This window comes from Accipiter gentilis, chromosome Z, assembly GCF_929443795.1.
Source record: "Accipiter gentilis chromosome Z, bAccGen1.1, whole genome shotgun sequence".
Lineage (NCBI taxonomy): Eukaryota > Metazoa > Chordata > Aves > Accipitriformes > Accipitridae > Astur > Astur gentilis.
The window spans coordinates 26,468,943-26,712,735 of record NC_064919.1 but is presented as its reverse complement, the minus strand read 5'-3'; the positions used below and the strand labels follow the sequence as shown (position 1 = coordinate 26,712,735).

General features: G+C 37.9%; 1 protein-coding gene across 18 annotated transcripts; it reads left to right on the top strand.

The window, feature by feature from the left end:
- Positions 1-5,179: 5,179 nt before the first annotated feature.
- On the top strand, positions 5,180-201,902 carry FER (FER tyrosine kinase). Of its 18 annotated transcripts, none has more exons than XM_049795613.1 (21): positions 15,048-15,832; positions 15,986-16,116; positions 18,478-18,585; positions 24,441-24,699; positions 28,816-28,989; positions 32,245-32,344; positions 46,958-47,141; positions 49,714-49,851; positions 50,815-50,934; positions 57,051-57,173; positions 62,702-62,891; positions 88,629-88,721; positions 95,341-95,544; positions 99,310-99,432; positions 125,450-125,506; positions 128,511-128,626; positions 130,229-130,323; positions 149,062-149,185; positions 185,147-185,301; positions 188,857-188,979; positions 193,246-201,902. In XM_049795613.1, exons 4-21 carry the CDS (start codon positions 24,493-24,495, stop codon positions 193,386-193,388), a joined length of 2,469 nt encoding a protein of 822 aa, XP_049651570.1. In that variant the 5' UTR covers positions 15,048-15,832; positions 15,986-16,116; positions 18,478-18,585; positions 24,441-24,492; the 3' UTR covers positions 193,389-201,902. The 18 variants fall into 18 exon arrangements, with proteins under 18 accessions (XP_049651569.1, XP_049651574.1, XP_049651575.1 ...); XM_049795614.1 differs by having other exon boundaries at positions 15,048-15,856; XM_049795612.1 differs by lacking the exons at positions 15,048-15,832; positions 15,986-16,116 and adding an exon at positions 5,180-5,243.
- Positions 201,903-243,793: the final 41,891 nt, after the last annotated feature.

Here is a 243,793-nt window from a genome sequence, read left to right as displayed (position 1 = left end):
GATGAACCCTTTTAAGGTGGCTTCTGTACCTCATGAATTGTAAACATTCACACCTTTCTCCAATCCAGGTAAGTAAGCAGCAAGACACAAATCCCTTGACTTTCAAGGAGAGACATTTAGCTGAGACATTATTATTCCTCAAGCTTAAGAGTAATAACTAGCTCTTCAGTCAGCAACTGAAGGGGAATTGGAAACAAATTTTCACAGAAGATTGCACTTTTTTTTTACTAGTGAGGAGCATAATATGGATTATATATGGATTAGCAATTCTTGCTCCATAGAGCTAGAGGTAAGAAAATGAAAAGTGTGTCAGTCTGTAATGCCATCTGATGTACAGGATAAAACAAAGGCTTGTCCTATTAGGAATGGGGGCCTAGTGTTTGTAAGGACTTTGCATAAACTCTGTAATTATTTTTTAAATTGGTCTAAGTGCTCAGGAATTTATCTATGGGTCTTCTGTCCCCTCTCTTATCACTAGTTGATGCAGTGCATTTTTTAGATCCAACATTTAGATTACAGTGTGTCTGTTCCAGTACTTGAGCAGCCTGTCTGTGACCACCTATTAGGTTGCAGCCTATGACTCTAATTAATGATAACAGCAGTAAATTTATCAGGAATTTAAATAGGCTTAGGAAATCAGAGATTTGAATGCTTGTACTTAGATTTGGATTACGAGTGGCTCTTCCATTACATGCCTGTTTTTTGTATTCGGGCATTAGCAAGGATCAGTAGCTCCTTTTAAGAATGAAACCATGACCTGAATTCTCTCACATCATTGGTAATCTTTCCTTATGTCTGCTGAGTTTTAATTCATTGTTTTAAAATTAAATAGAACTCGCTGGCTTCTTTTACGTCTCTAATAAGTTCTGTGGCACATTCCAACTTGCACACAGCTGAAAAACAAATTGTGTATGTGCACATGGACATTTGCCTGCCTATTTGTATCTGTATATACTTATATATGTGTGTGTATATATATATTTTTATATAGGGAAAGGCTAACAAATATGACTCCTTCTCTTAATCCCACCATCTTCTGTTTAGCCACCATGCCCTAGAGAGGCAATTATTCAAAGTAATGTGAATGGTGACAGAAAAGCAATGGCAGGTACTAGTCTTTAGGAATGCCTATCTGCACCATAGCTTATGATTGGGAAAACCCTGTCAGGTTATTCTAAGGAAATCTCCAGGCACCTTAAACACAAAATGTGTAGATTTAAATAGCACAGCATAGATCTGAAATTGGTCCGGAGGCAGCACTAGTCAGATCGTGGTGTTGTCATGGCAACAGACATTGAAATTCAGAATATGAAGTACAAAATGGGAGTGGGAGAAAAAGAAGGGTAGAGAGGAGAAAAATAGCGACTAATAATGAAAATCTGTAAAAAGAATATGAAAATTAGCCTTTTATAACCAATGATAGAATAACTAAAATATCCTTACTCTGCATAATATTATTTGCAATTTTTACCTTTTCCATACAACAATTTGAAAATGCTTTATAAATATTAACAATCTACACCTTCTAACATCCCTCAAAGAAAGTATTGATGTTGCCGTTTATAGATAGAAATACTGAGGCAGAGAGAGCTTTGTGTAAGTAGAATGTCTATGGCAGAGGTGAACACAGAGTTCAGCTGTTTGCTCAGCTCTGTACTTATATGTTCTTTGTTTCATTGCTTTAACATGCCTGAGTTTTATGATGTTATTATCTAGATGTGTAACAGAAGAACCAGAGTAATTTCATAATAGTGGTAGTAACGGTATTCTGTTTCTGACACAAAAGCTCCAGTGCCTTAACACACAGTTCGTGTAGTTATTTAAACTTTTTACTGTATTTCTTTGCAGTAATACTGATAGTAAATAGGGAAAGAATGAGTAAAACGGTAAACTGCAATATTTTTTCCAATGATGTACAATAGTTTAGAATAAGATACTCATTCTTGCCTAGCTCATCAAGGAATTGCAGTAGATCTGACTCAACAGGCAGGAATTAATATGCCCTTGTTGGGGATCAAGGAACCATATTGTTTGGTCAAAAGCCTGAGATTACTGGGAATTTTTTTCTCAACTTATTATTTTTATCCCTCACAGACATCTCTTCGCAATCTTTTATTCTGAGTATACCTCTATAATAACTTCTCTATATTATGAACTTGTGTATAATAGAATTCTTTACTATATCCAGGAGATGTTTTTTTAATGTTGGATTTTGCAATGACTCCCATTTTACTTCAGCATTTTGAAGGAGTGATAATGAGGAACTTTATCTCTCTCTTTCCTACATTTATATTTCCCCTCCAGGCATGTTATTTAATTTAAAGTTGTTATCATTCTTGAAGTAATATAATGCTACAGTATCTGTCCCCTAAGAATAAGGTTTTTCAACATGAGTGTCAGCAGTATAAAGCAGATAACATGCATGTCACATCCAGGTATTTTAGGCAATCAGCCATAAACAAAGAAATTAGATAAAGGTAGAAAAGAAGCATTCAAAATTATGAAAATGTGCTGACTGAATTAGAGACTGGCAGTGTACCAGAAGAATTGCAGCACACAGAAGAACAAAAAGAAAAGGATTCTTGTAACGTAGAGCTTGAACGAATAGGACAAGAGTTTTACTATTTAAGGAGCAAATCCTCTGGTAGTTCTAGGGTCACAATGGTGGGCAAATAGATTATGATAGAAAAATGGAAAATTCTCTGGTAGTTGGGAAGCCAGCAGAAATTAAAGCATGAGCTTACAGAAGTCGAGTTACATGAGAGGAGACGACAGACCCAGGATACTAAACTGAATCTTTCAGGTATTTTACTAGACGGCTGCTATTGTTTCAGTTAGTTGATCCATAAAATGCTCTGCCTGGTAGGTGCTGATGTGTTCCACCACAGAACTCGGCATGTGTCCAGGTGCTCGCCAAGTTCCTTGCAAGGCAATTTTGCAATAATATCTGAAGCAATGCTTAAGTGCCACCATTGTCCAAACCAGTGAGTTTAAAGTACTGATGTTGATCAGCTTTGGTTTATGATGAAGCTATAGATTTAATGTGTAGGATTTAATATGTAAAGGCAAAGGGGAGAGGCTAGAAGAAAGTATGTACAGGGATTGACAGAACAGGCTGAAGCAAAAGCATGTTCATTTTCCTGATCCTTTTTTTCTCCTTTGGATACTTTCAGGACTCAGCCTCTCCACTTCTGGAGTTAGACAGTGGGCCCTGGGTCAGGCCAGGTAGGAATGGGGCAGAGGAAATCACATATGGGGCTGAGTGGAGGAATGTGTGCAGAATCAGAAGGCTGGGATAGGGAAGAGATAAAAGGATTAGCACCTGCAGCCTGGTAGAAATAAAGTTGTTAATTTGGCTTTTAGTTGTGCTAATATGCTTTTAAAGCTTTTAATATTCAATTAATAATTGCACTTTCTAAATGAAATTAACAATTTGGTTTTCAAAATAGTTTGCATATGTCTACCCCATACTGCAGTGACTACAGTATAGGCCGATCCTTTTTTCATCTTTATTTAACAAATATCTGAAAGCTTTGGAAAAAAAACTTACTACAAAAAAGAACAAGGAATCCTTTCTTCCTCAAAAGTCAAGCAGGTTCTTCAGTAAAGTTTAAATTCTAATCAGAAAACTAACAGAGATTTTTCTACCCTCATACCATTGTCTACCAGTTTTCATCAGGTTCAAGGGTCTCAAGGCCAGCTAAATCACCAAACCATAGACATAATCATAGAAGATCTTCTTTAGGCATGTGAGCAGCTTGACTGACAAGCTATCTGCCCAACAAAATAGCTTATGTTCGAATATAGCTGAACCAAGACTGAATCAGGCTGTTTGCACCTGCATTTGCCGTAAAATCCCGTCATTGATGATTTCTTATACTGAATTCAGTATTTGCATCTAAATTAAGGTTTTTTATCCAAAATATAACATTGTTGAAAAGTATCCAAATGTAAATTACATCTTAAACCCCTACTTTCTAGTACAATTAAACAGCTTTTTTGGTAGTATTATGCAAACTTGCTTGTAACTGTATATAGGTCTCACCTTGCCACAAGGTGCATATAGATGAGGTACAAAAGAATCTAATTCTTTCTCATCTGATATACAGGTAAATAAGGGAAATTATTTCTATAAGATGTTTTGGAAGAACAAGGCATAAATAGCTTAAACAGAGGTAGAAAACTGCACACAGCAAAGTTTCACTAGTGCTTTTTAAACACTCTGGTCTAAACAATCTGGCCATCGAGTGGAATGTGATTGATTGCTCTGCATACATCCTGCTTTTTAGACTCCCCCCTAAATACTAGTGAGTGCAACCCCTTGAGAAAGGATATTTGCCTGTAACCTGTTACGGGGTTTTTATGGTCTTCTGTATGTACGAAATACATCGTGGTATCAGACTTTGTTATCATTACTTAATTAAATTTATTTTTTAATTTGCTTTAAACATGATCTGTTACAAAAGACAACATAAACCACTTTAATATTCATGAAGTTTCCCCAAACCTGTCAAGTTAGTGTCACAGCATTTTCTTGCCTTTTCTTCTTTTTTTTTTTTCTTTTTCTCCCCCCCCCCTTTTTTTTTTTTTTTTTGCTTCTTACTGCCTGTACCTGGCACTGAGTTTGCGAGGTACCAAAACATCAGACTCCTTGCCTATCTGTCCATAAGCTGCGACGTCTAGCAGTTATTTTCCCAGGATTTGCCATCTTTTGGTCTCATACATTTCCTCTATGTTTGCACCTACGTTTCCATGATCAAGTAATAAACAGCACAGGAATCACACAAATATTTTAAACCCGGTGTACGTTGTATCGTAGTGTTGCAATGATGTAAAGATTCCTTCCCAGTTATTAAACCTTGACTCTAATCCTCTGTGCCCACCCTCCACCAACCCTAAGGTATTTCTAGGCGTGTCTTTTAAAACAAGAAGTTGTGAGGAAAATCGTTGCTGGGAAACGGACTCACCGCGCGCCGGAGGCGGAGCGCAGAGGGGCAGCCCCGCCCTGCCGCGGAGCGCCACGGCTCCCTTCCAATCGCGCCGCCTCTCCGAGCCGGGAGGCGGCAGCGGAGGCGCACCTTCCTTCGCTGACTGGCCTCCAGCTGCAGCGCGTCACCAGGAGGCGGGGAGCTCTCGGAGTGGCTGGGAGGGAGGGGGGAGCCTGGCGGCGATTGGCCCGCGCCGGTCACGTGGCGCTGGTGGGGCCGTGACGCCCGCGGTGGCGGAGGGGCTCGGCTTGTCAGGTAGGTAGGTGCCGTGCGCGGCGCGGCGGCGTCGCCCCTGGTGCCCGCGCCCCGGCAGCGGCGCCCGGGCCGGAGGGCGGCCGCCCCCACCCCGTGCCGTGCCCTGCCGTGCCCCGCCCGCCCGCCCAGCAGGCAGCCGGTGCAGGGGAGCGGGTAGGCCCCGCGCGGGCGTTTACCTGCGGGCGGGAGGGTGGGGCGGGGCCGGGCCGGCAGCACCGGCGCCGCTCGCGCTCTCCTCTGAGGGGGCGGCGGCGGCGGCGGCGGCATCCGGTCGCCGGCGGCGGCGCGGGGAGGCGTCAGCGGCGCCTCTCGCCCGGCGGCGGCTCCGCCCCGGCGGGGCAGGCAGCGCGGTGGGTGCCGATCCCCGCCCCCGGGGCCGCCGTCGGGCAGGGGGCGCGGGGCCCTGTGCGGGGTCGGGGCGGGCCCCCGGGCCGGCGGCGTCCGGGCTAGGGGATGGAGGGAGGGAAAGGGCTGACCGGGTACCCCTCCTGCGGCGCCTCTCGCCGCCGGTGCCCGGCATGTCTGACCCCCTCCTGTGCTCCGGCTGCGCCACGGCACGCTGGCCGGGCTGTAGCTGCTGCGAATAACGGGAGGACGCGCCAGCCGCCGCTTGAAACTCTGCGGTGTGTGCCCGCCCCCCCCAAGAAATGCAGCGCCTCTGGTTTTGTTTGGGTTTTTTTCCTCCTGCCCCCCCTCCTGTGAGAATGCTGTACAACTGAGCGGCTGCCTTCACTAAAGCATTAGATTTAGAGCCTGCGTTGGTCGGGCCTTGGTGCTTCTGCCCTGGCTTTTTTCTCGTGAGTGTTTACGGCTTGTGTGTTCGTGCGTTTCATGTCTGCGGGGGTCCCGAATGCTCGCGTATTTGGTATCGGAGAATGAAATGTATAGAAGGGCATTAAACATCCCTTTTCATGTTGGCGTATGTTTCTGTTTTGTTTGAATTTACATGAGCGTACAGCCTTGCAAGTGACACATCCTGTGTGAACCGCTAGGGTTTCGTTACACTTTTAAAAAAGCCAACTCCTCGTCTTTTTGCGAGAAAGCAGCAGTGCTTTTCAAGTAGTTGACATAACTTCTCCCCGCTTTGTAACAAACCTGCACAAAGTGACTTTGATGCTCTGCTGTATTTTAATGCAGCTTCTTCTAATGAGTTGCAGTGTAAGAAAAAACTGGGTGACATCTGAAACTTTTTGACCAAAATAACTTACTGGGTATTATTTTCAGTTAATTGTACCTACTAAATAATGTGTAATAAAGAGATGACTGATACAGTTTACTAAATGTATGTGCTAGTCTTCTGAAGACTCAAGGAGGTGGGACGTTCATACTTTTAATGTGCTCACAATCAGTTGCAAATGATGGACATGTTATAGTTTGAGTTACTGTAGGGATTATTGATGAGACAAAGGTGTGTTCTCTGCTTTTATAAATTCCTTTTTACTGCATTGAACCAAATTGTCAGTGCTGTTGCAACTTTAAAATATACACGCATGGAACGTTAACCCTGGCAGAGTTGAGCTTTGGGGAATTGCTTTGAAGTAGAAGATAAAGTCTCCTGTGTACAAGGTTACTTTTTAACTGAGTAAAACCTCAGATGTTAACCATCATCAAGATCCTTTCCTGCTTTCCTACAACTATTGACTTCATGTCACAACTGAATCTTTCAAAGGAACATTCTTCTTCAGTTGGTATTTGGATTGCCAGTGCCTAATGTGATCATGTAGAAATCATTCTGAGGAGACACTTGAAAATAAAGACAGGCCGAAGAAGGGGCGGGAGGATTTTAAACTAGAGTGATACAAAGGAAGATGAGACAGGTCTTCGTTAAGAGAGGGGGAGAGGTAACATTTGCTTCACTGGAATAAAGAGATTTAACATGGGGAAGCAAGATTCAGCTACATGGGGTTGTACCGCAGTTAGGTCACGTAGGATGTATTTCCATATTTTAAAATGTTCAGAGTTCAGTTTAGTTCTTCGTGCAATGGAGAGGAGAGGTGCTTTGCTGATCCGAAGTAGGTTTATGCTAGACGCGAGTCGGTCGTTGTGTTCTTTCTCCATGCGGAGACCCCCTCTTCCTGCCCGGCTTGCACCCTCTGCTCGCTGCGGCTGCTCGGTGTCCTTTCAGCTGGGAAGCAGAGGGATGAAGGAAGGTATGTTGCCGTGTCAGCCTGAAGGCGGAGAAAGCTGGCAGCAAGCCCGGAGTTGCTCCATACAAGGAGATGGGCTAGCAGCATGAGGTCATAACTTCACAGGGAGGGTTTTTTTTTGCAGTGTGTGGGAAGTGGGTCTAGGAAAAGGAAAGGGGATTCTTTTGCTTGGGGGGGGAGGAGAAGCAGCAAAGAGAAGAGGGGAAAGGCTAAGTTCATTCCAGCAGGAAATAAACTGCATATATGCTCCTATCGTAAGATAAAGCTCTCCACATAGCACTGTCTTAATTATAGTGTTGATATATTTGCCTTATAAAAATGGATTTTGAAAACTTAGTGGAGGGTTTTTTTTATACAGTAGAGAGTGTCTTGGAATTGTTGAGTATTCACCATTTTATTAGGGAGTTAAAGGGTTTAAAATACTGTGCATGTAAATATGCAGCGGGATTCTGCTGTATAACATTTGTGTTATGTAACTGTAGCATTTCTTTGGACCCATTTATTTTGGAAACTTTTTAAAGTAGTGAATCAGTGGAATTCGTAGCTTTGTTTCCGAAGTTTGAGAGAAGATAGTTACCCTTCTTTTTAAGAGCTACGTGTGTTGTCGCGTATAGTGCATAGGAAGTTTTGGAAACAGTTCTTAAAAAGCATCAAGGATTCTTCTAGAATTTTTGTGTGTGTGTGGGTTTCTTTTAGGACAACTTCATTGTATGGAGGATTTTGATACCTGTCATCTTGTAGCATGAAATCATATTTGAGAGCATGACTGTAATCTTTTCTAATTCCTCTTGCAAGTTTAATTGCAGAGTTCAGGTTGGTTTTGAGTGTTATGAGTCTGAAGGAATAGGGATTTTTTCAGTCCTATGTGTTTCCCTGATGATGATAAAAATAAATTCCCAATAAATTAAGTCTTAACGCTGATATTAATCTGAGTGAATTGTACTTCAATAACATCATTCTAGTTTGGATCTCAGATTACCGTTTGCTCTATAGTCACCAGCTTCCTTTGCAATGCTGCCTTTCTACACTAGAGGGAAAAAGCCAAATGGTTTAACCACATACAATTTCAAACTTTCTTTCCCACATCTGAGCTTGTTACTAACCTGCTCATGACCCACAGATGATGTCATAGCAGTGTGTCGAGACAGCTCTCCATACTCAGACCTGTACTGTGGTTCAGTGACTGTTTTCTGGCCAGTTGTACAGGTTTGTCAGAATTCCCAGTCTTTGAAATGTGTTAACTGGCTTGTTAGAACACAGCTCTGGCTGCTTAATCTTGCCTGTGTTGTGAACTTGTACCTTGAGCAGTGAGGGTATTTTCATTAGGCTTTCTGGTATGGTTGCTCTTATTTTCTGCTGAGGGGAGGTTTAATACTCGGGCCAAATCTTGCCCTTAGGTTGTTGACAGGGTGAATGTGGAGTAGCAGCAGTAGTTGCGTTCTGTCAGACATTTCTGTGATGTAGCTCTCTGTTAAGAGAATCACATGAAACTTTTGACTGTTAAGGGAGAAATAAAAACAATGCATTTGTACACTTAATCTGTCCTTTAGGTATGCTTTACAGTATTGCATGCACAATACTGTGGTCCATTTGGAATGCTGTCTTCTTAAGTGCTAGTAATGAAAATCCTTAATGAATAACTACTTAATAGTTTATCATGTATTAAGCATTTTTCTACACAGTATTCAAATCTTGGTCTCAGGGCAGTCCTTTTGCAAGCTCCCTTGTAATTGATCTTAGAGTCTCACAACCTTTTTTTTCATACTATGGTTTTGGAAGCGATTTATTTTAACATGAGGAGCTGAGACATTAAGAAATTAAGCTTAAGCATCAAAATAAATTACCATAATTAAGACCTAATGAAAAATCAATTACCTTTTAAGTAGGGGCAACCTGTGAAAAGTTTGTGAATTGTTGCATATTATGTAAACACTCTTTGCCAGAAGCATGAATAGAATCCAAAATAATGTTAAAGTGTATTAAGCATGAGCCCTTTGTTCCCTGAAATTGCCTGTTTAGAAACTGGGAAGCATACAGTTATCTCACATTGCTGTAAGCATGATAGAGAGGCTTGTCTTCGTGACTCTGACAGAATGCTGACTCATCCCCAGAGCACTCCATCCTCTGTAATAACTGAGTCAGGCATTTATGGAGAAAAGCACTGTGGAAGTAATTACATGATCACATAGTGCATATTCCAAAGAGGGTGGCATTTAGGTTTTCATCCTAAATTTGTGAATCTCTTAATTTCAGTACTTGATTTGTCAGCTTTGCTGCTTTTCTCCAGCTCTGTTTATGCTTGCTTTAGGAAAATTGGGAAGTCTTATTCCATACATTGACAGCATATTGTAACTTACGTGGTTCATCATCACATTTATAATGTTTGCTATTTGAACTAAGAATGGCAATAATAAATTGTTTTTCTCAGTACAAAACAGACTGGAGTGGGAAAGGGCATAGATTTAATGGTTATTTAATAAAGGCAGGAATAACTATTGAATATTTGGTGCTGTAATGCTCAGACAAATAATGTATTAATAATGGCTCAGCTGGTGGAGGTTGTTAGCCTCTGGGCTAGAAAAATCACAAAATTCACCCTTGGTGAACCTATAAACAAGTCAGAGTAAGGTCTTAGGATAAACTTTAATCTTTGAATACCTAAAGCTTGTCCTATCTGCTATTAAACTGTATAAGTTTGTTCAAAATCTGTTTACTGCAGTGTACTGCCACTATGTCTGTTAAAATGCAGCTTTTGTGAATTATGCTAAAGCTTTCTTTAATGTTTTGGGTTTCTTTCAGATAGCATCTGACTTCCTAGTTGGGGCTTCTGCTTTGAAAGTTCATGAATGTAAAATAGTACCCCACAGTATTTGTATCCCAAGTAAGTTTCAGGAATTCCAGATAGGGGTGCCGTCAAGTGAAGTGGCTTAGTTTTAAAAATGTGACAGCTTAAACACTGTAAATAGTGGTATATTAAAACAATTGTGCTATCCCTTCAGCAAAATGTTGTGAGAATTGCTTTTGTAGCCAATTTTAATGAAAATCATATGACTTTGCAGGATATTTTTACTAATTAAGAGATACAAAGCATCAAGTCAGAAAAACACACACTTGTTTATTGTTGATGTGAGTATATTTCTTGTATATTGATGCTGTGAATTGTGTGTTTTCTCCCAAGGAGAATATCTTTTCCATAATTTTTGTAATATGGTTGTTTACCAGTTCAGCAGATGTGGTAACTGAAGTTCACCAGATAAAAGGAAATGCCCGATTTGCCAAATACAGAAAAATGTTAGCAGTTGAAGTGTGCAGCCAAAAAAGCAAAGAATTGTAAAGAGTTAAAAGGTCTGTAACAAAGGTGCAGGAAGGCCTTTTAATACCCAGTTCAGCCTTTTGGATTAGGTGGATGTTGAAATTGGAGTGGGAAATCTGTCATCAGTGAATGTGTTAAGTAAATCTGAGGCTACTATTTTAACAAATTTAATTGGCATCTAGATCATGTAATTTACCTAAATGATTCTTTTTTATGTGAGGAGGTAATTACACACATCCTTATTGAGGTCAAAAATCTCAGTTTTATTCAATCCTTGTCTTCCTCCACAGCCTCTTAGTTTTCCATGCTGCATGCTTTCTAGCTCTGCTTTTCTGGGGCCAACTGGTATCCGCTGAAAGAAAACCTGCCCACAGCTGAGAGGATTGTTTTCTCCAGGCTCTGCTCCAGCCACAATAAGGATGCGCACTGCAGCAGATTTGTGTCCTATGCAGAACAGTCTTGTGGAGGTATCCTAACCCTGTATGCCTTGTGTCCTCAGACCGAAGGCTTCATGTTTCCACTAAGCATGCAGTGCATACCCTGCATATCGTGCTGCTAAAATATGATGCTGATGGGCTGTGATCGTGGTGATCTCTTGTGCTCCAGTATTTCACCACCAGGGTCCCTGGAGGCAGACCTGGGGAGCCTAGTAGAGATGTAGGGATTTCCAGTGTGGATGTGGCTAGTCTGCTTTCAGCAGGTGGGAGCTGCCATTTCCAAAGCAGTGATTAAGCAGGTGGTTGTTAACATTTGACTATTACAATAGGATGGCTTGTGTCCTTCTACAGAATTTTTCTCAGATTAGGTTGGGATTTCAGGTATAAAGATGCAGTCAGTCAAATTCCCTTCAACTGTCTCAGAGTACAGTATGGCAAGAATTCTCAGGGACCTAAATAACCCTTGCCTACAATACAAACATTAATATCATGTCTAATTTTTTTTTTTCCCTAAAGAATATCCATGAGTTGTGCTACATCCTGAAGAATATTGACCTCATAAATGAAAAGTTAGCTGCTTGGTATCATTTCTGGAAAGAATACTTTTGATATGCAGAATGAAAAACTTGGGATAAAAAAAAAAATCTGTTGCAATAAAGATCAGTTAGACTGAATTTTATGTATGCAAATAAATTTCCATGTGAAGAGTCCAAGCATATGTTTTTTTGGCTCATGTGCACTTAAGTACCATTTTTTCCAGAGGCCCGGGATGTTAAACATCCACAACTTTTAACTGTTTGTTACAACATCCATTAATTAAAGCTTGATCCATTTATACATTTTCAAATGAGAATAATACCCTTCAGAGGGAGTGTTCTTTATAACTGGGAAGGCTGATGATACCCAAGCAAAACTGACTGGATCTAAAAAGATGGGGTAGGTTTCTTCATGTATCTTGAAAAGTGAGTCCTGGTGTGTATTTGTAGAATGTATGTATTAAAATTTGTTACGTGCTTCAAGTGTTTAAGAAAGTGCAAATGCATAGTTCCGTCTTCTGACTCTATAGTGAGAGTGAGTTACTGTATCACATTTAACAGAGAGAGTTACCACAGTGAGTATCTTTTAGTATGTGGAGCATACAAAGGAAAAGTCATAGAGCTCAGGAACAGCAAACAAAGACTTGAGGCAACACGTTTCTGTGAGCCACAAGATTTCTGTTTTTCTATGGCAGTCGACAAATCACAACAGGTAATACAGTGCTTCTGGAGGAAGCTCCTAGCAGTGTTCCGGATTTCTAAGTTGAAATGTGCAATGGCAGCAGCTAGAAGAGTTTTGGCACCTGAAATCTTTCCAAGGAGGAATCTTACATGGTGTATTGTGGTGATGAGAGACCGTCAGTACTGTGTCAGTATTCTTCCCTGCTGTCTTCCCCAAAGAGGTATTTCAGTAGGTGGCCTTGGGATTGATGGTTTGCGCTTGGATGTTTGGGGGTTTTGTGTGTGTGTGTTCATTCTGACTTGCCATGTATTTATTTCAGGCAGATGGAGAGCAAGATGTGAAACGTTACCTTCAGATATTTGGAGTTTTTTTGCAAATAAGGATGACTGCTTCCTACCTTTGAACTGGAGAAGGCAGCATCTAGTTGAATGAAAGAAATGAACAAAGAAATAAGTTAACAGTGCTTAGACTAACTCATTAGTCAACAAGGTTACTACAGCTACTTTTTTATTTCAGTGTTGACTCTTGCTGCCTCTTTTCCTAGCAATTGTTTTCATCTTCCCTATTCATCTAAGACAAATCTGCTGAAGATGCAGTACTTCTGTTGTCTTCCGTTGCTCTTGTTTGTTCACAAGTTTCTTTAATACACTATATAATATACACTTTAAATGAGCCTGAGTCACTGATGTGTGTATTTTTTTTTTTTTTTCCAATGTGTGGTCAACTTTTGGTCTCTTTAGCATTATATGTTTCTTTGTAATTCTGTAATGGTCCTGTCCTTTAGCCGGTAGAACTTGTAACAAGGTTGAGATGCTGGAGCACAGTGCCTGCCACATGAGAATCATTTTTACCAGCCTCATCCTTCTCAATCCATTTTTCTGTTAAGATCTAGTGTGGAGATAAATGTTGCAACACTGCAGAATTGAGAGTTTGGTGAAAATTTGTTGGTCAGGTACTCTCTATAAAGGCTGTGCTTTTCTTTGGCTTTCCTTGCGGCCTGACACTTAATATGAGGAAAGCTTAATCCCTGGAAAAGTACAGGAAGGAAAGCTTTCTTCACTTGTAAGCTCGTGGAGGGTAACGGGAAACTAGATGCATTTACCCTTTGAAAGCAAGGGTGATGCGTGCCTGTTATTTTGTAAGTGGCACTGCCTCTTTCAGAGTTAATAAGAGCAGAGCACTGAATCCTGAGACAGTGCCAGAGTGTGACTTGTGGCAGCCAGGCTACCTCCACTCTTCCTAACCTGTAGCTGCCTTCAGCTTTTTGTACTTTTCTGCCTGGTCTGCAGCATCGGCCTTGCTATTTATCTGTGACTGCGAGGTAGAAAATTCTACAGCATTGAAGCAAAACTGGTTGAGTAACAGCACCTAAAGAGCACTTATCACATGGTTCACTAACAAATGGCAGCTCTTCCTGTGGCACATTTTTCACCGGAGGTCTGAGATGATAAAGGGCATGCTGAGGAAGTTTTCAGGTCATGGGTTGCTGGGAACAACTGCAGGTGTGGTGGAGAATGAGATTACTATTTAGAGTAATCTTGGCAAACGGGAGACATCATCTAGAACAAAGCAGGGTGTCAGTGAGCACAAAAGCAATATGCTGTCTGTAGGCTGGGCTGCATGGGTATGTGATGGGGGAAGAAAAAGGGTACAGTGCAGTTCTGTGGAAGAGGATCTGGAATTTTTGGATCACAAGCAAAGCAGGACACAGTATCATGCTGTTGGGAAGAGGTTAAAGCAGTCGGGCAGGAGCTCAAAAGTAATTTGAAATAATCTTTCTGCTCTTCTCAGAGTTGGTGGGTCCAACAGTACCCCACTGTTTTAGATGGGGACTGACTGGAGGGTGTTCAGAGGACAGCAGTGGTCTAGAAAATGATTTAAAATAAAAGATTGAAAGGATTAGAGTTGCTTAGTCAAAAATTAGGATATTCAGGTTGCAAAGAAGTGGCTAGTATCTTCTCTTTATTCCTCAGTCATGGGGTGGGGAAGGTGGGATTTGGTCATTGAGAAACTTTTTCCTCAGGCTAAGGGCAGGGGAATACTGAATCAGATAGCCTGAGTAGACAGAGATTTGACAAAACTCTTTCTGCCATAGGTAAGTATATGTGGTTCTTTGGTGAAAGGGGAAATAATTAGATGGTGTCTTTAGATTATAAGCCTTACACCTACATGTCAGTGACTTTACTCCCATCATGTCTGTTACTACCATTTGCACGTGTGAAAAGAATTCCAACAAGTAAATGAAAACTTTGTTTATCCAAAAAAGGAAGTGTGTCTTGTAATTCTAGGCAGAGGGTCTTAGAGTTGTTTTTTGGGGTTTTCTCTTTTTTTTTTTTTTTTTGTTTGTTTGTTTGGTTTGTTTTTTTTTACTACTGACAAATGTAAATTCTATTCTTTGATGGAGATCACTGCTTCTTGTTTGCATGTATTTTTAAGAAGGTCACAGCTGCAAGAGCTGCTCCGGAAAACTGTGGTCTTCATGCAGCTGCAGCGCTAAGAGAGTGAGAGTGCACTGTGTGAGGATGTTTGTATGCAATCAAGTGAAGTCCCTCTAGCTCAGTATTTGCTACTGTCAGATAAGAAGGGGCTGCTGGCACAAATGTAGAATAATACTTCCTGTCCTGCTTTTGCAATTTAGAGACATCTTGAGATGAAAGTTCTGCTGTTCAACAGATCTGTTCTTTTTTATGAATTTTTATAATAATTTTTGAACCTGTTTGTTTCTTGGTGTCAAAAATGTCTTTAGGCATTGAATTCCCTCACTTAATTATTTACTAGGCAAAGAAGTACTTAAGAGCAACTTTTAAAAATTTTATTTGATGTTCCCATGTTCCTCTGGGAAACATTTCAGCCATCTGACATACCATGTCTCTTTGTGCTATCATGGTTTTTTTTTGTATTTTGATCTGACACCCCATCATACTTACCTGTTCTGTGAGGTAAAAAATTCTCTTTACTTTCTTTGTGTAGAAGCTGCTCCATACTCTGATCAATATTACCTATACTTTTTTGGTGCTTTACATTCTTCATGAGATAGAATAATTTGAAGGTATAGGCACACCATGAATGCATCAGCAGCATAAGAATATGTTATGTTCTCTCTTCTATTCATTAAAAAAAAGTCTGATATTCTGGATGGTTCCTAAGCTGCCCAGTTCAAAGCACTGAACAAATGTTTTTTGAAGATAGATGTATGTTCAGAGCCTACCAGACCTTTTTCTGGTAGTGGCGTTAAATAACCTAGAGTTCTCTCTCCCAGTGTGTTGCATTGCATTTCCTGACACGTGACTTCATCTCCTGTTTTATATGCTTGCTCAGTATTCTGGGGTTCTGCAAATTTTTTAATGAGGGGTTGGTTTTGGTTGCTCATACTAATTTTGTATAGCTTGCAAACTTTAGCACAGATGATATGTGAAATGACAGATATGCAGGTGACCATTCTTAACAGCAGTCCACGTCCTGGCACAGATTCTGGTGAGGCTTCTGACTCTCTCCCCTGTGAGTCTTTCTCTCTTAAATGGTACCCTGGAAGGTCTTCACTTCTGTAACAGCTTCCTATGAGAGATATCAGCAGAAAATTTTCGGAAGTCTTTTATTCACTACTACTTCCAGCACCTTTATCCACAGGATCCTTGATTCCTTCAAAGAACTCTTCAAGTTGCGAAGCATCACGTTCCTCTACAAAAGCTGTGGTGTTGTTTTTCTTCCTATTATTCCAGTCTACAGATTCTTCAGTATGGTTTTAACCACCTTGCCTGGTATGGAAGTCAGACTGTCTTTGTTGTGCTTCTCCTGATTGCCTTGTCAAGCTCTGAAAAAATTTGTTGTATTTTCCACTCCCCATTCCTCTTTACTTAGGTCACCTTAAGCCTGAGTTTTTGCAGAATTAATAGTTTGGCAATTTCATATTTGATGCTTTAACACTTCAGCTGAATAGTATCTATCTGGCTCTGGTGAATTCTTATATTAATTTGATATTTCTAAATGCTCATCTGATGCTTCATTTAGAGAGATTGCCTTAGGTATCCCTAGTCTAAAGAAGATATGGTGTGGGACTGGCTTTGACTGTCTCAGAAGTAATTTCAGAAAACAACAGATCTAGGTTTTCTGTTCTATCCATATCTTCTAATTCTTTTATATCTTCATTTTCTAGTGGTTTATTGCATTGAGGTAGCAAGCTGTATCAGATTCTACTATATTTGAGGTCAGAAATAGCAATGGGAATTTTGTAACATTTTATTGCTCTCTTACAGATGGTTGTGTAGTTCACTGGCAAGCTTTTATTGTAATTCTGTGTACTAGCTAGCATATGCCTATCAGACCAGTACTGGATTTGTATTACCAGTTTTAAATTCTACTAATGGCCTGTATGCAGATGAAAATGTGCACATAGATAAAAATTCATTAGTAATTGGAATTCTGAAGAAAAGTTGGGTTTGCATTTTATTTTTATATTGACAAACAAAATTCTCCATTCTAACATATGTGATAGAGTAGTTCTTTAAAAAAAAAGGTGTGCTTTTTGTCTGTGTGCAGAGAGCAGAAAACATAGCTTGTCTGTATTTAAGTGGCTCTAATCTGTTGCTTCATTTAATAAATGGAATTTTCAGAACGGGTTCGTTTTACCACATGCAGTTCTTTAACATCTGCTTGAAATCTGAGTGTGCCCAGGTGGTGGTGGTAGCATGTGTTTTACTTTCGTGAGTCCCATTTGAACCAGGAAAGGGGTTAAAAATTGTGTTTATGTCCAGTGGTATTCTGGTGTTTCCAACTGGTTTGTATTTGTGATGGGAGAACTGGAGCCAAATTTACTACACTGTTTTGCTCTTGCTTGTAATTTTTTGCTGCTGAAGACTTTCTCTTGGGCTTTGCAACTTTGCAACAAGTATTTTTTGTATCTGTTACTAAAAATGTGGTGAATTTTGTACTGCTTCTAGCCTGCTGCGTTTTTTTTTTTCTCCTTTTGTATCTGCTTGCACAGCTGCTGTTTCTTTGCATTGACTGAATGTAAGCATCATTTGCAGTCTTTTCTATTTTTGGTCACGGAGAACGGAAGTTTTGTATTTATATTAGGCAGCACTTTGTTTCTACAATGTCACTAAATAACCGGAGAGGAATACCAAATAACATCTGCTTGAATATCAACTAAAACTATCCCTTCATAAGATTTTATAAACGTGTCCATGATTAGTGCTTTGTTTTAAATAATGGAGATCTTGAAAAAAGTTCTTTTTTTTTTTACCCTTATACACTGTGTCTGTCTTTCAGTTTTGCTTAATATGTCTCTTCTAACAAGGGCATTGCTAAACTGATGTTGAATGTTTCATCTAAAGATTTAACTTTAGATGAGAAATTCTGCTACGGGATTGTGAGTGAATACTTCACATAGGTCCGGATGTAGCTTATACAGCATACCTTACACTTGTAAGCTATATGCAAAGCCTGTTTCTTCTTATTTTTTTGGATTTTATGTACTCTTTTCTTAATATAAAACCTCAAAGATCCAGCCTAGACTGCAGTGCAGAGTTACAATTTGAAATTCTAGTGCTGCAGTCATCTTAACTTTCTGACCGTTTACTGTTCTAGATATTGGAGTAATTAGAGCCATATAAGCAATTTCTGTGTCTTGATTGGTCGCTTTCTCATGTTGCCACTTGTTTTCTTACAGTCTAGTGAAAACACCGCTATGAAGTTTATCTTTCATATAATGAATTTTGGTTTTCCATGCTTTCATTTTCCTTACTAATGGGCTTAATTTTTGTTTTATCAAGGGCAAAGTTCAGAAATAAATGAATTATCTAGTTTTCTGGCTACAGTACGCTGTGTCATAAGAAGTTCCAAGAACTTAAAAAAAATAATCTTTGGTCATGTGTAGAGACAAAATTATTTCTTCCCTCAAAATTGTGTGTATGAAGTGATAGCATGCTACTACTTGCTGTTATTTGAGAAGTCTGCTCTTCTGTTTTCTTGAACTCTGTGTATTATTAAAAAACCACCTGTCTTCTGGTAATAATCTGAAAATGCAAAGCAAATCACCTAAGTTTAAGTTTTGCAATGTAGCTTGAAATGCTGAAATAATAATAATAATAATAAATGTTTTATCTGTTTTTATTTTACAGGTTGCCCAGAAAATAAAAGTATATTTTAGAAAGTGAGAATCAGAAGAAGTAGCTGGTGACATAAAGGGAAGTGTATTAAAGATCATTTCTTAGGGGGAATTTTTTAAGGTACGTGACTTATGTTTTGCACAAAAGCTGCTCATTTTGCCTTGAGTGGACTAATATTTCAGACCAGTTTTGAAACAATCAGGCTAGCTTTAGATTACCACTTTGGATGTTTATTGAATGCAGTAGCTCTATGGAAGCATTAATTCAGCTAGTTCGTGTTCCATACATTTCGCATCAAATGCATGTGTAGATAATATTCTGAATATGTGGTTAGTGTAAACAAATGGTAGATAATGCATGTGTTTTGTGTTTCATGGTCTTGCACATTCCAGGAATGGATCCTACACTAACAGAATGTCAATTGTTTTAACAGTCTATTTTTTATTTAAGGTGTGGATGGAGGGCTGAAAATGATTTATTTCATTGTTTTAATGGAATATAACCTACTGTAAGCTTCACATTCAGAAATTGAGCTTAATATACAATTTCTTTTAAATCAGTACAGAAGCCTTGAATTTGAGGATTTGTCTCCTGAATCCAAGTCCTCTTCCTTTTCTGATTTTGCATGACTCTTAATGTTTCTAGAAAGGGTCTCTAAAATATAAGCCATGCTAAGTGATTTGCAGCCCACACAGATTTAGGAGCAAGAGAATTGACAGCAGATCAAGAGTGAGTGTGGTGCTGTCTGCATACTGTGCCCATTCCATATTCCTCCTTCTGGAGGGGCCAGATGTGTGCTGTGCTTTCCTGTTCTGAATTTAACGGGGAGCAGGCATGCTTCTAGTTTGTGGTTTATCAGTTGCCTGCCTTGTCATTGATATTATGAAACCACAAGATCCAACTGGTGCATGTGGATCCATCATTATTTTGAGATCACCATTCACAGTCTTGGATATATTTCCTGGCAGTATGTAACAGAAGACACCAATTGTTATAAGGGTAGGAGAGCATCCTGGGAAAGTACTGCTATACACATGCTCTGTTCTTCCCCACTCGTTTGATTTCAGTCCTGTGTAAGACACACAGGACCTTTGATCTGATATGGTATGGCCGCTCTTGTGTCAGGGACAGATTCCAGTTGTGGTGGGTTGACCCTGGCTGGATGCCAGGTGCCCACCAAAGCCGCTCTGTCACTCCCCCTCCTCAGCTGGAACGGGGGAGAGAAAAATATAACGAAGGGCTCGTGGGTCAAGATAAGGGCAGTTTAATAAAATGATAACAAAGGTCGCGTGCGAAAGCAAAGAAGAAACAAATGATGTTACTCTCTACTTCCCATCAGCAGGCGATGTCTGGCCACTTCCTGGGAAGCAGGGCTCCAGTACGCGTAGTGCTTGCTCCGGAAGACAAAAATGCCCCCCCCTCCGTCTCCCTTCACTTAGCTTTTATATCTGAGCTGACGTCATATGGTATGGAATATCTGTTTGGTTAGTTTAGGTCAGCTGTCCTGGTTATGTCCCATCCCAAGATCTTGCCCTGCCCCAGCCTGCCATTGAGGGGAGGGCAAAAATGTTGGAGAGACAGCCTTGATGCTGTGCCAGCACTGCTCAGCAGTAGCCAAAACACTGGTGTGTTATCGACACCTTTCTAGCTACAGAGCTGCAGAGCACAGTGCTATGAGGGCTGCTATAGGGAGTACTAACTCCATCTCAGCCAGACCCAATACACCAGTCTTTAAATTAATTGCAGATTGGCTGTGAAAACTACTTTCTTCAGAGTTGTTACTGGATCCAGGAAGACTACTAATGCTGGAATATTGGCTTTATTTGCTGAGGGGAGTGTTACGGTATTGAGGAATGATGTTGACTGTCATTGAAGTTTCTCACTGTCATGCTGACAAAATTTAACATTGATTCATTTGGAATCTGCGCTGCTGTGGTGGTGGTGCTGGAGACAATTCATAACTGTCTTCAGTAACTATGCTTAAATTTAGAACTGTTCAAGGCCTGGTTGCTCATTCACAGTATATTATTAAATGTACATTGAGTGTTTACTTCCGGTCAGTGATTAGTTTGTTATTTTGAGAGTGACTGTAAAAAGAAAGTAAGTCTTATTTTCTTGGAATTGGCTCTGAGACATATTTTAACTGTTAAAGCTTACCAAATATTGATTGGCTAATTTGCATATGCAGTAATTTTTATAGTAACATATATTTATCGCATTTCAAATAAAAATAAAAAAAACTAGCTGAAACTCATTTGTCCTATTTGATGCCACTAGGATTTTACTACTTTTACAAAACATGCTAGAATTCAGTTTGCAACTTCACTTGCATGTCAAATTGTGCAAGCATTGTTCATGTGTGGAAAAAGAGATAAACCTCATGGGTATCTGCCAGAAGTAGGAAAGATCTCTTCACAGTAAGAGTAAGCAATTCCTGAAGGTCTTTTTTGCTGTGTGAATTGAGCATATCATGTGTTTCTTGTCCTCAGTTCTCCATCTAGCTACTTTAAAATGTGATGCCATCTCTGTTTTTTTTCTTTGAGATAAAATGTTCTCCCATATTTTTTTTTGAAAAAGACACACCCCCCGCCCCTCACCTCGAATATCTCTCAGACTATATTTTCATCTTTTCAACATTGGAGTAGAAAGCATCTTTCTGTCTCAAACTCCCCATGTCTCCTATTGGTTCCACAAGTGAATCTTTTCTGGGTTCAGATTTTGTTGCACTACTCAATTTTGCCAGTAGTCTGTGGTTGCAAAATCTGGGTGGGAATCTGTCTTTGTCTTACGTGTTCATTGTGAGCATTGCAATGTTGTATGGTAAAGGCAAAAAATGGGACTATTAGTATTTTTTCCGTAATCATGTAGCTGTGAACATGGGGAAGCACAAGGAGGATCACACCATGAATAGCAGCCTAACTTGTTTGCTGTCCTTAAATAGCATCTCCTGGTGCCATGGTTGGAGACGGAGTACTGATCTATATGGATGATTGTGCCCAGATCATCATTGTAGGTCCCTTCCAGCTGAAATATTCTATTCTATTGGTCTGACCCTGTAAGGTCAACTCTTCTGTGCACGCTAAGCAGAGGGATAACCAAACTTGTCTGTATTGGTGCCATATATTGTCTCTTTGAACGCTAGCCTTTTGAAATGCACTTGTGCTTTTTAAGAGTATTTGAAATACAGATTGCATAGAAAACATCTATTCATGTATTTGGTAATTCTTAGAGTTTTGACTTCAAGTAAGCGACTGTGTGATCTGTACTGTTTTCAGTTGTTTAAAGTGTTAAAAAGTGGTCAAAGTGTTAAAAAATTGAAAGTGGTTTTAGTTGAAAGTATCATTTTTTAGCTTATTGACAGTTAAGTGGCTTAGTCTTGGATACTTGTTCACCACTTCTTTGCTTCCACAATATTGGAGCATTTGAGTTTTCCTGAATGTCTTGATTGAACATTTTCTTAATCTACAAGGAAGGTGTATGTAGACTGGCTTACCCAGTTGGGAATCATCAACTCTGAGACTTTATGCTTGTTAGTCTTATTGAAACAGAATTTTATCACTATTGCAAACCAAATATTTGCTGTGCTTCTTCTGTCATGGTGAATGGAATGGATTAAAACAAAGACCAGTATGTGCACAATTTTTGTCTACGTACCCAGGCATCTAATAGTGTAAGCAGAAAAAAATCTGATTACTACTTAGCAAAGGCAGGCTGAGCAGGCTGAAGTGAGATGTTGTTGGATCTTCTGTTCTGTTGATCTTTGTAATCTTATGGCTCCACAGTGAGTCAGTAGAAGCAGACTGAAATATCATATGCTGAGAATATTTCCTCCCTTCCTTGCCTTCCTGTCTCTTAGTAAAAAGCAAGCAATCCAGCACTTTACTCATAGCACAAGGCCAGACTTCATTCTGAGATTCAGTTCCCATCTTTTCTGAATCTGGAATGTAGGAAAATAAAGATACTGTCTTTTCTCATAGCTATGTGCTAGGATATTTAGGTAATGTACTAAAATGTGCTAGGAAAAAAATGAGCTTTGTCACAGAAATGGATATAGGTCTAAAGGGTGTAAAATAATGTCAGTGGAGCTCCAGTCATGTTAATAAGTAAGGTGCTCTAAGATTTTTTTCTTTTGCTCATCTTACTAAAATACTAGTGGTTTTGCAAGACTGTTTTTAAAACTTATCTGTGAAAATATTATCAGTAATACAACTAATGACATAGTCCATCCTTTATAAATACAGCCAGCATGAATTATTTACTGTTCCTCTTTATGATTGAGCTCCTAGCTATCAGCAAGAATTCTGACTAAAATATACAGCTTCAAATTAAAGAGCATATGAAAGCTTGCGATATTTATGGTTACTCATACAACCTTGACTAGTCTCTATTGTGTAGATGCATAGTAACACAGCACTATTCTTTCTTTATAGGATCTTTGTTTCTTTCATTATGTAGCATTGTTTGTGTTCTGAGAATAACCACATAGTGGATGAGGCTTATTTCCGTAATTTACTGGAAGAGCTAATGGAGGAGGGGAACTGCAGGAAGAGACCTGGGAGTCAGGCTACCCTGGAGATCACTCTAGGTTCTGATTTGCAAAACCTTCTGAAATTTTGTGTGGTAACTGAAGCTAATAACATCTATGTTTTTTGTTTTTTTTTTTTTTTTTTTTTTTATGGATACTTAATATGCTAAAAATGCTAGGCACTCTGAAAAGTCTGTCTTTAAGACATTGTACACACCAGTATTAGCTAGTACAATGTTTACATTAGTTTATGTGTCTCAGTTCTCAGTGTAAAATATGATTATTAGTCCTGCTTTGCCCCATGGGCTGTGAGGAAGATAAATCTGTTAATGGTTGTAAAACACTCTGCTAATTTAAGTGGCAATTTAAAGCCTATGAACAAATTGGTACTTCTGTGTTCAAAAGAGTTAAGAATTGACTGGAGTGCAGGAATTGGTGAATAAGCAGTACACAGGCAGTGTCTGCACTGCAGTCCGGAACTATAATTGCCATTTATGTAAGTTTATCTTACCTAGTTTGAAGCTGATTAGTATAGGAATAGGTTTTTGGTGTCTACACAGAAAAGAGGGTTCAGCCTGCATTACAAAATCTATGCAAGTCTGTGGAAATTATTCATATGTGTGGGTTCAGGTCTTCCATGATGTGGCCTCGTGTTTATCAGTATCAGATGCTGGTGTTTCAGAGCTAGCTCAAACAGGTGTCTTTGACCTGGAGTTGTGTTACAGGATTTCATAAGGCAGCATTTCTTATCTGTTTATCAAATGATGTCCATTTGGTATGGTAAGAATGGACTGCCTTAGGGGAAGATTGTGTGAAGAAGGACTCTGCCCTAAAGTGTGTCCCAAAGGAGCAATGGACAGTTGAATGGGGAACCTGATTTGGGATATTTTCTGATTTTTGGGATGTTGAATCTGCAAGTTTAATGGCCTGCTAAGACAGTGTTTAGGAGCAAATAAGCTTCTAAGTAGTTATCCATTTCCCACAGATGCTGTGCCTGAGACCTGATGTTTTATTTGGATTTTTCTGTGCTCTTAGGACAGTAAACACCAGAAACAAATGTTTCGGGTCACCAGGACTAAAACAGTGTAGTTGATGGTTCTTGTCTGGAGATACTGTCAGCTATTGTTATTTGATTAATTATGTGGATTGGTCTTTAGTATCTGTCTTAGATGCTTTTATGTATTCCCTCATAACTCCAGTTTAAGTTAGAGAGGTTTTTTCCATTTTGCACGTGGAAACTGGAGGACAGTTCTGGGCCTTAGATCTCTACCAGCATAGATGGGTGTTTGAAAGAGTGCTCTGACCCTCCTTTTGGTTTATTTTGAGGAGGCATATGTAAGTGGTTAATCCCATGGTTAAGTTATTTCAGGGTTTAGACATTAATAGTTGCTCTTTGTCAAATGAAGTTTTTCTTTTGATACATGTCTCATTAACCTTGTTCTGCTTTCAGATGTGGTGAAGAGCCTGTATTTTCACCTGTGTGGTAGATAGTGCCTTAAAAAATGGGGTTTGGAGGTGACCTGAAGTATTCTCATGATGCTTTATTAAAACTGCAAGACTGGGAACTACGACTGCTGGAAACGGTGAAGAAATTTATGGTAATGCGAGTAAAAAGTGATAAGGAGTATGCGTCCACTTTACAGAATCTTTGTAATCAAGTAGATAAAGAGAGCACTTGTCAATTGGATTATATCAGCAACGTGTCCAAGGTAAGACTGAAATATTTTGAATTTGGAATATCCTTGGAAATAACAGTGCTGGGTTTATTTTTGTTTGGTTTAGTTTAAGTTGGATTCCTGTTCTTTCAGCTTCTTGAGAGTTAATGTTGCCAAAGTATTTTAAATGGGCTCCTTTTAGTTTCTCAATGGAATATGCAGAAGTTGAGGTCCAATTTTGCTTTGAAAATAGTAACTGAGCTAGAATCAATCCTGAATTCTGAAATTCAGTATTTTAGGTTCCTGGGTTGAGCCTGATGCTTTGTTTAGTGATGAAAATAGAGTATGCTATAGCAAGCTTTTCTTTTAAGACAGTTAAATAGGAACTATTGTTTATGTTATATAGAATTTGTGACAGAAATAGAAAAATGCCAGGAAACCAAGGCAAAGCCTGGCATTCCAGCTGTTACTCACACTGCAGTGTGTATTGTAAAAACAGAACGTTAATTCAGGATGTTTCTCATAATTGTGAAGTTATTTTGTATCCAATTTAAAATAGCTGTGTTGACTTTTTATAAAGGTAAGGCTGTCCTTCCCCCAAATTATTAATTTTCAGATTTAAAGCAAGTCCAGTAGAGGTACTGATGAAGCAAACTTCCATATTTCACCTGTCTGTAAGCTTCACTCCTGACTTGGATTCCTTCCTGACTAGAGAAAACTATTAATTCTGTTTTAATGGCTTATTCAATTCTTGGCACTTCTGCTGTAGCAGTGGTTACGCAGTCCCTTCAGTCTGGCATGAATCCTGATCTCCTCTCTGCAGGAAAACACCCTTTTCGGGTCAAGTTAAATTTTAGACAAAGCAGTTTTTATGTAGTGAGTTTATGGGGTGGCTGCTTGAATACTAGCTATGGCATAGCTCTAGGAGCATGACTGCTCCTTGTGCAGCAGTCTGGATTTATACTAGATTAAAGTGGCAGCGTGTGTGAAAGCTCTGCTGCTATAGCTAGCCTGCTTCAGCTGTCCCAAAAGTAGCACTGCACAGTGTTTATCTATAACAAATTCTGTTGTTGCTTCCTTCCCCCCACAACAATTCTTGTCTTGTAAATTGACATACTACCTTTTTTTTTTTTCATCTGTGTGTTTTGGTGGTGTATTTGAAATGCTTTTCACCCCATTATATGTCTTACAGTTTGTTATGGATTTTGCTATTTAAGTTGTAACGATTTCCGTAAATAAATATTAAATTGTTGTCATTAGCCTAAGATTGGCAGAAGTCAGGTATTTTCTTCAAGCTTTCTACTATTGGATCCCAAAGTTTTGTATAGAATTATTGGTGATATGACTAATAATTCATACTATGCCTGCCCCACTAGAATTGCCCTTATGTGCTAACTAAACTGTTTTCCAGTTCTTTAAGGTGATGAAATGGAGCGGATTAGGGCTAGAATAGTAAAGGAACATTGGCAATCAGAATATTTAGCATTATAAGGTATAAGCAACCCTTAACCTTCATGTAACTAGTTCAGTCTAGGGTAGTTCATGTCAGTGACATGGGCACTTCCTGTGAGCAACTCAATTTTACAAAGTGGACTTAAGTCATGTTCTTTGGGGGTTGAAGGCAGGCATGTGTGTCACATTCTGAAATCTTGTTTTGGATATAGGCACTCAAGTTGTTATTTCAGGATTTTTTTTCTTTTTTTTTTTTTTTTCTCCTCTTAAGGAGATGCCATTTTTCTCTCAAGCCCCATCTCTGATCCCTACATCTTTGTATAACAGGAAAAATACTCATATGCTACTGACAGATCTTTTGTGTGGGCTTGTCTTGAAATTTCACTGTGACCCTGGATTTTAAAGTTGTGTAGTGACACATTGTCTTATTGGTTTTGGCAGTTAAAATGTCTGAATTATTGATTACTTTACTCACTTCATTCTAATTTATTATTTCATGATACTTTTTCTCTCTTCCTGACATGTTACAGAATCAAAGTATGACCCAAATATAATGGGACATAAATCCAGTATCTTACATCTTCTAAGATTTGAAATACCAGCATATTAAAATTTTGGTATTATATGGCATCAGAACCAAATACCAAGCTGTCTAATCTTTTATGTTTGTTTGTTTGATTTTCTTGTACATGTACAGCAAGAGTGAGCACTTTGAGAGAAACGGTGTTTGGGAAACTCTGTCCTATGTTTTTTTATTCAGAGGCAGCAAACTTGCTGGAAAGCATAGTGGCAGCAGCTGCTAATGCTAGAAAAGCAGTATTTTTAAGTGCTTTCCAACAGCTCTTTTGTGTGTGTATACATCTAAAAAATACTGTTAAAGCAAACAATATTGTATTTTATTGCTTTTGATGGATTGTGGTTATTTTCTGTGAAAGGAAATGCTTTGCCTTTTCTACTATCCCCACCCAGCTGCTTTTCTGTCCCATATAAATCCCAATTTTTGAAGCCTTTCCTCAAGTACAGCTTCTAACTTTAGGTTTTCCTATATAATCATAAAAATCACAGAAATCCTGTTTAACTGATGTTTTATCAATATGGAAAGAGGGATGTAAAGAACAGGAAAATGTTCATTTTTTTTAATAAAAAGGGAAGTTTTTGCTATGTTTCTGGCTTACTCGGGTTCATTTGATGAATTGTAAGCGAAGTATTTCTTTAGAGTACTTGTCCTGCTGAAAAGTGCTTTTGCTGTGATTTTCAGGGTTGATTGAAACAGTACTGCCTCATCAGTAATAAATCAGCCTTAAAGAAAATGGAGAACTCTGACTACATTTTCACCTCTGAGACCACTCTTATGAACTCTTCTATAACCACAAGACCCACTCCTCTCAGACAGATGTTTAATGGTGTTTTTATCCTGTGCAGCATTGCAATATGGCTTCCGATGTCATTGGAGAGTGTTCTGTAATGGAGAGGTGAAACAGTTTTCAGCCATAGCTGGGAAGCTTTAGGCTGTGACCTTTTACACCACCACACTAAGCAGTCTAAGATAGCTCTGTGCCAGTCTGTGGGATATTTATGAGCTAAATGAAATGTTGAAGAAGGTTTAATATATATATATACAGGAGTTAACTGTCTTTTGTTTCTTTCTCTAGAATACAGTTTGCATTGCAGCATTATCATGTAGAGATGGAAATATTATGTATATATGTTCATATATGAGATGTAAGGAAACCCCAAAACTACCAAACAAATTAATTTTCTAAGTTGTGATGATGTAAGGTGGATTTCTGTTTTTAGTAAGTGTAAGATAAATACTAGTAAAACTAGCATACTAGCTGCCTTCAAAACCTGATAATTGTATGGCATGTAGCCATTCTGAAATTTTAGACAGAGCATAGCATTCAATATCAGGGAGTTATCTCTAAGGAATCCGACAAAGTCTGACAAGGATCTTTAGGGTAACAAAAGCTTTTAGTTGAATTGAACTTTAATTTCATGTTCATATCTGTTGTGCATTGGAAGTCTCTCTGTTCATATTACAGTTATTAATCAAAGTTCAAAGCCACAAATGGCACATTAAACTGTCCTGAAAACTGAATGACAGAATGGCTAAGGAAGTTATTAAAGTAGGGTACAGAAATATGTTGGGTTACTATGACAGACAAGTAACTGCTTGTGTCACTTAACCTGTTAGCACCTCATGCTTTGATACTGGTGGCCTGACTGATGCTGTCAGTTATGTGAAGCAGCTGACGAATGGTATCCTTTTAAACCCTAACCACTTACATGCATATTACTCTGAGGTATTTAGACAAGGCCAGAGAAGTCAGCTTGAACAGAGTAACTGTGGCTGGGAAACAGGACAGCAAATGACACAGGAACGTGCTTGTCAGGGGTTTTGGGTATGTATTCCAGAAAAGGTTGTAAAGCCTTCATTGGTGTTTAGAAGTACTAGGACAGTGTTGAAGGCTGAACATACAATATTGTATTTTTGTCTCTGGTGCTTTTTTATGATTTTGTGTGTGTGAGGAATGATTCTGCTGTAGCAGGAAGAGCTTTATTTTAGAGACTCTCAAGTGCATTTGGGTAAGTTTAACATTCTTCTTTTACTGAATTTTTTAAACAGTGATGCATTTTTTCCCGAAGTTCATGTTCATCATTTGGTTATTTGTAAGCCAGAATAAGTAAGTGCTTTTCTGCTCTGACTTTTTTTTATAGTCTTGGTTGCTTGTGGTACAGCAAACAGAACAGCTGAGCAAAATAATGAAGACACATGCAGAGGATCTTAATTCTGGACCTTTGCATAGGCTTACAATGATGATCAAAGATAAGCAGCAAGTTAAGAAGAGTTACGTAGGTGTTCATCAACAAATTGAAGCAGAGATGTACAAGGTATTTTATTCAACAGTGCTTTATAAATTTATTATAGTTTTGCATGTTTAAAAAGTAATATATTTAGAGTGGATTATTTTATTTCCTCTGTTTTTGTTTGTTCTATGGTAAAAGTAGTGATTTGTCGTATGTAGAATGCCTAGTATAAATTTTAGGTATTTGTTCCACATTTTCTCTCCCCTGCCAGCTGAAAAGGCAGAGATGGAAAACTTTCTTCTATATTAATTTCTATGGACAGATAGCACTGGAAAAGTTCTTGTTCCAGTAAAGGATGATTCAGTGTGACACTTCTCTATTCCATCTCTCTTCCTGTTCACATTCCGCTCTAGACATCCCTGGGACTAGGGCACTGAAAACTTTTGTTAATGTATACCCTTGACAGTCCAGACTGTTTTGGGTGGGAACAGGATTCAAGTCCCTGTTCTAAAAAATAAATCAAGTGTAAACCAACCATTAAGGTTGCAGATGGAGCTCTTTAGGGCCTTTTCTGTTACATGTTCGTTGTCCTGCTTATGTTGAAAGCACTGTATTTAGTCAGTAAAGCTGACAGAAATTGCAGTTTCATTCAGGTGCTCTGGGGGAAGTTTAACTGCAAATATCAAAAAATAGATTGATAGTCTGAAAGATCTACTGAGAGAAGGAAAAGCACTGTTTCTTCTTTCTTCCAGCAGAGACTTTGAGATTTGGAGTAGTGTAATTAAAATGTAACATCTGAGTAGTACAACACAAAAGTCATGGACTACTGAGTGGAAAATTCTTGGGCTGGTTATAAGAAGAACTTTAAACTAGTACTATACATATATTAAGTTAAAAATGTTGTCTCTAATAGGACTGCTTCCATAATATGCTAGGATCTTGGCATCTTCCCCAGGTATTGACTATGGGGAGTACATCCTTTTTGATGCATGCTCACTAGGCTGTCTTATCTGATAAAATTTCCAAGCCAACTACTCACTTACAACCACTTATGGATTGTTGTATCTAAAAATAGTCAGGATGGAAGAAGAGGAAAAACTGATAGCGTATGTTAGAAATAATAGAGGTTAAATATAGAGAAAATTGGGCAAACGGAGAAAGAAAAAAAGAAACATAAGAAAGAGATGCTAGTTGAAACAAGGCTGCTGGAAGTTCAGGTATACTTTTAAAGATGGTGCAAACCATGTTTTTTTCTGTTAATAAATTAACTCTAATAAAACCGTCTTTTAAAATAAGGCTTTCTCAAAAAATATAGTGGATATTGAGCATTCCCCAAATGATTAATTGCAAACCATATTAATTTTAATTAATTATGGGCTGCATAGCCACGCAAATATTTTGCATCCTGATGAATAAGCTTGCATTGTTATTTGGATTCCCCCCCCTCCTGATTTTCCTAAGAAGCATTTGAATAGCATTCTGGCTAGATATGATATGTTCTTTCATTGTTAGCTGACATTGTTTGTTCAAAGGTTTGTGTCACTGGAGCACTTACAGAACGGTTCCCAGAAATCCAAAATACTTCTCGTGTTCTGTGGTATTATTTCTGCTTTTGTTACACACAGAAGCAAAATACTTATTATTTCCCACGACATTATCCAAACCTTGTGAAGATCAGTGTCTGTGCAGTTCATATCTTTAGGATATACTGGCAAAAAAAAAAAAAGTGTTTTTGTTTAGGTGAAATGCATATATGTCATCCTTTCTTATTCTAGACACCTCTACAGTGAGGAATCTTTTTGATAAAATTCTAAAGGACAGTGAATTACCATGTCTTTTACACAAATATAGTAAAACTTGTACCTTGCAGATTTATTCCAATTCCCATTAAGATGTTGGATATTTTTCTTCATGAAATTTGAGGGAAAAAAGTACAATACTATGCTAGTTAGATGGGCAAGACTTTTTGATATAAAAACTGGCTTTAAGATAATCCTGACCATCTTAGTTCCTTAATTGTTATTTGAGGACAGAGGTGCTGTTGGTTTTGTTCTTGTCTGTTGGAAGAACACAGAATCAGTAAAATATATTTTACAATTATTACAAAGGTTTCTTAATACTAGTGGCCGGCTTACCTTTTATTTTCCAGGTTTCTGTAAAAGAAGCAGTTCCTCGTTATTTATGTCTTAATTGTGTTCACTGCTTCCTAATTTCATCTTTTTCTCCATTTCTTGTGGTGTCTTTATAATACAAGTTTGTCATAAAGTTATTTTTTCCTGTATCACCTCTATTAGTCTATAATAACAACAGTTGTGAGTATAATTTACAATCTGTAGGAATAGGAGATGAGAATATGGGACTGATGTGGAGAAAAGTTCCTGCCTTTAAATCTTTGCAAATTTGGCCCAGAAATAGAAACTGTAGATAGCACCTTGTTGGCTCTTTGAGGAATTCCATTAAGTTTCCAGATGTTGTTATTGAGGGTTAAAGTAGTGGTGTCTAGGGCTTGCCTCATGACAAAAAGGAGAATTGTGAACTCCAGCCTTCCTCATGCCAGCTGCAAGAGGAACGGACTTCCTTTTGTGCACATTCATCAAGGGGAGCACTTCCATTAAATTAAATTCCTCTTCCATGATTTCTCATTGTGAGTGTATTTTTCTTTTTGTCAGTTTTTTTTTTTACTTTTTCTTACTGTGTATGCCACCTTTTTGGTATTGTAGGGGCTGGTTTGTTATCAGCTTTTTCTTTCAAATTCATGATTTGTGATTATTTCTGAACAGTGCACTATTTTTTTCACACAGTGAATCGAAGTTGGGGATAGAAGAGACTTTTCCTTTTTAGGGATTTAAGTCTTACAACAGATAGATTGGTTCATGCACAGTTGCTGTTTCTAAGCCATTTGTACAAACTGTAATATCTAAAAATTCTTCTATCTTGCCTTTTTTTGTTGTTTTTTTTGTTCTAAAAAGTGTCTTTCCAATGCATAGAACTTTTTCATCTAGTATAATTTATTAAGCATCTTTTTGGTGTGTTTTTTTCTTTGTCACTGAAATGAAATAGTGTTTGTGATTAGCTGGATTTTCTAAATGTATTTTTCATTACACTGGTGTGGATGGGGATTGCTGTTTTAGCCTCTTACTTCATTTGACACATTTTTTGATTTTGATTTTTACACCATGTAATATCCTATTAAGATTATCTCAAGGCAATGGAAAGTGGTAGTAACATCCTTATTTTGGAAAATAACCCTGTTTAATTCTCTTTCACTAATGCTATGAGGTTTTTTATATGTTGAGGGTAAGTATTTTTAATACTTTTTATATTTCTGTTTTCTTAAAGGTCACAAAGACAGAACTAGAGAAACTAAAATCTAGCTATAGACAACTAATAAAAGAAGTAAATTCTGCCAAAGAAAAGTATAAAGAAGCTGTGGCTAAAGGTATGACTGACTTGTGTTAACTTCGTCTATTTGTTAGTGCCATTTTCAAACTTGCTAAAACTCATACAGTGGAATACGGTAATGTTTTTATTTTGAGCAACTCTATTAAATATAAAAGCTTATTTAGTATCTTAAGTAAGACAGGCTAATTGTGATCATGTGTACTTGGTAGTACTCTTTTTAAAAAATCTTAAGATAAGGCATAGCCCTTCTTTTAATATAAATGGTAATCCTTTTAAGTTCTTCTATTATTCCTTAAGTGGATGTATTTGAAATGTAAAATTGTTTAAATGAACTGTTAACAGTGGTAAGTGGGTTGCAACTCCATCTCATCCACATTGTAGCTGCAGCCTCCTTGCATCCTGTGACCTATTACGGTTGCTGCAGTAGCATCACCATCAGTTCTTGACAGTATAAAGGATCTGACCTTTGTCAGCCTTTAGCAAAAGAGGAAAAGAATTCATTTGCACACTGTGATATTTTTAAGAATTTTGGGGAATGATGTGTCCAAACTGCATGGATTTTGATTCCTCTTCATTTGTGCTAATGATCAGATAAAAGAGCCTTTGGTCTATGATGTATTGAAGTATCTTGGTAGTAATTGTCCTTATGTGCCTTTCTAAGATTTTTTTCTTTCTTCAGAGAAAATTAATTGGATGGCAATATGTAAATATAATTCCAAGATTCATCTTCAAGTTTTTGTATGGCTGCCTAAAATGACAGTTAATGTCCTTGGTTCTGTTGTACTAGAATTCACAGTGCAATATTGTAGCTATCAGTATCATATAGTAGCTGAGATAAAGATTGTTTCTTTCCAACTTTGTCTAAAATTTGGAGCGGTAGCTGATATGTAAATGACAGAACAGCATGGGATAAGAGAAGTTATACTTAGCACTGTTTAGCTTCACCTTTTTTTTTTTTCCTTTTACTGATGTTTGTATTCACTTAATGTAAATACATACTCAGTTGTTCATTTCATCCAGTTCCCCAGCTGTTTTCTACATATAACTTTAATTTTGTTGCTTAGTTTATCCCCAAGTAACTACTTAACATGGGAGCATATAGTATGTAACATGGAAAACAGGAATAGAATGCAAGTCACACAAAGGAATGACTGCTGAAATTTCTCTGTTTTGGAAGTGTAGTGATTTTGAAATTTAGTGACTGTTTTGTTTTGTTTTGGAATAGCAAAGCCATCTTCTAGTGAGAGAGTAAGTTTACTACAACTGCTAGTGAAAGAGGTACGAGTGGCTCTCTAGTTTGGGAGGAGAATTATTTCCCTGGTGTTTGGTTGAGTTGTTAAAACTGGTATTAAAGTCTGGGCTAAACACACACAGTAGAGGATATTAACTGAAAAGAGTAAAGCCTGGCAAAGTTACAAACAGTGGAAAGTGATCTTCTGCAGTGGTAGTTGTTTTTAAGTTTGTCTGCAGTCACAAAGTATTCTCAGGTAAACTTGAATTACTGTGTGTTTTACTTTACACCAGCTAATGGAACAATCACTTTGAATCAACATGTTGATGCCCTAATGCAGGGTTACAGCTGTTTTCACTTTCTGAAAACACCAAGAGGGCCTGTGGAAAGAGGAATAAGAGAAGGGTTAAGCACTGAATAATGATACCGGTTAGTTACAGGTTTTATTTGTGTTAGGGCAATGTGAAGGCAGCTGGTAGGAATTTTTTGATAGTTTTGTAGTGAGGAAAAGGGAACTGCTTTCTAAAGTATGCAGGAGCTTCATCATGGAAGGCTTTGTGCTCTCCAGATCTGAAGAAAGGTGAAAGTTTCTGAGATACTGGCTCAGGAGCTGTGCTGGGGAACTCTCTGCTAGCACTGCTTCTGCTTGGGCATGGTGTAAGCAGTGGGACAGCTGTGTTGCAGAGGGTGCACCACTGAGCTTTGGCTGCCACTTGGTCCTTAGGATGGATTGCGCTGCCCTGTTGTGGCCACTATTGTCTGCATGCTGTCTCAATCAGAAGTGACTAATTTATCTTGTTTGTTCTAGCCATTACCCCATTTAGTCATTCGTTGCTACTCCTTTCTGGACCAGTGATTACCATGGGAATCACAAATGCAGCCTGGTTGCTGGTTCTTGGGCATGGAGACCCCAGGTGTCAGGCAGTCTGGTTGGTGTTACTTGTTTGATATTTTTGCTTTTTTTTCAGTCCTTAATTCTTACGTTCTTTTAATGTATGGTGAGAGAAAGCAAGCTGAGAGGGGATGAAGTCAGCAAGCTGAACTACCCCACTGCATCTCTAATGAGGCATACTTCAGCAACTGGGACTATGGACAAATTGATTCCAATAGTCTCTTCTGGATTGGTAAACTTCAGGGGAAAAAAAAAAGTAGTATGTACTGGGAATGCACAGCATATTCCTTTGCAGAATTGGGGCATCAGGGTGTGCTGGGTCATAGTGCATACTGTGGTCATTGGAGCAAAATGCAAGATAAAAATTTAGATAATGAAATGGACAGCCCTCTGAAACCTTTTGGATGTGTGATACTGACAAAAATGGTGTAGACTTCTTACAACAAGGGTCCAAAATAACACTCACAGATGTGTACAACTCTGAGCCTACAATGCTGTGCTGACATCAGTGATGCTGAGTAACAAGGTAAATAGAGTGTGGCAAGTTGATGGTGCTGCTGCAGGAAAACGCATCAAAACAAAATTTATGCCAAATGAGAAAGACATTGTTTGGCTAAAGAACAAGTCACAAAGCTTCTAAAAAAAAGTTTCATAAATAATGGGTAAAGAACACAAAATAGAAATTGTAGAACAGTTGTAGGTATCAAGTGTGATAGCTCGCTACAGTTTGAATCTCATTTGGTTGGATCAGTAACTGCTTCCGCTTAAGTTTGCTGTTTCCACAATTATTTTTGTTTCTGCCGAATTGTGCATCTTTATTAAGTGCAGTTCAGAATGTCTCCGGGGGGGGTGTTGCTGATGTTTTCATCCTTGAATTTTTTGATTAAACACTACTTATTGCTATATAAAAAAAGCTTAAATAAGGAAATGATGCGTACATGAAATCATAAACAATAATTTTCTCTTTGCCTCTTTTACAAAAAAATTTGAAAAGTATTATTAATGCTTAACAATTTAACAAATAGTAAATAGTAAAGCAAAAATATATTGATTCTAAGTATTTAATTTCGTAATTTCATTTTATGCTGCTACAGATTTCCCTAGGCTGGCTTGTGTTCCCTGACAATGTTGTGATTTAGAGGAGACTAGAAATATTAACAGTACACCTAGCACATTATACAACATTGCATCTGCTGGAAGAATGTTTTCTGATCCCTGCAACTCTTGTGATTTAATACTTCAGAACTGATGTGACTAATGTGGTACATATTGAAGTTGCAGGACAGCATAGGCTGTATCTATGATAAATAAGGAAGCTGTTGAAAAAGCTTTCATTAAATCAAATTATCATCCTACTATTCTTTGTAATAGCTGAGTGGCAGAAAATACTTTTATTAGGTGGCTGGCACATCGTTCTAAGATGCCTGTAAAATTGTGATTATACTACTACATTTCCTGGTGGCATGTGTTGCCTTTAGTTGTTCCTGAGATCAGGGAAACTCCTAGTAGGGTGTTTTCTGAGTTTATTTTTGACTGAAACTCTCACATTGTTGGGACAAAACAAGTAACACAGGATGAACTGGTCTGTCTTACAGACGTCAGCAGGCTGGATGGTTTTCAAATTAATACGCTATTGTAAGCATTTCAACTCATAGACACTATCAATGCTTGTAATGGCTAAGGTTGTTTCATGTGTGTAAAATATAGCTTCTAGAGCAGCAAAGCCTGGGGAGTGCAGAGCCAAGAGATCTTGGTGACTTCTTGTGGAGTGTGGGACCAGCTTGGGCATATTGCTCCCACTCAGCATGGACATGCAGCCCCAGGATATGTTCTCCTCAATCCTCACAGACCAGCACTCAGGTCTGAGAGAATTTACTAGTGGTGCTTATTAGCTCAAACATCTGACAGCAGTTCAAAAGATTGCACTTTAATTTTTGCTATTTTTATACTATGTTATTTGTTTATCTTAAGTTATCTGCTTAATGTTGAACTAATTCTTAAATCAGAAGTTTAGGTCTGGTATTTTGTAAATTTGAAATCTCTAAGTATATAGAAATAGTTTTTTCTCATTAGAAAACTATTTGTTATTTGCAGTCATTAATTTGTTGAATAAAGTTTGGGAAAAACTTCTCATCCTCTTCTCAGAAGTAAGCTGAGTGGAGGAGGGAGTGGGTGTTTTTATTTGTTGAAGAAACACGTTCATGTAAGCCTCTTGCAAGACGTAAAGGGAAAAAAGCCCTTGGAGATTAAAAGCCAAGATCCTATCTTTATGTCTGTCTTAGTGATTTTGGTCTTATGAAACCTATGTTAATTAAGAGCACTGCATTTGCATCTCTTTACTTGGAGAGTGATGATAAGGCTGGTCACTCACTAAATTTCAGAGTCTGCTTCCTGAGACAGAACTAACATTCAAAGCCATGCTAGTTTAGATGTAGCAGTTTCTATAAAAAGTACTTTGTAGATTGGTATAAATTATTTTTAAAGTCTCCTAACTTCTGGACACAAGTGTAACTTGGGAGAGGAGTGGCTGTGGAGCAGCCCTGCAGAAAGGGATCTGGGGTGCTGGTTGACAGCAGGCTCAGCATGAGTCAGCAGTGTGCCCTGGCAGCCAAGAGGGCAAACCACGTCCCGGGGTACATCAAACACAGGATAACCAGCTGTTCAAAAGAGGGGATTATCCTGCTTTATTTAGCATTGGTGCAGCCTCACCTTGACTACCGCATGCAGTTCTGGGCCCCACAATTTAAGAAGGGTGTGAAGGTCCTTGAATGCATCCAGAGGAGCGTGACCAAGGTGGTGGAAGGGCAGGAAGGCAAGTCCTGTGAGGAGTGGACAAGGACTTTGGGTTTGTCTAGTTTGGAGAAAAGGAGGCTGAGGGGCGACCCCATTGCTCTCTACAGCTTCCTGAGAAGGGGAAGTGGAGAGGGAGGTGCTGAGCTCTTCTCCCTGGGATCCAGTGACAGGTCACATGGGAATGGCTCAAAGCTGTGCCAGGGGAGGTTTAGACTGGACATGAGGAAGCATTTCTTTACTGGGAGAGTGGTCAAGCACTGGAACAGTCTTCCTAGAGGAGGTGGTTGATGCCCCAAGCCTGTCGGTGTTTAAGAGGCATTTGGACAATGCCCTTCAAAACATGCTTTAACTTTTGGTCAGCCCTGAAGGGGTCAGGCAGTTGGACTAGGTGATGGTTTTAGGTCCCTTCCAACTGAAATATTGTAGTCTAGTCTAGTCTTAGGGAAGTGAAGCCAGGCTCAGCATGGGAAACAGAATACTTCAAAAGTTGTATCACTGGGTAAAAGTTGTGTCAGTGTTGGTTTTCTTGGCATCAATAAGAACTATGATATGAGGAAGTAATTTTCATAATAATCTGTGGTATTTAGACATGCCTAGCATTATATGAAATACTGAGTTCAAGCAGATAACTTGGGTCAGGAAGGTCCCAAAATAGTTTAAATGGGTAGTACAGAATAAGCAGTTATAAAGCAAGTTCTACAAGCTATGTGTTTTCTAATCAGTGATGAAGACTTGGGGAATTGAACAAACTATGAGGAAATGCTTAATAGAAGAAATGGAGAAGTTAGAGGGTTGCCTCCAAAAGCAGGGGGCAACAAATTTTTCTCAAGAATTCACTGTAAATTGTGTAACATATTCTTCAGTATTAGGAATCCATTACCTTGAATATACATAGTTACAGTGGCTTGATATATCACTGTAAGGGTAGTCTTTTTTTCTGTCATATCTAGGTTTTAAAATTACTTGCTTTAATTTAAGAAGTGCTTAGTCCTTATCAAAATTTGCTTAAGACAAAGATTGTGCTGGGGTCCCACTAGTATTCCCTCCACTTACCAGTCTGTGGAAGCAGATTTAAGTTGAGCTTTAGGTTTCTTTAATGTAAAAATATTTTATTGCTTTAAAAAAAAAACATTGTTAGAAGAAGATCTTTTTGAAAGCTTTGGTCATCTCATTCAGGACTACAAAGCCTGTGTTCACTAGAATAATGCAAAAAAACTAATATAAAGGAATATTCTTTTCCAGGCACAATGAAGTAATGGTCTGTAAAAATGTGTGTCTCCAGAGTTGAAATAAATAAGGAAGTGACTATATGGGAGGTTTGTTATTGATAAACAAATGTGGAGACAGCAAAACATTCAGAAATTGCCTCTGTTATTGAAAATGCTGAAAAATATGTAGATGAAAAGATAAATGCAGTTCTGGGAAATTATTTGAAAAACTGCTATCATAGGCATTGGGAAATGTCTAATAGATCACTATATGCATTGACGACTTTATACTTTAGTGCTGATATTTACAAAAATAAAAGATTCTAAAGCAAACCAAGGAAGAAATGTTTTTTTCTGTCTGAAACATTAGTATATGCTGCATGTTTGCATGTTTTCTCAGAGGAGGATTGTTGCTTCATTTGGAAAAAGAAAAAATAGAAAAGCAAAAGCCCTGGTACTCCTCCTTTTTTTTTTTTTTTTTTCCATTTTAAAATTTCCTGAAATCAAATGCTGTAATACTCTAGTGAGGTTACAATACAGGAAATTATAACACCTGTGAAACCAAGCTTCTTGGCTTCTCCTGGGACCTTGCATGTCCTCTCTTTAATCCAAACCTATAAGCTCTTTGTTGACTCCTCATCTATTCCTAGGCAGAGCTCCATGCTCTCCAGCTGCTCTGTCATAAAAAGGGGAACTCCCTCTCCCTGTCTTCTTGGTCTGTCTTTCCTAAGAGCCTGTATCTCTCCATTGTCACACTCCAGTAATGGGAGCCATTCCACCATGCCTCCATGATCCCAACAAGATCGTAGCCCTGCAACTGCACACAGATCACTAACTCACTATGTGTATTCTCTATGCTGCTTGCAGTAGTATACAGGCACTTAAGCATGGCACCCCAGCATGTTGAGTTTCTGGAGAGGATTTGGGGAGATTTTTTCCACAGAGGTGCCTTGTAGGAACCTCCTTGCCCACATGCAGGTGCTGGAGGTGACCCCAGCCAACCCCATTTTGTTTACTTTATGATCCCTTCTCGTCACGCTATGCCATGCCCTTTGCTCAGCAGTCTCATCCGTTGCTCTCTCAGGACTGCGGGTCAACCTCTTCCTCCCCTGTGTTTCCTAGTTTAAAGTCTTCCCAATGAGGTCAACCATCCTATTGGCAAAAATAGTTTTACCCTGCTTAGTAAGGTGCTTCCCATCTCCCAAGCAGACACTGGTCTGCAAACAGGGTCCCATGGTTGTAGAACCCAGAACCATGTCACCAACAACAGCTCCACAGCTACTTATTGACCTGTACTGTCAGTGCCTTCCTCCCCTGCCCTTTCTCCTCACTGACAGGATTGAGGAGGACACCAACTGGGCCTCCATGACCTTGATGGCTGCATTCAGAGCTCTGTAGTCACTTTTGATATTGCCCAGGTTTCCCCTGGCAGTGTCATTGGTACCAACATTTATTATAACATTGCCTCTGGTGTTTTTCCCTGTATTTGCCCAGAAATTTGTGTGGTTTTGCTTCTTGCACTTCCTGAACCACAGAGGCAGTTAAGTGATTTATTGACATATGTTCTTGTCCTCCAAGTTTCTTTGGCATTGTTAGTCATAGTTTTATTTATGTATAAAGATTTTCTTCCCCACTATTACTCGTGTAGATCTTCAGATTGCCACTCTAATTTTCATTTTGTTTGTCCTGTAATTCTGCTGCTTTTCTGTTTCCACAGTTCTAGCATATTTAAGGCTTCTCACTGTTTCTATTGGCAGTCAGGTGTGTCTCTGCCTGCTTTTTAAACTAAATTAAATTCATTGTCAAAACTTGAACTTTTGTAATAGAATGATATTCTCCTTTGTCAGATGGACGTTATCTTTATTAGTGTTTCTTCATGGGACAGCATTCTCTGCACTGAAGCCAAAGGTCACATTTCAATGCCAGGAGTTATAAATCCAGGAAGTTAATTCATCTGTTGTGAGCTAAGCCTTTACAACGATCTCTATTCCCTCTTTTATGAACAGTTCATCATAACTTCTTAATGGCTGAAGGTCATACGTATCGGTATCACTGAAGTTACCAAGAGTGAGAGGCAAGGGGCAGTCCTTCATGAAATATTGTAACATGGGACTCCAGACAGCCTTTTTCTGATATTTATGAAAATTGGACAAGAAATTCTTTCTAATTTTAGACATTCCAAAATGTGCCTAACTCTGACAGATTTATGTTGTTTTCACAAACTATTCAGTATTTCAGTTATGCCTCCTCAAAAAGCAATTATGATACTTACTGTCTTTTAAGAGCAAACACTTAAAAATGCAAAAATTTGTGAGTGCATCTCAGGCACGAACACATGCTTAGACGTTGGCAAGTTTTTAGCTTTCTGTGTTTTCTCAAGTTTTTATTCTTTTTTTTTTTTCTTCTTTCATGTCCTCAAAGGTCCCAAAGAAACAAATCAAATAAAAACAAAGCAAACTTAAGAACAAAGAGCTTAATAAGTGATACTAAAGGGAGGTCTTCTAGGCAGTTTTTCTTACCATTGTTGCAAAGCAACACTGAGAGGAAAAAATACAATCTTTCTGTAGAGTGGGATATCATTGGTATAGGGTTTTGTCTGAGTTGAAAGACTGATTGTTACATTTGCAATGAAATAAGTTCAGGGCTTATGGTAGCATGTATCCATTGAAGTATACTGTTGAGCTTTTTTGCTAGCAGCTGATATACAATGTAGACATAAAGAGGCAATTTCTTACTGCATTCAGTTTCAAATTCTTTGTAACATCTTTCTGTAGTTAACCAATCCATAATGTTTGTTTTAATTTTGATGGGAAAGCTTTGTATTTCATTTTAGTTAAACCTGAGATTTTTTACTGTATGTTGTTTCTCTTTGAAAAGAATAGATCTTTAAGAAAATTATTTTGTCCTTTGGGCATTTCCTTGCCCATAAGATTTATCTGAAGGGCTGTAACTAAAGCAGCTTAACTGGATTTTGCAGAAACAGCAGTAGATGTAGGCCTCAGTCATTTGGGTAACAAATGCTATCGTGAAGCTGGATTTGAAATTTGAACAGCTAAGCTTGTACCAAATCTTGGCTTGAGTCTTAAATGTCACACTACAGGTAACCTTCAGGAGGTGGATCCTTGTCCTGGGTGAATTAGTGGGTGCTTTATGCTGTATTCCACAGAGGCAGAATTTTGTTGTTTGAATAATACATCAAAATCTATAATGCCAATTTGAAGACCTTACAAGTGTTAATTTTTATTAAATCAGTGATAACTAAATGTAGTGAACAACATAAGGGGATATGAGCCTTGACTTACAATTTTTGACCAACCAGGAGAAGTTTTATGGAGGTAAAAACCTGAGCTCTTCAGTATGGTTATTTCTTTTTAATCCAAAATATGTATGAAAATTTTCTGTATTTGTAATACTTATTTTCTGAAAGTCAGTTTCTCTGAGGCAATTGCACTGTACATAGTATCATAGAATGGTTTGGGTTGGAAAGGACCTTAAAGACCATCTAGCTCCAACCCCCCTGCCATGGGCAGGGATACCTTCTACTACATCAGGTTGCTCAAAGCCCTATCCAACCTGGCCTTGAACGCTTCCAGGGATGGGGCACCCACAACCTCTCTGAGCAGCCTGTTCCAGTGCCTCACCACTCTCACAGTCAAGAACTTCTTCTTTACATCTAATCTAAATCTACCCTCTTCCAGTTAAAAGCCGTTACCTCTTGTCCTATCACTACATGTCCTTGTAAAAAGTCCCTCTCGGGCTTTCTTGTAGGCCCCCTTTAGGTACTGGAAGGCTGCTGTAAGGTCTCCCTGGAGCCTTCTCTTCTCCAGGCTGAACAACCCCAACTCTCTTGGCCTGTATTCATAGGAGAGGTGCACAGCCCTCTGAGCAGAGGGGAAGAATCACCTCCCTTGACCTGCTGGCCACACTTCTTTTGAGGCAGCCCAGGATATGGTTGGCTTTCTGGCCTGCAGATGCACACTGCTGGGTTGTGTTGAGCTTCTCGTCAACCAACACCCCCACATCCTGCTCAGGGCTGCCCTCAATCCACTCATTGTCCAGCCCGTATTTGTGCTTGCAATTGCCCCAACCCATGTGCAAGACCTTGCACTTGGCCTTGTTGAACTTCATGATGTTCGGAGGGGCCCACTTCTCAAGCCTGTCAGGGTCCCTCTGGATGGCATCCCTTTTCTCCAGCATGTCAACTGCACCACACAGCTTCGTATTGTTGGCAAAGTTGCTGAGGGAGCACTCAATCCCACTGTCCGTGTCCCTGACAAAGATGTTAAACAGCGCCGGTCCCAGTACCGACCCCTGAGGAATGCCAGTTGTCCCTGGTCTCCACTTGGACATTGAGCCATTGACCGCAACTCTTTTGAGTGTGACTGTCCAGCCAATTCCTTATCCAGCAAGTGGTCCATCTGTCAAATACATGTCTCTCTCATCATCATACGGATGCTTATTTAAAAAAAAGATGAAGTGAACACTATGACCTGAAATTTTTCTCAGTTGCTCTCAGCTGGTTGTCCTGTCCAGTTTCTGTTCTGCCATTCTAGGTGAATATTAGGCTACAAGAGACTAATACTTACGATTGTAAGAACTTTGGAGTAGCAAATCTGCCTTTTTAATAGAAAATACCCTAAAACATTTTTTTTTCTGGATGGCTCTGTTGTACTCTATTTAGTAAAATCTTAAAAGAGTTTTTATTAGAAATTGAAGTACTCAACTATAGAATGTTTTAAAAGAATGCCAGCCTTTACTTCGCAAATGTCAAACTTTCATAATTGAATTTTGCAAGCTTCATAATATTATGGCGTGACATATTGTGTACACAGTCAGGTTCTATAAACATGATACAGTTTTGTCAACAACTGATGGCAGTAGAATTATAATTAGATCTATTTATGAAATTCATTATACAGATAAAGAAAATTGGATGTTTTCCTGTGTGCTAATTGATATGTAGAACAACTGTGTACTCCGCCTCACTGCATTTTGCTGCTTTAAAAAATAGATTACAATATGGAAATAATACTGTAGCTGTGTTGTATTAATTATAGGTCCAAAGGTTGTATTTAAAAGTTGAGTGTATGTGATAATTTGATTTATTTTACAATTAGTTGAGGTGTTCTGCCGAGGAATAATGTATAGGAAAGGAATTTAGTCGTCAAGGCAGATGGGAAAATGGGATAGTTTAGCCGTGAATGAGGTTTCTGAAAGAGAGATGGCATTGATAAGCATCTAGTTATGTATAATTTTTAATGTAAATTTTCAGTTTAGTTTAACTGCTGAAGGCTGTTTGTTGTTGTCCATAGGTCAGAAGCCTATACTGATGGTACACGGTATAGTTTGACATACGCTGATTTTTGCTAAGCTGAAAGCTGATAGGGGATGTATTTTCAAGACGTGCATGGAGAAGTTGTAGGTTTTAAGCTCTTAAATGATGACATATGGAGATAATTTTGGGTTACATAATCTAGGGCATGTTTGAGTAGGAGTGGCCAAACATACAATAAACCCAAGAAATAATCCAGCATTTCTCCCTCTGCTAGCACCTTGTCTCCCTCTTTCTGTTTCCCTGGCCATTGTATCTCCCAAGGGAATGGGCCAGGGCAAGCAAAGCTTGGTGCTTGCAGCTCTGACTTCCAGCTGCCTCGTCCTCTCCTCTTTCATCCGGTCCCTACACTGTAACTAGTACTTGACCTCTTCCCCTCTTAACCTTCTTCAGTCACCTTCTGTTATTTCCCTATGTTCACATTCTCCAGAAAGACCTTATAGTGTATATGTCCTGGTGTGCAGGCGACCAGGTTGACACTGTAGCCTACTGTATTTAGAAACTAAGAATGTATGATACTTCAGTTTATTCTGAAATTAATTGAGGTGTTCTGCTGAAGAATAATGTATATAGAGAATGAATTTAGTCCTTGAGGCAGATGTGAAAATGGGATTGTATACCATCCCATTATATTGGTACACTGGTGTCAGACATGCACGTTTGGTGGTATCATAACTTCTGGGATGTTATTCTGGGCGTGATGTGTTGGATTTTTATTTTTCCTCCAAATGATCTATATTTAATTTAGAAATAAATAATGCAATGTTTTTATGTTTGGGGGAAATAAAAAAAAAATACAGTCTTCCCATGAAGTTTTGATTGTTTGCCAAGGATAAAACCTGTTATGTCTGACAAAAGTTTCAGAGACAGTTGACTTTGTTGTATCTCCAAAATAGTTTTACAGAAATGTTTAAAGTGGATTGTTTCATTCATACCTAAATGAAAAATACTTCTCTGGTGGCAGCTCTGGAGATGTGTTTTGTCTTTGTTGTGCAGAATAACTTTGTTCATTTAGCTAAACTATAGTGTAAGAAGTTGGTTCCTTTCACATATAAAATTAGGTCAGCAGTTAGATTGTTTTCAATTAAATGACAGACATAATACACTTTTAAAGTAATTTTTATTACTCTGTGTTTAAAATGTAGCTGATGGTGGTGAGGTAGCAAATGTCTAGGGAGCCCTTTGAGGAGAAACAGATAGGCAGCTGTCTCAACTGCATGGTAATTTGTTACCTAGGGAGTTCCTGAGTTAGAAGTGCTGTCTCTCTTAGTTCTTAGTTGCTCTTCAAGATTTTTTTTTTTGTGTACACATATCCATTCACTATTAAACCACCTAAGTTTTTCATGCTTACGATAACTTTGACCAAAAGATTGCATAGGTTACCTACAAGCTAGTTGAAGAAGAATGTCCATTGTTTTTAACAAAGTATATACTATTTCCATATAATGCCTTACAGTGATTACATTGAAAGAGGTTGGGAAGAGGTTGTTAACTGTGTGTCCCATCTCACATGTTGCTCCTCAGTTTCCCAGTGCTTCAGGAGTTCTCATTTTAGTCATTCATTCTGGATTCCTTGTGTTTCTTACCTTTCTGATGCTTGATGCCTTCTCTAACCCTTTTTCATTTCAAGTATGTCCTCCTTGAGGTGAAAGAACTGTGTACTGTTTCATGTGGATTTAGTCAGTGACATAATAATGCTGTGTAGTCCTTTGCTAATTAACATCTTTGTTCAACAGCTGCTGAATACTGAGTTAAGATTTCCATCAATCTTTCTGTACTAACACCAAGATCTCATTCCTGAGTGCATTCAGTAAGCTTAAAACAGATTACTAAGCTTGAATAGTTTTTCCCCATATGCATCTCTATAAATGTTCACACTATAATTTACCATTTTGTAATTTAATCAGTACATCTTAAGGTTTTTTCCCAGTTCTTCACATTTGGTTCCCCTATTTGCTTCCCTCAGACACTGTCTTCATCATCATCTTTATCACCTCATGTATCAGGACTCAACTGATATGCCTGGGGCACTCCATTGAGTGCCTACTTCCTCCTGTAAAAAGTAGTCATAATATTTCAGCTAAAACTTTCTGAAGTTCCTTTAAAGTTCCAAAGCTAAACACCATCCAGTTCTCATAGTTTCTTTTTATTTCATTTCTTCTCTAACCTCTCCTGACATCTCAGAAGAGACTCATTGACTCTTTCACAGAGACATTTCAGCTTGGAAATCTCTGAAGGTCTTTCTTAATGAACACAGATGCAAAAAAATCGTGTTTTCTTTTCCTGCCAGCTCCTTTTATACAGTGACTGTCCTTTCCATCTTCTGACAAGCTTGCTGACTCCAATGTATATGAAAGAGTGTTTGTTACTGTTTTACAAGTTTTTCCCTCAGCTTTTTTTGGATGTGCTTTAACATGTTTCTGTACTTTAATTTATTGGAGTTCACTGTCCTTTGTGTATTCGTCATATGACACAATTTCAGCTTTTCAAGGTCTGCTGTCAAGCTTCTGTTCTGCCTTTGAACTGGTGTTGTCAGCATGAAAGTGACAACTTCTAGTCTCTAACAGTGTAGAGCTGAGATTCTAGAGCCAATGTCCAGATCATGATACCGACAGTGCTAAGGAAATGTTAAGTTGTAGTAGAGAAGCTGCCCATTTTGGACAGGAGAAGTAGTGTGAGAGTTCAGCTACTCACATATAGACTGCATCATTGCTTTATTGGGAAGAGATGCAGTAAATTTTTGCTCACAATAAATGACAGATTTTTAATGAGTCATGGATCTGACCTAGTAGGACATCTCTTTCTCCATTAAAAACTATGTATTTGCTCTGAGGCAAATAAAAGATTAGCTTTGTGATAGTCGTGTATGAGTTTTGTTCTTTATTCTTCATAGTTACTTTTTTGTCTGTGTAGATAGTGGTTTTCAAATACTTTTAGGTAAAGAATTATCACATTTCTGCTCAAAGAAAATATAGCAGTTTTTTCTTACTTAATCTTTTAATTAGGAAACCAAGACATTTTAGTCTTACTAATGACCTTAAAACGGTCAGAATTTACCTTCTTCAGAGAAGTACCTTGAAAAGACTACTGTAGAAAAATGTGCAAACTTGTAAATCTACTAGTTTCATGTCATCTACGAGTTTGTATACTTTTAAATCACCATGTGCATTTTTCTTTTTTTTGTTTTCTCTTAGGAAAGGAGACTGAGAAAGCCAAAGATCGGTGTGATAAAGCCACTATGAAGCTTCATATGTTGCATAATCAGTATGTGTTGGCACTGAAAGGAGCACAGTTACATCAGCACCAATATTATGATACTACGCTTCCTCTGTTACTTGATTCACTACAGAAAATGCAAGAAGAAATGATTAAAGCCCTGTAAGATATATTCTTATGTAGTTTTAACTTGCGGAATTTTATACATGTAGTATTCTAATGAAGTTTTAGGATTATTTGAACATAATAAACTGTGATTAATTCATTGTATATCAAGGGATAATGAAAAAAGATGTTTTCATCATTCAATTGACAATAATTGTCCGTAGAAAAGCCTATCCAAATAATGCAGACAGTAGTTTTGCGTGGTTACTTACACATTCTAGCAAGACACCATCTCCTCATAAAACTGTAAAATTTTACAGATTAACTACAGTGTTTATAGCTGAGCTTGTGCTTTGTCCTTCAGCTGCTATACTACGGCAAGTTTGTTGCCTCTCTGGTAGCCTTATTTTTACGAAATTCCACCAGCAACAAATTTGGTTTAAACTGGCCAACTGTCTTGAAAGTCATTGTGGAGGAGGGCCAAGCAGCTGCATGGTTAATCATATGTGTGGGAGAAGTAACAGGATCCTATAAACCTGATCTCACTGTAAGGAATACAACCTTAAAAATACAATTACGTTTTTCTTGAAAGGTTATTTTTTACATCATTACAGATGTGCAAACTGATGATCTCTGAGAACAGACAATGAGAAATTTAAGCCCTCTTTTCTGGTTTGTAACCACCGTGCTGCCCCTTTGTCTTTCCTGAAGAACAGGAATTGATTAGGGAGTCCATTCTGTAGGTCTTTTTCTGGGGTGTTATTTAAGTCACTTAGCCTAAAAGAAAGGGCAGTTACTTTTTTTTGTAGGTATTGTTCATTTAGATGTGAGGCACTCTTCTTTAACTCATTTTCTTACCTTCTCTGAAGTCTATGTTCATCTTGACTTCAGCACACAGGAAGTGAGGGAGAGTTGGGGATTTCATGCTTTACATGCTTACATAGTACAGACACCATTAACTGCCCTATGCAGAATCATATTAATTCCTTTGATTCTGGTGCAGGTATTGAAATGAAGTAGACCTTTGTAGTAGTCTCTGTACAGTCCTTTTAATCTTAATTTTGTATGTAAAATCACAACAAAAGGCTACAGTTAAATTTGTGTGCTGTAATTAAGGTGATTTTTCAGAATTGTAAGCTATGATAATTCACTGAAGAATTTTATGATTGAATGAGAAGCTATTGAACCTGCTCACCTTTGCTATGTCTGGAGTAAAACCCTGTGAAAAAATATTTTTGTCTCTACATAGACATTTTTTATGAGATCTGAATATATTGGAAAATTAGTCCTTTCTAGTATCTTTGTTATACAAAAAGAGGTGGTGACTTCAGGTGTACAGCTTGGTGTGGCCATCTCTGTGAAACATACTTCCTTTATAATCCTGATTTTGCAGATGAACTTGTTCGGTAAACTTGAAGAACTGTAGATTAACATTGCTAATGGTTGGGGGTGGTGGTGTTGGTGGGTTTTGTTTGTTTGTTTGGTTGGGTTTTTTGGAATTGACATAGATTCCCTTTCTCTTCAATATGGCATTGCTGTAGTTGACATTCACCTATCTTTTTGCCACACTCTTTGAACTGTTTCCTGGAACCTTTTCACACATGTTGTTCATGGGCAAGGCAAGATTCAATGCCTTCCCTTGTCTGTTTTCTCCTCAGAAAAAGCATTGAAAAAATCCAATCGCATAACTTTTTTTACAGAGTAAACATAACTTGAGATCTTATCCAGGAAAAATCTATTGATGCTTTTTAATCTTCATGTTCCTCTGGGCTGGCCAAAATTCATCAGTATTTTAAGAAAGCTCACCATCCTTCAGAGCCTGGCAAGCTATCAAGTTTGTCAAAGATAAAAATGAAATGGAAATTGTTACGAGGGTTCATTTATGGAAAGCTAAAAGTTAAAGAGAATAGGACGGTGTTCTAAGGATGTGTCACTGGATGCTATTAAGAGTAGTGACACAATATCACCTATTCTTTTACCATTCACTATTCACTTGGGTTTTCCCACTCTCAGAAGCAGGTAAAGACAAGGCTGGATGGCTTGTACTTTCTTATAGGAAATTCTTGCTTGATTTTGTTTCTCTTTGTAAATATACGCGAACTTGTGATTTATGCTTATCTTTGTCTGAATGACAAATCATAAAATAAATCTATGAAAGAAGATAGTTAAAACAATAAAGGAAACCTGTTTTTAAAGGAAATGCACACTATTTTGTGACTTGTTTTGCCTTATACCAGAATATAATTGTTTTGTCAGTCAGAACATAAAAAGCTTTACTGTAGGCTATAACAAACATGATAAGTCCTTTGTGAAGAAGAGCGTTATCAATGAGCTGTATACATTCTTTTTCCTTGTTATATCTACAGTTTTTAGTTTAGCTAATCTGTGTGTAGATGCACTGAAATCAATACAATTAGCATGGTCTTAGAGACTTCTCACTCATAGCCAATCTGTAAAGAAAAGGCCACAGTTGATCTGTTACTTCGAGTAACGTACTGACTTATTTTTCCCTTTTTAGCCAGTTGCAACAAGAGTTTGTAGAAACAGTAAATTGAAAGTTTGAAGCATCTTCAATGCCATTTATGCCTTCAGTGCCATGTTATACACTAGAATTTTTTTTCCTCTCTAGAAAAGGAATCTTGGATGAGTATAGCCAGATCACCAGTCTTGTAACAGAAGAGATTGTGAATGTCCATAAAGAGATCCAGACCTCAGTTGAACAGATAGACCCTAACTCTGAGTATAATGACTTCATAGATACTCACAGGTATACATTTTCATCTTAGTGTGCATGTTCATGTTTCTTCTTTGAGAAAACCCTGCATTAAACTGCAACACTGCTTAAGTGATCAGAGTTGAATTTGTTTCTGTTTGATTCCTTTTACATTGTTACTTGTAAAGCTTTATCCTAGTTTGAAAATTGTTCTACTTGCATGTATGGAAAGCTGACTGAAAGTCAGGTTTTTAACCTGACTGTTTCTTTAACCATCCATTCATCTTTTTGGCTGGGTCTAGAAAAACAAAATTCCAGTTACTGTTATTACATATGAAGACCTATAACTTTGGTGGTGACAGCAGACTATACATGACAGTCCAGATTCAGTGTGAGCTAATTTACTGTTTATTTGGATGCAGTTTGCATTCTGGGCTAAACTAAGTTTCTCTGCTTTACTTCTCTTATTGTCCAAATTCTAGTTTAAAGTGAATTCTAGGTACCTCTGTATACTCTGTAGTTATTGCAGGTTGAGCAATGCCTGAGACTACAGAGTATGCAGATAATGCAAGAAGTTTTTTTACTTTAAAAATGAACTGTATTTGCCATTTATTGAACTGTAACTCTGTATTAGTATGTACAGAAAAAGTCCTAAGACTTCTTGCATTACCTTTTTTGTTGTTGTGTGTGAATGATAATTGTCACGTGCAGATTTATAACAGGATCGGCTAAGAGTGGACCCATTCACATTGATAACCCTTGAGAACCTTGGTTATGCTGTGATCTTGATTCAAAGAATTGTATGCCATTTTATTATCTGGTATGATTTTAAGACTATGTTTTTTATTCAAAGGAAAAAGAATATGTATCCAGTTGCTACCTTTCCTTTTATTTCATATGTAATTTTAACTATATATTCCAGTTATTAAAATAATTCAAAACATAATGATTTGCTTTATGATCTACTCAAAGATACGTGTTAATTTTGAAAATATAACATTTATTTACTTAAATTAGGTCATCAGAAGTTGTTGAACAAGAAATAGAGTTTGATACGTCTTTACTAGAAGAAAATGAAAACCTTCAAGCTAATGAGATAATGTGGAATAATCTAACAGCAGAAAGTTTACAAGTAACGTAAGTCTTTCTTTACAAACCTTTCATCCTTTGGAAGTGCTGTTATACATTGTATCTAGGCTCACTCAGATCATCGCATAGCTGTGTCCTCATTTTTAAGGTCCAGTTTCTAAAAAATAATATTTTCACGCTATAGCCTCTTTCCCATGCTGGTTTTGTTGTTCCTTTGCACAAAATACTCCTCCCCTGTTCCCCCAAACACTTGTCAGCATTTTCAATATATGTTCCTCTCCTTGTCATTTAATTTATACAATGCCCCAAATCCATCATGAATCCTCCTTGAAAACATAATGATTCATCTTCCCAAATGTGCTTCCCCATTCAGTGCTCTAGGAAAAATACTGAAATCTTTTGATGAAACTACAGAGTACAGTGATATAGTCAGTGATTTAAATTGCCGTGCAGAAAATTTTCATGAATATATTAATTTTTGCTTGTTCTGTAAGTGTTTGCTTTCATTTTCCAAAGGAAATTCTTATTCATTATTATAACCTTTAAAATACATTAATTTACTAACACAGGTGTAGCTGTTGTATTGCATTTCATGGAGCTTTTAGCTATTCAAGGTGATAAACTACCTCTCTATGTATTTTGTTAATATATTGCCTAGTTAAATCTTTTCATTACTTTTACCAACTTCACCTTTAATCATTTGTTACTGGGCAACAAATCTTCTGCTGAGTTTATTATGTTCTTGTTATATTATCAGCCTCAACTTTTGACATAAAGTGGTCCGAAGCAGTCACTTGTGAGATTGGAACTATTAATTGTACATTTAAATTTTCTTGTATTGATCATAGCAATTTAAAATGGAAAATTCAGAATTTCATTGGTTGATGATGTTTTTGTTGTCTCTACTGTATTTCAGCCTGTGTTTGACTTATTTGAAGTTTTTTTCCCTTTAGAAAGCATAACTGATCCAAATAAGATACCAGTGGTGTGTTGTGGGGTTTTTTTAAGCTTTTAAAAAATTTTCATCTGTTTAATCAAATTAGGATCCTTATTTCTTGTATGCTTTTCTGAAACCAAAATTGTAGTGAGTCTTAATAGCAGTGAGGTATTTTAAATGTAAACACATTGCAGTGACTTCTGTAGATTATTCTAATCCCTGTGTTTTCTCAACATGACAGAGTCTCCAGATTAATTCGTTTTCAAGGTCATAAATCATCCTGTCTTTTTTCCTGTGCAATCTGATTACTTTTTGTAAATTTATTCCTTAATAGGTATTGAAATAACCTTTTTCATATGAAGTTTGAGACTCTTTTGTCAGACTTCTTTGTCCTGAAGCAGTTTCATCTGTTTTATGAAAGGATCGCTCGATAATTAAAGGCTCTCCCTTCCCTTTAAACATGTTTCTATTTATAATACATTCTGCATCATTACTAAATTGAGATTAGTCCTGCTTAAACTGTGTAAATGTTGTACATCTAGATATACTTCAGCATGGTAAGAGGAAAAATATATATACCAAATCTCCCTTTTCAATAAAGTATTACAATTTTTCAAAGATTCTGCCTTCCATAGTTCAACAAGAGAAAGAACTTCTTGTTTGGCTTGTCTTCTGTATCCCATTGTTTAGAAATAAGACATCAACATGTCTAAGTGAAAGAGATGAAATACTGCTTTTCTAGTAAATTGTTCTGATGAAATACATATTTCTGTTTAGAAATGTGTGTCTGCGTATTTGGCTACATATATACATTTTCAATACAATTTTGAGTGTGTCATGTTACAAATCTTATATTCACCCACTTTAAATTCCTCTGTGAATTTCAGCGTGAAATTTTATGGTGTGATATTATTTTTGGAACAGCAATCAAATAGCTCTTTTAAGTGTTGCTGTCTTTAAGGTGTTTGCTTTCTGGTATACATTTAGGACTCTGAGCAAAAAAGTTTAAGTATATTAGGTCAGACCAAAGATTGACCTAATAAACTTTCTTCTCTCTTACATTAGCCAACAGAGAAAAGTCTAGGGAGGAGAAGAAGAATAGGATGATCATGCAGTGCTGTTTCCTCAGAATGATCTCTCAATCTCGCATAATTTTCAGCTTAGAAATGTTTTGAGACAGATGTAGTACTTGTTTATAGTAGCCTTAGAGATATTTTATCATAGTCTTGGAGATACTTTTCTTTTGTGAATTTGTCAGTCAGTTTCAGTATGTACAAGTTTCTGTTGTCCACAGAATTTTTGGTCAAGGAATTGCAGAGATTAACTTCATATTATGTGAACCTGCTGCTACTTAGTTTCATTTTACAGCTCTTAAACTCTTGTTTTGCAAGAGAATAGGAGCAATCTGTTCCCTACCACCTATGTTATTGTAAACTTCTGTCATACTCCTACTCTGTGATCTCTTTTTCAGGGCCATCTTTAGCTTTAGTCTGTCCTTCCACAAAACTTACTCATAGCCTTTATCAAGCTTGCCATCTTTATTTGAACGTTTTCAAGGTTACTGTATTGGTATTGAGATAAATGACCAGAATTGCACAGGTAATCCAGATGCATAGTTTAGAGAGAGGCGTACTGAGGTTTCCTGTGTTCTTGTTCTGCTTTATTTTTAAAAAATCCTAGACAATCTTTCTGTTTGATTTTTTGACCACTGCAGTGTTTCAAGCCAGTGTTTTCATGGAATCATCTACTTTAATTCCAAGATGTCATTTCTGAGTGGTAATGGTCAGCTTAGAGCCATTCACTACATAAATAAAGCTTTGGATTGTTTTTCCTCCTGTGTATTTGGCTATTTCGACATGCATTGAAATTGGTCTTCTAAACGACAGTCCAGTTATTGAGTATCATAAGGTCCAGAATAATCCTTTTGTATTCTTCACGTTCAGCCTCTTTGCCCTACCTCAAATAACATTGTGCAGTCAGCATTGGTTTTCAGTTTTTAAACTGTCCTTTTATTTGGATTATTATGAACATATTAAGCAATGCAGATTTTTGTGAAGCTCTACTAGCTCCTGGCACTGTAAAAACTGTTTATTTTTATCTTTTTTTGTCCTTTTTTTAAAATTGCTTTTTAGTGTGGATGAGAACCCTTTCTTTTAGGAGTGCTTAGTTCTCTGTTACTGCCTTTGCTCATATGCCTTGTTAACTGCATTTTAGGTATATTTTGTTACAGTCTTGCTTTAAAACCACTACAGCGAAAAAAACCCCACAAGTATTTGCATCTGCTTACTATGTGTGACTAGAAATTCACAAGTAAGATAAGTATATTATATCCTTTATCCATAGATGATGACTTTTTAAAAATCCATTTTGTATGTGCTGAAAAAACAGAAATTTGACTGTTGATCTTTAGTATTGAGAACATGGCCTTGCATCTTCAAAGTACTATGTCATGTTTCTGCAGAGGAGAACTACCTTCAGGATCTACCAAATATAATAAATCTAGTACACATAGTGGATTTATTTCACAGACTTTTAATAGATTCAAAGATGTATTTTGATTCAGAATCAATAATTTTTGGTTGAATCAGTTGTTTTATTGAGTATGTGAGAGAAGAATGAGAGCTTTACATACATTACTGTTTAAAGGTTTTCATAAAATATATTTTAAGGAAATACAATGAGAAATCTGGCTCACTTTTACATTTTTAAGTAAGTTTACATTTATAAATAAAGTTTTGACAGAGGGACATAGTTAAAAGTCAGTGTTGACTAGATAACCGTTCTAAGTAATGAAAGAGGTATGGTGTCTCCTGATAAATGTTGATGACTGTCACTAATATTGAGATACTCTGAAAAGCATAACAGAATAAAAGTTTATACTTTGAAGATGCATGCATTAAAAACTCAGAGGAGGCAAACAATGAAGTAAGTGTTGATCAGTGGGCATATGAATTAATATCCAAATTACTTTAAAATATCTTCTGAAATATAAATTCTGTAAGCACAAGCATTTATTGTTACTGATATTTGAGGCAGAATTGTGCTAATGGCTAAAGAAATATGAAAAGCAGCTTTCCAGGTAGCCAGAACCTAGTTTGAAGATGTTTGCTTTCTAGGTTGTTTTTGGTCTCATTTTATATGTTCTCACACCATTGAAACCTGACAGCTTGGGATTCTGTGATTGTTAAAGCTAATAAGGATTATAGTGACTAACTGGTTAGTAATAAAACCCCTTTTGTAAACTAATTTTATCCAGGAGGCAAATACAAGGCCATAAGAAACTTCCTTTGACAAACCACAACCAGGATGATACAAGGCAGATGCAGAGATGTCAGTTCTAGCCAGTTGAATGAAAATTATTCTTTAAAAGAAAAAATAGAGCTTGAATACAAGGAGACAAGCTAGTTTAGTGTGTATATGGTTGCTTTGTTGGTTTTTTTTCTCTAAGATAAATACAAACATCCTAAAGTATCTCAGATGTTTTTGAGAACTACATCAACTTTCTGTTTCAATCTGGTGCTGCAATATAAAACCTGATATTTTTGAAATCTGGTGCTGCAATATAAAATGTGATATTTTTGAAATGGTGAAATAGTTTAATATGTTGTTTCGACATGTATACACTCATACCTTCCAGTGATGAACAATCTTATTAATTTGGTTTTAATTTCTTGAATGTTGGTGCTTGATCATTACATGTAACATCCGCTACCTGTAAATCAGTTGTTAAGCCAATACAATGTTGATTAAAATTTTTATTAGAAAGCTGATCAAAAAAGCAATATGTGCAGTTACAAAATTGGTAATTACTTTTTTAGCAAGGTATGAAAAGAAAAAATGTTAGTTGATATTAAATTGGAGGCGCAGTGTTAGAAAATTGTCATTTCTGAGAAGTTCGGCATACAGATTGTGATAACTTAAAACCAGTAAAAATGTTTATTCAAAAGGGAGCTGTGGGGAGGCATATTACTTTGAGAGAAATGTTTTAAGTATTTCCCTTATCTCGAAATAAACACATGCAAATGCTTGTTCATTTGGGAAATAAACTTTTATCGTTCACTATATGGCTTTTTTATAGTAATTTAAGTCTTCCAAGATAAGATCCAGGACTGTCTGAATGAAGAATATGTTTAATCAACATTGTATAAAATATATCAGGAGGAGAGAGAGCTAATTCAATGTTTAGAATCAAATAATTCAGTTTGATATATATGGACATGGAACGTGGCTCCTAGATATCTACAGTCCATGTAAATTACTCTCAGTTGACCTTCTGTGCCACTCCCCAGTCTGGAATGATTTTGGGCAGTATATCTCTGTGGTGATAAGTACTATATGTATTTTGCTTTTTTTCCACTCTTCAATAACTTTTTAATTGCAATTGGGCTTGAAAATACAGGGGAAGCAGAGTAAGGTAGTTAAAGGGTAGGTGAATGCTGACAAAAAAGTGAGGTACGCATATTTATTTATTTATTTAAACAGTTTTTCTCCTGGCTTAACAATTGCTTGAAGTCAACAAACATACTTTGATACACATTTTAGAAATCATCATTATGTGAGCTGTTTTTCTATGTTGTTCAGAGTGCAAATGTTATTGTACATTTGTTGACTTTTTGGTTACTAGAATGTTTGCCAGCATAATTGCAGTGTCAGTAATGGTTTTAATATGCAATAAGCTCTTCTCTGTTAGTATTGAGTGTTACTGTACAAGTTTTATCTTTCCTTTGAATTAACCATTACCGAAGGTTGTAAGCCTTTAAAAAAGTTAATTGTAGAGAGAAATATACAGATCACTCTTATAAGAGAAGTGTCAACTTGTATTTTTGTTATTTCTAAAAATGAATACATCCCAGCTACTGATTCTGTGTGTTTATTTAACATGTACTTCAGGAGTTGGAAAGCTTTTGTCTTTCATAAAGTATCTCATGAATTAGCAATATATTAGGAAGGCATTAATTCACAGAACTCATCACATGTTCTGGAAGATAATTTTTTGATAGGAGAGCCTGTTGGCAGCAGATCATTCTGTAACCTTGTATATAGACAGAGCCTAGTATGGGATCTGTAATAATATGGGTTGATAACATAATATAAGGTGTATCTACAAAAAAAGATCACCAAGCACGGAATAAGATAATTTAAAGAGTCCTTTTCATCTTCAGGAGAAAAATTACAGTGTTCCGATTGTGTATTCACAACATGGGTTTCTGAAATCTATGTCTTACAGGTTAAAAACAGTAATAGAAGAACTGATTCAGACACAGCAAACCCTTTTGAGCAAAGAGGAACTTGTGTTGGAACTGGAGAAAAAAATAGAAGAGTCATCTAAGACTTGTGAAAAGAAATCTGAGTAAGTCAAAATGAAATTTCAAAATATAATAATTTGAGGGAAAAGCATCTATAATGCAATTTGTAAGACTTACATAAGAAATAACCTCCACTAATCTTGTTCTGTTTTTGTGAGAAGTGGTTGTTTTGAAAAACAAGAAGTTAGTTTTCCATCTCTAAAATAACCCCTTACACTGCAGACTCTAATTCATTGGAGAACTAAGCAGCTCCATTAGTTTAATATAATGGTCATAGTGTTGGGATGGCTCACAAAGTGGACCTTTGATTAGTATTATAACTTCAGATTGGTGGAAGAAGAGGAGTCAGTTCAGATTGCCTCTCTGTTTGACGGAGTTCATTGTGTAGATATAATTTTGTGAAAGACTTTTTCAGAGTCATGTGCAAGACATGTACTCTTTCTTATGCAATAATATGTTTGGAACTCATCAAATTAAGTTAATTTTTCATTGCATTTTCTTTACAAAACTGAATGTAGTTCTGATACCCTGTAGTACTGCATAATAAATAATGAAGGTGAGGGATTAATGAGTGTTTTGCAGTGCCATAAATAAAACATTATAATAAAGAACCATTCTTGGGCAAGATCTTTAGGGTTTTTTTCTACCTCTGATAAGAAAAAATGTTCACATCCCAGTCTAAACTGAAGTTAATACAACAGAAGAAGAAACCTGTCTGTAGTGATGTTTTTCTGATTCTTGTTGCAATCAGTCATAACCTTACAAATTTGGTCATAAATACTAGTTTACAGTTGTTTTACAGTTAACCTCAGCCAGCAACTAAGCAACATGCAGCTGCTCACTCATTCCCCCCCACCCCAGAAAATCGGGAAAAAGAAGTAAAACTTGTGGGTTGAGATAAGAACGGTTTAATAGAACAGAAAAGAAGAAACTAATAATGATAATACTAATAAAATGACAACAGTAGTAATAAAAGGATTGGAATATACAAATGATGCTCAGGGCAATTGCTCACCACCCAGTGATTGATGCCCAGTTAGTCTCCAAGTGGGGGATCCCCCTGCCCCCATTCCCTGCTAGTTCCTATACTAGATGGGACATCACATGGTATGGAATACACCGTTGGCCAGTTTGGGTCAGGTGCCCTGGCTGTGTCCTGTGCCAACTTCTTGTGCCCCTTCAGCTTTCTCGCTGGCTGGGTATGAGAAGCTGAAAAATCCTTGACTTTAGTCTAAACACTACTGAGCAACAACTGAAAACATCAGTGTGTTATCAACATTCTCCTGATACTGAACTCAAAACACAGCACTGTACCAGCTACTAGGAAAACAATTAACTCTACCTCAGCTGAAACCAGGAAAACAATACCAGTGAATTGGAATGTAAGTCCTCAGGTAATCCTGTCTTCATTCACTAAAGAAATCTAGAAGGTCTTTGTTGAAGGGATCTTGTCCCTTGATGCATTGGATAGTATTTCATTCAAATCCAAAACTTCATGTATGTATATGATATGAGTGTTTTGATTAGATACTTTCGTGTTCTTTCTTTGTTGAAGTTCACATGTACTTACAGTATATTTTCCAGTTTTCTGGTTCTTGACCTACCTTCTTTGCTGCATGTTACTTAAAGGATAAACTGTATTTGAACTAGATGAGTTTGATGGTGGGTTTGGTTTTTTTTTCCCTTCCTTTGGTATTCTTTTAATATCAGTTATCTCTCTCTGAAAATAGTTCAGACCATCTCTGTGGTTCTTGCTGTGGGTAGGCTCCTTTGACTGAGCCCGTAGCATGTTTGTGGTGTTGAGATATTTCAGTTCAGACTGCACCAGTACCTGTAGGGTCTTATTAAAAGGCATGAAATCTCGCTTAGATTTCTAGTTGTAAGATAAAAGTTTCCTTGAAATCACCCCAGTTCTGATTTGTCATTGGTCATGGTTCCTCCAACAGACACTGTTTTCACCTTTTTACTGCAGTGCAGAGTGATCAGGATGTTTTTGCATGTACTTACGGACACTAGAAGATCTCATCCAACTGTTGCATGTTCTTGACTGCTGTTACAGCATATGGCACTGGCCTCAGTGCTGAGACCAGGTGAAAGGTAAAGGTAGTTGAGCAATAAATGAAACCATGCCTGTTGAGCCAGAGGTCATTCTGTTGATGCAATGCAAACCAATTGTCAGGAAAGAAAATTAGGAGGTCCACTCCAAATGCTCTAGACCCTATGTTACTGTTGAGCCTCACCCAAGGTGCTGAGCTTTGCCCTTCAGTGCTGAGGAAATCTCCTTGTCTGCTTTATCTGGGCAAAAATGATGGTAAAAGTCTGCAAAATCGTTTTCTGTCTCTTCAGTTGAATCAGTTTGGACTTCAGTGCTCTCCCTACTTTCTGACACAGCTTCAGTATCACAAGTTCTGAGCTGTTTACTGACTTTGCAGTGGCAGTCTGAGTTGGGGCATGAAAGCATTTCTTGGTGTCTAATTCTGGCAACACTACAAATTGATCTTTGCACTTACTGTATTTTTCATTAGGGCATATGCAGAAGTGTATCTCCAGGCCTCTGATTTTGTGTTCCTTCTCAATATTTAGCTGTATTGGTACTGTTATCCTGGCACCAATATCCCTTCCCACCTTCAAATGATGGTATTTTTTTCCTGTCTCTTGTGGTATACTCCTTGAGAAGCTGGTGTCTCATGGCTTAGACAGATGTACTCTGCTGGGTGAAAAACTGGCTGGATGGATGAGCCGAGAGGGTTGTGGTGAATGGAGTTAAATCCAGTTGGCGGTGGGTCACAGGCGGTGTTCCCCAGGGCTCAGTATTGGGGCCGGTTCTGTTTAATATCTTTATCAGTGATCTGGATGAGGGGATTGAGTGCACCCTGAGAAAGTTTGCACGACACCAAGTTGGGAGGGACAGTTGATCTGCTCAAGGGTAGGAAGGCTCTACAGAGAGATCTGGACAAGCTGGATCGATGGGCTGAGGATGAGGTTCAACAAGGCCAAGTGCCGGGTCCTGCACTTGGGTCACAACAACCCCATGCAGTGCTACAGGCTTGGGGAAGGGTGGCTGGAAAGCTGCCCGGCAGAGAAAGACCTGGGTGTGCTGGTCAACAGCTGGCTGAATATGAGCCAGCAGTGTGTCCAGGTGGCCCAGAAGGCCAAGAGCATCCTGGCCTGTATCAGAAAGAGCGTGGCCAGCAGGAGCAGGGAGGTGATCACCCCCCTGTACTCGGCACTGGTGAGGCTGCACCTCAAGTACTGTGTTCAATTTTGGGCCCCTCACTACATTGAGGGGCCCCTCTAGGAAAGACATTGAGTTGCTGGAGCATGTCCAGAGAAGGGCCACAAAGCTGGTGAGGGTCCTGGAGCATAAGTCTTATGAGGAGTGGCTGAGGGTGCTGGGGTTGTTTAGTCTGGAGAAAAGGAGGCTGAGGGGAGACCTTATCGCTCTCTACAACTATCTGAAAGGTTGTTGTAGTGAGGTGGGTGCTGGTCTCTTCTCTCAGGTGGCTGGAGATAGGAGGAGAGGAAATGGCCTCAAGTTGCAGCAGGGGAGATTTAGATTGGATATTAGGAAAAATTTCTTTACTGAAGGGGTTGTCAGGCATGGGAACAGGCTGCCCAGGGAAGTGGTTGAGTCACCATCCCTGGAGGTATTCAAAAAGTGCGTAGACAAGGCACTTCAGAACATGGCTTAGAGGGCATTGTTGATGGTTGGACTTGATGATCTTGAAAGTCTTTTCCAACCTAAATGATTCTATGATTCTATGATATCACCTGCAACACAGAGAGTGTTTTAATTGTATTTTGTTGTTATATGTGTATGTCAAGCATACCATTTGCATTCCTGACATGATGGCATATTAAATATTTGGGGTTTGATTCAGTTCACCTTTTTACCACTTTGCAACCTGTTGTCCTGTTTTGGTCTTGCAGGGCTTCTTCACACAAGATCTCTGTGAGGCTGCTAGTAGCTCTTTCTGGCCACAGGGACTATAAAGTTTACACTCATGCAAGCCATAGGCAAACAATTCTATAGATTCTAATTCCTCATGCATAGGTGGGATGGGGAGCATTTTGTGTTGGATTTGGGCAAACCAATTAGGAGTTAATCTATCTTGCCACAGTTCAGGAAAGAGAATAGCTGGTTACTTTTAACTTGCAAGGTATGTCTTCTCTCCAGATCATGATGAGTTGAAACCTTTCAGTGTTTGGGATGTTGTTATTCTAGCCAATGTGTATTCACCAAAGCCCTACTGATGGTGGAAGGCCATTATTTTCACGGGGTGATCCCTTTGCTCTCTGGTAATGGGGGCCAGGTTAAAGAACAGTATCTTGATGATAATGACAGGATAATTGTTCATTTCTTTGTTGGATGCTTTTAAATGTGTGCAGTCTCATGCCAAACCTCAGTTTCAGGTCCTCTGATTTCTTCTTACATCATACTTGCCCTTTTTATATGAGTGATCATTCTGCTGATTGTATGGAGTTCTGTTCTTTGGTGACTTAGTACAATGCTCATCTATAGGGATACGATTTTTATCTTTTCCTACCAATGAGGATTTTATGAAAGATGGTTCCCTTATCACTTTGGAACCTGTTTGATTAGTCATTTGTCTCAGCATAGGTTTGTGAGGGAACAGTCTCAGTATCAATGACTTTTAAATTTCTTTTTTTCTCCAAGGCTAAGGCTTGCAGGAGGGCCTGTCTTCCACAGATTGTCCTGAAGATACAGAGTGACAGAATACTGTGATTTTTCTTTATACTGTCCTCATTCTTCATAGTTCTGGTCCCTCTACCTCCTTCATCTGTTCTTGCAGACTGTGAGGACTCTGCATCTCATTATAGACTACATGTCGCTGGGCTCCAATTAAGTGCTTTTAAGGGTGTCTGTATTGTACTGTGGATGATTCTGTCTCTTAGGCAGCTTCTGTCCATCTTTGGTATTGGCACTTCCTGGGGATAATAGAGTCATCTAAGTGCCTGTAGATGTTCTAAGTGGTCTGCTTGTCCTTCAATAATGAATGAATGATGTCTGTCTTGCAATACTCAGGGGTATGAGGGATATTTAGAGGAGAGCCATAAAAACATGCAGAAGGCAAGAAAAAAATTGCTTTTAGCTCCTTGTAGAATTCAATTTATTTAGCTTCATAAGAATGTTAGACTGCAGTCCAGAAATACTTATGCAGTAGAGGACCTTTCAGTCTAGAAGAGACAACAGATATCTCTAACTTGACACCAGACAAATTTATACTGGATGTAAGGTGAGTTTAACAGTGCAAATTATTATTACAACAATTACGTGGTTTGCAGTGGATTTCTCATCACTGGAAATCATAACCTAAAAATGTATTTCTTCTCTAAAGGATGGTGAACCTTAGTGTTTATAACTTCAATCAAAAGTGGATGAAAATAGTAGTTTCATCTATATTTGTTACAACATGATTTCTGTGATAGACTGAGAGAAGAGAATGACAAAGTAGGTGTTTGCTTGCCTTGTCTTGTAGCTTTGAAATGAAACAAAGTATGTATTTTAAATCATATATATTTTTTGATTGATTGCTGTTTTTCTCTGCAGTATTGTACTCTTGCTGAGCCAGAAGCAAGCGCTGGAAGAACTTAAACAAACAGTTCAGCAATTGAGGTGCTCTGAGGCAAAATTTGCAGCCCAGAAAGAACTCCTGGAACAAAAGGTTCAAGAGAATGATGGGAAAGAGCCACCACCTGTAGTGAATTACGAAGAAGATGCCAGATCAGTGACTTCTATGGTAAGTTTCATATCTGTTTTACTGAATTGTGCAGCCTTGCTATTGTACTTTAGTCCTGGGATCGGAGTCTCAAGATATTTACAGGGATGGCTGAAGTGAATAAACTTCACTTTGCATTTGTGAAGATTTATTTAGAAAAAGAGTTCAATTGTGTGATTTTTTTCTTTTTTTTTTTTAGGTTGCAATAACTTGTAACACCCTATGTATATCTGTGGATTTGGTTTGGTCTTCTGGAAACTTGATGCTTAGATTCTTATTAGACTGTTTTATAATCGAAAGTATAAATCCTTAAATAGATTTAATAAACATGACTGAGTAGCTATTCCTAATTTCATTGGCTGTGTTGAAGAAATAGATTCACAGTTGTAGATAGAAAACTAACAGTAAAAGCTGTTGGAATCACTGCACACATGTAATTGAGAAATTAGTTTTATGTACTGTAACTACTCTTTTCTTTAAACAGAAACAAACACTTGTTTCACTGCAACTATTTTTAAATGTTTACATGCTCTTAATAATCAAAAAGAACTTTTTGTGCTGTGATGAGACCCCATGTAATTTAAATAAGTACTTTGCTAATATTTTGTGACTTCTTTTCTCAACTGTATGCAGCTATGTGTAGAGATAGTAGGCCACATAAAAAAGCAAACACACAGTACCTGTTTACTAAAGGGACAAGCAGTAGTCTTTGCTTTTATGGATCAGGTTTGAAATACACAAGATGCTTGTGACTTATTTTCTTTAGAGGTTTAGCCTACCATTTCTTCTGGCCCACAGAGCAGTAGCTCAGTGAAATGGTAATGAAGTTGTTGTTTCTGAGAGGAATGAGTTTGTTTTCTTTATCTATTTGTGGAACTAAGTTTGGTTTTTTCCATTCCCATTCTACAGTTACACTTAATTGTCAGTATTCTCTTGCTTCCACTACTGCTGTATAAAGTTTACAAGGCACTAGCAGGTGGGTGGTTGCCATTTTCACTGGTACAAAACATTATTTTACAAAGCTTGTATGCTTGTCATGATCTAGGAGGAGTTGGTAAAGCACAAAAAGATGGAGAAGGAGAAAGGACGGATCAGGATAATGATTGTGAAAGATTAGGAGGCTTGGGATCTTTTGGGGGTAGGCTATCTTGTTTGTTATTTAATGTAATATCCTGTAGTAGTGTTAGTGAATATTGTCTATAAGGGTTAGTTGAGATGATGAGTCTAATCTCATGATTAGACTCAATTAGATTGTTTCTTCCACCTCAGTTCAAGATTCTGCTGTTTTCTGGTGTCCAAATGTCTCTTTCAATGGGTGGGAGAAAATAATTTTTGCGTCTATGTACAATGCACAATGAAGAACTCTGACCTCTTGATTTCTTTGGAATAAAAGGTATCCATGATAATTTATCTTTTTTTTTTGCCAGAGAAAGTACATGCTGAGATTTCTAGAATGATGCAAGAAATGCACTTTTACATACATTAAATGTGCTGAGAGTGAGAAAAATGTTGCTGTTTAGGCTTCAGAGGATTTAGTCTTATAATTTGTATGCACCACGAAAAATAGTGGAATATGTCTTAAATGCTGGGTGATTTCCCTTGAGTAAGTTATTTAAGACAGGCAAATACCACTTAAGTCTTGCTTAACTATTAAGCTGATATCCTGTTCTAGTAAAATTGACTCAAAAGCAGTAGATACAACTGCAGTCTAAATTAAACTTTTTTCAAGTTGCTATACCTTGAGAGAGCGCTCTTGATTGTATCTCAGGAGGAAAAATAGTACACTGAAGGGCTGTTTGTATAAATAAGCATTCCGGTGATTTTTATAATGGGATTTTTTTTAGTAAAACTCCTTAAAATTATGCAGCTGCTAAATGATCAGAAAAGAAATGTTCTTGCTGCTGGTTGTTCATCCTGGTATCATTCAAGAGGATCATTTTTTCTTCAGCTATAAAACTGTTTAGGCTTCTCATCTGTATCTAAAAGCAGTTCATCTAAGTGTTGTCTGATACTACATTTGAATATGATTATTTACCTCTCTTCAGAAATTCATCATAAACACTTGTTTTACAAATTCTTCTCCTAAGAATGACAAAATCATAATTGGCTTGTGTTGTGAGCATGCATATGAAGTAAATTCTCATGTATTCAGTCACAAGTGGGGTTTTTTTGGTAATTTAAAATAAAAAATATGATATTCAAAAGAACTTTGTCAAGTTTCATGTCTCTAAGTATTTATATGTTATCATATAGACAATTTCATAGTGGAATAGTTCGCAAATTGTTTTGTTTTCCATCTCTTACATCAGGTAACAGTAGAATAGAATACTTACAAGGAATGAAATTCTGAAATGCCATTTGGTGTGTTTTTTTAGACAGTGTTATGTTACGTGTATGTTATAATTTCCTTTGTTTCCATGTTCTTTTTGCCTTTGTTAACTGTAGTAAAGTTTAATATTTTGTTAGTGTGTTCAAAATGGTTTGGTCAATATATTTTACTGTTTGTAATATGTTAGCTGTGTATTGGTGTTCATGTACACATTTTAAGAAAAAAAGGAAATTGCTGAATGGTTCTGTTCTGTTCAATCATGATAGCATAGCAAGGAGTTAAAAAAATTCTATTTTTGGCCATTTCTGAATATTGTGTTTAACAGTTTTGGCATCATATGTGGAAAAATAAAGCGTATTTTCCTGTTTCTAGCATTTATACCATTCTACTGAAATAACCATGCAAGACAGAGATAATTTTAATGCTGAAGGTGCTAAAAGTTTAAAATAATGTCTTTGAGCCCCTTAGAGTTATGCAGTTATGATACTACATGCTATGCAATCAGGAGATTCATAGTTAACTTTTTTCTTCCATACTTAAAAGTAAGGAGATAGATACTAAGAAAAAGCTGGTTATTCCTTGTAAACATCTGCTTTTTTGCCAAAATGTTGCAGTATCCAAATTATATATTATGTTACTTTACAAAAATTAACCAGTAACTGGAAGCTTGAACTAACTTTTCAGTGTTTAGATGTTCAGTCAAGGGATGTATGGCCTGTCATCTGTCCTAAGATACATATGCTATTCTTGCTATTAATATGATCAACAGAGCATGGCAGTAGTCCATCAAAATTAAAATAAAGAAAACAACAACAACAAAACTTTTTTATGTCTAATGATCTGATTAGAAATAAAAACATCAGGAATATTTGGAATATTGCGGTGCCAGTTAACCATTTACTCAGGTAATTAAGTACAATGATGCTGGTCTGCATTTCATAGTAAGACTTTAAAATCACAGCATCAGTATTGGCTTGGATATTGTTACAGAATAGGAAAACTTCGATTTTGTTAATATAAAATAGTAATTCATTTTGTTTAGCAGTAATACAGTGAAATATATATTCCACTTTTAATATGTCTTCTCCTTTTTCCTTACATGGTAAAAACAAATATTATAAAGGTGCAAACCCATTATTTTTAAGAATATGTATTTAAAACTATATGGTTTTCTCACTATAGAAATGTTTCATATACATTTATTTTATGTACTGCAGCATTGTACTGGAACCATTGTTAAAACTGAGACTTGATATGCAGGCTCTGCAATACTTGAAAGACTTGTCAGCAGGTGGAGCTCAGTGCCAGATGACTAGTTATGACTGTATAATCAAAATTTTTCATCATTACATATGTTTAAAAACTGCATATGAGACACAGAAATGGGAGGGAAAAATGTGTGTTCTCATCTATCTAACATCTAAATAATCTGAAATGGTGGTTTGGTTTGGTTTTGTCCTGTTTTTTTTGAGGCTTTTTTACAAATAATAAAATACAACTGTAATGTAGAAAGACCCTAATGTGTGGTCTTCAACAGCATGTAAGCCAACTAAAATAACTGTGCAGCTATACTGCCGATGGAGCAACAGTACAAAGTCACTGTTCTTCCTCCATACACTCCTTAAAGGACTTCCAGTCCAGCTTGGTTGTCAGGATGGAAGGCTCTGGAGTGCAGATGTGTCAGGAAGGAGACTGTAATGTTTCTGGTGACATGAACTCATGAAAGGTACACAGGACAGAAGGAAGCTGGAGCATCATGGTATCATGATACAGCCAGTGGGATGGATCTAACTATTAACACACCATTCCAGGAGAGTCCCATGCTTAAAACTGTACACATTTGAGTATTAATAAGAGATTTTACATTTCTGAATTCCAGTTTTATTCTGTGGTAGCAGAATTATCTGAAAGGAAAAATATAAAAGTTCACTGCATATCTAATTGTTTTTACTATTTGTCATTCCTTTTTAAAAGACTTCAGAGATCCTATTCTCAGTGATTGCTTTAAAAGTAAGATAAGCCAGCTTTTGGTGAAGATTGTGGTAAATAGAAAAAAAAAGTTCTCAGTGGTTTTGGAAGAAAAAATATTAAGTGCCTGAAACAGTGCTAAAGTGCTAGTTTCATTTTTTGTAAATTATTCTAAAAGTACCTTTTTATTTTTCTAATGTGAATGCTTTATATTTCCATCCCTGCTTTCTAGAATCCATGTACTCAGTGCTCCTTCTAATAGCATGATCAACAAACCAATAGTCTTAGAGTCTTCCTTTGCAGGTTTCAGTCAAATGTTTTCAGGATTCTCACTGAAATCATAATTGACAAATTTAATCAATTTCTACGTTTGAAATTTTTTAAAGTCACTTACATAGGTATGAAAGAGCATTTACAGGAATTGGTTCTGTGATTAAAGATGCTTCATTAAATGCATGTTAGATGATGTATCATAAGGCCCTGAAACATAATCTTCTGAGAAATGTACTTACACTCTAGGGGGTGTCCTTTTCTCATACTGTCTCAGGCTATATAGGATCTTTACTTTCAAACAGATGCAGGGAACAGCTTCTGTGACAGCCCATTGCAGCAGTAGCAGAAAGCTTGATGGTAGAGACAAAATTGTTATTTTTTTTCTTACTGACTCAGAAGAACTGAGGCATTCCTATGCTTTGTAATGCATAGCCAAATAACTCCCTTGTTTATCTGTCCAGGTAAGTAATTCTCTAATTTGTGGCTCAAGACATTTATTTAAAACCAAGATTATATGAGGTCATGTATTATATAGTGGTAGGGGAACCCTTCACAGTTATTTGATTTATATAACCTTGTAGATTTTCATTGTGCTATTCCAAGATTTTAAGTTTCTCGTCAATAGAAACAGGGCCAAAGTAAGTCTGTGCAGCATTGGTATCCTTATCCTTTCTCTTATTTTTGTCTCAGCGTAGGAAACACTGCCAGTGCAGTCATGTTGTAGAAATTGTCCCTATTAATTCATAACAGACTTGGAAATAAACAGTTGTATTTTTGGGATGCCTGGACAGCTGAAGTTCAACTAAGTGATCTTTGCTTTGAGCCACTTTCCAAGCTTGCTGGCTGGGACCTGTGTTTCTGGCTTACAGAACATGTAGCAAAGTTGCTCCAAATGTCAGATGCTTCTAGGAAGTGTGGAGGGTGAACTCTGTTCGTCTTGCTCTCAGAGTATGTTCTAGCTTCTGTTTCTTCTCTTTGTAAATCTTACTTGCGTGACAAGCATATATCAGAGGAAAAACTATCCAAAAGGAGATACTAAGGTAACAGAGAGATAAACTCAGTCATACTTTGTCCTGCATGGGTATTACTGACTGGTCCAGAATTTACGAGATGGGAGGTCAATGGAGCTGTCAAGTGTCTTTCCAGTGAACATGCTTAAAAACTTCTGAAGTAAAAGATTAACCTGACAGTAATCTTTCCATAGACTAAGGCTCAGAATTATGTATTTCTTAAGGGTAGCATGTTATCTATCGAAGTGTTGAGCAATAACCTAGTCTTGGGGAAAGGTGAAATTGGAAGCGTGAGTAAACTTTGAGAGGAATTGAGGGAGGTGGCTCGGTCAGAGTAAACAAAACTCAGAATATTTTAAGTTCAGAATTAGTTTACCCTCTGCGTATGAAGGGTAAGTATGTATACTTATCTTGAACTGACAAAAATATTTCAAGAGCTTTCAGTTTTCCTTGAGGAAGAAAGCTTCATCATAGTAGTGTTTGCTGCATTGCATACCCACTAGGGATTTGTTATTTCAGTCAAAATCTTCTCTGTGAATTAGGAAAGCTTCACTCAGAAGTTTACCTTTGAACAGAAATCACACACTGGTATCCAGCGTATGTTTCAATATGTGTTGGAATGTTTCTCTGTGTGCTGGGAGGAAAGTAGTAATTCTCTTCCAGAATTATCACCATTGGCTTCTTGCATCTTTTTCATAGCAGTGGGACCAAATTAGTGTGATTATTAACTTCTCATAGCCCCTAGGCAACACACAGGAAGTAATGTAATAGAATTTGGCTGCTCTAAATCGTCTCTCTCCTTTTCTTTATTTCTTTTTTAAGTGGCTGGTTAAAAATACTCTTGTTCTTAAAGGCAATTATTATGCTTCCAAAAGTCTTAAAATGTATAGTTTTAATCTAGTGCCACTGGTAGTTTATCACCAGATTTGAAGTGTACCATTTATGCTTTGCTTTGAGGCTTCTGCTATTTTCTGCCATGTGGGGAAGCTCTTACCTGCTACAGACTGAGAAACCAGAATGGCAATCTAATCCATTTTGCAGAGCACTACCCTTACAATACAAAACAGATCATTTTTTGTTCTCCTTTTTACTTTTCACTGTTTGTGATCTTTAACAGCGGGGTAAATGAAACAGTATATTTCAGATATCACTGTTGTGTTTTTTTTTACTTTGGGTCATCCTGCAGTAAGATGGATGCAAAACATTTCCGGTCAACTTGGGATCCAGGTGCCTGAACATCAACACTAATGCCATTTTTAGATTCTTTAAGGTATCCTGCCTGACATCAAGCTGTGACTCATGTCTGCTAGTCCCATATAGATGTCTTAGATAACTTAACCCATACAGAGTACTAGATATTAATATCCAAACAGGTGAAGCCCACTTTCCAACAGACACTTTGAAGTTTTTGGCTTGTAAAAGTCTTTAATGGTAGGAAAAGTGAAAGTCCCATGTGAGATTTGATAGTCACTGTAACCCAGTCAAAAAAATTCCAGGATTACTTATCTCATTCTTTTTAGGTAGGTACAGAAACGGGCCACAAGAAAGTTATCTTTATTGGGCTGTGGTGTTAGGGTAGTGTGAGAAAGACAATGACATTTGCATCAAGATAATACTAGATATCCAGGAGTTTCTGAAACTAATGTCCTCATCCTAAGAAGAAGGAAAGCTTGGACTATCACAGCCAAGGTACATGGAAATGTGTCATTCTTGAAAAATGATTGAAGGCCTTTACTTTGGGGCACTGTTGAACTCTGATGAATTACTTCTATTTTTAATCAAATAACATTTGTGATCTGTAAGACTGTGTGTGTCAAAAGCAGGTTTGTTTTCTGGAAGTGACTGCAGAATTCTTCTGCAAGCAAAGTAATTTTTTTAATTGCAGCAAGCAAGAGTTTGTTGTCTGGAAACTAGGTTATAGATCTGTACAACTGAAAAAAAAAAAAGAAACAAAAAACCTAAATTAAGGATAGAGTAGCTAAGAATTACTTGCTTGCTTCTAAGTCTTCCTTAGTCTTACTCAGTGCCTTTAATAAAAGACACCTACTAAAAATAAAAAATAAAAAAAAAATAGAAAAAGATACGTCCTCTTCCAGAATGTGTTATGATTCTTTTGGCTGGAGAGAAAGCAGAGGAGGTTGTTCTGGGGAAAAAAGTTCAAATCTAACATCCGTGAGATGCTGAATTTAGATCATCTCTTTACCAGGTGCCCCTAACATGCCCTTTGGTTCCTAATCAGAATTTACTTAAGCAAGTAAAGTTCTTAGTCAAATAATTTCTTTTTTATTAACCGTTTTAGGGAGTTATTAAAACCAGTTGGAACAGGTATTTCATTTGACTTCTTACTAACATTTGGCAGCTGTATTAAGTTTCATAAACATGGCACTTTGAGAGAAATGAGATGACAGATATTTCCTGTCTCAGTGCATCACAGGAACTTGTCATATACGGGAATCAAATTACAGGGAAAAAGTGTCAATATCTTTCTTTGAGATTTGATTGCACTTTAAAATCTCCTTGCGTAGGCAGTATCCAGAGATATGGTGGGAGACAAGTCCTAAGTGGTTCTTAGGGTGCAGCAAGAGCCAGCTGCTCAAAGAGGAGGGTTGATCTAGGAGATGAGGGTGACCCCAGGCTGGGCAGTGCCCTCACTGATGGGATGCCACCCCACCGGGTCGGAGCACAGTGGCAGAGCCAGATGTTAACAGACTCGATGGGCAGCTCCAGAGACAGCAGAGCAATGAATCAGGTTCAGAGTCTGGCTAGGAGTCCAGTCAGGAGCAAAAGGAAAAGGGGTCAGAGACAGGGCTGAAGACAAGGCTGTAACATGGGTCCAAGGTCTGTCTAGGATACATGACCAAACATAGGACTGGAGAAAGCTACAACGTACGTATGAAGGATCCATCCTGGAGGCAGGGCTGGACACAAAGCTGGAGACGGGTACCTATGATACAGCTCAGGCCAGGAATTGGTGTCCAGGGGTGAGCTGAAATGGGGCTGGTGGGCACATGGGCAGGGGTAGTGTGAATCTGCAAGTGAGACTGGTCAGGGCCACTGAAGCCTATCGGTGCCCTCAGGACAACAATATTCTGATAGGCACTTGCTTGCTGAATGAAAGGACTGCTTTAATTTGTTGCTCTGTAGATCAGTTGAATGAGAGGCTGAACAAATGGAGCCAACTTGACAATTTCAAGATGCATGTGCTGTTTTACAGGTTGTCAGTATAATTCTGTCAGAGAGATTTCCATGAGACTGTGGCTTTGCCTTTATCAATACAGATTGCCACAGTGATGTGTTAGGTGCTAAATCAAAGCATAAATGGTCTAATCAAGAAAAATACAGAATACAAGTGATATAGCCTGAGAATTTAAAGAATTAGGAGCTATATCTGCTAATGTTTGGTTTGATGTGCCTCAGAATTACTTGTTTTATTTCCAGATCTTGGCTTCAAGTACTAAGATGAAATAAAATCCCTCAATGTTTGGGTTTATAAGTAATATAAACTTCTGTCATTCCCCCTTTAGATTAAATTTACCAAGTTTTGCCAAAACTTTGTGACAGTGCGGACTTTCACAAAGGCTAACATAACTGACATTTTCTCACTTTGGAAACGTGTATTTAGCATTTACTTAGTGACTGATAAAAATGAAAACAAAGAACTGTAGGTAGGAGAGAGAGAAATGGAAAACTTGAATACATTGGTGGAAGAAGGCTAAAATGAGATGCTTGACAATTTCAGTATCATGGTAACCTGAAGTTTTCATCTTCTGTGCTAGCAGCTCTCTAGAGCAGTTGAATTTGTTAATTGTTATACTGAATTCATTCTGGGTGAGCAGAGAATGTTGCAATATAGAAGAAGCTGATGTGACTGAGCAGGCATTACACTGACGTGACCATATTCCATTGTACTAAAAGAGGATGTGAATTTTGTATTATTTTTAAGTGAGGGAAGATATATTCAGAGAGTTCTGCTAAAAAGAAAAAGTTTAAAGTAACTTCTGTGTTTGAAAAAAACCCAACAACTTTTAGCTACACAGGTCTCTGGCTAGTCTGAAAGAGAAGCCCAAATCCTCAAGAACAATGAAGATTCAGAACAGTTGATATAAATTCAATGTTCTTAGGTTAACTAGTTTGCTATAAAAAGTTAGCTGCTATTATAGCATAAAGGGGAGATGTTGTTACCTCTATGGTGGGGCACAAAAGGATAAACTTGGATATGGGAATTGTGAGCATTTCCTAACTAATAGGATCTTGTTACAGTGTAATTGTGCTTGTTTAGTGATCGTTGATGCAAGTTCCAGGCTTGGAATATGTAATATGTGACAACTACGTAAGTACCATTAATGGAGGGATGGTTTGTCTTCGAGTAATTTTTGTATGGGGCATTGAAGTAGCTTTTTGAAAAATCTGACTGTTTTCTTCTAAGGTCGTTCTTGTTGGGGGAACATCCTCTTTAAAGTCACCTAACGTGGTTAGGAAAGCTGTACTGAGAGCCACTGTGGTAGTATCCAAACCTGTGTCTGTGTATTAGAAGGTTTTGTGCCACTTGCTGCTTTTGTGTAGTTGATCTGTTCAGTATGTGGGATTTATATATATCATTTGTAAATTAATACTGTTTATATGGAGCATTGTATCTATACTTTGACCTTGGCATTAAAGTGTGTCAGGAACAGTGTGATAATGAAATGTAGCTTTATAATATGTGATGAAAATTAGTGAGGAAATAAGGATTTTCAACCAAGATGACTGAAGTATCATTGCAGTTACTTTCTTCTATATACTTATTAAGAATTTGACGCAGTGCGCCATATATAACTATACTCATAGTTGTAGAAATTATTGATTCTTTTGGGGCGGTGTGTGTGAAAGAAGTTTCTTCTGTAACAGAGAAGGCGGGTCTTTGACTTGACAAGCAGCTTGAGGATGCTTAATAGGTACAGGTACTACTGCTGAACTTTGAGGAGAGACCCCTTGGTTGGACAGTCCCCTTTTAATAAGTAATGGCTGAAACATCTAGAAGACTCCTCCTGTTGACCACTGAGCATAACAACTGAAAGTCTTTTTGTAGTTCTGCAGGCGAAATGCTACCTAATTTATTTTGCCTCATTGTACTAGATACAATTTATGAGCTTCACCTTGGATAGGATTGAAATCTGTTACTCTCTGGTACCATTTCTGAGACTTGCACACTAAGTCTTTTCTCCCTGATGTCTGTATTTTCAGAATAGTCTTGTTCGTGTTTATGATTTGTACAGCTGTGATCTGAGGTATGATGTGAGTTCAGTGAACCATAGGCTTTACTCAGAGCAGAATTTGAACACTGCCTATTTTCTGGGTTTGCATTTTTGTTCTTGTGTTGTTTAAATTGGCAGATACTTGTGGTGTTGTTTACTTAAAGTGTAAAAATGTCTAACACTATGTTGGTTTTGTGTATTTGTGTATTATGCATGTCTGTTCTGAACAAAAATGTTAGTATATTTCCAGTAGTTATGCCAGTATGTATTATTTATAGAAATAAAAGCTTAATTTTAAATTGGCACTCTACATATATTACTCATTAAGCCTACCTTAGTTATGCGTTGCATCTCTTACAAAGTTGCTGTATCATTTTATCTATTAATATGCAAACTCATTTTGTTAATAAACTTATCCAGGGATCTGTGAAAACCAAAAGCAGACATCACATTCTGACAGTGCTAGCTGTCAAACAGAAATACCTCATCAAATTTGAAACTAGTCGTACTACAAAATATTTCTGGTTATGAAAGGATCAGTTTTATTCTTTAATACAGCTAGCGTAAATGTGGATCTGGCTAAGAACCTGTTGAGTCCCATCTGACTGAAGCTATTCAAGGTTAACTCCATGAAGCTTCGTTTTACTGTAATAAAACAAATGCATCTTCTCACAACATTATTTTCAGGACCGGATACACTTGCCAGTCCATATTTAATAATACTATTTATTGGGGGAAGAAAAAGGCTTTACATCCTGTCAGATCACATAACAGTGCATTTCCCAGGGTGGCTTCGTTAAAGCCAGTCAATGAGTCATAAGAGGGATCTTCATTGGCAGGTGCTAGTTTTTGGGTGGTGGCAGTGTGGAGAGGGCAGAATCCAACAAAGGTTACCTTAAACCAGTCAGAACAGTATGGTAATAAACTTATGCACCTCTGGTGAGTTCATATAGTGGGTGGCTGGGTAGACCAGATTCTTCACAGGCCTCTAGGAACTTCCTTTAAGATTAGGGGAAAACTTGGGGGTTTCCCCCCACCAATGCAGTACTGTCTTCTGTAGGTTGTCTTCTGCTACAGTTGGGTTCCAAGACCCTGCCTACAGCCTGGGAGTCTGCAGCTATCAAATATTTAGTTCTTGGTGTCTTCTGAACCCTGAAAGGACTTACAGTTACTTGTGGATTTCAAGGTCATGCAATATAAAGAGGATGGTTTTGTCCTCTGCTCCTTCCTCACATGTTGACTTCTAGCCACTGTTCCCCTAGCAGCTGTTGGCGCTTCATGGTATAACTGCTTCAATGCCTCTAATCTTTTTCCAGGGACCAGAATTTCTTGGGCTTAAATGCCTCAGATCTGGACTCCACCACAACATTTGTCAGACACATTTCTTTAGCAGGCATTTCTGTGTGTATCTGTGACTAAAAAGCAACCAAATCCAAACTATAGCTTTTTAAATATTTATTTAATGAGATCTGGAAAGACTGTATATCATTCCTTCTGTTACTGAGTAATGCATTCTAATTAAAGTAATTGACCTGTATGCTAAGCGCAATCACTAACAGCATGCTGTATTCAGTTCATGCTATGTTTATAAATACTGTATTTGATATCTTTTGGGCTGCATAACACCCAGCTGGCACAGTGCTCTGCTTTGTTGGCTGATGCACAGACTACTTGCTCCCGTTGCTTCAGTTTTCACGTTATGCAGCTGGTACAGCATCCAGTTAGTTGCTTCAGTTGTCTGTCCTTGTCTTCTCCTTTGGATACAAAATGCTGAACTCTAAAGAGATGCAGTCCTCCATAGAAAATGTCCTTTTGGAGGGAATCTTTGCTTGAGTTGAGGACAGATGAAACTTTGTTTTCAGTATCTCTAGGAGGAAACCCCAAACTGTTCTCACTGACCCCTTACCTTTGTTCTGTATTCCCTGTATTTTTCTGGAATGTCTTTTGACTAGCCTCCATGGCAGCAATAATTAACCTGCTTGTAGCTCATAGTTGTAATTTTTCCCTTTGCTGCCTTCTAATCACCCCCCTACAAACTGCCAGACAGATTTGCTGTATGAGATCATGTTTCATCAGGATACTGATGCTGTTGTAGTCAGTGGGACCAAAGAAGCTTTGCCTGTGCAGATCAGGAATAAAGGATTGAAAACAGTTCATGCTTTGTGCCTTGCTGAAGTATGGCTTGGCTTCCTATCTGGAATTTTTGAGGTTTAAAATAACCAGAACACAGGTTTTGCTAGTAATGAGAAAAGAAGAACAGTTTGTGTTTCTCAGTCTGCAGGGTATGTAAGTATACATGGATTTGTGGCAAGCCTATTACTGTTATTTTAAATTTGTATATAGTAAAGATAATTTCCAGTTCCAGGTGGCATTCTTTGGCATGTACACTGCTCCTGAGGGATTCACCAGCATGCTTCTGGTAGCTGTGGGTAATCTTCATCGTTTCCTTACTTTAGATACTGACCATTGCAGAGACCATTAAGAACTGAGGGGTTTTTGCCATTTTGTGCAACACTTTTTATGTCCAACATTCCAGGTCCTCACATAAAAATGCCTGGAAGTTGTGTTTATATCTGCTTAATCTACTGAGGTCATTTTGTAGTGCACTGTATGTGTAGTTTGGTGCTTCAGCCACCTGCACTGTGAAATTGTTCATGCCTCATGTGAAATGTAGCCTAGAGGTTCTTCTCCTGTGGCTTTGTATTATTAGCCCATATAGCCAACTTTCACTAAATTTTTCCTCTGTTAAAACTTCTCTGTTTTGATGGCTCTCGAACATAGGTCAGCAGGGATAACTCTACCTCTTTTTGTTAGGTCAGTGGTTGAAATGAAGTTCTATTAGTCCTTAAGTAATATTTATCAGTTTGAAGAGTTATATGTTAACTTCTTTAAAAGTTAAGCTATCTACTGGCCACCTAAAACTTTACCATTCAATTGAGGAAGTGCTATTACAGAATATTGTCCTTTGTTAACAAGTGCCAAAACCACTGTCTGCCATTATACTTTTTGTGGAAAAATGAGTGTATGAAAACTTCAGGGTGAAGAATTTATTTTCTACACTAACGTCCAGCTTTGGTGGAGGAACACTGATCAGTTGATGTTTTATCACAATTTAGTCAAATAGAGATGAAGTTTTCCAAATACTAGTAATGCAGCATAATACATGTGTATTTAAAAGAAATCAATTTCTTCCATTACCTTATCAAGAATTTTCTTTTTAGCTCAGGTTTCAGGTTTTGGTTTTTAACTTGAAAGGGGAATGGCAAGATCAATCTGTGTGTATCTGTGTATGCATGTATATAACCAGTTTTAAAATATATTTCACATTGAAGACTTCATCGCTTCACATGAGAGCTATAGGGTTGATCTTGATTACAACAGTGGGGCAGCAGTTCTAGTGTTACAGGATGTCTCTGTTCTTCTGTAGAATTTGGGTCATGCATGCCTGAAACTATTTCAGCTGGATATATACAGTAATAAAGTACAGAATAAAACTAGCCTCTTTGCATCAAAAATGCTCATAAGAATTGTTAACTTTAAATGATTTGTGGATGCACGTGTATTTCTAGCTAATAAAGCATGTGCTTTTCATAGCCATCTGACAAACTGTAATATCTAGATGATGGAAATATAAAATTCCCTCACAGTTGGTTTGCTTTGCGTGTTTTGTGATCTCTTAACGTTTTTTCTTGAATGTATTTTGAGCTTTATGTTGTTTTTAAATTTATGGTTATATTCTTGAGATTTCAAGTCACATTCATGAAATCTTACTGATTCGCTGATTGCTTGTTCTGGTGTTGCTAGTATATGTAACTGCCAAACGATAAATGCTGGTTTCTAGGCTAAAAATTATATCTGCCTTAGGAAGATGAAAATGTTTGGAAACAGGGAGATTATCTGAAGAAATGTAATACATTCCCATTCGATTTGCATACTCTTTACCTCACAACCATCCTTGACTGTGGTTCAGGTTGTTTTGGTCACTCCTTGCCTGGACAGCAGCAGTAGTTCATTCACTGCTCTTTGACTTGTTATGTTCTTGGTTTTCTCAAACAGCAGCACAGCCTGAATGTTGAGCAAGATGTTGTCCTGGCAGATGGTTACTTTGACTGGCAACTAGTTCATCATCTTGGTTTTTTTGATGATGAACTGCCAGAGAATGTGAGAAGATGTAGGTTTTCTTGCTTTTGTGAACATTAGGTACTGCAGTATAACTAGGAGCACTCAGTGTAGTCTGTTTTATATTATTCCGTTGCAAGGTCATGAGCTTACACAAAATTATAGCAAGAGAGGCCTTGTGTGTATATTTGGGGATCTCTTACTGTGATGTGGCAATAACAACCAAGGAGGAGAAGGACCATGTTGTGACCAGGTTCTTCCCTTTCAGCTGTAGCAAGTGCTATACAAGATGAAATTTGATCATTTTTGATTACTTGAAACTAGTAAAGTGATAGTGTAAAAATTAATAAAATATTTGTACATTCAGTTAATAATAGTATTATTGATTAATAACAGTGCTCTTGTAATTGATAAAACAGTTCATATCTGAACCAGCCTGAGCTTTTTGTAGGTTGGAAGCCTTCTTTTTTCCTGTTACATGTTTCCCCAGTTATATAAGGTAATGGCATTTAAACTTAATTTTTTAAAAAATATGTATTCATTCTAAATTTAGTTCTAAGCATTCAGAATTCTGAACTGATTTCTTAAATTGCCTTTATTGAAATCAATTCTCCTTTATTTTGCATCACTTTGCCATCAGTGGATTGAGGTGTGTTAGGATTTAGTGGTGTACAGATATATTCATTAAGCAAAGAAGAAATTCCTTACTGAATTTCAGGGGCCTCTCTATCTGTTTTGCAAAAGCCTTTGTCTGGCTACTTTTTCCTTTCACAGGAAGGAAAGGATCTCAGTGCCTCAGCTTAGGTGCAGTACATTAGTCATGTTCTTCTCTAGAGCACAGTTGACATTCTTGATGATAATTAGGTGAAATCAAAATCCTATCTTCTTTAAAAATAAAAAGGCTGTTTAGTATATAATAATTAAAATGTACCATGTCTCTGGAAACATTATTGCTAGCCCCCATTAAGAGGTACTTTACTTCCTTAAAGACCTCTAATACATATTTGTGTGTTTGGAAGATTTACTAATCATTTCAAAGATGAAGGTGACATTTCCCTGACATTTCATATGTAGCTTGAAAAATTGGTCCTCTGAAATTTTAATTAAAACAGAAAATATAGTGCAGACAACTTAACTGTACATTCTGTTCTGATAGTCATTTGAAAAGAAAGCAAAGGGTCAATCATAGTATTCATGCTCCTTTTGTAAAAATTAATTTATTTCCACAGAGTGTTTGCTGACACCTGAGGCTTTCCTAAGTCTGCCAAAGGCTTTCAGGTTTTTGTCTCCAAATAGTTCACCAATCTCTTGTTTAATGCTCGCTCTTGCTGCTGTTCCCCTGAGCAAAAAAATTACTTTCCAACCTGTGTTGCACCTTCACGTTTCTGGTATACAAGTAATCATAGGCACATAAGTAATCACAAGAGCAGAGAACTGTATTTGGAAATAAACCAAATATTTTTTGATAGTAAGCTGAGTGAATTCCTTAACTTATAAATTATACATATTATTTCTAACAGTCTTTTTTTCTTAATGTTAGCATCATATTGTGTAATTACATTCCTGCAGACCAGACTGTAGTAACAGTACTTGATTTCACATATACCAGTAATGAACTCTAACTCAAATTAGGTCTAAAAGTTCCTGAAGATACCAGGTCACTATTTACTTAGTGATCAAAACCGAAAAATGTGCTAGAAATTTTCAGGAAAGGAACAAAGAATAGAGAAAAAAACATTACATCACTGTATAAATTGATGTGCACCTGCTTCCCAAATGCCACAGAACTGCAGAATAATTTAAACTGGAAGAGATCTCAGGGAGGCCATCTGGTCCCACTTCTTGCTCAGAGCAGGGTCATCTTTGATGTTTTATCAGGCTGTACAGCGCCTTGTTGCAGTTGAGGTTCTAGGAGCTCCACTGATGGAAGTTTCTCTGGGCAACCTGTTTCAGTGTTTGATCAGTGTCCTCCTTGAGGTTATTTTTTTTTGTTATCTAACTGGCATTTTTTGTGATGCAAATTGTCTGTCGCTGCTTGTTCTTTTGCTGTGTACCACCTAGAAGAGACTGGCTCCATGTAACCACTTTTATTTTCAGCTCCCAGAGTTACAAAATTGGTGTAGGAGAATTCAGAAAGGCAAAATAATTCTCAGATATGTGGAGGAGCTTCTGTAGAATTAGTGAATAAGTTGATTGGGCTTTTTAGACTTGAAGAAGCACACTAAAGGGGAATGTGATAAAGATGCATACAATGTGTTGGGTGTTGAGTGGCGTGGAGAAAGTGAATAGGGAATAATGGTTGTTCACTCTCTCTTCAGAAGCAAGAAGTAGGGGCCATCAAATAATTACAGTAGGCAAATGATTTAAAGCAAGCAGATAAATGTGTTGTTCAAAAACATGTAATTGAGTTGTGCAACTCATTGCTACAGCAGTGGGTTGTAATAGTTCATATAGATTCAGAAAGCAGCTGAAAAAATTTATGGAAGGAAGATCCTTCCATGACTGTTATACGTAGAAACATTGCATCTTACACTGCTAAGGCAGATCTTGTACCCCAGGTCTTCAGAGGACAAAGATAGGCTCTGAAGAATTACCATTCTCCTTTTTTTACAGGCCATTAGGCCACTGGCATGGCCTGGGATGTATCTTTGGTCTGAGACAAAATAGATGTTCTTAAATTTCACACTAGTAAATCTTGTTTTTCATGCTACCCCCTGCAATTCAGAAGGTGGAACATTAATTTACATCCAGTGTAGTGTTTACAATATCTGTACATCAATTATGTGTTATTTCTTCTGCTCTGGAAGGTGTTACTTGTGTTTAAAACAGAAAATCTTACCTTATCAAAAAATGATTTGTGAATAGCTGTGACATTTAACTGGTTTCACTGTGTACTTGAGATATTTATAATTAGCTTTGAATGTTTTAATTTTTAGTAACTCTATGTTACATCTTCATGACTCTGCACAGTGCTGCTCCCAGTTTTAGATATCCACAATAGCAAACTAAGAAAATGCATATTATAATTCCTGGGAAGGTGCTCTGAAGGTAGATGATCTGCTCAGCTCAAACAGTCAGCTCATATTTAGCTGGCAACTTGTTCCGTGTGTGAGTGCCATGTTAATAATTTAAAATACCCTTGCTTTTTTGGTAAAGATAGCATCATTCTTTAGCTGGTTTTCTACGTCTGATCTTTCTGAGATACCCAGTTCTGTCATGGATGAGGAAAAAATTAAAAAACCCCACCTTTTATGGTATGAGATTAGTCTTATTCCTGAAATCAAATTATAGACTTCAGGGACATCAGGTATGTTCTACTGTATGTTCAGGTTTTAATATACATCAGCATTTACATCTCCTTTAATATGTGCTAATACCTATAAAACAGACACACAGAAGATTTTGTGGTTAGTATATCCACTCATCAATAGGCAGGCTGGACTTACTGTCATAGTCTTAAGTTTACTACATGTTTTTGGGGCCTCTCCTAAATAACTTTTAATCTCCACTGCTGAAGTGACTAATGCAGAGAATCATTTTCAGAAAATTATTTTCTCTAAAGCTTGTTTGAAGAATTCTTGCTTATGAATCACAAAACTCCATTCACATGCCAGACATCTATAGCTTTTTAAAAGCAAAAATTTTCATTGTTCTCCCCACTATCTAAATTTGAAGTCTTAAGATGAATGTTGTTCTTGCACCTTTTTCATCAGGGAAATCATATCTTCAAACCCAAAATGAAGCTAGCATTCACTTTACGAAAAGGAGAGCATCTTAATTGCTCCGGCAGACAGACACTGTCTGGTATGTTTTTTTTTATCTGGAAGTTCATTGAACATATCATTTGCAATAACAACCAGGAATTCCTCCCTTCTGGTTTTATATTGGAGCTCTTATACTGTACTGAAATAGTTTTCATCAAAATCTCTGAGGACTAGTTCCCTAGCCAAATCTCAGAAACAGTACTATCATGCTCATCATTTAGATATTACTGATTATGTTCTTCTCATTGAAATCTCCTTTTCTTCTGACAGTGTTTTCTCTTTCAGTTGGAGAGTCCTCATCATATTTCTTCTAAATTTCCCGTGAAGGTTCTCTAATTTCATTTGCAAGCCCACATTCAACTTCTGTGTCGATGCTGATGGTTTGCATCTGACTCATGAGGCACTGTTTCTTTGAATGGAATAATATTAATTTATTGGCCTATTTATATCGCCTATATCTACATGTCTGGCTAGTGTTTTTAGCAATATTCAATATATGCTGCATTGTCCATTGTCCCTCTTATTCCTAATCTTCCACTTTTTGATCAGTGGAGATAGTGTTATTATTTGCCTGTCCCTCAGAACCATTAATTCTGTTTTATCTTTGATCTCTTTCTAGTTTCTTGCTTCCTTGCTTTTCTAAAAAGATTATTTTTCTTTTGTAATAACATATAAGATAAAGCCTTTTTTTCTACATTTATACAGCTAATAAGATTTTCTGGGCTTTTACATTATGCAGTTCAGTTTAAGCAAAATCTTTTGCCCTGTGGCTTTGTCTTGCCAAAATACCATTCATTCAAAATACCGTTGTAAATATGATTGTTAGGCTGGTCATTTTGATTGTGTCACACTTCTGTGTTTACTGTATTATTTTTCATGTACTCTGAGATCTGCGGTTGTTTTGCCCAGTGACAGAACTGTATGTCTGGCTCTCCTGGTTTCTGCTGGGATAGAGTTAATTTTCTTCTAGTAGCTAGTATAGTGTTATGTTCTGGGTTCAGTATGATAATAATGTTGATAATACACAGATATTTTCAGTTGTTGCTAAGTAGTGTTTATACTAAGTCAAGGATTTTTCAGCTTCTCATGCCCAGCCATGAAGAAGACTGGAGGGGCAGAAGAAGCTGGGAGGGGACACAGCCAGGACAGCTGACTCAAACTGGCTGAAGGGATATTCCATACCATGAGACATCACGCCCAGTATATAAAATGGGAGGAGCTGGCCAGGGTGGGTTGGATCGCTGCTCAGGAACTAACTGGGCATTGGTCGGCAAGTGGTGAGCAGTTGCATTGTGCATTGCTTGTCTTGTATATTCCAATTATTGTTATTGTCATATTATCATCATCATCATCATCATCATCATCATCATCATTTTCTTCCTTTCTGTCCTATTAAACTGTCCTTATGGCAACCTGTGGCAGAAAAAGACTTAACTGCAAGGTTCAAGCAAATTATTTATTTGAACTTCACTTACAGACTTAACACGCCACTATTGCAGGTTTTACAGATACAATGGAGGAATGCACTATTGCAATTTTTAAGGCAAGAGTAGTACACTATTACAACCACAAGCAATTCACAGACAACCACAAGCACACACGTGTTTACAAACTTAAAGCATAAACAATATTCACTTACCCTTCCAGGTAAGGGTTCTCAGTCCCAGGGAAGCTACCTCGACCGGCGTCCTGATCAAAGGGGGGAAGGGTTTTGTTCACATGCCAACTGTATAGTTGGAGAAGTGACTCCCCCATTTCCAACCTGAATATTAGCGTTTTTGTCCCCTGATTCATAGAATGGTGTGTATGACTATGTCTTGGTGGCTTATGATATATGTCTAAATGTATTATGTATATCTGAGTGGAGTTTCCCCTTATCTTTCTTTTGCTGGTCTGTGATTGTTTAAATACACCAGGTTGCCATTTGAAACTGAAGCTGAAACCCTCCAGTTCTTTTTTTTAAATCATGCTTCCTCAGGCAACCGAATAGTGGTTGGATTGAGACTCAGGGCATACCATTTTTTAAGGGATTTCAAGGCTCAGTTTGGTTCTTTGAAAGGCACAGCCACTGCCCTGTTTACTTTAGGGTTTATCAGATAGCCCAGGGCTAAGTTGTCTACCTAGCTCCCCATGAGTCATCTCTGTAGAGAGACAGGGCCTGAAGGCAATCCAATGCTGGGTCCCTTTTGTAACCCCCTATGTGTCCCCTGTGTGCACAAGACATGGTGAAACTCATTTGTGAACTATGAGCTGGACAATCCACACACAACCCACGAGTTTTACTGAGTTTTTTCCTGATTCTCTACCCCATCCCACTGCAGGGGGAGTGAGTGAGTGGCTGATGAGGCTTTGTTGCCAGTTGGAGTTAAACCACGGCACTGGCTGTCGTAGTTTAACCCCAGCCAGCAACTAAGCACCATGCAGCCGCTCACTCACTCCCCCCCCATCCAGTGGGATGGGGGAGAAAATCGGAAAAAGAAGTAAAACTCGTGGGTTGAGATAAGAACGGTTTAATAGAACAGAAAAGAAGAAACTAATAATGATAATGATAACACTAATAAAATGACAAGAGTAGTAATAAAAGGATTGGAATGTACAAATGATGCTCAGGGCAATTGCTCACCACCTGTCGACCGACACCCCGCCAGTCTCTGAGCGGCGATTCCCTGCCCCCACTCCCCAGTTCCTGTCCTAGATGGGACGTCCCATGGTATGGAATACACCGTTGGCCAGTTTGGGTCAGGTGCCCTGGCTGTGTCCTGTGCCAACTTCTTGTGCCCCTCCAGCTTTCTCGCTGGCTGGGCATGAGGAGCTGAAAAATCCTTGACTTGAGACTAAACACTACTGAGCAACAACTGCAAATATCAGTGTTATCAACATTCTTCTCATACTGAACTCAAAACACAGCACTGTACCAGCTACTAGGAAGACAGTTAACTCTATCCCAGCTGAAACCAGGACACTGGTGAAAGGGAGGTTTTTGTCCACAAAATCCTAATAGTTGTAGTGCATGACATAGAATGTAAATTCTAGTGGAAAATCCATTAAAATGGACAGGAACTCATGTTGTACAAGATCCCCCAAAGTGAACGTACAAAACATAAAAGCGTGGCTTTATGTGTATCATATATAAAGATGCACACAAGGGAATAGGGAGTGCTTCACTTGTGTTTTTCAACTGGCCTGAATCTTGCGCTTCTTCTGTGGGTTTTTTTGCTTTATTTTTCCTCTCCGCATCTTGTCAGAAGAGAAAATTGGAAAGTAAAATTAAGAGTGCCAGAGTGGTTGTCTTCTGCTGTGATGTTTCTTGAAAAGAGCTGAGGTAATTGTTTCAAGTATTAAAAAGGAAAAAGAGAACTGGAACGAAAAGGCTGGCTAGGTGTATACAACTGGGAACAGGGTTTCAGCATTCCTTGTTTTGTGACAGAAGGGTTATAACACTGCTGCATCCAGAACCGGTTGCTTGTAAAATATGGCAGAGCACTCTAATCTGATGGTTACAAGTAGTTGCTGTCAAATAGTTTCTCAATAAAAGTTATTTGTCTTAGTAAATCCTTTCTATATTATTTGGAAATAAAAGTAATAGTGCTTTGCATTATTTACCAAAGAGGATAATGACAAGAAGTCCCACCCGTAAAACAGCTGTTTGTATTCAATATAGAAGTTCATCAGTCTTGCATAATTCCAGGGTACGCAGTTAGATTTTCAGCAGTTTGCTAGGTGTAATTGTCCAATGGATAGAAAATTCATGACCTATTCTAAGTGTCAGTCCTAAGTCTGGTGGAGATTCATTTTAATGTATTCTGGAAAGTGATTAGAAATATGGTTAGTCCCAAAAGGGAAATATCAGTCAATGCATTTTTCATAATTCCTTGTATGATGTGCTCTCATGCTACAGGTACATTTAAACACAGTAAAAGAAGTCGATTAAAAATGTTCTCTAATGACAGTATATATGGTCATACATATATACCTTCTTAATGGTAAACTACAATTTATTCTGCAGTAATTCAGTTACTGTGTAAAATATTATAGCCCACAGAGAGTTTGGTGGGGGTTTTTTGTCTAATGAAATTGGTGTAGTATAAAATAAAGGACGTGACAAATCATGCTACTATTTTGCTAATATCTCTGGAAGTAATTAATTTAAACCAAAATTAAACTGAATCAGCTAATATGTTTTAGTAGCTGCATCGTGTATGCTAGCAAGCATACTACTCCATAATGCTCTCTACAGCATCCCTGATGCAGAACTCCTAATTCCTTTCCAGTGTCCTTCTCAGGTTTATTAGTCAAATAGTAATGTGTCTTACGAGTTTATCTGAAGTGTACGTGGTGACTACATAGCCAGCATGGTTGTGCTGCTTGGTCAGATGTCTGATGTTTATTAGAATTAGTATTGTGTGAAATTATAATGAACTTTTCTTCTTGATGACACAGAGAGTCTCTGCTCTCTGTTAGCTTCCTTCAGAAATTTTAAATAACGTAATATCCTGAGATAATCCTTTCATCTACTAAGTCCTTTGCTAAATTGTGAGCGCCTTGGCTGAGAGATTCAAAATTTAATGTGCCTAGGGTAGAGATCACTGAAAGACAGCTCTGATGTGTATTTCCTTTTGATTTGGAAAGCAAACTTAAAATAATACCCTCATTTAGCTAGTAAGACTGTACACATACATACATACATACATATATATCTCTAAAAAAGAGCGGATGGGCTGTTCTGGGTTGTATTGTTATGTTAGTTTAGGTAAACATTTATACCTAATATGCATAAAAAAAACTCTTTGCACTGGTGAATATACTATTCTCAGTGAGAACTCGTTTCCTGCAAGATCTAATGGGTCCTTCTAAGGTGGTCTGCAGCTGGGCAATGGCAAAAAAAATTCTGTAAAAGACCACTGTTGCTGGTCTTCAGTTATTCAGGTTGCCCTAAAAATACTTAGAATAAATAAACTCAGTACAGGCTACAGTTGTGTTTGTTATGTGTTTGATAATGCCTGCTCTGCATACTTATAAGTCTTCATTGCTGTAAGATACAGAGTAGTTTCAGTATGTCAGAGGGAAAGTGCTATGTAAATACTAAGCAGTGTTTATAAATGTATTGCCGTTTGAATAGGGCATGCAGTACATTTTGAACAAAGCCGAAGTTTATCCCTTAAATCTGCATTTTAATACTCATTCTATTTAATGTGACTGTTAGCCTCTATATAATTTTGGTGGTACTTATCAAAGTCCTCTGATGGCCCAGTCCCTGAGTCTTTTTTCTGGTACTTCAAGTCAAAAGAATCTCCTCTTGTTAAAAACATGTTTCAATAAGGAGAAACTGGTAATGTAGAACCTTACTTGTAGTTTGATGTTGTCATTAGATAAGCACACTATTAGTGTAAGATAGAAAGAAAACTCCTGAATTTCTTTAGGGGAAGCGTAGTAAAATTCATGCATCTTTTGGTAACTTGTTTTTTCCTGTCATATAAGAAGTATACATAGAATTGCAGGTAAATCTCATGGCTCCCTTCTGAAGAGATGTGTGAAATAAGTGGATCACTCCACACCCAGCATGCAAGCAAAATGAGACTCTGTGTCCCCCTATTCTTAATGACTTGGGTTTTTTTTTTTGTTTGTAACCAGTTTAATTCATCAATATTATAAAAATAAAAATCAGGACTCTGCACAGAGTTTTTTTTATTGTAAGAAAATTAGTTGGCATACAATATTACTTGAGTCTGATAAAAGGAATATACTTGAGTCTGATAAAAGGAATAAAGGAAGTGGGCACATAGTTAATGAGTATTTCAGTGACTAGTAAACTCCCTATTAGTGTTTTGACTGTTTGACTGGGTTTTGCACTCTTTTGTCACGGCATACGAATTAAGGCACATTGCAGAATTTTGCTACCAAATAAATAAATTTATTTTACTAAGACAATGTTTAACCTATATCCTGTAAACTAAATTGTATTTAGGAGTCATGTTCAAACACTGGTATACTCTGTATACAGAATGAATAGATTTTGTTGCTTATTCGGAAGTCCTGGAATAAACCAAAGCTGCATTTATTACATTATCAGATTTTTAGTTTCTTCAGTCAAGGGTGTACATCCAAAACTTGGAAGCAGTTTTTCTTTGTAAGACTAGCAAACAGTTGTAGTCTGTCTCCATTATCAGTTTCTTACAGTTTAGGTAAGCTATAGCTAATTAGAATGAGATTGTTAATGTGTGGTCTCGCTGCTTCAGGTTTAATTACTTTGCAAATACTCATTAAAATATCTTGGCTGTTTCTGAGGGTGATTTACAAGAAATAAACTCAGTTTGTCAGTGTTAAAAATACATTTTTTGTATTTTTTTACAGATTCTTTGATATTAAATTTGAGAGCTGATAATAAATCAAGATATTAAGAAATATATTATGAGCACCTTGGAATTTACATTGACTTACATTGAACTAGAGATGCGTAAAGGCTGTTTCAGTGTTCCAGTTAGAGCCCTCTTCTTAAAGAATTTAAAATCCAGATGCTGGCTGCACCTATGGTTTATGGTAGTGCCAGAAAATGAATGGATCTTGTAACTTTCACTGGTTGGTACTAGTATTTACAAGTCATGTATTGTTAGAGAAGAACATGTTAATAAAAGGAAAAAACCCAAATGTATTAAGTAAGGATAATGTACCTATGTATTTTTGTTTTACTATGTGGGCTTTTTTTTATTATATGGTTCCAAATCAATGTCCTTTTAAAATAATAGTTATTTCAGGAGAACTGAGAATTATGTCTTCTTGTTTTTAGGGTGCAAAAGAATTTCAGTTCTCCTTACAGCTAACAATAGTGTTACTTAAACTAATTGTACAAAATATTTAAGGAATTACAGAATTTGTCAGCAGTTAAATTGATATGAGGTAGCTCAATCCCACTGATGTTGACACTTACTGTCTTTTTTCAGTAGAGGCTCAGCCCCTGTCTTTTATTTTAAAAAAATCCAGGAGTCTACATTCCACATTCTCCAGTAATTCAATTATCGTACCAATTTGCTAGTTTTCACTGGAGATACTACTTTTTCTCCTAGGACAAGAAGGACAAAGTCTCAAGATTTGACACTATACGTCATTCCATCGCTGGAATTATAAGGTCTCCAAAATCCATGTTGGGCTCATCGTCGGTAAGTGGTATCAATACTGCATTGTTGTACTACATACTGTTATTTTTACAGCTTAAGTAGGATTTTTTTTCTGAAACGTCATGCATTTCCATCTACATGGATAAAAACTACATTAAAATAATGTTACAAAAATGCTGTTCTGATTGATAAGCAGACATGGTAATATCGTAGCATAATAGTATTGTCAGTACAACTTGTTGCACTTCAGGGAAAAAAAGAATTTGTATGTTCTTTGCAGGTCCCAGGCTCATGCTATACTTTTAAGAGTACTCTTCCCAGTGAGTCTGATTTACTGAAAATACAGTGTAGTATGATATTCTGTAGTAGGTCAGATGGTCATGCATGTTTTACCCATTGTTGCAATAATTATATTCCCCATATCTGTTACAAAGGCACCAGTATATAAGCATATTAGTAGTAGTAATAGTATTACTACTAATGCTACTACTACTTCCTCAATACCTGATACTATTTAAGTAATCAGGTATTACACATCTTGCTTCAATCCCCACTGAAAATGGTTGTTGAGAATCTCTTACTTTTAGTTGGCTTTTGTTCAGGTTCATTAATGGATGGAGAAACTTTTGTTTCTTTTGCTTTTGTATTACTTCTGATTGACTTCAAATAGAAGCTTGCAAGACTAATTAGAATTCCTGAGCACCTACTTAAGGAGGTGTCAGATTTTATTTGAAAACCTTCCTCCTGAAGTGGAATCTGTGATCGTCCTAACCCTCCCAACAACAAAAAAACCCATAAAACCCAAGACTCCCCCTGCAAAACCCAAACAAACAAAAAACCCAGCCTCCACCCCCCCCCCCCCCGCACCCCCCCAACCCCCCAAAATAAGTCCCCAAAAGCTGGGCAGAATATTTTAAGCTTTTTAAAACTGCGTTTTAATTGTGATCTCGTCACTGAAACATTAGCTCAAAATAGCATTTTTGGGAAAACTTTAGAATGAATGGGACTTCTAAACTTCTATTTTATGCTGCAGGATTGCATCCAAAGACCCATTAAAGAAACTTTAAGCTAAACAATATTCAAAATGTGTGGAAGAGATTACAATTGCATATATATGTATACATATATATGTATACATATATGTGTATATACATGTGTATACATAGGAAAATTGTATATAGTGATAAAGGAATGGAATAATACGCATGATAATGAGATAAAATTAGGACAGGAAGGCTTTTCCTATGAAAAATGTGGAAGTTACACGACATATTTGAAAAGTAGTCGGAAAAACCCTGCTAAAATATTAAAGTATCCCTGGAGATAAACAAAATCTCCACATTATCATTATCTTTGGTTTATAAAACTTATAATTGATGTAAAGATGCAACATTTCATAATAAAAGCATATTAAAACATAAATTTCTACAACCTCTGTTCTTTGTGTAGATGAGACTTTGTCTATTTGTATACGTTATACAACTTGCTATGATTCTTTTTAAAAAATAACAACACTACCTAAAACTGCTTCAGAGAAAAATTGGAAGAGAAAAAAACTTCAAGAAGAGGATCAAGATAAAATATTGAAGATGAAATCAGGGGAAGTCAATGTCAAAATTTTCATTGGCTTTAATTAAAGTGTCATGTTAAGTAACTGATGTGCCTCATTTGATTTTCATTACAATCTATATCACTATTAATTCCATGGAAGTTGATGTAAGCCTGGGTGTAGATATATGGTAGGTAGGCTTGCTGAAGCCTTGGAATATGTTTGGGAGAAGTAAGATCGGAACTGGGTCACCTGAGGCAGGAAGTAAAATCTGAGTAACAAGTGTACTCTTGATTACCTATCATTTAAATAAGCTTCAAAGTCAGAATATATAAACCTATCAATTTTCAGTTTTGCTTTGCGTTTTGATTTAGCTATTTCTTGTGTGTTAGAAAAGCTAACCATGCATATACAGCTAAAATTTGCTTCCCGAATTTGTAATTAGCTCTTAATGTGGTCAGCTGCTCAGCTTCTTCCTGGTGACAATTACATAACCATGCTTATTGCTAAATATATAAACTGGCACTTAAAACTTATTATCCATCAATGAACTATGCTAAGTGATTACTGAAATGTATTATAAAATAATAATAACATACATAAAAGAATTTTCTATTTTTTTAAATAGACCAATACAAAAAAGGTTGTTGAAGCAAAGCAGGAAAAGGACCAGTACTGATCCTCTGATGGAGTATAATCTAAAAATGTGATGTTAACTACCTGTTTTTATAGTATATGTTTTAAGTATATTGAAACTTTAAAAGTGGAGCCATATCTTGGTTTAAATGTAGTGCTATTCTAAAAACACTGTCCCATATTTAATTGGTGGGAGAAGTTGAATTTTGTGTGTAGTTAGAGAAAACAAATTTTTTTTCTGTCATCTGAAAAAAGTCGTAGAGAAACCCTGTACTTCCAAAAGCAGCCAGGACTTTAACTATTACTTATGTGCTTTACATGTTCTCAGAATGAGAAGGTAAAGGGTAATATAGGGGAAAAGTATATAGTTTGAAGAGAAAACAGCAAGGTTAGGGATTCACGTGGCTTCTCCTGGACAAAATGCAAGCCAGTTTTCTATAATAGCAAGAGACATAAGTTTAATCGAATGAGGAGAGAAAATACAAGAAAAGGGGCAACTTTCGTGTACCTGTAATGCAGTGCTATGAATGAACTGAATGAAGAGTTTGAATGAATGGCATCATGAATGCCAGCTTCTGCCCTTCTGCCTATTTTTTTTGCCACTGAGGCATTTGAACTTGTTACAGATATCTGTTATTGTTTATAGGATAACCTTTTTATTGTTTGTAGGATAATAAGTGGAATTGATGTTGGTTTCATACGGTGTTATTAGCATGTGGGAATGAGTCAGGTACACTTAGGCTAAAGGCAGGATATTCCACAGGGAATTGTCTCAAATTATCAACCTACATTTATTGCTTTACTTTCTTATCTGTGTCTGTGCCCCTCTTTTACACTGGGAGAGAAAAAATGTCTTGACAAAATGTTTTGTTTGCTTGAAGATGGAAAATAAGGAAGTATGCAAAGTTTGAGCTCAGAATATATGTGAAAATACAATATTGAGTAAGCTATTAGTTTAATAAAATATCATTCCCATTATTATTTTCTTTTCATTGACAGCATAAGTACAGGATAATATGTCATCTTTTGGAAATAGAAATAATGCATTTCTGTTTGCTCAGTTTTTCTCTCGAATAAGGGCAGCAGCTGGGGACTGCTTCATTCTACTGTTGGAGGAAGACTGCTATCTCAATGGATTGTTAAATAGGGAGAGAGAAGGGGGCTCAGACTAAGTGAAGAGGACAGTACTACGTCAATGAGGAGTATGATGAAGCATACGAGGGCATTTCCCTCCTCTCAGAAGGAAAAGTGTGATGAGATTTATAAAGGCACACACCCTCCCATCTGTCCCTCCTCCAAATAACCCATGAGCAAAATATGGCAATAAATGGAAATCTTGAAGGAAAAAGAAAAGGAAAAAAAAAAAAAGAGGGCTTGGGAGGGAGAGCAGAAATTCAACAGTATGAGTTCCTTCTGTTTGATTTTGTTAATTGTTTATTTTTAGCTTCCACCCCAATTAAGAACAAAAATCTTAGAAATATATTTCTTCATTTAAGCTGTTGAATCACTAAGTGCCTCTGTAAGTGTGTACATACAAATGAGCAATAGATCTCATCCCCCAAGTGAAACTGTAAAACACTGAATTGCATCTCGTTATTTCAGGTATCTTAATAGTCATATTAAATTGCTTAATGATATTTAAACTCAGTAGAGTTTAAAGAAAAAAGGCGGGAATTTAATTTTGTGCTAGTAGCTTTTTTTCCTCTACCTTCCTTAAAGACTAACCAACCTTTCTTGTGTTTAAACCATTTAATTCTAACTGTGAAATGCCCTAGAAACATTAGCACTAAGTGATGTAAACTGAGTTGAAATCTATATTAAAATGAATGCATATCTTGCACTTGTACTGTTCTTTCTTGGCTTTTGGCTATTTTTTCTTTCAAAGACAGTGAGGGTGAAAATTGTATCATACAGAAAATACGTTGAAGTCAGAAGACTTGTTCATAACAATAATGCAATTTTAATAACAATCAAAACATGAATAATTACCACTTTTTTCATCAGAGAAACCACCTTGATTATGATTGCCCCACAGTAGAGGTATGTGTAAGGTAGGAGACAATCAACAGAGGATACTTTGTGGAATTTTCATTGTTTCCTTCTAAAGTAATAAATACTAGGTTAACCAAATTCAAAAGAAAGTGGAAGATTGCTGTTAGTGGCATAAACAATGCCGTAGTTGGCAATGTCTAAAATGCTCTGTTGTTCTTCCATAAGCTCTTTCTCTGTCATAAAGGCTTTTAAGATGTTTTATTCTGGGATGTGATCATGGTTCTCTGAACAGTGACTCGACTTGACCCAGTTCAAACATAAGCAGGAGTTATTATCTGGTGGCTTCCTCTTCAGTAAGCTATAAAATGAGTCTCATGTCATTTTTTATTTTTTTTTTAACCTTCCTTTGTGAAGACCATGAACTAGTTTATTGACCTTGAACTGTCATTTTATGCTTAGAAACATTTCCTCTCAAGTAGAAATGTGTTTTGGTGGCAAAGGCTTTGCTGCTCTGAACCCTTTAACATTTCTTGATAGCATAGCAGAGGTCTGGGTTTTCTGTTGAGTCAAATTTGGCATCTTTGAACAATAAATGTTCAAGTAAATAACATTGTCTAACATCCTGAAAGCTATTTTTTCTTTTAGGAATTTCTGAAAGAGAATGACTTAGTGTCATTTAACAGTGGTAGACAGCTCTGATCTCAGATGTATTTAACTGTTGATGAACGTGAACTATATGACTGCCTTCTTGGCCAAACAATATCTTGGGCTTTTAGTAGTTCACTGTGCTGATAAACACAGGACCTTGGAGTACATCTTTCGCTCCTAAAAACTCTGACTGTGCACTTTATTTTCAAGCTGTTGTTATTTCTTATATAGTCCTTCCTAGCTTTGAATCTGTAATAGAGCAAAATCTGTAATAGAGCATACTTGCTCTTTCTAGTGATGAGTCTATTGGTTACAGTGTTAGCCTCAAATCTCATGTCTGAAATTATCCTTGATACAGGCCCAGGGCTCTAGATCCCAGTGTTGTTGTCTGAGAATATGAGGCTCTGTCAGGCTCTTAAATATGTCCTCCAGTTTTCCATCAGAATCCTGGACTAAACTAGACCTTTTGAGGTATAACTTAGAAAGGCAGCCAGGAACCCACAGACAAAGGCATTTTTTATATCAGAAACTTTACTGTGAAAGTGCTAAAGAATTACAGATATTTGGAAACAGGAAGTTCTGAGTAGATTCCCTTTCTTGGGTCTACTCATTCCCACTCTGAGAGTCTGAGGTTATTCCTCGTGTTTTTTTGGCTAGGTAAGTCATCTTAACCTAAATATCTCCCCGGGAAGACCTTAAATGTGCAGATAGCCTCCACCACACCCATAGCTGCACCATGTCAAATTTTTCCCTTGCGTGCACCAATTGAGTGTTTCCGTTGTCTTTCCCCATCCTCATAGGGGAAATATCCTATCATCCTTGATGATACAAAGAAAAAACTGGTTTTTATCAGGGCAGAGTGGTAGGAGAGGTTAATTCAGAATTGCATGCTTTGTTTGTATCTGTTGGATTGTGCTTAATAGAGGTGTGGGTCTTCGTGCTGTTATCTAAAAGGCAGTTCAGCAGGCCTGCCTGCGACACATGCACCTATCTGTTCAACTCATGATACACTATGCACTGTTATTTTGTTCAGAGCTTTACCACTCTGGCAGTAAGAACTTCTATGAGCTCTGGCACTAACTATTTTGAATGACATACAGCTTAAGTAAGGGCTTGTTTGTCTAGACATAACAAATAAATCTGAAGTGGTCATTAAACAAAATACAAAGTTTTCCTCAGTGTTTTCTTAAACAATGTAAGCTTGTTAAAATCAATATGTGAAAATGTAGGTTAAAACTCATTAACTTCCTTTTTTGGCCAGTGAAAATAATTTCTTACAATCTTTGTGCCTTCAGAAACTCTATGCTAAAGTTCATACTTTATACCCAGGTGTATATATTGTGCTACAGTGTAAATGCTAGGAAAAATGTCTCATAGAGCTATTAATTGATTTGGGATGCAATTGGTAAATTCTGTGAAAACAATTTATCTAATTCAAATGCTTTGTATAAATCAATTTCTTGTGTTCTTCCGCCCGAGAAGTTTCTGTCTGTATAAAGAAATGGTTCATTTTGAGTTGTTGTTACTAGCACGTCAGAATGTGTGAGAGTTTGTCGTTATGGCTTAGGAAAAGTAGCAGGCCAAATGAAAAATATTACATACTTCTGTGGATGTTTTGATAAACTTCTGCTTTTTATATATTAATTTTTTAGGTAATAGAAAAGAAGGTGATCAGTATGCCTTTTGTATAAATGTAACAGTGTTGATTTTGTGTGTTAATAGAAACACATAATTTAGATACAGAAATAGAAATTATCATTATCATGCTTTTCATGTAAAAGTAAATTCTAAAAATGTACTATTATAGTAACATTTTTCTTCAATATTTTTCCCAAGTTCTTTGATGTAATTTCAACCACTGAGAAACCATTGGCTGAGCAAGACTGGTATCATGGTGCAATTCCAAGAATAGAAGCCCAGGAGCTGTTAAAACAGCAAGGAGACTTCTTGGTGCGAGAGAGCCACGGGAAACCTGGTGAATATGTCCTTTCTGTGTTTTCAGATGGACAACGGAGACACTTTATCATACAATATGCTGATGTACGTCTCTGATATAGTACTGAATATTCAATGTTAGGAAGTTTATAAGTTCAGCTAAACAATTTAGGATCTACATAATTTGCTATGGTAAATCGCTTTAGCCTTTATATGAAAATGTGAAAGTTGTTGGGAATATTTCCATCAGTGCTGAAATCAGGGGAAAAGGTCATTTGGGGAAACAAAAGAAAAATATGAAGTGTGACATTATTCAACATATTTTATCTTATATTGAAAAGCCAAGATATTTCTGTAAATGTTTTGAAATCCAGAACTTGTTACTACTGATTTATGCACATACATTTATTTATTTTTCAATCCATTTTCAGTGGATTAGTTGGTGCTAATTAGGCAGGGTACTCTTAATTTAGACTGTAAAGATTCCATTGAATCTTCCTGAAAAATGGAAACATTCACAGAGAAGAAAATAATCTGTGTTGGTTTCTATACAGTCGGGAATTGAAGTCCCTGCTGCACTACAGATGCTTACGTTCTTTTTAGCCCTGTTTTGTTTAGTACAATACAAACACTTCTGGATGTTGCACAGCATATATGCTTCTAAGGACCAGAATTTATCCCCTTGTTGCTCTAACTTAGGAAAAATTGGTCATTTTAAACAGTATGTTAATTTTTATGTGCCTTTATCCAATGTATTTCTTTTTCTTTTTCTTAATGCATTACTTGGGTTTTTTAATGTATACATTTTTCTTTTTATCTTTGAGAATTTCAAACTCATTCAAAATATGACAGTTCTCATAACATTACTAGAAATTCTTCTTGAAGTATGACATAGCAGCAAATCATTCTCAGTTTTGATTCAATAATGCTGCCAAAACATATTTCAGTCTCTTGGAATAAAATCTCCCACATACAAAAAAATACATATATTTAATAGCATAATGTTCACACTGAGGGAATTTCCTTGTCTAAATCCCCAGCTGATGTAGCATGCCTGTGGGAAGTCAATATTGTGTACCTGGTTTATGTCTTTTAATGAGAGGCAGTGATATTTTTCAAACTTCGTAGATGTTGGAAGGCTTCTGCTTGATCAGTGATTATGGACACTTGTCCAGCTGCAGTTTTCATTAATTCTCACCTAGAGTTTTCCTTGTAGAAGGGAACCTTACACAAAGTCAGTATTTATTTTATTTTGATTTTATGACCTTGAAGTATTTTGATTTGTCAGAGTGCTGAATGAGAAAATAAGAGCAATAAAATTACTTGTACCTGGGCACACAGAGTCTTAAAAGATGCTTTGAGCTCCCTGATCTGACCCCGTAGAAATAAATGCACATTGTATACTTGGTGTGGCTGAAATAATTTTGTGTAAATCGTTGTATGTGGCAAGTAGATCTTCAAAAAATGTAGATTGGACTTTCAAGTCAGTTAAAATAGAGGGGTTTTTTTGTAAGTATTACTATGAGGCCTACCTGTAAGCTGACATTTTTGTATTGTTTTTTCCACACAAAAAAAATTCAAAAAGCTATCTTTACTTTCATAATTTCACTACTTTCTCTTAGGAATTACATTTGAAATGTAAGACTGATATTGATTAATATTGCATAGCTTGGACAGTCCGAACATCTTCATGTCACTAGATCTGTCTGCTTGTACATTTAGTGATCAGGCATTATGTTCATCTGCACTTGGGATTCGTTTGTGGCAGATTTTCTTGGCAATCATGGAAGTTAAAACTTACTTTTTAAAGAAATGCAGGGCTCCTTATATACTTCTATGGGGTGAATTTTCTGCATGTATTGTGGAAAAAGCATTGATTGTAAAAAGACAAAAAGCTTTTAGAGCTCTAAAAGGATTTAGTAGATGGTGGGACTGTTATGGTCCTATAACAAGAGGGATTGTATTCATGAACTTTTTGGTAGGGAAGTCTGAGGAGGGTTTGGTGCAAGGGATTTGTTTGTTTGTTTACATTGGTATGAACAATGTGGAATCGGGTCTCTGACTGGTCAAATCATACTCTTGGATCGCTGACAGGAGACCAAACTTAGTCTCCATATAAGAATTTTCTTCTGAATGAAATAGTGGAAGGGCAGAGTGGGACATACACCTGTTTTAACAGTGGTCCTTTAATTGCATAAGTGTTCTCTCTCTGGTTTTACCATTATTTTAAAGGCTAATAAAACTATGTGTGTGATAAATGAGTTCACCGCTCAGCTTTAAGCATCCAAATTAACTGCTGTCATTCAAAGCTACTGTTGTTTCTCACTGCTGCTTATTTGAGGCTGTGCTATTTTCAAATTGTTGTTTGTTAGTGATCTTAATGGTCAGGGTCCTGTGTAAATGCACAGAATCAAAGAAGACGTCTGCCCTGAAGGTCTTACATCGATGGCAGCAGATGGGCGCCCGGCTGGGTCTGGGATGAGGACATGTAATAGGCAATACTGGTCGTTGTGCTAGGGAGACTCCCAGGACATCAGGTTTTTTGGATCATCGGCACAGCACTACTTAATAAATGAATGAAGTTAAACAACTAAATAAAAAACAAAAAGTATTCAGAATATGAAAACGTTTCTATGATAGCCAGGAATGTTAAAAATGTGACATGCGCAAGCTGTCTTTACCAACAGCGATAACAGATTTCAGGAAGTTAATGCTTTAACCCGTAAGAAAGAGAAATTTGCAATGCATTGTGCAAGGAGTTTAACCCTGGGGGCTAGAAAGACAAAAGTCTGCATGCCAGTTGTAGAGGTTTTCATTGCCCAGTTGTGTAAATGAGCTTGAATCACCGTCTGTGCTTTGAGCTTTTTTAATTGCAGTACTTGTTTACTGTTGCCATTGTCAGGCTGGCTTATGGCAGTTGCTCTCTGGTGGGAAGAATTCTCTAGCTGTAGATGCTGAGTCTTGTATAGGCACAAGACTTTATCCTGTTTCCCAATCAGCTGCAGTGTATAATTTAAGACACTCAGGAGGAATGAAGACAGAATGTCTTCTTTATTATTTTTTTTAACCCGTCAAGTGTATGGGCAAAGATAAGTAATGAAAATACATTTTTTCCCCCTTAACACCTGAAAGAATGATATATCATAGCAGTCATTGCTGAGAAAATGTTATGTGCTACTAAGAAAATATTCAGATATTTAATTGTTTCTATTGTGTTCAATTATGTATATAAATAGATTCATGAAGTGGGGCTGGGGCGGGGGAGGGGGAATTTTGTCTTGCCCAGCTTCTGTATGAATTATATACATTACCTGCCTTTAGTTTTAGCCACTGTAGAAACTTCTGGTATTAAAGACCAATCATGCATCTTATACTCTGTGCCAGAGATTTATTAATGTTATCAAACATTGTAAATGCAGTAGGATCTGAGTACGATAATGTTACTTATCTCCTGTTTATTTTATTGTCAGATGTTTATTTTTTAGTTTGTTTCTGTAATTCATAGAACTTTAAGTAATTAGGAAGTTAGTGTTGTTTTTTCTGGTTTAGAATATTTTTATTTCACTCTGTCAGAGTTTTGAATTTAACTTTCCTATCTCTTTAAAAAGAGTTTAAAGAAATAGTTTATCATCTTGCCTTAAATGAGTGATGGGGTAATTTTACATTTATTAATTTATCATCTTCCTAACTATCATTCCATTTAATTCAGTAGAAATGCTATTAAATACATCAGGAAAGAAATCTAATTCTGTAAAAGCAAACCTTTCTTTGTTTTGTTACTAGTGAAGGAAGCTTGGTGATGCACTTTTGTAGTTTCTTGTTCAAAATATTCTTACAGAGAAACTATTATTTCCTTTTACCTCCATACAGAATCAGTATCGTTTTGAAGGAACTGGGTTTCCAACTATTCCTCAGCTCATAGAACATCATTACACAACAAAGCAAGTTATTACAAAGAAATCAGGTGTTGTTCTGCTGAATCCTGTTGTGAAGGTAATGCATACATTCCAAGAACTCTATTTAACTGAAAAGAATTGGGGGGGGTGGGTTTGTATTGTTATTTAAAATAGTTCCTATGCAACTTTTCAGAAGATTTTTCGTTCTTTCTTGTTTTGTGGCTCTCTTTTTCTGAGCTTTTTTGAACTTCTCTGCTCTGTGCACCATATTCCTTTAAAATAATGCTGCATCCTGATTCTTATAATAAATCTTTGCTATCTTAAAAGAATGGTGTTCAACATCTCACAAAATATCCTCCTATTTTTCTTTTTGGTTTCCCATTTGGATTTCACTACTAAGTAATTGAAAGTAGTAGTTCATTGCCCCTAAAGTTGTGATGAAGAAATTTTTTTCATAAAATGGTGTTCTTTAAGTGGTAAAGTTCTCATGAAATTTGGAAGAGTTATGACAACTCCATTTTTGTCTCTATTTTATATATCAGAAATAAGTTACACAGATATGGAAAAAGGTATTGTCATTCCAGCATCATTGCAAATTTGAAATAAAAATTCCCTTTTTAATGAGTAAGCTATTGCAGAAAGTCTGTCAAGAGGGAAATGAAAAGGGTTGGAAGTATTAAACTATATCGCTGTTTAGAAAGCTTAAGATTCTCCTTGACTTCTTCCAGTAGTTTTGCAGTTAGTATCTACTGAGTTGATACTTCATTCATAAGCCAACTCTTTTCCACTTAAATCTTTGCTTTTTAATTATGAGTAAGCCATTTGTTCCTGATTTTTTTTTTAAAAAAGACTAGTTTCAAGCATGTGTAAAGCACCTTCGGTGTTCTACAAAATTTTAGGAAGCATAACAATTTATATTTCAGGGTTAGATTCCTACTCCAAGAGCCAAGTTCTTTTCTTCTAATAATCCAAAGAAATTAAAGTATGTTCCCTATCTCAAAATTAATGTGATTTTTTCACACTTATCTGTGCTTACCTGTTTTATGTGATTTTTAAATGTAAAGAATGGTTCGTTGTAATTACATCTTACAGGTTAATGTCTTGCCGATTACCAAATTGACACTTTATTGAACGTAAAATATTGCTTAAATTCATTGCAGAACATATGAGACAGCTTAGGACATTATTTTTGATGTGTGAATAATTGTATTTTGATATATACTGTTTAAGCTAAAAATAAAGGGCTGTCAAACTCAAAATGAAAACTTTTTGTAGCTGTTTGCAAATTTTTGTCTTTTATAATACCCTACTTGTTTTAAATGTTTAATGCTCTTTCTGTGTCCTGGCTTTTTTTTTCTGACTTTGTATAATGTACATACTCTGAGAGCAGCCCTGTTTTAGCAAATGTAAAATTATAGTACAGTATGTTACTATATACCGAATGATAACAGAACTTAAGGTTGAACAGGAAAACATCAACTAGAAAGCATCATCTTTTCATTCTCTGTTGTTTACGTTGAAGGCAGGGAGTTCCCATATTCCTGAAATCTTTGTTTCATTTTGCTATCTTTTTTTAAATAAAGTTTTAATTTATGCATAGTTTTGTGTAACTATGTATAGTCAAAGAATTTTTCCAGTACCTATACTATGGAAGAAATATGGTCCCAAATTACTTTCCTGATCATTTCTCAGTTACTGTACTTGATCTCATGGCTTTTGAGGTATAAATGCACATATGGATAGTCTAGTCATCATCCCTTGATGATAAGCATGCAGACGTGTATGACTGTGTGCTGGGTCTTTCCAGGACTTGAATCCATACCACTATCACTACATTCAGATGTGTCATACCTCCTTACAAAGTGATGGAGGACAAAATTTTGCTTTTCTACTGGCACTGGGTGCAATGTCATGGGCCCACTCCTTTCTGGAGTTCTTGATTGAGTTAGTCTTAGTATTAACTAAAATTAGTGGAAATATTAGATTTCCTCTAGGATCATGCTAGTTTTATGACCATTTGGTAGTTGATTTGAGCTGCAGTGCATAAGTACTTTGACTACTCAGGTTTCCCAAAGTGCTGCAAATAATCACCATCTATCCATAAAATCCAATCACACAGGCTCCATTTATTTCGTCGTATGACTGACTTTGTGCTGGTGTGTGTGTCAGTCTTAATATTCAAGAATATTTCCTTTACGGTTGATGACCTTTTCAGCTTTCATTCTGATAGGTTACGTAAGGTAACAGAAAGACTAGTATTGGGTGACAGGAAACTTTATTATATAGGGTTTTTTAAATATACGTATTACATATATTGTATATAGGCTTTCAAGAATTTATGAAATACGACCTGAGTGTCTGATAGCTACTTATACTTTGTGTAAGCTACAACCAATGTGTAGTATACCTTGTGCTTCATGACCAGCAATTTGAACCAAGTAAGACGGCATTGAAAAGGGTGTTAGCTAGATGATTTAAATTGCTTCAGAGCAGCTATTTTACAAAATATTTAAATTGTTTTGTTTTGTAATACCTTTTGGTCTGAGCTATGATTTTATGATTATTTTAGTTCTCCCATCTGATAAAAACTGGTTGGAAAAAAGTATTTCAGAACTGAGAAAAAGAGCTTTCCTTTTTAATTTGCATGGAGCTCTGGCTTTGATATGGGAAGTGCAGATATTTTAAGTTATTTTCAGAAATAGCATATGCACTGACACCTAGTGTTGGGGGTATTTTATGCATCATGTGCTATTAGAATATCTTTGATCATTTCCTTAAAATTCATTTGACATCTGCAAAGACTGCTTTTTCTTTGTTTGTATTATAGCTGCAAAGTTGTCTTTGACGTTTCACGCAATCTGTAATCTTTTTATGCAAATTGTTGTCCCTGTAATAACCTGTTTAGAAAGTGAAAGTTAAATATGACAGAGAACTTCACAGAAAAAAAATTATGCTACGTCATTTGTTTTTGCTTTTCTTCCTTCCCACATTCATTCATCCCCCTTTACCATATTAGTAAAATTAGCGTTTACCTTCTGTGTCGATGCCCTTGAAAGAACAGTCTTAATTGTGTCACAAAAGGCCTGTCCCACATCCCATTTCATGTAGACCAAATCTGCCTGCTTGGAATTTTAATGATACTGTAGTAATAGAATTTAAATTAGAAAAATTGAGGGCATTAAAAAGATATCTGCAAGTGATTTCTTTAATGGAAAAGTCTCTCATATTTATTTATAATCTTTTAGAAAAAATGGACATTATGTTCTTCAATTTATTATTGATGGAATGACTGGTACGTAAAGCCCCTGAGTAACTTCAATGCATACCCAAGGACTTTATTAGTAGAAATGCCATTTTAACAGTGTTCTTTGACCTCATGTTGTGGAGGTTTTTAAATTTTCTGAAATACGTTTTTTACATTTAAGAAATCTGTATTAAGTTGTGGATGTGCTTCAGTTCGACTACTAGAAAAGAGAATCATTGAGGAAAAAAGGAATACTATTTTTATTTTGATATATCTGCATTAATCTTTTCACTTGGATCAGAAATATACCTTTGAAGCAAATCTGCCCAGTGCCGCTTAGGATGCTATGCTTCCATCATTGAGCAGTCTCCTAGGAATCAAACTTTAGTCCTTTCAGCTGAAACAAAATAGGAAGATGCACAACTGCTGATGGGAGGGATTTCAGTCTTCAAAACGGGGAGACATCTAGTCTGAAGCAATTTTCCCCCAAAATGTATTTTTCGGGTCCTCAGCACTAACTGTTTCACTCTGGAGATCTACTACTTTTTCACTAGTGCTAAAATAGTCCTAGTCTTTGGATAAAAGAATTTGAATTGGTAAATTTGGTAAATTCAAATTCTGAACTCATGAACAAAAATTAACTGCTATTTTGTTAGATGAGTTAGGCTATGCATTTGTTGCCAGTAACTTTCTTTTTAAAATTCTGGATCTATTTTGATGTGATATGGCCTCAAACATTCTCTGTATGTGGAAAAATGATGAACTATAAATAATGTTGAGTGTGATGAATGAAAAGGGTTAAAAAAAGATGTCTTTCGTAGTAGTGGTTCTAATGTTGATAAATAAGTTTGCAAATTACATGAGAATTCTGTGTTGATCTGATGCTGTCTTGCAAGAATCAAGTATGTTAATGAGTAAGACATGGAAAGAAATTATGAAGAAATATAAATTTAAGTGAGAACATAAAGGTAGAGATTCTTTACAAGAAAATGCACTCTTAAAAATCTGACATGACCCAAATATTTGAGTCACTGAACCAATTTGAGCTGTAGAAGTATTGTATTTAGAAGTCTTTGAGCTCATCTTTCAAAAACGGAAAGCATAAATATCTATCTGCTCCATGTTGCAGCTTCCTAGCAGTATCACAGAACTAATACTGTCTCCTTTAGCAATTAGTTAACATACACTTAGCCATGCAAAACTAACCAAAAGTTGTTCTCCTGGTTTTTGGCTCCCCTTAGTGTTGACTGGTTTTGCAGGCGTTTGGTTTGGTTTTGCTTTATTTTAGAAAAACAAGCTGAAGTTCACTGTTGTAGACAACGTATGTGCTCATGGTGCATGTGGTGTGTATTTCTCAGGCCTGCTAGGATTGCATGGAGGAATTGAAGGAGGTTGCTAAATAGCCTCACTTTCCGACAAGCCTTCTTAGGCCTGTCATGTCCCAATTCCTCAGGACGACGCCTCAGGTTTGCTGATTCCCGGGTCAGGATTAAGGTGAAACAACACCAGGGATCCTTTAAGTCACAAAATCCAATTTTTATGTGCTCACAACAAGAATCGGCATGCTCACCATAAAATCGGTATGCTCACCACAAAATCGGCATGAAACCATGTCAGTAAGCGATGTAAGGTGTGCTACCCTTGCATCACCAGACATATACCGCAGTCCTGGCTTATCTGGGAATCAGTTCAGGGAGGACCATAAGGAGAGCCCTCCCATTGAGTCAGGACGTTCAGAGCGGACCCCCTGGCTTTCTAGACTCCGTCTCAGAGAGAAGCCCAGGGGCGGCTGGATCCGCTCCTAGTCCCAGACTTGGTCAAGGGTTTGTGCCTAAAGGGATGAGGTGTAGATTATGGAAAAGGAAAAGGGGGGGAGAGAGAGGGAGAGAAGAGAAGGATTTCGCCGGCCCCGAGTCCAGCGTTGGTCTAGTCGGCCCGCGGGCGTGGGCACGTGGGGCTCCAGTTTGTGTCCTTTTTACCATCTTTTCCCCTCCTTAGGGCGGGCACCCGAACTCCTCAGGCCCGTTAGGTGTCCTGATCAGTTTGTGAGCCTTTGGGCTCGGGGGTCGCCTGGGGAGCTGCCTCCCCCTCCCTGGAGAAGTGACCTTTCGCCATGCACGGTGAGCTGCCCCGCTCAGCCTACCCAAAGCGGCGTTCTCGGAACAGGGAGCTGCGCACCCTCCGGCACGGCCTCCCCCTCCTGTTGCTGGTGCCCGGCGCTGATCGGCTGCTGCTCCTCTGCGGCTCCTTGCTAGGCTGAGTTAGTCCTCGAGCAGAACTTGCCCCACCACGGTGTTTGAGACATTAACGCTTTCAGTCTCTGACAAGACCTGCTGAGAGAAGTTGAAGAGAAGCAGAAACTTAGCAAGGAGACTTTCAAGTTTGTGCAAAGTAGTCCTGTCACTCAATTAGAGATTCTCATCTTGTGACAGGAAAGAATTAAGATGCTGAAAAGGGAGACAACTGCAGTAATGGTGCTGCCTTTTAGGAAGATCATCTTGCATTTATTTGACCTGAGGACAGGTCTTTAGGAGCAGAAATCTCAGCTGAAAGGAAGAAGCAAGTTATAGCAGTGAGCCATTCAGTTACTGCGATTTGTAGGTTTGTAGCTCCAAAAAGGATCCCACTGTGAATTACCTGCATGGTACCCATGCATCTTGCCAGGCTTGTAGGAATGCTGAGAAGCACCTGGTGGTTGTGGTCTCTGTGTTAATTTTTGGCCCAAAGCTGTAATTCTCATGAGCATGATTAAAGTCTTGATACATGCATTTTTAAGTGTTAAAATATATCTTTTATTTTCTTTAAGGAAATTACATCCACAATGAGAAGTGAGGATCTGTAATACGTAAAAGATGTACCTACAGAAAATGACTATATTTATTGCATAAGCATGAAATGAATCTTTTGCCACTTATTTGCCATTCAGTATTCTTGTGATCACACAGAAGGCCTGATTCGTATGTCAGTGAAATTAGCAGTATTTTTTTTAGGATATTTTAGGCAGATTTTAGGTAGGTTCTTTAGTTTAATTCTGGAATCTAAAGAAAAGCCTGCAGCCATTGATATTTTATAACAGACTTTTGTATCTTAATATTAGAGATGCATTTCAGTTATGTTCCTATTTCCTCAGAATTTAGACATGTTACAGGATTTGCTTTTAAGTTTTTTTTAGCAGAGGGGGTGTTGTGTTAAAGCATAACAAAGTTTGGCAGAAGATAAACCCCCTTGCGTTCCAGCTTGTCCTCAGATGTCCTAGGAGCTGGGGGTGGCTAGGTTTAAATTCTGAGTGATGTCCTATTCAACACTAAGTCCTGCTGCGTTCAATATGTTGAGCTAACTGTCTGCAAAGCACATGCAAATAATAATACAGTAGACTGTAAGCACACTGAATTATGGAAAAACTCTCTAGAGATTTCTAAGTTTCCTGGGGAAGCACTCAGTATAACCACGGGTTTGAATCTTAACCAACAGGCGTCCCTATGGCGTGGAAGAGAGGTTCAGCCCGTCAGCTGATCCCAGGAGTCAGCGATGTCCTCCCGACTTGTCTATGATGGTGTCTTCCTTAGCATTCCTCCTCTCTTAAGCCCTTTTTATATTTCCTTATTTTTTAGGTGGAGCTTGACTGACTCTAGTCATACATACCCTTATTATGATTGGTGTAAAATCTCCTCACTTTACTTTTAAAGGTATATGCTAGAGAAAATTCAGAGTGCATGCTCCGTGAGGGGTGGTTGCACCTTGCAGGAGGGTAGCTTTTGGGATGGAGGTGTGTTTTGGTATGTTAATGAGATTATAGTGAGCAAAGTTCCGTGTCAGTACTCCAGAACAGGGCACTTATGATATAAATCAGAAGTAGGGCAGTAGGTTGACAGAGCCCCCCATTATTTCACCTCCTTGCTTAAGTGGATTCAGTGCAGGGACCTTCCATTCTTGTTGCTATCGTTCCAGTTCCCCATCCCTGTGATGATATCACAGAGCCTGGCCGTGGTGTCTCCACTCCGCTCCACGCTCCATGTTGTTTCTCTTAGAGTCAGCACACCAAGCTCCCCTGGTGTTGCTAACATCTAAGGTTGCAGGTTATGCTGCTTAGGGAATTATTATGGAACAGATTTTGTGTACATCCACTGCATTCCACTCTGGAGATTTACCTTCCCTTAAGAGGAGGACACACAATAAGTCACCTCCAGCAATCATTCCACAGAGGGTTGCAATATTTCTGTCAGGTAACAAAAAGAATTACATTCTACATAATCATGGCCTGTACTTTTCAAGGCGTTGCATCCCAATGAGAAAAGGGAAAAAGGAGAGTAATTTTCTCTTTGTGCTAACAAAGTATTAAACCAAATTTATGTATAATTTCAGTTATCTTGATGACTTTTAAAATCTAGAGGATTTTTTTCTCAAAAAATCTCTTAAAAATATGTTGTAATAATGGAGGCATATAAGGCTACCAGAACAGAGAGTAACAAAGATTGTTTTATGTCCAGTGATCAAAGTCTTCTGTAACTTTTCTCTAAAGGCCATGGCATTAAAAATCTGCTCTAATGAATGTTTCTGGTTTAGTCTTGTCTTTATGGTATTTTTTCCATGATCAGGTTTAGAATAAAATTGGAAGATAACACTCTTAAAGCATGTAAGCATTAGCTACACTCAAACCTAGAGAAAAGTGTATTTTATTCACATATATGAATTTCATTTTAGCAAAAAAAGTGTCATTTTTAACAAAAATCCCTGTCCTAGAAGTATTAAATGGGCACCTCGGCTGCATGTGCATTCCTGTTTTCTGTACATTCATATAAAAAATTAGAGAATGCCATGTTGCTATGTTGGGTGCAAATTGAGCAAAAGGAATTATCTCAAACACAACTGAAACAGTAGGAAGTAGGAAAAAGAATTCAAATTTATGAAGCAGGTGATGGCAGTAAGCCATTCTTACTAAAAAATAAAAAAAGTATGTTGTTAGGAGCAAATAAAAGTATTAAATGGAAGATTTCAGAGGGAGGTGTTTTTGACAAAAACTGATAAATAGGAGAATAAAATACTTAAAATACAGTATCCTTCAGCAAAGATTTTTTTGGATTTACCAGATTGTATTGCTAACATTTTGTATATACATGTGAAAATCAAAGGATCAACTGTGTTCTGTAGTATTCTGGGTGTAAGTCATACCTTTATGTTGTAAAGCCCCACTTGTAAAAACTGGGGCTTTGCACTGTGGCTTTTCAGTGTCTTTATCAATGTTAATGTAGCACAATAATAAAATTTTATAAGAATTGGGTAGGATTGCAGTAGTAAATTCCTTTTCTGCTGAAGTAACATCCTGGGTTTTTAATGGATTCTGACTGCTTCACCAGATTTGGAATTCCAGTGTTCTATAATAATTATTTTTTATAAGCTTGTGAGTTACAAACTTTGTGTAGGCATATAACTATATTCTTCTTGTTGTTTTCACTAGTGCACTCAGTGTGACTTTAATACAAATGTTTTGATTTTGCAGTATTTTTGTAGGATGTGGCTGACAAGTATAAAACCTTACTTGAACATAGGCTCTCCCAGGTCAAAAAATACAGCACAGATTAGGAGTAAGTCTGTGCTCTTAAATGCCTTTGTAGAATTAGAGTTACGCACAATGAGGTACTGTGAAGTAGGTTGTGATTGCCTCCAACTATTTTAGCCTCCGCCAGCTTAAGGAGAACAAAATATTAAAAAGAAGTGAAATGATGTAAAAAGGAACTAGGGAGAGTGGACCTCTATTGGTTATCAGTGAATTAAAAGTCAAAGCTACTGTAAATTTTAAAATAGTCATGAGATTGTAACATTTTCCACAATGATACTGCAGCAGAATTTCATAGAGCATTTTTCCTCTCTCTAAGGAAAATAAGATAATTGGTGTGTTATCTTTATATGTGTTTTACCAGAGGTGAATGATAGCATATGGTCCACACACATATTGTCCACACCATGCAAATTATTCTGGAAGAAAGAAGAAACATTATTTTGTAGTGTTTTGAAACAACTTTTCATTTAGAGGCTCAAAACAATGGCCAAGAAACGTTTCTAATTCTGATGATGAAGAGATGATTAATATGGTCAAATTCTTTCTACAGATCAGCTAAAGACATACATAGTATGCAAGCTAGGCTTTTTGCTTTTCTTTTCCTTTTATAACGTGAATGGAACATACCAGGAAAACACAGGATTGTTGGCAAAGGTGCTAGTAAGAAATACAACATGCATTTTGATTCCATTTTATTTTTTCAGGCTGTTTTGTCATTAAGTATTTGCCTCTCTGATCTGTTCTTTTTTGGTACCAGATGCCTTCATCTTTGTATCTGACGCTGTGTAGGTACTTAAACTTACTAAAAGAAAAGAAGTCTTAATTTAGCTACAAATTTTAAATGCAGATTTATGGTTTGGCATGGGTTTTTGTTGTTGTTGTTAATTAGGAATGTAATTTTATATAGGTTTTATCAATAAGTAAATATTTATGTTGAAATAGCTTACCCTGTGTGTAACATAAAAATCTACCAGATGCTTAAGCAGTGTGTCATTGTGTTTCTACTTGGGCAGAGGAAAAGTCCTGAGCAGTTGTTTTTCCTGCCACTAGAGCCGTTAAGTTGTTTCTTATAGTAAATTAATGCTTAGGTTGACATTGTTAAGGTTGAACCATTTTCGTATTAAATGCTTACTACCTCCCCACATGAAAGTAGATTAGTTTATGTGGAGCTTCATGTGATTTCAGCAAATCAGGTGTCTCGTATAGTAGGTGGCTCCTTTGGAATTTGTACCAGTTTACATACATGTATCTCCACAGATTATCTCAGAAGGACCTGAGGCTTCCACCAGTATATACTGGAAGAATAAAACAATGATGGTTACATGGCTTGCAAACTAAAAATGCTGGATATAAATTGGACCAGCAATTCCAGTATCTATATCACAAACATAACACGTTATTCAGAGCAAGTACATTTTCTCTCGGGAAGATCACCCTAACCTAACATAAAAAGATCCTGCAGTGCTTTGGAGCCAGCACATGTGTTCATGTGGAATGGTAGGATGTGCATGTGGTTCATGGATTCCCATCAAAGTCATTTCCAAGAAACTTGCATGGAAATCGATGGCATTACAGCAAACTTCTTTTTCTTGTGGATTTCCTGGGTAGGAGAGAATAAGAGAATAGATGTCTGTTCTTTTTGTAGCTGCAAACTTTAGTGTACCTACACCTTCCATGGAGTTGCTAGCAAATATGTACCACTGCCCTTTAGCATGTCATTGTGTTCTTTAGATGCAAACTGTCTTCTCTATTGACATACACGGAAGGAAACCTCATGAATATGTAGTTTTCACTTTTATATGTGTGTGTGTTGCTGTGTGTAGAAGGGAGGTAGACTTATGGCTTGTCTGTTTTAAGCATTATGAAGCATCTTACTATTGAGTTAGATTTCATACACGGACCACCAAGAATAAACATATCTAAAGCTTACTACTAAAATAAACATTATGGTGATCAAAACATGTTTAGCAGTGTATGTTAAGACTGGAAGTTGATTTCTCTATGTGTACCATATACGTCTGTTTGCTTCCATAATGGGCAGCCTAATGTTAACCTTTAAACGTGGAGCATGAAAGTAGGTCAAGTTGAAACTGAGTTTTGAAGTGAAGGAGTCTGTCCCGTTATTAACCACTCCAGATGTGGAATGATCTTGTGTAAATGTGGAAAACATCATAAAAATAATTGATTCTGTATTGACATGTCGCAGCAGTAAATTTGTATTCATTTTTAGTGGTCCATTTAGTTTTGGGCTTCATTTTCCAGCAGGACTTTAAAGAACAGATTGATTCCTTTAGATGTTGATGTGCGTGAGTTTTATTTATTTTATTAAGAAAAGATAGTTGGATAATACAAACTGCAGGACAGAGTTTTTAATTAAAGAATAGGAGTTTAAGGGTGTGAGTTATGCACAAATCTCTAGTGCATGTTGGTTTTTGGCATAGGGCAGATCATTTTTGGTAGGAGATTCCCTTGAGCTGGATTCCTATCTACAGTATTTTTCAGTAAGTGGAGCAAGTCATGGATATACATGAAATACTTTAGGAATCCTCCAACAAAAACCTCTATAAGCACAATTTATTCTTATCACAGCTATTCTGATTACAGTATGTATATGTTAAAATGCGCATATGTTACCATAGATTTTAAGAGGCTGTTTTAAAGAAACAGTCTTAACAAGCTTTGGAAGTTAAAGATTATTGTATCTGATCCTGAGAGAAATTATTTGCTAGTAACTGGGGCTCTTGTCAGTGTACTGTCCATTGTGTGTCCATAAGGTTCCTCAGATGGTTGAGCTGTGGGGCTTTTTTGTCCTAGCCTTCTGTACATAGTGTGTGTGCACGTCACCTTCCCCATGTTCTTTGCTTAGGGAATACTGGGTACATAAGCTTTCCTTTCTTCAGTGTTCTTTCCCAACATTTGGTTGCTGGAGTCTCCAATAGAGCAAAAAGTAAGCTGCAAGTAATATGTGTATAAGGATACGAGAGCCCCCAAAAAAACTACCAGTAAATGTTGTTGTATAGTGTTTATTTTTATACCTGTTGCACTGCAAGTGATTTCAAAGTGATCAGTTCAGTTGGAAAGAGCTCTTGAATTCCTAAATAAATAGCTACTCTTTATCAAACAAAACAAGCTCTTCCATAAGTATCTACAATGGCATAGGGCTTGTTACAGATGCATGTGAATCTCCAGGAGCTATCTTGTAGTTGCTGCCAAAAATACAATTACTCTTTCAGAATTGCTTGCACTTAAGTTTCTTGGCAGTTCATCACAGAGATATTATATTATTCTACAAGATCAAGCCGCAAAAGAATTAAACTTATTTGGTGAAGCCCATTGTTTCTGACATTTCAGCTGTGGAGAAGCAAAGAATACACACAGAAGAAGCTACATGCTAAGAAGGGTAGGGCTTTTCTTGTATCAGGTGTGTGCATCAGGCATATGTAATAGTGCCTGAATTCTCAAGAAGATGGATCTGTTTGAGAGGTGTTTAAATATTGATTAAGGAGGAATTAAGGGGCCAAATTAGGTAGGACTTCAGAATGCGTTATTTACATAGTAAATACTGTATTTAGTGTACTATTTAGGGTAGTGCATGGATGTTATCATCAGTTCATAATGAAGTAACTGCTGTTATTAGCTCTGTCTTTCAATGAATTGGAATCCTAAAATGGTTGCCAATGATTTACATAGTGTATCCACTGTGATTACTAAGCTAACGATCACCCCCAGAGGGTGGTGATCAGTGGCACAAGTCTAGCTGGAGGCCAGTGACTACTGGTGTACCCCAGGGGTCAATACTGGGTGCAATCCTGTTTAACATCTTCATTAATGAACTAGATGTTGGGGCAGAATGCACCCAAATTTGCTGATGACACGGAACTGGGAGGAGGGGCTGATAGACCAGAGGGTCCTCCTGCTGTCCAGAGGGACCTGGGCAGGTTGGAGAAATGGGCTGACAGGAACCTCATGAAGTTCAACAAGGAGAAGTGCAAAGTCCTGCACCTGGGGAGGAACAACCCCAGGCACCAGTACATGCTGGGGGCTGCCCAGCTGGAAAGGAGCTTTTCAGAAAAGGACCTGGGAGTCCTGGTGGACACCAAATTGAACACACAGCAGCAACATGCCCTTGCGGCAAAGAAGGAAGAATCCTGGACTGCATTAAACAAAGTACTGCCAGCAAGTCAAGGGAGATGATCTGTCCCCTCTGCTCAGCGCTGGTGAGGCCACACCTGGAGTACTGTGTCCAGTGCTGGGCTCCCCAGTACGAGAGAGACATGGACGCGCTGGAGAGAATCCTATGAAGGGCCAGCAAGATGATGAAGGGATTGGAACAGCTCTGACATGAGGACAGGCTGAGGGAGCTGGGACTGCTCAGCCTGGAAAAGAGAAAGCTTGGGAGGATCTCATCAATGCATATAAACACCTGAGGGAGGGTGCCAAGAGGATGGAGCCAGGCTCTTGTCAGTGGTGCCCAGTGACAGGACCAGAGGCAGTGGGCACAGACTGTGAAGGTGACTGAGTGCTGGCATAGGTTTCCCAGAGAGGTGGTGGAGTCTCCCTCCTTGGAAGTATTCACAAGCCATCTGGACATGGCCCTGGGCACCCAGCTCCAGGTGAGCAGGGACTTGGACCAGATGACATCCAGAGGTCCTTGCAGACCTCAGCCATTCTGTGATTCTGTGAAGGCACACTGAAGGAGTAGATCTGTGTGAGGGTCAGGTGCTTGTGAAATTTTAAACACTGCTTTCAATGGATTTCTGTCTACAAATGAATGAAGTAAAAAGGGGGTGATTCTTTCTAAGTTAGAGTGTTTCACAGAATGGCTGACAGAAAAACTTGTAGACTTACAGTACTTTTCAAGTAACAAAAGCAAGGTAAAGAAGTTAAATGGCAGACATAGATGTTTTTCCCCTATCTCACTGTGTTCATATTTTAAATTAAAAAGTATGAATAGTAAGTTTGTTTGCTTAATTATAGGCCTGTTTGTTCAAAAGGAGTTCTGAGACATTGAGGAGGACATTGCATGATTAATTCTCAGACTTTTGCATTTTAGAAAAAGATACAAAAGATACAGTAGGGTGCAACAAAGAGTAGATTGCTGTAGACCACGTAAGAAAATTTTGGTAAGCTACAGTCATTAATATTGCAGAAAAAAAAATAGTTGCTGAATGCAGCATTCAGAAGAGTACGTGAGTAATAATAGAAGCTCCTAATATTTAGCAGACCCACTTGGTATGTGTGTACACTTTCCCTCTGTGTGTCCTTCATTGACTGGCTCTTTTTCTGCCACCAGAGATTTCCCAGCGCTTTTGCTATTCTGAATAATGAATTAGTAGTATGTGAGAAGCTAGCAATGTCTTGTTAAAGAACAATGTGTATCTGATGTAAAAATGCTTCATTTAAACTATTGGCATTTTTGTAATATTTTATGACTTCTGATTCAGAGCCATCATCTGTCTCGCTTGGAAAGCAGGTGGAGTTTACTGGTACTTGTGCTGAAAAAATATTTCATAAATTCATAAATTAAGGCTGCAGTTTCATGTTATAGCTGTGTCAAGTGAACAGGTTGCTGGTGCCAGAAAGGTGTGTATGTGTGGGAGGGGTGGGTGTTTTCACTTCCTCTTCCTTTCTATGTGGCTTTGCCTTTTTCCTGCTCTTTCCCAATCACAGATTAAGCTAATAGTTTAATTCAAATTTTGCCAGGTTAATTTTATTCCATTTCAGTGGTTTTAACATGTTATTTGAAGACTATGAAAGCCACTGCAAGATGAGCAGATGTGGCTAGGAAGGGATAGGATGAAGGATCTTAGGCTTTTGTTTTGAACAGAATAGTAACTTGGTGGAAGCTCTAATGTGGAACAGCGGCTCTGTGAAAGGTGTTGCATACTAACCACTATAATTTAGAAAGTATTTTGGAAGGACTGTTGGATATATAAAGGAACAGTCATGCAGAGAGTATACCGTAGTGTGTGGATGTTGGCAAAAGAATGAGTTAAATGTTTTATTTCCTGGGGAAAAGAAACCATCTAACTAGAAATGGCTGGATGTTTTGAGGTTAAGTCAGGATGGGACTAAGTATGTGGCTAAGTATCTCACATAGTTCAAGGAGACTCTCTTGGACATTTTTATATTAATCTGTAGTCCCCCAACCCCAGCTGTACATACCTCTTCCTGCACATGGGTGGAATTAAAAATGTGTTTGTGCAGATGTGAAAATATTTTAGCCGATTTTAACCATTTGAGTGTATTTATTTATGCATGCATAATATGACTGTGCTTTTGCATTCCTCTCTCTGAATCATACAGAATGTTTAAATGCAAAACTACGTTATCACACAGTTTTATTTGCCTTTGAGAGTACAGAAGACTGTCACTGGTTTAGATGGTGTATCTGATAAAGGACAGATAATTTCTCTGTTTGCATATATTTGGTTAATAGCTGATTCAGAGTACTTTGGTTTGGGAGCTGAATTTACTGTATTAAGTAAAGAGGAATGTTATAAGTTTCCTTAATGTGTTTGAAATATAATTGTTTTGACATAAACTTGACTTTCCTTTTCTGGTGTTTAAGGATTTCACATTCTATGTCTTGTTCCTTCTCAGGTTGGGTTTTTTTTTTCCTTTATTTTTCTTTATTTCCTGTACTTTTCCTGAAAGATCCTTAGCATCTTTCTAGTCCTTTGATGAATAAGAGAATATAAACTTAGGAAAATACTGCACATCCTTCTCAAAAAAAGTGAAGAAAACTGGTTTTGTATGTTGACTTCTACAGTTATTTTGTCTATTGATCTTCAAAAAAGAATGCTCGAAGAAAAGCCGTGCAGTTAATCTGAGGTCACTTCTGCAGTTTATATGCTGCACAGTAGCTTTTGCAAATCTCAATTCAACCCTCTTGGTTTATGGCCATTTAGAATTTGGCTTAGCAGAAAGGTTGAACTTCACAGTGGTTTTTTATGGAACAATAACAGGTCAGATGAAATAGTACTTTTTCCAAGGAGGTAAACCTATCTGCACTATTATTCTGTTTTACAACTCACATTGAGTTTCATCCGAGCGGATTAATACAGTGGTGATAACAATGCAAAACAGCTTCTATAACAATTTTTACAGCTCATGAATCTTTATTCTGAAACAGTTTTAAAGAAGTTGTCAGTGGCATTTTTCAAAACCCTTCTTGTAAAACTCGCTTGTTCTTATGAAAAATCTTTTCCACTAGCTACCTTTATTTCTGTACTTAATCTGAAGGCCTTGAAACACATAGTTTATGATTCATGAAATTGATATGCAAGTTCGGTCTACTGGCATAGGTGGTGTCAAAAATAGTACTTCTCTAAGAAGATCGTTTTATTTCCACATTGATAGACTATTCCACATGTACACAACTGTTAACTTTCTTGTTTTTATTTTGGTTCATCAAGTTCTGATAACTGATATTTTAATACACCTGTGATGAAAAATTATCTGCAATTATTATTTTCTTAGCCATTAAAAAGAATCTTACTCTAATTATCCTTAATACTGAAAATGAAAGATTGTCTTTCCATTTTTGTTGTTGTAGAAAAATTGCTCTTAGCTGCAGTAATTCATACTATTGATATTTTCTATTTCATTTGGAAGAAGGAGAGCAAGTACTACTTTCCAAGATACTTTTCTGAATACAACATGAAGACACAGGCATAATGCATGTTTATGCACTGTACTCATGAGATGCTGACAATATCCCTCTATTTTATGGGGTGTGTTAGAGGAATGATAATGAAAAATTTACTGGGCTGGGGGAAAGGGGAGGGATATTTAGCCTTTTGGTGAATTCCCCATGCTGTGTTCAGATAGATTCTTAGGTTGAGAAGTCTTATGTTTTCAGTTCTCTTAAAGCAATATGTTTTGCTCTTGGTTGAATCATTTTGGTGTTCCCTAAATCAATTTAGATTTCCAATTTCTAGAGGGTTTTAGCCTTTTTGCTTTGATTACATCTACTGTTAAGATGAAAGCAGTGGCAGACTTTGCTATAGATCCTACCTTTGTTAGTGTGATGGCATCTGGCTTTATGATTTTAATGTGGTCTCAACTAGCTAGAGTAAGTAATGTGACAGAGAACATGAGGTAAGTGGATAACAGTGATGATAACATAGAAGTCTTATTTATTCATACTGCGATGAAACCTTATCAGGATTTGTTCACTCTTCCTCTTTTATAAGTCTTGCTTTAGAGTCTGGGTAAGAATCTTGGTTTTGTTTGATCATACTCTGACACTGAATACAAGGACAGGTGGCATTTTCATTTTATCCCTTTTTCTCTCTCCTATTAGAAATGGTAGGATTTTTAAAACCAAGTGTTTAAGCTGAGGCTCATAAATTCTTATTTAATTCCCCAAATGTCTGTTTTTAAAATGTTTAGTATCTAATTGCCCTACTGCTGGTTGTTAATTTGAAAAAGTACCATTTTAGAGTTCTTCATGATTGAAATTGTTAACGAAAATTATAGAAAAATAATGCTAGGGGAATTTGAGCACCAAGTATTTGTTCTGGGTTATGTTTTCCATTTTATTGAAAGCTGTTATAATTTACTGCGACTAATTTGTAAGCCTTGTTTCTGGCATAATAATTTGTGATTTCTTTGATGTGGTTTCTGCTAATGAAGGGAGATAGGCAGGAGGAAAACTGCACTTCAGACTTGAGGTTACATGCTTGGAAGAAATTTAGGATAATAGTGATAACATTTCAGTCTCATAGCTCAGAAAAAATAAAATAAGGTTGCATCTTGTACAGTGGCCATCTGCTGTTCACACTGTGGCCTCAGTGGCCTTGCACACAACTCCAGTACCTGCATCTTCACTGAAGAAAGGACCGAGGTACAATTGATTCCCTGCTGATTGCTCAAGGCTGGAAACTTATCTTGGTCCAGGGAACCATGAAACTTACTAACATCTTCTCATGTCTGGAATACTTTATTTTACAAATAAAAAGAGAAAATTCTCATTATTTTTGAAGTATTCTTTTTCTCAGTTGAAGGTTTTATTCGTTTGATTACTGTTTTGGTGGGGGGGGGGGGGGGTAAGTTACAGTTAACTCTTGAAATAACTCTCCTGTTTGAAAATGCTTATCTTTGTTGAAAACAAACAAGTATCCTGGATAGCTGCAGAAAGTCTGCAAAGGTACTCATTACCAAACTTTTGTTTATATAAAGCTTCAGTATGGTGACTGTTGGCTAGTACCTGACCATTGGGGAAGGGTAGCAGTGTCGAGGCTGACCAGGTTCTCCACTGTGTGAACTGCCTCGCTGACAACTTCTTCTCAGTGTTTGGTCAACTGATCTAGCAGTATCTCCAAAGGTTAGATACAGTGATAGGACTCCAAACGTGTTATTAGTAAACAGCTAGCTCAGTAAGGGCCCTGAGAGCATGCTCCCTCCCGGCCAGGGCTCCGGACCAGCATGGGATAATGCAGCTGCTGCCCCTTCCAGCCAGTGACTTTGGGGTGAGGGCCCCAGGCAGGTGCCGAACCCCGTCCCACGGGAGCCGCTTTCGGCTGAGGCTTTACTGCTCAGCCCCAGCCAAGCCCCGGCTCCTGCTGCCTCGCAGCCCTGCCTGTGCCTGGCCACGCGCCCCGTTCGCCCGCTCCTGGACCCTGACCCCGGGGCCGGCTTGTCACTACGAACCTGCCCACCGGTCACGGGGCTGTGTCTGATGCTGGTTCCCCTCGCTGGCCTTCACCCTGACCCCGATCAAGAGGCTGACTTTCCAGCTTGACCCTGGACCTGCTTTATCTCTGCGGACTTGGCTGATCTGAACTTGCGGCTGCCACCCTGGCCTGCCCTGCTCCATCGTGGAGGGCAGTGGGGGCGTCCTGGCTGGCAAGCCTCAGCCCTGCTGGCCAGGGGTCCCCTGCGGCTGCTCAGCCCCAGGAGCAATCAGCCCTCACTACACAGTGTCGCTCCAGCTGCCCAATAACTAACGAGGAAGAGTAAGCAGGGAACAGTAACACCATTGAACAAAACAGGTGGGAGGATGTGGCTTCAGAAGACGGTGATGCCTTTCCCAGCCAGGGAACAAGGAACCCCTTTCCCTGCTGTGGAAACAACTGTGTACTAACTGGAGCAGTCTCAGTAGGGTTCTTGCTCGTCTTTCGTTTTCCTCCCAAGAAGTGTCCACCTTGAGGCAGTTCCTTCCTATCCTTTACGTATCTTGTCATTTCCCTGGTATTCTTCCATAGAGAATCTTGGAAGCATGCTTTTGCCAAGTAGCTCTTCATGTCTGATGAAGGGTTATCTCCCAAGAGGCACTGAAGCTCTATCTGAGCTGAGCTAAGTTAGTTACTGTGCTTGGCTAAGAAGTATGGCATTGATATAATTTAGTTTCCCCTCCTGGGGGAAACCAGAGGACATAAATAAAGTAGAACGTGGTAAAGTTTTTGGACTTCATAAGTAATTCCATTTGGAAATACGGTATATCATTAAGATAACAAACATATGTGCTCAAGCACTAATTTCTGTAAGTGGATTTGTCTAAAGTGCTTAGTCTATGGTCCAAGATTCACAATAGAAAAATCTGAACAAGCATGGGGTAAAGAGAAATTTGTAGTGGTGTTACAAGAAGATGGCTACATCATAAGCAGGTTCCTTCTGGGGGGAATAGTAATGGCATTAATAATCTCAAGAGTTCTGTCCTCCTGTCTCATTCAGATTAGTTTATGGTTAGGTATGGAAATGTGGTGGATTTGCTCTATTTGATTTAGAAGCAACTCTGTTGAAATGAAAATTTCTGAGACTTGGACTAATGGGCATTACAGTGTCTGTTTACCTACACTAAAGATTATTTTTTATTTCCCATTTTGCTGTCACATTTCTTTTGTAACTTTCAGTATCTTTTGCATGCATGATTAATCTATAGAGTAATAACATTTAACAACTGGAGAAATACTTGCATTCTATTCACGATCAGATTTAAGCACTTACAGAAGGTCATGAAGTTTATGATCACACAGAAAAAAGACATGACTTTATTTCTAACTTTTTTTTATGATATGCTGCTATGCATCCATTCCTTTGTGTGCTTAACTGATTTATTTAATTATTGGCAGCTATCCAAAAATATTGAATGATGACATAAGCAACTCAGTGCAATTTGAACAAAATTAGTGAGACAACATACTTGCAGTAGAAACAGTCTTGTCCTTGTTACTGTCCACCTTGCAGTGCTGTTCAGATTATAGTTTATTAATTAAAGGTAATTATCTGAACAGTGACATTGTGATTTGAAACAATATTTAAATGGATATCTAACACTTTTCAAATTAGAAAATTGGGTTTGTTTCTTTCTTAATGCCGGAATTGTACACTGGTATGATATAGATGACAGTATCTCTTCCCTTAGATTCTTTTTTACTATCTGCTGAAGAACCTACTTTGGTGCAGCTTAACAGGAGTTGTATCACTCCACAAGTGCCTTAAAATACTAGATAAAACAGTAATGCACGTGAAGGTCCAGCCTTTTTTAACTTAATAGTTCTACTTGAAATGCTCTCTTCAACTTGACTAGTGCTGTGGGACAGAGGGACCTCTGCAGCTTCAGAGTTGAATTCACAGACGGACTTAGGGACCGTAGTTGAAAGATCTTCACTACCATCACAGAACACAAAGCCCTGAGTTGGGTTTCCAGCCTCTCTTCTCAGTGCATGAGGAGTTATGTACTTTAGGAGGAAATTACAGTCTTAGGAGAAAATTACAGGCTTAGCTAGTGCTAGGGCTTAGGCACTTCTCTCTGCGTAGGGTTTATAGTGTTAAATGTGTCCTGCACCACCTGAACTTTTTCTCCTCTTTCAAAAAGTAATCTCAGGTGAATTCATTTCCTTTTCAAATAGAGGAATGAAATGTAGTATGAAGGCTGCCATCTTTTTGTCCAGAAGCTCAATGATAACACACAAAGTGAAGGCTATATAAGAGGCAGGGTAAGGAGAGGAGGAAAGTTGTGTTTTGATACTTCCTAGTGTGAAAAAAATTACTGTTTTCATAGTCCTTAAGGCTTTCACTAAACCTGAGAGAGAGAAACCAGGATGAAGGAGCGTAACAGAAAAGCTTATGGGTGAGGGAAGACAAATTAGATAGATAGATAGAAGTTCTGGGTTACAATTTTTGTTCTGTTAATAGTGTTACAGTATATGTCTTCTGCTAGTCTCACATGGATTGTCAGCCAAATATTCCTGGTGTCAGGTTCCATTGTAAATGCACAAGTTAAAAGACTAAATGAATGATGAGAAGTACAATCAAAAAGAATGCAGTATGCTAAGGGTTGTCTCATTTTCTTTAACTGTCTGGTTTTGAGGTCTGTGCAGGTGGTGCCTGATGAGTAGGGAAAGAACAGTTTTGAAGAGATTCCAGCTAGAGGCAGAAAGAATCACTGAAGCAGCACCTGCCTCGTTTTCAGTCTGCTGGCTCAGCCAGGTAGCCACAGGCATGACACATATGATGAGTCTTCTAAATTTAAGATGTATTTTGTATACCTACAAAAGTAATTAAAGATTTCCATTCATAGAAAACTCTCATAACAGCAAACTGTCAATTTATGTACCAATGAGATGAATATTCACTTACTGATACCTTGTGAAGCTGATATTAGTGGGGCAGCACAATTTGCATATGGTCATCAATAAAGATTTCTTTTGTAAACCAACAACAAGAACTTCAGTAACAAAGCTGATCAGACTTTGAATAATCCTTTGGTTGTGAAAAACCTGACAGAACCATGATAATTTAATGAACAGGTTACACTAATAAATGACTAGAAGTTTTCATAAAGAGAAGAGTACAGGCAGTGATTAATGTATTGATACAGTGATAGCAAATCCTTCAACAGATCATTTGATTCCAGTTTATGGTGCCATTTTCTTTAATTAGTCCTCTGAAGGATTATGCATCAGATTTTGTCTTCATAAACAAGCCTCTGAAATGCCATGTTGTCAATATTTTCAAAAAGTCATTCACTGAAGTACTGAATCCTTGGAATTAAGTGGTAAAAAATCCATTAAATTTTAATTCTATAACTTTTTGGCTTTTACAGTACTTACTTCAATGTTTAAAACCATTATGTTAATAACTCCAAGTAGTCATTTTTGTGTTTTTTTTTCTTTACAGCTTTCTTTGCAAATTGTTTTCTTAAACTTGAGTTGTACTGGTAGGGAAAGTGTGCAGTTTGATGGCACTTCGTACCTGTTTGTAGTGTAACAGCTTCTGAATAAGGCATCCTATCAACAGAAAATACTTAGAAAATCTTCAATTAACAGAACATTTACAATTTTTAGCAAAATCAAAAGGAGGAGATGAAGGACATCTCTTACTTATGATGTCTGATCAGTGAAGCAGTAGTTTTAATCAAGAATCTTGTTTGTAGGAGAAGAATCAATTGATGGTTATTGAGAATTTCCTCACAAGTCTCCCAGTGCCCCACCCAGGGAAAGGGAATGGCAAAGCATGGAGCCCATCACACATCGTGGTGGTATGGTACAGGAATTCATGTGATGGGTCTGACCGGAGTTGTGTGCTGGAAATTTGGTTGAATAAAGGCATTCATAGAGTCTCTAGAATGTGCATTGAGCACAGCTTGCAAGAGCAATGATCTGTGTGATTTTGTGACATTATATATGAGAAAAAAAAGCATAAAAATGGCACCACCACCCCTTTTTTCTGTGCTGAATTCATGTCAGTCAAAAAATGTGGAGGATAGTAATGAGTAGACACCTTCCCAGCAAGCTGCACTGTGCAGCATAATTCTTTTGTAGTCCTTTCATTCTTTCAGTTACCCAGCACCTCTCTGGATTACCTGCTGAATGGTTTTCTGCTTGCAAAAAGAGGGAGACAGTTGACAGCAGACTTTACTGGCTGTGTAGGTGAAATGAAATAGTGCTGATTCACAGTGCTGCCCGTTAAAGATTTAGCCCCCATCTGAAGAAGAATAATTTTCACAGTTTGGAAAAAATATATATATATGTATTTCACCTTCTTTTAAGATGATCTCAAGCTTATCTTACAAAAAGGTCATTCATGAAGCATTATACTCAGGTTGTACTCATTGTTCTCTACTAGAGACATAGAATTCAGTCATAGCAGGGGACAGATAGGTATGATTTTAAAAATGGCTTTCTTACCTAGGGAGTCAAAATTTCCCTTTTTTATTATCTTTATCACTAATAACTAAAAATAATACTATATATTCTATATTTTCTTTTAAATTTGAAAATGTGTTAAAGGCAGTGATGACTGTTGCAATGCCTTCTGTTAGGGATCACTCTTCGGCAGAAAATTTTTTTCATGTAATACCTGATTCTCGGCAGTTAACATGGCTTGACCTGGCAAATTTCAGGCAAGTTGCTCCTACAACAAGAGAGCAAATTCCCAGCACAACATCCTTGTTGTTAAATTGGAGAGAGATGGGTTTGATGGATAGGGAATAGGCTAGATGGATACATCCAAAGAATTATAGTCAATGGCTCAATGTCCAAATGGAGATCAGTAACAAGTGGTGTCCCCTCAGGGGTCTGTATGGGGCTGGTAGTGTTTGATATCATTATTAATGACATAGTGGGATTGACTGCACTCAGCAAGTTTGCAGATGACACCAAACTGAGTGGTGCAGCTGATCCTGTAGACGGAAGGCGTGCCATCTAGAGGGACCTTAACAGGCTTGAGGAGAAGGCCCGTCCTGTGCCTGCATTGGGCCAATGCCCAGTATCAAGACAGACTAGGGGATAAAGGGATTGAGAGCAGCCCTGTGGAGAAGGACTTAGGGGTACTGGTGGATGAAGAATTGGGCATGAGCCAGCAATGTGTGTTTGCAGCCCAGAAAGCCAACCGTATCCTGGGTTGCATCAAAAGAAGTGTGGCCAGCAGGGTGAGGGAGGTGATTCTGCCTCTCTACTCTGCTTTCATGAGACCCCCCAGGAGCACCGTGTCCAGGTCTGGTATCCCCAGTGCAAGACAGACATGGACCTGTTAGAACAGGTCCAGAGGAGGGCCACAAAAATTATCAGAGGGCTGGCACAGCTCTGCTATTGAAGACGGGCTGAGACAGTTGGGGTTGTTCACCCTGAAGAAGTGAAAGCCTTAGGGAGACCTTATTGTAGCCTTTCAATATTTAAAGGGGACTTACAAGAAAGACAGAGAGAGACTTCTTGCCACGGCCTATAGTGAAAGGACAAGGGGAAACAGTTTTAAACTGAATTAGGGTAGGTTTAGATGGGATACAAAGAAGAAATTTTTTACAGTGTGGGTGGCGAGACCCTGGACAGGTTGCCCAGGGAATTTGTGGATGGCCCATCATTGGAAGTGTTCAAGGTCAGGATGGATGGGGTTTTGAGCAGCCTGGTCTAGTGAAAGATGTCCCTGCCCATGGCAGGAGGGTTGGACTAGATGATCTTTAAAGTTCCCTTCTAACCCAAACCATTCTCTGAGTCTGTGGTCTATTTCCATACAGAAGGTTTTTGTCTGTCTTTGAATCACAGTCTCATTTAGGTTGGAAGTGTATTCTTGAGATTCTCTAGTGCAACCCCCCTACTCAGGCAGGTTCAACTACTGTGGGTTTCCCAGAACTGTGTCCAGTTGAGGTTTGAATGTCTCCACAGATGAAGACTCCAAAATCTCTCTGGGTAATCTGTTCTGGTGTTTGACCACCCCCTCACTCAAGATATGTTTCCTCATGTTCAGAACAAATTTCCTGTTTTCTGATTTGTGCCCATTGCCTCTTGTCCTGTCACTGAGCGCCACTGAGAAAACCCTGGCTCCCTTTTCTTCATTTCCTGCCATGAGCTATTTCTACACTTTGTAAAGATCCCATTTTGCACCAGGAGGTGCTCTTATGATCCCAGTATGAAAGGCACTCAGATTCTGTAAGGTATCATTTAAAATACTATCTATTAGAGCTAACACTGTAAGGAGAGAACAGTATAGGCAGTCTTGCATCCCTTTAGACAGTGGGAGCCCCAGGTGGTGTAGCATTGAATGGGCCACTGATCCACATGCAGCATGCAGGGCAGTCCCTGCCTGTAGCAGAGTTTCTCACATTTTGGTCATTCGAGCTATAACAGAACTTTCTTCCGAGGAAACAACTCTGTTCATTATTTCTACTGGCAAACAGAAAGGATGTCCGTATGAGAACTTCTCAGAGCACTTGTAGATAAAGGCAAGGCCACGCAAGTGGCATAGTCACTGGTACCCCGTGGGAGCTGCCTGCGGGCTCTGTTGCCATGTGCTGGCTGAGTTCATCCTGTGGCCAAGCGAGTTTTGCCGCGCAACCCAGGCTTGGGCTCACTCCAGTTAGCTGTTGTGTGGATCACTAACACTTTGAGGTACAACAGTCTTCCATTGAGGATCACGGCAGGTCCTCCATGTGCCAGAACACCTGGTAATCTGATTTATTAGGTGTACTTCAAAGCCAGCGTGCTTGGCTTGGTTTTCTGTGAGCTTTAATGAGAAGTTATTTAATGAGTTGGCACATGCTTGTTTAGATATTTGCCTTTTTTATTTAGTAATAAACAATGCTTAGGACCTTACCACTAACATGAGGAGCAGTAATAGTGTTTGTGAGGTAATAAATAGATGAGGTGCTAACAGAGAAATGGGAAAATAGTAAATATGGGTTAGACGTGAAATATCCTACTTGTAACATTTTAGCTAAGTATTTATTAAATATGTCTGTGTAGCAAGGAGTTTATAATTATTTTTTATATGTCTTTAGGCTCTCGCTCAGTATTTGTAGTGTTGGTCATCAACACTGAACAGATACTTTAACTGGCATTTGTTACTTTTTTTTTTTTTAAATAGTTGCCTGTAATATTTTAAACTACCACACAAGATGTGAAAGACGCAAATATGTGTCTTGTTAATAAGTAGAAAAATCAGTTCTTTTTCATGTACACTGAGGAGAAAAATGGGGGTTTTGATCTAGCAATAAGTTATTTCATATAGTAAAATTAAGTTTTATTATCTGATTTTGACTCAGGTAATTGTTAAAAACAGGGTGCTAGATATCATTTCCAGAGCTTGTGTGAAAATTTGCATAGTGCTGTATTTATATACATACTGTCATGTTGCAGGCTTAATCTTCTGATAGAAATTTGGTATATGGTATATTCAATATTTTATTGTATAGAAAGTTTTTTAAACTCTGTTTTATAAACACTTAGATTTAAAACTTCGTGGCATGCTTTTGAGTGATCTGAATATAATGGTTCTTTAGCTCCATTTCTGCTGAAATGTATCTTAATAGAAACTATATCTTACATATTTGCACAGACTGACAATTCTTTTTTCCTTTTCTTTCCATAGGATAAGAAATGGGTTCTCAATCATGAAGATGTCACACTGGGAGAATTACTGGGCAAAGTAAGTAATCAAGTGAGCTAAATAACATTTAAGTAAGTATATATTAATCATTAAGCCTATGTATTTCCTGTTTGCCTTATCGTTTAAATTACTGTGGCATGCAATTTTTATATCAATTATTTTACTTTAATACACAAGACAGCATTGTGCTTTAAATAAATGGAAATCACATTTACTGGTAAATTATATAACATGCGTGCTGAAAGTCTTTAACTAGCACTTTCTCTTTTGGAAGGCTTTTAAGCTAACTAGATTTCTATAAAGCATGATGTGGCTGGTTTACTTTGTGTGGCCTTACAAAAAGTGTTGCAAAATATAAATAAAACCATAAACATTTATATTTATGTATTTTTATAAAATTATGTATAAAAATTAATATAAGATTATTAAATCAGTGTTGAAACAAATGTTTGTTCCTTTGGTATGATTTACTGAATGTTAGGTAACTTCACAATCATATATGTAATAAATTAATTCTTGTATAGTGTAGTTTATATCACAAATTCTGCTTGGGAGCTGTAAGTCTTTAAAATCAGGTAAGCCCTGTACCTCACTTACATTTTTAGCACCTTTGAACCTACAAAAACAGTTGCAAGTGCCACTCTGGACACAATGTTCCAAAAGATTTCCCCAAACCAAAAAAATAGGCTTAAATTGGGAGGAGACAAATGAAAGCAATAGTTGCCTTCTTACTATGATACATACTAAAATAATGGATGAACTGTTCAAGAAATAGTGGAATTAAATACTGACAGAAAATACTGTTACCCAGGATAAAAACTCTTTGGCAGCATAAGATGACAAGAAGTATTATCTACTGGTAGGCAGAGCTCTGTCTGCATAAAATACAGGTACTGTGACAGCTTCACATTCTTAAAGAGAATAGTATCAAGGTAGAAAAATAAAGATGTTTCAGGCATTAAAAAAGCTCTGTCATGCTAAAAATAAATATGAATTAGCCTTGATGAGTAAAGACAGTTAAAGCAATATGAAAATTTATTAATTTAGTAAACTGAATTTACAAGTGCATTGCATGTTTTTGGTACAAAGCATTTTCAACATTCAGTAAAGACAAATTAGTACTTAAAAGTGATTATAAAAGAATATGTTCTTTAAAAAATATAGGTTAAAAACCTTATTGGAACACAGTATAAATCTGTTATGCATCCAACTTTAAAAAGTTATAGTCAAACTAGAAAAGGTAAGAGTGACAGGACCATCAGCATCCGTATGACAAAATGTTAAATAAACTACAGCTGCTCGCCATGGAAGTGAGGAATCTGAGGGTCTATAAAATCTTGAGTGGCCTGGAAAAGATGAGGAGGAAAATAATGAAAGCTTAATGCATAAAGGGATGCAAACTTTAGAAAAGAGAAAGATTTTCCTTCACCTCAGGAGTGAATGGTTTGTTTATTTACTCAGTATTAATTCTATAATACTCCACAAAATGAAATTTATATGAAAGGAACATGTTATATTAAAGATCATGTCTCTAATAATAATTGAATATTTTAAATAAAGAAAATAAGCTTTTTCAATACTTAAATAGTCCTTAAGGTGGGTTCAGCTTTCACTGTTAAATACTTCTGACCAGAAGACTAGAGGAAAAGTGTGTTGGGAGTGACTCAGCTTCTAACCTTTGGGTACCTCGTGCCATTTTAGATATCGGAGGTAGTGTCCTGGCTTTAGAAGTGCTCTTTTAGAAGGGCAAATTGCTGGCACGGATCCTATGCCTTTCTTGCCAGCTATATTTTCCTTACCCTAGGGTATGTAAAATGATACTGGAAGCCTGTGTTTAGGCCTAAATTTCTTCCCTTGTTACTAACAGCATTACTATTTTCCATCTTTTTTCCCTTTTCTGTCTTCTTCCTTTGGCAATACTGTATTCAAATGCATGATGTAATGAAATCTTCATCATGCAGGAAAGAAAAGAAAACATTTCCAGCAGAGTTTGTTGGTTTTTGAAGTCATGTGCAGCCCCAGATACCAGGACACAGAAGTGGAATTCATATGGAGATTTATCAGACATAGATTTAAAACTGAGTTGTATTTATTCTTCAGAAAATACAAAACTTAACTAAAAGTACGGTATCTTCAGTTTTCATTCTTTTTCTTCTCTTGGGTTTTTTCACTGACACCAGTGTTTTGTTATATACCCCACAATTTCCTTCTTCCTTCGATTTGTGTCCTAATTAATTTTTCTTTGTTTTTATTTAAGTAAAAAATACATCTGATGGAGATTATTCTATGGTCTTTATTATTTCAGTTTTCTTCTATGAAAGGTAAAAAAATAAACAACTTACCCTGGGGGGGTGTTGTTGAAGACCTAAAAAATCTGATTGTATAAGGAGCTGCTTCCTAAAGTCTTGTCCAAATGTGAGGCCTTACATACTTGCCTTTATAGAGCAGCACTGAGCTTAGCTTTTAAAAATATTGCAGATCGCACAACTTTTTCAGGGCAGACATGACCATACCTTTTTTTGCTGTGGTTTTAATTTATGATCAAATTAATATTCAGTGTTTTCATTTTTCTTATTTTGCATATATTCTTTATGTGAGAATGTTCATGTTATTTTGATGTGTTTTCTCCTAGTTTCAAAGATCATCTTTTGGTCTCTTACAGACTGCAAGTTAAAAGTTACTCATAAAATACAATAGTGTGAAAATGAAAGAGTACAGGAGTAAGAATAAGAAAAAAAAAGTACTACTATCAGTGTCTGCTGACTTTACTAAGAGGTTTTATGAGAAAATTGTAAATACACAATTAACTTTTTTTTTCTCTTTCAGCAAGGTTAAAGTAGAACTCATATGCAGTGTCCGTATATTGGATGTACTATGTCTGTGTGAACTACATTGTGTGAGGGGCAGATACTGGAAGAAAACCTCATTTGGCTTCATAAACACATTTCAAAGTTCTGTTCGAGTTACATTAGCTGTCTGCATTATTTTTCTGGGGATTTGTGAAGATTTTGTTTACTTAGAATATTTTTTTCCCCAATTTCAGGGTAATTTTGGTGAGGTGTATAAGGGAACATTAAAGGATAAAACTCCTGTTGCTGTAAAAACTTGTAAAGAAGATCTTCCTCAGGAACTGAAAATAAAATTCCTGTCAGAAGCCAGGTAGGTTCTCTAAATTTAATTGAATGATATACTTGTGGGTTTTTTTTTCGAGTTTTATTACTAGATAGAGTTACAATATCTGACCTTCAGAAAAATTCAAATAAGCAGTAGTCAAACTTTTTCCTTCTTTTCTCTCCCTCAGTACATTCCACAACTGTTGCCCTGGTAACTAAACATAGACATTTTTAATGTGTGAATGCAATAGCATCTGCACTTGCTGAAACTACCTCTTTGTCAAAGCAAGCTATGCCTATGAAACACAACTTTGTGGTTGTAAGTGCTTCCATTTAGAACTTCTTCTGAGATGTGCCATGAGGATGGGGATAAGAAGACTGGAAGATGCTGTTAATTTAAATGTGATTATAGCAGTCATAAATCCTACCTTACATGCATGACTAATAGAGCTGATCAAATGTGGCTAGGTTACTGTATAGACCCAGTTTAGTAATTTCCTCTTTGTAAGAAGAGTTCACTCCAATAGAGATATTTTATGCTGTGTCAGGCAGCATGTGATTGAACACTTACTTTTCAAATGACAATCATGCCACAATATGCTACATATTCTGAATGTAGGCTGATGTAGATAGGTCGATTCTGAGACCCCAGGGTAGAGGGGTCTATTGAGATAATTTCACAGTTGTTTAAATCAACTTGCTGCCTCTTGCTAAGAAGCTTCATATGTTTTCATTTTCACTCCCAAACTAGTATGATCAATATGGAGAAGTAGAAGATACTATCTACATTTAGAGAATGAAGATCAGCCACTGTTATCTATTGAATAATTTTAAACGGCTCGTAACTTGGCAACTGCAGAGGTGTTTCATTTGTTAAGCAGCCTGCCACTAACGGAGTAATGTTAGTCTGGGGGAAAAAAAAAAAATTGTTCTCACTAAATATGTATGTACCAGGTAGGTTAGTATTTTATTCTTGATCCTAGGAGAAAGAAGGAGAAGGAGGAGATCCTTTAAGTCAGCAAATAGTAGAAGAAACATTTAAGTTACAATGTCTGTGTAGAATTCTTCCTTGCCCTTCATTTCACTTATAAATCATAGCATGCTGTTTTAGGCTGCAAATATTCTTATTAAAGTACTGTGTAAGAAAATGTAAATGTTTTCATTTAATTCCCAAAATTAAAATTGCTGTCTTTATATTCATCTAAAACTTATTGTATTAATTAATCTCTTAAAGTAAAATTGGAATGAGTGTGCTTTTGAGAAGTGCAGCAGGGAAGTGTAGAGGCATGCTGTGCATGCTTTTTTGACGTAGCTCTGCTTCAGGTACACCACTGAAACGCTGTTTAATTACAAGAGTTCTTGAGAAACTGCAAACCTGTCAGGGCATTTTTCAGTTATATAAACAAATGTTATGTAGACAAATGATAAAATTACAGTAAGAATAATATAGTGTTCAATCTTGATTTATTAGTGAATTGGTATGCCCTTTGTTTCAAACAGCATTATGATTGATCTGTTACATTGATTTGTTTTCTTTATGATAACAGTAATGACATGTTCCATTAAAGTAACAGACATTTTCATACAATATTTAATCAGTTTGTAAATAAAGTTTATTAATATAATGAACTTACTGTGTGTTTTGCAGAATACTCAAACAGTATGATCATCCTAATATTGTAAAACTTATAGGAGTTTGCACACAACGACAACCTATTTATATTGTTATGGAACTTGTTCCAGGTAATTTTTTTCCTTTTTTTGCAGTATGCTTCCATAAGTATTGTTTCCATAATGTAAAATGTATTGTTTTCTATTTGTCTTTATCTGTATTCTTGTGACTGATCTCAAAAGTCACCTGTGTTGCGAATCTTTGGAAATATCAGGTTCTGCTAGCTTTGGAATGGAGTGAGCTCCACAAATCTGTTGTGAGTTTTACCGTAGCCATTCAGACAACAGAATTTGCTGAACTTAGCTCTATCTTCATTTACTTCCTGACAAGATATTACATGGTACGTCCTTTAACAACCGAGTTATATAGTGAATGTTAAGATGCTTGTATTTAAAGTAATTTCACACCTGGGTAATGTTTCAATTTTAATAACTCAGATTTTAGTCATCTTTGGTAATATAAGAGGTTTTTTCTTTACCAAAATATATCATCTAGTTTATGGGTTGCTATTAATTTATTTTTGGAATCTTGAGCTGATGTTATTCATCAATGGCTGGAGAGAATTTCAGATTGTTGGGATGATATCAGCTTTTGGGCAATTTTACCTTTTTGTTGGTTTTCTCAGCAGCTGGAAAATGGGGGGGTTGGTAGCCTCCAGTACTGCTTAATATGCAACAGTGTATTTGTTTTATATACCACTGGATTTGTCTTCAAAATTATACAGCAAGCTGTTTTAAGAGCTGTTTCATTCATGAAGACTTAGATTGTTTGTAGTTCTTGAGTACTGCCTTTAGTACAAGAGCACTGATGAAATCTTTGACCTATTGGAATTTTCTGCCTTTATTCAATTAGATTATATTAGATTATTTTATTTGTACATATGATTAACTTTATTAAAATGGAGGCTAAAAGCAGTGTCCTGGGTTTTAAGGCATACTTTGGTAATCAGCTTCTCCAGACATCTCTGAAGATAAAAACAAATCCTGATCTTTTAACACCTTTATCATTCTGGTTCAGGGTTTTCAAAGCCTAGGACAAGTTGTTGAAACATACTAATACAATTCAAGGAGGAATTAGTGAGAACATTTCTCTGATTCTCATACCTGTTTTGCAGTCTGAGTCTATCCAAAAATTCTTCTGTCTCCTGGCTTTAAATTTGCAAGAAACTTCTTAATTCTTATCCTGTTTTGCTGCTCTGTAAATCCTCTGGGTAGCTTCTGTGCTTGCCTGCCTGCCCTCATAAACACTGTACTATGATCAAGCCATCGCATTTTTCCGTATTCTTTTGCACCTTGGCTAACACACCATGAGACTGACCAAATCAGCTAGAAATGATGAGGATGCCAACTCTGAAGAAGCTGGCAGAGGAAAGACAAAACACTTACCTAGATCAGCTCAGAGAAGCTGTGATTCTGATGTTAATGGTTTTCTGTTTTCTAATGGCAAGTTTGGATGAGATTACCTAAAATAATAGTTAATGCTCTGATTTGGTATTTAATGCTGCTGTTTGAAGAATGGAGTAGTGGTAGGCTTGTTGACGTGCACTCAACACTTAACTTTCTCAGTACCTGCTTTGTCTGTGTTTTGTCTTAAATGGGTTCATGCTTGAAGGTGTTTAAGCAATTTAACTCTGACATTCTTTTTAATAACTAAAAATGACATGTTTTAGCTTAGAATTGTATTCTGTAAATGTATGGCTGAGAAGGCATATAATTAATAAATGTCTGACAGGTTTTTCCCTAAGGAAAAAATTAGAAACATCTCCATAAAATATGGAATTTCTCCTGTGTTTTCTGAGTTCTGTTTAATGTTTGCAATTTTTCTACTGATTTTATATCCCAAATACATGTAGGCTGTACACTTGCTATGTCTTTTGAGACCACTGTGGTGTGGCTCAGTAGCAGCTAGTTCTGCTTTTCATTCCAGATTCAGATTTCAATTCAGATTCTTAATTTGTTCAGGTATTAAAAATGTATTTTGAAACTTAGCACTTTATGTGGAGAGGTGCTACTCTGTTAGTGATTCTGTCATAAACTGTCACTGCAGAGAAATCTTTTTCCTCTGTTGCAAATGTAAATGGGATTAAAAACTATGCATCTGGATAAAGTAATCAGTGAAAACAATAGAGAAGGTGGCAGATGCATATTCAAGCATCTGTGCATCTATTGTTACATGCAAAAATAACCCATATGTTGTCAAGAGATAACAGGGAAATAAAGCAAGTTGTCAAAGACAATTATCCTTGGTAGGTAGATCCCTCTTCTTGGGGTGTGTGTTAACATAACAAGTGACGCAAGTCCTAAAGTGAGAATCACACTGATAAAGAAATTTAAAGATGGGTGATGTAGCAAGGATTAACTGAAATAATAAATAAAGTAGCAGAGCATGTTGCAGATTCATAGGCAAAGTGAAAAGGTAGAGGATAAATTATATATGTTAATGAAAATAACCGTCATTTACTTTCTATTCAGTTATTTGCTGTTGGTCATACTGATTTCACTATGTCCACCCAGTTCAATCCATCATAGATTACTCCAGTACAGAAAGACTTGATTATCTTTTTCACAATTCACCACCTGTCAAAAAATGAGGGAAACATCTTAATGTAATGTGTATCTGTATGACAGAAATCCTCTTTAAGGGATGCATATGTGGAAAAATACATCATATCTCCCTGCCATTGGCTGGGTTGCGAGGGGCCCAGTCTCGTCTCTTCTCTTCTCTTCTCTTCTCTTCTCTTCTCTTCTCTTCTCTTCTCTTCTCTTCTCTTCTCAGTCTTGTCCTGCAGGTCTTTCTGCAGGAACCTCTACAGGTGGGAAGGGGAGGAACATCCTGTAAGCAGAATGTGGCATCTTTTTCTAGAGTTAGTTGGGACAAGGTTACTCTAGTCCTTCTAGCTTCTTGGACAACATCTAATGAGAAAAACAGTCCTTAAACTGAGAAAGGAGAAGGCTTGAAAAGACAGAACTTGTCTTAAATGTGTTCATGCTTGAACACAAAAACTTAGAGTTTTTGTTACTGTAACCATATTTTTATGATGATACCATTGATGATGACAAACTTAGGATGCTTTATCCACCAGATTAAAAAAAAAGGAGTAAGAGTCTTAATGATTTTTAGAAATTAAGCTGCGCATGATTCTTGTATTTTAACAAAGATGTGTTTTACAGTTGTCTAACAAAATATGCCCAATGACCATCACAACATAAGCTTCTTTCTTGCATTTTAAAGAACATTTATCAGGCAACTTGCATTTTAATATAGTAAAAAAGCTACTGGAATATTTTTTAAAGAGCTGAGTGCTCCTGTTTTCCAGGTAAGCAACTGGTACTATTGCCAAAGATATATAATAAATAATTTCTCTGAATACAGAGGAGCTTATTTTGCCAACTGTTTATTCTTTGTGACACACACACCACAAATAAAAATCTCAGTAAGTTGTGGTGGCTACCTCCTAATAAGAAACCCCAATCAGTATTCTAAAGAGCATTATTTGGGAGGTATGTGCTTCTGTTTTGTGTAGGACAGTATTTATTTATTGTATAATTTAAATTTATTATTGCTTTCTAAATGCTATTATTCTAACTGATAAAAAACAAACTAATTAAAATATTCTGTCATATATTACAGAAGCTAAAATGCATGCAGCAACAATATCCTTCATATATACATGGAAAGTTACATGTATAGAAGGGATGTGACATAAAACTGCCATTCAAGGATTTAGAATCGGAGTTACCAAAAAATAAAATTAATGATTTTTGAAATCCTAAGAAAATTGTTCTTTCTCTGCTCCCCTCAACTTCCCCAAATTGCTAAGATAGCCATTGAAATTGAGTCAATGAGTCCTTAATTTTTTTCTTATAAATATTTTATATATTTGAAAGTTAACAGAGCTCTGTAGAAAAATCTTACTTGCAGGCTTAAGTTATGCTAGCTAGCTGCTGTGAAAAAGCAATTTAGCAAAGCAAGTGGTTTCAAAATGTTGATTTGTGATTGCATAATGGATAAATTTGTAATAAACTTTAAAGCACTATTGCAAATAATTAATTTTATTCTTTTTCACCTAAATGGCATTGAAATATTAACTAAAAATAACTAGTGCCCAGATCCTTACAAGGGCCCAATGCTGAAGTTACTGTGTGGCTTCTCAACTACCATGTAATAAAAATTAACCTGAATTTTACAGTGGCAAAGTTTTTTGTCTGTGAATTTTTTAGTAGACTAGGAACACAGAAAACAACTCTCTTCGGAAATGATCTTTGTTACAACATTTTGTTAATGGAGAACTTCTCACAGAGATTTCCTCTTCTTGTTTGGTAGTGTCATGGTTTAACCCCAGCCAGCAACTAAGCACCACGCAGCCGCTCACTCACTCCTCCCCATCCAGTGGGATGGGGGAGAGAATCGGGAAAAAGAAGTAAAACTCGTGGGTTGAGATAAGAACGGTTTAATAGAACAGAAAAGAAGAAACTAATGATGATAATGATAACACTAATAAAATGACAAGGGTAGTAATAAAAGGATTGGAATGTACAAATGATGCTCAGGGCAATTGCTCACCACCCGCCGACCGACACCCCGCCAGTCCCCGAGCGGCGATTCCCCGCCCCCACTTCCCAGTTCCTATACTAGATGGGACGTCCCATGGTGTGGAATACACCGTTGGCCAGTTTGGGTCAGGTGCCCTGGCTGTGTCCTGTGCCAACTTCTTGTGCCCCTTCAGCTCTCTCGCTGGCTGGGCATGAGAAGCTGAAAAATCCTTGACTTGAGACTAAACACTACTGAGCACCAACTGAACACATCAGTGTGTTATCAACATTCTTCACATACTGAACTCAAAACATAGCACTGTACCAGCTACTAGGAAGACAGTTAACTCTATCCCAGATGAAACCAGGACAGGTAATTATGACTTTTTCTCTGTGACAACTGTAGTTACCAGTTTGAAAATACTAAGACTTGTAGAAAGATAGCAAATTTGAGGAGCGCAATACCCATGCATTTATATGCTGATTTTTTGCATGCATTTTGTGTTCCTGATAGAAACTGGACTTCTATTTCTATTTTGCTATACACTTACCTTTGCTCATATTTTCTGATTTCATATTGCTAGCTTCTACTCTTCACATTCTATTAGGACTCTTTATTTAGGATGGGCCTGAACAATGTATATGTGCATGCCTTCTGCACTCATGTGGTAAGTCAAATGTGCTGGTTTCTAGGTACAGACCCTGAAGTAATCTCAGCTCCCTGGGCACGTGGTGTGATGTCTTGAGACAGAGAGCACATGGTATGACATCCAGAATTAGTGTAATTTCTTGTAGAGTTCTCTGCACAGTGAGCCACACCATCTAATTTGTTGAGCATTTGCTGATCTTCTGCGTAGCATATGCACAGTAAGTAGGATGCATCCAGTGGAAGACTGTGTTCTAATAGTAAGCTGTTATTCAGATAAGGAGCCTGTAAACTTGGTTTATGACCCTGGGCTTTACCTTGCAGCAATACTTGGAGAGAATACAGCATGTAAAGTTTCCGTACTGATTCTGACTCCAGTGAGGCTACTGAATAAAGAAAAAGAGTATTTGACTGCCAGTTTCTTCTTCTGTCTCCACTGCCCAGGAGCAGATTTCAGATGCTGTGTTAGCACATAGCTGATAAGAACTCCATCCCAAAAAGGCATGTTTTATTTTACAAGACAGTGAATTAAATCTTGCTGTAATTGCAGTATCATGCAGTGAGTTTTAAATCCTGCATTGAAGGAATAGAAATTATTCAGATCAGCTCCAGGAGAAGCAGAGTACAACTCTCAAGCAGATGTATACTGCCCAAGTACTTTCAAAAGTTCTGCTTAGAAAAATTATAATATTGGAACCTGTTAGTATTATGAAGAACTCTGATAATCATATAGGTTGCTATTCTTCCTTTTTTTGTACTACTTTATATTGAAATTTTGGCTAAGATGGTTTGATAAGGTTTTTGCAAAGGTGGTATTTGATGGAGTTGTTTTTTTCTGGTATCTTCTGATCTAAAAATATGAATACTGCATTATTTCATAACATAATACAGTAACTTTTTAATAATCTGTTGTGATACATTTAGAGTATTCAGGTTATCCTAAGAAAGACGGAAGAAGTTAAAGTGAGAATTGCTAATGAATTGCAGGAAAAGAAGCCCCGGATGTTGTGATTTGAAAAATGCATGATGTTACTATAGAGCCATGAGTTTGTATTGTCGTATGGACTAGACCAACCTGATTGAAAAGTAATGTAGTAAAGGTGGGATACTGGTCTTAAAATTGTTTGGTGAGGGTTGCTGCATATTCGAGACTGTGAATGCAGTCCTTCACCACAGGAATTTGGTAAAGCAGATAAGCCTTTGTCAGGGATGGTTGCCAAAATGAGGAACAGCAGAATTTTGTGTAAAAGTATGGTTTGTAGTACAGTGTAAGGAAGCATGTAACTTTCTGTGATGCCACATCAATCTAAAAAACTGAGCATTTTACTCATCTTTTCTAGGTTATTTTATTCATTTTTCTTTGCTCTGTGCCTGTTTTCCCAGCGGGTTTTTTTGTGCTTTATCCGGTGTTGTTGACCTTAAAGCTGAAGAAAGGGAGGTAATTATGAGGAGCTGCTTTGGTATTCAGAACAGGAAAAGAACAATTTGCTGGTGTCTCTTAAGGCCACACAGGGCATAAAGGAGTTTTCATAACAGTTCATTTTTAGCAAATTTAGATGATGATCAGAGAGACTGCCTGGAACACTGCTAGCATTATCTGTAAGCTGGCCAGAGTCCAGACTGATAACCTGAGACAAAAGGATGCTGGATTTTGATAGGGTGTAGAGAAGATTATCAGGAAAATGGTGAAGGGCTTGACAAAACCCGCTTCCTGTTCTTTTCTCCTTTCAAAGTGAACTCAGCATCTTTTCATGGGAAAAGATAGGAAAAGAAGAAACTAGAATACCCATCTCTTTTACCCTTCCTCACTATTCTTTCTGATCCTAACTTCTCTCTTAGTGATCATGGAACTTATTATCATATTTCTACTTTGAGAATAAGGGATTTTAATTCACTGAAACACTTCAGATCACTTAACTGTGTTTTCATCTGCTCTTAATTTATCATGCAGTCTCCCATGTAGTCAAAAACAAATTGCTGGAGTCCCTTTAAACTTTGAATGTTTTTTTCTCTTGCTAGGTTTAGGGGAGAAAACAAATCAAAATCAAATGTAATCTGTAAGATGCAAAAAGCAATCCCAAGCCACAAAATTCTTTCTTCTTTATGTTCATTTCAATCAACTTGAATTTTAGCTTGCCCTGAAAGGAGAATTTAATCTAGAGATAGGAACTTGGCATGTTCATGAACTGTGTGTTCTACAGTGGGGTGTTTTGAAGATAGATGTGTAATGCTGTGGTGCAGTTATCACTTCATGCAACTATTTCAGCAGTTTATCTTGTAGAAGAACCTTCAAAGGTACTTGTGTCCCTCCAGCAAAAAGAGTCTGCACAAGTTGTCAAGATAAACGCCATCATCATGCCTGCACCAGCTCTCTCGGGAAGGATTTGTCCAATTGACAGTAGATGCAAAAATCTGTAGATGTTCCAATGATTAATTCAAGGTAGTAGAAGGAAACTTGCAGTCACATTTTTTGTGACCTAATCCTTTTAGCTGTTGGACTATTTATTCACAAGCTGATAGCCTACTTTCTGTTTCAGGTTTCTATATATTTTAACATTTTTATAATCAACATAGTTAAAATTATATCTCCAGAAATACTTTGAAATAATTTTCTTTTTGCTAAGTCAGGCATTCAAAAATAAGCAATTAGAGAATCTGGCTTATCTGTTGAGTCTTAATTTAGATTCCTCTAGCATATATGTTATGATAATATAATAAATTATGAGGATATTACATATTAAAATATTATGAAAACTAGATCTCCTTTCTGTACCAGATCCTTACTTCATACAGTTCTGAACAGTTTTCCTGGAGTTGTTTCTTGTTTTCAAATCCATTCTGTGGCCACAGACCTTATTTAGTCTATTCTTTCAATGATCTGCTCTGAGTGTGGTTCCCACACCTCCTTCCCAGTGGGCATTTCTGGACATTTTTTATTCTAATACTAAATTTGATAATGGATACATGGTTGCAAAAAAAGCAACTCCCTACTTAACTGGACACAGAGTTTTTGTTCCATGTTTTATTTAGGCTTATGCTGACATACATTAGAGTAGATTTGCTGAAGACTTGCAGCTGGAAACAGATTGAGCTACGCTTGTACATATAAGCAGCTATGAAAACATCCAGTAATCTAATAGTATGGGAAGGTTGTCTGAATTAGGTTTCAACTATGTATATTTGGCTTCATATGTCACATCTAGACATATGTAGCTAGCTTTCAAAGTGGAGTTCAGCAAGGTCGTAATATCCATCTTTGCAACTGCATAAGGTAACCTGTTCAGATTTGTGCTGAATCATTTGCCTATGCCATTGATGCAGAAACAATTCAGAGGTACAGGTTTTATTTGCTCAGGTGCAGCACTGCTCGATTTCAGCCACACTGGCTCCCAGGCACGTTCAGAAAGAGTATAGCCATTTCTGTAGGGCCTGTAACAGAATCTGATAAGCCATTCTTAAGCCAAGCTCTGGGTTTACCTCTGCATCCTGTTCATGCTATCTTGCCTGCAGATTGTTTCTCAAAATGAGCATTCGGTGATGGAGTTAAGTATTCTTTATTGCAGTGCTGGAAGCACGGGGGATCGCTCCTCCAAACATGCTTCCCGTCTGGGACTAATTGTATAAGTTAAATACATGTCTTACATACATATTCATAAAATTTCCGAGAAATAATATACATATTCATTGATTTTCCAAGAAGTCATTAGCATATGTAAATGTCCTTTACGCATGCACGTTGAGGGTCTTTGGTGATTTTCTGGAGTCCTCTGGCGGTCTTCCATAGTCTTCCTCACTTGTCCGCTGTTTGACCCTTGTTGTATGAGTTTGCGCAGTACGGTCCCCTTCTGGGACCCACAAACAACTTCTCTGCTTATCACCTAGCTTTTGGCTCAGTCATCACAAGAGACAGAACATATTTTCTTATCAAACAGAATACCTCCTCAAACAGGGCATGTTATCTTGTCTTATGTTACAGACACAGGCATCTTGTGCTTTATGTCCTTGGCTTGTCTACGTAAATCAACTTATGGAGACAGTTGTTAACCTTCTAACAAATTCCTGAGTCTTTTATTTAGCAATACACTGAGTCTAAACATACGTTCTATTTCTACATCTACTAGGCCTAGTGTCAGTCTCTGCATCACCAGTTTGGCTTACTCACTCCATCTCTTCTGAAATTAAGGTGACTCCGTTGCTACTTTCTGTATGTTACAGCACTTTTTACTTCCACAGGGCATATTAGATCAGAAGCATTTGCCAATAAAGCCCAGTATTGTGCCTGACTTATCAGGCCCTCTTTTTGGCCTTTGTTGGAAAAGATGGCTACACAGCATGAAGTGGAGAAATACCTACAGATCCATTATAGCTGGTGCTAAGGTAGAGCTGGTACAATCTTCTATATCTTTTATGGAATTACTCTTATTTTCTGTATGTAGTGATACTTTAGGGTATAGCACCAAACCACAGCTGACTCCATGTACTTCTGCTGTTAGTTGCACCGATGCCAACAAGCCCATTTATAACCAAAGTCTCAGTGCTGAGACTGAGGTATGTATAATTCATTTTTTGATGTGATGTATGATATCCATATTATCTGAGCTTTTCTGCTAAATGAATTATCATCTTGAATAAAGGAGAGTTCATGCTAAGACTAGCTGAAGTATGTGTATGCTATGGCTTACCTGAGCCTAAGGTTAGCCCTGCTGTCTCTGAGGTGCAGCTGTTTTCATACACAGTCTTGGAATGCTGATCGATGCTGAAAAAAATGTTAACTTTAAGTTTCACATTATGTGATTCAGCTGCTGTGTTTTCTACTTTGTATCATGGGGTTTTTTCTGTTTCCTTCTTCTAGAGGTAGTGAGATCTCTACAGAGACCATTCAGGTTTTTTTCCAATTGCTTCTCTTCAGAGATGCCTTAAAACTTTAATAAAGCTTTGCATGATCTGCCGCATTGGTTGTATTGTGCATCTTCAGTAGCTGACTTTTGCCAGCAAATTTCAGACCTGTGTCCTATCTTACAGTCAAATCGTGAATCTTTACTGCATGCTGTCAAAATCAGTGAAACCAAAAAAAATGGTCAGTCACATTATAGCCAAATTCAAATTAGAGATAAGGTGCAGATTTTTAACAGTGATAGTGACTGTCTGGCTTTGTGTTCCATTCAATTCTTATTTTTTTGTCTAGTCAGATAAGTTATCTGGCTCAATACCCAGCTGTTGCTAAAGCCAACTTCTGTCTACCCTACTGTTTCTCTTCACACAAATATGCCCCCTGTCTGTTTCTCTAATTTTTGTGTCTTACTTTATCCTTTCCTCTTGCATTCAGCTAAGCTTCCGGCTTCCATTTTAGTTTGTCTCTGCTTCTCTGCAATGTGCCATGCTTCTACCTCTGCCACCTCTCTCTTGTTGGGCACATCACCCTATGAACCAGACAGACACCCTCCCATGGATTCCTTCTCTCCGTATATATGTCCAACTTCACCCTCTCCCTCCCAGCCCTCTTGTAGTACACATGAACATGCACACATACAGACCCCATTTCTCCCTCTCTTCCCTTCTTCTTAGTTTTGTACATTCATGTCTGCCTCTGCCGCCCTATTTGCTGCGTGGTTCCCAGCTGTGAGATATTAGGAGAAAAGGGGGAACTGTCAGATTCCTTTGCTGGGGTGCAGGTAGTGGTGATTAAAAATTCCTTTTACCATAGAGCTTCTCTATTTGATAAAACAAAACCAAAGCTCCACTATACATTTTTCTATAATTCTAACATTTGAGACCAGAGTTTGATTTTATCTTTTCAAATATTTTAGCCTTTGATGATACTGTATTTTGTATCAAAATTGTAGAAAAATATATCAGCAAGTAGATGAAACTAGAAAATCTGTTTGAAAACTGAATAAAAACAACCAAACATAGAAAGTCAGCAAAGTGTTTTGGTAGCTGCAAGAACTTCTGTATGCATCTTACTTCTTTAGTTTTATTTGTTCGTATTCCTTCACATTATTATTTTTGCTTTACCTAGAACAACTTTCAAGTTAAATATGTATTATTTAATGTGTCTGCATTTAAAAAATGTCCATTGTTTTTCTTTAGATTAAAAAACCCCTGTTCTTTATGTATGTTCTGTTTCACATGGGCTATCATGACCTTGGAATCCTTTTCAAGGCTAGTGATTATTGGTTTTTAACCATAGTGCAATTATATGATTTAATGAAACAAAACTGAATGGAAGACTTCCTGGGGGAAGATGATTCTCCTTTTAGTTAATTTCTGAAGTAAGTTGTATCTACCCACTCATAGTCCTATGTCCTCATAGCCACAATACCAAAACAGAGTCCATGTAGACTGGGCAGTATTATTTTGTGCATCACACAGGACAAGGGATGCTGGCTACTGATGTCTCGCTATGATTTCTGGTTTCTTCTTGAGAGATCATAGAATCATTTAGGTTGGAAAAGACCTTCAAGATCATTGAGTCCAACCATCAACCATGCCCACTAAACCATGTCCTAAAGTACCCCATCTACTCGCTTTTTTAATATCTCCAGGGATGATGACTCAACCACTTCCCTGGGCAGCCTATTCCAACGTCTGACAACCCTCTCAGTAAAAAAATTTTTTCCTAATATCCAACCTAAATCTCCCTTGCCTCAACTTAAGGCCATTTCCTCTCATCCTATCTCCAGCCACCTGACAGAAGAGACCAGCACCCACCTCACTACAACCCCCTTTTGGGTAGTTGTAGAGACCGATAAGGTGTCCCCTCACCCTCCACTTTTCTCCAAACTAAACAGCCCCAGTTCCCTCAGCTGCTCCTCGTAAGACTTGTGCTCCAGGCCCCTCACCAACGTGATTGCCCTGATGATCACAGACTTGGTTTTGGACAGGCTTTCATGCCATTTGGGAATAAGTACTTAATGTGGTAGGATCATTGGCTGCACACTCTAGCTTATTTGATCCACCTTAAATCTAAGGCGAAGTTGCTAACCATTGTCAGTATTTTCCTCATGTTGAATATCACATGTCTATAGTCTGCCATCCCGTTAAAAGGAAGTGACATAGTACATATAATGTGTTGTAACCTTCATCTCAACTTCATTTTATAGTAGTTATTGTGCTAGTGAGTCATCTCCATTGTGGTCTACTCACAGGTCTTCTGCTAAAAAGTCTGCATTACAGTCCCAGTGCAAGCAACATCTTCTCTGTGTTTACCTGTTTGTTGCTGTTTATCATGTCCTTGGCTGTCAGTGCACGCCATTCTTTCAACTCTTGGGTTTTTCTTTGATCTTTTGTTTTAAAATACATGCATTTCCACTGGTACTTCATTACTACCTTTGTTACTATTACTATAGCAAAACTTTGTATGATTATAGCAACTTTTGTTTGCTTTGCTTAACAGAAAAAATGAAGTTCTAACTGGATTCCACATTAGTACTCTGTAGGCAGTTGAAAAACCTTGGGCTTATTTACAGTTTCTGTTACTACCTATATAAAATTAAAAAAAAAAAAAAAAAAGTGAAAGCTCTTCATTGCATACATATAAATGATCCATTAGCTGAAAAGTGAAGGCACACTATTTTAAGGAAAATGAGTGCTTCATCATTTCTAAACCCTTACATTTTTAATAGTTTGTCAAATAACTGCTTACTTTCTAAAAAAAATAACTTCTAGAATTGCTACAAATGCATGTTTACTATTTTAAATTTGTAGTTTTAAGTAGATGTGTTTGGGTTCATTTTGTTGATAATGTATATGGGATTGAGATACCGGGCAATAAAGATACTCTAAATTTCTTTCTGTACGTTAGACAAAAGAATAACCATATGAATCCTCAAATTTATAAATACTTAAATACAGGTGCAGATAAAGGCCATTTAAATAATATTATAATAGCTTGTAAAATAATTATGAATATTGAATCATGGAGCTCATCTCTGTTAGGTGACCATTAAGTGGTATGGCCAGAAGCATGCTGCATCGGCATGATTAATGTGTGTATAAATATAAGAACAATTAAGTGGACTCTAAAAAACCTGCTACTTAACAAGACTGTTTAGTAAAGGAAATTATCCCACTTTATTAAAACTTATATGTAAATAATATAATATATCATTCCATATCATTCTTAATAATTGCTATTATGTTAACACATTTATTAATATTTGTATGATTATTGTTTATAACATTATTAAAACAGTGTGATACTATATAGATATAATATATAAATGACGTATGTCTATATATCTAGATTTCAATAAGGGGGAGATTTCCCACCATAATTTCCAAACTATATTTTAGTTATGTTCAGTGTCAATACTTATTATCAAAATAATGCCAAGAGTGCTTAGAACAAGTAGGTAGGTACCATTTTGGGCATCAGCTCAGGAGAACACTGAAGTATGTACTCACAGTTGATTGTAAATGCCATTAAAGTCAGACATGGCCATAATTAAATATTTTGTAAATGGTTTTAACATATTTCAGTGCTGTTTCTTCTATTCTGATTTCTTCTCACAGATCACTGATAGTTTTTTTTTCTCTTACAAAACATTAGCTTACTTTGTGTGTGCCGTTAAGTGAACTGTTATATTGCCATAAGATACTACTTAACATGCAGCATAAAGTTTATGCTATAAACTATGGCCAACACTAGGAGATGCTGCTATGTGGTATTTTTGCCCTTTTAAAATTTCTGCATGTAATGAGAAATAGTTCACATTCACATGAAGGACTGTTTTCAGGAATCCAATTATAGCAGGCTACTCTCATAGAGCTTCTGCTTATATATACATTTTATCATCTACTTGGTAAAATAATTCTATCATATTAGGCAGACACTCCAGTACTGTTATTTATCCTCCTGTAAACCCAAAACAGGGAGTCGATTTCTGCTTGGTGATAATACTATAATGGTCTAATTATTTCTGTAATACTTAGAGTGGTTGGAGCAAACCTCATTTCCTGCTGCTGTTGTGTGCCATTAACTGGAGTAACAAGTAGCCCTGTAGAACACAATGGAAATTCCACATATAAGAGAAAGCATTACTTACTATTGTGTACTTATCTAGTTTTGTTTCAGTTGTTTCATAGCCTTAATTGGTCTGTTAATTTCATTTCTATCAGCAGTTATTGTATTGGAGATAATGCTCTGACACTATAGGCTGCAAATAGTGAATTAGGGTGTTTTATATTTAAACTTGTTTTAAGCACATTAAAATATTATGTAGCCCTCTACACTGAAGGGTTTGTAGTGAAATCCTCTTTAACTCAGATTTGAAGGTATTCATGTGGATGCTTTCCTTTGAAGATGAATAGCTGGAGCATTGGCCACAGTAGACAGTAAAAGTCAGAATTTACTAGTAATTCTGTTAGTTAAAGGACAGACACTTAAGCCTATGTTGGTATCACAATGATGAGCATAATCTGATTGAACCTTAAGTTACATATCTTGCACAGAATGAGATGTATATCACTATGCTCTTCTATTTTGTCTGCAACTAATAGTGCTTTCAAATCAATGTTGAACAGAGTATTTAAAAGACATTTTTGTCATCTCTGTGCAAGGACAGATACAAGAAAACAGAACTGCTAGTGAAAACATAACTTTTGCTGACTTTTTTCACTGTTGAGACTCTGAGACAGATTAAGATAATTTTAATAAAACTGTGTTTTGGTGACAGGCATAAAATACACTGTATACAGCTCGAGTATACTGTGCTGGTTGTGCTCAAAACTCTAGAAGTTCATACTGTACATGCCAAACACTGAAAATTAGCAGGTCTAAATCATTTCCTGATGGTATGATTGCATTGGGAAGTTACAGGCTTGTGCTCTGCGAGTTTCACATACTCTGATGTAAGGAACTGAGCAGTTTTTAATCCTGTCCAGAAATGAACTGATGAAAATTAGGATCTTAATCTGATTGCCTGAGCATATTAGAAACAAATTTATAACATGTATTGTTTCTAATTTTTTTAATGGATATGGTTAGCTTTTCTTTTGATACCTTGTTATCTTTAATGGCTTGTTATTTGAGAACAGATTTTTTACTGTTGATTATGGAGAGCAGTAACTCATTTGTAGAAAGAGTTTATACAAATTGTGAGGAATATGAATTTAGATTCACACCAATGTTGTTATAACGCTTTTTATAAATAGACCTTTCTTACTTAGAACTTGTTCCTTCACTTTTAGTATGGCTATGTGAGAAGGTATCTTGGTGGGGTTTTTTGTGTATCAAACTAAGCTTATCTGTCTTTTCAGTTCTTCATGCAGTAAGTTGTTAGAAATTCTCAGTCTTCAATTTTGGAACATTGGTTGATCAAGGGTAGGGGTTTTTTTAGGATGGTCTTATATGTTTTTTCTGTAAGCTTCCTTGATTTGCTGTTGTCATTCAAGTAATGCCACAATTTGTCAAGATTGGAAGACTTTCACGTTTATAAAGGCATATAATCATACTTACTAATTAAAAGATGATTCCTACGTACAGAGCAGTGAGTTCTCAATATATAAACAAAATTATTTTCATTAGCTTGTTTTTATGTATTGGAGGGGGGAATTGCTTCAAAATTATTGTTAACTGTCTGCTATAACCAGAATAATTCTGTTCACATGTGTAAGAAATTACACATACTTCAATGGAGTGTTTATCTTCCTTCTCTCTGGCAATACCTATTTTTTGCCAGTTACCAGACTATGTCAGTAACCTCAGTTTAAAGGAAAGGCAATTGTTACCCAGTCCAGTTTGCAATAGTATTCTGTTCTTTTAAGATTCATCAGAATTTAAAATTCAGTACCCCAAGATTCACCCAGTCAGGCTTTGGAGATTTAATGTGTGTAACTATCTTTCGTAAAACAGAAGGTATTTCAAACTGGCTTTAGAGTCAAGGGCATCCAGTCAGCTCCTGATTTTCCATCTGTGTGTTACCCAGCATGGGAGTAAAGGTCATTGTGGGCTCCGTGCATGCCAGCAGCACTATTGGTGTACTTGGGATGCAGTATTTGCTTGCTCACCTGGGGGGTTCTGGTTGGCCCAACACGAGAGCATTCACTGCTTCGTGAGTAAAAAAGATCACTCACCTTTGCTTTCATCCTTGCACTTTAACAATGTGTTCTGGCAGTCTAATTTTAAATACATAGATGATCCATAGTTTTGGATTATGTGGTTGATACAAACCCTTTGTTACTCTTACAAATTGAAAATAGACTATATATGCCCTAAACACACTCTATTTTGCTGTTACGTGCACTGCTTTTTAAAAACTGCCAGAAATTTGTCACTCAAGAAAGAATGTATTGGATAATTATATTCACCTATTTAATTAGAACATTAAGAAAATTGGAGGTTCGTAACTAGTGATGTACCCCAGGGGTCAGTACTGGGTCCAATACCGTTTCACGTCTTCATTAATGATCTGGATGGTGGAGCAGAGTGTACTCTCAGAATATTTGCTAATGACACAAAACTGGGAGGAAGGGCCGATAACCAGTCCTGCTGCCATCCAGAGGGACCTGGACAGGTTGGAGAAATGGGCTGACAGGAACCTCATGAAGTTCAACAAGGAGAAGTGCAAAGTCCTGCACCTGGGGAGGAACAACCCCAGGCACCAGTATATGCTGGGGCTGCCCAGCTGGAAACCAGCTTGGCAGATAAGGACCTGGGGGTCCTGGTGGACACCAAGTTGAACGCGCACTAGCAATGTGTCCTTGCAGCAAAGAGGGTTAATGGTATCCTGGACTGCATTAGAAGTGTTGCCAGCAGATCGAGGGAGGTGATTCTTCCCCTCTGCTCAGCACAGTTGAGGCTACTCTTGGAGTACTGTGTCCAGTTCTGGTCTCCCCAGTACAAGAGAGACGTGGACATACTGGAGATAGTCCCACAAAGGGCCATCAAGATGGTGAAGGGACTGGAGCATCTCTCCTGTGAGGACAGGCTGAGAGAGCTGGGACTGCTCAGCCTGGAGAAGAGAAGGCTTGGGAGGATCTCATCAATGCATATAAACACCTGCAGGGAGGGTGCCAAGAGGATGGAGCCAGGCTCTTGTCAGTGGTGCCCAGTGACAGGACCAGAGGCAGTGGGCACGGACTGAAACACAGGAGGTTCCCTCTGAACATCAGGAAACACTCTCACTGTCAGGGTGACCGAGCTCTGGCACAGGTGGCCCAGGGAGGTTGTGGAATCTCCCTCCCTGGAGATATGCAAAAGCCATCTGGGAATGGTCCTGGGCACTCAGCTCTAGGTGATCCTGCTTGAGCAGGGCGTTGGAGCAGATGACATCCAGAGGTCCCTGTCAACCTCAACTATTATATGATTCTGTGAAAATAGAGGGTTTTCTGGCTTTCCTGTAAAATTACTGTTTACAAAAAAAGGAATCAAGCAAAAATTGAATCAGTGGGTTTTATTTATGGTTTATCAGGTGTTTATTTTCTGGGAGTTTTCATTAAGGGACACCCCATAAAGCCATCATATCCAGATCATTTGTACTAAAAGCAAGATGAATAAACAAAGCAGTTGGCCGTTAAAGTGCTAATCCAGTTTACAGTTACTCCAACTTAATATTTGAAGGGTATTGGAGTTACACTTCATAACCACATACTTTTTTCTTTAATATTTTCTGATTTTATTTCTTACAATATCAAATATAAATAGAAATGGCCTCCTAAGAAAATCCCATATGAAACTTTTAATATATAGTGTCTTCTCACCCTGCTAAGAAAGGCAGTACATAAAATTGTGTAACAGTATATTATTTGCAAAGTTACAAGAAACAAAGACTGGAGCAATGGCTGGCTACACACTAACAAATAAATACTCTGATGTGGAAAGCTCCACCATGTTGATTTTTTTGTCCTTGCCTGCAACAATAAAATGTATTTTAGAAAAAAATCTTTATTAATAGAGTTATATCAATCAGAATGTGGCATTGCAGTGCTAATATAATGTCTCTTCTGCTTATCATTGCTCTAAATTAGTTCTTCAGAAACTTTTTTACAAACACAAATTCCCTTTTGGAAATCCTCCACGCTGACCCCTTCTCCTCCTCAGACAACAGGACAGCAACTTTGTTCCTCCAAGAAAGAAGCCTGTGAAGTCACAGTAATAGTTGTTTATGTTCAACTGCCAGTGTCGAATAGGCAGTTAACATTGCCCAAGAAGTAAAACACTTTTTTACCCCTCCAAACACATCAGTGTAGAATTGAAGAAACACCACTGCAAATGATCAATTAAAAATTAATTACTCTCATGTAACTAATAGGATCTAACCTCTTTATTCACAATTTTTATAAACACCTACAGCAACCATTCTGTGATTAGAGAAATGTATTTATCACAAATTATCAATCATTTTTGTCAACAATTTTCATATAAGTCTGTATTTAATGTACACTGGTGAAGATTTTGGGTATATCAAAAACATGGTGTGCAGCTTTCACTTTTAAGCACCTCGTATTTAAGGGGAGTTAGGGAAACTGCATTTTGAAAGATGAGTTCCTTCCTTTTTCTTAGGCTAGCTTCAAACTGGCAGGTTGAGGAGAGCATCTAATAGCTGCATTTTGTTTGGTCTCATACCCCTAATGAGAGATAAATGTGAGTATCCTGTCTGTTGTGTCTTACTGTCCATCTGTTTTTCTAGGAGGTGATTTCCTGTCCTTTTTAAGAAAAAAGAAGGATGAGCTAAAAACGAAACAGTTGGTAAAATTTTCATTAGATGCTGCTTCTGGTATGGCATATCTTGAATCTAAAAACTGTATACATAGGTAAGGAAGATTTTTTTTTCTCACTATTGTAATTTGGATCATTGGAAATGCTAGCTCTTAAGTGTATATGGTGCTTATTATCAACAGGAGTGACCCCTACGATTTAAAAAAAAAAGACTACACTTTTTCTGAAAGAAGGTCATTATTGCTTGTCTAATTCAAAACTGTTCTGTTCATTTGGGTAAAAATAAGTATTACATTATTTGATCTGTATAGTTTGTTGCTATTAATGCGAGTTAAAAATTATTTTTTTCAGCATAATAATTTGCATTATAAGGAGCATAATTCGTATGGTGACAATGTATCATGGCAAAAAGCAATCTGTGAGGCTTATAGCCTGTCTGAAATTTACACATACTTGCGTGGCCAACAAAGAAGTTAAGTTACATTTGATGTGTGTTTCAGAAGAATCCACGGGTTTCTCATATAATAAAGGGAGAAAAACTAGAATTCTGTATGTTAAAATATTAATTGCCTGGACTGATTTCTCTCAAATATAGAAGATTATCAGGCATTATGCTCTTGGAGTACCTTATTTCTGTTCCTACTGTTCCTTTTTGTTGTTTCTCATCCAGTTTGATTGTGCCATGATGCTGCACACTCTAGACTCAGTTTGTGTCAAAGGAAACGTACTTAATTGCCACCTATTTTTCTCTGAGAATATCACAGTATATACCCTGCTACAATGATATAGCTGAAATATGAGAAATAAACATGATGATAACCCACTTTACAGAAAAATTATGAAGAACAAGTTTTCATTTGTAATATTGATGACTTCTGCTTTGTGTTGTAGAACATTTGTAGGTGAACTGTGTGCCACTTCACTTACATACTCAGGCCATTTGATATTTAGCACTGTTCTGATGAATGCTGTTATTGGAGTCCTGAGTAGCATTTCTCTTAGATTTTTATCAACAGTGAATAGTTTGGCTGCAATCATGCCGGTCAAGCAGTAGATTTATCTTTAAAAACATTCTTTCAACAAGAGTAAGCTCAAAACCTATTTATAAAAGCTTACAGTATTGTTGTAAGTGTCATTTATGTATCTTTTGCTCTTTTTTGTGTTCAACTTGATATAAGGAAGCTTAAATGGAATAGTAATCTTATGCTGTTTCCAAAACGTGGAAAATTATTCTGAAACACTAATTGAAACACTTCTGCAAGATCATGATATATAAGAAACACGAAATTAAAAAACCTAACTCACGGTATAAAACTATGGAATATTCCTTTGGGGAAATCCCAGAGAAGTATTGTAAGCACCGTGGGGAAAAATAAGATTAAAGTCCCAGCATTCTGTCATGGTAGAATGTGTTTCAGCCTGGCTCTGTTTGCCAAGAAAATAACAGCATAAAAATCAGAGCAAGTAACAGCATTAGTGATTTACACTAGCCTCATAAATGCTCTGGTGTTTAATAATTTCTGTAACTGTCAGATCAATGTTAAATCAGAAATGCCTGTTTACAACTCCTGTGTTCTTAGAAAATAAAACCAAGGGGAAAAGTAATAGCTGAATAACTAAAATTTACTATTATTATTGTGTAATGTCTTAGCTGGTAATTGCAATTACTGAAAAAAGAATATGGTATTTATCCCTTAAATGCTAGTGCGATGCAAAATAAAAATTTTAGAAACAATTTTTTTTGAAGAAGTGCTCCCCCCCCCTGTTGTTTTTTTTTTTTTTAACTCTGGAAAAAAGGGTATCCTTGCTCATCTATGTGGATTAGTACTGTTCTAACTACTGTAGATGACAGTGTGTCTTCAGTGTATCTCAGGGCTGGTGGTTAGCGGTGAATAGAAACAGCTAAGGTGTGTTTACAAGGCTAATGGTGATTCAAAGAATGTATTTCAGTGAGACGATATATGTAGCTATATCTTACCGTATGAAGATTTCATTGTTTCATTGTTTTCAGTTAGAAAGCTGAATACAAATGTCATATAGATCTCAAGTCAGGAAAAATAGCTGTAATCTGATGTGCTTTGTTAGTGCCATAGACTTGCCAATGCACACAAGCCTGGGTTACACATACTATGGTACAAGTAGTAAGAAAAGTTCTTTCCCGCTATTTACTTTCTAACTTTCAAAATCTTCACAAAATGTGTTTATTATTATCACAGATTGTCAGGAGGTTATCAGAGAGCACTACCACTTTCCTTAAAGGCAGAAACAAAATTTTTATTAAACCTATCCTGAAGAAGACTACCGCTTTAAAGCGTAACCAAGCAGGCAAACAGTATCTTCAGGAAAACCGCTTACTTTTATGAAACACAGAGGTTAATAAATCAAAATATGCATTTCCAGTATTATTTTACCAATCTTATTTTCTGGGATATTCAAGATTATTTTTGCATTTATGTGGCTGGCCATAATATGTGCTTACTATATTTGTGAGATAATTCTTCTGAATTTGGTAGGTAAACGTAATGAATATTTCTGGATCAGGACAACAACCAACCAAGTTTGGTGATTTCAGCAGTAATGATAGAGGGACTTCTGGGTGGGGCTTTTTGAGTTAGTAATACAGGTTAATTGGCAAATCCTTAATCTTAAGAAAGTAGCCCGTGAAGTTTTAAAATGTGTTTTACCAAAGGCTAAACTGCATTTTAGTAGGATTAGCATACATAAAATCTTCCTAGGTCTATTCCCTGTTTGAGGAGTTTGAGCATTTATCCAGAATTTCTGGGCACCCTGTGGGGTGGCTGGAGATACATTTGTCTGGAAACCCTGTCTGCCACAGTACCACAGAGCATCTGTTGCTTGCTGGGTACTGTGAAGCTGCTGCACACTAGCAGGCGCAACACTCTTGGTGCTGTGCTGCAGGTACACTAAAGAAGGGAATGACAGGCTAGTGGGGAAAAGTCAAACTGTCTCGTGCTTTGTAAGCAAGCCTTTAGGTGTTCAGGACTCAGAACCCCACTAGAGTTTCAGCCCCCCCTTGCCCAAGCACTGAAGGTGCAGCTATGTGACTGCATGGTCTGTACAAGGAATTTGGGAGCCCTTGTTCCCTCCTTTTTAGGTCAGGTAAGACAAATTAGCCAAAGGTAAATTTAAAGTTGAGAGCATGTAGATTAGAATAGAACAATTTAATTCATTGTAAGAAGAAGTTTTAGCACTATGTAAAAAAATAGTAATTTTTTTGAAAGAACAATAAACTTGTTCTTTTTTGTCAGAAACTTCATCAACTGAAAGTGGTTCTCAGATAAAAAAAAGGTAAGAAAATTAACTAGAGAGAAAATGAACTAAGCAGCATAATGTTTTTTATTTTGTTTAAAAGTCTATAGGCTTTGATTACTACTGCTTAAGAAGGATCAGTAATATATAATTAGAAATAGTCTATTATGTAGGTTGCAACAAACCAGAATTGTTTTGCTTCATGCTATTGTTTTTCTGTAGTATTCTATTTGTTGTCTTAAAGATTTGTTCAGAATCCTCACATTTTTTTAGCAATTTAGGTGACCATAATTTAGTACCATATGTATTTGACTTGATGTTAATGTGAAACTAAAGGCTTCTCAGCAGTTTATTAAATTTTTTTCTTAATGCCACTTTGTAGTTGTAGCTGCACTAGCTATACTTAGCTTTTTTATTTTAAAATTCTACATAAATCTGTACTGGCTTTCTGAAATTGCTATTTGAGTCATACTTTGACTTAGCCTTTCAGTACTGAGGCCACTGCAACAACTAATCTCCTCTTTTGTTTTCTATTTTTGTGTGTGCTATGGTGTTTCAGTAGGTGCAAATATAAAGTTAAAATTTGTCAGACTTAGAATGCTTAATGCATGTGAGTGATTATTTGATTGGCTTTTTCATCTCCTCTAGCATCCAGATATCACTTGCTCTTTGCTCTCTCTTTGTTCTGTTAAAAGAGCAGAAATGAGTGGGCTTAAAGAGAACAAAAAAAAAAAACTGCATAGAAAGTTGTTATTAAAAGAAATAAGAAGAGTGGTTGAACATATACAGAAGAATGTAGTCATTTCATCTCCATTTCATTAAGATGAGGTTGAAGAATTGTTTCTTGCTTTTCATTTTTACCATATGCTATTGTTTAGATAGTTCCATTTTTTCTGTTAATTAGAAATACAAGATAAGGAGGAAGATGTGAAAATTTCAGTTGGTTCAATAGGCATTTATGAGTGGTCTTCTCTTCCAGTATTTGATTTGCATGTGATGAATGCATTTTTACCATAATTTATTTTTAGTTTCCAAACCAGTCCTGTGGGAGTATAGGAGAGAAGCTGCAACTACCCGATTCAGAGAATTTGAACATGCCTATTGTTTGTTTTATTTTCCCCTCTCTTTACCACCATCATTTTGGAATGAAAATAATTCAAATTATGGTAGAATTCAGTTGGAAAAATATTTTAATACTGAGAGAAGCAATTATGTGTAGGGGTTCCTCTGTTTTTATCATTTGATGGTCAGTACAACCTTTCAAAATCAGAGACAGGTCTTTAAAATATTTCTGTGTGGAAAATTGTGTACAAGTAATACATATATAATTCTCTGAAACTAGCAGAAATATTTTTCTTTTTTTCAGTTAGCTATTGTGCTCCTTAATAGCGTTCTGCACAGTTTCAGTGCTTTACTTGAGAAGTAGATTGATTTTTACCTTGTTTAAGAGCTTTTACAAATACATTAAGAACCAGTTTATTTTTTTAAATAATTTAATGTGAACCTCGTGAGGTTCAACAAGGCCAAGTGCAACGTCCTGCACATGGGTCAGGGCAACCCCCGGTATCAATACAGGCTGAGAGATGAAGGGATTGAGAGCAGAGGAGAAGGACTTGAGGGTGATGGTGGGTGAAAAGCTGGACATGAGCCGGCAATGTGCACTTGCAGCCCAGAAAGCTGATTGTATCCTGGGCTGCATCAAAAGAAGAGTTACCAGCAGGTTGAGAGAGGTGATTCTCCCCCGCTGCTTTGCTCTGGTGAGACCCCACCTGGAGTACTGTGTTCAGCTCTGGGGCCCCCAGCATAAGAAGGACATGGACCTGTTGGAGTGAGTCCAGAGGAGGTCCACAAAGACAATCAGAGAGCTGGAACACCTCTGCTATGAAGAAAGGCTGAGAGGGTTGGAGTTGTTCAGCCTGGAAAAGAGAAGGCTCCGGGGAGACCTTGTTGTGGCTTTTTGCTATATGAAGAGGGCTTATAAGAAAGAGGGACAAATACTTTTTTACCTGTAGTGGCAGGTAGCAACAGGACAAGGGGCAGCGATTTTAAACTAAAAGAGGTTTATATTGAACATAAGAAGTTTTTTACAGTGAGGTTGGTGAGACCCTGGAACAGGTTTCCCAGAGAGGTTGTGGATCCCCCATCCCTGGAAGAGTTCAAGGCCAGGTTGGATGGGGCTTTGAGCAACCTGGTCTAGTGGAAATTGTCCCTGCCCATGGCAGGGGGGCTGGAACTAGAGGATCTGGAAGGTCCCTTCCAACCCAAACCATTCTGTGATTAAACAAATTTGAAGATGGAATATTAGGAGAGAGTTATAATAAAAGTTAGAATCTTAGAAGTGATCAATTAATAAACATTCCCTATGTCAGTTTTTCACTAAAGTTACCAGCAGTAGCCTTCAACTATGTATCTGCCAAATGTTAGATTCAAATGACTTGTTTTCAATATGTGCCTATGTGTGTGAGAAGATACGGACTATCTGCATTCAAGGCATTTTCCTTAGTCAAATTTTCCTTTGCAGTTATGTTCTGGAAGTCTCCCATGTTCTGAATTAAAGAAGATGAGTTCATTTGTAAGGTGATCATGTTCTGTGGTCCAGCTCTTCCATTATTAGTCATATTACTACTGCTTCTTTTTACCTTAGTTTTCTAGCCCTTACAAACCCCACATGAAATTAGAAGTCGCTGTTTTGGCTTCATGCTATGAAGTCCTGGCTCTGTTGATGTTAATTCTGGATTTCTGTAGTTTCCATTAGGTATATACCATTTAAATTAATTACATATAAATTACTAGGAAATACTTGCTTCCCTGTTACTAATCTAGTTTACATGATCTGCTCTCCTCCCAGAACTATTTTTCATCTTCAGTCTGGTAACTACTAATGTAAAGAATTTTGGGAAGAAGTGTCAGAACTCTTTCATAACCATGAATGCCATAAGAACTACACTAAACAGTTAAGTTAGTCTTTCCTTTCCTGTGAATCTTCTGTTTCTTCCTGGGACAATAGTTCAGCTACCACAAAAAAGATGAAAAGCGATCCTCTTCAATTTAGCATAGGTGCTGTTTAGTTTAGTGTGTCAGTAGTGATTCAAGTCTCCTGGGAGCAAGAGAGTGATGATTTAGCTTCAGAACCAAGCAGGTCTCCTTCCTAAGGAGAGGGAAGAACCTGCCTGCTTGATTTCTCTACCTAAATCCAGTGGAAGACAGGATGTAAATACTTGCCTGTGCCTGCTTTTGGCTGGCTCCAAGCAATTCAGTGCTCAGTGGAATGGCTGCTTTGGTTGTGTTCCGAAGTAGCTTGTTCTCCTTGAGCACAACACGTTTCTCTGAATACTGTGTTTCCTCCTGGGCAATTGCAATACTTAGGACCCCTGTTGTAGTTTCTGTAATTTTCTGTGCTGGTGATGACTTATGAAGAAAGACTACATTTTGATTGAATGAGTTTGCCTTTCTGTAAACTAGGTGGACTGTAGTGCAATGATTAATTTCCCATTATTAATTAGCTTTTTATGATTCATTCAGAACTGCATGTATAAAATTAAGTGATGATGTGAGATTCCATTGCTATAGCTTTCTTTCACAGAAAATATTTAATCAATTATTGCTGAATCAAAAAATTCTGTACTGTTGTGTCAATAATAATCATGCTTCAATGAATAAGTCTTTCAGAGAATTATTGTCAATAGTATAGTTGAAATGCCACATAGATGTAATGAATAATCATAATTTCAAGCCTTATTTGTAAGATGATGTCTCTGCTTTATATAGAAGGATGTTTCCAAGCATGTTTTTTACAATACGAACGTTCGAAATACTTCCATTCTATTTAAAGTTAAAACCACAAATGGGAACTTTGATGAAGAACTGTTAGCTTCTGCAGCCCACTTCATATAGATATGTTGTTAGTGTTACAAAAAAAAGCCACCAAAATTTATTCTGTCATATCTATAAAATAATTTTTAGTCAAACTTTGAATCTGATTGGCACGTTACAGTACCATGTATTGAGCTTTTATTTCTTAATATGGATGTGCTTTATGCAACCTTCTGTGTTCCCTCTTGAATAGTAAGCTTTTTTCCACTAAAATCAGTATTTCCACTGACTATATTAAATTATAAAGATAGTGTGCAATTATAGCATTGCAGGTTTTATACGGGTTATTATTTTTATTTGGTCTACTGCTCCGAGGAGGTACTAATGGAAGAACCATTACAAATGCATAGCATTTATTTGGACAAATTATCCAGATTGCAATTATACAGGAAGACTGCAGAAGCCCTCCTTCTCCCAGCTCTGTTATGGGTAGCTGAAGATCTGACTGCTGACTGTTTAAAAAAACTTAAGTTCAAAGAGCAGCTCTTGGGAGTCCTCTTTGTGGCTGAGCACATTAAGGAAATGTTGACTGTTGCCAAAACAGTGCTGCTCCTCCTCTCGCAGTGCTGCTTGGCACTCTGCTTTTAATGCAGGAAGGGAGTGCTGCGCCAGTCTTAAGGCTGTGGTGTTTGCTGATACTCTGCTAGTGCTGTACCAAGGCACTTGGAGTCTTCAGCCTGTCTCTGTGCTCCAAGGGTGCAATGCTGTTGAAGTAGTCAGCCTGCACAAGATCCTTTTTTCATCAGTAACCATTAAAACTGCATTCCAGACCATAAAGTAGGAGTAGCCTGCACATGGGTTGAGGCAATCCCAAGTACAAATACAGACTGGGGGATGAGTGAATTGAGAGCAGCCCTGAAGAGAAGGACTTGGGTGTGTTGGTTGACGAGAAGCTCAACGTGACATGGCAGTGTTTGCTTGCAGCCCAGAAAGCCAACCATTATCCTGGGCTGCATCAAAAGCAATGTGATCAGCAGGTCAAGGGAGGTGATTCTCCCCCTCTACTCTGCTCTGCTTTCCTGAGACCCCCACCTGGAGTGGTGTGTTCAGCTTTGACACCCCCAACATAAGAAGAACAGGGACCTGTTGGACCAAGTCCAGAGGAGGGACACAAAGGTGATCAGAGGGCTGGAGCATCTACCCTACGAAGACAGGCTGAGAGAATTGGGGGTGTTCAGCCTGGAGAAGAGAAGTCTCTGGGGACACCTTACAGCAGCCTTCCAGTACCTAAAGGGGGCCTACAAGAAAGCCCGAGAGGGACTTTTTACAAGGGCAGGTAGTGATAGGAGAAGGGGTAATGGTTTTTAACTGAAAGAGGGTAGATTTAGATTGGATGTAAGGAAGTTCTTGACTATGAGGGTGGTGAGGCACTGGAACAGGCTGCTCAGAGAGGCTGTGGATGCCCCATCCCTGGAAGTGTTCAAGGCCAGGTTGGATGGGGCTGTGAGCAACCTGGTCTAGTGGAAGGTGTCCCTGCCTATGGCAGGGGGGCTGGAACTAGATGGTCTTTAAGGTCCCTTCCAACCCAAACCATTCTACGATTCTATGAACATTTATCAATATAAATGTGTCAGTGCTTTCAAATGCTCCAGGAAATTGTTTTTGATAGTTTTCACACTACTGTGTTTCTTCATAGTTTTCACACTACTGTGTTTCTTCAAAATGTGTATTCCCAACCCTAAAGTAACTAATACAGTGCTCTTCAACTGCTGTCATCTAGGAGGAGAGACAGGTGAACACTGCTACGTTTCACTCTGCTTGCCATATAGGAATAGATTAGAGTATTATGTACCAGGTTTTAACTTTTAAAAATAGATTTTCAAGGTGGTTTTTTTCTGCAATTTGCAGTTGTCTCCACTGTCACATTGCTAAATGTGGTTTGATCCTAGGGAAATGGATTTACAGTTAAAGTTGAATCAGTTTTGAATTGGTACTTCTGTTTGTCTGAAATGTTATTTGAGTAACATGATTATTTTGTTCTTTAATGAGCTTGTATGATTCTGATCTGAAAGTATTAAGGAAAAAAACAGTGAAAATGTTAAATATCCAAACTCATTAAATTAGATATTACAAATATTGTATCCTTTAAGCTCATTATAATAAATTAGAGAGATTATTGAATTCTAAGTATGCTGTAATGTAAGTGGATATGAACTATGATGAAGAGCTGCTTCTGAATAAAAATCTATAATCTGTTTCCTTAAGCTATTGAATTCTGTCATGGCTGAATAACAAAAGATTTTAAAAGGGGGAGGAATACAATTTTTCTTTGCGAACTCTGTGTATTTGTTGTAGAGGTTGATACTGCTTCCCCATGTGTGCTTTATTTGAAATTCACCCCAACCTCTATTAAAAACAAATTAGAGATCTCAGATTTAGCTCTGCCACAGCTGCAGAAGGCTTGTAATTAGGGTAACAGATGCATGGATTTGAATGGTTAGAGGATGATATAAGAAATGGCTGAATACATTTTTGTTTACTGTAAATCTCAACATATCATGCTATCTCAATAAGGCCATGCTGTCTTTCATATATTCCTGAATTATGCTCAGTGCAGTTCTGTTACCAGAGGTGTCAGTGGTCACAGTATGTAGGAAATTTATATTTGAATTGTGGTTTCCTAGTGTTATTGTGTTACATAAATAAGCAGTAGATTACACATAAGATTATATTAACCTAATAATTGGCACATTAATGATAGAACTGGAAATTATGTTGTTGTCTTTTTTTTTTTTTAAGAATAACATATTGCTTCATTCAGCTGCTGTTAGGACAGATTTTGTGTGCCATTGGGAATTTCCAGCACCAATTATTTCTACCATTTTCTACTCTTCTTTTTAAATATTAAATTCTAAGGCATCTATTAATACAAGTGCAAAACAAAGTTGTTGTTTAACTGTGGTCTTTCTGAGGGTAATATTAATAATTAATAGTTTCCAGAGGCCAGTTTACTGTAGGATATTAGATGCTGCTGTTTCTCAGTTTGGAATGGTTAATTGAAGTTTCTTCATATGAAATAAATAAAGAGAAAATAACTTTTTCTTTCTATGATTGAATTTTCTTTTGATAAGGCAGTTATAACATTTCATCTTATTTAGTTGAAATTTCCTTTAGGTTTCATCTTATATCTAACCAACACAGAATCTGTGTATCAGCTGAATGGCTTCAGAGGTAATCCAGTATGATTAGCCAAAGATAGTTCTTTATATTAAAGTTTTGAAGTGTCTCTTAAAGGTTTCAAGGAGGTTGATATTTGCATTTTACGGTAAACTTTCCCTAATGCTTCCTATTCAGCCTGTGCTTGAATATCATCCTTTATGTGTTCCCATAAAATGGCAAAAATATCCAATTATTTCAGACCTCTGAGGTTTCAGTATGTCACTTTTCCTAGGATGATGATTTAAAATGTCATGTAGAATTAAACTAAAGGTAGTAATAGATAAATTGTTTGGCATATTACTGCAGAATTATTTTGTAGGTGTAGTTATTTAAAAAAAATGCAATGCCCATACTGACAATAAACTATTGTAATGAAAATACATGTAGTGATGGAATTCACCAATAACTGCTAATACAGAGGAAGCTGAAAATCTATTATTTTTCACTATAGCTAGAAATGTATATCAAGTTCCATTTTTGCTTTCTGTTTTGGTACATCTCATCTTTCAGTTAGCAGTTAGAGGTTAGATTTACCATTAGAAAGTAACTTGTTCATTCTGATCAACTGACTCTGTATTTTTAAGGAACCGTGAGCGTTTCATGTATTTACGTATAATTTATATGTGACCTGAGACCTTAATTTAACACTTGCAGGTTTTGTGCTTCCAAAAGAAAATAATATAGCAGCCTTGATGAATGAAATCCTGTGACTAGGTATGAGAGCAGAACAAAGTTTCCATTCATTCAGACTGCCCATGCCAGCCCACCCCAACTGATGTCTTGTCTTGTCCTGCCAAAGATTTCCTTAGATTTCAGGGCTTCCATGGCCGCTAGAGTTTCTTGGCCTCTCTGCTCTTGTCTTTTCATTAAAGAAACCATAATACATTGTTTACCATGTGGAAAGTGGAAATGACACTCACTGAATTTATATGAAGTTATTATATTAACTGGGAATATTCTTTTGCCTCTTTCTGAACTGGTCTGCATTGAAATGAACAACCTCCCAGAGGTGGTATCTGTAGCTGAAAACATCTATTTTTTACTACCAAAACCCGTTTTCATTTTCTTGAAAGTCCATGGTACTAACTCGGGTTTTGTTACAGGGCGGGGTGGGGGGGAAGGTCATGGCTTGGGTTTTCCATTCAGTGCATTCATGAGCACACTGCCAGACCAAAATTTACTTAACATAACTTCATATGATTAATGAAAATGAGAGTAATAATATTGAATTAATAACATAAGTATTAACATGGTATCCAAGTTCTTTTGTAAATTAAATATTTTGCAGTATTAACTAATTTTAAAGAATTACATCCATATAATCCACATCCTTGTTCTAATGAATAGGTCAGTTTCCTTGTTCAAGAACCTCAATGCCTGAATGATAACATAACTCAAAATCACTGAGATATAAGCTCTGTAATCAGAATATTTGGGGGGAGGGAGCTGTAGGAGTAATTTACAGATGAGAGATGATGGTAACTCTCCAGGCATTTACCCAGTCATTTGTGTGAAGGAATGAGGCTGAGCATGGATCTGGGTATCTGGGCGCACAGAACGCAAAGATGATTTGGCAGCACAAACGAAGGACATGAGAAATCTTTGCTAAGGAACATACATTCTATACAAATATAAAAGGAAATATGCCATTTTTAGTAGAATATTTTGTAAAAAAATGAGCCTAAACACCCTTTTTAAAGTTCCTTTACTTTCTGATGGTCCAGGGCTTCTAGTTCTGAGATTTCATACCTTTCCTTTCCATTGTTCCTACCCTTCCAGGTTTTACTGTATAATTGGCTAAGATGTGAATAAGAAAAAAAAAATTGCAAAAGGAAACTTTCTTAGGAAGGAAATATTATTTGTTCTTGTTATATCATAGATAAAGCACAACTGTTACTAGCTAGCTGGTATTTCTGCTCTTACGTGTTTGAGTGAGTAACAGTGAATCCATTCCCAGAAATCTCAGATAATTGTCTGTTTTTTCTGCCATGCTGAATTCATGTTTGATTCCCAAGGCTCATCAGAGAGTCCAAAAGGACAACGTAAAATATGTGTTCAGAATACTGTGAAATACTGTAGTAAAATATTGTGTATGATGTATATAGTTATGTGATCTGTTCTTTCAGAAGGGTATCTGTTTTATTCTTGTGAGACAGCTGTTCTTGTGTGTAAAACCAAAATAAAGTTCTTGCATTAGAAAACAGTGTTTTATAGACAGTGGGGAGAAAAGTTAAGTGTCAAGCTAATTATAGAATGGTTGGTATTTATTGTAAGAAATCAGAAGAAATTGTTAGGTTATAAACAATTCATAAGAAATTTCAGAGGAGGTTTAGATTTTTTTTCTTGTTATAGAAGATGCATATTATGAAAAAAAATTAATTTTTTTTTGCCTTTGTGGATTTGAGTCAGTGTATCTTTTTCTTATGAGATATCCCTGATACAGAAAATTCCCTCTTAGAAAATGAGTAAGTTTTGCTAGAAATAAAGCAAATGGGCTCAAAGGAAATGTAAGCAAATTTTCTCAGACTCCATCATTCTATTTAAGAGGCTGTAGCATTTTGAGTGTTGTGGTATTGTGCTAGGGTTGTTTTTATTTAACTGCAGCACCACTTTCTTGTTGATAAATACTAGGAAATTAGAAGTATTATTCAGACAAAATCATTTGAATAACATCTTTCTAGAATAATAAATCTACTCACCTCATGAGAGTGACAGGCTCTCTCTCTAAGAAGTGAAAAGTAAAAAATGAGACTACAGGGTATTGAAACTGAGATAAAAATAACATACAGCTAGTGTTTGTGAAAGCTACTGTAGTGATCATAAAGTCATATAGCTTACCTACATAATATAATACTCTCTCTAATCTCATAGTCCTGTTGCAGCAGAGAATAGTGGGTGAAATGTAATTACTTTCTGTGGTAAATGTAAAAAGTTTAGTGACATCTACTGTTTAGAGAAATAATAAGCTTTAAGTTCACAGTCTGTGAATTTCTGTCTTGTTTTATACAAGGTCAATAAAAGCATGTACTCTGGAACTATTGTCAAAGGATATACTATATACTTTATGCAGAAGCAAGTACAGAAAAGAGAATATTATACTTTTGATATGTGTGCAACACTAATTAGGTTGCTATCATCTACACCATCTAGACATTTCTACCTCATATCTTCATTTTAGTTTCAGGGGATTCATTTTTAACAGTTCCACGTTCTCTTAGCTTTCATTACTTCCAACAAAAATTTTAATTTCTGTGACTTACTGTTTCCCTTTTTTTTAATTGAACAAGAAGTTCCAGTATGCTATCAGACATGTTTCTCCAGATTTGCTAGTTTGTGTAGACTTGTTTCTTTGACTAGGAAAATACGTAATTTGCAAATAACTTTGAAGTTCCCTAATGTCTTCCAGAGAGGAAAAATGCAACCTAATGTTGAACAATATAAAAAACTACACACTCTTTCAGGAATAGCTCTTTTACCCACTTTCTTGACGTATCTATTCCTGAAACAGTGTTTTTTGAATGGATTTAAAAGTGAAGTTTGGACAACATTGTAGCTTTAATAATAATAATAATTAGGATGAAATGGTAAGGTGTGAATCTGAAAGCATCAGGAGATATCAAGGGAAATCATTATTCAATCAAGGCTCCTAACCTCCCACTGAAATTCAATAGTAAATGAAAAGCTGCAACCTCTTACAGACAGATGAACTTGTATTCCATTAATTAGAAGTAAATTAATTTGCTGTTATCACTGGCTATCTTGTTATTTAAAATAAACTACCCGTTTGCTTGCCATCTTTGAAGTAAGAATTTCACTATTAAACCGTAGTGAAAAACAAACTGATCCCACAGAGCGAAGTCTTAAGTGCAGGAGACATTGCAAAACCAGTGTTGTGTTTACCTAAGTGCAGTAAATACCACTTGCCATGCTAAAATCAACAGAAAAATTGTCATTGAATTCAATTGGAAAAGAAGTAGGGCCTTAGATGATAATGACTGCTTTTGCTGTGCTTCAGTACATGTTATTTAGGCAAGGTATTGTAGTCATTGCCATGAAACTACAGCAGTAATTCTCCACACTGTATTTTGGAGTTCAAGGTTTCACATTAGAACTGTTCAGAAAGTTCAGACACCCCCTTGTGAGATACTCCCAGATACCAAGTACTTCACAACCAGGAGATGCATATAGTGGCTGACTATACCACTGGTGGTGTCTCCACAGAATTTTTTAATTGTCTTTGATAATCTGTACCAAAAAGAAAGATGGACTGCAGGACTTTGTTTTTGCAGTGGGTAAAGGAGGTGTTAGTGGTAGCTGATAAACGATGAATTATATGATAGGATAAGGCAAAAGCAGAAGATGATGGATTGGGGAGGAGAGGAAGAATGCAGTCAACTAAATGCTAGTCACCTCAGAAATGAGGTACAAGGTCGTTCTTTGAGCATAGATCATTGACTAGAGGGTAAGCATGTGTGTCAGTGTTTGTTTAGTAAAGCCAAACCATGCTTTTGCTTATACTGTTTTCTTTAGGATGTAGAACTTTTCCTGTTTTAATTCTTACAGCAGAAAATTGTAATTAGTGTTTCTAGAAAAGGGAATATATGTTGCACTAAGATATAATGTATTGGTTCAATAATTTATTGGCTTCCTGATACCAATTCTTGACATTCCAAAGAGGAATATACCCCAGTTGTCTCAGACAGAAAACTACCTTCATTTTAATAGATTCTTAGGCTGTATGTCAATGGTAATGAACAATAAATTCCCAAATTGCTTTCCAGAGAAAAATAAATAGATTTTCTATGTTTTATACACACATATATATATTTATATACGCATACTAAGTTACACCTGTTGTGGATCTTACAAAATGTTTATCCACTGTTTTTTCATATAGTACTAGTGATGATATACCTTACTCTAATGTAGTTCTTCCCAGTGCCTCAGGAGATTTTTCAGAAGTCCCTTCAAGCTTTACATTGCTGTAGTTTTATCACTGAGGTATTAAATTCAGCGTAGATATGTGGCTATGTGCATAGTGAAAAACAGAAGAAGGAAGAATGTAACAGGGCTTTTAGTGTGCCTTTATGAAAGAAGTCAGTTTTAAAGTTCATGCAACTGAAACACATTTTGGTTTAGAGAATATATTATTTCTGCATGGTCATAGATGGCATATAGTTCTACATATAAAATAATGAAGAAAACGCTGTTTTCTAGCTTACTGTGATCTTTCTTTGAGAGTCAAGACATTTTTCTCATAAAGCTGAGAGAGAAACTTAGGTGAAATTATGCATGTTCAGCTCAGTTCAAAGATAAATTCAGTTCCAATAGGTACTGCTCACAAAAAGATTCTGAAAGTTGCTGAGAATAAGTAAAATAAAACAGACAGTAAGCTAAGTGCATGTTACATTCTCTCACTTTTTGTCATTGCTCTGTAGTTCTCAGCCTCTTTCTATCTCATTTGGCAGAATTATAGTGAGGGTTATGGTCTTATGAGACATTTTTATGTCACTGTAAGTATTGATTGAAATAGGGAGTTTCTCTTCAACAAAGGGTATTTCAAAATCCCTTATGCAAGGCAGTAGGCAGTGAAGAAAGCCTTATCGGCATGTTAACTAATTTGGAAGATTGAGGGAGATCATCAGGGTACATGGAGCTGTAAGAACTGTTGAATCAATGTTACAGTATTTTGTTGTTCACAGATTTAAGCTGAGTCACTCAAGCCTGACAGAAAAAAGCTCCTGGCAAAGCTGTATGTCAGATACTTCATCAAGTCTCATGGGTTCTGGGAAATAAAAATAGAAATAAGGGTGAAATAAGGGCCATGTCCCAGTTTTAAAAAAACTATATATAGGTGTTAGGATAGCAGAATAAGTAAAATTACTTGATTTGAAAGGCTTCCTGGTTTTGGAGTAACTTCTGGCAGGATTTTGGAGATCAGTATGATGAGTAAGCTTACAAATGCTTAAACAAGGAGTTTTCAAACTTTCCTGCTATTAATATTGCTTCTTAATAGTTAGTTGGTTATAAACATCTCCATTTCCATTCACTAACAAATGGATTGACTGTCCTTCCTGTTTGGTATCATAGACCTTCCTGACTTTTCATTCACTTCCAGGAAGCCACCCTTTCTTCCCATTATTGCTTGTGCAGACTGTCCTCTCTTGCACATGATTATCTGGACTAGTTTCTTATTCTCCTTGCAGGGTCATGGATGGAATCATGAAGTCCCACTCCATCATCATTTTCTTTTACTGAGACCACCCTTGACTCCCTTTCATACTGCAGATGAACCTTATGGGAGCTGGCATAACTGCTTAGATAAAAAGCTAGTCATAGATATGAGTTTAATATCTCTCTAGCTTGAAATAATCAGGGTTTAGCATGTTCCTGAAAGGAAATTCTGAATATCATAAACAGAGAGCAAGATTGAGATTACAGGATCTCCCATGCTGCTATTGTCTTATATTAGCTGAACTCAAGTGTGAAATAATATTATTGTGGTTACAGATTTATTTATTTATCCTGGTTATTTATTAATGTATTTTAATTTCTAAGGGTTTATTTAACTTCTTTTTATCATTATTCTTCTGTAACACACTTGGATTTCAGTTGTAAACTTAAAGTAGTTGTTTATAAGTTTGTAAGTAAACCACCATCCTTCCTACCACAAGAGAGCATTGTAACCTTCAGCGAGAGTCAGGCAAACAGAACTCTTAGGAGACTGTAGAAGGTACGGAAGGTTTTTCTCTGTCGAAATATTAAGACATATTTTTTCCTTAAATGGGCAGTTGCTTTTTTTAACTATTCAGTAGCTATTAAATTGAAGTGCTTCAGCTTCCTTTTCAGGGATATTTTATAGCAACTGATACAGTGCTCGGTAATCTTTTAGACTTACAGTAAGCCAGTATTTTTCTATAATAGTTTTAACCTATTCTTGAAAACTACACAGTTCACCTCTACTGGTTTTTTGAGCTGCTTGCAGTAGATGTTGTCTAAACCTGGAGCTGGAAGGTAGAACAGTCATCAGATACCATGGCATAACTCAAAAATGCTATGAGGATGAGCAGAAATAATGGCGATTCTTCTGTAAGCAATAATAGCAGGGGCTCTGATGTGCCACTGTTGTGCTGCTGACATTGGCATTGGATAGGGGAAAGGACAAAATGGTGGTCCCTAAAGAAGCCTGAAGTTGAGAAAGCCAAAATTTGTATGATAGCTTTGTTGTACACACTGTGGGACCATGTTTGGCACTTGAAACAAGACTACATCTAATGCCAAATAAACCTCTGTAACTGCATGTAATGGAAATCTGAGGATCCTCAGCACCAGTTACTTCAGTCTGTTAATCTGTTTCTCTTGCACTGAATTATTTGCTAATGTAGAGGTACCTGCTGGACACAATTCAAATCCCCATAGACTGTTACTAACTGCAGCTACTGATTTAATATTTAAAAAACACCTTGAAATATTGTTCAAGTATTTCCCTTAAGATTCTGGGCTATATACACAACTTTCATTTCACTGATGAATTGTATGCCTCCATTATATTCTGATACGTATATTCAAGACAAATTCATTTCATATCTAGTATATTGTATCATTTGTGTCTCTTTTGCAGAGATACTTAAAAGAGGTGCAATAGTTGTCCATGTACTAGAAATAGGTAGAGAAAAGAAAAAATATGCCAGTCTGTAAGGGAGCAGAGAGATATACTGAACAGAACACTACCTGCAGCTCTGAACACTGATATTAGAAAGTGGCAAATAAAGTAGTAACTCAGAAAAAAGCAAAAGTATAGGCAAAACTGATGGACAGAGAAAACTGAGTAATGAAAACACAAAGGATAAAAAGTGCTTGATTTAAATTATCCAATAAAGGTAATAAAGTGGCATTATGAATAAAGGTAAGAAAGGTAAAATAGACTGATTATTGGTTGATGTAATAAAAATATTTTGAAAACAGCTGAAAATTCTATTACTTAGTGTCTGTATTTGTGTATATATGGATGGGAGTGCATAAAATAAATGTAAGCCAATTTAGGCAAAACTAGCATTTAGATTTGATGAACATGTTTCTTTTCTTATGATGCTAGTTGCCATAGTTGCTGTGGTTGCAGCTGACAAACATTAACTATATGCTTCTAAAGGAAGCTGATATTTTCATTTTTTATGGGAAAAGGGAATTTACTTTGTCCTGTCACCAAGACAATTCTTGGGTCCCACTTTTCTATGTGTCACTCCTCTGTTTTAATTCATATGCAGAGCAATTTTGCAGAATTTCTCTCAAGACACTCTATCTGCTTTTAGAAAAACTAAACAAAGTTGGAAAAAAGTATAGTCAAATGTTTTAACAAATTCAGCTTAAAAACCATAGTTGAAATCCTAATTCCATTAAGTTAATTAACTTTACTAGAACCAGGATTTCATGCTGTGGCTCATATTTACAGGAAATAGCTAATTAAGAAACAGGCATTGACTGTTTTTAACTATACACAAAGTACTTTTGGGTTTTTTTTATTTACATGTAGGAAGATTTGACTCACAGTGCCAACTTAATTATCTGTTCATACTCCAGCATCATCTATTCCAGACTTTATTCTCTGTAGTGAGCTAGAGACTGGTCAGTTTCTTCCTGGGAGTTTGTTTTCATCAGTAAATCCAGCTTTAATGATGGCTTAAGCTATCTGACTTACAGTTGACTTGCATATCCAAGTGACATAGAACTTTAGTCCTGTGGAAATTGTGTATTGCAAAGACTATTCCACACTTTTCACAGTGCAGCAGCCGCAGCTGCTGTTCACCCTTCTTTCCCCTAAATATTCCATATACTCTAGCTAAACATTTTTCAGAGAAACAGAGGTCCAGGAGAAGCAAGCAAATCTTTTCACCAGTAATGTGATTATAAAGTCCAAAAAAGTCTAGAAGGGCAAAATTAAAAAGTAGAAATGCAAGAAAGCTGTCTCCAGATCTTTTGATTTGCAGCTTGATAGCTGCAGTCAGGGAAGGCTTCCTTTAATGTCAGTAGATGGTGGAAGTGATCTCAGGCTTTCCAATAGGACACCCCCCACCACCACAGGATTATAAGCTTTAAAACACATGGAAGAAAAGATAATCAGAAGATTGCAAGGTGTACCATGGAAAGGAAGTCTCTGTATTCCAATAGTACTCTGGGTCACTTTGACAAATGCCCAGTTTCTGTAGTGAGAACCATCTGTGAGAAAATGAAAGGGAAAGTACTTCATGGGGTCATATGGAACTGTAGGATCAACTGAACTCTCAAAATTTATGAATTATCAATTCATTACAAATCAAAAGCCCAAATTTTTACAGAGAAAAAAAATAAATAAAAAGGATTTTAAGTGAATGCACTACCATCTTCTACCTTGTCAGGTATGATAGGCTAAAATTTGATCTCTGGTCCCTATTAAAATTGCTGTTGTCCTTCTAAATGTCACAGGCATTGAACATAGTAGATAGTTGTGGAAGTGTTTATGGTTTTGTACATAAAAGCTAGTGCTGGGGTGAATGAAAAGAAGAATTCCTGTAACAACTTCAGTTTATGATTCACTTCTATTTCATTTCAATAGGTAGAGTTTAGAGCTTTTCTACATACATATACCTTTCATATTATGTTGAACTGCAATGCTAGGTGACATAAATGCCTTGATAACCCAAAGGAGGTAAACATTTTAAAATCATGCATGACAAGGTTACCTAATATCCTTTCCAAATTACCTAGCCTATCTTTCTTTTTAGTTTAATATACATACCTCTATGAACTTGGTCTTACTCTTCTTACCTTTAAGAAACAGTAGTGAATGTTATTTATCTGATTCCACAGTGTGACTAGCATACTTTTAAAGCCTATCGAGAAATACTGAAAACATATATTGTAATTTCCAGTTCATAGCTGTACTCTTCTTATTGTTCTGAATAATTTAATTTGTTATTTCTTTTGTTTCTTGCCTTATAAATAGCTTCATAATAACAATAATACTCTGGACTTCCTGCTTTTTAGTTGTACTTACTTCCTCGATTTTTACCATTAGAGCTGCCCTTCCTTCTATCTTCTGTAATTTTTTTTCCATTGTTGTTTGTTTTGCTTTCTCTTACTGTGGAAGGCCTGAGACCTCTGCTATTTATGCATAGACTAATTGTAGGAAATGGTGCTAGTGAGCAGGAGAAAGTCAGGTTCCCAAGTCAAAGCTATAACTAATTATGATTACCTTTGATGATACTGTATTACTACAGTTACTTTGTCACAGTTAGAATTGCAGACATGCTTAGTTACAACAGTAGGACAAAATATTTCTTAGCTCCTTTTGTAAGTCCTCTGTTCAGGAGTATGTAAACTTTTTACATTGGAAGAGAAGTCAGCAGAACTAAGCCATGTAGAGGAAAGGAACATTTGCTACCAGTAAGAACTGATAAGAAGTTACTGCTTGGTGAGAGGAGCTATAGCAAACTTGCTGAGAGTGCACTCTGCCCTGTTATCAAGATCATTAATGAAGATATTAAAGAAGATTGAACCCAGTATTGACCCTTGGGGTGCACCAGTAGTTGCTGGCCTCCAACTAGACTTTGTGCCACTGACCAGCTCCCTCTGGGACCACCCTTTCAGCTAGTTTTCAATCCGCCTCACTGTCAGCTCATCCAGCCCTTCTTTGTGAGGATTTTACAGCAGGCAGTGTTGAAAGCCTTACTTAGGCTACTGAGGTAGACAATATCCACTGCTCTGCCCTCATCTACCAAGCCAGTCATTTCATCATAGAAGGTGATCAGGTTGGTCAAGCATGACTTCCCCTTGGCAAATCCATGCTGACTACTCCTGATGACTTCCTTGTCCTTCACGTGCCTGGAAATTGTTTCCAGGATTAGCTGCTCCATCACCTTCCCAGGGATCAAGGTGAGGCTGGCCAGCCTGCAGTTCCCTGGATCCTCCTTGAAGACAGGAGTGACATTTGCTTTACTCTAGTCCACAGGCACTTCTCCCAGTCACCATGATGGATGAAAGATTATTGAGAGTGGCTTTGCAGTGACATCAGCCAACTCCCTCAGCTCTCATGGGTGCATCCCATCAGGGCCCGTGGACTTACATAAGTCCATTTTGCTTAAGTATTCCCTGACCAGATCCTTTTCCACCAAGTGTGCATCTTCCTTGCTCCAGACTTTCTCCCTGGTCTCTGAGGCCTGGGATTCCTGAAGGCAGGTCTTGCTAGCTGACACTGAGGTGAAAGCGGCATTCATCCTGTCCCATCACCCCAGGCCCTTTGCTCACCCATCCTGTTCATCACTCTGTCACAGCATGGCTGGTCATTCTCGTCCTCCTTTATTCCTAGCTGAAAGCTCTCCTTACGAGGTCAGCCATCCGATTCTCAAATCCAGCTTTGCCCCACCTAGCAAGGTGGATCCCATCTCTCCTGACCAGAGACTGATTTGTAAACATGGTCCCATGTTCGTACAGCCCAAAACTCTGTCACCAGCACCAGCTCCACAGCCTATTATTGACCTGTACTATCAGTGCCCTCCTCCTTATACCCTTTTCCCTCGCCAGCAGGATTGAGGACACCACCTGGGCCCTCATGCCCTTGACTACTGCCCCCAGAGCTCTGTAGTCACTTTTGAAACTCTCCAGGTAGCCTGTGGCAGTATCAGTCATGGCCACATGGAAGAACAACAAGAAGTAGCAGTCAAATGGTTGAACAAGCTTTGACAGTCCCTCCACAACATCCTGGATCGGGCCTATGGCAGACAGCAAACCTCTCAATGACAGGTCAGGTCAGCAGACAGGTTCCTCTTGTCCCCCAGAGCAGGCAGTTGCCCATTATAGTCATTCACCACTTATTCCTGGTCTTGCATGGTTCAGGGTCAGGTGGCCCAGATCCTTAACTTGAAGGCACATCTGGCTTCTCTTCCACTTTGAGTGTGGTGATGGTATTTTGTTGTTGTAAGCCCTTAGGCAGGGCAGGAGTATTCCTGTTGGAGGCAAAGTCATGAGCTTCGTCTTCTCCAGAGGCTGCCCTTACCTTAGTACTAGGGGTGGACACTGCTTACATCTCTGCTGCAGCTGGAATCTGGGGCTCTTCAAGCTACTGTGTCTCAGAGAAGATCCTGTCTATCTCCCTTTTATCTTCTCTGGGGCTGTGTAGCCCGCTCGCTTCCTCCTGTAACTCCTCCACTTGGTGGCACAGCTCCTCCAGGACAGCACTGAAGTTCAGAGGGACATCACTCCTGCCATCAGAGAGTCCTCAGATGCACCCCGCAGCCTGGGGCTTGGAGGGCTGTATCCAGCATCCGAATCTCGGTCTGTCTGGAACATTTTACTTTAAGAATTAAGGTGTCTCTCTTGTCCAATAATATCAATGACCTTTTGAACATGTCTTGTTATTAAATATTTTAGATTAAGATCCAAAATAATTAAAATTAAAACCTCCATCTTTCAAGTTCCTGTTTCATTACCTCCTTGCAAATGATGCTGTGGGCAGCTCATGATGAGATCTTGGCATTCTCTGATGTGCCACAAGGACTGTATATGTTTGGCACACATTGAATCATTGATTGTCAGGACACACTTTCTGAACTTTCTGTAGGTTATGATCAGTATTGTATTCAAGTTGACAGTGGAAATTCACAAAATTACAAGCATGTTGCCTGGCAGCTTTTTTAGAATTGTCTAGAGTTTTTAGTATTTATGCTGAGATTCCATAAATGGCATGCTTTTGGTCGCAGCAAAGTTCACACCAGCTCAATACTTTGAACGGAGGGACTGCATTACAGTAAAGATGCAGTGGATACAAGCTTTGATGCAAATAATATAGGCAATGTAGCAGTGATTTAAAATTCAGACATCTGACTTTGTAGGAACCTACCTGTACCCAGCTGGCAACATCTGTAGTACTGTACTGTACAGAAATGAGTAGTTTGTGTCATGAATTGCATTTGAAGTTTTGTTAGTTTGCTCATTATTAAACTTATTTTAAAAGCTTTTTTTCAAAAAAAAAAATCCTGCTCTGTGGTTATCAGTTACTAGATTAGCAGCTAGCAAGCAATTACCTGATTTATTTTATTGTACAATACCAAAATGCCATCTTAAATTTGCCTATACCAGTTTCTGTGCATTCTACTTTAAACTGAAATAAACATACAGTAAAAATAAATCTGTAGAGCTATTTTGCTGTGAGCTGCTGGGAATTCATGTTATAAGTGGAAAAAAATCTATACTTCAGACCTTTTTTATGAGATACAGACTTTGCATGTATGTGACTGGTTGAAAAAGTCATATTTTCATATATGATAAAATGAACAAATGCACTCATTCAGAAAATGAATGCTTCTTGAGGTCATTCCTACTTTGACTGCTACCTTTTTGTTGTGTACTATATACCTGATAATATAATAACAGATTCCAGGGCATCTAACAATTCAAATGTTTATTTTAAATCAATAAAAAGTTGTATTAGCCTATTTAGTCCATCTCTTTGACACTGACATTGGTCTGTACACCTATTTAAATGTTTTTTGTTTTTTGAGTAACTGCATTAATAAAATACAAATTCTTAATTTTCCAAGGCAGTTTTCTCACAATCTAGTAGATAATGAGCTTTTATTTTCCAATGCTCAGTTTAATTCCATTACTTGTATTGAATCAGAGCCATACCTGTTTTTTCTCTTTTCTTTCCACATGATTGTATAGCAGTATTTATATTTTACTGAATGTCCGTATTAGGGCTTACTTTTTCAAAATACAGTAGTTTCTGTTTTACAGGTTAAGTGTAATTTTGTTGTTTCCAACAGACATTTCTCTATCCTTTCTTTTCTTTCTTTCTTTCTTTCTTTCTTTCTTTCTTTCTTTCTATTTCTTTGCCCTTATTGTTGTTTGCAGCAGCTCCTAATTTGATATCATCTGGAAATTTAATTAAATTTCTGTTTGACTTTTCCTTCAGGTCATTAACAAAGCTGCTAAATGAAAACAGGTAACTTCAGTGCGTTGCTATGTATTGTAACACTTTCTGTTGTCTTTTAAGAAATTTTGTACCCACAATCTCTTTATGCAGGCACATTTTAGGAGTTTAGCAAATGATTAGCTAAACTTTGGTTATTTTATAACCTTTGTCCACAGCAAATGCTAAAATAAATGTAACATTAAATAGCAAAGAGGATCCTGTGTATCTACAGTGTAGTGCTAAGATGGTTTTATGTGTGGATATAGCCAGGTATAGTAAATCCATAGCTTTGCAATAGTTTTATAATACTTAATTCTATTCCTGTCTTTAGATTAAGCACAGGAAAGGATTTCCTGCACCTCCAACAAACTTCTGAGTCCCCAGAGGACATGGGAGCACTCCAGATCCATAGGCAATCAACACTATACATGAGTGAGCATGCTTCAACAGAGACAGATAACAGACAGAGGCAGGGTGGCTTCTTCTACATACAGAAGTCTGGATTTTTGAGGGGAAGGACAGTCTTGTAACAGATGACTTCATGAGATAGCATGAAGTTTTAATAAGAGAAAAAGGATGGAGTTCAGTAGGTGATGAATTCAGAGCCCGTGGGCTTATTACCATGTATTCTTTACTCTTCCCAGCTATAAAATCTTACCATGATGAACATGCATGGACATGTCAATTCTTCCGGTTTCCGAAAGCTATGTCAGTCCTGTCACATCCACTGCTATCAATATGAGATGTAAACATGATCCTTAATCAGTGAACTGTCATCTCCTGTTTCCTCCACATTTCCTACTTCAGGTACCCCACCCAAGTTGTCAAAATCCCATCACTTCCTTCTTCCTCTTGTGACCAAAAAAGTGTAGTTTTTTCTTCCACCTCTATGTTTTATTTTTGGGTAGGAAACCTATTGTAGATTTTAAGTAATAGCCTCAAAAAGGGGGTGAGAGGTTCAATTTATTTCCTAGTTTGTTAATTTACAGAAAATGAGTAGGTTATTTTATTCCTTGCAATTTCTAGATACAATTTTCTACCATATATTAGCCACATAAAATTTCCTATGTATTTCTGTAAGCTAACTGCAAATCTTACTTAGCTGTCTAAGACAAACAGTAAATTATTACTCAACTTCATTTTCATTCATCTTTGCTTTAGATTGTTTTATGGCAGTTACAAAGCAGACTATTTTTAGAATACTGATATATCTTAACATACCAGTAATAATTTGTTGATAATTTTGGATTGAAAGCAGAGAGATATTCTAAGGTACAAATTACAAAATGCTTTTTACTCCGATCAGAAAATTATGAATTAGTAAACTATTATTATGTATTTTTGTCAAACTGGTTTCCATTGCTATGAATGCTTAGCTATCATATGCTCCCTGTGCCATCCATTTAAATTTTTTCCTTCTAAGAAACACCCACAGTGTAATAATTGCTTTAAATTGTTGTTGATTCTTCTCTCTCTTTGTTACTGGTTTTCTTTATGACTTTCTCTTAAAAACTCAAGAGGTTGGAGGTTTTTACATATTATAGCTACAAAGTTTAGGATTACAAACATAACCCTCCTTTCTAGCACTGTTTGATTCTACTTCTCTGCTCTGTCTTTTGCTCCTGAGTTGTAATCAGATCTGATTTATTTGGTTTCTTTCCTATTCCTTGTGTATTATTTTAATGAATATGTGGTCTCTTGTACCTTAATAATGCTTCATTTCTTTGTACCTTGATTCTTAGCTTTTCATTATTTAACTTCATTAAATAGTGTCTTGGGATCTAGTGCCTATATAATACTTTATCTACAAAAAACTATGAACTTTAGTCCATACTTATCTGTTACTTTTGAAACCTTAATCCATGCCTGTCTGCTGGTAGGGGCAGAGGTAGATTTAGGTGTTAGGAATGCATTTAAAGCTAACTTGAACTATTCTAGAATACAAATTGTTGATGTTAGCTGTTGAAGAAGCAGTAGTGACTAAACTTGTCACCTGCCTCACCTGAACTTTGATATACACCAGCTGTAATTCTAACCTGAAAAGACAGATGAAGATTTTAAAATATTTCCTTTTTTACTGAGACCTGAAAAGCCCTGCAAATACTATACTATTGTGCTAGTTTGTTTTATTCTAATGAAAAAGGTGGAAGAGACTAACCTGTATTAAAATTATGCTTATGAATTTCTTGGTTCCTTGGGCACTTGCAGTGGTTTTCATGTATTTCTTCTGCTCTGCTTTTCATTATTAGCCTTCAACTGTTTTTTAAACTTAATGAAATACATATTAATATTAACAATAGACAATGGCTTTGTTTAATAAAATGACAAATTTATTTTCTAAACATCTTCATCATCAGAGAGTCAGCACTAGAAGCTAATCTGCTTTAGACTTTTTCTTTAAATTCAGCATGCAAGCTTTTCTGTCACTGATGTGTAATGGACAAGTGAATATGATCTTTGACCATGTCTGGTGTGCCTCTTCAGATGTTGCCAAGTTTGTAAACAAGTTAAACCAATACGTAATGCCTCTATACAGAGAAATCAACAATATTTTGACTACTGCTGCAGTTATTGCAGCAAGTTTTGTGTTATCACACAGGTTGAATAATGTAATGATACTATCACAAAAAAAATACGCTTGGTAGTACAGCCGTATGGTCTATTGTTGTGTTTCATTTTAGTTGCTTCTGTGAATGATGCAGTACTTGTGAAAATTTTTGCTTGAAAAGGGTATTTGCCTTACTATGAATAGTGCAGTCTACTTGTATGACTGATTATGTTCTGTAATGTTTCGATCAAAAACTTCAAGAGCATAGGATTGGTTGCATGGGATCCAGCAGTGGTATTATTCCTCTTGTGTGTCACGTCATTAGGCATTTCTGCAAGGTGTTTTCCCTTTCCAGTTGCCCTAATATTGTAGGATCTCTATAAAGTTACTTATCATCCAGTCCTAGGGCTATCCAGGCCCTTAGTTTTCACTAAGGCTATCACTGGGATTGCTTTTTGTAAATTTTTTTTCTAGAGTTCACTCCCATGGTGTAAACCATTATTCTATGAGAAGTGAAGCGGCTGGATAGGTTACTGTGCAGTCATACAAACTTAATTTGTAAAGGTCTTTCTCATGGCTATAAAATGTATGCTATGTAAATCTTTGATTCCCATAACTTTAGAAAGGAAAAAACAGCTACCTCTAGAAGGTTGAGTATTAGTGTAAAATTGCAGAGAGTAATAATGTCCTGTGTTAAGTTATTCACATTGGACAAAGACAAGGTAAGCTTTCCTGCCAAACAAATGAAATAAATAGGCACACAAAAGAAATTGAATTGCAAACCTTTGTTTCAAGATATAAATGAAGTACTAGGGGAAAAAAAAAAACCATTAGCCATTTTTAAGTTTTGCATTTTGCTCAGCGCATTACATGTAATCAGCAGCGCACAGGAAAAATGGTTATAAAAATCTACAGGGATATCAATGCAAAAAGGTGACTATTAAAGACTAAAATTACTATGATGCATTTTTCATCAAAATAATTGTTCAGAAAAATTCAGACAATAACTATCAAGTTCTAAAAAAGTTGAGAAAAAATGCAGATGAACAACATTTAGATAGGAATGCTGATAGGAATGTTTCTGTCCCAGAAGCAGGCATTGTGAAGAAAACCTCAGAAACAGGAAAAAACTGGGAGGAATAGATTATGCATCGATTTATTGCTTCATTTCCCTCTTCATAGCCTAGTGCTTTGATTCTCTTCAGGAACTGCTCATTGTCTACTATGCCCATCTTTATCTCTTTTAAAATAGCTGGTACAGAAACCTTGTCCTACTAGGAAAATGGAGGACACGTAGTAACTTACCTGAATAAAACTCAAAAGAAGATAAAAGTTTTATAATGTGTCAGTAGATCTGTATAGTCCCTTGAGCCATCTCTGGGCTGTAAACACTAAGTTTACAATTGCTTAATTTTCCTCCATTATTACCTCTGTAGGTGACAAGTACAATATAATGTGTGACAGCAACCTGGGTTTCTTCCTAGTAAAATTGTACCTGAAGCAGAAGGTGAGAAGGCTCCAAGATGCAGGAGTGACCTTGTTGTGCTTCAAGCAGGAGTCTGAATCAGCTCAACTCTCTTCTATATAGAATTACCAATCTTGTTATTTAAAAAAAATACTGCATCACTTAAAAATGCAAAACATTTAGAAAATAGGAAGCTTGGGTTTCTTTTTATTCCTCTTTTATCTCCAAACTAATTTCCAGTCTCTTCTTCACAGTCATCCATCTTAAACAGTTTCTTTTTTAATGAAAATTGAGATTCATACTTAATGCAGTTATTCAGCTCCAAGAACTAGACTTCTTTATGTCAAACACCAAGTATTAGGAGACCAAAACTACAACTGTGAGAAGTGATAACACTATATATATAGCATTTGTGCTTCCCTTTTGTACCTCCAAAGGGGCACCTTTATGCCCTTTGAGGTAGGAGTGATCTCTGTCATGGTCAAGAAGTAAAACAGAAAGTTTGACTCTGAAACATAAACGTATTGGGGAAAGTATTCTGTTCAAAATCCTAAAGTCAGTACTGCTACTCCGCTACAAAAATAATTAAATAAACTATCTAACTTAATATGCCCAATATTTGTACCTACCTCAAAGTATACCTTACTGTAATTGTGTAGTTACTCATTAGCAATTGACCATTTTGCAGAGTATAAAAATGAATATAATCCACTGATTCTCATACAATACTTGTTCATCAGAAATTACTGTACAATAAGTAAACTTTTAATCTGACATATCTTAATTTTATTTTCAAGTATGTGTATGTGAAGGCATTTGCAGTAATGAACACTGGTACAGAAAATGTGAATATATTTTTCTGTACAGCAGTTCATTAAGAAGTTTCTTCTTGCTGTATTTGTACAGTCCAGGACAGCTGTCACTTTTTCAAAAAATGTAGCCATAGGAATGCAAATAGCGTGAAGGTTTGTGGGGTGGGACTGAGGGTTAAGTTCTCTGCAAGTGGTTGTTTCCTTACTGAGCTGTACAGTCCTCAACAGACGAAGCGATATGAACCAGATGCATCCCACTCTGCAGTTCTGAATGGTATGCTGTAGCTTTCCATCATCTACTACTGTGACCCTTGCCACAATCTATCACATATTGAGCAAAGCACTTTGAGAAAATCAGAAACATAGCAGTTACCACGTACATTTTTTGAGGGTGGGGATGGCAATAATAATGCATAGATGTTTGGAATTTTGAATAGGAACACTGTGATCCTCAACAGCACATTTGTCCTTACAGCATTTTTAAAAACCCTTACAACTGCTCCTAGTATCTAAGGAGCATATTTTATATTTGAATATAGTTTTGTTATTTTGGAGAAATCTGACATGTATGAATAGATTCTTTGTTTACCAACTTACCAACCAATTTTTAGTTACACCATGTTACAGTGTATTAAAGTAATTTAGGTGCTTCAGCTTTATTGGGCTTTTATATTTTCTTTCGATTAATGTGTTCTCACTAACCTTAGTTCACAGGAATATGTTCACCAAGTTGCTATAAAGCATTTTATGTGATAGCTCTTAGTATCATGACAATGAGAGTGAGCAGTGCAATGCAGACTCTTTCTGGAATGTAGGATACGTTTTCTCTTACAGGTGGAGGAAGTAAAGGTTCTGTGGAAAAAAGGCATTTTTAGATACAGTGCTTGTGTTCAGCTACTGAATACAATTGTTTGGGGGTTTGTTACTTTTTTTCTTTTGAGTTCTTTTTTGCAAAAACTTTTAAGTCCATATGAAAATTGCAGAGTGCTTTAGAGGGAGTAGTTGAATGTCTCTAATGCTATGAAGTGGGAAAATTTATTCATTTTATAGTTGAGAAGAACTGAGCGGTATCCAAAACTATGGATAGCAAGCAGAACACCTTACCTTATTGAGAAAACACTACTACATCTAACTTGGGCTTTCTCTGGTTTCCTAGCACTGTTCATCTGTGAAGATGGACTTGCATTATATGAGCAACTGAGAGAAATTATTAACATTGTAGTTAATATTGCTCCATTAGTATTCATAATGTGATAGCTTAAAATAATACAAAGAAATAAGTAAAACAAAGTGTAAAGGGGGAAGACAACATAGAATACGTGGAAAGATGTGCTTCTGACCCTCTAATATTTTCCTAGTCTCTTATTAGGCACTTACTATTTGCTCTGTTCACATGTAGCAAAAGTAGCAGCATATGCATATCAAGAAAGTTCTGAAATAGGTGTATTTTGATTTAGACACCACTGGAAATTGCCTCAGGTGTTTGAAGGAGATGTAGTCTCTTATAGTACACGAAAAAGCAATGGTTTCACTTACATGCTTGCACCCCCTTCTTTTTTGATTAGGTAATAGACTGTTTTCATTGAATTAAATGTGCAGAGGATCTAAACTGATCCTGTTCACTAATTAATTACTTGCTTTTATCACCTAAGAGTATTTTAACTGCATGATCCAGGGAGGGGATATAAAATGACTAATTAGTTCAGTGAGGCAATCTGTCATGCTGGTCTAGTAACAAGGAGTTTACTCTCTTGCTTTGATTTGCTTTAATTGGTGGAATTCCATTGAAATACTAGGTATTAGTTGCTGTGTAGTTCTTTTGGGGTGGTGGAATGAAGTAGGTAGGGGGTATAAGAGTGTCCTTAGAGAAAAGTTTATGAGGCTTATGTCTTTACTGACAGACATGAATCGAGGTGTAACAACTCCCAGCACAGAGAAATTGCCTCTGCTTCCTCTTTAACTGGCTATTGGATTTTTAGCAAGTCTTATGACCTATCTCTTGCAGTTTCAAGCCATATTAGTTATTCCTAGTCAATGCCCTGTTTGTGTTTATACGAACTGTACAACAGTGATTAAAAACAAAAATTCCAATTTGCATATTAATTTTTATTCCTTAGTATTTGGGAGGAGGGTGCTTTGTTTCTAATAGCACTAGGAACTTATGTAATCTTGGTATTAAACAGTGAGAGTCAGCTTTTCTTTTACTAAGAACTTGTTCTGTAGCAGCTCAGTGTAATTTGTGCCCAATTTATACAGCTTTCACAATGTGAAATAAAGAATCTTTTCTTGGATTCTGTGTTAAATATAAATACTGATTTTATGGGATTACTGCAGCAAGTACCAAATGCAGTATGAGAAAAAAAAAAACAATGCCCCAAGCAGAGAGAGACCCCTAATTCCATGCGACTATATCGGTACTTCTTGTGGATGTTAGCTTTCAGGAACTTCAAGGAGAAGGAAGAGAAAACAAATAGAACATATTTTGTTTTTTAGGGAAAAGAAGACAAGTAGAGCACAGCTGATTTTGGTTTAAAAAAGGCCATCTAGAAATTGTCATGTTTTACTACAAATATTTAACACTGAAGTTATCTGTAATAATGACTCCTCATAGTTGTTTTCGGTCATCAGCCCTACATATTTATATTTTCTTGTTTTCCTTCACTCAAGTCATCTATCATCCATACTTAAATGAAACACCATTGTGTATATTTCATATGGAAAGTTAAGGCGTAAAGGGTTTTTTATAAGCCGCTTAACACTATTGTACTAGAGGTCTTTCCTTTTATCTGTAGCAAAGTGAAATGAATTAGAATCCTGGAAACTGGAAGAAAATGAAAGCTGTTAGTTATAAATTTAAAGCCATTGAAGTAATACTTTTTGATGCCCTTTTTTTCAGATTCTGGCTATAAATTCTGTAATAAAACACAGTGACCAAAATGCATTTTTGGTAATTTTCTCTTGTATCTAGACTGAAAAATGTGAACATCCTTTTAAAGAAGACTGTCAGACATGAGGAGAAACAGTGAAGAAGGTGTTTGAAAAATATTGAAAAATCTTAACCAAAGCCTCATAATAATAATAATAATAATAATGATAATAATGATAATAATAACAAAAAGCTTGATGTAGCTATAGCCTTCAGTGTAACAATGTTTTTAAAAATGCTTTTAAGTATGCAAATACATATAAGGGAATCTGGAAAATTCAGCAACAAATCACTTAGGATATGAAACAGATGTAAAATGACAGCAAAAATACTAACAAGATACTGTAACTTTCAGGACATCTATAGGCCTGAGGAATTAAATAATGAATGTTAGTCAAATAGACACTGTGAAGAAATTACAAGTAAGAGAACAGTGAAAAAAAGAACCTGAAAAATACATCTACAGTGGATGTAACTGCAGAATCTGAAGTGGCTGGTGGTGGAACAATGAGAATGAAATTGTACTCATACTGCTTCACCCCACTGAATGGCAAGTTATTAAAAGTGCAAAGTAACAGAACTTTTGGCAGAATTTAGCATGATTGTAAATATCACTGGATCTGCTAAACATTGTTGGTTTCTATGTACTCCAACAACCAACTCGTCACAAGAATTGTGAAAAGAAAACTAAGTGCCTGAGAGGGGAATTACAAAAGTCCTTTAAAAAGGGTATGACTGAAGTGGAGAAAAAGGGGCAGGGGGGAAATCACATAAAAAGTATTTTCTAAATATATGAGAGAGCCTGCCTTACACATGAGAAAGGAAAAGAGCAGATTTGCTTAAGTCAGAAGTAAACATATTAAGTGCTCAAAAGGCTTTAATAACAAAAATGATGTATTAAAAGTAATACATAGTATTATAGCTTCAAAAATAGAGTTTTAGCTAGAAGCAGAAAAAAATATTAATACTGTGAGACTCATAACCAGCACTGCTACATTTACTTTACTCTTTGTAGCTTTATTAGTAAGTTAAGTTTTCATCCTTTTCTATCTTATTGTTAGTAGCTTGACACTCACTATTTCATAAAAATTTATTGATACTCTGTGGAAATTAGCAATGAAAATACTTTGCTTTCGATACAAACTGAAACAAAAAGAAGCAATTTGCCTGGAAAGATTGATGGAGGACTTGACAGTTGTGTCCACCTGCACAAGTTGTGGGCCATTAGCTAACCACTGGCCCATGATTCCTCCCTTGGCACTTGTGTGTGGCATGGTAGCTTGAATTGTATCATTCTTCGACCCACTGCCAGCTAATAGACAAGTTGAAAACCACTGTTTCATGAAGCAAAGACATTGTGTGTCTGTGGTCTTTCAGAATATCTAGTGCTAATTTACACATAACCTGAACATATCCTGAACAATCTTTACCAACTTTCTCAAGTACCAGTTTGATTTTCATAGGAGTGTTTTTGTAAATTTTCAGTAATGATGAAAAACAATTCCTCTAGATGAGTCTGAAAGAAAAAGAAAACTTTCACATACAAAACAGACAAAAATTATGTGAACTGAGTGTGGTCGCTGTCTACAAGCATCATACTGTTACTGTTTACAATTTATATTCCCTAATAATCAGACTTATGTATGAGGAATAAATCTAAGACAGCTCAGTATATAGCTTTTTCTTAATCTGACCCAGAACTTGTTCAAATGCTAGGTCAGACTCTGGTAGGAAGATGTCTGTGATTTTAATGAACTCTGTAAATTTTCTTTGAGATACGACCTCATTACTTTTTTCCACTCCTTATGTGCATCTGTCACAAAATCTAGACTATATTGAGTAAAACAATAAAAAAAAATAACGAATAAAGTACGATTGGAACCTAAGCCACAGATTCCTGAAGTTTCATGGTGATACTTTTTACGGACTTGAGTATAAGCAGTAACAACTTGATTTTGGTTTGCAGCTCTCTACTTTCACCAAACAATACCACATGCTAACATCTATGTAACATAGTGCATATTGAGCTGTTTTATACATTTGTGCTTATCTTCAGCTGGACACTGTAACTTCAGACTTGTTTTTAAGTGGTCCATCTTATCTAACTGCAAGAATAACTGCATTTATGTCACTGTAGCATGAAGCACAAGAGCGATAAATGTTCTTAGTGGCAGAAAAGTTGTGTGAGTCAAACACGTTAAAATTCTTGAATCAAGCTACAGTATTTAATGCTCAAACACAGGCTCTGTCTACATATCAAATAATATACTGCAATATCAGTATGGATTAGTTGGTCAAAGGAATTGTAGATACATGAGCTTTAACATCCTTGTATGTGGCTCAAGACTTTTACTTTAGACTAATATATATATAGTTCTGTCCTTTGTCATGAATGTCCCCACCATGCAGAGTTTGAAGTTGTTTGTCATTGGTTCAGAGCCTTCTTACTGCATTAGCTGTAGAAACAAATTTCGTGCACATCATGGGTAGAGTTCTAGGTTACCCCTTCCAACGGTAATCTAGTTTGCATGCACCAAAATCATTTTTTGAAACCAATGGATATGTATTAAGTGCTCAGGGGATTCACTTCAAAACTATGCTACAGGTACAATCCAAAACATTTAAGCTAGTATAGTTATTCTGGAATATCCACGTAAGACAAGCCATTTGTGAGCATATTAGCTATTTAAGCAGAAAATAAACATTGTAAATTTAGTTTAAAAATACTTTGCGCATGATGGTCCTGATGTTATAGATATAATTCTGTTGCTTAACATTTTTCCCCCTTCAAAAATTTCTTGTATTTTATTACATTAAGATGGGAATAATAATATGTATTTTATTATGTAGTATTTTAATACATTGTGAAAACATTAAATGTAATATAGTATGTTAATAATATATTATTAGCATATATTATTTTTCCAAATGTATGCTCTAGAGAAGGCACAGGAGGTCTTTATGAGGTATTACTACAGGCTGTCTCTTAACTTGTAAAAACATGTTTGAGATGGAGGGAGGGAAAGGAAGGCTGTTGATTTTCTGAACTTCTCATACATCACTGAGCCAAAATTCCTTTTCCTGTAGTACTGAGTAGCTTTTTGGATTTGATGGAAACTCTAATGCTAAGATAATATAAGCAGAGAGAGGGTGGAGCCAGTTCTCTGGTTTTCACTGTCTTTCATTACTATGGGAACATGTTTCAGGGTGCTTCTTCAAATTCTGTTTAATTTTGCATAAAATCTGATTTGTTAATCTGCAGGTTTATTTCTGTGACCTCAGAGGGCAGTTGTGGTCAGTTGACTTTGGCTGGCTGCCAGATGCCCAGCCAGCCCCTCTCTCTCACACACCCCCTCCTCAACAGGACAGGGGAGAAAATAAGACAGAAAACTCGAGAGTCAGGATAAAGACAGGGAGATCATTCACCAATTACTGTCACAGCAAAACAGACTTAACTTGGGGAACATTAATTTAGTTTATTGCCAGTTAAAATAGAGTTGGATGGTGAGAAATAAAGACGAAAACTGCAATACCTTTCTGCCACCCATCCCATCTTCTGATAGTCACCTTTACTCCTTCATTCCTGACTCCTCCACTTCCTCCCCCTGCCGAGGGGCACAGGGGGATGGGGAACAGGGGTTGCAGTCAGTCCATAACAGCTCCTGCCTGCTGCTCCTTCTTCCTCATACTGTTCCGCTGCTCCAGTGTAGGTCCTTCCCAGGAGATACAGCCTTTCACAAGCTGCTCCAGCGTGGGTCCTTCCAAAGGCTGCAGGGGAATCTCTGCTGTAGTGCCTGGAGCACCTACAGCATCTCCAGCACCTCCTCCCTCCACTCCTTCACTGACCTTGGTGTTCACAGGATAATTTTGCACAATATTTTTTTTCCTCTCTCACTCCTCTTTTCCACAACTGCTATGCAGCATTTTTACCCTTTCTTAAATATGTTGTCTGAGAAGTGCCACCATCTTGGCTGAGGGGCTGAGGGGCTTAGCCATTTTAAATGGCTTTTAGTACTTTCAAATGTATAAAAATATGTGGGTTTATTTCTTGTTCTTAGAGACCTGGCTGCAAGGAACTGCTTGGTAGGTGAAAGCAACATTTTGAAAATAAGCGATTTTGGAATGTCCCGGCAAGAGGATGATGGCGTGTACTCATCATCGGGCCTAAAGCAGATCCCTATCAAGTGGACTGCTCCAGAAGCTCTCAACTATGGTAAGGACATAGTTGTATATTCTTGGAGAAGAAAAAAAGATAAAAATAAAAAGTAGCATAAGGAGCACCAGGACTACACCGTGGGCAATATTTGAGTATATATATATATATTCCTAGTGCCCAGTTCAAATCCATAATATTTAAAATAATTTTAATATTTCAGTATTATTTAAGTTAAGTATAAAATGCTGATTTGACTTCAAAAAGAATAAGGCAGCAACATCAAAATTGCTATTATGCAGCAATAAGACAATGCTTTGGTTATGTTGCTGACTCATTCTAGTAGGCTACCTAGGCGGTGATGTAAATCATAATCATTAGCAAAATGAATGGCAAGTTCTGCATATTTATGGCAGTGATTGTTCTAGCACCTCTTTGAAAACAGTATTAAGTGTTGACATACTAGAACACTCTTAGATAAATCATTGTACAAGAGAAAAGTACAGTCACTGATTTATATTTTTAACTGCTGCTTTTTTTAACCTGCATTTTTATATATTGCTAGGCTATTATATTGGGGGAGAAAATCCATTATTTCTGATTGAGGGAAGTGGTCCACACTACATGGGTAATAATTCCAGAACAGGGACAGAAGGTGCTATATTTGGCTTTTTAACTTACATGAAACTAGAAAAAATAAGTTCTTGTAAGTAAAGTGGTCTGTGAAGAAGCACCATGTTAAAGGAACGATGCCATGTTTTGGATGTAGTTCTCTTAACCAGTTCTTTAGTTGAGTACTTAGAAAAAAATTGTTTTAAATTCTTCATTTGAAGTGTCTATAAATATTTCTGTCATCTCTTAAAGCTTTTTTTTTTTTTATATCATACGTTGGAAATCGTTAGTTTGTGACTTATGATTGATAGCAAAATGCTTCATCTCATTAGCGTTTTTGCATGAGTTAATGCCATAACACAATAAAGCAGATCTTCTCTTTGGAAGGCTAATAATAAATTTAGTTACAGTAATTGATCCTGCATTATCAGTTATTCTAAGATGTGTTAGTGTTGCTAACTTTCACTGGGGAACACACTTTTCTATTTTGGGTGTTTGTTCCACAATAAAAGGTGTTTTGAATTTTTATTTTTGTTATTTCAGAAATGCATAAGGTTCATTTGATATATAATGGAAGCCTATCTTTCATAGCCACATGCAGTCCAGCAGACTACATGAAAGCAGGAAACAGGCTTTTGTGACAGCACCTTCACTTTGTATTTTTGAGTCTTTTTTCTGCATAGTACAGGAGAGGAGAGGATAGTTGATTAACTTTTACTTATTTTGTGTTTCCTAAAATGCATACATACTGAAGCAGCTTTAAGTAATTTTCTGTAGTGTTTGGAAAATAAGCTCTCTCAAACATTTGTTAATGTGTTCAGCAGTCTAACATTCAACTTTCAAAATGTCGTAGAAGTTTTCTGTGTGGTTTTGAAGGATCATTTTTTCCATTCCCTTGAATGATGTGAGTAAAAATAATTGTTCATGTTTTTCTATTTACCATCTGAATAATATGGTCGTAAGTATTGCATTAATTTGTACAGGTAAGGCTGAAGGTATTTAAGGATATCAGAGTGAAATAGAACTAAATCTGCAATATTTCAAAACTAGTTGGCAACCACTGTCCATGTCAGTTAGTAATGGCAAGATTTAAGGGTGGGAAGGAAAGGAGGGATAGGGTTGTTTGGTTATTACATGAATGATACAGTGCTTAAAAAACTATGTAAAAGGTCATTTTTTCAGTCATTTCTGGATTCACTGTATATGACAAATTAATAGCAGTCACAAAAAGATTTTTTAATTAAAAACCCCGCAAGTTATGAGGTCTAGAAACCAGATTAGGGCAAATGGAGGAGCTAGGGAGTTGTATCTGAAGTCATAAGTGAAATCCTGTTGCTACTAGAGCTTGTGGGAGGTTGAATCTTTGGTTCAGTAGGTGCTGTTCAGTGCCATTCCATACTGTTATTTTTGCTTGGAGCTATATGATTTCCATCACTTCCAGAAAGTGGAAAAAAATGTTTGAAAAGTTCCTAATAAAATCACATGTTTAGGCCAAGTGTAGGGTATTTTTGCTTCCTGTTCTCTGAAAATTAGCATACGCATTTAATATGCATGTTTTTCCAGTACAATATTTTTTAGTTGTTTGTCATGTTAATAAATCACTGTGGAGGGGTTTTTTTTGTGAATGAACAGGCCTTTTTTTTGCCCAGATAATGTCATAGTGGAAAAGATAATTAGCTGTGCAGAACTTGTACTTTCATTAAAAAAACCTAATCACCTATCTTGTATCTACTGAATGATTTCAATGAAAAATGTTAAATTACTGGATGCCAAACTCTGAAGAGTGTTGATACATAGACAAGAAAACTAATCTTACTACAAAGAGCATAGTGAATGTCCATAATTGCCATCTACAAGGCACACAAGCTGATGTAGCGCAGCTGGAAGTGATACTTGATTTAACAGTAAACAGAACTTTCTGATGTCAGAACAGTTGTCATATCACCAAACTGTCACTGTAATTTACATGTATTTTCCTTTTTTCTAGTCAGAAGTGGCTTAGTTTTGTTTAATGATTAGAGATGAACAAATAATACATTCATAAACATGTGTGTATTTTAAAGAATAAAGACACATATACAATGTAATAGTATGGAACAAAGAAAAACAGTCATGAAAAATGTTGAAAGTTATGTTGAAAATGTTTTTTTAAGATAGCATTTTCACAGACCCTGCTGCAAAGAGCTAGGACCCTTAACTTTCTGATGTGAATCCATCCTTCTTAATGTGAATCCATCAGGGACAATAGAAATATCTGCTCCAAGATCTATCCTTCTCCTATAATATAAAGCTTTCATTACACAAAGATGTTTGGAATTCAATTATCTATCAATTATCTATTTTGCTATCTCTGAAGCACAGTTGAAGACAATGGAACAAGCAGGCCAGGCTTGTGGTTTTTTTTCTTTAACTGATTGAGTGCCTCAGTTCTTCAGGGTCCAAATTAAATAAGTTGAAGCAACTATACTTTCATTTTCAGAGAACAGGTTCTCAAAGTGTGAAAACCAGGCCCTGTTTGCAGTTCCAAACTATGTTGATGGTAGCTCCTCTCAAAATACTCATTGCCATGCTATATTAGGGAACTGGGAAAGGTAATTTTTTAAAAAGTATCTTTTGAATTGAAAGTGATAATAAAAAAGGGAGGAAACTGACATTTTTCTGTCCTTTTATATTGAAAGAAAAAAACCCACATTTGTACATTAAGAAGGAAGGTTATTCTTAACTTGCATGAAAAATAACTGACATGGTAAAGGTCTGTCAACTTGTAGAACTTTAACTTAGCTTATATTATTCCTAGGTATTGATCTTATGCTTATATAATAATAAGTTTATTATTTGAAATACAGGAGACTATGGTATCTGCAGAATGTATTATTAGTAGCTACAGCTTTGTTTTGCTTAAAGCTATCCAGTGTAACACTTTACAGAAAATTTGGGGCCATAATTATCTGAAACATTAATTTCTTTGTACATTAAGCTGAGGCTTTTCTCTCCTTTTCTTAGGGAGATACACATCTGAGAGTGATGTATGGAGCTTTGGAATCCTTTTGTGGGAGACCTTCAGTTTAGGAGTATGTCCGTACCCTGGAATGACCAACCAACAAGCACGAGAACAAGTCGAGAAAGGTAGTTATTCATAGGGAATGAAAGAAATACTGTATAGGTCCATAAGGATGTAGTACATACAGTATAAAATAGCAAAGAAATAACATATGAGTTATCCAGCAACTTTAGCAAAAATATTATGAGATCTTTAATTGCTGAATCTAGCTTTCTGGGAGGGGTATTGTGATATATAGGTGTCTTGAAAAAAGGAATATACTGACCAGTATAGGACAGAAGACTTACAGCATGCTGACTTTCATTATTGCAGAACTAAAAGGTGGGATGGAGAGGAAGGATTTACTGCTGTGCAAAGTAGAGGCTTGCCCAGAATGAATTATTTAAGATTATGCTAATGCTGGTATAAATATTCTAAACTGCCAGAATTAAAAATCTGTATCATTCCATCTTCTCTATTAAAGCACTTCAGGCAAAAATTTAGCAATTATGGTGGAGAATGGTAAGCTAGTTTAGCGTTCAAAGCCACATTTCTCTTTTACAAAATAATCAAAAGGCTCTTATTTAAAGTAGCAAATAACTGTGAGCAGGATTTCAGGACTTTGATTTATTTTCATCATCTTCAGCAGCGTTTCAGAACTGTTCCTCCTCTACATAGTACTACTGTGTAATTCATAAACAGGTTCTAAGCTAGTAAAACTGCTAAATGATTTAAAAAAAACCACAAATAACTAGTTTGCTAATTTATACAAATTGCCAGTGTTTGTTATAAGCACTGTAAATTACCATCAAAGTTTCTCCTTAAAAGGCCAAATCAAAAAAATCCAATCATTTCCAGACCAGAGGAGTGTTTGTAAAAACAAGTCTTACTACCTAAGTAGTGAGATTCTGTTTTAATCCACTGAGAATAATAATCTCTTGCAACTGATAAAATTCAAAGGTTTAGAAGTATGGCCATGCTTTTTCAGCTATTTATACTGTGGGGAAAATAGTCCTGTCACCCATCAGCAATTCCTTTTCATTTTTTTTTAATGGAATTTCCATTTCTTTTATCAGCCTGTTTTCTTGGTTTTCAGTATGTAATAGCTCTTCTGTTAGAATAGTCAGCTAAGACACTCCAGATTTTCTTCCTGATCTTACCTATCTCAATTACTTAATCAGCAAGAGCCTTCAGTGAATTAAGTCACTTGAATGCTTGCTTTAAACCAGGATATTTTCAATTCTAAATAACTATATAGAATCACTTCACTTCAAGGACAAAAAGTAGTTGCTGCTGTCCCTGTTTTGAAGAACTAGTTTCTAGGGGAAACTTTGTGAAGGAAAGGATTTTTACATAGTTTTGTATTATCTTGACTCTAAGTGTCCTAGAGTCCAGCCATTCTCCTTTGAAGTTACATGCATTAATCCGGCACCTAGAGCAGATGCATGCAATATAACAAAGGAAAAATATTTCACAGATTTACCTGTTGTATGAGGCCAGTGTCATTTATACTCTGCTTTAGAAAGAGAGTTGCAGAGATACAGAGACCTGCGCAGTAAGTCTGGAGTCACGGAGCTCCATTTAGCTGTATAGTCCTATGTGCCAGCTCACTTTATGGTCCACTGCCTATCATTTGTTCAGAGACCTATACAGGGTAAACAGTTCGTAGAATCACAGAGTCACAGAATGACTGAGGTCTGTGGGAACCTCTGGATGTCATCTGGTCCAACCCTTCTGCTCAAACAGGATCACCTAGAGCTGGGTGCCCAGGACCATTCCCAAATGGCTTTTGCATATCTCCAGGGAGGGAGATTCCACAACCTCCCTGGGCCACCTGTGCCAGTGCTCGGTCACCCTCACAGTAAAAAGAGTGTTTCCTGATGTTCAGAGGGAACCTCCTGTGTTTCAGTCTGTGCCCACTGCCACTGGGCACCACTCACTGACAAGAGCCTGGCTCCGTCCTCCTTGAACCCTCCCTGCAGGTGTTTATATGCATTGATGAGATCCTCCCAAGCCTTCTCTTCTCCAGGCTGAGCAGTCCCAGCTCTCTCAGCCTGTCCTCACAGGAGGGATGCTCCAGTCCATTCATCGTCTTGCTGGCCCTTCATGGGATTCTCTCCAGTGCTTTCTTGTACTGGGGAGCCCAGCACTGGACACAGTACTCCAGGTGTGGCCTCACCAGTGCTGAGCAGAGGGGACAGATCATCACCCTTGACCTGCTGGTAAGACATTTTTTAATGTAGCCCAGGATACAATTAGCCGTCTTTGCCACAAGGACACATTGCTGGTGCATGTTCAACCCTTGGTGTCCGTGAGGATCCCCTTTCTGCTAGGCTGCTTTCCAGCTGGGCGGCCCCCAGCACGTACTGGTGCCTGGGGTTGTTCCTCCCCAGGTGCAGCACTTTGCACTTCTCCATGTTGAACTTCATGAGGTTCCTGTCAGCCCATTTCTCCAACCTGTCCAGGTCCCTCTGGACGGCAGGAGGACCCTCTGGTGTATTGGCCCCTCCTCTGAGTTCGCTGTCATCTGCAGACTTGCTGAGAGTGCACTCTGCCCTGTTATCAAGATCATTAATGAAGATATTAAAGAAGATTGAACCCAGTATTGACCCTTGGGGTGCACCAGTAGTTGCTGGCCTCCAACTAGACTTTGTGCCACTGACCAGCTCCCTCTGGGACCACCCTTTCAGCTAGTTTTCAATCCGCCTCACTGTCAGCTCATCCAGCCCTTCTTTGTGAGGATTTTACAGCAGGCAGTGTTGAAAGCCTTACTTAGGCTACTGAGGTAGACAATATCCACTGCTCTGCCCTCATCTACCAAGCCAGTCATTTCATCATAGAAGGTGATCAGGTTGGTCAAGCATGACTTCCCCTTGGCAAATCCATGCTGACTACTCCTGATGACTTCCTTGTCCTTCACGTGCCTGGAAATTGTTTCCAGGATTAGCTGCTCCATCACCTTCCCAGGGATCAAGGTGAGGCTGGCCAGCCTGCAGTTCCCTGGATCCTCCTTGAAGACAGGAGTGACATTTGCTTTACTCTAGTCCACAGGCACTTCTCCCAGTCACCATGATGGATGAAAGATTATTGAGAGTGGCTTTGCAGTGACATCAGCCAACTCCCTCAGCTCTCATGGGTGCATCCCATCAGGGCCCGTGGACTTACATAAGTCCATTTTGCTTAAGTATTCCCTGACCAGATCCTTTTCCACCAAGTGTGCATCTTCCTTGCTCCAGACTTTCTCCCTGGTCTCTGAGGCCTGGGATTCCTGAAGGCAGGTCTTGCTAGTTGACACTGAAGTGAAAGCGGCATACAGTACCTCAGCCTTTTCCATGTCCTGTGTCACCAGGTGCCCTACCTCATTCAGCAGCGGCCCACATTGTCCCTAGACTTTCTTTCATCACCTGTGTACTTACAGAAGCCCTTCTTGTTGTCTTTGACATCCCTGGCCAGATTCAATCCCATCTGGGCTTTAGCTTTCCTAACTTCATCTCTGGATGCCCAGACGATGTTTCTGTATTCCTCCCACATTACCTGGTTTTGTGTTTGAATTTGTCCAGGCACTCCTTGTTCATCCATGCGGTCTTCCTGGCATTTTGCCCAACTTCCTACTCATTGGGAAGTTGCCTTCATTGCTGTGAGTACATCTCTTTGGTCCAGGGTATGGAGGATATGCTGGAACAGCCACTTATCTGTGTCTTCTGAATGATTAGCTGCTAATTTACTTAACTGATTGCTCATTCTCCAGCTTATCAGCAAGTCAGAGACCTCCTTCAGTTGATGGCAGCAGAGAGCTGTGGAAGGCCACTGCCTATGTTAGCAAACCAGAAGAGTAAGAGAGTTAAGACGATGGAAAATATAAAAGTTAAGAAAACAGGAGGGAGGAAAAAAAAATGGATAAAATGCAAGTGGGAAGGGAACTTCTTAAGGAGACAAAAAAAGGAAGAGGCATGAGAATACAAGTTGATCCATTTTGAGAAAGAGCAAAGAAATTTACTCCCCTCTTAATATTTATTATTGATTTCCTCAGTGGGGGAAAAATGGGAACAGGATTAAAATTAGAGAGTAGCTACTTCCTAAGACAGGAAACAAATCTATGCAGGTTGCTGCCCTTAGGGATGACAAGTGTACTGACATTTTACCATGCCCAACTTAAATGTCATTGGTACCTGAGCTTTGATTAGTATAATAATTATCTATCTTGTATAGGTTATGCATTGAAGACTTCCCTCATATTACCCTGAAGATCTTTTTTAATGCAGTGATCTTGAACTTCACTTGTATCTTTTTAGATTTGTCAATATGGATCAGTTTTCAATGCTAAACATTTTCCCCCTTTTTTTGTGTACCAGGCTACCGAATGTCAGCACCACAAAAATGTCCAGAAGAAATATATAAAATAATGCAGAGATGCTGGGACTACAAACCAGAAAACCGGCCAAAATTCAGTGAGATTCAGAAAGAGCTGTCTTCAATCAAAAAGAAAGTGACATAGTGATAAACAAGTGCCAAACTCAATGTGTAGGACTTCATTTTCCAGTGAAGTATTTTCTTCCCCTCAAACACTACGCATTTATACAACATTATTTGCAATATTCTTCTAGGATTACTTTGAAATTAATTGGGGTTTTTTATATACATGTGTACCATCTTGAATGATGCCTACACCTGCATTAAAGACATATACTGCAAAATGCTATATATCCAGTCACAGTAATATTGTCATTTAGGTTACATGTAAATAGAAAAGCACATACTATAGATTTAAGGGACTGTGGCTTTTATCTGTTTTACAGCAAGTAACTGCTAGTGACATTTTTCAGAGGTTTTCTACTTTAAGCTGTGTTCTCACTCGGCTATCCCTGTCCCGAATGTCAACACCAGCAGCCCTCTAATGTGGTGACTATCATACATGTTGACCTTAAAACTGAAGACAGTTTTGACAAGTATTTCAACTAGAAACTTTTATATTTTTTAAATTCTTTCTGCAACTGATATTTTTAAGTGATAATTTTAAGGATGAAGGTCAGTTAGATTCTGGATGCCAATGTACTTACTGAACAGTGAAATCCAGAATTTTCTTGTGTAGAAAATTGAGTTACTTGTGCATTTCTTACCATACTGTAGTAAATACTTCTGACTTTTGCTGTGATTTACTTAAGCCACACCTTTTCTTCCTAGAAAGCCATCAGAATTCAGTAATATGTCTCCTTTACAATGACCTATGTTTGTTTAAGAAACAAAAAAAACAGTATCAAGTCTTGACTACACATGTTAAGAAATACTGCAAATCATCTGCCTTCCAAAGAATATGTAAAAGCAGCAGGCCAACAGAAAGAGGTTTACAAATGACAGCAGCATAAGAGCAGCAGATAACAAATATTGTTGATCTTAGAGGAGTTGAAGAATGTGAATTGCTTGATTTGCTTTTGATCTGGATTTGTTTCCTTAAATTGGTAATAAATCTCAGAATGCAGCTGGAGTCTACAAAAGTTTATGCTAAGCAAGAGTACATTCCATGCTTAGTGTCCAAAGAAAAATACTACTTCTGTATGGCATAAGGAAATTGTTCAAGAAACAAAAAAAAAAGAAGTATGTTTAAAGCCTCTGACAGGCTGAGCAAGGCAGAGTAGAAATACTAGCTTCCAGCTTATTTAAGTCATTGCAATCAGATTTCAAAAGACTGGGGACAGGCAAGTTTTAAATGCCACCAGGAGTAAAAACCTTGTATATATTAAAAAAAATTCCACCAGGAAGAGTAAAAACTTAGTACATAGGGGGTGAGAGGAAAGGCACAGTTTGTTACTCTGGCTCTGGGTCCTCTTTGCAGCTGGAATTATTTTCCAGGGCCCTACATAGAAATAGGAACAAGTTACAGTATCCTGGTCTGAGTTCCAGAGTTAAGTTGCTTAAAATTTTTCAGATCAAGGGATGCCTGTTGCTGCTAATGCAAGTAAGAAACAAGGATTGTAAGTAACACAGCATCTGGAATGTTAATTAGCCCTATATTTTTATTATTACAGTTGGATTGAGATGTAGTGAAGCCAGTGGCTACATTACATTTTTATTTCTGTTAAGGTGACTATTGTCCACAACAGTTTTGCTCTCTGAAGTGTATTTATAGTAGTACTGAGTGGTAATGTTTAAGGGCTATGTGTGACCAAAATATCTGTTGTCTAGAAGAGTTTGTCTATTACATTGGAGTTAGAGTCCAAATAAAACAATGAATCGTCATGCTGGAGCACATCACCTGCATTTGAGGTGGAACTGCCAGCATCCAAGTATAAGGAATGGTGAATGCTTCTGGCATTTCTTAAGTGATTTTATTTCTTGGAGCTAAGGGAGCTTATACATACCCATGAGACTATAATGCTTGGAAGACTTGGTGGCATAAATTTAAACTTCCTTATAAGCATACTGGATATATTTACTTCTGTACTTCCAAGCAGCCCAAAGATATTTTTCAAGAGCAATGGGAAATATTCTTGTTAGTTTGTATGCTTTTAAATAGTACACAAAGTTTGTGCCTTAATTTGCTAGTATGCTAATGCAAAAGCAAGCGTACTAAGATTTAAGGAATGTTCCACAATCATTTGGAAAAATCCAAGATTCATCCAACTGCAGGTCCTTATGTATACATCACTGAAGTCTGCAAGTAAGGATAACAGTGTCTCCTCTGTCAGCATTCATAGCTTCTCTGGAGAGTTAATATTCTTCTTCTGTTACAGAGATAAACTGTTTCTTTGCTGTATGCCCTTTTGACAGCAAAGAAATACTGGTTTATTTTTATAAAATAAAATACTGTTTTATTTGTCTTAAATTAACCAGTCATCTTGACTCTCACATAAAGATAAAAATTGTACTCATGTTTTATTCTGAAATAGTTAACATTCATAATTCATACCACACTTCTGTTTAAATTCAAAGACTTTTTAAAACACTTGATTTCTACAGCAGCAGGAAAATTTATTATTATTCCTGAAGTAGGCATCAAGTCAGTTCAAAAAATAATAACTCTCTGGGAGAGTACCAGAATGAGTTTATAGGTATAGAATAAATCTAAACACAGGTACATGTCTCTTCAATTATTTAAACTTATCATTAATTTGGCAGTTTGTGGCAGAACTTGTTCATCATGTCTCACTTGTAATTATTGCAATTATGCAATTTAGGAAGTGGAATCCATACCTATAAATACTGTGTTTAAGTTTTTGTAAACTTCTCACAGGGGAGTTCACAAACAAGCCTGCCATACAACGAAATTTAGAAGAAAGATATGGTATTCAAGAACCAAAGCCACCATATCTGCATTCTGTGGACTTCTGATGACTCGGTCTTACATTATTCATAGGTTAGCCAGATACTGGTCATTTGGCTCATGTACCATGTTTATCCTAGAGAACCTACAAAAAAGTTAAAACTCAGTCTCTTTTGCAAGTGTGGTCTTTCAGTTAGGTTCTTACACCAGCACTGTCCCAACAGGGCACCACTGAGGGAATGCTTAATTTTTTATGCTGTTAAATGGGAGATGCTCTGAATATTGTTAAGGGTCAAGCAGAGGTACCTCAGCCTGTTACGTGAGATTGAATTCAACAGGTTATCTGTTATTTTCATCTTTTTCCAAGGAATTTCATTTAGCATTTTAAGAAAGATTGTTTTGAGGAAAAAAAATGCATCATTAGTATATTATCAGTAGAAATTAAGAATGCATATTAGCTTCAGAGTTCAGTCATCAATGAAATCATGGGGATTCCTAAGCATTTCAATTTTATGGAAAGTAAAAATAGTGAAAAGTGTCTTGTCTGACAACACACCTAGCTTCAGCACAGTGTGATCTTGTAGAGTCAGCATCCCACAAAGACATTCTCTTTGAAATGTACATTTTCATTAGTTTCTAATTAAACCAATGAACTAGTTTTTCATTTAGCAACTACAGTTATATTGCATTTCTTCTTAACAAAAATCTGCCTTTTTGCAGAGTTGCCTAATATTTTTTATTGGAAGTAGTTATTGGAACGTGCATCACCAGAAGGCTGTCAGTAAGAACTGCAGTTTGTAAAGTAAGCCTGATCTTCTTGATGAGAAACTGAAAACTGGTTAAGGAAATATTAGGTTATTCATACTTGAGTATTTTTTCATCTATGTCTTTGACCACCTGTTATGCTTCCTCAAATCCTACAAGCACATCACTAAAACTTAATGCACATCACTAAAACTATGAAGTTATCCATTTGTTATTTCTTATGACTATTTAGTTATCCCTTTTGCACCCATTGTAGAGATTCTAAAAAAACCCCACTTTCTTGAGTTTACAGAGTAACCAACTCTCAGAAGCATTTAGAAATGTCTCCCCTATCCCCAAATTTTTCCAAATGTGCTGCTGCACAGGTATTAGCAATAGTGATTAACTACTAGCCCTGTTTCCATTATTCTTGCTGTCATATCCTCTAAATGGCAGTGCCACTGACTCATTTGAAACAGTGCAATATTTGAAGACATGAGTTAGTGTGTAAATAGTGTCATCAAATACGATATTCAAGAGCAGTAGCTCTGAAAATGGCTGGTTGTCACAAATAATGATAACTCATTGTAAAGATGGAATAAAAAGAAAGAGGCTAATCGAGAAAATCCACTTCCTATAACAGCTGTCCTGTTTGTAGGCAACAGAAATGTTTGTTATGCCAGTGCACTTTGATTTGTAACATTTTTGTGACTGAGCATAAAATAGTTTGCTATTAAAAGAAGAGTTCACCAATTATTTTTTTTCCCCTAAAGCACAAAAGGACATGTGATATTGTTGGAAGGATTCTTGCAAGGCAAGTCAGGATACGTGGAGGGAAGAATACAGAAGGAAGAATACCCTTACTACTAACCGAGGAACATATTTTTTCTTCTTAGAATCATATTCATGCAGTCCTTCCCTTTTAGGAATACAGGACTTTAATTAGTAATTAGAAAGTACCAAGCAAGTCCAATATTCCTGAAGTTCCAAACAGCCATGAGTTTTTAAGAGTAATCTGGTAAATTTGGAACATCAACTCTATTAAAAATATTTTCTTCTAGTTTCCTTCTGCAGATTCACTGTAAAAAAAGCAGTCCTTAAACAATCATCAGTAACAACTTAGAAGAAAAATGCATCAAGCTTCTTTAAGAGTAACTTCAGGAAAGAATATTTTTTGTAATCTTGTACTAGAATTCCCCCAGGATAGCTTTCCTTTCTAAAAAACTGAAAAAAATCTTACAAAGCTGAAAGATTCAAGTTGAAAAAGAAGAATCCTTTCACTTGTCACATTCTGAACAGTCTTTGAAGTATTGCCACAGTTTCCTGAAACTGATAATGCACATGTGATTTCCAGTTCTTACATACTTTTCAGCATTGCATATTAATGCATTATTAACACCCAACTTTACTTTCAGACCAAGGAAGGAAAGACTCACTCACGGAACAGTGCAGCAAGTTCTGCCTGGTAGTTCCCACATTTTCCTTACCTTCCACATTCAGTTATCAGAGTAATTGTGTTCATTATAATAAGCACCACATAGAACAGGAGCTGGAAGCTAGACCTAGACATTGTCTTTCAATCAGCAGCTAATCCCCCAACATTTCACAGCTTTGACTCTAGAAGCCAACTTAGTTTTGGTTCTCTGTCAAACAAGGAAAAGCCATTTCTGTATTTCAGCCTTACTACTAATCTAAAATACAGGAAGGTTCAGAGAGATATTTGCTGTTACCTCCACCAATAACTGTAAGTTACCCTTAAGTCCCTGTTATGTCACTCTGTCTCTTTGACATAAAATTCTGACTGGAGTGTATGTCCAGGTATAGAACACCATTTTAATCAGACATCGTCTAGGCAGGACTTTAATTAGAATGTTCAGATGGTTTGGGGTTTTATTTCTGTGAGATGAAGTACTAATTAGATTGTTAGCTACATGCATTGTTATTTTGCAGCTGTTTCAGATTATAGCTATGAGAGGGTCATTCATTTGTAGATCTCCGATTATGTATGCCTTTTCTAAATCAAAAACTGTTAGCCACACTTACAAAAAATGGATAAATAAAGCCTTCAAATACAGTTGACAGAGGTCATAAAGTGAAAACACAGAAGAGCCATGAACTGCATTCTTTCTTCCTCTATCCTACCAGAATTGAATGCTTTGTAAATAAAACTTCTAGTAACTGGCTTTGTGTTTATAGATAAATACAACCTGTGAACTGCTGTGATAACCTAGGACTCACATTGCTACTAGCAAAGAAGGCTTGGAAAAAAGTGTTCCTAAATTGCTACTATTTGGAGTTGTCATCTAGTTTTAGAACTATAAATGTTTATAGATAAGTACATAACTTAAGTTTTCTGTGTACAGTAAGAGAGACAGTGCATGCTTCTCCATTGAAACCCTTCACCAATTTAAGGCAACTATGCTTTTTGAAAGAAAAATCAGATTGATCAGTGATTCCTTCTCGATTACACATGTTGAAAGTATGAGCCAGAAGTTTCCACCACTAAAAAAAAAGTTGCACACTACTGTCTTTGTATACAGTCAGCTGAGTCTTTCTCAACATATGAAGAATTCCATAATTGTTAAATGCAGTAGTAATACAAAATTGTTGGTTTACTGATATGTAAACTACTTCACTCTGATCTTTTGCTTCAATTCCTAAAGAATCTTTCTGCTCTTTAAAAAGACCTGCAGTAAGCTTACAGTTCTAGCTGAGCTCTGCTGTAATAATCTGGCCTGTTGCATCTCCCAAACATTTCCTAATTATGATGGCTCCATGTACCACAAATGGTGCCCTTCCACTTACTTCCAAAAAGTTACTCTTGTGACAGAAAAGTTCAAATATATCCCTGCTTATTTTTGACTCAAAAATATTATAGTGATGTTATAACTTGATACCTGTGGCAATGTGTTTGTATGGAAATTGAAGTAACTGTGGATCAAGGTGAAGCACATTGTCCAGATCATGTTTTTAATCAAGTTAAAACCCCTAAATATATCATGAATTGTCTGCATTGTAAAAGACATGAGAAAAACAACATTCCTGACTTCCTGTTTACAATACAGAGCATCCTGCTTCTACTAGGGAACAATATAAAGGTAAATACATTCCTTGGAAAAGGAATGATTTTGCTGTCAGACCAGATCCAAACCATATCTTTAAAAGTAGTGACTTAATTCCAACTAAGCCTCGTTGTAAACTTCCTTCTTCTGAACAGACCTTTCCAAACAGTGTTAATTTTCATTACTGTCATCCATTTTGCTGTTGGAAATTTGACTTCTGTACATCACATAACATTTACTTATACTGGTAATTATACCCCCGCACCACCATGAAGTGCTGAGACTTGCAGCTTCAGAAGATAAGCATTGCTAAGTTAGTAAAAGTCTACAGGGAACTGATCTTTCACTACGTGTCTGAGTTGATATGGCTTAATACATTTTAAATATCACTAAAGTAATTGTTTCAATTAAAACCTGTTGTACAGTTTGAACAGCAGTATTCCTTGCTCAAGATATCTCTGCAATAGTAATATTTGTATTTGGCTTGAACTCAATAGGAAGGTAGAACTGCACCTTCCCTCCTCTCTAGTGTATCAGGGAAGGGAACTGCTGAGTTCAAGTAGCCAGTTCAGGTGCTGCCAGCGATCCTGATACATAGCGTGGATGCAGCCAGGATGCCATAGAGAAGACCTTGCAGTCTGCGTGGCCCCTCTTTATAATATGCCTGCACTTACTATGAGTCACTAATAAATCCACTGGAGACTGGAAGTTTCCTATATCTCTTGAGTGTGGCTAATTCCTTAAATCACCTGAAGTTGTAGTGCTTAAGGAGAAATACTGATTTTTTTTTTTTTTCTTTGTCATGAAATGCAGAAATGCAATATGCAATGGGGATTCTCTGCATTTTTTTCCTTCCTTCCACCTCCTACTTGGTTATGGCATAGATTCAAAGTCTTCAGTAGATTGAACAACTAGAATAAATGTATCTGTTTCTGCTGTTAATTGTATCATTACCTGTAACTGACAAGTTAACTTGTTTTTTCCACCAAGCTTCCCACCTAATTTTCACTAAAATGCTAAAAACACGTAATAGGAAAAAAGTCATGATACAGGCTCATCACACAGGACACAAAAGGCAGGCAGACTCCTACAAAGAAATTTTGAGGACTGAAAGCCAACAATAAACATCTATCTCTTCCCTTCTGTTAAAGGAGTGTGTAGTTACATGCATGTTCAAATGACTTCCAGAGATGAAACCTGGACTGCTGTTTTTTCAGTTGCATGTGTTACTTATCCTTTGTTTAACTGTAGGCAGCTGGAGATGGAGGAGGGGTGCTGGGGAAGGAGGGAAGGTTGGTTCACTGACCTGCTAGCACACGCAAAGATTTTAACACCAGTAACCTTGGGTGGGCACATATACTGTTTGCAAATGTGTTTAGATTTGTATTCAATTTTGTGCCAAAGTATGCACCAGCAAGTTTAATAACAGGTAAAGCACCTTTTATACTCTTTATTGTTTAAAAATAATATATTTGTGAAACAGATCGATAATACATAACACTGGAAATGGGTGCTTCTTCCCAAAAGTACACATGTAAAAAAAAGAAAGGAAACAACATTTGTGAGTTTATCTGGTTTTTAAGCAAGTCTGGAAATTATAACTATGTAATACAATTCCCAGTTGTCTGTCCTTTATAATTTTAAATAGATCTGCATTTTAACTTTATTTATTTGCCAATTTTTTATATACTTTAAAGTTACACTTTTGAACTCAAGCTAACTTTTTATTTTCCTAGGCTGTTACAAAACAGATTTTCAATATTCCTGTAAACTGCAGACCTTTTTTGAATAGTCCTTTGTCTTTTCCTATGGACCAGTTACCACTAATGAGTCTGCAGTCCCCTTTTTACTGTACTCTTCCAATAAACGTAAAATATTTGTATCACGCTCTCTCATTTTACTTGGTATTTACAGGTTGTGTTTATTCACTTGCTTCTGTAATCAAGTGGAAGATCATTTTTAGTAACATTGCTCTTAGGAATAACTACAATTCAAAATACAATTTTACAAGAAAAAAAATCAATTTTATTTGAATTTTTTTGGCACTTTCTGGAGTTAATATCTCTGTGATCCACACTCACAGATTGGCTGTCACTTTTGTTTACCTTTGGTATATCAGAAGGTATTGAAAGGAGTAACTTAGTGGGTAGAAGGGAAAGGACAAGTTGAAACAGACTGAGAACTTCAGAGCTGGAGCTCTGCAGTTTTGAGGATGTTACACCACGTGTTTCTCTTGAAGCCAGAATTGTATTAAGAAGCTAGGCAATGAAAAGCAAACATGCCTATTCAGCATGCCAACAACAATGCAAAATCTACAAGCATTTCCAGTTAAGAGCAATGCAGGAACCTAAAGGCATATGCAAGCTTTATACTGTTTCTTTTACATGATCTAGGGCTCTGTTCCCTTTATATTAAAAAAAAAAAAAAAAAAAAAAAATTACATTCTAAATACAAGTTGCATTTTAAAGTAGATAGTATAAAGCTACTTTATGCTTTACTTTGAATGAAACCAATCTCTATAATAAGTGCCATTTTCACCAGGCTTTGATGCAATTTCTTTGATTTCTGTAATCCCTTCTTAATGTAAAGACTGTGATATCAAAATTATGACTGAAGTAAAAAATCAGAATTACACCTTAAAAAATTTTCCTTCCACTGCCTTATGCTCCCTGCAGATGCACTTTGTTTAAACACCCAACAAGGGGTGGAAAGACAGGTTTTTGTGTACCTGCACCTTTGCACAGTGTTATTAAGCACACTGCGTGCTGACACAGCCCTGCGATTTGCAAGACTTGGTGCCTGACTGAAGGAGTTGGCAAAGAAGCAAATTTATGGCACTGGTCCGTAAGTGGCACAGAGGTGCCTAGGTTTTGGGTTGGGTTTTTTTTTAATAAACTACAATTGTTCCTTTTTACAAACTCTTTGAGGTATTTTCCCCACCATGTCCCAATAATCGTGAATGGGAGAGATTAAGTCCAAAGCTCATCCCCTGAATTTACCAGTGTGTGTTTTGAAACAGAAGACGACACAGAATGGGATTGCACATAGCTCTGGTAGAATTCTGCTGAGAGAAATACAACTAATATAACTAATAGTGAGAGAAAAATAACTAATTTATTAGCAGGGTAATTTTAGAAAAGGTTACTGCAACTAAATCTGTTCTGCTCAGTGATGCCTGGCCTCCAAATAATAAAAACATGTTTGAAAACCTGCTACTGCCAAATATTGAGCAGCATAGGGTCATCAAACTTACTCATCTGAAGTGTCACAGCAATTAATTAGGAATGAGGCTAAAGAAAGGAGCCCTCGAGGTGATCAAGGCCTTTGTACAGTCCTACATTAGAAGTAGATTTAAAGGACTTGGAGTTCAAAAGATTAAGTTGGTAAGACTTCTCAGAAGATCCCAAAAGACATTAGGCACCCAAAGACCACTTTAAATGGCGGATCACAGCATTTCCATATTCTTGAGATGCCTGATTTAACCATGCAGTCACATCTTCCCCTAACAAACCTAACAGTCTCCAGTAGCAAAATGGTCCCATGCAGGAGAACATATGCCCCAATTCCAACAAAACCACAACACCGTATTTCATATTTCAGTTCAAGCTTTCCGCTTGGGACTTTTCCTGCCTAGCTGACTTGTGAGCCCTAACCTTGCAGGTACCGTACAACTGGCAAAACTCCACACAGAAGACATTTGGGCACAGAGGTATTGACCCTGGATAGCAGTGCTTGCATCCATCCATTTTTTTCTAATCACCCAATGTTTGCATGTCAAAGCTAGCTTGCATCCATCCATTTTTTTTCTAATCACCCAATGTTTGCATGTCAAAGCTAGGTCAGTTCCTTCTCACAGGCAAACATACCTCCCTCCCTTTTAGATCCAGATCCTGCACATGCAAAGATGTTTTGATATTTGGGTACAAAAACTCCCTTGAAGTTTGGCAGAAATACTGGTTTTGTTAAATGAGGAAGACACTAATATTGCTCAGAGACACAGAAGAGGGTCACAGCTGAGGACTCCAAGCAGAATTATGTGCCTGCCTTCAGCCTGATGTAAGGGATTTGGAAAGTTAGTGGAAGAGCAGAGAGGGGGAGAGTTGTTTTGGGCAATGAATTTTTTGCTTTCCAGCCTATTCAATTTAGCAGCACACTGGGTCTGCTGAGTTCCATGAATGTTGGTCCTGGGTCCCTAAGTCTCCACCACCTCTACACTGTGGGAGCTTAACTTGGGCCAAGAACCACAGAGGGCTCAAAAGCCAAGTATTCTTGTTTTTAAGATGTTTGGTGGATCTACCCCCCAAAACGAAATAGGTCTGAAGAAACCTTTGAGAAGTTGCACTTGCTTAGTGTGGAGCCTGAGGACCATCACAGGTCACTGAGTGTGAAGTTCCAGCAGTGCCAGAATTACAATTTTCTGATATGAAAATGGTTTGAAGGACTGTGTAGTCTCCATCACACACATTCGCTGAGGTTACTCTGCACTGGATTTCAGTCCTCCTCAAGTCATGTTCTAGTCATAAGAAAAGCAAAAATACAGTAACATCACTGATATTGTCTGAATTGCAGCTGTACACTTTTCACCTCAGAAGACATAATACAGATAACCACAGAGAAAATGCAAGCCAATGACACATGCACACACCGCTAATGCTGCAATGCACAGAGCTCTTCTTTAATGCAGTTTCATCAGTATTCATCTCCTCCTCCATCCACCTCAGTTCCTTGCAAGTCTGCCACACTAAAAGTACTGCTGCTAAACAGTCTGCAGAAATGCATCTGGACTAAAGAAATAGCTCTGTGTTGAGAATACAGAATAATGAGATAACTGTGCTCTAATTTTCCTATAACTAAGCTCCCACAGCTTTCGATGGCCTAATATTCTGCAAAGAGAAGTCAGGGAAGACTAAAATCAAAATACTAGCTAGCTTTGAATCCTCAAAAGAACAGAATGGCATTTGACCATGCTGTAATGGAAAGAAATATGCATCTTTGACACACATTTTCCACTTGTGATGTATTCTTTCTCTGACAGCTGAAGGAAAAATGAGATTGCATTAGCAACAGCTGGAGTATATTGAAATATTTTTCTACTTCCTCTCTTAAAAGCTTGCATTGCTTAGGTGTAAGTCACTGAAGAAAAGGCACAGAGAAAGGTAAGTAGGATGATCCAATTGCCAAAATTTAGTTTGTGCAATCAGCAGCTATGAGAGCCCATCCTGTTAACACTAACACATAGAAGTCAGCCACTGTAAGTAAAGTCAGACCAACACACACGAAGCCCTTAAATAAAAATTTTGACTCCTAAAGACCCTTGCTCATCTAAACTTACAGGACTGTGGCTTCAAAAAATCCTTTCCAATACATTGTAACCCTGTGTTTGACATGAAAAAAATGCAGTGACCTAGATCTAGCTAGATATAATTAGAACACCTTCCGATATCATGGAGCTAGATAGGTAGTTTCCATTTCACTCAGCATGGACCCAGAGGGTCAGGTATCTAATGTCTGGGCCTGAGTAGGCGTCATTTTTGTGCTATGCAGCTGATCTATTGAGAGATACCTTGACTTTCTGTCTTTCCCAGACTTCAGGTGGACCTGACCTGGGGAGTGGGACCTGGTAGACCAGGGGTGGTCAAGTCCACCTGCAGTCTGTGGAAAGAGAGAAAGTCAGTCCCTCAATCAGCTGTATAGCACAAAAATAGGGCTATTTGCAGAAAAGCAGGTGCAAAAAAATCCATCAACAAGTGACACGAATGAGGCAATTCCAAGTTTTTACCCATATACAGCTTGGTTGTAGTCTAAACTATATGCAGAGACTAAATTTTACTTTACATGGGGACTGAAACCAAACCGCTCCCCCACTTAGAAGTCTCAGTGGTTGATTTTGCATTTGGAGCAGAAGCTGGTTTTTATATAAATCCAAATTTGCAGATTTAGTCCTTGCATCTGACCTTACCCAGTCTACTGCATGCAGATTTTCCACGGGTGGAGGTACAGCAAGCCATCTGTCCTTCCCAGACCCTCACAGTGCTTCTGGGATGAGACATGTCCCTGTATATCTCACCTTCAGGGCTAAAGCCAGAGGTGTCTTCAGAGCACACCTCCTGAGCAAGCGCCATCCAAAACACTGCCGGGGACATGACTTCTCTCTCCTGCTGCCACATGCATGGCCCAGTGTCATCTGCTAGCCTTTCCCTTATGAAACCTGCCCCGATTTTGGGCTGAGGGCTGGGTCTGCCACACTGTGGGACTGCCAGCATCCCTCCCCTGCTGTGGACATTGGGGAACAAAGTCTCCAAAACTCAAAAATCACAGTCTGTTTCACACAGATGTGTTCACTGGGCTTAAAATCAAGCCAGCACGAAGCCCAGGGTGCGCGGTGAGGAATAGTTTCTGGGGCTTATTTCAGAAGTCTGTGTGTTTTTAGAGCGGGTCTTTCATTCTAAGTCACAGCAAGTGCACCATCCAAACGCCCTCTTGTGACCAGGGCAATGCCTTCCTCCTCTCTGCAGTATAAAGCCCTCGCTTGGCATTGACAGTAAATGGGGAGGGCAGCAAGCACAGCCATTCCATCAAGTTAGAAGGCGTTTGGAGTACTTCATCACAAACAGGCAATCCACGCACTTCAGACAGACTTGAATCAGTAGCGACAGGCCCAACCCCAAAACCTCTTTTTATTTTTAAAAATAGGAGAGCTTCCCAGCTGGTCCCCCATCACACTGCTGTCCCAGTGGGGTTTCTTACAGCACCGTAAGAGACAGACAATTTTGCTTTCTTGCTATGACGTATATAGCAGGATTCCTGTTTGATACCTGCTTCAGCCAGCTCAGACTCAGCAGTTCTGTCAAGTTTAGGATGTCTCTTTTTTTTTTTTTTTTTTTAACAGCAATGTTTAAGAAGGAAAACTATGAAAACCCCCTGCTATTAGAAGCAGTTGGCCAGCTTTGAAGAGGCTTTAAGCCATGTCTGTCTTTTTCTACAGTAGTTGAAATTTCAGACACAAGTTGATGCTTTTAATAGTCTGGAAAAAAGAGTTTCAATTGTTATTTGTACAAGCTAGCATGTTTCCGCTCCACTTTTCCTTTACAGGATAATAGGTTTGCCTTGCATTCCAGGACAGAAAATAATTTCCATTGAACCTGTGTCTACACACCTGTCTTTTGATCCCATCAGATTCACTCTTCATAGTCATTTATATGAGACTCCTGGAACAAAAAAATGCATTTTTCTGACAAGTGTTCAGCATGTTAGGGTAACCAGTTATGAGGTTTCCTGAACAAGCTGAGCAGTGGAGAGTTATCCACCAACACTGCCAAAACTCACCAGCTTCAGTCCCCACCAATTACACTTGTACATAGAGAGCCTGCAGAGCAGAGGCTGAGTATGGCACAACAACCTCCTCCTTGTAAGCACTTGACAGACTCAATTAAAGAAAAAAATATCCAGGGCAAGGAAACTTTGAAACTGTTTGGTGTTACAAAACATGGTGAGCTAATGAGGCAGAAACAGAGCTGTTGGCATCTGCCCACCCCTTTTTTTTATTTTTTGGGAGGCTGCTCCCTTCAAAAGTGTATGCCAGCCTCTGCTTGACAGGCCTTCAATACAGGGCACAAGGAGAAATTTTTAAATATGAGGCAGTGGACATGAAGCTCCTTAGGGTGGAGCTTGCTACAGCAATCACACTTTCACACTGTGGCCTCATGAACCTCAAATCGTCCTGTGTTGTGAAAGAGCTGCAGATGTGCTGGCTGAAAGCAGAAGAGGGCAGGGTCATTCCTCAGCGGTGGAGGGATAAGGGCAGCGTGGACTCCTCTCCCAGGGTAAGCATCCTGTAGGTGTTTATATTAAACAGTCATTGGAGTAAAACACAAAAATGCTAAACATTCCTGGGACACTTACTGGGCCTCAAGGTTAGCCAGTCCTCCCACAAGCACTGGAATTCCTCTTCAAAAGGCCCAGACACAAACAGTTCTCTCCTCCGACCCCATGAAGCTTTTGTTTTCACAAGGGAGAGGCAGGTGGGGAGAAAAGTCCTTGCCAGGCAACTGTGACTTTGGCTTTCTCAGCCTCCACAGATGCAAGGGAAGCTTTACCAAGGCCTTGTGAACAAAGTAAATTGCTGCTTCCTGCAGACCCAATTCCAGCTATGGCTATTGAGTTGGGGAAAGCATCAAGCCCCATTTTGGGGCTCCCAGATGGGCTTCACCTAGAAACGTGTGCCAGACACTTGGCTAGCATGGAGGTAGCACCATATCTTCCCCTGGCAGGGCTTAACCTTCCCCTTCAACAACTGATGTCTATAGCTACCAGCAGCCTGCATACCACTGCCTTGGACCTTGGTGGCTCCCAGCCAGCATCCTGCATCCTTCCACTCATCTGTCCTGCTCTCCTCTGAGCTGAAAGACACCACTTGAAAGCAGCTCCTGAAAGCCAGAGACTATAGATGGCTTTAGAAAGCATAAACAGCGTATGCCACAGTCTGGAATTCAGGGATTATTAGGTTTATTGCTAGAACTCCTCTAATTACAAGATAACTGAAATACAAGATTTAAGTGAATTTAAAACTAGGAAATGGGAAAAATCCATGCAGCCTTTTAATTTTTCTGCAGTTTCTTCATGATCAACTTGTAAGCAGTATCTGCTTTGCAGTCTGATGTTCACTTACACTGATTTACAGGAGCTTTTATTGGCGGGGGGGAGAATGGTTCATCAAGGATATGCTTCAGAAAAAAAACCTGTGCCATACAATTGCAGAAAAGCCAATGTTCAGGCAGTTTTATGCCCAGCCATTCGATATTATAGAGAGAATACTAGACTGCTGGATCTTGTCTTTCATGCAGTGTTATCACCGCCAATTTGTAAGGCATTTTAAGTCCTGATGGTTATCTGCAAATACCATCCATCTCTTAAGGAAAAATTTCCACACTCAGTCCTAACATTGACTGGAAGAGGGGCTGGGAGCCTGGTCTATGTCAGAGGTGCTTGCAGCACTGCCAGGTTCTCCTTCCATCTTCCTTCCAGTCTCTTTTCATCAGAGAAAGATGATGTGCACACCCAGCTCAAAAGCTGCAGTGACAGCCGGGCAGGGGAGGACACCCCTGCACCCAGTACGAGCCCCTGGCACCAAGAGACAGGCAGCTCAGTGGCTTCCAATGCCACTCATGGTTGAGTGCTGCCCACTATCCTCAGCTTTGCCTGCAACATCTCCCCCTCACCCAGGACTTCACACCTAAAAGGAAGTGCCTTAGTCAGAGCAAGGTGAATGTTCCTTCCCCTCCGTCTCCATTTTACACTTCATGGGGCTGATGGTGAAGTCAGACTGAAGCAACAGAATCAAAGAAGAGCCAATATTCTATTACTTGCACCAAGCACCTGATTATTATGGAGGGAAAAAAATTTAAAGAAGCATAATTGTTACCTTCTTTCACAATAAAAGGAGCCTTGACTCTCCAAGACATCTTGGCGTGCTCCTGCTGCGAGGTTAATGGCAGCTTACATGCCAGAAACACATTTCCCTGTAACTTTCTGAACCAAGCAAAAAATCAGAATATAGCCTGTCTTTCTTTTATTTTTTGGTTATTATTAATATTCTTCAGCCACAGGGATATCAAAGTCTTTGGCAGCAATGGATGCAATTTAGCTGCTCCCTAGAGGTGGCTTTAGAGAATGTGTAATCAATTTTATAAATGAGCAGCTGGCCTGCACAGCAAGGTGCACTCTGCATTTCACCAAAATGAATAATGAATTGCATATACTCTGCATTAAGAAGAAGATTGGCATTCCTCTTAGAAACTGTTTACAGTAAGTCTCATTTCTTTCACATGTTAAAAGACAAACTAATGCCTGGTTGCTGTTTAATGTACCCAACTTTTATACACACTACTTGTGCCCAAGCACCATCAGAGACAGCACATCTGAGGGGTCACTCCCAGACACGGCCATGGTCAGGCGCCCGTCAGAAGCAGCTTGTGAATATCAGTCTGCCCAGACACTGTGGAGCCTTCAGCAGTGATAGCCATCAGTCCAAGGCTCCAGCCTTGGACTTGGTCCTTTACTGGCCAAAAAAATTGATAATCTCAGCAAAATGGCAAGTATTTATTTTTATATTGAACAGAAGTATTTCACTGCAGGAGCAGAAAAACAAATTCCAATGCCACGTCTAATTCTCTCAAACATAGTGATCTCTGTCATCCAGGACAAAAGTTTGCTGAGGCCCAAGGGTGTTTTGTTGACTTTCCACCTGCCTTTCAGTCTATAATGTGATTTCCCAGGTCTCTGTGTGGAAATGATTTGTGACTCTCATATTCCCATTGAGAATAACCCATCCATTATATAGCCTCCAGCAAAAACTGCACCGTGACAGGTCTTTTGAGGTCAGATAGGCTACTGTAGTGCTTCAAATGGGCAGGCATGTCATCCTTATATTTCTTGTGGTTCCTCACAAAGCAGAGAAAGCAAGCAAAAAAGAAAGGAAGAAAACGTGGAAACTATAAGACCAAGCACCCACCCTCTTTAGAGTGGCACATTCACACTCAGATGTATATTTTCTTCTGTCAACACAGTCTCTGAATAAACCTCACTTCAGCTGTCCTCCTTCTTCCCCTATGAAATGTTGTCCTTCCCCCACCAAATGCCAGGAAGCCTTTCTTGAGGTTCCTAGCTGTGCCTGATCAGATTTCACTGGCATTTACATTTTGATTTCTTATTACCAGACACGCTTGGAAGACAGCAGGAAGGGAATGAGAGTGGCATCATTGCTCAGAGCTGGTACAAAGGTATCTGTGGGTTTTGTTTTTTCTGATAGCATTGGTTGCATTTAGGAGAGAGCTGTGGCATGAGCGATGGAGGCTGTGTAGAATATATTCAGCAACAACATAAGCTAGGAGAAGTGCACTTGTGGGACCATATAGAAATACTGCTAGGCTTCATGCTCCGTGTGTGCTCCAGGAATTCAGCACACAGTCCCAAGCCTCATGACATTGCTGTAGGCCTGCTGTGTCCCTGCACTTTTCAATGGGTTCAGCAAGACACTGATAATCCTCTCTGCACAGGTTTTAACACACAACCGCTTTTTTGGGCACTTCAAGCTTCTGATGCTAGAGAGATCCAAAATTAAATGCAGCACCCAACAGTCCTATTATATCACTGTTCATGTTGTGACTTCCCTGTTTTCACTAAATGGGATGTGATAAAGTCAGTGAAGACCTGGAGCATCACATCTGTATATAAGCCAAAGAAGACCATGCAGAGGTCTTGGCACCTAGTTCTGTTTCCAGCACTGAGGCCATAGATGGCACCACCGTGTGGAATAACACTGCCTTTTTCAGGTCTCCCCAACACTTGAGCAGACATCTAGTACAGTAGTTAATGATCCTGGCTGTTGCTAAAAGCTGGCAAGACCCTGCTGGGAAACAGAGCTTTATGCTACTGACATACATACAGCTGTAATCCCAAATCAGCACAGCAGCTGTGCTCGTGGCAATTCCCAAACTGGCAACGACAATCGCTGCAGCACTGCCCTCCAGCTGGCAGCCATCCCAGATGGCATGGCCAAACAGGGGTGAAAAGGCCTGCTTTTTACCTCTGAGCATCCTTTCTCTTCCTGTTGGTTCCCTAGATGTGAAGACAAGGGACTCGGGATCCGAACGTGGGGTTTAGCAGTTGCTTCTCTCAGAAGGCACCAGAGTTCAGTTCTGTGCATTCAAAGCAATGCTTGGATATCATTTGCATCATTGTACTGAGAGCAACACAGAGGTGCTCATCACACTGGGTAGGCTCTTTGCTTCTGCATTCTGCTTCTTGATTATTCAGCTGTGCTTGACTTCTGTTCTCAGATCACCTACCAATTTTAGACTAACTGACATTTAGACCTCACAAAAACTTCATGAAGTACTTTGTTTCTAAATTTCTAAACAAGCTAATTCCATGCCTACTAAGTAATTGGTCTTAAAATATATTTTTGAAAGGAGTTGTAGACAAGAACCGATCTGTTGCTAAAGATTAAGGATTTCTCTTCATGTGGGAAGCTTGCTTTCCCTCAAAAATAATAGCACAGCCTCATTAGGAATGAGCCTGTTCTTGCTGTGTTTTCTGCTGAGCCTCTGCAGCAATGCTTCATAATCTAGGTTCAAGAAGGCCATTATGGTACTTAAGTGGCACTGGCACTCCATATGCAGCAACCAGACAGATATTTGCATCGTCCCTTTTGAAAGGAAGGTTGCTTTCCCAAGGGAGACCAATTTGTATTTCAGAAAACACCTTTCCAAGTTTTACTCATTTGCTGTTGCTTCTGAGAATAGACAGTACACTGCAGCATGTCAAGTGGAAAAATTACAGAAGGCTGATGTGCTGTGCCATTTGGATCAGGTCATGTCACAGTGACATGGTTGTGGCAGCACTGCCAAAGGGAATGGCTCACTAGCAAAGCCAGGACCTTGCCAAGCTGGAGAAAGGAGATCGAGTCATCAGAAGAAAGGACAGAATTATTCAATGGCTAGGGATACCTGGGGACAGGTGCCTGGCTAGTCCTCCTCATCAAAATGCTTTCCTGTGTGGTTTTTATTCCTGTCTTTAACAAGGAGCCTGAATACCTGGCATTAGTCCTCAATACTTATTTAGGGAGCAAACTAGTGCAAGGCAGTAAAAGGCGTTATGCAGGACCTGAAAAGTAACACCAACCTCACCTTCCCAGCAAAATCTAAAAATAGCTGCTCTTTCATCATTCTCTCTGACAGCGACTGGTGTCATGAACAAAAGACTTCGTAGCCTTCCAGATTCTTCTCCAACTATGCAAATGCAACTACTCACACACAAAACAAAAAGCTAAAAAGATGTTAAATTTTCAGACATTTGAGATGTTTACTGCTTTTACTTCCTTTGAAGAAGGACCCATGACATGCCTACGCTTGTTTATTTGCCCATCTATGCAAATTCTAAGGAGCAAGTAACAGCTACCAACTTTCAAACTTTTAGATAGTTTTAAAATACAGCTTTATTTTTATAAGTAAATGAAAGAGTCTATAGACAGGCAGCTTGGGCACAAATACAGCTTTAAAGAAAAAGGGCTGGTAGGGTAAGTAATTTACAGTGCACAGGCAAACTAAGTGCCACACAGGACTGTGAGCCACGGGATGCCTTATAAGAGCTGCTGCTCAAACCCAATTTCTACCTGCACAGCTAGTCTATGTTGTAGGGATGGCAGGGCAGAGGGAAGGAAAACCCACATGTGGCACCTCGCTTTCCTAGGCAGCAGACCCATTTTAAACCAAGCGCATCAAGAGGCTCATAGTTAAGCACCCAAGAAAAGCTCCTGACTACCCTGCTTGCACATGCAGGAGGTCAGCTGTACTATGCTACCTTTGGTGGGTGGTATGCTGTACTACATGTGTTGAGGGATTCAGATGGCTCTGTAGCAAATGTTTGTGGTAAAAGCTAAGGGAAAATATTTTAGCAACATGAGAAAACAGAGCATTACAATAAGGACCCACATCCCACCTCTTCAAGATGGCATCTTGATGCTTCTGTTAATATTTAGGCCTTCTCCTCAGAAGTCTGCCTGTGTCCATGACCAAATCTTTTCCTCCATAATTAGCAAGAAGTCTAACCAGCTGCAGGTAGGAATTAATATTTTGCGTTACTGAGAGCTTTCTGGTGGGGTACCATGCACACAATTCTTCTTCTTTTTTTTTTTTCTTTTTTTTTTTAAGGAGGCAGTCACCAATGTACATGACTGAGAGGAAATAAAGGAGAGAAATGAAAGTGAAACCCTGTATTGAGTTGTAGTATTTACTAATAGTTTCTTTATTTTTCCTAATAAAAATGTAAATGTTTTATGGTAGGAAATATGACCAACTGTCAAGTTAAGTCAGCATGTATTACTTACACATTAGCAAAGATTATTCCACAATTCAGTGCAATCCTCACAGGCAGTTTTCAAATCAAGGGTGAATACAAGACAATGTAGTTTTTTCTAGATGAAAAGCACATCAGCAGAGCTCTCATTAGAACTACAATCACAAGAGACACACTTGACAAACTGCATCCTAACTGTGCTGCCCAAGGGATTTACAGTTGGCTTCTGTGCAAACATTATTCAATCAGGCATTTTTCTTCTGTGGGCATCCTGTAGGCAAGCACAGCCAGGGGGAACAGGAGACCAGGGGCGTTACAGCCATTACCTTTGCTTTCCTTCCCATAACTCCTTTCCCCCTTGTCACTGCATGCAGGTTGAATTTCTTGTTACTGACTACATAGTAAGCAATATATCGAAGGCTTTTCATTGCTGTCTGTGAGCTCAGTGACTACTGGAGCTGAAAAGGAAGGAAATTAAGTTTCATGAGGGTAGATGGGGGGCGGTTATCAGCACCAGAGCACAGCCCCCTGAAGCTCAGCCCTTCTCAAAGCCTGCAACAGAACAAGTCTGGAAGCGCCCCTGCAACATTGCGTTGATGTCCCACCCTGCTTCCATAAATACTCCCTGTCTCAACTGCCTCCTCGCATCTCCTAGTGTTACAAAAAATACATGAACACTCAGTAGAAAATACTATTCAAATCTTCAAATGCAACATTTTTTTGTCTATTTTTCTTTCCCAAAACACAGGCACTGCTTCTCTCAGAAAGAGATTTCACTTCAATCTCCAAGTTTGTTTATTCTATATGCATTTTTTTCCTGAAACTTCTTTTTCCGTCTCTGCTACAGTGCTTGAGCCCTGTGACAGCTTATTATTTCTGTTTGAGAGAAATCCCACTCACACAGAGCACGGCTGTCATCTTGCTCCATATCCAGTTTTAAAAAAAGGCATAGAGCAAATTATTAATAGAGGTGAGCAAGAGGAGACAGAGCTTCTTTAATACCCTCCTGTCCAAACACTAACATTTTAAATCAAGCTCAGATGATTGGACTGTGCCTGAGTGACACTGAACATGGATAGCAGAAAAAAAAGCATAACAATATATAGGGTTTTTTTAAAAAAGAAATAATAGTATCTTCCCTGTAAATTCATACTTCCTGCCTTAATTAAGCTAGGCACGAGCGGCGCTGTTAGTAGCAGTATCCAACCAAACAGTGATGCCATTGGACCAGCAGCACAGCCCAAATCAAGGCAACTGATGGCAGAGCCTTTACCTTGGGTTGCTCCAGGCAGGGGGCTCAGCCTTCCACAAGGCAGACCCCTGTCTGTGGGCTGCTCAGGGCCCTTGGAGGAGAGGCCAGTCTGCAGGGCAGGAGGGCTTAGCAGGCTGCCAGCTCTCGCCCCTCAGGGCCATCCTGGCTCAGAGCAATGAGGTGGCAGCCTGCTCTCCAGACAGTCTCGTGTCTTCATTCATCATTTTTCAGTGTACACACCCCACCCATTTGTAAAACTTGTGGGTACAGATTTTACAGATGTCCAACTTCAGCTGCAGTAAAATGGGGCTCCAAAGAGTAGCAAAACACTTGCAGAAACCAAACTTAACGAGGAAAAAGTTTTACAGTAAGTGCCCTCAGTCTCTTCTTTTTTTAATTTCTTGTTGATGAAGACAAAAGTTTTATCTGAAGAAAGCACTTCATTTGAGTTTCTTAGTCAGCTCTGCTTCAGAGGTGCATTAAGAAAGTCAGGGGGAGGAGAGGGAAGGTGCGACTCTGTTGTCGCTTCTGTGTCAACATTAAATCCATAGGGACTAGTTCAAATACAGACCAGTCCCCACCCTGAAACAATGTTCATTCTCTGGTGCTGCAAGCTAAAGACACAACTTTTCCACAAAAAGATGCCGTTACAGTTTAATTGCTTTTGCATTTAGGAAAGGGTAGATTTTGTACCATGTTCAAATGCAGTAGCATCCAGGAATTAGGGAGGGTCCTCAAAGGGTGCTGTCGCCAAGCTGTTTCAGGTGAAAGTGTTGCTGCTAGCAGGAAGCCCTGGGCAGGCTGCCTCTCAGCCAGTGTCCCTCGCTGCCGCTGGTGCCAACAAAGCAGCTGAGGTCAGGTGGATTGCAGAGGGCTCGCTTACGCTAGAAGTCTGCTTTGAATCACGCAGAGCATTCAAAGACAGCGTGTCTGGTGACTGCAAGAATAAAGCAACTGGGTGGTCTTCTGTCTCCAGGTCCCTTTGCCCCTTGCTGTTGCTGGAATTGGCCTGGCTGTTGATGGCAAGTTATTTCAATGCCTCTATTGCTTTCAGCCTCATATTACAAGCCTGGCAAGTACATTACAGGTTCCTCTTAGAGCCCAGGCAAGCCAGGGCTCTGATTTGGCAAGGACTCTTCAAAGCACTTGATTTGTCACTACCCCTGTAACTCCTTACATAGGCAGATACCCAAAAGACACAGAAGTTTTAAATATTTTTTCAAATGGATATGGATACCATCAGCACGTGTTAGCTTTCAGAACCATACTTTGCTTCAGCACTATTCAAAAGCTCTCAGATCCCACATAACCAAATTGAAAAAAGCACATTTACTCTTCTGAGACTAGTGAGAATCTACTGAGAAAACCCACTTTAAAATATAAAACAACACCCAAAGCACAGTGTATTCTCTCTTTCATCCCTCCTCTTAGGATAGGGCTACCACGGATAAGGTATTAAAATTCTTTTCGAGTATTTGTTTAAACACTGCGTATAGTGTTTGGTGTATTCATTATGAAAAATATTATGTCCTTATGTTCATGGTTTCAAGTCCTGCACAATTAGGATATATCCATCAACACCACCATAAAATATACACCTGCACTATAATCAAATCCAAATATAAACCCTCCAACAAATCTCCAACAATCCCCCCCAACAAAATATTATTATGTGCACAGTTTGGAAATTTTAAAAGGACACATCTGTCTTAAAAACTCTGCACTGAAAGCACAAAGAAGAAAAAAAATTGAGGGCCCTCCTGACTCTGACTTTCAGCTCCCACATACATGAAACATTAGTATGGTTCATAAAGATGTCTCTTAAAAAATAAACACTCTTAAACACCTCACTATTAATCTTGGAAATTTGTTTCTGAACCTGCTGCTCTGATTAGAAGGTACTTCCTAGCTGTTCCCCAAGTCACCCTCTTTAATTTTTTTACTAGTATTGCCTTTCATCTGAAAAAGTTCCTCTCCTGTAACCCTGGCCAGTTTCCTTCAACAGGGTTTGATCCAGCATCATTAAACGGCCAATCAAGAATAGCAGAGAACAGTAGCTAAAGCTCCCACATAGGTAATATATTTCTGCAATATACACATTGCGCAGGCTGTAGGAATAAATGGCTTCTGGTATCTTTAACACCTGTTCCCTGAAAGCCATGGCAAGCCTGTAGCATCAGAGCTACGTCAGCAGACAGGATAGAGGGCAGACCCTTGCCTGCTGTCCTTCACAGTGAGACTGAGGTGTCTCCTGCGAGCCCATCTGAACAGGCATCCCACCACTCCTCCTTCTACCCGTTAAATGGACACAGAAAAGCAAGCTGGTGAAAGCAGCAGGTCAGCAATCTTGCTTAATTCTTTTGCATCTCAACAACAACCCTTTTTCCTTTTACATGATTTTTTTTTTTAAACAGAATTATTTTATATTACTTCAGACACCTCATGTAACAACAGTTTAAAACAGATCTTATAGACCAAAAAAAGTTTTCAGACCCATTGAAATGGAATTCTTGAAGGTTCAGGGCAAGACCCCTGTTACTTCCCAAGGGTAATTGTTGCCCAGTGAAAAAATTGGAGCAATGCTTTATAATAAAGAGAGAAAAAGCGGTTCTTCTGTCTGCCATGTTTCTTCCTTACCAAGCAGTCTTCTTTCTCCACACTACACACAACTTGCAGCAAAATGGAGTGGTGTTTTAAGGGTGCTGCATTACTGTAATATGCATTCTTAGTAACACCTACCATCCAGTTTTTAAAAGAACATCTAGTTTTTGAAAGAAGAAAATGATGAAATATGCAAGAGCCTCAAGAAGGTTTGCTATAAATGTATGCAGCACTTCAAAAGTACTGAGACAACTTAAACCTCCTCTGAACCCCAGTGCACCACACAATCATCTTTCCCACATCCACCTAATGGTCCTTGTGTAACACTGCCTGTAAAAGCAGCATGTATAGACCATTGAACTGCCAAGGACTCTGGCTGACAAATTGGAGCACTGGTTTTCCTTGGACTTTTGCTGTAGCATGCAAAAGGCAATATAACAGCCAAAATGAGCAAGAAAGAGAAGGAAAAGAACATGAGAAATTCTAGTTTCTTGCATTGTAAAATATAAATTGTCTGGAATGTATTAAATGATTCTATTCACCCAACTGCTGCTCAGTCTATATTTATGGCCACTGTTGGCAAGCAACTTAGAAAAAAGGAAAAACTATTCAAGTGTTCTAGCATAAAATGCCACCTTTCAAGGTGCGAAGTATCATAAGTCACTGTTGATTTATCTGAAAGGTCAATATGCAAAATTGCAGAAATACATGTACTCTAGAAAGGCATGCTGCTGGCTTCTCCAAAGCTCAAAGCAACAATAGTTTTGTCCTACGTAAATCATATAATCCCAATTCCTGCCAGGTTAGTTTTGTGCCTGTAGAAACTCACACTAATTCAAGACAATAATTAGATCCACACCTTTTAATTGTTTAGTTGCTGGGTTTTTTTTTTTTCTGCTTGGGGTTAAAAGGGCTAGAATTTCTGCATTCTTGTTGGGAGGGAAAAGAAAGTGGAAACCAAGTAAGAACCTACCCTAAGAGATCTGTCACTTGCCTCTCCAGTGTAAGCCACATCCCTGCTCTTATGGTCTTGTTCTGGGCAAAGTGAAGAAAGTGTTCCCGTGTGATTTGGGAGTCACAGAAGACAGATCCCCATATCAGCCCTTCTATGCCCACACAGCAGTGGGGAGAGAAGCCACCACAGCTCTGGATTTGCTCACCGCTGTTGGGAAGAGGAGAATGCTGTATATGTAGAAGCAGGCAGCAGATAAAAACCAATGTACGACCCCCTTTCTAAAGTACCAAATCCCCTTGCCTGCTTTCTCAGGGAAGAAAAGTAAATGTCATAATAAAGATTAAGCCTAGTCAAGGAGAAAGCAAGGGAGAGGCAGAAGGCAAGGCAAGTAAAATGGGGAGGGCACAAGAAAGATGAAAGTTTAAAGAGGGAGGAAAAGAAAAGGAGGGGCAAATAAACACCCAAATTCAGGTGGGAGCACAGGAAGAAAAACTGCACTGTAGTCACTGTTATGCAGGTATGACTGATTTAGCACTATGTTAGCTGATTGACACAGGTAAAACTTGCAGTCCAGCTACAGCAGCATGGGTCAAAGTTAGCCACTGCTGAACTGAACATCCCCACTAAAAGTCAAAGCTGTTCAGTGCCTGACACGGGGGCCTGAAGACTCCAGCAGGAACTGAGGAATAAAACAGCTTTAATACTACAGAATTCCAGGAAAGACTGAGACACTTTTAGGCAGGGAGAGATCAGAGAACATTTCAAGCCAATAGATCTTTGAGAAAGGTTTAAGTAACCAAAGAGAGAGATAAACAAGTCCTGCCCAGTGGTAGATGAAATTCAAAAGGAAAAAAACAAAATAAAACAAAACACACTTGATCAGCTGAAGTTTGGTTTTAGACATGACATAAGAGAGGTCTCAGATGTTCTCCACCCCTGGTAAATAAAAATGATGCACTTAAAAGTGAATCATAGACTTGCCCTTGTTACAGAAAATAACTTGCAACTTGTGTGCACTTACATTGTTTTTACATTAACTTCTCCCACCTCAGTGTCCTGCCTGGGACCCTCAACAGCTTGTTTGGCCCACCACTGCCTACATTCTCAATGAGAAGGTTACATCTATATACGTACATACCATGTCCGGAATAGTGGGACATTAGCACTAGGTCTTGAAATAGAAAGAAAACAATATTCCACACATGAAAAGAAATAAGGAAATCTACCTACATAAAAAGTTGTCAAATTCATAATATAAGTAGGCTGAAATAAATTTCATGCAATCCTGGCTAGTTCTTTGGGATGATCCTTGTAAGAACATGAGAAAGTACTTCCAGGAAGCAAAGCCTTGAAATTGATGTTACAGTAAGTACAATCTAACTGATCTACTCAAGGTCTATTTTATGTGAAGAAGGAATAAAGCAGTTGATTATTTTTTTTTTCTTTATTTGAACCAGGGAAAAACATCCCCTGCTATTGTTGAAACATTCCCAACTTTTCTCCATAGCCCACTACATTGGAATGGGCTGCCCAGGGAAGTGGTTGAGTCACCATACCTGGAGATATTCAAAAAGCCAGTGGACAGGGCACTTCAGGACCTGGTTTAGTGGGCATGGTTAACGGTTGGACTCGATGATCTTGAAGGTCTTTTCCAACCTAAATGATTCTACGATTCTATGTTTCTCAGAGCATGTTTCACCTCTCCCTGCTCCTGCAGCATATTCAGGAGAGGGCAACTCTGGCTACCTGCAACATTTCAGTTCTCACCTCCTCACTTTTGCAAATTAGTAATGAAAATATTTTGCTCAGCAAGTTATTTGCATGCCAGTTGACAAAGCTACTTGCCACTTGTCTTCCACATTCTCTTTTCTGGTCATGCATTTCCACATTTCCACCTTCCAACAGGGACAGAACAGATTGGTAGAGAAAAAAAGCATCACTTAAGTAAAATGCTGCTCGCCTGAAAACAAAACAAAAACAAAACAACCAGAGGTACAATCCCTTGTAACCAACACAGTATTGTAAAAACAACCTTCATCCCTCCCTGAAAGCTAAAGCATCCCTTATTCTGGACATAGCTGCTGTACACTGCAGATAAATGTAGCAATTCTTCCCCAGAAATATACAGGAGCCCCCTGGGCAAACCCATTGCCTGTCTTACAAAATTAATCAAGGGGCACATGTTCTCCCAACTGCAGCACAAGTTCTGATTAAAAACAAATTTCTCTGCTAATTGTTTCCTGTGTAAGAAGAAGCATTCAAACTATATTTATAGCCAGCTTAAATTCTAGCTCTGCAACTCAGTGAGCAATCCTATGCAGGATTTAGGAACAAGACTTTAAAGTGCTGTATTGGCTTTGTGTGGCAAGGTTTTGGTAGTGGGGTGGGGGGGAGGTGGGGTGTGCTTTACAGGGGTGGCTCGTGTAAGAAGCTGCTGGAAGCTTCTCCTGTGTCTGACAGAGCCAATACTAGCCGGCTAGAAGACAGACCCGCCGCCGGCCAAGGCTGAGCCCATCAGTGATAGTGGTAACACCTCTGTGATAACATTTTTAAGAAGGGAAAAAAAAAGTTGCTGTGACAGACAGAAACAGCAGCCAGAGAGAGGAGTGAGAACATGTGAGAAAAACAGCCCTGCAGACCCCCAGGTCAGTGACGAAGGAGGAGGAGGAGATGCTCCAGGTGCCGGAGCAGAGATTCCCCTGCAGCCCGTGGGGAAGACCCTGGTGAGGCAGGCTGTGCCCCTGCAGCCCAGGGAGGTCCACGGTGGAGCAGATATCCACCTGCAGCCCATGGAGGACCCCACACTGGAGCAGGTGGGTTTCCGAAGGAGGCTGTGACCCCGTAGGAAGCCCGCGCTGGAGCAGGCTTCTGGCAGGACCTGCAGATCCGTGGAGAGAGGAGCCCACGGAGCAGGTTTTCTGGCAGGACTTGTGACTCCATGGAAGGGACTTGTGCCAGAGCAGTGTGCTCCTGAAAGACTGCACACCATGGAAAGGACCCACGCTGGAGCAGTTTGTGAAGAACTGCAGCCCATGGGAAGGACCCACGTTGGAGAAGTTCGTGGAGGACTGTCTCCTGTGGGAGGGACCCCACGCTGGAGCAGGGGAAGGGTGTGATGAGTCCTGCTCCTGAGCAGGATGAAGTGGCAGAAAATAATGTGTGATGAACTGACCGTAAACCCCATTCCCCATCACCCTGTGCCACTGCAGGGGTTGGTGGAGAATCCGGGAGTGAAGTTGTGCCTGGAAAGAAGGGAGGGGTGGACGGAAGGTGTTCTGAGATTTGGGGTTATTTCTCATTACCTTACTCTGTTTGATTTGTAATAAATTGAGTTAATTTTCTCCAAGCTGAGTCTGTTTTGCCCGTGACGGTAATTGGTGAATGATCTTTCCTGTCCTTATCTCGACCCATGAGCCCTTTGTTATATTTTCTCTCCCCTGTCCAGCTGAGGAGGGGAAAGTGATAGAACGGCTTTGCTGGGCACCTGGCATCCAGCCAGGGTCAATCCACCACAAGTTCAAAATAAGAAGGAAGATTGAAAAGCATAGCTTTCGCTATGCTTTGTGAGTCTTAGCTCACCTGGGAAGAGAAGTTCCTGTTTTGGGTGCTACAAAGCACTAAACAAAGAGGATCCAGGGAAGCCTAGAAGGCTGGAAGAAGTAAAGTGCATGTTCAGAAGCACAGCCCCTTAACTTTATCCAATAATAAGTATAATTTGTGCTTAATATTGCAATACTACCTTTTCAATGTCCCTAGCACCTCTTTGAAGTAGACCTGTACCTCCAAAGGACATGTAGCACCGTCTGTTGTTATGAATCTTTACTGTCCTACGTCTTTGCTGTCCCTTGCTCTAGCTACATCAGCGCTACTGCTGTTACAGCAGGACAAAAGCATTAAGGAAGGGTAGCATGATGTACCTGTGTTAGAGGTCAATATCCTCTTCTAAAATTTGTGGTTGAATATTTAGGAGATATGGCTAAGATAAGAGATACATAAGCACCATATGTCTGAGGGCAAGATCAAGTTAGTGAATACAGATTTCTTTTGCATTGCCTCTTGATACCATTATTTGATCCAGATACGTGACAGCTGTGCTACACAGGATGTTTACAGGAATATTCCAGAACAATTTTTCCTCCTTCTCATAAAGTATTACTGGCTTCTCTGGCTGTGATGGATGTCCTCTGTTTTTGTTTTCCGTTGATTGTAGATTGTAAAGGAACAGTAAAACAGCCTCTTTGCTGCATTTACGTCATCCAATGACCCATGTCTGAAGTGTTGAATGAGGATTTCAGGTACACTTTGTAGCCTAGGCTTTGCCACATCAGTATAGGAACTTGCTGCATCAAATAACTCAGTTGCTCATTTTCCTGCCTCTTAGAAATTGCTTTTGTCAACTTATCCTCAAATGAAGGCTATTCCATTATTCATCAGAGCAAGTCAGTGGTCTGCTGGAAAGCACTGCATAGAGAGGCTGTACAGAAAGATCTCTGCTAAACATCACTCCTAGGCAGCCTGCAATGACTGGCAGCATCAAGCTGCTAGGGTGCAGTTTAACTTCAATCAATGAACTTTTTGGTATTGGTTTGATGCTGACTGGAATGTTGGGGAAAACAAAAATTGCACTGTACGAGGACATTATTGTCCTTTTGCTCTGGAAAACAACCTCTTATGCATATTCCAGGACTTAAAACAGTGCAGTAAGTGTGCCAGTAGGAAGATGAAAAGAAAAATTTCTACTGCAACGTGAGCTGTACAAAGTAGCAGACAATAACATTTGTACCAAGGACTAAGTCTGGGCCACTTTGGTGAAGGCTTTGTTTCGGGGTGAGTGGATAAGATGTTGTTAGACAAAGATAGCAGAATTGTTCATTGCATGGTAGGATTCAGCAAAGCTTGTTACATATGCAACGACCAGCTTCTGTTTCCACTCCTCATACAAAACCAAGTAACAATTAAGAATCCCCACAAATTTCCTTGGTAAGTAGCTGCACTGATGTCAGCATGACTCTTCAAAAAAAAGGGGGGAGTGTGCTGTTACTGTGACAGATGGTTTATACCACAGGTTGTTCAAGGTAAAGATATTACAGGGCTTGGACGAGAGGATCTATATGCACAAAGAGGCCTCAAATCCACCATAAAAAACAAGGTGCAAGACAAATTTGTTGTGTTTCACTTCTGATAAAGTAAGCCCTTCTTCATTCAGGAAGGAATATGCAATTTACAAAGAACTAAACCTATAGTTTCTTACAGACCAGTATGTTGGTTTTAGGCTGCAAGACAGCATTAGAAACAAACTCAGACATGTAACAATTCCACATACTTTATCTCATCTCAAAGCTATTTCTAGTAAGTTGCCCAGCAGCTCAGGTGAAAATTACCATTTAAAGCCATCATTTAGTTTAGAGATTATGTGAAGTCTCGTTAATCAAGTCTTGCTACTTTTTCCAAAGCAATTACCAATAACCTGTGCTTCAAGTCACCAGTTTGGTATCCTGAGACCTGCAGACACATTTCACTGATCCAAGGCATGCTTCAGCTGGACCTGTAAGAAACTATAAGTTTAGTTCTTTGTAGATCACGTATTTCCTGCATTTGATCAAAATGTGTACTCGCAAGTACCATGAGGTGCAACACTTACATGCACACCAGAGTCATTTAGAGCAAGGTGTTATTTTAGACAAGAACATTAATGGAACAAGCCATATGGAGGCTGATCAGTCACACACAGGTTTTGAACACAAAACACATTACATAAGCTCTCAATATTTTAACAATTGCACTGTTTTGAAATTAAAAGTCCTTAGGTAATACACTTCTGGGATTGCAGGCTTATTCTGTGCCACCTAGGACTGCCATTACCAGAAAGCATTAGAGAGGATGGGGTGTCATATGTAAGCAGTGTAAAAGCCAGCATTTTGCATTACAACCTTTTCAATACCTGGTCAAGAGATCCAACCTATCCTTTAAGTACTATCACTCTTTTTTGCTTTTTAAAAAAGAATTAAAAAAAAAAAAAACAAAAAAAAAACAAAACAAAACAAAACAACAAAACCACAAAGCAGGCCAAAAGTATTTGAACAAGAGTAACTCCAGCTTGGAAAAGAAAATGTAGAAAAAATATGATCTAGCAAGACTCCCTGGTCTCTTCAACAATCTGGACAGGATGAAATGGAGATCCATTTAAAAGTTAATCACCTTACTTCAGCTTGTCAAGTATTTTGCTTTTCTCTGTCAGTTCAGATGTACCGTTACTAATAAGTCATAATTTCAGCCCAAAACATACAGGGACCTGTACAATAATAATCAATTTTGATTGTGCTAAACTCTGGAAAAGAGAATGGGTCAACTGATCCAAGGTGGGAGATAAGGGACCTGGAGGAAGGAGAGGTAATAAGTGAAGGGACAAAGCAGTTTTGCACCTCTGGGACAAAGAACACCACAACAGCAAGAAACACAAAGCCAAGAAAATCTGCAGCAGTGCAAAAAGAAGAAAAGACACAGATAAAAGGCAGCAGCAACACTTGAGAGGATGAAGACCAAGACCTTTTAATTCTGATTCTGTCACAATTCAGTGTATGGGTCTGGCAGAATGGTTTCTCCCATGACCCAGTTCTCCTCTCTTTAAAACTGGAATGACAGTATCCCAGAAGTGCACTTTGCTAATGGATTATTGTAGCCTTTCCACAGCATGCTAACCACTGATAAAACAAAAGCATGCAAGCCTTTTTATCAGGGTTTGCAATTGATAAGTAAGGATGTAACTGCCTGTAGTTTTCAAGTTCACGGGAAGAAATGTAATGCTTCCCATGCTGTGCTGGACCTGTTGTACATGCAGCCCAGATTTTTCCCTCACTCTCTCCTGCACAGAGGATGTTTCTCTGGAATTTGCAGGTGTTCAGTGGAGTAGTGAGAGCTGCCCAACACCCAGAGCTGTAGTAGGTTGTTGGCAAAAGCAATGAAGTAGGCAGACAAGAAAACAGCTAGGGTGACACACACCAGGTTCGTTACTACAGGGACACAGACACCATCTGGGTCAGAGTCCATGTTTGTCTGACAGTTCATGTCATTCCACAGAGCAACTTCAGACTGAAGACTCTCATGCGGGGAAAAGATGAATTGCAATGGCTGCTAAGGAATTTGTTTTATGAGGCCAAAGATCTGTCACTCCGGAGCACCCCTCAGAAGCCCAGTGGGGCTACCTCTGCAGTGCTTACCACTAAACATTTTCTAGATCATACAGCTTGGCTAGCTTTTGTAAATTAAAAAAATGATGTCTCAAAACTTCAGATATTATGCCAGATATTTTGCCATAGTGTGTCCTTGTAAGGAAAAAGCAATGACAAGAGCTAATGTACTCTGCAAGATAAAGTTTAAAAATAAGATAAGTAGAAATTCCCAGCTGGTAGTGGCATGAGATTAAGAGGAACCTTTATTGTAGGACTCATGTTACAGCATCTGTGATTTATGTGCTGAAAACAACCCTAAATAATATGGGAGACAAAACACATTTCAGTCCTCAACAAAGTTCTAGAACAAACAAAAATATTATTTTCCTCCATTTTTAGATATTCACGTTAAAGATATAATTTTTTTGTAAGTTTCATTAAATAAATTAATTTCACATTTAATTCAAATGAAGTAATTTCCAGCACAAACAGAGCATCTTTTTAATTAAAATAGGAGTGGACTTTTTTTTTTCCTAATAGTAATCACTCTTTCTGTCTTTGGAGTTTAAATGAACATGGTAAAGACTCTGGAATTACAGCAGAAACTTGTTTGGGTTTTTTTAAAAGTTAAATTATTGCCAGACAGTAGCATTAAGTAGCAATTTCAGTATTGAAAGGGGAAAAGAGTTTTTTTTCCAGCACTCCTTATGAAACAGGAATGGAAAAAAAAAAAAAAAGCCAAGGTTCCTAGAGTTGTTTTGTTTCTAAAAGCAGAGCACTTTACAGTTATTTAACAACCTGAAACTGCCTGAACTGAGCAAGTCACTTGAACTGTATTTAATCTTAAAGAAGGAAAACCATAGCATTTTGCCATTTCAATACAAGATCCACTAACGCTGAGATGTCTTTATACGTGTGTGTGTGTGTGTGTTGGGGAATGGACCAATGACAAGACTTTATTTGTGGCCCACTGGTATTTTTCAAAGTCTTTGTTATGGTTCTGGGTGGTTTGTGCAGTAACTTGTCTTATAAGACCTTCCCTGCTAATAATTTTCTGTCAATAAGCTGGTGAGACACAGTATTGAGCATTGAGGTCAGAGCAGTGACAACTACAACACGGGGAAGTCCTCCCATGCTGGATGATGTCATTTGTCATCGTTTTCAGGTATGGCTGTTTTTGTTGTTGCTGACATATTCTACTCCTAGTTTCCAGGAGCTGGCTGGCAGTAGCAAGAACAGCTGTGGTAGGTGTGACCAAGTAGACGATGTGCTCAGCCTGGTGGCAGAGCTTTGAGAAGAAGGGGACAGGTTAAGGAGCATGAGGGAGTCTGAGAAAGAAATAGACTGGTGGAACCATGCTCTGCCCTCCCTGAGACAGAAACAGGAACATCCACCAGAAAAGACAGAAGACCAAGGGGATTCTGTATTCTGCCCCCACCAGGCAGAAGACAGTAGCTTAAAGGAAAGGAGTGAATGGAGGCAAGTTTATGCTCGGGGTGGCATGCAAACCCCCTCCCTGTGTAACTCACCTTCCCAGGTGCATCTATACAACAGGTATGATTGACAGATCTTTAAAGAAGACTTGGAGGGTGAAGGGGATAACATCAGGCTTACCTGTGACAAGCCATGGGACAACACACCAAGGTTAGAGGGACAGAATGCTAGCAAGGACCCTCAGCCTGTTGTTCTGAGATGTGCTGGGTACACTGCAGCACACTTGAAGTCTTACAGAGAGGACCTGGGGCTCCTGAGGTAATAGGAGCCAACAGGGAAGCACCAGTGAAATACTTCAAAGGAATTAAGGTGTGTTCCTCTAAAAAGGTGATGCGGCCAACAGCCCAGCTGAAGGACCTCTACATGAATGCACGCAGCATAGGCAACAAACAGGGGGAGCTGGAAGCCACCATGCTGCTAGTAAGCTATGACCTAACTGCCATTACTGAAACTTGGTGGGATGAATCCCATGACTCAAATGTAGCTACCAAAGACTACAAGCTGTTCGGAAGGTACAGGTGAGGAAGGAGGGGTGGAGGGGTTGCCCTCTATGTCAAGAAATGGATAGATTTTAAAGAGCTGTCTCTGAAGAACAGCCATGAGCAGGTTGAAAGATTATGGGTAAGAATTAGAGACTGAGGCAACAAGGGGAACCTTGTGGTTGGTGTTTACTACAGACCGCACAGTCAAGGGAAGCCTATTGACAAAGCCTTCTTACTCCAGCTGCAGGAGGCAACACGCTCACAGGCTCTCGTCCTGCTGCAGGACTTCAACCACACCGACATCTGCTGGAAAAGTAGCACAGTAAGCTGTAGGCAATCCAGGAGACTCCTGGAGTGCATTGAGGATAATTTCTTAGGCCAGGTAATAGACAGCCCTACCAGAAGGACTTGCTACTGGACCTGTTGGTCACCAATGCAAGTGAGCTAATTAGAGACATCATGATTGAAGGCAGCCTGGGCTGCAGCGATCACACACTGGTGGAGTTCGTAGTCCTGAGGAATATGGGACAAGCAAAGAGTAAAGCCAGGACTCTGAATTTTAGGACAGCAAGCTTCCAGCTGCTCAAGGCGTTAGTCAATGGGACCCCATGGGAAACTGTCCTCTGGGGAGAGGGAGCAGAACAGAGCTGGCAGATCTTTAAGAACACTTTCCATAGAGTGCAAGAGCTCTTGATCCCCATGTGTAAGAAATCAGGAAAGAAAGGCAAGAGACTGGCCTGGATGAGTCAAGGCCTTCTGGTCAAACTAAAGGACAAGAAGTAAATGTGCAGGCAGTGAAAGCAGTGACAGGTATCCTGGGAAGAGTATAGGGACACTACTTGGCTGTGTAGGGATGGGGTCAGGAAGGCCAAGAGCTGTACTTGGCAAAGGATGCAAGGAATAATAATAAGGGCTTCTATAGGAATGTCAGCCATAAAAGGAAGGTCAAAGAAAGTGTACCCACCATGACAAACTTGACTTGCAATTTGGTAACAATAGACAAGGAGAAGGCTGAGGTACTCATCAACTTTTTTGCCTCAGTCTTCACTGACAATCTCTCTTTTCACACTTCTGTAGTGGACGGACCTCAAGGCAGGGACTGGAGGAGAAAAGTCCCTCCCAGTGTAAGAGATCAGGTTTAAGACCACCTGAGGAACCTGAACATGCATAAGTCTAAAGAACCTGACAAGATGCATCCCAGCATCCTGAGGGAATTGGCTGATGTAGTTGCCAAGCCACTGATATTAGAAAAGTCATGACAGTCGGGTGAAGTCCCCAGTGACTAAAAAAAGGGAAACATTGCACCCGTTTTTAAAAAGGGTAGAAAGGAGGATCCTGGGAAACTATGGACCTGTCAGCCTCACTGCTATGCCTGGAAAGATCATGGAACAGATCCTCCTAGAAGCCTGGAGGACAGAGAGGTGATTCAAGACAGCCAGCATGGCTTCACCAAGGGCAAGTCTTGCCTGACCAACCTACTGGTCTTCTATGACTGAGTAACTATATCAGTGGACAAGGGAAGAGCTACAGATGTCATCTATCTGGACTTCTGTAAGGCCTTTGACATGGTCCCCCACAACATCCTTCTCTGAATTGGAGAAATACGGATTTGATGGATGCACAGTTCGGTGGATGAGGAATTGGCTGGATGGTCGTATCCAGAAAGTAGTGGTCAACAGCTCAATGTCTGGACAGAGATCAGTGACAAGGGGTGTCCCACAGGGGTCCAAATTGGGACCAGTACTGTTTATATCTTCATCAGTGACACAGACAGTGGGATTGAGTGCACCCTCAGCAAATTTGCAGGTGACACCAAGCTGAGTGGTGAGGCTGACATGCTTGAGGGACAAGATGCCATCCAGAGGGACCTGGACAAGCTCAAGAAGTGGGCCCATGTGAAACTCAGGGGGTTCAATAAGGCCAAGTGCAAGGTCCTGCACCTGGGTCGGAGCAAATCCTGGTATCAATACAGGCTAGGGGTTGAAGGGATTGAGAGCAGCCCTGTGGAGAAGGACTTGGGGAACTTGGTGGATGAAAAACTGAACATGAGCCAGCAATATGTGCTTGCAGCTCAGAAAGCCAACTGTACCTTGGGTTGCATCAAAAGAAGGGTGGCCAGCAGGTCCAGGGAGGTGGTTCTGCCCCTCTACTCTGCTCTGGTGGGACTCCACCTGGAGTACTGCATCGAGCTCTGGAGTCCTTGGTACAAGAAAGACATGGACGTCTTGGAGCGAGTCCAGAGGAGGGCCACAAAAATGATCAGAGGGATGGAACATGTCTGCTATGAGGAAAGGTTGGGAGAGTTGGGGTTGTTCAGCTTGGAGAAGAGAAGGCTCTGGTGAGACCTTATTGTGGCCTTTCAATACTTAAAGGAGGCTTGTGAAGAAGATGGGGACAGACTTTTTAATAGGGCTGGTAGTGACAGGACAAGGGGTAATGGTTTTAAACTGAAAGAGGGTAGATTCAGACTAGATATAAGAAATAAATTTTTTACAATAAGGGTGGTGAAACAGTGGAACAGGTTGCCCAGAGAGGTAGTAGATGTCCTATCCCTGGAAACATTCAAGGACCAGTTGGATGGAGCTCTGAGCAACCTGATCTAGTTGCAGATGTCCCTGGTCCTTGCAGGGGTGTTGGACTAGATGACCTTTAAAGGTCCCTTCCAGCCCAAGCCAGTCTATGATTCTATGATTCTATGAAATAATTTCCCAGAAGTTTCCCAGGATTTGCTGCTGTTGGGGGTACAAGAGGCTGCTCAGTAAATGCTTTTATTTGTGTGGCAGGCCTGGGATCTTGCAGTGAGCCACACTGAGGTTTACTCTTGCTGCTCTGCAGTCAGGCAGTTACCTTTATTTAACACAGCATAAGGCAATCGTGATATTGCCTTGCTCCTAATTTAGGGTAAATTATTCACTTTTATGAGACTAACACAGCTGGCAGCTCCCAGGGCCTGGTGGCTGCTCTCCAGCCCTGCAAGACCTGCTCCAGTCTTACTGGGCAACCACCTCACAGTCCTCAGAGAGAGAGGAAAAAACATTCCACATGTTTTTAACACTTTATTTCCACTTTCTTCATCTGCGGGGCACTTCCCTCCCCTGGTCTGCTCATATAAGACAAATAATAAGTAAAAGCAAGAAAGATAGCATTTCATACTTGAGGCTTTTGATTTCTCAGGGCCAAACATTTGGTGTTTTGATTGCCACATTACAGCTTCCACACTACTGTTGCTACAGGCACTCCAAAACACCTTTCAAGAAACACATCCCTCCAAAGACTCTCTCCTCTCCCTTCAAAAGGCTGTTGCTTAAAAGGCGTTCCTTACTACCAGCCAGTACTTTATGTACAACTTACAAACAAGCAAATAATAGTCTTACTACACATTAAGTTATGTTCATTTTTCCAGGAGCACCTAATAGCAAAGAAGCTCAAAAGCCTCGAAAACTGGAGCAAAATCGCCACCCCCCCCCAAGGAAAAAAAAATGCCTTGCGCTACACTTTCCAACACTGAAAATTCTTACCACATAAAACCCATAAGTACATTTCAAAAGGACTTACTTTACAAAATACAGGTTCTGAGGCACCTGAGCAGGTCCCTTCCCTGGATTTGTCTCAGGGGGTTGATGCAGACCAGCTCTAACCTGCAGCACCCCCTGCAACCCCCTGCCAGGTCCCTGGCACTGAGAGGGGAGCTGCGCTCAGTAGATCAGTGCTCTAAGGAGCAAAACCAGTAATAAATACATTATTAATAAATAAACACAGCAATAGTTAAAGCTGCCTGGATTTTTCTCTAAGACATCTCTCTGCATTCTTCTTCCTGATTTTTTTTTTTTTCTTTGCCTTTTCCCCCTTGATTTCTTCCATTTCAGAGTCAAAAGAACTGCCTGATGAGCAGGCAACCATGTGCCCAAATCTGGATGCTGCTCTCAGGGAAGCAGTGGCTGGTAGTGGGGCTGCCGCTCTCCACCCAGGGGGGAACCCAATATCCCGGAGGGGAACTGCGAAAAGCATCTGATGAGGTGAGGAACCACCAACAAGGTGATTAACGGCAGGCATAAGCTGGGCCACATGTTGAAGCTGCATGCAGCCACAAGGTCCCCTGGCAAGGATTAAGTTGCTGATTGTGGCATGAGGAATTGCCTCCTTTTATTAGCTTTGAAGGTGACTTTTTGTAGGTGTCACTCGCTGCTGACCAGCTCTTGGGCTGGAGGAGGCAATAAGTGGCTCATCACCGCACCTTGCCGGGGCCACCACTGCTCCTGCAGCCCTACAGCAGCTCTTTTCTAAGCCAAAGGGGTCTGGCTTCCTCACTACATTCTGACTGGGAGCTTTCATGAGAAGAGCAACCCTAACTGTGTTATTTGTATAAAAAGGCTGCTGACTGAAATACAGCTACCACTCAGTAGATTGAGCCATCTGATTTGACATTTAAATGTAGAAATCTCTTACTGCGAAGTGATTTAACACTCCACTGAAATACCGCTGCTACATTATTTTCAATGTAAGGAAAATTAACCAACCCATTCTCAGAAACTTAACAAGGCCTGTGAACACCTCAAGTTGGGTAAAAACCCTGGAGCTGCTGTTGGCACCTGTGCTTCTCCCTTCTGGTTCACATCTCTCCATGAGCAGCCAGGAGTGGAAGGCAGGGGGACAGATGGGCATGGGGGGGCTGCAGCAAGCCCTGGGCAGCTGCACTCAACCTCCTCCTCTCTGCCTTCCCTGGGTACATGCTAAACGGGCATGGTTGGAGAGAAATGTTTTGGCATGGGAAAAACAGATGTTTGAGAAAGAAAAAGAGAGAGTGGAACAGCAGAGGAAAAGCTGAGAAAACACGAGGCACCCAGAAAATCTCATGACTGGGCACAACACAGAAGGAGTGGAGGAAAAAATAAGTACTTGATTGGAGAAAAATCCAAAACAATAAAGAGATAGTGCAGTGGGTGCCAAAACAACAGGTTAAAGCAATGCTTTCCTCTCTCCCTTTATGGCTGTGCTGGACAAACAGCTGTCCACTTATCCACAGCTGAGGACAATATATTTTATATGAGGATTAATATGAGGATTATATTTTGCTCCTCTTTACTATTTCTAAAAAAGAATTTCTATATCCACCCGAAACTAATAAGCCCTACTTTTCAAATCCAGAATGCATTTTCAGGGACCTTATAAGGAAATCCAATATTGACAATGGCTGCACTGTACAGTATAGTGGAAAGATGGGAAAGTTAGAGGACAGTGAAAGACAAATAAGACACCCATGTTCCCACTCTCTCATGTCTTCCATTTTTCCTGTGAGATCGCTTCTGCTCTCAGAAAGTACTTTTACCTCATACATGTCTGAGTGTTCAGAAACGTGATAATAACCAAAGGGTTAAAAGAAAGCATTTAACTTTCTGCCACTTCTACAAGAGATGTAATAGGTATGTGCTGTCTATCCTTCATCTTCATTGCTTGCAGCAAAAATGTTTTACACATTACAGCACAATGATTCTTGCTTCTCTTGATCATGCTCACCACAGGACTGTTTCTTGTAAGGATAGCATGATATCTCTCCTACACCTGCAGAGACTTATTTGTCTAGTGCACAAAAACACAGTGCATTGCCTGGACATAATATTCCAAAATAGACTAAGGATAAGCAAACTGAAATAAATGAAGTTAATGCATGGATGAATTTGGTTCATTTTTTTTTCATTTCATTACAAATATAAGAACAATTTTTCTAAATTGGCCAAGTGCAAGGTCCTGCACCTGGGCTGGGGCAACTGCTGGTATCAATACAGGCTGGGGGATGAAAGAATTGAGAGCAGCCCTGTGGAGAAGGACTTGGGGAACTTGGTGGATGAAAAACAGAACATGAGCCAGCAATATGAGTAATAAAGATCCCTTCCGACCCAAATCATACTATGATGATTCTATGAAATTCTTTTTTAAGAACAACCAGACCAATGGCAACAACAAAGTTGCAGTAAGCAAACAATAAAAATTTTGTATTTTCATATGCAGTCAAAAAAAAATTATTTCATTTTACATGGGAAAGCACTTCCACATATAAGCAGCAAAAAAATGGGCATAGGTGCAATGAACAGAACATTGCAGTCACATGCAAAATAGTAATAACATGAGAAAAGAGCATGTATTTGTCAAATATTACAGTTATATTTGACACATATCACAATGAATCATTATATAAACACACATGTCACTCATTGGATGCAACATTTGGAAACACATACCAGTGCATGGGATGAACTTGTATCCAATCATGTTTTTCAGATTCCATGAACTGTTTCTAAATTGCCTCATACCTAGGAGAAATTGTACTGCAGTATATTATAGGATTTCCCCCCCCCCCCCAACCTTCTTGGTATTTCCTCCTAGCAATCACTGTCACAGCCTTTTAGTTTTCTCTGGGATATTAGGAGAAGGTGAATAGCAGAGGTAAAAATCCGTGAGTACAGGAAGGACAACCAACTTTTAAAGGAGCTATTGAATTTTTGTATTGAGCAATAGATAAAAGAACATCTTCATGAACTTGGGCTTAAGCATCCCACAACTATGTTCAGCTCTGGGCAAGATTTCATTACCACTTTTAATCTCAAATTTCCTTTTCTGAAAAAAAAAGGAAAAAAAAGAAAAGTTGGAAAACAGGCTTACAGCAAATGAAGGCCCAAACAGAAGAATATTTTGGTTTTAAAGATATTTTAAGTGCACACCTTACAGTGACACATTCTTCAGTCTTCAGCTTTTGTTCTAGCTGATGTTACATTATCTTCCTATATAATGCTAACAGGCACCAGCAGTACCACATATCAAAACACCTTTACAAAAACAAATGAAGTAGAGACCACCTAAAATGTGCACATTTCTGGCAGCCCTGAGAGATGCACAGCTGGAGGACAGCAGTTTCCCTATCTCACCCCAGTCTGATGGTGTAGATAGGCACCTCATTTCAATGTCTAAATGAAGCTGCTCTAGTCTAGGCTAAGCTAGGGAAGCAGCGGAGAGGAAGAGCAGCCACCCAAGCGAGCTTTGGGAGCAGCTTCTCTCTCCCCACTGAATATGCAGGAAGCCTACGGAGAGGCCACCTGTTGAACTTAGGAACCTCCACAGTCAGTTTTAAGCCAGCAAACAGTAAGAGATCTGGTCCTTTATGAATTGAATTTTTCTGCTCATCATTACCAAAACCATCCATATGAAAGTCCATTTGTTCAAAGAATTCCTCTTGCTAATATATAAATCAGTACCACAAAGCTGAGCTCAAGGGTTTTTTTTTAAGCACTAAAGAATAAAAATGTCAAAGAACAAGAAAATACCAAAAAGAAAATCTTGTTTCTTTTCCCACCCTCTTCCCAGAGCCGTGGTTCTCTTTTAGGTGAGGCTTAAAGATAATTTGCAGATGTTAATGCTCTGAAGAATTAATTTATGCATCTGTAAATGTATGCCTCTTAAATGATCTTGTTCTAGAGTAATTAGGAGGGAGATAAATATGAGGCATCTGCTAGAAAAGAAAGTATTCAGAAATTAAAAAATTCATTGGAATGATACTGAGTTCAAAATGGCTTTCAGGAACAAGTGACATGATTTGACATAATGTTAGCCACAGATCTCAAAAGTCTTTAACAGAATGTCATGTATCTGTAAAAAGAAGCCTTTTTGATTATTTAGTTTTGTGAAACTCTAGATGAACATGACCTGTCATTTCTTGTAGAAGTGCTGGTGTAATCTACTGTAACTCCTGTAGGACCAACACTGCACTTTACATGTTAAAGTAAGACTCATTAGCCTTGTTTTATGGCTGTGAAGGTAAAGATTATGAGATTTACCCAGGAAAACATAGTTGAAAATAATTTTGAGCTAAAGGGGTGTCAAGGACTTCAGTTTGCATCACTGTGCAGCAGTGCAGCATCCCTGCTCTTCAGCCTACTTTGAAGCAGTGATGAATGTGATTTTCAACAGGGAGGAAGACAATTGTAGTTTCTTCTCTTTTGGCACTCTTACAATGTGATACTTGCGGTATAGTATTTCTGTAAATGGAGGCCCAGTTAACCAGTCAGTACTTGAGTGATACAAATGAGAACAAAACAGAGGATGAAATGTGGTCCCAGACGACAGGGAGAGCAGGAAAGGCTTGTGTGCCCTCCCAGACCTAGAGAATGAAGAAGACAACTTATATCAAATAACTTGTTTTTTACCCCCGACTTAAAAAAGCAGTGAATATTTAAGTATATATGAATTTGTAAAGTAATCTGCTACACAGTGCAGATTTTCTAATGTCAAAATTCCTTAAAACATTTCCATTCTGTTATGTCTAAAGTGACTATGAAAACTGGTAAGTAAAAACGGTTCATGTATTGACAACTGAAAATGTGACATTTACAAAGCCTCTTTTACTGGCAACACATCACTCTTGTACACAGTATTAATGTACATGACATTGCCACTGCAAAAGAGAAAAAAAGGGAACGAAAGTACAGCATCAATTTAAATCTCCCTACATTGTAACCTGGAATAAGATGAAACTGTCAGACAGCAGCTGACAGCTGCAACAACTCCCAGCCTGGAATACATCAGCTAGAGCAGATGAAATTGGATCAAGCTGTTTAGCTGGAAAAAAAGAGAAAAAAGAAGAACCAGTGTCTATGCAGATCCAATTTACAAATACTAGCCCAGGGTAAACCCTGCTGTAACCCCCATAAATTCAAAGTTAACAGGAGACTAATTTAGTCCAAACTAAGTTATGAAAGAGCTGAAATACATTAGAGTGGAGATGGAAAAGTCCCATCATTGTGAGCAATCCTAATGCAACGGAGGGCTAAAAGGAAGTATGGACTGCTAGTTTCTCCAACCAAGAATGATCCTGTGGGTGGAAAGGAGAGCCACCAGGTCAAACGGGAAGGCATGGTGAACATAAACTGCAGCATCAGCACTGGGGAGCAGGGGAATCTAACCACACATGGACCCCACGGACTGTTTCTGTGAGCACACTGTTTGGCAGCAAGAGTTAAAACCAGAACCAAATAATAATGCTCAGTGCTGTGTAACAAAGCTCATTACCAAGTAGGTCTCTTATATTTCCATTCTTAATACTGTAATCAACATGTCAGAACTCCACAGAACAAATTCAAGCTTGTAGTTTCCTACATTCAAACGCAATTATATTCTTGTTTCAAGCAAATACTAAATTCATGCTTTATCACACATTTATTATGAACCACGTTTTTCTCAGTCAAAGTATGCAAAAAGTTAGGATTTACCAGTGCTGAAGCATTAGTAAGGACCTTTTTGGTTTCACTGCAGTAATTTATTCTGTTACCTGGTAGTAAAACAGATAATAGAAACTTCCTTTCAAAATTTATCATGCAGGAAAATTCAACTGCCTCTCAAATGTCTTCATGTTACATGATTGTGTTTAAAATGCTAGTTTTTATATGCAAAACAATTTTGAAAGAGTTTTCTCAGTTTCTTTCTATTCCTGATGATGCTGTGCTTTCATAAATGTTTATAAATCATGATGATGTGGCCTGTGGCCACTGCAGGTTTTCCAGACATAGATTCAGCACTAATTTCTGGTGCCTGTTGTTTAATTTGCTGCAGCAGTGAGTTTTGTTCACTGGCTTTGCAGGCAAACTGGAACTATTACACCAAGTTTCCAGCAGATTGTAAAAGCAGCTTGTCAAAGGATATGTTGTGCATCTGCCTGAGGTTTTAAAATCTCTTGAAGACGAAGTTTCACATGTGTTAGCCATGGTTGCATGTTTGTTCTTACATACTTACTGTTTGCTGACAGAACTGCAAATCACAGATGGTAATTCTTTCAGAGATTCATGACAATTGGAATTTGATTTTGCTACTTAATTTAGATGACTTGGTAAATCATATAAATTAAAATATATTAAAGAATATTGGCAAAATCACCTCCTTAGAGGACCAAATTCTATATGACTAATCCAGTCTTTGAGACACATAAAGGCAGACATTATCCTTACTTCAGAGGCAGAATGACCAGGCACAAGCAGGTTTGCCTGACACCTGATGCAATTATTGCCTATTTTTAGTCTTGGTATTAAGGAAAATACATAGAAAAAACTATCCAATAGGTAGGGAAGCCAAGACAATACCTGATTTTGCCCTCCGTCTGCCATAAATTCCAGTTTCAGGATCTCGCTGCTACTCAAATGAATAGAGACCCTAGTGACAAATATGGAAGAGACGGCATTGTGGAAAAACACATATGTAAAACACATTTCAGAAATACAGCAAAATAAAGTTATCCCACATATGTTCTAATTGTCAATTGAGTATTTACAAGTTACAAGCACATTCATGTGGATGGACTCTTAGGTACACATTCTAGTCATAAAAGTTTAAACAAGAACATGTAAGTCTACCTTATCTTGAGATTTTAGTACAAATAAAATAGTTGCTGTCTCAAATTGTACTGTACTCATTTTTCATTTAAAATATAAAATTTAATATATGCATTGGTGAGAAAAATTTGAAACTACAGTCAATTAAAAAAATGTAGATATTCTAAGAGCTATCATACACATACACACTCATATATATAATTAACAATGAAAGTTTATTAGGGATATTTATTCTACTGAAGTTGACAAAAGTACATATTTAAGTGAATGAGCCATCTGTTTCCACTGTTCTCTCATCTTAATGTCAATCTTTTACTTTTCTCTCCTGTGTGCATACATGCACAGATGCACACTGTACATTAGTAATAGTGCAAGCAGATGCTGTGACTTACTTGCACTTGTTTAAATGTAATAGATTGCATTTAGTTATTCTGAAGTTACATTGCCCACATAGAATTGCACAGTTTTTAAATACACAATCTGAACACTAATCCATCAATTTAATGACTTCCAAACCAATATGGTTTATGCATCCTTCCAGATATTACAACACAGTACTGAGATAAAAACAACTTTTTTGCCTTTTAATACTCTTGGAAGGGCACAAATGTTCTCCACTGGAAGTCTCTAAACTGTCTGTTGGCTCAAATCCCTTTTTGAGCACCAGGGAACAAAGTCATCTTCTTCCTTCTACCCACTTGGGAATAAGGCAAACCCCTGTTGCTCCACATGAGCCCTGCAGAGTGCTGTTGCACAGGTGGCACTTGGCAGAGGGGCAGCATAGGCAGAAGGGCTGCAAAGAGCTTGGTGAATATCCTCACCGTGGATCATGATCATATGGCTGCACCCATGAGCATATGGTCTCCCACACGGTTCTCCAAAAATCCTTCTTTGTCTCCTCCAATAAATGCTAGTTTGGTGATTCTCAAACACATTTGGGGCATGGTTTGGACAGTATAAAAGCAGTATATTGTGATTACCTGTTAGAGCATATTATCCCATGATGATGCACACTAAGTTCCTGGTGGCTACATGCAGCAATAAAGGCCATCTTTGAGGATCTGTGCATGAACCATCTGATACCAAAGAAAACAGATATGGTAGGGGGTCTGAACTGGAAGTCCCAACTCAGGCAGATCTCCTTAAAACGGTATGGCTTAAACTAGGCTTAAACCAGAACAGACTTAAGACTTAAAACAGTACGACTTTTGAAATCAAATATTTTGCAAGACAAAATGCAGCAGCAAATACGTGTAAAGTGCACTAGTGTGTAGTGCCAGAGAGACTTGTGCCTCCAGTGCCAAGATACCTTCTCATATAATAGTGCCCCTGCAATGCTACCTGTCACACTCTATAAAGCCTCTGCTTTGTCCTCCTTCACGTCCTTCCTGAAAACTCTGCCAAGATGACTCCACTACTCTGTAATCTGATAACTCGGAGGCAGCTGGCAAGCAAAGACTGCCCATTTTTATGTAAAACATGTTTATTTTGCAGGCATTTCAGTCTCCTGTAGTCCATCCACTCTTGCTGCACAGTTCTTGCCTAATGTTTTGTGTAATCCTACACTAGTTTATACAAGGATTTAGGAGATGAAATGTTTTTCATTCCTGAAAGTACTGCTTACAACGATCCCTAATGCTTTATCAAGTATTCTAGAATTTACCAATTCAAAATTATAAAAGCCACAATCTAAAATCTTATGAGTAGCTAAAGAAAATGAATGGCATGTACCTTGAGTTTAATTTTAGAAGAACTGATATGCTTCTGCATTGAATAATACCACTGTGAAGAAAAAAAAATTAAATATATTTAATATTACTTTAGTTCACTGACTTCAGTGGGAATATTGCCTGAAAAGGAGCCACAAAACTGATTGTGACATTGTTATTTTAATTTCTGGAAAATTACCAAGCTTTTCTTTTTCCTTTCCACACTGCAGTCTGTATTTTGTTACTGAGGGACAGCCTTTAATCTCCTCCCGCTTCCCCACTTTGAACTATAAATTACTACCCAGTTATATGGCACAGATTCTCAGAAAAAAGCTAATAATGATAGTGGTCATGGTTAAAAAAACATAATAAGCCCCTGATGAAGACACTTAAAGGCTGGAATGCTAACACTTGACCATATAACACTATCCTCCCTTCATTAGTTTTTAAAGTAGCAGAGAAAATAATGCAAATGCTTGCAGGCATATAAGCATCTTTGCAATGAATATGTATTTTAGGATTTCAAACTGCACTTTCACAACATTTTTCATTAAATTTTCCTTTTCTAAGTCATACTCTGATGTTTTGCAAAATTAGTCATTACCTCATATGTCAATTTGTCATACATACAGAAGCCAAGAGACTCACTGACTTAACGAAACAGACGAAGGCTCAGCAACTTTTTTGCTCTCTCACTGCTCCATCTCAGGAAAAAAAAAGTAATTTTCTGAACAAGGATGTGTGTCATATAACATCAATGGCCTTTTGCATTTGGGGATTGCAAATATATTTGAAATTTATGCATGGAAAGAGTGCAAGAATTTTGAAGAATTAGATCTTCATCAAAACTTAATTTGTGTGATACAGGAAGACAAAAGTATTTGTTAGTAAGAATGAAGCTAAAAGCTGCATGAGATGACTTCTAACTGTAGCCAATATAAATATATACATTTATTTGTAAAGTGGTTTTTCTTGTTAACATGATGTAATGACAGAATCACAATCTGTCAAGAAGTTCATCAATATTTGATGTATATTCACATGGATAATTAAAATCTTGAAAGGATTTCTAACTCATCTCCTGACCTTTAATATGAACTAGAAATTCCGCTGTATGTTGGACACACTAACTGATTCATAGTAGGGGATTATACCGTAAAACAGCCTGAAGGAGCTGTGATATTTCAAGATAGAGACCCCTCTGCAGGTGATGTGTACCTCACGCACTTTTAATAACCCTAGGGGCACAGAAGCATCCTTTCTGTGTCCCTGGCACAGCAATATATGCAAGTTACTCCTTTCAATCAGAAAGAAAATTGTGTCACAGGTCAGATAAGATTTAGACCCAGAGAGATTTGAATGTGTTGTAGCAATAAGGCTCCACCTTTTCTGAAGAGCTAGGAGAGTGCTGTGGGCCAGACAGCAGTGCCTGGGAAGCTTGCATGCTTTGTGCTGTGGGACAGGGCTGCCAAAAGCACGATTGTGCCACATGCTCCTCTTTTGACTTCCTCCCCCCTCATTCACAACTGGATTTGGTCTTGGTTGGTAAGGTAGGTTGCTTAGATTCACCAAAAAGACCACACTTTCTCTGCTCCCATTTCCCCTCTTCCTGCTGTCCACTTTCAGAAGAAAACTGCGTGAAGTGAAAGGACCTGAAGGGTGTTTCTTTGCTGAAAGTTCAAAAAACAGTGAATTTAAACCTTGTTAAAAAAGCTCCAAGCAAGATACTTGCTGCCTCACAGGGAGAAAGAGAACTGAAGTTGGACCATGCCTATCCTACTGCTGACAAACACTGCTGAAGATTGCCTGTTCTTTTGCAACACTTCTCTGTTTAAATGATGTTATTCTTTCATGTCCCAAATGCTCACCATTGAGTAGCAAACTCTTTACTTAGGCTCCACTATTTTTGTGTGTGATTTTATAGTTGCTTTGGGTTGGTCCATTTAGTTATCTTTCATACTGTCAGAAAAAAAGGTCTGACAGTCTTATGGACCAAAATAGGTTTACTGTAAGTAATGAGGACTAAACCCTGTTCTTTATCTTTAAAGCAAGAATTTGTCCTTTCTTACATGGCTTGTGATTCAGGCATGTAAAACAATAAGGAAAGCATATATGTATACAGAACTGGTTCTATACAAGCTCCAATGCATTTCATTACAATAGCTTCAGAGGAGCCTATTTACAGTATTGCTAACAAGAACATCTTCTTTGACTAGCAAATTGAAAGTTATCATCTTAAAACAGAATTCAGCTGCTACCAAACTGGGTGGAATATGCAAACAGCATTTTCAGATCTGTGTCAGTGTTTCTGCAGCTGATATCTTCCTACTGCAGCATAAAAGCAGCGTTAGAAAAGTGTTTTGTGTATTTCTGGTTTTAGTAAGCGGAGGGAACTCCACTCATACACAGGGAAGCTCTTCTACCCGTTGACAGAAATGATCTTCCACATTAGCAGGTCATGATACTCAATATACCATAAAGAAATATTTTTACTTATAATTTTTATTTCAGCAGGTTTTCCTATCACAAAACTATCAAAGAACCCCCAGGTCCTAGCTATTATTAATCAGTACTGCTACTGTTACAACACTAAAATTGTAGCCCTTGCTTCTTTTCAATTAGAAAATCTGACATAAAATACCTAACCTGGCTTGGAAAATATAATTCTCACTATCATATTCATTTTAGTTGACTTCCTTGAGGTCTTTCAAAGGCTTCTGTCTGGTGAGTTGAGGACAATTCTGCTTCACAACTGAAAAAAGGGCTTGTATTTACTGTGGTTTAAAGGTTGTTGAAGAAACACTAGACTATAATCCTTTTTACATTATCCTTCCTTTTTGTTACTTAATTCTCCTTTACTTCTTCTTGAAAGCCTTTTCCTATGCCTCAGGAGGGCAAAGCGACTCTGGTAGAAATGAAATGCCCTTTACATTTTGGCCATGAGACATCATTAAATCCTCATACTTATTCATTAATAACCATCATTAGTTGTTTTGTCTATCATTATTTATGATATATGGCTCAGAGCAAGGTAATGGTCTATCTGTGGAGATGCTTACCACTGAAAAAACAAATCACAGTTATGTGGAATTTTAGGACGACAAGGATCTGTAAATACAGATTTTGCTTTTTAGCTTATAAAGATTAAAGGCTTATTCTCCACATAGTGATATTCCTTCTCTTGCCTAAATAATTATGCATCTTAGTTGTCTGTGTGCACCACACTGACTAAAGGACTGCACACGACCAACATATTTTCCTATCTGTTTTCTACTGTTCAGATACTGTGAATATCTGAAAGCACTCAGCAACACAAAATACAGGGGAAAGACCATGGATTCCAAAAACATGCAGATAAAATGAAACTCAAATTACTGAGCCAGGATTGTTTCTCTTTTCCCATTTTTTGACATTTTTCAGAACAGGATACCTACAGCAACAAGTCCTAAATTCACAGTATTAATTCAGATGTGCTCACTCAGATGTGTTACTCCATCACCACGGAGAGACTGCCCTATTCAAAGGAGAATGTGAAACAGGATTCCTACAGCTGCATGCATTTGTTTTATGAAAGAATAAGTGTAACCCTGATGTTGTTGCTTTAAAATGTGTCACTTAATGGCAATAGTCTTAAATTCCCTAAAACACAATGGGCCATTTCAGGATTGATGTCATTGCAAGTTTGAAGCAAAAGATAACACATCTGGAAATATACTTTGGGTGTGTTTATAGAAATTACACCCATACCAAATATACCATTTTCTTAGCCAAATACCCTCTTTTCTCTCTTCCTAATATCATCTGACAGATTTTGCTTTCAGACCCAAGGAAGAGAAGTTGGGTTTTTTTTAATTATCTTATTACACTGTTTGTGAGGACTGTGACATGAGATCATGTTGAAGCCTTGTACTCCCTTGGTTCTGGCAAGTACCAAATTTTGTTTTGGTTAG

Coding starts and splice junctions, on each gene's coding strand:
- FER (XM_049795612.1), top strand. CDS start 24,493: ATGGGGTTTGGAGGTGACCTGAAGTATTCTCATGATGCTTTATTAAAA. Junction 62,892..88,628: donor CCAGATCAGTGACTTCTATG/GTAAGTTTCATA, acceptor TTTTTCTCCTAG/GACAAGAAGGACAAAGTCTC. Junction 188,980..193,245: donor ACGAGAACAAGTCGAGAAAG/GTAGTTATTCAT, acceptor TTTGTGTACCAG/GCTACCGAATGTCAGCACCA.